At 33.8% G+C, this 288358-nt stretch overlaps 4 protein-coding genes across 6 annotated transcripts; all 4 read right to left on the bottom strand.

Moving 5' to 3' along the window:
* Nucleotides 1–105870: 105870 nt before the first annotated feature.
* Nucleotides 105871–108279, bottom strand: LOC124535188 (protein ALP1-like). Its single transcript, XM_047111289.1, has 2 exons — nt 107773–108279; nt 105871–106850 (listed from the first exon to the last, which is right to left on the bottom strand). The coding sequence occupies exons 1-2, from the start codon at nt 108066–108068 to the stop codon at nt 105965–105967; spliced, it is 1182 nt and encodes a 393-aa protein (XP_046967245.1). The 5' UTR covers nt 108069–108279; the 3' UTR covers nt 105871–105964.
* Nucleotides 108280–157118: 48839 nt separating this feature from the next.
* On the bottom strand, nt 157119–287153 carry LOC124535045 (angiotensin-converting enzyme-like). 3 transcript variants are annotated; one of them, XM_047111071.1, is made up of 14 exons: nt 286888–287153; nt 219078–219131; nt 180505–180538; nt 164436–164634; nt 163745–163912; nt 161198–161285; nt 160831–160971; nt 159937–160113; nt 159534–159631; nt 159173–159461; nt 158940–159096; nt 158685–158861; nt 158496–158609; nt 157119–158425 (listed from the first exon to the last, which is right to left on the bottom strand). In XM_047111071.1, exons 4-14 carry the CDS (start codon nt 164628–164630, stop codon nt 157882–157884), a joined length of 2148 nt encoding a protein of 715 aa, XP_046967027.1. In that variant the 5' UTR covers nt 164631–164634; nt 180505–180538; nt 219078–219131; nt 286888–287153; the 3' UTR covers nt 157119–157881. The 3 variants fall into 3 exon arrangements, with proteins under 3 accessions (XP_046967027.1, XP_046967029.1, XP_046967028.1); XM_047111073.1 differs by lacking the exon at nt 219078–219131; XM_047111072.1 differs by lacking the exons at nt 219078–219131; nt 286888–287153 and adding an exon at nt 189891–189910.
* LOC124535047 lies at nt 198629–200144 on the bottom strand. The gene is made up of 2 exons (XM_047111074.1): nt 199615–200144; nt 198629–198791 (listed from the first exon to the last, which is right to left on the bottom strand). The coding sequence occupies exons 1-2, from the start codon at nt 200141–200143 to the stop codon at nt 198640–198642; spliced, it is 681 nt and encodes a 226-aa protein (XP_046967030.1). The 5' UTR covers nt 200144; the 3' UTR covers nt 198629–198639.
* Nucleotides 227513–228259, bottom strand: LOC124535389. The gene has a single exon (XM_047111598.1). The coding sequence runs from the start codon at nt 228257–228259 to the stop codon at nt 227513–227515; it is 747 nt and encodes a 248-aa protein (XP_046967554.1).
* Nucleotides 287154–288358: the final 1205 nt, after the last annotated feature.

Below are 288358 nucleotides of genomic sequence, written 5' to 3'. Positions count from 1 at the left end.
GTTCTAGTAAATATAACGGCTGTATTGGTTAAATGTTACGTTAGTTTTAGTAAGTATAAAATTAGTGATAGTGTTAATTTCCACAAGGGACATAACATCTTAGTTCCCAAGGTTGGTGGTACATTCACGATGTAAGGAACAGTTAATATTTCTTACAGCGTCATTGTTTTTGGGTGATGGTGCCCACTTACCATACCACTTACCATCAGGTGGCCCATATGCTCGTCCGCCAACCTATACTATAAAGAAATCTAATTGCGATATTATTTTAGTCGTTAATGATTAAATTGTGTGAATATAACAATGTTTTTATTATAAGGAATACAGTTCTTGAGTCTTTTGGGTTACCTATAAGCATGGCTAATATTGACTAAACTTTACGGAATATATCGGAACAATATACTAGAAAGCAAAGTTATGTCTATCCATCCGTCTTTTAAGGTACACTCAAAACAAAATTTTTCTTATCAATAAAAAGTAAATTAGAAAAATAAATAAAACTATATCCAAGTTAATAATAATGCAAAGCTATTTTCGAATACATTTTCTTCAAAAAATATTTTTTCAGATTAATGTAATTAGTAATCTTGGGTCTTTAATATATATTAAAATTGTCATCTACACCTTATCATTCCAATGAATACTTTAATAAAATATTACACTCTGAAGCGATTATAAACCTCGGTATTTACAATTATATAAGTTTAAATATTATAGAATATCACTATAGCTGATCTTATTATTTATATTTGTTCTTTATTTCCTACCAATATAGAAATAATCTTTATTAAATAAACACACCGATATCTTTATTTTTAAAAAAACTTTTCAATAAATGTTGAAATCAGCTGTCTTCTGCTGTAATATGCATGTATTATTTCCATAAACGTTGAACATTCTGTTTATTGATGAAATCCAAATACGTTGTGTAGCATTAAAAGATCTAGCGTACAGATGAACCCGTGCGAAATCTGGCCGGATCGCAAGAAGACAATAGATATACATAAGTATATAACATAAATTTCAAGAACGCCTGCCTTAAATGTCCAAAGTAGTTGAAGAATATTTAGTTTATTTATGAAAGGTTGCCCGAAATGCTCTTCTAAATACGGGAATACCAAAATAGTTTCTCTTATTAACGTAAAAGATTGTATAGATATTTAAATGGAACCTTCGTTACGGTTTATTAAGGTTGGGACACATTTGCGTACTTCATAAATATTTAAGTGCTTCGTCTTGTGGTTATTTACTTTTAAGTACTTACGTACCAGACTTGCACCTGTCTACAGTTTTAGTGACAAGCGTTTCTTTAAAAGTTGTCACAATGAAAATTAAGGTAAATGAGGATATATGAAGTTGTTATCGGATTATTTAAAATATGTTTTGCATACTTTTAGAGAAGAATAGGAAGACGTTTATTGCATATTTGCCAATGTTTTTTTGTGCTTTTATCAAAATCATCAAAGTAATATCAACGTACATAATAGCTACCGTAGTAATAATATAAATATATACCCAGTTACAATTTTAAATTTTATGTAAATCCCACATTAGGTACAATTATTTTTTATTAATTATTACAAACACACTTATATTAAACATATTTACACAAAACATATTTTACTTATAATATTAAAAAAGTTTAGGTATTTTTTAATAAAACTTTAAGTAAAAGATATGAATGGTTTATAGTTTTGAAATAATACTAGTGAACTAACACAGTGTTTGGAGTTACTTCATATATATTTACATACCAGCCAAAAAAATCACGCACACATCGAAAACGCCTAAGAAAATTATAATTAAATAAAAACTTGAGACAACTTATTTATAACTTTATAATCTAAGTAAATATTCAATACGTACAAGTCACGAACAGGCTTCATAAATAATAAGTAACAACTTTCAATACGCATGTTATCTTGTTGACTCTGACATTTTTCATTTAATACGCGCCGTGACTGTGAATCACCCCTTGAGTCAGTCACATGAAAACACACGAACTTTTATAACATCGGAAATAGATGAACAAATCGGATACCTTATTATGATACCGTATAATATAAATACGTACAACAACATTAACAACAGCCTGTAAATTTTCCACTGCTAGGTTAAGGCCTCCTCTTCCTTTGAGCAGAAGGTTTTTTTGAATATATTCCATCACACTGTTGGTGTACACATGTGGCAGAATTTCTATGAAATCAGACACATGCAGGTATCCTCACGACGATTTCCTTCACCGCCGAGCACGAAATTAATTATTTACACAAATTAAGCACATGAATATTCAGTGCTTGCCTGAGTTGCAACCCGCAATCATCTAATCGATGATTGCGCGATGCACTCGTTTCTATATGTCAATATCGTAAGCCCATTTGTACTAGTGACTTTTGGACGATAGGTGGAAGTAAAGATCCTTTATGGTCTTATTTTAAATTGTTCCAGCCAGATGTGTATAAAATTGAATATTTAATTGCAATTTAATAAATTGTTACGATTTAACAAAGAATTGATTTTATATCGGAAACTGGCCAGGTGGAGAGCGGCGCTAGGGCTGTATATATTTAAAAAAAAAAGTGCGAACAGACCCCTTGTCAGTTTACAGTGAAATTAAATCAAAACAACAACGATAGCCTGTAAATTCCCACTGCTGGGCTAAAGGCCTCCCCTCCCTTTGAGAAGAAGGTTTGGAACATATTCCACCACGCTGTTCCAATGCGGATTGGTGGAATACACATGTGGCAGAATTTCTGTGAAATTCTTCACATGCAGGTTTCCTCACGATGTTTTTCTTCACCGCTGAACACGAGATGAATTATAAAAACAAATTAAGCACATAAATCAGCGTTGCTTGCCTGGGTTCGAACCCACAATCATCGGTTAAGATGCACCGGTTCTAACCACTGGACTTTTGAGAGTCGATATTGCACTCTCAAAACAAAACCTGTAAAACAGAATGAAATTTGAATAACTAAACCTATAAATTTAATATAAACTAAACCCTATCTAATCAAAAAAGTACATTGTATATTGATGTATATGTTTCTTATCATGCTATGTTTATCCTACCTAACCTGTACACACAAACTTTTGTTTTATTATTTTAAATGTTACTAATATGCTGATATTAACTGGCTTTTCGTTAATGTAAATTGACCACAATCGGCTTTATAGAATGAAAATCCCGAAACCATGTACACAATCCCGGACAAGCCCATTTTAAAGATAAATATGAAATTTAAGATAGTTCTATATGAAAATAATTTATTGCTATTTTAATACTATCTATACTAGTACTATAAAGAGGTAAAATTCCTTTATTTGCATGTACGGGCAAAAATCTAATACTACATGAATATAGAGGTATTTATAGGCTATTAATAATATTTTTATAAAATCATTTTCTTTATTATTAAATTACAACTTGATACTTTTTTTTTATGGCATAGGTGGCAAACGAGCAGGAGGCTCACCTGATGGAAAGTGACTACCACCGCCCATGGACATCTGCAATACCAGGGGTCTTGCAGGTGCGTTGCCGACCTTTCAAAAAGGAGTACGCTCTTTTCTTGAAGGTTCCCATGTCGTATCGGTTCGGAAAAACCGCCGGCGAAAGCTGGTTCCACAAAGTGGTTGTGCGAGGCAGAAAATGTCTGAGAAATCGCGCTGTTGTGGATTTTCGGACATCAAGGTGGTGCGGGTGAAACTTAGAATTTTGGCGAGATGTCCGAAGGTGAAATTCAGCAGCCGGGATTAATCCGAACAATTCCTCGGAGCATTCCCCGTGAAAAATTCGGTAGAAGATGCAGAGTGATCCGACATCTCTACGCAAAGCCAAAGGATCAAGGAGATCGGAAAGGGCTTGATCGTCGATAACTCGAGCCACTCTACGTTGGATGCGGTCAAATGGAAGGAGCTGGTACTGGGGAGCACCCGCCCAGAGGTGAGAGCAGTACTCCATGTGAGGCCGAATTTGCGGTTTGTAAAGTTTTAGGCGATGGACCGACGTGAAATACTGTCTCGCCTTGCTGAGCACGCCCAGCCTTTTTGAAGCCAATTTGGCTTTGCCTTCCAATTGACCGCGGAACTGAACGAGGCTCGAAATATCAACGCCAAGTATTCCGATACTACCTGTAGCGGCTATCGGAATGTTCTCAAATCGTGGAAATACGACAAATGGTGCTTTTTTGGCGGTTAACGCGCAAACTTGCGTCTTTTTGGGGTTGAAATGGACTAGATTTAGCCGGCCCCAATTCGAGACTTCGTTTAATGAAGACTCGATTTCAGACACAAGTTTGTTCCGGTTCTCTTCGACGTTTTCCCGAGAAATATTAGCTCGGCCGGTGTATAAGGTGTCAACGGTACTGTCATCTGCATAGCAATGAATGTTCCCGATTTGCAACAAATCATTGATATGCAGAAGAAACAGAGTAGGTGATAGAACGCAGCCTTGTGGAACACCAGCATTGACGAATTTTAAGTCAGAGCATGCACCGTCGACAACGACCTTGATGCTCCGGTCTGCCAAAAAGCTGGTAATCCAATTGCATAATTTCCCGGGAAGCCCATAGGAAGGAAGCTTCGAGAGAAGCGCTTTGTGCCATACACAATCGAAGGCCTTCGCTATGTCCAAGCTGGCTGCTAATGCCTCCCCCTTGCTCTCAACTGCTTCAGCCCACCTGTGAGTAAGGTAAACTAGAAGATCACCGGCTGAGCGACCCCGACGGAAACCGTACTGGCGGTCACTAATCAGTTGATTCTCCTCTAGGTACCGCAGGAGCTGGCAGTTAATAAGGGACTCCATTATCTTGAAGAACAAGGAGGTGATGGCTATAGGCCTATAATTGGACGGGTCTGAGCGGTTGCCTTTTTTAGGGATCGGATGCACCAAAGCTGTCTTCCAGGAATTCGGGACGACGCCTAATGTGTAGGATTGCCGGAAAAGACGCGTTAAGACCGGTGCCAACTCGGGAGCACATGTCCGTAGCACGATTGGAGGGATACCATCGGGTCCGCTCGACTTATGAATGTCCAAGGAAAGAAGTGCTTTACGAACTGCACTTTGCCGGAATTTAACCTCCGGCATCGTGGTATCGCATCGCGGAATTGTTGGTGGAGATTTTCCTTGGTCATCCAGAGTCGAGTTCGACGCGAAGAGAGAGCCTAAAAGATCAGCTTTCTCTTTCGCGGTATGGGCCAATGACTCACCGTCCTTGTGCAGAGATGGAAAAGAGGGCTGACAGAAATTCCCTAAGACAGCCTTAGCGAGAGACCAGAACGCTCGTGTTCCTGAAGGGTGAAGCACCAGTCTCTCGCCAATTCTGCCAATGTACTCCGTCTTCGCCCTAGCAATCACGTTTTTGAGGGACCTAGAGGCAGAGTTGTATTCCTTTTTAAATGCGCTGGTATTTACATCACGAGACGCAGATGCATTAGCCCAGGTTTGATAGCGTTCCCACTTTCGGCGTGATGCCGTTTTGCAGAAGCGTCCAAACCAAGGCTGGGACTTGCCACCGTTGGGTACTGCAGAGTAAGGAATGAATAGTTCCATACCCTGAAGCACCACATCGGCAACAGAGTCAGCAGCAGCGTTCGGATCATCCGGCGAGAAACAAATCTGCCCCCATGGGTACGATGCAAAAAAAGACCGCATCCCATCCCAATCTGCTGACTTGTAGTGCCATACTCGGCGGCACCCAACAAAGCGAGGCCGTGAGTACCGTACAACCGGTACTGTACTCCGGACGAGACAGTGGTCAGACGAGCCCAGAGGGGGATCGATGATAACCTGATAGCCATCCGGATGCGAAGTCAGCAGAAGGTCCAACAGGGAAGGTGTATGATCCTCCACATCCGGTATTCGCGTTGGCGAGTTGACCAGTTGTGTCAGATCATATGCTAGAGCGAAGTCCAGAACAGATCTACCCGCATGATCGGTGGTGCGTGAGCCGAGCCATTCTGCGTGGTGAGCATTAAAGTCACCCAGAATAATGATCTCTGCGGATGGAATCTGATGCAGCACGGAATCTGTAGCCATTTGGACGTGCTCAACCAGTCGGTCGGTTTCGGTAAAAAATAAAATAAAGATTCTGAATTAATGATTAATTACAAAAACGGTTTCGGTATTAAGACACGCGGTAGCGTGTCAGCCAAGTTCAGGTAGCAGAACTGGCGAGTAGCACCGTGTGTAATTTTACACGAACCATTTGGAGCCACTTTTGACCCCTACATAACTCAAAAACTGACATAAACGTGTCAAATTTGGCAAATATATTAAGACCTGCGAGATATATATGTGCACAAAATTCATTTAGTGTTAAATGAATTTCAGGAAGAATAATGGAACTTGGCACCCATTTAGATCTCACTTCTTTTGTCGTTGAAGTCAACAACCAAGGTCTATTTATAATACTGAACTTGGCTCTCATTTAACATTTATATTTTTTATGGGATACTCGTTTACTCATCCTGTGAGTAGACCAGTTAGTAATACAGCAAGTTTCAAGTACACCTATATAGACTTTGTCTGAACCCAAATCAAAGAAGATGGGTTTGCTCGCCACAATATTTCGCCACAGTATTAATATAGGAAGTCAGTAAGAAATAAGTCGTTACATAGAATATAAAGTAAAGGACAAGTTTTCTTTTCACCTGAATCTTATCTGTATCGTATTTAAACTAACTTAGTTTACAAATTGAATTGAATAGGTTTCGAGATTTAAGGCATAAGGAAAACCCCCTTCAAATTGTATTAGAGGAAATGGCTAAATTCGGTAAAATAGGGAAGACGTACAATATTACAAGTTAACAGTACAAACATACATTTAGTAATGGCTAAATTATTGACATATTGGAGTGGTGATGTTTTAACATATTAATTAGAATTAAAATTAACTGACATTTATGTACATATATATTATCACAAAATAATCTACCTCGACATACAATGAACAATATATTTATTTTGATAAAAAAATAGGTTCTTTCTTTAAAAAAAAATATACTCACTTGGTGGTAGGGCTTTGTGCAAGCCCACCTGGGTAGGTAACACCCACTCACAAGTTATTCTACCGCCAAATAATAGTACTCAGTATTGTTGTGTTCCGGTTTGAAGGGTGAGTGAGCCAGTATAACTACAGGCACAAGGGACATAACATAATAGATCCCAAGGTTGGTGGCATATTGACGATGTAAGGTTTAGTTAATATTTCTTACAGCGTCATTGTCTATGGGTGATGGTGACCACTTACCATCAAAATATATTATTATTACCAAATAATTCAACCATGTTTATTAAAAATTCTTTTTAAATTAAAATGAATAAAGGAATAAAACTATTTTATTTATATAATGTCCTAACAGTTCTAAACGAATCTTAGCAAATATGACGTTCTTAACAGTGATTAACACGAGAGAAGATTATACACGTATAGAATGATTCTCAAGTTTTCTACTTTAATATCAAAACCTGTAAAATAAAGTCTGAATTTGCGTGACAAGCATATTCTAATAACATCGATAACTTTCTAATTCCACACTGATGGAGAAATTTCACAAAAACCTTACAAATTACAATATCCAATATCCAAACAAAAGGATTTCTGATAAGCAGTCGAAAAAATGAACCACTAGTAATACGAATCACTAATACAAATATAAAGAAAACTTTAATATAATAATGATGTTATTGTAATAACTGCTATGGAAACATGAAGTCAGCATTTGTTATTTATAAAATTAAATTCACATCATTATATTAAGAAAACGCAATCACGGCTAAAGTTTCTTGTAAGTTTCTAAAGAGTTCTAGCGTTTTAACTTCGATAATTGCTCTCTTCAACAGACCTACAACTTAACTATGAAAAATAATTCATACCAATAACTCGTAGCGTGATTAAAAATAATTATTCGTAATGATTTGCATCAAATTTGATTAATGAGAACCAGCACATAGACACATTGAAACCGAATGATTCAAGAATCCGCATTTAAATAAATAAACACCAAACTTCCTCAAAGAAGATAAAATACTTTACGAGCAATGGTATTTTTTAAGGCTGTTGATTTGATAACGTGTTAACAACCGTTAAATCTGTGGGTTATATTTAACACTTTATATGCGGTGCGAGCGTTTACTACGCCTCGTATTTGTCTCCGTTGCGGTACGACGAAGAAAAACAAAGTGTAGCGCCTATTTGATATATAATAGGAAATTGACAAATACGATGTCTATTAATAAGAGATTACTATGGTGTATAGTACGACACAACTTAGATGTCGCATCGGCAAAGTTCGTAAAACCGATCACATCCGAATTGAGTACGCAATCCCAAATTATCAATATTTATTTCTCACGCGAATATGATCTTTGCACAAACGTAATAACTTGTAATATCATATGACCTAACATTTTCGTCAATTTGACGCGTCGATTTACATGCACTTGCTTTCTCAGACGCGTGAATATATAGCGACGAATAGCGTCGAATGGCGCGATAGTGAGCTATTTCTATTGGTTGTGTAAATCGGCAGTAATCGGTTTTATTTTCATTCCATTGCATTTTCCGATGCTACATCTAATTTGTGTCGTACTATACCTACTTTAATACGGGGTATCTTTGACAACGTATCGCACTGAAGAAACAAAATTCAATTTCATCACATCATCACATTACATCGAGTTTTAGTTTTTTAAATAATACGGGGTCTAATAAGCCCCGTACCAATCTTATGATAATTTTTATACGAGGTCTTAAACGCTCCTTACCACAAGAATAGAAAATATTAAAATATGATACCGCAGCCAACGTGTTAAGACGCTTTCTTTTTTATTTTATTTATATAAGTTATGTTCAGGCAGATTTAGGTTCTCTTCATGATTTATGATGACGATTGACAATGCCACGTGGCTGACAACAAACCTCTCACCGTGGTTGATGGAGTACACCAACGCGTATTCTCTGAAAAATTACCCCCTTCTGCATTAAGAACCAATTTCTAAGCCACTGTCAGTTTATCATTGTTACAGTAGTGTCCATCTTTGATCTCTAACTTCAATTACCTGTCACACTTTCCGAGGATTCCAATCAAGAACATCTCCCTGGGGGTACCGAAAGTCGTATCAGATTAACGAATTTATAAAACACGTGAATAGATATCGTGGCAATAATGTCTAATCTAAGCGTTTACGTTTTATTATCAAATGAATACGCACGCAAATTAGTGCGTAGGTACATAATCATCTTTATTAACGAAAATTTGTGATATCAAAATAAGATAAACAAATGCCTCTGGCAGTTCCAGAAATACATTACAATTTTATTTATATTTTACATTCTATTTACTTTTCATGATCAAATATTGGTTGAAAGTATTTCTCTATATTGTACAAAATACATTTTGAAAGTATGAATATAAAAATCAAAGTGTTGTCACGGTGTTTGCATGCACATTGAACGATGACATCGTAAACAAATACGTAAATAAATTTCGATATTCATATTAACCTATTTTTAAACTCAACTAGTTCCACCGAAACGATTGAAATTGTACACACGCTTTGTGACTTGTGACGCTAAAATAATAAATGAAAGTTTGTTATTTTAAGATTTTTCCTTTATTGTAATATGTATATATGTTTTAAATATAAATCTAAGGCAACGGACCTGCAAGCCCCCTGGTGTTGCAGATGACGATGGGCGGTGGTAGACACTTTCTTGTAGGTCAGCCTCCAGCTCGTTTTCAACCTATTATAAAAAAAATACAGGCCGAGATTTCCCAGTTACATATAGTTAATCGTAAACAAAAGTTACGAAATAGCGCCGAATGTTTACGTAATCAGTGTTTCTAATTCATCTTGTATTCAGAGGTGAATGAAAATTGTAATGAAACCAACACTAACGCTGCGTCGTAGAATAAGCCCCACAGATTCCTCATACAATCCATCATTCGTTTAACATAAACGGATGACGCTGTTGATAAGTGCTCGGTGCTTAAATTCAATGCTGTCAAAATTATATATGACTACTGGCTCACTCTGACAGAGTAACCTCAATATGTGGATTACGCGTCATGAGCACGTGTGAAATTATGCATCCGTGAATAGGAATAGTTTACGCGCCTGTTCAAGTAATCAATGCGGGTTATACTAGGACACAACTTAGATATAGCATCGGCAAAATTCGTAAAACCGATCACACCCGAATTAAGTATTTACCCAAATTATCACTATAACGTAATAAATTGTAATATGAGATGACCTAATATATTCGTCAATTTGACACGTCGATTTACATGCACTTGCTTTGTCGGGTTGAACTGACGCGAGAATCTATACCGACGAAAAGCATCAAATGGAATAATAGGGAGCTATTGGTTGTATAAATCGGCACTAATCCGTTTTATTGAATTTGCCGATGCTAAATTTAGTTATGTCGAATTATACTATAATAATAATAACGTATCGATTTCACGTTTCATATCATAGTCCCAACTTTGTGGGATCAACGTTGCAAATGTATCCACACTCCCAAAAAGAATGCGCCATCCTTGTACTTTTATTTAGTTGATAGAATACAAATAGACCAAAGTGCACTACTCCAAGGCTACAGCAAAAGTTTGGATTACAGTGTACATTCTTTCGCGTGAACTATACTGTATAGTCAATGATTGTGAGTGCCGGGGGACGTGTTTGCAAAGTAATTTCGTGACCAAATAGCGGCGTAATTCCACCATGATTTACGAAAGGATTTAGATAACCTAGTTTTGTTAGGAAGGAAAGATTTCTTTCATTGATTAAATGACAAGTCGTCAAAAGAATACTTAAAAAGCACTATAATCGAATGTCGTAAAACGTAGCAAGTTAGAGAATATAAATTATAGCTAAACTTATCTAATAACTATAAATGTTTAGAATCGTTTTTTACCTGTGTATCAATTTAATTAAGTATGTATAATTAGATCTAGGAATCTTAAATTGATTATTTGTTAAAAAAAACTGTAATGTAATCTTAACTTCTAAGATTATTAAATACATAAAATTACAAATTGGTCACTCTATAGTTATCTGTTTCACCATTGCCCGTACTAAATCTATTATATTAATGCCCTTTGCATATGTAATTACTAATAATAGCTATTTTTTTTTTCAATATTGTATCTGAAGTAACGCATTGCTACTTAGTTATAATTAATCACGCTCCTGCTTATCTTATAATAAAATATTATATCCTATTACAAATAACAGTAATAATATACAATTTAAAATTAATTAAGTCATTGATGAAAACTAAAAATAGAAGAATACTTAAAATGTATCCCTGTGAAACGCCCAATTATTGCAAAGAACTAGATTAACTTATCCGATTAATTTAAAAGATAGAAAGAACTATCCAGTAAATGCTCTATATAAATAAATAAATTTCTAATACTAACAAAAATTTCTGTTCCAAATTTCAACAATTGGATTTATTATTTATTCCAGCCAATCATTAAGAATTAAAGACACACCTCATAGGTCATTTAAATAAGATTCTTAAATATGTCGTCTTTGAAATAAGATTCTTAAATACTTTTGCTCAAATCACTTTCATTTTAAATGAGAGTTCACTGCACTATTTGGAAACATTATCTGTTAAAAACTTGACCACAGTCCACAATTAATGATGATAAATATAGAGTACTTGAAAATTACCACAAGGAATATTACTCGAATTTCAATTATTTAAATCATTTTACAAATTAAAGTTGAGGTTTTGATATGTATATTTACTTATATTTCCAATGCGTTTATTCTGTTTATTTGTCGAAAGCACCTTTTATAATTTGTTTACGGTTGATGAATTATGATGTTTATGATAATTATCAATAATATTTACAATATTTAAATCCAAAAACACACTGAGACTGTAATATTCATCTTTACAAAACCATACTTATTGTTAGTTTAATGAACGTTCCCACATTTTCTGATTCTATTCCGTTCTCATATATTATATTTTCCACTGCGGTCACAATTTATCAACATATTTACTGTCACTAGTATGTTAATTAAAACCATAATAATATAAATATCTTCCTTGTTCACATTATTCACTTTTAAATTATACTTTTCCTCTGTTTTAGTTCTTTTTCTATATTTTTATTTTACATATTGATAGCACCGAATTGATATAAACAACAAACGTCTTACAATTGTCTGAACCTTTCCTAATCTTTGAAAAAAGATTTGGAGCTCAAAAAACCACGCTTGTATAATATTGTGGTTAAGCTAGTACCATACAAGTTGAGCAATGTCAGAATTTCAACTAATATATGTATCTCAAAAAGTTTTCCCTACAGCTCCGACGAAATTAATTCTAGGTCTGTTAGTCTGGTAGTTGCCTGAGGATGAACATTTGAACAGTCTATGGTTAGTTGAAATTTCATCTAACCACTGTGTCCTCTCGTTACTACAAATGATGTCGTTTTTTATTATTGACATTCTCATAAAACTGTGTTTTCACAGAATCGTGGGATTGTTTCGACGTAATAAAAGCGAACAAGTTATTTTCTAGACTTATGAGTTATGACGTTCTCATTCTGACTTTGCAAGACTAAATGTTATGTTTAGTCTTGCAAATTATTGTTTTATATTAATCATAAGATATAAATAAATATCGTAGCACTGTCAGCATCGAGAAACATTTACAGGGCCGGACTGTAAAATTAACATTTTGTTTTTTTTTTTTATTTACATAATTTCAAGAAAATAAATATAAGTTTTACGTTCTTTTATTCCGGTGGCAGTAATGCTTTGTGAAAGTCTAAGTAAAGTATCTAAAGAGTGGGTGGTACTACCCACTTCCTAGATTTTATTGGCAAAGATCAATACATAATATTGTTATGTTTTGGTTTCAAGGGTGAGAGTGTAAATGAATGTTATAAATATTACCAATTTTTACGAATCGTGGTGACTTTACCTACAGGTCGTCCATTTGCTGATTCATCTTCTTAATTTAAATACATGGACTGGACATTTGCAGGCTGTTGCTTTTTATTTTTTTACTGTTAACTAGCTGATTGGCCCGGCTTCAATTGGTACAGTAATTAAAAAGCTACTAACCCACTACTAAGTTAAGGCCTCCTGCCGTAGCTCAGTAGTGGGAAATGGACAGGCTGTTATCTAAATTGACAGTTTCGACTATTCTCTATCATAGTATTAATTTATACATTACTCTTCAATCACACGTTTTTTTATAAAATCCGCTTTACGTTTACTAACAGCGGAAAGCGATTTTGTTTCATACTATATTAAGATATCCTAGCCATCATTCTATATTGGTTATGGCTATTATTAATTATTATTACATACAATGTAAACACGTGTGTAGTTAATGTCCATGAACGTTCTACATCCTCCTATAACTTCATTACAATCCGTCTTACTAACATCACACTAATGCCTCGTTACTATGTTTAGATATAGAATAATACTATTAAGTTACCTTTAGGTTGTACTTACGAATTAAAAGGAGAATATAAGAAAATACCTTCCAATATTATCATACAGTTTATTGAATTTGTTTTAAACTTTATAATTATTTCAAACGTTATCTTAACACTGATACTTGTTAACACGGAACAAAGGTATGTAATGTTAAACATCAAACAACCTTTATATATTTCTGATCATCATGAATGTCCATTTATGTTCGTATATTTATGATAAAATTGCTTACATTTAAAGTAATTAAAATTTAAGTATCAAACATTGGCAGTTAATTGTATTGTCAGTTTTGCTCATTCAATAGTATAAATTCCAGTAGTATATAATGAACATATAGTAGAACTTGGTAGACGTTACTACCTCCACTTCATAACAGTCGTATTGATCAATTGAGCGATATTGGAGTTGATGTGCGGACATGTTGCGATTACCTTCTACTAAGTGAATTGTATAAACACTTGCCTATAGTTATCAGTCAAACAGATATGAAATATGTTTTGTAATGGCATATACGTATAGAAATTTCGTTTATAATAGTAACAGCCTTTGAATTTCCAACTGCCATGCTGCTTTACATGTAGCATAATTATGCTGATATTAGACACATGCAGGTTTCCTGACGATTTTTCCTTACTGCCGAGCTCGAGGTGAATGATAAACACAAATTAAGTACATAAAAATACAGTGGTGCTTGCCTGGATTTGAACTAGCAATCACCGTTTAAGGCGTACTCGCTCTACTTACTGGGCAATCCCGGCTCCTCTACTGAGCCATCTCCGCTCCTACTGGGTCATCTTAGCTGAAATGATATGACGACGAAATAGACAAATATTACTTAACTACAAAGATAAAGCAAATTTATATGTGTCTTGTTGCTAAGATAAAATAGCATCCCTCGTTACTTAGAAAAGAATTATATTATAAAAGTTTATAAAATTCTAGTGAAAATATAATTCGAAAAATACTTTATTCAAGTAACGTTTTATAAGAACTCGAGAACGGACACTTTACAAATCCGTAGTGACAGTTCGTAGTGCAACTACCGGTTCGAAATGTGGATTATACCTCACTGAAGCTCAGAAGTAGTACTCTTTAAAACTAATTTCAAACTATATAAAACGAATTGACTTAAAAATTGACCAATTTTGCTAACGGGCACTTCTAAAACAACTGCGTCACTTGGTGGTTTTTTCTTTTCGTCTTTCTTATAAGAACAGATTAAGTTTTTGTACTTTATTTTATTTTCAAGCTGATATTTTTAGGGGCCAATGTATAAATAAATGTTACTGTTACTTGACTTAAAATTTAACATTTGTATTTTATTAAGACATTGTTAACATTTATAAAGTGACGATTACGAATACCTTGACGTTACGTATTTTAAACAAAAAGGAACCCTTAGAAATACCCTTGGGGACTATATGGAAGTAAAACGGACTATATATGATTCTTACCCACTTAAGGCTCGGTGCTAGACGTCCTCAACACGAATTTATACAGCTACATAAGCGTTTACATAAGACGCATCCGGCAGTCTTTTGTCTTGATCCGCTTGTAACTCGAGTGAGTATCGGTTAGGGAATACACCCTCTCTTCACTCGTGTTTACGGCAGCACGAGGCTGCCGTCCTCCCCCCCCCCCCAGACTCCTGAGAGACAGGACACGAGACGTCTCCAATGCACGCGCCGGAGATCCGAGAACTTACCCTATATTTTAATCCGGATATAGCAACTATGATGTTGATATTCCTAGTTTAATATTTCTTATCTTTATTTTTTTTTTCCAATACACATTTTCACAAAATTTATATCTAAATATTCTATAATTAAGCAGACTTTTACAACTCACTAATTACTATTTTTCAACATCTAAAATACCAAGTTATGATAGTTAAATACAATAATTATATAATGTGTTCTGACTCGAAGTCATCAAGTTTTCGCTCCACGTATCATCAATATAATCTCGTTTATTAACATAAGAATTAATAACATTAAAATAAAATAACTGTCAAAACGCTTGGCCCTTGGAGTAGTTGTGCAAAAAGCTTCATCAAAAGTATAACACCTCGCCTTATTGCCTCCACTGGTGACAGGAGGGCTGGTTCGTTATTTGCCCAGAGGATCGGAATTGCGATCCAAGATTCAAGTCAAGATTTATATAGTAACCAGTTTTAGTTCATATTTGTATATATTTAAGTATTTAATAAAATCTCGTATAAAATAACATTCTTATTTTAATTGCTCTAATAATATTTATTATCACGGTACTTTCTTTTCCGAACCGGTGAAAGTATTTAATTTGACTATCAATAAATAAGTGTAATGCTTCTCTATTGAATAAAGGGGTTTGAGTTGGATGAATGATAACATCTACGATGCAAATGAAGTCAGTCGATGAGTATTCCAATGCACGCAACGCTTTGGAGCGAAATGCGACAATTCGCTTAAAAACAAGTGAAGCCTACTCAAGGCCAAAATCCCAGATATATTATGATGAACTCTAGCTTAAATATTATCATAATAATTATCATATAAAATTGTTTGATTTATTGTTAATATCTTTGCTAAGTGGCTAGATTATAAAGTTTGCGGAGGTCCTAAATTTAATTAATGCTATAAATAGAATAACGTTTTCTATCAATATATTCCTTGTATCAGAGTACGTGACATAGAAAGCGACCGTTCGTATTGTTAATGCGACCGTTCTTTAACTGAAAACGTCACCATGTTAGATTAAACAAAATCTCTTTAGTAAAATTACCTTAAAATCTTAGACGTATATGTCAAAACAAAACAATGAAAGCACGTTTAAATAAATTACATATTATTTATATAAAATACAACTCATAAATTGTTCGCAGACTTCATTGATTTCCCGGAGGGATAGTGTGCAATGAGTTTTTTTTTTTTGTGAAATCTGAAACATGTAGTCGTATATTGTTTGTGTAATTTAATAGAAACGCGAGCTTTGGTTAAAGCACTTCAGTCGTGATATATGTGAAATTACAAAGTTTGGCTTACTTTTCTTAATTCTTCTTAGTAATCGTCATCGAATAATATAAATATAAAAATGTTACTTAACACACATAGTATGCTTATATCTCTCGATCCTGTGATGCCCGTCGAAAAGTGGAAGAGATTACCGCTAATTTTTTAGTGGATATTCCGTTGTACTAGAGGTTTCGTTCTGGGCACTGGCGATTCCCAAATTGCACCCACTTCATGTGGAGAAACACGTAACGCGCTTTTCAAGTGAATAAAGTCATAACGAGATTCAATCAATCAATTGAATTACTATTTTTCAACATCTAAAATACCAAGTTATGTTAGTTAAATACAATAATTATATAATGTGTTCTGACTCGAAGTCATCAAGTTTTCGCTCCACGTATCATCAATATAATCTCGTTTATTAACATAAGAATTAATCACATTAAAATAAAATAACTGTCAAAACGCTTGGCCCTTGGAGTAGTTGTGCAAAAACTATTATTAGAGGTCATGATCGTCCACTACTGGACATGGTCTCTCCAATTGCACGCTACTGTGCTGATCGTACTTGGGCTACTCTAGGTTCTCGCATCCAGCTCCTGACAACATAATGAGGTTATTTTTTACTATTTTATTTACATCACAAGAATATGTAATACTATTAAAACCGCTTATTTTTACAGAATATATTTTTATATACTGGATACACGAAAATCGCAATGCAACTCTGTCGCCTAATAAATCAGTTCGGGACGTAACGTCTCGTGCTGAACGGACCGGTGACACTTTTCTTCGCAATTACAGAGTTCAGGGCTATGAGATTTTTGCTTGGCATATTTATCAGCAATGCTCAATTGAACAAGGTCAACGACCTATATTTTTACCTTAAATGTTACATTTTATTTAACTTCACAATAACAATATTATAAAAAAAACCGTTACAAGTATTGTTATTATTTATTTTTGCATGATAACAGTCTGTTTCTTTTGCTGCTTCTTCTTTCAAATTTGTGGCAATTTTTACTTTATTTAATTTTGAAATTGAAGTTGTATAAACAATTGCAGATTCCTCAATAAATAGTATTAGTTTTAAATCTGCAGACTTTGTAAATTGTATTTAATATTCGATTTAATTAGATACATTTCGGGAAAACTGCTTTCGATAAAAATTAAAATATAATAATCTTGTAAATAATTTTTGCACTCAAAAGTAAACAAACATTTTTATATTTTATTTAGCTTTGCTTGTTATGGAAGTGCTCACAAAAGGCAATTTCAAAGATTTATCTGCGGGAATACACGGGACGGTTTGTTAGACGACCAAGCCTTGGGTATAATTATATTGACACAAGGATAGCACGTGGGCGGGTTTCATATGAAGGTGACGTAAATATATTGAGTTCATTAAAGTTGAGATTGTATCGTGGAAGGTAAGTGTATATTTATCTTGGACACAGAAATTTTATATTGAATCAATGTTCTCCTACTAATAGTCAACATTCTGTCTTTCTGCTTTCTATATACGTATATCTATATTAATATTATAAATGTGAAAGTAACTCTGCCTGTAACTCTTTCACGACCAAACCACTGAACCGAATTCAATAAAATTTGGTATGAAGAAAACTTGAATTCCAAGAGAATACATAGGCTACTTATTTTCCTGCCACATGACAACCAACACCCTAAAACACTTGCGAAGACGCGGCTGACTACCAGGATTAATAAATATTGGGTTTTTCGTCAATAATTGAGTAGATGCGTATATATACTTATTACTTACTGTTAAATATATGTACGTCTAAATAAATCCGATTCGAAAGCATATATGTTTATTTGTCCCTTTTCACGCAGCAGAACACTCAAGCAGAACAATTTGTGTGATTTATTTTTTAAATTAGTTTACAAATTTAAATGTTGATTATATTTATAAATTGTGCAACAACGAAGCTACGACTAAAACCTAATATAAGATCTATATACCTATGATTAAGTCATATATTTGATTGTATTAAAATTATCTATTACTATAATGTTGTTTTACAACCCGGAATCATCTCTTCTCTGTCCCTTTCCCACCCATTAAATTAGCTAAAGAGCGACAGTGAGGTAATGAGAATATGAATAATATACGACTTTTATATTTTGGCATGACGACTTAACACATGTCACCTACACGGCTTACATGTCACACCCAAGAAGGGAATTACGCCCTACGTTAATATTATATCATGTATATGAAATTCTTGGCTTATGTACACAGGATCATTTATATCTCATAAATAGAATTATTATTATTGAATAGTGGCGAACAGGGCCGAGAACCTATTGCAGGCCCTAGGAATACCTTTTAAGATAATATGGTTCCCTATGTCTTTGACAGAACACTATTTTGTTATTATAGACAAAAACTTTCATTGTCTTTCAATTTGCGAATAAATAATGATTAGCAAAAGTGCCCAAAGAGCTCACTAGGAAAGATCAGATGGCAACGTTTTAGAAATAAAGCCTATATAGTTTTAACAATATATCCCTCTACTATAATAATTCTTAGTTTTAAGTTAAATAAATAAAATAATAAAGTATCCTTATCTAGAGTATATAAACTGTTGACGTAAATATCGCCCACTTAGACAAAGTTCATTTCCACCTTCAAAATGAAGTTTAATCCACTACGTTGCTCCAGTGTAGATGATTTGAAATGTATGTATCTTCTGAACTTGTTTCAACACGATCGTATAAACATATTTTTTTAAGAATAATGTTTTAATCAATGCCATAAATGAATTAAGAAATGACTAATATTACTACTTTTCCCCTCCTTCTAAGCTCATTACTTATGGTACTGTTTTCAACACTACAAGGATTAATGCGCTATTGGAGCTTAATGTTTTTTTATATTATTTTTACAGCCTATAAATTTCCCACTGCTGGGCCAAGGCCTCCTGTTCCTTTGAGGAGAAAGTTTGGAGCATATTGGTTGATGGATAAACATATGGCAGAATTTTTTGTAATTAGACGCATGCAGATTTCCTCACGATGTTTTCCTTCACCACTGAGCACGAGATAGCTTATAACACACAAATGAAGCACATTAATATTGAGTAAAGGTTGCCTGGATTTAAACAATCATTGGTTAAGAAGCTTTCTAAACTTTCTAACAAATTACCATAAGACGTATTATAATAATATAGTTTTAAAATATTTTAAATGTATGCTACTAAGAAACAAATTGCTAGCAGAGAATTAAAAAACCGTACAACAATAGTACAGGATACATCTTGATAATTAGTGACATCTTCAATTAACCTTTTTCTGAATTCATCTCAATAAACAAAAGAACGTAAGTTACAAATAACCTAATACAATTTTGGAATTTAAATGTAAACTCTTATAATTCAAAGTCAAGGAACAAAGTTATTCAGGATATAAACAAATTTATTACACGAGGCTGACTTGCTATGAATTTAGTGGGAAATATTTCCTATTACTCTAAAATTGTTGATTAAATAACAGTCTCCAAAGTACTTTATGACCGAACCCAGAATAATTCTAAGTAATTTTCAAATACAAGGTGACCTCTTTCATATTTATTAAGAGTCATTGCTAATCCCAATTCTACTTTTTAATGGAGTTCTAATATTATAGATTGTATTAATTTTCTTGGTATAATTAACAACAACAGCCCGTAAATTACCACTGCTGGGCTAAAGGCCTCCTCTCCCTTTGAGGAGAAGGTTTGGAATATGTTCCACCACGCTGTTCCAATGCGTGTTGGTGGAATACACATGTGGCAGAATTTCTATGAAATTTGTCACATGCAGGTTTCCTCACGATGTTTTCCTTCACCGCTGAGCACGAAATGAATTATAAAGACAAATTAAGCACATGAATCAGCGGTGATTGCCTGGGTTTGAACCCGCAATTATCGGTTAAGATGCACGCGTTCTAACCACTGGGCCATCTCGACTCATGGTATAATTAAAATACATGTTAAATATGGATCTCCATTGGGTTTCCAAAATAATAGTAACGTAATTTTCAGGAAGCGGCCTCGCCTCTATATAAAATTTACTTAGGCTGTTTTAGTATAAAATGTGTTTTATAGTAGTCAAATTCAAATCTAAATTTCTTAAAGCTAATCTTACTCAATGCATTCAATTTGCGGAAAAACCCAAATGTAAGCGATATTATTACGACGTGTATTCACGTCCTAAAGCAACAAAGGCGATCCTTTTCAACCAGCAATAAAAGATCCTCATATTCAAAGCTAAGAAACTTTCTTTATATATTTTTGTAAATTTTAATTTCACTTGGAGGGTTTTATGTAAGCTTGGGCTTGTAAAGCCCATCATCAGATATCTACCGCCAAACAGAAGCACTTCGTATTATCATATCATCAGATAACATGAAGGATGTGTACATAAAGTTTAAATTTACATTTCTTAGTTCATTATTGTGTATTGGCTTAACGAGTTTATCAGCCAATGTACAAAGACAAAAAACAACATCTTAGCTCCTAAGGTTGATGGTGCATTAGTGTGATGTAAGAAATTGTTAATGTTTCTCACAGCGGGAATGACTATGGGCCGTGGTATATCACATATCATTGGGTGACCTAACCGAACCAATAGTGTGTTGGAGAATTGATATAACTGTAACAACAGTGAGATTAATATACGAGTACTTAAACATCAATAAACGATCCCTACATGATAAAGTACAGAAGGCCAAAAACTTCTGTACTTCTCATCCTGACTATCAGCGCACATAAGAGTCTACGATTGCCGGAGTAATCTCTGGAATGACTGGACCGATTTTGATGGGACTCTCACTGGCAGATAACTGATATAATAAGTACCTAACTTAGGTTACAATATTTTTTGTTAAATTCAAACGCGTACCAGTTCCCGGGCACAGCTGGTTAGTAGTATATATGATTAAGTCACTAGCATCGCAGCTTATGTGACAGGAATGAAATGAATGGTATTGTTTAGTATTAACCTTTCTTAACATAATTAATTATTTCGTCCGAGCCGAGTTGTCCCTTGGGCGAATTCGTGGGCAGTATCTTGTACAATTTATATCAACTTGGATTACAGTTTTATGCTCACGATGTCTAAAAATCTGGTGTATTCTTGTAATTTTCTTAAGAGCTTTCATCCCAAGGGAAAGATGCTAAGCAATGTAAATGATTACGAGTATATTTTGTAATAACATTGTTCCGACGACTTCGTTTGATGCTGGTATATGGAGACAGTTTTTTGACCTTTTTGATTATTGATTTGTAAGAATAATTGTATTTCCATTATACACCTATTATAATATTCATTCAGATAATCCAATATCATGTTAATTTTATTAATACATTGATATATCGTTCATTTAAATATAAATGTTGGTAGCCTATTAGTATTGTAAGAAATAGTTAAATTTACTTACAGCAGTCGATAAATTTCCCACAGCTGGGCTAAAGCCTACTCTCCCTTTGAGGAGAAAGCTTGGAACTTGTTCCACTACGCTGTCCCAATACGGATTGGTGGACACATGTGGCAGAATTTTTGTGAAATTAAATACATGCAGGTGATATCAGGACATGATAATTCATGAGTGCTTCGGGCAAGCTGAGCCCGTAATCGTCAGTTAAGATGCACGCGTTCGAACAACTGGGCCATCCACCATTTAAAGTAACTCCAAGATATTAGATAGAAAAAGAAACTGAATAACTATACACCTGTGTCCAAATAAAACTCACACACAAACAACATGCTATCCAATTGAACATACAATTACGTAACAAAAACGATAACACATAACTTAAGAAATAAAAATAAACAGCCCTTGACTGCGCGGACGAATTATAGCAAAACCAATATTGTTTGAACCATTTAACAGATTACCGGGTGACATAAAAAACTGCGACATCATAAAGGTATTCAAAATATAACCTAAAGTATATGTACATAAAGTTTAAATTTATGTCTTAGTTCATTATAATGCTTAAATTTAAATAAATATACAGTTTTAAAGATATTTATGATCTGTGATTGTTAAAGGCATTTAACAAGCTACAGTTTAATGATGATTATATTGGATTTTACTCGTTTTTTATACCCACTAGCTATTGCGTAATATTATAAAGATATTCTTTCAATTAACGCTTTTTTCTCTTTATATTGTTCAAATAAACCTTGTTCAATATAGATGAGTTACACATATTTATTTATTGTTAATAATGTACCAGCAGTTCGGAAGCAAACATATTGGACCTGTAAGGGAACGTAAGAAAGTAACTCAGTGGGTTTTTTTGGTTATAGTTATTATTATATTAGTATTTGTTTTATGTATTTAAGAGAAATCAATATTTATAACAGGAGTAACAGGTATAATTATGTAACAGGTTACATAATTATACCTGTTACTCCTGTTATAAAATTAAAAAATAAATAAAAATTTTAACAAAAAGAAAAACCGACTTCAAACAAAACACTTTTTTAAAACAAATGAATATGCACGTAAAAGTAATAAAAATAATTGCGTATTCAACATATTTTTAGAGTCCTCCTAAGTAGAATGAAATGAAAAATATTAGACTACTTAAAAGTCGATTTACGATTATATAATGTAGTAATAATTATTGTTATATTTGGAGTCGGTGTCAGCCACGGTGCCCTTGCCCCAACAATCAAAACTCTAAAAACCTCACCATTTTATCAGTTTATATAAATAAAACATTTATTTTATCGAACATAAATTCAACTGAATTGTTGCTCCAGATCTAGTTATTGCTTCTTACAATTCCTATGACTATAGATGATGGTGACTACCTATGATTGTTAATGGTAGGTTGCCTATTCCCTAATTATTCTAAAAAAAACAGTGTAAGAAGTGACCAAAAATGGATAACAAAACGGCCCTTAACATAAAGTCTTTATCCCGCACATTAAACCGCAAAATTAATGAGAGCGTGAGATAGAACCCATGGGATCTTGGACGAGGGTTAAACGGAAACACGGAATTCAATTCTCACTTCAAATTGGTATAAATTCGAATGAAAAGAAAAAATAGTGAAATAACTTCTATTTTTCGGCTTTTGCTGACGAGAATGTATGGCATTAAATTATAAAATTTTCTTTTATTTTACATTTGATTTTGATTTTTTATAACATCTGACGGATAAATTGGGTTCCTGATGGTAAGTGGTCACCACTTTTTTTGTGGAGTGACAAACGAGCAAGAGGACGTACGTTTGCTGACCATTATGAAATGTGTACGCTCTATTCTTGAAGGTTCCCAAGTCCTATCGTTTGGAAAATTTGCCGGTGAAACTATTTCCACAGAGTGGCTGTCTGCGGTAAAAAATACCTTAAGAATCACAAAGAACATCGCTATCGCTACGTGATCTCTTCCAGATAACTGAGCGTAAATTACACAATAATATACTCTAACATAATGTCATATTATTATCAGTATGACATAATTATTTTCAACCGACTTCCAAAAGGAGGAGGTTATCAATTCGTCTGTATTTTTTTTTTTTTTTTTTTTATGTTTGTTACCTCATAACTTTTCACTGGGTGGACCGATTTTGATAATTTTTTTAGTCAATAAAACCCTACAGTATATCTATCAAAAAACAATACGAGAATACTTTAACAAATATGTTTTTTTACAAATTACCTTTTACGCAATAATATACTGGATCGATCAAGGGACTCGTATCGCGTCTTTCTTTTGATTGTTGGGGCAAGGGCACCGTGGCTGACACCGGCTCCAAATATAACAATAATTATAACTACATGATATAATCGTTAATCGACTTTTAAGTAGTCTAATATTTTTCATTTCATTTAACTTAGGAAGACTCTAAAAAATATGTTGAATAAGCAATTATTTTTATTACTTTTTCGTGCATATTCATTTGTTTTAAAATAGTGTTTTGTTTGAAGTCGGTTTTTCTTTTTGTTAAAATTTTTATATTCAATCAAAATCAAAATCAAAATATACTTTATTCAAGTGGGTTTTTACAAGCACTTTTGAATAGTCATTTAACAATTAGGTGAAGCTACCACCGGTTCGGAAAGTGGATTCTACCGAGAAGAACCGACAAGAAACTCAGTAGTTACTCTTTTTCAACGTTTAAAAAAATACAGTCATGTTAATTAATCCAATTATTTAAATTAATATATCCTGCCTGGAAGTCAACAGGTATTAATTCCACGCTTTTTTATCATCTACAAAATTTTTTATCGAATAATACGCCTTTTTTACCAATGTATTTTTTATAAGCAATTTGAATTTACGAGACGGCAAAGTTAAAAATGTCTGCGGAATTTTATTATAGAAATGGATACCTTGCCCCAAGAAAGATTTTTTGACTTTGCGGAGTCGGAAACTTGGCGATATAAGCTTATCCTTACTTCTAGTGCATATACAATGATTATCACTGATTTTATCAAAGTGATCAATGTTACAGTGAATATACATGATATTGTTGTAAATACATTGCGACGCAACAGAGAGTATTCCTACTCTGTCAAAAACATCCCGAAGAGAGTCTCTAGCTCCAAGATTATAAATAAACCGGATTGCTCTCTTTTGTAAAATAAAGACAGATTCAATGAACGACAAATGGGGACTCCATGCACAAACTAATTCATATCGCAACATTTTGGTGGAAAATCAGTTTTTGTCATAAATTACCATTGAAACAAACAAATTGAAGATGACAAGAAATAATCGAAACAAAAGCAAGGTAAAAGTAGAAAACGACAGCTATAAGGAAGCTTTTGACAAAGCCGGATCAAAAAACCAAGTAGATTATGCAAATTCAATAAAATTAAGTCAACGAAAATGTTTAGACATAGATACGAAAAGATGTCTAGTAAACGTGAGGGTTCCACAAGGATATATTCTTAGACCATTATCTTTTATCATATTTACTCGTACCTTGTTTTTTTCCTATAGTGATAATGATAGTAATTTTAAATCAAATTTTATTTGTTATTAATTTCCTTTATATTGGTTCAATATTAACTATTGTTTAATAAGAATATAATTTTTATTTAATTAATATGAAAAATCTTTAAGACAAAATAAAACACGAATTTTTATAGAAATTTCCCTGTTACGTGTATGAAAACAACTAAGTTACAAATATTTTTTCCATGTTAAGTCTGCTCACTCACATACAAAAATAACTTTATAAAATTTCCTCACTCTCATAATATAATAAAAATAAAATTCAAAGTATTCTTTATTCTGGTATCGCTCATAAAAGCATTTTTGAATTATGTTACGGCGTATATATATTCTACCGAAAATAATCTGTAAGAAAATCAGTAGTTGCTCTTTCCTAATATTTTAACTACAGAGCATATTGGTAAATTTAATTAAATATAATCAATCAAAAAATCAAGAAATAGTAAGTTCACGCTATTATGATTAAATAATATAAAACAAATCGCTTACCACAGTCCGTCCTTATGTACGATTACATCTTTAAAATTAGGTAACATGTTTTGATGCGGTTTTTTTTAATAAATAGATTGATTCGAGAGGAAGGTTTTTGTACATTACACGGGGACATTTTGACAATATAGTACAAAAACATTGTCCATTGAAACATTCTCTACTATATCTAGTATCAGCTTTGCACCTGTGCGATGTCGGGTCGGGTCGCTAGTTAATAATATAATCTTCTATTGCGTAGCCTTATTTATTTTTTGACGTAAAAATAGCTGTGGAATCTTATTATACAAAGGAACACCGTGTTCCAAGAAGGATGTATTAACTTTGCGAAGTCGGAAACAAGGTGTTATTAGTTTATCTGTCCTACTCGTTTCTATACAATGGATTAACAATCTGACCCGACTAGAGAAACGTCACACACAGGTCGTCGTCACACTTAACTTCATTACATTCTTTCCATGACAGCCTACCCCTACCAATTTCCTTCCTTCGAGCTACTGTTGCGGTTTTGAAATACTTTTTTTATGTTATAGGTTGGCGGACGAGCATATGGGCAACCTGATGGTAAATGGTCACCATCACTCACGGGCAATGACACTGGAAGAAATATTAATTATTCCTTGGGTAGGTACCACCCACTCATCAGTTATTCTACCGCCAAATAACAGTACTCAGTAATGTTGTGTTCCAGTTTGAAGGGTGAGTGAGCCAGTGTAACTGCAGGCACAAGGGACATAACAACTTAGTTCCCAAGGTTGATGGTACATTGACGATGTAAGGAATAGTTAATATTTCTTACAGCGCCATTGTCTATGGGTGATGGTGACCACTTACCATCAGGTGGCCCATCTGCTCGTCCACGAACCTATACCATAAAAAAAAAGACAGAACATAATTAAGTATTGCTGTTCGCTGCTAGAATATGTGATAAATATATCTACTAATCACATATGGAATTTGACTACGAGAGGTAAGTCTTAGCTGTATCTAAATCTACAAATAGATTTAAATTTGTAAATTTATACTGTATGGTGTTGATATTGATCTTGTACAAGAACCTTATTTTGTTACTTAAAGTGGATTACTGAAACTAAAAACTAGTTTCAAAATCTTCTCTGGATATTAAAATGAGCTACTTAAATAACAATTCGAATTTACACGTTTACAAACAAATAACAGAATATGTGAATATTGTACAACAATGCCACAAAAACATAGAATAGCATCGACCCTCTCTCGAACTTCTTATACTTTTGTTTTACGTGTTTTATTGCGAAAGTTTTTTGGTGTCTTGATCGACTATGGGGAATTCGTCGTAAATCGAAAATACGAAAGATCAACGGAATTCTTTCAGAACAAATAAGTACATTGTTTTAATAAACAATATTAAATGTCATTGAAATGAATGTTTCTTTTTTAAATTGTGAACTTTGAATAATAATCAGTGTTCAAATAATATAAACAGTTATTTTAATTTCATTTTTTCACCTCTTTTAAGCCAAAGATTTCTTTTACTCGACCTCCAATTGATTCAACAAATGTGAGTTTCATTTTATTGATTAAATAAGGAGTCTTTAATGAATAAGATGAATGATAAACACAAGGAAGCACTTAAGATGTCGTTTTTAAATGTAATCCCTAGCGCTACCTTCCAGGTCCAAACAAAAGCATTCAGGGTGATTAAACACACAGATATTAAAAACAAAAAATATATTGGATCAATATTGCATTGGATAATATAAATAAAAAGTATTCAGTAATGTCACAATATAACTGGAAAAAAGGATGTTTTCCTTCTTTAACAGTAGTGTTTTGTATTTTCTTAAAAACAATTGTTCTATATATAGAAAATGAAGGATCTGTCCCTTTATTTGTGCACAAAATAGAAATTATCTTTTGAAATATTGAAGTACAAAATATGCTAATTATGATATATGTATCATGACCATCCCATCCTCATTCCTCATGAGGAAAAAAGAATTGTGAAAACAGGCGATTCATGTCAAGGAACTCGTATGTGAGTATTTGTCACGCGCGCCTCGTTCGTAAACAAGACGATATTTCTCACCGACAGATTGACAACTGCTGAACTACAAACATTTGTAAAACTTTCCTGTTACAAAAAAAAATAACGAGAAATATGATATCAATAAATTCCTTATAATAACATAATAGTGTCACTTTACAAGAATCATATACATTTTATTTTACAGTCCAGGAATCAGTGGCGTAGTTATTAGTAGCCAGGCGGTACAGTGCACAAGGGCCCCGAAGTTCAGAGGGCCCTCTAAACTAAACCTTTAGCTTCTGAAGCTTGAAAATTACGACACTAAGCACAAGATTTCTTATTTGGTATCTATAAGTTTAAAGGGTAATTATTAGTTAAAGAGGGATGGGAAAGAGGGTGTGAGGGCCCGATTCTTTTTCTATGCACTGGGGCCCTTCCTGACCTAGCTACACCACTGCCAGGAATAATATTTAAATTTGAACACAGTGTTTAAAATAGTTTGTTCAAATTTAATAAATAGGCACGATTTAGTTTCTAAAATAATATTTTTTTGTTATTAACTATCACACTGTTCATTAAGAACATTTATCCGCACAACGAATACAATTGAGGTGATAATTGTTAGAAAAGAAGTTTTTAAAAAAATCTCCTTCGAAATCGACGCTAAGCTTTGAAATTCGAAGAACACCTTTCTATTTTATTCTTTTATTCTTTGTCGCTCGTTAACGTTCTTCGTTCTGTACATTTAATACTAGCTCTTATAATATTGTAAAGAGTAATTCTTTTTTTAAACTAATATTTTTTTTAAACAAATGAAAATAAAGTGATTTTTTATGGAACATTTGAAGGTATCAATGAACCTCGGCTTGATTGTACTGGTAAGGCCTTCTAAGCGCAATCCTATAATTCGACAGTACCATTGCCAAGACCCAAGTATAATATTGCTTATGTATACGTATATTAATATTAAATATTCCTTTATTTATATAGCTTACCCTTTGGTCCAATATTTATTTGCGCATATTTAAATTGAAATATCTTTGAGATAATCCATTATGTTGCTCTATTAACATCACTTCATACGGTTAAGTATGTTGAACATGCAACAAAATAAAATGATAAATAAAAACCGAGATAAAAAATCACTGAGGTAAGTTACCGATTTAAACTTTGACGGTATGTAAAAATATATTGCCAAACTATTTTATCAGCAAAAATTTCAAAGAACAAAACACTTGGACGTTGAACAAGAATCCCTAACCTTCCAAATCATCATGTAGTCAGTGGAATGGAAGAAAATCGAATGATCCAATGTACTTTTGGGAAGTTATGTCTAAAATTTTAATTCCACTACTCTTCAATGTTTTACATATCTTCGTGGAGATACACTACCCTTAATTATGGCAACAAACTGATCGGAAAAAATGTTTGGGTGTAGCACATACACGACATTTTGTTTTGCATAGAACAACACGTTACGGGCGACATCAGAATTGTTTGGTTTCAATTTGCAAAATTCCTCAAGTTTCAGCTTGTTTCGCGGAGTTTCTTCGAGGAAATCACTTGACTCGCAAGTGAATCTCGTTGAGGAAAATATTTTTTATTCTATAGCAGTATAATTACGTTTTTTATAAAAGCGATTTTGAATCATTTAAATAAAGAGTTCGAAAGAGTATTTGTACTATAATAGAACAATATACAGAAATTCATCAACAGAAACAGATTTTTTTTTATGGAATAGTTTGGCGGACGAGCGTATGGGCCACCTGATGGTATGTCACCCATAGACAATGACGCTGTAAGAAATATTAACTATTCCTTACATCGTCAATGCGCCACCAACCAATCTAAGATGCTATGTCCCTTGTGCCTGTAGTTACCCTGGCTCACTCACAATTCAAACCGGAACACAACAATACTGCGTACTGTTGTTTAGCGGTAGAATATCTGATGAGTGGGTGGTACCTACCCAGGCGGGCTTGCACAAAGCCCTACCACCAAGTAGATTACAGCTACTAATTGAAAGAAACCATTAAATTTATTTCGTTTATCAAAAATACCTTGAAATTGAAGAGTGATAGAAAGATTACATACAATGTAGAAATACAGTCGATTGTTTGTAAAGAGATTAAGAATAATTGGACCGAAGCTTTCATTCCGAGTGTGACTAAGAAACAAGTGTGGAATGTGAAATTCTATTTCAAAAATACACCAATAACTAACGAACCTTTTATAAACGAACACCTCATATGATTGGTTCCTTTTCGAGACCTAAGAATTCTATTGGATGGTTTCGAATGCTTTCGATGGTTATTGATGATTTTAACAAAAAACCACGATGTATTTCTTAAAATGGTTGGTAATTTGGCCGAGTTATTGAATAACGTGTTTGATAAATCAAATTTACAAGATATGTCAGGCTTTATTAACAAGTTCTTGTTCTCTCTAATACTCCGACTTTACACAAGTATTTTATAAGATACCTTAAAGTATATTCTCTCATTTTAGTTTTATGAAGGCAAGAGATGTATTTTAAGGAGGTAAATGTTTTCAATCAAACAATTTTTTAACTGGTACAGCTCTGGATTTTGAATCTCTGAGATATTTCGTATCAATAAGAAGGATGTTATTTCATGATTGAGAGCTGGCATTGCGAATACTGAAAGTATGTCTTAGAACTGAATGAGAGTAACAAAAAATATGTTATTATTTGTTAACAGCTAAAGATCACGCTGAAATAATTGTGTAGCACGAGTGTCACGATATATTATCACCGGTTACTCGACATATTTCTAATAGAGATATTGAAGTCACAGTAAAAGATAAGAGCTTGGAAATTGTTGGTTTTTCCCGTGACACACAATCTTCGGAAAGATGTATTAAAGTGGTAACAGAGGCTTCATAAACGCAAGTTCTATAGATGACTTTATTAAAACCAAGCTGTAATCTGAAACAAAAGTGTCAAATATTAGACTCAAAAGTAAGTTTAAGTTGTATGTTTTTGCACTTAGCACTATTTCCATTTTTGGTGTTTTATTTTAACACTATAATAAATTCCTTTCGAAAATAATTTTTTGTAATGTTTAAAGTGCGGTAGAGCCTGAAAGATGTTTCTCAAATCTAGTTTTTTTTTTTTGGAAATCTGTGTCACGTAACGCAAATTTTAACACTGCTTGCGATAGTGTAACTCGAATGAATTAAACACGTACGTATATACCACGATACCCTTAAGTAGATTATAATTCACATATTTCATCATCATTGATGTAATTCTGTCACACTTTTATGAACACGAGCTGAATAGGACAAAAGATTTCCGTAACAAAACAATGAACGTAAGCGTTATTACAGTTATTAAATTCACATATTTACCATGCTTTTTATTTTTGTCTGGTAGAGCTCGATATTTCGATATTAAAATTTTATATAGAACGTTATCATTACAGACTCGTCAATACAAAATTGAAAACAGGTACAGATGATAACCAGTTATGCTGTAACCTAAATTTAATGTCCCATACTAGTACCGTTATTATATGAACAGCTCATATGAACTAGGCTTAGATTGTGATGATAAAAGGCATTTCGCAGTACATTTGAAACTTTCCTTATTAAACTTGTTCGAGTGAATATGAGTTGTTAAAACGCTTACGGTTTTGAATATGATTTAAGTAATAAATATGCAATAAGATTATTATTTTATAGTAATTTAATTATTATCATGGCATACATATTTGCGATGTTATTATTTTCACATTGATTTTAAATTAAGATTTGAATAGAATAATTCTAATATGCACTATCCGTCATGGTTTCGGCCCGTAACGTTACCTAATCAATACGTAAAGTTTGTTGAAGCGTTTGTGTAAACTTCATAAGTTACGATTAATTATTTATATGGTATGGGGTAAATACCTACTAATTACATTTGGGATCTGAATACGAAACCTAAGTTTGAGGTAAATCTATACTTTGGTTTATACAAAACCCATTCACCAAATTTACAAGTGGACAGAACCCTCAATCAAAATCAAATTTCGTTATTCATTTATATGTACTACAAAATGTTTTACATTTATTTTTCACAAATGTTAAACATAAATTGTACACACTCATAAAAATGTATTCAATGATTTCCATACAATACGTCCTTATATATAAAAAAAAAAAAAAAAACATTTTTCTGAAATAACGGATTTCGTACCTACTTTGTTTATTACATATGAACGAATATAATAAAAACCCATAATATTTACACACTTGGCCCAGTAATGAAACTTTTATATATAACTTTATTTTATATTTAATATTGATAAGCTCATAACATTTTAACGGCTTAAACAAAAACCGATTCCCTTCGCATTCTATCCTCAGGCGAAGTTATTCCAAAAATTTCCAATTATCTAACGTGTGTTTTCTTTGTTTACATAACAATTTTTACAGCATAATATATAATAAATTACAATCTAAATCGCTTTAATATTTTTTAGCAATTATCTGATATTTTGTTTGTCAACGGTACTAAAAATTTCACACAAGCGTGAACAACAATAACGTACAGAGTTTTAAGTTTATAGGTGAATTCAGAGAAAACGAACAAGCAACTACTTTTATATTCATAAGATTTATGAATATCTTATAATATATTGAAGAATCTTGAAACTATTAGGGGTATTTTTGTTCTATGTAATGATCGATTTCGTATCAAACTGTCCAGTTGTCCATCCCTCACTTTAACCTTCTCCCAATTTTTCCTCCTTAACAACAACCACAACAGCCTGTAAATTTCCCACTGCTGAGCTTAGGCCTCCTCCTATCACGCTGTTCTAATGCGGGTTGGTGGAAAACAAATATAGCAGAATTTCTATGAAATTAGACACATGCAGATTTCCTCACAATGTTTTCCTTCACCGTCAAGCTCGAGACGAATTATAAACACAAACTAAGCATATGCAAATTCAACGGTGCTTGCCTGGGTTTGAACCCAGGTTTGTTAAGATACACGCGTCCTAATACTGGGCCATACCGTCTCTTACATTTCGATTATAATATGGAAATTATTCAAAAGGACTCTTTTAGTTATTTTTTCCTGGATAATTTTTATCTTAAAAACAGTTTAGTCATATAGAAGGATTTGAAGCTAAAGCATATTAGATATGGGATCTTTGGATTTGCAAATTGAATACTGATGTAGATTGCATATTCAAAGATGATTGGAACTTTATCACTTAAAATATATATATATTTTTCTAATCGAAGAGTTTTAACATTAGAGGAGCTAGTACATCTATTAAATATTAAAAAAGAAGACAGTCGGCTATCTCAGCTTTTCTGTAATGAAAAACGTTAATGAAAACTAAAAAATGAGAATGAAAAACAACCACAATGTTTCACAGCACGTGTCGATATAGAATTTTCACGATTATTTTACAATTTTTAAAGTTAAAAGCAAAAGATTAATTAAAGAACAATCTACATCTAGGGCAGGCGATGATGGATTTGTAATAGAAAGAAAGTACTAGATAGAATAATTTTCCTGTTTATTAAGTACGTTTGATTGATTTCGATATGATAACGCAAAGTAACAAGATGGGAAGATGACCTAAAATTGACCCTATGACCCTTTTGGATAAGAGCAGCAGCAGACAGACAGCAGTGGAAAGAACTGAAGGAGGCCTTTGCTGTAAGGCATACCGAAATAAGAGACATTATATCGTAGAAAAAATATTTACTTTTAACGTAATTCCTGTGTAAACTTTTGTAAAGTGTAAGTTTCGGAATTAAAGACTCTATGATTATTATATTATTAAGTACGTTTTATTATCACATTATAATTGAAATCGTCGGTACTTCGTTTGGATAATCAGGTTTCCTGAGCTAGAGGATGCCCACACAAAATATATATTTTTATCAATAAAATTTATTACTTAAGTACGTAATCTAATCAGGTACGGACATCAGAAACTGTTGATTAAATTATATTTAAGCTGAACGAGTTGACAACTAGCAACGACTGGTCGTAAATCGTAAATTAATCTTCTAATTGGAAATTACATCTAATACTAAAATCAGTGAGAGTTAGTTTAGAACTATAATTAAGCCTTGTCTGCAATCAAGGACTTTGGCTATTTATAGCAAAGTGTTTAAATACTTTTATTAATTAAATGTCTTACATAATAATTTATAGTATTAATTGCAATTTATCGTAATTACATATGCAATAGTGTATTTGTCTTGTATGATGTTATGTTGCTTTTATAAAATAATAATAGTAACATCACACGATGTTTTCCTTCACGATCGAGCTCGAAATGAATTATAATAACAAATCAAGCACACACCCATTCAGTAGTTCTTGCCTAGCATTGAACCTGCAGTCATCGATTAAGATGTACGCGCCCTAACCACTGGGCTATATCAGCTCTTTGCTTCGATATAATTTTTGAAAATTGGCATTGATGTTGATGTTATGTGTTGAATATTCTTTTAATAATAAACTAAAATAAATACCCCGGATTCCTCATATACAATAGAAACTAAACAATGTTTTATCAGTCGGGTCAATAGTATAGGATTTAAACTGATGTTATAGTGGCGAAAGTAACTCGGTCTGCATATCTGTATGTGTGTCCGTTGTTTTTTCACTTAACCGAATTCGATGAAATTTGAAGATGAGCAAAGGCCGCAGGCGAATAGTATTGGATAAACCAAGACACATAATTTTATATATGCATAGTATTACCAATAATCGGTAATCATCATTTTACTTGATATTAGTTAATCTATGACCACTTTTATATGCTATAACAGCTTATATATGAGCTAAGCCCTCCTCTATATTTTAGTAGAATGCTCGTAGCTACTTCCATAACGCTGCTCCAATTCGGCTTACAAAAGTAGAAACATTTTTTTGAAATTAGAATATGCAGGTTTTTTGAAAGCCGAGCGCGAGGTGTTATAAACACAAATCAAGCATAAAAATCATTGTTACAAATACATGCGTTATAACCACTAAGCTATGTTAGCTATTTTTCTCTGGCGTTATAAGAAGGATAAATAAAAAATACAAAATAAACTCTCAAACTTTAACGGTTTAGTTCTACACTTCAAAGTTTCGCTGTGTGCTATCTATTTTATCATCCTAATATTACAAAGAGGAAAGTTAGTTTGTTTGTGTATCCGGGTTCAGATATAAACTACTAATTCAATTGATATAGTATCAGGATAAATATATTGTTGATCAGAAAAGAAAACAACTATGTAACTAATATTATGATATCAACTATTCCTTGCGCTTCTAGACTTAGACTATATGTCCGGTTTCAATATCGAAATACTAACTACAGGCCTAAGGGACATAACATCTTAGTTCCCAAGGTTGTTGGCACATTGACGATGTAAGGAATAGTTAATATTTCTTACAGCGTCATTGTCTATGCATGATGGCCTATACGCTCGTGAGCCAACCTTTACTGTAAAAAAAAAATTGTGACCACTGACCAGAACAAGATTAGATGAATCTTAAATAGACATTGTTAATTCACCCATGCACGCAAAAGCACTTAATTGCTTTTTATTTGTCATCTGGTTAATTTATAGTCAAAATCATTATCATCATTACATTCGAGTCTTAAGTAATATTCTAAGAAACTAATATGTTTGTCCTTTGTAGTTACGCTGGCTCGCTTATTTACTTTTTAAACCGGAACACAACAATAAAGAGTATTACTGTTTGACGAGCTTAGATGGCCCAGTGGTTAGACGTGTATAGTACGCGTGCATCTTAACCGATGATTGCGGGTTCAAACCTAGGCAAGCACCACTATAAATATGTGCTTAATTTGCTGTGCTTAATTCATCTCGTGCTCGGTGGTGAAGGAAAACATCGTAAGGAAACCGGCATGTGTCATATTTCATCGAAATTCTGTCACATGTGCATTCGCATCCAACTCGCATTGGAACAGCGTGGTGGAATATGTTCCAAATCCTCTCCTTAATGGAAGAGGAGGCCTTATCTCAGCAGTGGGAAATGAACAGGCTGTTACTTTACTTTACTTTACTGTTTGACGGTGATATGATGTACTATATCTAACCTAGATGGACTATCATGCAGCTCTATAATTAGTGATTGTTGGAAAAGAATCTGTACGTATAACGCACATCGAACTAACCCGCTTTAGGTGGCAAATGAGATCACAACGGTTTTACTTGCTTTTCCGAGACGCGAGAATGTAAACCCTTACAATGTCGAAACTCCATTTTCCGAATCAAAAAATTATTAAGTTTTTAACAGATTTGAACCCAAGTACTTAGGGTTTTCGGAAGCCACTATACATAAACAAAGATACTATATATATATATATAACAAAATATATACTATAACAAAGACTTGAATGTGATGTTCCCACGTGTACCTGAATCAAACAACTAATAAAATAAATAAAAATTTTAACAAAAAGAAAAACCGACTTCAAACAAAACACTATTTTAAAACAAATGAATATGCACGAAAAAGTAATAAAAATAATTGCGTATTCAACATATTTTTTAGAGTCTTCCTAAGTTAAATGAAATGAAAAATATTAGACTACTTAAAAGTCGATTAACGATTATATCATGTAGTTATAGTTATTGGTATATTTGGAGCCGGTGTCAGCCACGGTGCCCTTGCCCCAACAATTAAAAGAAAGAAGCGATACGAAGCCCCTTGATCCAGTATATTATTGTATAAAAGGTAATTTGTAAAAAACATATTTGTTAAAGTATTCTCGTATTGTTTTTTGATAGATATACTATAGGGTTTTCTTGGCTGACACCGACTCCAAATATAGCAATAATTATAACTACATTATATAATCGTAAATCGACTTTTAAGTAGTCTAATATTTTTCATTTCATTTTACTTAGGAGGACTCTAAAAAATATGTTGAATACGCAATTATTTTTAACAAATTTTAGTGCATATTCATTTGTTTTAAAGTTGTGTTTTGTTTGAAGTCGGTTTTTCTTTTTGTTAAAATTTTTATTTATTTTTTGATTTTAAGTGAAGCTTGTGAATTTGACTAACTAATTTTTCTTAATATGGATAGATTAAGCGTTCCGTTTATATAAGTCAGAAACTACTTCGAGGACAATTTCAAAGGAAACTTGCGAATAAAGCAAAAATAGACTTTCGAAAATGCGACTTTAATACATAATGCGGCATAAACTACAAGGATCCCTCGATAGAGCTGTAATCGACCTCAGCAAAAAAACTTTGAAAATGAGCTAATATATGTCGTACATCATATTACATTACATCACATACACAAAATTTGATTAAAGATAGTAAGAAATTCTGCCCCATATCGCACCCTAACTGTGAGCCGTTTAGGAGTTCCATCACTACATAGTATAAAACAAAGTCGCTTTCTCTGTCCCTATATCTTTAAATTTACGCAACGGATTTTGATGCGGTTTTTTTAATAGATAGTGTGATTCCAGAGGAAGGTTAGTATATATAATACATGAACAATATAGTAAAGAAACACTGATAATTATAGAAGTTTGCTATGTGATGTCGTAAATAAACAAATTCTGTAGTATACTTAGTATCAGTATTGCACCCGTGCGAAGCCGGGGTGGGTAGCTAGTTGATTATAATATTCGACTATGATAATTACATAAACATAACCACATAACGGAAGGTGACTCAAATATCCAAATAATTTATAAATATAAAAGATTCGACCGAGTATCGCTAACGTGCTCTTCAGAATTCTTCCGTTTCTTTCCATTCCGTTATTTTGTCATGGATCCTATGCTCAGAACCTTACCAAACTTTTACCAAACTACCCTTGAAGTATATATTTTATAATAAAAAAAGAATCATCAAAATTGGTTAACGTGATTTTCAGTTATTCGCCTATTTGTCGCGCATATACATAATGCAAATTTAAGACTTATGTCGTTTTCATATGGATACCATCATCGGAAAAAAATTAAAAAAAAATGGGACCCCACGGGAAGCACTACCTTTCAAAAAAAAATTATCAAAATCGGTCCACCCAGTAAAAAGTTATGAGGTAACAAACATAAAAAAAAAAAAATTCAGACGAATTGATAACCTCCTCCTTTTGGAAGTCGGTTGATTAGAAGTTTGTGTGAAACCTATCATATTATACTTTTACATTTAACACCCAATGCTTCGAGTGATTATGTATTAAAATTATTTTTATCCCTTTGAATATGATATAAAGAATAAAGCACTACGCTTTTACTTCCATACTACTTAGCCGAAAATGTTTGTTGTAAAAACGCTCCAGACTATAAAAGCCTTTAGAAAAATATCGTGAAAACTCCTTCGTTCTACGTTATGAGTTTGTTATAGTTTTTCATATTTACCTGACCTTTATGATAGTCGGTAGGCGCCATGATGCGTTTTATCGAAGCTATTATCCTTGCGTAACCTCATTTTCGTGATGATGACATCGTCGAAGCCTTCAATTTACTAAAGAGTTTCACAATTTTAGTTCTATCTAACATGTACATAATATAGCATATGAACTCTATTACATATAAATATGTATAGTGTATATAATCCATCTCGTTTATAATAAGTAACAATCGCATGAACATTAAAACGATTCCGTTAATTAAAATTACGAAATAAAAAATCTATAAAGTTTACAATTATTAGGTTCAAAGAGTGATCTTTTTTAATATTTAAGGTAAATGTAGTCCACATGAGCTAAATGCAAGTTTTAAAATGCCAAAAAGTATATAATCCAATGCAATAAACCAAATGAAAAAAATATATGTTAATCTTCAGGATAGATGCTAGTTATTTGATGCTAGATAATTGTGTTGAAAACATGATGTAATTAATTTGGTACGATAGAAAAAAATCGCAAAGTTACCTCTAAAAAAGTCTTTTTTTGTTTTTTAACTACACTTATATACCTTCAATAATTTTGGTCTTTTGTCACATTATTCTACAAACAATATACTAAAAATTTATTATCTTAATTATTTAGTAAAATCAATAGATTTTTTTTTAAATCAGATTTTCTTATTTTCGACCAAAATGCGTAAGCATGTGTGCGTGAGCGCCTCGTACAGACACTGCCGGCCGAGGCCTGTTGCTATCACAGTCACCATGGAGTATTTGGTCAATGCAAACTAAAATTTTATTATTTTTAAAGGACTATATTTAAAAATATATATATATATATTATAATAATTAAATTTTTAATTCCTAACAACTATGCATTTATTTTTTCAGAATTAAGAAAATCGAAAAAAAATAACACGGGAGCTATTTCTATTACGTTAGAGTTTAATTTTATCAATTTTGTTTATAATAGGAAATATAGTTATGTATGGATTAAATTTAATAATAAAAAAAAAATACAAATTAGCACATCACATGAATATTTAGTGGTGCTTGCCTGGGTTTGAGCCCGCAATAAGATGCGCGCGTTCTACCCACTGGGCCATCTTGAAATATGTAATTGTTGTGAACCAAAGAACTAAAATATTTAGAAGTGTCATAGACGTAATTCAATATTTTTTAAAGATTGGAAATAGTATCAATTGAAAAATTTTAGCTCGTAGCTTCAGTGAAAGTGGGTGAAATATTGATTGCAAGTATCAAAGATATTTTAATAACGAACGACGACGAACGAATAATTAAAAAAAATATTTTAATAAAAAAATTGAAACGAAATTTATTTGTTTTTTTGTTAAACCAAAAATAAATAAAAATATTTGAATTTAATTGAATCAGTTTTATTTCAAATATCAGTCAAAAACAATACAAATAATTCTAATATCCAAACTATTTTTATGAGATTTATGACTAAACCCACTGTGATTGACCGAGTTAACCAATAATTCTACTAGACCGACTTGCCGATATTATTTTTATAGTAACTTTTTGATGCTGACTTTTTTAACTTAATTTTTTTTCATTGTGTCCCGATATTAGTAAAACGAACAAACTCTACGCTTTTTGTCAGTGTATAAATTACGAACAGTTCCAATTTTATTTAATAAATCGCTTAACAAACTTTAAAAAACTTTAAAAAACTTTTAAAAAACTTTAAAAATTTAAAAATAGGTACGATTTAATATTTAGTATTACAACTAATTGAATTGATACAGTAAAAATTAAAGAAACAAAATGTTTAAATTAACTATTTTTTGTACATAAAATAATAATAATTTAAGTTTAATTAATTCAGTTTAATTTTATCATATTTTTTTAAATGACACAAAGAAATTAAAATAATTCTGTCGTCCTGTCTATTTTTATGAAATCTATGATTGATAGAATTGATAGAATTGACTTCGCTTCGCTTTCGCTCGGCGCGGCGCGCGGCGGTTCGGCGCCATCTATTGGAATATTTAGGCGTAACCTAGCCGCCTCGCTAAGCGTAGTGCGCGGGGGGCATGCCGTTTTTGTCGTTAGTGTAACTGTGTGCGCGTGATTCTCAAGGGCAATTAGCTCCTGTAGTCCCCTTAAACAAAAATTTTGACAATATGTTTATATTCTTAGGTAAACGGGAAAGGACGTAGGGTACACTCTAAAAGCACGTGAGCGAAATAACAGAATATAACAGTATACGGCTTTATAAAATTTCATATGATCTTAGAAATTTTCCATGTACATTCAGACACAATTTAATTAATATTAACTTCGAAGATGAGGGAGCAGCAAGCATCTATAGAAATATATATAAGACATCTGTCCGTAATGGCTGGTTTACTCACCATTCAAAAACCAGAACACAGAATATGTACATATATATGTATATGATTCGCTGTATGACTGACAGGTATCCGCTTAAACAGTTCCACAAAGCTTTACCGTCAATGTTCACAATATAAAATTTTAAGCCTATAATCGCCCGAAAACGACGTCCATGCACGAAATTTCAATTCTGTGTTAACTAACTCGAACTCACTCAAACCACGAATAACACACTGACAAAGCATACTTATAATAAATCTGTAGGGAGGTCAATTCTGTACATGAAATATTTTTCCAAAATAACTATCAGGGGGTGATCTGGGGTCGATACTGATGCCAAAAATGCAATCAGTAAAATTTTTGTCTGTCTGTCTGTCTGTCCGTATAACCGTTATAGAAACAAAAACTACTCGACGGATTTTAACGAAACTTGGTACAATTATTTGTCATCCTCCTGAGCTGGTTATAGTATACTTTTCATCACGCTACAATCAATAGGAGCAGAGCAATGAAGGGAAATGTTGGGAAAACGGAATAAGTTACTCCATATTTTAAGCTTCCGTCGTGTGTTTAGCCTTAATTTTTAAAGCTACACAGAAATCATGTATTACTGAAATGTTCTCCTTAAAATTATATAAAAAATATCCCATGACAGTCTATGTTTATCTTTTATGGTTGACTCGCAATAACACATGTCACAACCAATAGCTTAGTAGTTCGAAGCTTTCTGATAATATTTGTCTATTCCTACGTTTATAACACTATCAATCATCCCAAATTAAAAAAGTTAATAGTATTAACTATTCCATAAAAAAGAATCATAGAAATCGGTATTGAAACACCAAAGTTATTCGTAAAATATGCTAATAATAAAGCTATCGCACGAGAGTACTAAAGCTATACTATTATATAAATCTCTAGAGTCTGTCTGTACACTATTTTTTGTCGTAATTCGTCATAAGTGTACATTTTACGATTGACTGACATAATTTTTACCATTTTTGAAATTTTTGTCTGTCTGTATATTTATAAAAATTGGTATACAGGAAAAACATGTACTAGCGCAAATCATAGGCTATCTATACATACAAAAGTATAAATAGATTTCCAAAAGGATGTGTTTGTATGCGTGTCATCGATAATCTCCGAAACTATTTGATCGGTCATTGTGAAAATTGGTATGTTTATCCATTGTTTTATGGAGAAAGTAATTTTTTCATCCGTATCATTAAAAATAACCAACAGATGGCCCTTACGTGTATCATGATGCACTTCTATACCGATCCACTGACAATTATAAAAAATGAAATAAAAAAATGAAAATCTATTCAACAAGCATAACAACTAACTTGATTTCTGTCATATGCCAATAAACATAAAATAATCACAACAATATTAATTATCATTTTAAAATAAGATAATTATAAATTACATATACGGGAAGAAGTGATTACCTGTTGTGGTTATAAAAAATAAACAATAATCATAATTGGTAAGTATACTCATTACTCCAATAACCATGAATCTTTAGTATAAAGTGTAAATGTAATACAAATAACCAAAAAACAACTTATTTATATAAATAGAAACAACCGTGCCATTGAAGAAACAAAAGATCGGAATATCAACAATACATATATACCAACAAGAAATAACAAGAAATACGTTTAAAAACAAATAGAATCCGAATTTCTACTTTAAGAGCTACCAAAACAGTTAGTCAACGAAATGATCAAGTTCGAGATCTTCGAACAAGGATCTTCATCAAGAGATACTGAAAAAACCTGACGAGCAAGCCCAATGACTGGATGATCAACGATTAAAATAGACTAAGTCAAGAACTAGAACCAATCTCAATAAATCAGCCTTCAATTACTATAAAGGTTATGATAACAACATGAATCCAGATGTGATCATCCGCCGGTATGTGCTACTCCACTGGCAAAATGTATTTACCACAACTGGTTGAACCACCAGAACCTCTTCTTACCTTCGTTACGGGAACTATTAAGGAGTCTAAATATTTCCTTCAGTATATTAGAAATTACAATTCATACTTTCAAATGACATCATTTGGAGTAACAAATATTGTACAATACCATAATTTCGCGTCTGCGTTTAAAGTGTATCATATGAATTATAAATTTAGGATTATGCTTCATGAAAATAATTGTTCAGTTAAAGATTTTAAAACTGCTCTAGAAAGTGAAACAACAAATCATTTAAAGTCATTATCAATTAAGATAGAACGTAGAGCATAAAAGGCGTATTAAAGCTCCCATAGCTCCTGAAGTCACATCTGTAATTGTCGGTACAGAAATTACAAAACGAGGTATTGTTATCACTAAGCGACACAAAAACAATCAAGGTGTTGCTGAAATATATCAATCGCATGACAATTATTACGATTATCCAATTATGTTCATGCGAGCAAAAGATGGATATCATCTCGGACTGTATCAAAATATTCTCACGACAGGCTCTGTGACTCTTCGAGAGTTAGTTGTAAGGATTTTTATGCGTATCGTATAATGATTCGAGATAATTAATCTAACCATATTCTGAAGAATTGTCAACTGTTTTAATAATTCATTGTTGACATGTACGCATGGTCGAGAACGAACGATTAAACTACATTCGATGCAACCAATCAAAACTTCTAACCAAAGAGTTAATTTATTTACGAGATACAATCATCATCCTCATCATCCTCCTGCCCTTATCTCAATATTATTTGGGGTCGGCGCAGCATGTCTTCTCCTTCCTTATTTCTCTTAGTAACATTCTTTCTAACCATATCCTCTTTCAAACAATCCATCCATCGTTTCCTTTGTCGTCCTCTACCTCTATATCCATCCACATCCATACTCAAGGCTTTTCTCACAATATGTTCCTCATTCCTCCGCATTACATGCCCATACCACGATAGCCGCCTTCCACACAACTTCTCGGCTATCGGTGTCACTTTCAAACTTCCTCTTATGTACTCATTCCTTACTCTTTACGAGATACAAAATTGAATGATAAAGTAGCTGGTGGAAGTAGTGGATGTCCAAAAAGTATGCAAAATATGCTCAGGATGCTTTGACGTACGTTCGAAAGTATTGACAAGGTTGTAAATGTAATAACATCGATATTTGATAAAACCGGATAAAAGAGGACGTTTTGGTGTGATACAAACTTTTACAGACTATAGAAATTTAATTTAATCAAAAAAAAAGAAGATGTGATCTTGACAAATAAATTTATGGGTAATATGACTAATCTGCAGCCTATCGAGAACATCATTGACGAATATTAAATGAAATATTTATTAAGTATTTAATTAGATCTCGCATGTTTCTTGATTATTCGTACATTGTATCAGTGATTAATTACAAAATGAAAAATTAAAAATTTATTTTTCTACGACTAATGCCCAGCGAAGCGGGCGGGTATAGCTAGTATAAATTATAATTTTTACATTAAGATTGACGAGATTGAACGACACGTTCGTAGATCATACATCATTCATACACAACACATTTATATACACACGTACACGTACATAACATTCGCCTTACAGAAACACACATGCATTGTAATATTAATTAAAAGTCTCTATATTCTGTAGTGATTATATAACACACGATATGTGTGGTACCTACCCAGACGAGCTTGCACAGGGCCTACCACCAAAGAGTGTAGATACTTACATAAATAAGACACAACCTGTATAATAACATCACTGTATACGTCATTATTTAAAATTGTGATATGATGGTTGCGCTCGGTTTTATCAACCGACTTCAAAAAGGAGGAGGTTATCAATTCGTCTGTATTTTTTTTATGTTTGTTACCTCATAGCTTTTTACTGGGTGGACCGATTTTGATAATTTTTTTTTTTTATTTGAAAGGTAGTGCTTCCCGTGGGGTCCCATTTTTTTTTTATTTTTTTCCGATGATGGTATCCGTATGAAAACGACATAATTCTTAAATTTGCATTATGTATGTGCGCGATAAATAGGTGAATAACTCAAAATTGGTTGGCACAATTTTGTTGATTCTTTCAAAATTATAAAGGAATTACTTTAAGGGTAGTTTGGTGAAAGTTTGGTTAGGTTCTGAGTATAGGATCCATGACAAATTAAGGGAACGGGAGGGAACGGAACAATTCTGAGGAGCACGTTAGCAATACTCGGTCGAATCTTTTATTTATGGTACTTGGATATTTAAATCACCTTCCGGAACGTGGTTATGTTCATGTAATTGTCATAATCGAATATTATAATTAACTAGCGACCCGCCCCGACTTCTCACGGGTGCAAAACTGATACTAAATATACTAAAGAATTTGTTTATTTACGACATCACATTGCAAACTTCTAAAATTGTCAGTGTTTCTTTACTATATTGTTGGTATATACACAAACCTTTCCCTTGAATCACACTATCTATTAAAAAAACCGCATCAAAATCCGTTGCGTAGTTTTAAAGATATAGGGACAGAGAAAGCGACTTTGTTTTATACTATGTATTGACGGAACTCCTAAACGGCTTACAGTTAGGGTGCGGTTTGGGGCAGAATTTCTTACTGTCTTTAATCAATTTTTGTGTTTATGATGTGATGTCATATGATGTACGTCATAGCATACGAATAGCTCTTTTGCAAAGTTTTTTTACTGAGGTCGATTACAGCTCATTCGAGGGTGGTACCTTGTAGTTTATGCCGCATGACGTATTAAAGCCGCATTTTCGAAAATATATTTTTGCTTTATTCGAAAGTTTCTTTTGAAATTGTCCCCGAAGTAGTTTCTGATTCATATAAACGGCACGCTTAATCTATCCCTTTGAAAAAAAAATGTTAGTCTACATCAGCTTCACTTAAAATCAAAAAATAAATAAAATTTTAACAAAAAGAAAAACCGACTTCAAACAAAACACTATTTTAAAACAAATAAAAATGCACTAAAAAGTAATACGTTATATAATCGTAAATCGACTTTTAAGTAGTCTAATATTTTATTTCATCTTACTTATGAGCACTCTAAATATATGTCGAATTCGCAATTATTTTTATTACTTTTTAGTGCATATTTATTTGTTTTAAAATAGGTTTTTCTTTCTGTAAATTTTTTCTTTTTGTAAATTTTTTTATATAAAATTCATATGATCTTAGAAAGTTTCCATATACATTCAGACACAATTTAATTCCAAAGGCAATTCTCTATGAGATTTGTCTGTAATGGCTGGTTTACTCACCATTCAAAAACCAGAACACAGAATATGTACATATATATATATATATATATATGATTCGCTGTATGACTGACAGGTATCCGCTTAAACAGTCCCACAAAGCTTTACCGTCAATGTTCACAATATAAAATTTTAAGCCTATAATCGCCCGAAAACGACGTCTATGCACGAAATTTCAATTCTGTGTTAACTAACTCGAACTCACACCACGAATAACACGCTGACAAAGCGTGCGACATCAATCTGTGACATCGACTATTATATTTATTTATATAAATTATAATTTTTACATTAATATTGACGAGATCGAACGACACGTTATACCTACACAACACATATCATCATCCACCATTCATACACAACACATTTATATATGTACATAACATTCGCCTTACAGAAACACACGTGCAATATTAATTAAAAGTCTCTATATTCTGTAGTCGAGATGGCCCAGTGGTTAGAACGCGTGCAGCTTAACCGATGATTGCGGGTTCAAACCCAGGCAAGCACCGCTGATTCACGTGCTTAATTTGTCTTTATAACTCATCTCGTGCTGAGCGGTGAAGGAAAACATCGTGAGGAAACCTGCATGTGACAAATTTCATAGAAATTCTGCCACATGTGTATTCCACCAACCCGCATTGGAACAGCGTGGTGGAATATGTTCCAAACATTTTCCTCAAAGGGAGAGGAGGCCTTTAGCCCAGCAGTGGGAATTTACAGGCTGTTGTTGTTTGTATATTCTGTAGTGATTATATAACACACGATAATTATGGTACCTACCCAGACGGACTTGCACAGAGCCCTACCACCAAAGAGTGTAGAGACTTACATAAATAAGTCACAAGCTGTATAATAACATCACTGTATACGTCATTATTCAGAATTGTAATACGATGGTTGCGCTCGGTTTTATAACATCAAATGTTTTGGAAAATGTACACAAAACGCGCCTGTATATCGTTTCACACGCGTTTCTGTACATGAAATACAAACAATCTGCTCTAATGACTTTTTCCCGCTGTTCTATCGCAAATACGCGTTTGAAAAAGTCGTCGTGTGAATTGGCCTTAAACAACGTTCCAGTTTCAACAGTGAGGTATCAACATTTTATGGGGAATATTTTGCATACTTACTATACAGACGGTACTTCAAATCGAGACAATACTTTCACATCCAACTTATTCCTATTATAAATGCCGAATAAATAATTAAAAATTAATATTAATCATTCATTCATCTTTAAAAATATAATTACAAAACATTTATGATCTTTACAGACAAATGAAATATACAACAGTAAATGTAATAATGCTAGCAGCATTTCCCCGATTCAAATAGATCCGATCCTTTCCGAAAAATGCCGATGAAAGCCGAAGCCTTAATTGTACACAACTGATCACAAAATTAATAATTCAGCATTTTATTTTTCAAATACATTACTAAAATTATTAATATATTAATCATATTTAAAAATATACAAATTTTAATACTTATTCATTTTTAATCCTTCACTAATATGGTAATAAGTATTATGGTAATTATTACAATTGCGATCGAATATCATAAAAGCATCGAAACGAATTTCGGTATGTTGTACTTTTAGTTTTTTTTTTCAATCCCCATAGTACGATTAATTTTTGTGTTTTTACGATTTATTAAAAAAAAATATCTACAACGTTATGAGTTATTTTGTTCACTTAACAAGCGTTTTCTTATTTATATTATATAATAAAGAGATACGAACGTATAGTTGAAAGTTTTTAAAAAATGGCCTGTATTTCCTTGGGGTTCAAGTGTGCTCCACGTTTTAGTTAGAAAGCGTAACAGACAGACTTACTATCTCATTTTCTAAAATTAGTATAGATTATATTTATACATTATAAATATAACAAAAAAGAAACACATATAAACCCTAACTTCTGATTTCCATAACACAAGTGCTTTAGCTACTTACATTGGGATCGGAGTATATAATGTATGTGATGTTGTCTCATTATTTATAAACCCTAACTGTGCCCTTGCAGTCATTTTTAGCAATAAAATATTATACAATTTAATAAACGAATTTAAAAAACGAACGAAAGAATTGTTCCATTAATTAGTGCATAAGTAAAATCAATTAGATACTATAAGTAGTTATATTATAATATAACAAATTTTATATCTTTATTTAAAAAAAAATCAGTAAGAGCAAAACCATATTTTTACTCGCAAAGTCGGGACAGACATTTATATAACAAATAAATTTCATGTTTATATTTCGAGCGTTACTTACAATTACATTTATACAACCTCCCGCGCGTATGTGCCGGATGAAATACAGTATGTGAACATCTGACCTATAAACTATCACTACGCAAATGAAAGCAAGTAACGTTGATCTATTGCTTCCAGCAAATAAGAATAATGAACTTTTTCGCATTTATAATATTAGCATGTATAATTAAACATACATAAACACGTATATTGTGTACATAATTTTACAAGTAATAACTTTTTATGGAAGGTAACGCTTCGTTACGTAACGCGTTACGGCATCAGTCTGTCTGTGTTGCCTTTCTAAATGAAATATACTTATTGTACACCACAAATAAAAATAAAGGCAGCTTAGGATTAAACACAGAAAAAATAAAAAAAACAAAATGTTGATTTCGATCGTGCAATGGACGGACTTATGGCTAAATTAAGCATCTCTTTTTTTCTCTTAGGCATATGCCAGTGATTAATTTAAATTATCCCTTCTCGAGTGTCCCGAGTCATACACGTATTTTTTTTTTATTTCGCGGTCACCACAGATATACTACAATAGCACTGTAAGAAATAACCATTTCTTTCCCTATTCATCAAAAACCTATTTATGACCAATACGCCACTATACACCAACTAAGAATTGAACTAACGAATAAATAAAAAAAAAAGATGTTATGTCCCTGGTGCCTTTTCTGACACTCACCCTTCAAACTAGAATAGAACTAAACTAAATATTTATCTTAGGCGTTACAATCTGAACCCTACCATCAATAAACCGTCATAAATTTCACGTTGAAATGTAAGTTTTTTACATTTCATTCCATTTTTAAATAATGAATTACGTAATTTTGATCACATGTCCATTCAGTAGGAGATAATAATGAACCGTGAAATCTTGATTACCTCACTACTTATTTATTCGAAATGAAATGAAATGCGGAATTAACGTAGTTGGCTTTTATTTAACTATTTTAAATAAAAGTCAGTCAAATTATTCAGTTGGATTTTAATATTAACGTAATGTTGAAACATTTCATTCATATAAATAATTCGTGTTCAATAAATGGATTTTAAACTGTACTTTGCAGTAATATTATTCCTTCTTTAATTAGTTATTGTGTGATAAATGAATATAGTAGTAATCCAATAATTAAAAAGCCAAATACGGCTTTCAATAAAACCCAAGAAAATAAAACCTAAACATAATGTACATAAAATTCAATTTACATTGTTTTAATTGTAAGCTACCCATCTCAGTTTCGTATGGAAAGAAGGACATATAAAAATATTTTTATCGTGAAACATATAACTCTGTTGATTTGAGCGACCTACTCCGTCCATTAATATAATCAGTAAGAAAATCCGTTCGGTCAGTTTTGAGTTTATTACATTTAGACAGATTGAGTCGGCAGGAAGCCTTTTTAATATCTAGTGAGTTAATGGTAAAAGCAAAGGTAACCAAAGGTAAGATTCCTTGCTGATAGAAAAATAAACTAATTAGTATTACACATGATGGTACTGCTTGATGGTAGGGAGCGGGGTACCACCCATTCATCATTTATTTTACCGCTATGCAGCTGTTACTTAGTATTGACGTGTGCTGCAGCTGCGAAGAACCAAGCATCTTAGCTCTTTAAGTTAGTAATGCCTTAGTGATATCAGAAATTAGCAATATTTCTTAAAGTGTACGGGTAGTGGTGATCATCTACCATCCAACGGCTTCCTTGCTTATTTGCCCGTCTGCGATCTATCATAAAACAAAAACAAAGCAATTACATATAAAATATGTAGTGTTATAAACACTGTATTCTTAAATCTATATGTGGGAGATAATAATTTTTAATAAACTTCCGATTTTATAATACGGTTGTGCTATTGACTCAAAAGGACAAGTTGCTATAAAAAAGGCTCGACAGATGTCAACAGATCAGAAGTGATTCAGTGTTGAACACGGCACAATCGGTGCTCTGAACTGTTTATTTGGTGATTAACCCAGATGAGCGCATTTTTGTACTTATTCTGTAATAATTAATCCTTAAATATTCTGTACATCGAATTAATTGTAATTAGTGTTTAAGAATAAGTATAATTTATTGTTATTGTTTTAAATATACATTGTTTACTTATAAATTGGTTCTCCTATTTATTTTGTCACCCGTTCTCCGATATATACAATATTTTAATAACCAATACTTTTGATAATATTATTTTTGGGTAACATAACTCGGCGATTACTAAACCTATTAATAACAGGTTTTATCAATTACTGGTTTTGGTTACGTATCACGAATTTCCACGCAAAGCTTATCGTACCGTAAGTCTAGTTACTGAACACTCAATCTAGGTCATAAGTTAAAAGCTATTGGCGTATTAGCGGTACTATCTAGGTGGGGGAATGCAATAACTACACAGCCGGAGATAAATCCTGCAATATTGCAGCCATTTAAACACACAACTTCGAATGCTAAACATCGAACTAGTTTTAGATTCGTGATTTGACTTACGAGAGCTATGTATTTAAGCTGGAATTGCAAAGAAGCCTCTTTTCACAAATGACTCCTAACGTATTACTATAGTTATGTACACGGTGGGTTTGAATAGAGCATGCGATTTTTTAAATTTAGTGATGTTAAATGATGTTAAGGATAATCTTGAAGAAATCATACTATAAGTATTGTATTGTCTCTTTAAAATAGAAAAGCCTCCTTAGTCCAGTAACGTGGTATGTTCAGTTTCAAAATACCTCTAAATTGTATTTAGTACACAATATGTTGTCGATTTTAACTATAGGAGTGTTTTTCTTATAATAATTATAAGTGTCATCATCATCATCATTATCAGCCCGTTTTTGTCCACTGCTGGACATAGGTGTTTCCAGGTGCAGGCCACTGTGGTCTTTCTCCGGCTACTCGCATCCAGCTCCTGCCTGCCGCCTTGCGTATATCGTCACTCTACCGTGCCTGAGGACGTCCTACACTACGTTTGCCATAATAAGTGTATATAAATCAATTTATTCTACTGATATTATACCTTTTATTTTGAGGTCTCATTGTGTTTTTGGTTTAAGATCAGACTCATTTAGAAAGATTCAAGTTCTGTTCTCTATTTAAAATACTTGGCAATTTTGAGCTACAATTGTATATATATGGAATTGAGTCAAATAAAGAAATAAGAAGCTTAACATTAACGCTTTAATGATTTATATAATCAAATTACAACATAATACATTTTATTTTGTGTTTTACCCATTAAAAATAATGCAATTATGTAACAGAAACCCTATTGGATTTATCTGTAGATCGGTTTTCCTTGTCAACACATATTAAATTAACCATACAATAAATTAGTTAGGGGAAGGATATTCACATCATCTTCATTCAATACTTAACCAACTTACATAATTTATTAACATAAGAATTAATAACAATAAATGCTTAAATATATACAAATATGAACTAAAACTTGTTACTGTATAAATCTTGACCGCGTGAAATGGTGGCAAGAATGCTAGCAGCATTTCGCCGTTGAATCGCAATTCCGATCCTCTGGGCAAAAAACGAACCAGCCCTCCTGTAACCAGTGGAAGCAATGAGGCGAGGTGTTATACTTTTGATGAAGCTTTTTGTACCACTACTCCAAGGGCCAAGCGTTTCGACAGAAAATGGAACAAAAAAGTAATTTGATAAACAACTTACATAAATAATTTGTGTAGTATTATTTATTTCATTTCATTATGATAATAATAATTATATATTTCGCTTGCTTTTACCATTCTTATTTGGAGTCAGCGCGGGATAGTTTATAACACTAAAAGAAAAAGAATTTGGCAGACGACCAGCCGCTCAACTGGTGCCAACTCTCCTAAGGAATGTTTGTACTGATGGATCGATTTCCTACCACAGTTTGGGAAGACAATTGAGAGGCGTACTTTCCGATCGAGGGATTAGCTTAATAAAAACTCTTTCGTTAGTCCGATCGTATGACACTCGTGCACCTCTTGAAACCTCTCTATTTTCTCTGACAGAAGCACATCTAATATTAACTGATTATTACTACGCTTGAATTTCACATTACACTTAAATTGAAATGAAATACAGTATTTTTCGCTCCTTTAGTTTAAATGTTAGGTATTTATTATAGCTACCAACAAACTATTAAAAAAATAATTTGAAGGTCATCGCAGGTAACAATCATTTAACATAAGAAGGTAATATGTGCCTGTACGTAACATTGGTTATTATAGTGATAACATTTAAAAGTACACATTTAGTACTACATTTAGTAGTAAAGTAAGTATCATCTCAAATCGGTAATCACCATTTCATAAGTGAGATGAAGAGACGAAATGACATATTTAACACTATGTCATTCTATGTCGTACATTATAACTATAGAACTAACACCGCGACAAAAGGTGTACATAAGGTTAAACAAAAAAATCACCAAAAAATATTGATGCTAACGGTATCCATTTAAAATTTCAATGTCAACAAACATAGATAAGTAATTTGAATTTAACGTCAAGGTTTACAGTTTTAATTTCACGATTTATAAATTAACACAGAAATTACTGAAAGACATTTCGAAAGTAATAAAATATAATAGAAAACTTAAGACAATGCGACAACTCCTTGCTTTATTGTTTCTCGTTGTGATGAATGAGTCAGTTTTATTACAGAGAATAACAACATAGAGGAAATAGAGTGACTCATAATAAATATCCCACAAATAGGACTGCGGTATTATAATATTGCTTAAAACAACAACAACAGCCTGTAAATTTCCCACTGTTGGGCTAAGGCCTTCTCCCTTTAAGGAGGTAGTTTGAAACACATTTCACCACGCTGTTCCAAAGCGGGTTGGTGGAATAAACATGTGGCAGAATTTCTATGGAATCTGACACACACAGGTTTCTTCACGATGTTTTCCTTCACCGCCGAGCACGAGGTGAATTGTAAACACAAATGATATATTGCTTAAAATATTCTAATCTAATAAATACTCCCGTTCGCAATTCTTCCTTCACCTCTAACTATGTATTTCTCTGTTCAACGATTTAGTTCTCTACCTTATTATTTAAGTTAATCTCCAAATCAGGCATGTTTTTAATACCATCAAAATACTTTATTTACACTAAATTTTCTTTAAGTATTTATTTTGTATTTATTCTATTTATTTATTTAGCCTTAATATCTTGAAGATTCTAGCAAATTTATTTATTGTAAAAATTACACAATTGACTTATAACTAAACACTTACAATTAATATTTAATGTAGGTAACACGAAGTGATACAATTTTATGGGTAAACAACATTGTTTATAACATACATAGGCAGAACTTATTTATTTAATAGATATTTTCAAATTATGGACACGTCTGGCGCCATCAACTGCTAGTATCCCGTGTAGCCCACCAGGATAGATACAACCCAATCGTCACATTTTCTATTGCTAATCAGCCAATAGCTATATTTTTGTAGAATAGTTGAAGAATAATTTGTACTTTCTGTTTGTACTAATGCCTTTTTAGACTGATTGAGATGAGGTATGGGTACCCTTTCATGAACTACCAAGAAGCTGATATTTTTTAATAAATATTAAGAATACCATTATAATGACATTGTGAAAACTCCCCAGTTCCCATCAATCATATATTGTATACAAAAAGCATGGTGTTTTATCAAAACTAAGCAACAAAAGAAAAATTGTTCTAACACTTTTCCCATTTCTGAGAAAAATTGATCCAAAAATTTACTAAAGTCATTACCTTCATAACTTTGGAAAAACATTCAAGTGTGAAGGTCTATTTTGACCGGACTAATTGCACTGAGGAAGTTTAAAAATTCCTACGAATTTGATACAAATGATCATTTCAGAAAACTATATAATTTCAACGCCGGGTTTATTCATAAAACTTTAAAATATTTTCATATTAATTATATTATTTTTCTTTCATTATGTCAAGATTTAGTTTTAATTAAAACAAGAAATAACGAGGCTAAATTTAATATTTTAATATGAAGCATGAATGTTATAAAAACGTTTAAAATATTTATGACAATTTATAATTTTCAAGGAGTAACATTTAAAGTACAATGCGTAACAAAAATATGTGTCTTGCAACTTTCATAGAAGCAATATATTTGGTAATATAAATTTATCTTTCAGTCTTTTGTTATTCGTTATAAATTAAAAAAAAAAACAGCGTCATGTCAATACTTCCTACATTATTATTACCTACTTAACATAATATGTAAGTACAGCTGTGCTTCTTCCTTTCGAGTAAGCGGTATTTTTAAAGTTTTATTCTCAAAAAACTACCCGTAGTTTTTTGAGAATAAAACGATTGCAAAATTTACCATTTTCATTCAATAAAAACTATACCGAGGAATGTTGTATACTGTATGTGTCAAACTCTATCGCATCAAAATTAGTTTAACGGCGGCAATTATAAATAAACCCGTGTGTAGTTAAAAATAATATCGTTGAATTTCAGAGATCAAAATTGGAATTAATTAAGAAGAGAATTATTGAGTAACCCTATCAAAATAGTTTAAGTGTAGTGATAACAATGATAATAGTTATTATTGACCATCAAATTAATCAAGAATATCACATAACAAAAGAACGACTTACTCCAAGTACAACTCGTCAACGCCTTAATTAGGCTGTGCTTCGTACAATTGTGTAATTAATACTTATAGTTAATTTATTAAGATTATGAAACCTTTTCTTTTAAGGAAATATATATATATTTTTTTTCAATTAAATTATGTTATCACAATATTATACGTATTTATTACGCTGACTGTACATCCCTTTGTCGAGTTACACATTTTTCATTGAAGTGGCGCGGACATCCGTGACTGTAGCAGTGCAACCGTGTTATCTCAACCGCTCTTTTAAATTTTGGTTCGTAATGGAGTAAAATTCAGGTTTCACATTCAACTAACCTTTATAATAAATTAAAACGTCGCACTGAAATATCTTTTGAATTAAAATGCTTAAATAATAAGCAAAGATTTTGGTACATACGACATTTCTAACTTTAAAGGGTAACGAATATTTCTATAACATTTTATGGTGCTTTTTAGATACCATTCTCTAAACGTAATGTTCTGAAGCAGGATTAGAGGGCATTGTTGTGTATTTTTATTGATTCCCCCTGGCTAACAATCCTGTCATTTTAAATTCAATTGTTTAATAATTTTTGTTTTAGTTGAGAGCGCACACTGAATTGCATCAAATCCACAATGTGTTAGTAACAAATTGAAAATTACTTGATGTATATGATGCTTCACGACAACGCAAAACAACACACTGCTTAACGAACAACCACTTTTTTTTTTTTTTTTTTTTTTTTTTTTATTACGCTGGAAAAACGCTTTACGCGCTTCCCCCACGTGATGGAAAGTGGGGGGGTGTGTGGGACTCCCCGGAGCCCTGAACGCCTAGTGCGCCCAAGCACACCGGGTTTACCCACTAAAAAACCAGCGGTACCCTCTCCGTCTTTCGGCGGACGCCACGGGATCGCTTACGCATGCTACCGTGACGCCCTGACGGTCAACAACTAGGGGGGATTCCCAGGGTACTGGTCCCTACGGCGCCTATTGAGGCGGAGGGAGAAGATGCGCGTAGCGCCTTTTCCTTCTCCCCGGTCGTCTTCTGCGGAGCGAGTCAGCGGCGGCATTTTTTTCCCGCTCCCGCTCCGCTGCTTCCTTCTGCGACATGACACTTTCGCAGAAGGAGCGCATCTCTGACCAGCACACCTCGCTACCGAGCATGGTGTTGATAACGCTCGGTAGCGAGAGGTCTCCGCCCATAGTCGCCGCAAGGATGTGCCTCTGGGGCCCCCACGCAGCACACTCGTACAGGGTGTGGTACGCCGTGTCCACTGGCGCACCACACTCGTGACAGGAGGGTGACTCCTCCCGCCGCGCTATCCCGTGCAGGTACTTACCGAAGCATCCGTGTCCGGTAAGTACCTGCGTCATTCTATACGACAGTGTGCCGTGCTTCCTCTCGACCCAGCGACTCAAGTGGGGACGGATCGCCTCCACTGTCGCTACGCCCGCCGTGGGAGTCCCCAGATCCTCCTGCCATCGGGCGATCAGGGCTTGCTGGGCTAGAGCCCTGATCCGCCCGATCTCCGCCGACCCTGGACGGTCGCCGCGGTCCCTCGCCTCGACCCGGAACCGGTACACTTCCGCGAGCACCTCCGCCTGGAGCTCCCAGGGCGGATCGCCCGCGAGAAGTGTCGCCGCAGTCCACGACACCGTACGGTACCCTCTGATGCCTCTCACCGCTATGACCCTCTGCGGCTTTCGCAGCAGAGCCCGATTTTTAGCGGTGAGGGCGTCTATCCAGATCGGGGCACCGTACAGCGCCATCGACCTCACTACGCCGGAATAAAGACGCCGGCATAGCGACCCCGGCCCTCCCACATTCGGAAGGAGGCGACCAAGAGCGGCAGCGGCGTTGATGAGCCTTGGGCCGAGATGAACAAAATGCTGCCCGAAGCTCCATCGTCCGTCCAGGATCAGGCCCAGATACTTCATCTGGGCCTGCACCTTGATAACCGTCCCCTGGACGGTGATACTCGCCCCTCGTGGGGGTCCTTTTCGTGGACCGTGAAAGAGGAGGGCCTCCGTTTTGGATATGGAGACCCTCAAGCCCAGCATTCCCATGCGGTCCACGGTGAGAGCCGTTCCGACTTCGGCAAGGCGAGCCGCCTCCCGGAAGTCCCGTCCAATCGCCGTGACGAGAGTGTCGTCAGCATAACACAACACCCCCATCCCGGGAAGGACGGGAGCCCGCAGGAGCCAGTCGAAACCGACGTTCCATAGAATTGGGCCGAGGACCGACCCCTGTGGAACGCCGCAGCCCACTCGATGCCGGACGATCCTCCCATCGACCCCCGCCCAGAGGATCTCCCTGTCCTGGAGGTACGCCTCCAGCAGTCTCCTCAGATAGGTCGGCACCCCATGGTATCGGAGTGCCTCCCGTATCGTCTCGAAAGGGAGACTGTTGAAGGCGTTCGCCACGTCAAGCGACACAGCCAGGACGACCTGCCCCCGGGCCACCGCTTCCGTCGTCCGAGTCTTCAGGGCATTCAGGGCGTCGACTGTCGATCGGCCCGCCCTGAATCCGTACTGCGCCTCCGAGAGACCCGGACCGACCTCCTCGAGGTGCTGAACGAGACGGGCTGCGAGGACCTTCTCGAAGAGTTTTCCCGTCTCGTTCAGCAGCACAATTGGCCTGTATGCCGAAGGGGAATCCAACGGCCGACCTTCCTTCGGCAACAGGACCAACTTCCCTTCTTTCCAAGGCTTCGGAAACTGCCCGCTGCACAGACACTCGTCGAATAGCTCCCGAAGCCTTGCACCTAGGTATTCCAGGGCGTCGCACAGAATACGCCCTGGAACCCCGTCCGGACCCGGCGCCGTCTTCCTGGCCCTCAAGCGACCGAGGGCCATCTCCATCTCCCGCTCCGTAATCAGTGGTGAAACCACTGGGTCTTCGGTCACGGAGCGGGGCGCCATCTGCGGAGGGACGTGCTCGCCTGGATGGGGGAAGAGTTCCCCAACCAGGCGAAGGAGGAGTTCCGGTGGCATCGTCTCGATGACGGGGGCGCCTTGGGTGCGGAACTTCCCGCGTACACCGCGGTACGGGCGCCCCCACGGGTCTCGATTGAGACCCGCCAGAAGTTCCTCCCTGGCCTTCTCCTTGGCCTTGCGTATCGCCAGCTGCAGCTCTTTTTTCAGCTGGCGATAGGCGTCCAGCAACTGTCCCTCCAAATCCGTGTCGAGGCCGTTGCGTCTTCGACAGCGGACGTACGCCCTCCGTGCCCGACAGCACGTCGCCCGAAGGTCGGCGATTTCGGGCGACCACCAGTATACGTGTCGGCGTGGAACTCTGCGCCGGGTCCGAGGCATGGCCGCATCGCAGACTTCCTTGAGTGAACTGCGCATCCGGCCTGCCAGCTCCTCTGCGCTGGCGCCCTCCCTCCTCGCTGCGGAACCCCACCGCTGCACGATTGCGGCCTCCTTGACCAGCTCTCGATCGACCTGGCCGAGAGACCACCTCGGCAACGTGGTCGGCACCCTCTGGGGTTCCGCCGGCCTGCGAGAAGTGGAGATCTCAAATCGGATGTACCGGTGATCCGATAGAGTCTCCACCTCCTCCTCCACTCTCCAATCAACCACTCTGCGTGCTACGACAGCAGTGGCGAACGAAACGTCCACCACGGAACCCCCGTGATGGCGAACGCAGGTGTGAACCTGTCCCCTGTTGAGAAGGGACAGGTTGGAGAGCAGGGCCCACACCTGGACGGCCCTCCCTCGCGGATTCGTGACAGGGTTACCCCAGGCACGTGACTTCGCGTTTAAGTCGCCGAGAACCATTATCGGTTTCGGCGACTGCCTGGCCACCGCAGCTCTGACCAAGCCGAGATAGGTCTCGAACTCAGCCAGGCTGCGGTTAGGGGAGAAGTACGTCCCGACGACGACGTACTCCCCCCACCCCACGACTACGTAGCCCGAACCCCTTTCGATGAGTGAGAGGGGGGGCCCCGTTCCGCTCCTCGTGAGGACCGCTACGGTGTCGTCCAAGTCTCCCAGCCAGTGAGGTAGGGGAGGGACGTAGTAGGGTTCACAGGCCACCGCCAGGTCTACCTGCCACTCCGCCATGGACTGCAGTAGAAGATCCTGAGCCCCGGCGCAGTGGTTGATATTCGTCTGAAGGAAGCTGAAGTCTGCGCTCATGTTGACATTGCAGCTTCCTCCTCAGCCTGGCGTCGTCCGACGTTATTGGTAGCCTGAGTAGCGAGGGCCACCTTACCTTTCGTGATGGGGGGGCTACATTCTTTAGACCCCATCACGTGCCCGGAGGGCTTGCCGGCGTCTGCGCATACTACGCAGTGCAGCTTCCCGGTACATGTAGACGATTTGTGTCCATCAACGCCGCACCGGTAGCAAAGGCTTCCTCGTTCCGCACTGAATGGGCAGAGCAACCTTGTATGGCCTAGACCCATGCACTTGTAGCAGCGCAGAGGGCGCTGCTCCATCACGTATACTCTGGCCGAGCTCCACCCAACCAAAAGACGACCGGTGACAGCCAGCTTTTTTGCCGCAGTTATTGGACAAGACACGAAGACCATACCCATGGAACCAGGTCCTCGTGAAATATCCCCGCACCTTACCGTTTCAGCGGGGCAACTCCCCTCGCGAACGATTGCGGCAATAATTTTATCTTTAGTGACGGAGTCGTCTAACCCTGTCACCTTGATGTCCACCTTTCTTATGGGGCGAGCAACGTTGGCCACTCCATCCAGCACCGTACGGAGCTTGTCGGCTAGTTTCTCTGCCTGTTCCGTCTGTGCTTTCGGCAGCTCCAACACTCTGGCCCCCGTCGCTGAGCGTCGAACTTTGAGCCCACCATTGATCCCAAGGTCTTGGAGTTTCACGCTTTGCTCAGCGCGCTCCAAGACCTGAGCATACGTGATGCCTTTCTTCTCCGCTTCCGGCTGCAGAGTTAATACCACTGCAGCTGTACGAGGCGCGGACAGCTTAGGCTTAGTTGCTTGTCCTGCCTTAGGCACCATAGGCGCAACTGTGGTGGTTGCAACAGTCGGAAGGGAAGCCGGCTTTCCCTTCTTTCCCGTTTTAACTACAGTGGACCAGGACACCTCCTGGACCATCTGTGGCGGAATTATTTCCAACGTAGGCTGAACGCCTGAGGGACCAGCAATAGATGCCGTCGGAACAGCAGGTGGCGCCCGTTTTGGCGCGGGTGCAGCTTTCGGCGGTGGAGCAGGCTGGACAGCCTGCGTGTAGGGCGTAGCATTCTGCTGTGCCACCTCCCGCCTCTTATCCGCAGCTAACGGAGGGCGATGTATTTTTGCGGGAGGCAACCGTTCCTCTAGTGCGGCAAACCGTGCGTTGATCATGTCGCCGACCGAAGAAATTATGGAGGCTAACGAACAACCACTGAGTTAGATGAGATAATATTGGTATTACTGCGATTATGATAGCTACCTTACTCCCAATACCTTACTCCAACAGATTATTACCATTTATTACGCAATTTGGACGACTTGTGCAAGGAGAAAAATCCTACGACGCAGCAGTCCAAACCACCTTCAAAGAGTTTATTGAATCTCGCCCCCAAAATTGCATAGATAACAACGATACATACTTTAATCAATTAAATATATTTTACAATAAAAAAAAATATTTTTATACTCTTCCGTAATAAACGCTCATTTCATTTTTAAGAACCTGATACAACAATAATAATTCGTTTGTAATTATTTAGACGACATATTATGTTTCTTATATGTTAAGAATTTAGATCGTATAAAATTTATCACTTAAAATTCTGTCACAAGTATTCATTCAATTCTTATAGATTAAACGTTAAACGATAGAATATCGCAAATTAAAAACCTTATAGTTATTTAAAAGTCAATCTTTTTTAACAGTTTTTCAGTTCGTGTTGGCACTTTTAAACCTTTTACGGACAAGACTCGACGCTGAATCGTAGTACCACTTCTTACTTACGATTCATTTAACGCGGACATTAAACTCCAATTTTTCTCTCAAACATGAAATGAAACTCTGTTTAAAACCGATTTTAGTGCAATGTCCTCAATGGCTATTAAGTAAGCTTATTTTTTGTTGTATTTTAAATAAATTTCTTTATAGTATGTATGGATTTTAATACAAAACAAAAAAAAATGTAGTTAAAGAATATCCTAGCTTTTGTAAAGCAAGATTCATATTAATATTTACTGTGTATAATTAATAATTAAATAACATTACGTAAATATACGAATTTATCAAACCTATTATTGTTTTTGTTTGCATATTATTTTAAAACCCCAAATAAACTAATTTATTAATTTAAAATTTATAATTCAAAATCTTCAAACGCGTTAAACGACGGTAAAATATTAAGAATAATCATCAAAGCAACGCCACCACGAGTTAATTGAGCTAAGCGAAAATAACCTTTATTTCTTTAACAACAGTTGCCAGGACACTATCCAGGTTATTTTATCTTGACAGTGTTAGATTTTTTGTAACTACGTGGTAAAAAAGTTGCTACCCGTGAAAGCTTCACATAAAACATTTATGTAGTAAGAAAATAATACAAACATTTCTTTATGTGCAAACTAGCGACCCGCCCCGGCTTCTGACGGGTTCAATGCTGATACTAAACATACAACATTCACAATTTTTCAGTTATTAGACAATACAAACCGTAGTCTTACGACGTCACTTTAGAAACTAAAATTGTCTGTGATTTTCTACTATATTGTGCCCGTATAATATACATATATAAACCTTTCTCTTGAATCAATATATTAAAAGAGTCTGCATCAAAGTCCGTTGTGTAATTTTAAAGATCTAAGCATGCATAGAAATGGACAGACAGCGGTAAGCGACTTTGTTTTATACTATGTAATAATAATAATATAAAGAAATTTATTTTTATTTATATATAAATTAAAAGATCTCGTTAAGTTGTAAAGAAAGTAAATTGAATTATCACCCGTCGTAATTCAGCCTGAGCTGAAAAATAAGGGAGCAGCTCCATTAAGCTTAGCGGCGTGGCGGCCGGCAGTAATGCGTAGTGCTCGGCAAGTCTCTTTACAACTTCATTTTCTTGTGTAATAACTCCAGAAAGATAATGTTTCATTTTTATTTTCGAAACTTCTACCACAAATCTAGCACAAATCGGAAAAAAGATAGATAACACAAAAATATTCCGAGGGACTATTGTTTTCAATTTTCTTATACGTCATCATAACAATATAGGTTTGTTTATACATAACGCATAAATATATTAATAGATATACTAATTTTATAAACTTAGTTATAGGTTCTATCTTTGCAGATATTTTGGGAGATATTTCATGTTGTCAAAGCGAAATACCAGTCACTGATAAATCAGGAAATCTTAGAAACTGTAACACATACAAACTTGAAATTTTGCAGTTCCTTAATTAGTGTTAGGGTATTTATAAGTTACACTGTAATCCATATTATTATAAGATATGATAAAGCCCTCTGTGTATGAGTTATAAATATTATAATGCACAAAATTGTACACTTCTATAGTTAGATAGATCGGCATTCGCATAAGAGATCTTTAAACTGCCAACAAATAATTCTCAACCGAAACATCAAATTACTTTTATTGGACCAATAAAAGATACAAAAGGCCTCAGGCCAGTGAAACATAAATAATGAATCAAAATCAAATCAAATCAAAATACCCTTTATTGTACACCAGTAAACAAAAAATTTAGACACGATTGAGAAAGATGCACAAGAGGCGGTCTTATTGCTAAAATAGCGATCTCTTCCAGGCAGGCAACCTTAAGGTAGAGGAGAGAAACAGATATATAAAGAGGTTTTATATATAATATAAAAATTAATTATAATAAAAGATATAAGCATAATTTATCAATACAAGCAACAGCAACCGAAACTAAAATAAGAATAAATGTATGAAATTTGTCAAGATGCCGGCTGTTAACAGTTGAATGATGGCTTCCAACGCGTCAGAGAAAAGTCCAGGGGCGTGAGGGTCTCTTATCAAAGCTTAACGAAGATTTATTTGATCACTTGCCTTTCTGAGGTCGAATGATATATTTCCTTTTTTTTTGTTTGATTATTTTTAGTTTAAGAAACTCTTTTTTTTATTGAGTGACCTTGAATTCACTAATGACCAATGATACCTCATGTTATAAATCGGTAGTAAAGTTTTCAACTCACGGGTTACTTGATTTATTTTTGGGTTTTCTGAAACGAAGAAAAATTAGTTTGGATTCTGTAGCAATTTACAACCCGGACACCCTCTATCAATTCTCATAGAAATGTTGTCCATAAGTAAGATAATTTTTAAAGGGCAGTTATTTCTGCGTCATATATATTTACTATATTAAAGGCTATGTACGATAACGTTTTGTAATCGTATAAGCAAATCTATTCTGCCTATGTATAATACAATACAATACATTTAAAGAGGGTGCAAGTTCAAAGAGCTCTACTTCTGTGTTCACACGTCGTATGTTTACATAATATATTATTATTTTTATTTTTTATTTTATTTTATTTTAGGGTAACAAACAATAAGATAAACATATGGGATATGAATATACCAAATTACATATATCAGCTAAGTTTCCACTGTTAATATATAATATTTTATGGGTGCATAGACTTACGCACACAACTGAACTTACTTTTTATTAATTTCAAATGGGTAGACAGGCTAGCAAGTGGGCACCATGATCCATAATGATTTGTACCATAAGAAATATTAACTATTCCTGATATCACATTCCCAAACTCGAGAAACATGATCTATATAACACAATCATATTTTGATATCGAAACTTTTTCAGATTTACATCAACAAATAATAAATAAAAGTTGGCCTCGGGACAGCCAACAGAACTGATAACTAAAACTAATCAATATGAACAATTTAATATTGAAATATAACTTGAGGAAAACTTAGGTAATTACTTTTGATTTTATGTATATTAATATTTATAAGGAAAGATTTTATTAATAAAATCTTTTATTGATTATAAAATACCGGCCACGACTTCGCACGGGTGCAATACTAAAACTAAATAACCTATAGAATTTGTTTATTTACAACATCACATTAGAAAATTCTAAAATTATCAGTGTTTCTTTACTATATTGTCCATGAATTATATACAAAAACCTTTTATTATTAATTTTAAAGATCTAAGCATACATAGCGGCAGACGGCGGTAAGCGACTTAGTTTTATATTATGTAATGATTTATACTTTAATTTTAGTGACAATCCTTAAATATGTACATTAGAATTTTGTGCATGTACATAATGTACCGTACTAACTGTATGCGTAACACAACGAAAAGTCAAACAAACTGACGCCGTAACGCGTTACGTAACGAAGGAACGAACCCTCCCATAAAAAGTTATTACTTCAAAACATATGTATTGAAATATGTTTACTGTTCGGAAATGAAACTATCTAATTAATCAAGATTACTCATGAATAGGTATTCATAGTCCAACTGAGTTTTTCGCAGTCCGCAAGCTCATAGCTCGTTACTCGTTCATTGCAAACAAACGGTGAAGGACCATAACGTACTATAAACTGTTACCATTTCGAGTTCTCTCAAATTACAAGTACTTATGAATCTTCAAGCGTAATGAAGGTAAATTGTATATAAACACGGTTGTTCATTTGACTTCGAATAGGAGCAATACCACAATTATTATTTTTTTAAAATCACTTAAAACACTTTTTTATTCAAATTACAAGTACTTATGAATCTTCAAGCGTAATGAAGGTAAATTGTATATAAACACGGTTGTTCATTTGACTACATTTTATTTAAAATGAAATCAACAAGGCAGATAATCAAAACAACAACTATAATTATTATTTGAATAAAATAGTTACAAGGACTATTGTGAAATTATTTCGTTCATTCTTTTATTCATTGTATTGTGTGTAAGATACCCGTTTTCTAATCGTTTAGACGTCTCAGCTATAGAACAGATAATTTAAACTCTAGTACAATGTATTTTCTATAATAAACATACATTGTTGCAAATTATATATTTTAAATGGATAGTAAAATTGCCGTGGAATAGGTTATCCAACTCTATGTATAGTACCACACAACTTTTATGTAGCATCGGGAAATTCGTAGCACCGATCACATCCGAATTATGTACGCTATCCCAAATTATCAATATTTATTTATTATGTGATTGCGACCTTTACACAAACGTAAAAACGCGATAGGAAGCTATTTCTATTGGTTGTGTAAATCAGCAGTAATCGGTTTCATTGAATTTGCCGATGTTACATCTAAGCTGTGTCGTACTATATGTACGAATTGTTATTTAAGAAAAAAAAAAAAACAAATTTAGTTATGTCCGCTTCGTGGTAGGGCTTTGTGCGATATATCGAATATCGATATTTTAATTATTTTGCAGAACGTTTCGTTTTACACAAAATATTCGGAAACGATCGTGCTCCGCTTCAAAGCTAAATACGCGTAACAAAGATCAATCCTGGCAATAAAAATTGACGTTCTCCTTTCGATATATCAAGGAATATTTCTAGGAGCAATTTAAAAGTTAAAGAAGAACTAGCAACGAATAATTATTCCATTAAATTAGAATTGTAATGACAGCGGACACAATAAAACAATTACAGTACTAACAATGATTGTCAAGTAAAATTCACTGGTATAAAAATTTAATCAATTTAACTAATAATTTTACATTATGGTTAACCGTGCTTATGCGATCGGAACTGGGTATACATATCGCACTAAAAATCATCACGGAGGTCGTCAAAGTTTTTTACCTTAAGCAATTGTCCATACAATATTCGATCATATCCTTTAAAATGTATCTATATTTATATCGATGCAGGTAGGCTAGTACATAATTTAAACAAATATTGAACCAATGATAGTGTAAATTTACTTTGGTTTCCCTGAGGAAGAATCCACACATGACAAGGGTACGGATACAAAGGATTATAGAGATAATAGTATTACAATTGGTTTAATATTCAAAACCCATTCAAATGTTATAAAAAAACCTGTTTGATATATATTTATTATATTATATTTTAAATATAAATAAAATCAAATATATAGAATCTCTCATTTTAAAATTGTAACAAGTATACTCGATTTCAACTCTACTTTGCAACAGTATTTAATGCAGCTATTTTTAAATGCAATAGATCACGACGTGTCAGACGTAGCTCATATGTGCTAACTGATTCAAAATTGTCCCCAGTAATGCTTTATTTATATTGTTGACTTCCAAGCAGGATATATTAATTTAAATAATTGTATTTAACCAACATGACTTTGTATTTTTTAAATGTTAAAAAAGAGTAACTACTGATTTTCATGCCGGTTCTTCCCGGTCGAATCTACTTTCCGAACCGGTGGTAGCTTCACTTAATTGTAAAATAACGATTCAAAAGTGCTTGTAAAAGCCTACTTGAATGAAGTTTATTTTGATTTGATTTGATTTGGTTAAAGGATCGATTATTATATATTACTATTAAAAATGTGAAAGTAATTCTGTCTGTCTGTCTGTCGCTCTTTTACGACCAAGCCGCTAAACCGAATTTGATGAAATTTCGTGTGAAGCAAACTTGAATTCCAAGAAAGGACATAGTTTACTTTTTTCTTTACACGTGACAACAAACACCGTAAAACGCGAGCAACGCCGCGGACGACTACTTGTATAGCATTAAGAAATGAGCGCATGAATTTCTGTGTATTTTATATATAAGCGAATACCACTAACTCCCTCATCATTGGTTCTCCGAATCTTTAAATTTGATTGAACCTCAACCTTCCGAAATACAGTCGGTTCCTGAGCAAAGATGTGTAAACTTCCACTTCAAGAGAAGGTACACTAGAAGTAAAAACTAGACATTAATTAAAACAATTCATAAACTATTATGTATATTAACTCATTTTGCTTTTACAGACGCCTCCGTTGACCTATATACTTTACGCTTTATAATCCTTTGTATGTATTACGTGGATGAAAAAATAACGGCGATTCGAGTATGTTATATCTTCCTTAGTAATTTCGATTAGCCATTTTACTTAATTTCCACTAGCTCTTACTTGTTATCTTTTCAATATCTGTTGGGCTTCATATTGCACACTAATGCAGCGGTCGGCTTACTGTGGCTAGTCTGAACAATAAATTTAAGAAATACCAATAAACTATCATTGTTTGTAATAAATCAAAATATTTTTCCTTAGCAACCATCGGCTAATTTGAATGATCTTGACTGGCTGAAATGGCTGGCTTTTCAAAAAAACAAAATCATATGATTTTGTTTTCTATTTGAGTATTTAATTAATTTCATCGTCAGGGTAATAATACTTATTATTCGGAATTATATCGCGTAGTCTACATACATCAGGCATTTTTTCAACCGACTTCAAAAAGGAGGAGGTTATCAATTCGTCTGTATTTTTTTTTTTTTTTTTTTTTTATGTTTGTTACCTCATAACTTTTTGCTGGGTGGACCGATTTTGATAAATTTTTTTTTGTTTGAAAGGTAGTGCTTCCCGTGGGGTCCCATTTTTTTTTTATTTTTTTCCGATGATGTTATCCGTATGAAAACGACATAAGTCTTAAATTTGCATTATGTATATGCGCGACAAATAGGTGAATAACTCAAAATCACGTTAACCAATTTTGATTATTCTTTTTTTATTATAAAGGATATACTTTAAGGGTAGTTTGGTGAAAGTTTGGTAAGGTTCTGAGCACAGGATCCATGACAAATTAAGGGAACGGGAGGGAACGGAGCAATTCTGAGGAGCACGTTAGCAATACTCGGTCGAATCTTTTATTTATGGGTTACTTGGATATTTGAATCACCTTCCGGAACGTGGTTATGTTCATGTAATTGTCATAATCGAATATTATAATCAACTAGCGACCCGCCCCGACTTCTCACGGGTGCAATACTGATACTAAATATACTACAGAATTTGTTTATTTACGACATCACATTGCAAACTTCTAAACTTGTCAGTGTTTCTTTACTATATTGTTCATTTATTATATACCCAAACCTTCCCCTTGAATTACACTATCTATTAAAAAAAACCGCATCAAAATCCGTTGCGTAGTTTTAAAGATATAGGGACGGAGAAAGCGACTTTGTTTTATACTATGTATTGACGGAACTCCTAAACGGCTTACAGTTAGGGTGCGATTTGGGGCAGAATTTCTTTCTGTCTTTAATCAAATTTTGTTTATATGATGTGATGTCATATGATGTATGACATAGCATACAGCTGACATATAGCTCTTTTGCAAAGTTTTTTTACTGAGGTCGATTACAGCTCATTCGAGGGTGGTACCTTGTAGTTTATGCCGCATGACGTATTAAAGCCGCATTTTCGAAAGTCTATTTTTGCTTTATTCGAAAGTTTCTTTTGAAATTGTCCCTGAAGTAGTTTCTGATTCATATAAACGGCACGCTTAATCTATCCATATTAAGAAAAAAATGTTAGTCTACATCAGCTTCACTTAAAATCAAAAAATAAATAAAATTTTAACAAAAAGAAAAACCGACTTCAAACAAAACAATATTTTGAAACAAATAAAAATGAACTAAAAAGGAATAAAAATAATTGTATATTTAACACATTTTTGAGAGTCCTCCTAGGTAAAATGAAATGAAAAATATTAGACTACTTAAAAGTCGATTTACGATTATATAATGTAGTTATAATTATTGCTATATTTGGAGTCGGTGTCAGCCAACCTTATACTATACCTATCAAAAAACAATACGAGAATACTTTAAGAAATGTTTCTTACAAATTACCTTTTATACGATATTATACTGGGTCAATCAAGAGGCTCGTATCGCTTCTTTCTTTTGATTGTTGAAGTGTGTGCCTGTGGCTGACACGGGCTCCAAATATAACAGTAACTATAACTACATTATATAATCGTAAATCGACTTTTAAGTAGTCTAATATTTTTCATTTCATTTTACCTAGGAGGACTCTCAAAAATGTGTTAAATATACAATTATTTTTATTCCTTTTTAGTTCATTTTTATTTGTTTCAAAATATTGTTTTGTTTGAAGTCGGTTTTTCTTTTTGTTAAAATTTTATTTATTTTTTTAAATGGTAGTAATAAATTTTAGATTGTATAATTTTGTTCAACCGCAGTGCGTTTTAAGGTAACTAACAGTACCTTTTCAGGCTCGGCATAATCCAAGCTGATCTATTTTAAGCCTTTGAAGTTACAGTTTTACATTCAACCCTTGAAAGTAAAGAGGAATCCATGATCAAGAGAAAGTTATGATTGTTAAGTTTATCAGGAAACCCGAAAAGTTAATTAATTAATTATCAAGTATATTATACATCTAGATGTAAAAGAGTCGAGATGGCCCAGTGGTTAGAACGCGTGCATCTTAACCAATGATTGCGGGTTCAAACCCAGGCAAGAACTGCTGATTCATGTGCTTAATTTGTCTTTATAATTCATCTGGTGCTCAGCGGTGAAGGAAAACATCGTGAGGAAACCAGCATGTGACAGCGCGGTGGAATATGTTCCAAACCTTCTCCTCAAAGGGAGAGGAGGCCTTTAGCCCAGCAGCAGTTCCATAGATACGAAAAATATTTTTGGTTACTTACCTTGAAATATACTTTTATATAATTCTATCGACCAGTACCAGCTTCACATGATGCTGATACTAAATATACTACATAATATCTTTATATACAACGTTACAGATGATTTTTGTCATTAGACAATAAACACCGAAAATATTCATTGACTTAAATGCTCTAAGGGGCCATATTATTCCCTATTAAATGCACAATTTATTTAAGTTTAATAATTTAACAAGTATTAATTCTATATTGCTCGCTAAGTAAATAAGCACTTATTTCTCATAAAAAGTAAAGGATAAAAAATGTTTATTTTGAATCATCCCTAAGAGATGGACCTACATACATATATCATCGCGGACTCTTTGTAGACGAATGTGTATGATACTGTAGTATATTATTTTGATCTATGTCGTAGGGTTCCGGCAGCGTTTGCAAGGTCAGCGCAAAAAATGTGTTTATTTAGGACAGTACATTAGAAACCTTTAAAATGATCAGTGTTTATCGACTATAAATCTTCCTACTACATCACTATATTGTAATTTCAGTAGTTCGAGATGGCCAAAATACTATCGTTCTACAATGATGCTCCAATCTCTCTTTCTCTTGTAACAATGTCACGCTATATAATAAATTGTTTTCTAATGACAGCTCAATGATATTTAAAATAAGAAATAGTGTTACATGCCAGTATTAAATGTTATGCCATATAAAATGATGACAGTAATAATTGTATACAATAAAGTATATTCAATAGACTCTGCAAAATTCATAATATGAAATAATAATGTGATATAAATTATGATATAGATCTCTTGGAGGTAGGGCTCTGTGCAAGCCCGTCTGGGTAGGTACCACCCACTCATCAGTTATTCTACCACCAAATAACAGTACTCAGTATTGTTGTGTTCCGATCTGAAGGGTGAGTGAGCCAGTGTAACTACAGGCATAAGGGACATAACATCTTAGTTCCCAAGGTTGGTGGCACATTGACGATGTAAGGAATAGTTAATATTTCTTACAGCGTCATTGTCTATGAGTGATGGTGACCACTTACCATCAGGTGGCCCATATGCTCGTCCGCCATCCTGTACCATAAAAATATGAAGGGGAAATGAATAAATTTACATGATATCTTGAATAATCTTTGCTATATAAATGGTGATCTGACTTTCCTAGAAGTATATCAATTGGTAGTAAAATTTAATTAATTAATTAATTTAATTTTTATTACACCGTATCTGTGGCTAGGGTAACTCTGTAACAGTACCTTTTTAAGAAAACGCGTAGTTTTAAAGATCTTAAACATACAGACAGACAGCGGGAAGCGATTTGTAGTACTAGATAGTGTAGATACTATGTAGTAATGAGGATTGTACATTTTCAAAATCCATTTACAGTCTAATCTACTAACACTAGGCCTAAATTAAAAAGCCCTTTTTTCCTAATTATCATTTTAGTAGTAGTTTAATACCTACAAGACGAAATGTAATACGTACATATATATAAAATAGTCATCTGCGTACATCCCCCTTTTCCCCAAAGTGAAACTTTGCCAAACTTTTAAGTATAAAATTCTACATGAAAATCAAATATAAAAACTGTTATTTTTCAATAATATAACATTTTCAAAATATTAATTTATTTAAGAAAATTAAACTTAAGAGACAATTATATAACTACGCCAGTCTTAGGTTCAAGCTTTATCACTAACCAATAGTGCCTCGAGGTTACAATTTGTTACACTGGTTGACTGTTCCATAGCTTGGGGTCGTAGCCGGAAGATATAAAAATCATTATTCAAATCGCGCTATTATTTCCTAAGAACTCTTTCAAAAATAATAACTCGTCAGCTTTATAATAAAAATGTATCTATTACTACTGATCATAATTATTGTACTTTATTTAGGTAATCAGCATACACACATTTGTGTGTGTGTGTGTGTGTGTGTGTGTGTGTGTGTGTGTGTGTGTGTGTGTGATATTGTTTTTATTCTAGTCGTTCCGTTCATTTTCACTGACGAAAACTCACATTAAATTAATTAATTTTTAGTTCGTTTTTTGTACTGTCATAATCATACTAAATTAAACGTTTAGTCATTGTTTGAGAGTGTTTTAATCAGCTGTCTAGCCAATTATAATATTTTCATTTCATCTCTACTCTATTATATCTTTAATAAATAATAATATGTTGAGGACTTTAATTTAACTTAAACGTAAGATTTATTATACTATTTTATACTATTATATTTTTATACAATTATATTATAATATGCATCCAAGAAATAGTTTTAATGTTGTTAGTATCATTCCCAAGTTTTGATAGGTGAAATATACTCTCACATGATTAACAGCCTTAACATTTCCCACTGCTGGGCTAACTCCATTTGTGGAGAAGGTTCGGAGCATTTCCAGCACACTGCTCCAATGCGGGTTGGTGGATATACATGTGGCAGAATTTCAATGAAATTAGACATATGCAGGGTTCCTTTCCAGGAATTACAAGCACAAATTAACCACATAAACATTCAGTGTTGCTTGTCTGGATTTGAACCCGCAATTATCGGTTAAGATGCACGCGTTGTCAGCTCTGGGCCATCTCAGCTCCTCGGAAGTATAATCTTACTATACGGAATCATATGATTATCTTCTCGTTGATTTGGACCTCGATTACCAAGAACTAAATGCGGAGGGGACTATCCTTAAGAGACTGAAAATCTAAACAATTGCACAGCACATATACACAAGTATGCACAAATACAAGCGTCCATAAAACATGGAAATAAAGAACATAAGTAGGAATCATTATGACAAGATATCATTTGAATTAATTAACACAAAATATATATAGTTTCGTTTCACTTAATCACTGAGCATAATCTTTATAAGCTTGCGTCTGAATCACTGAACGCTCGCATCCGTTTTGAATCTCTTGCACATGATACGTCCAGTATTGTTCAGTGCGGAGGTTTATTTATGCATATTTCAATTTAGCCTGCTTTTACAGCTACAAAATGACGCAATTTGTCGTTAGTGTTTGTGGTATAGTAAATGTACTTACTAGACAGTAATGACATAAGATATTATGTAATTTATGTTTCCTAGATTTATTTCTTTTTTTTTTTTTAAATTACTTTTTTAAGATTATGTTGTTGTCTCCGTAGGGACAGATTTTCCTCCAATGATCCAACATAAATCGATCCCTTTTAAAAAAATATAGTAGAGTAGAGTTAAAAAAATCTTTACTAAATTAACAAATGTTGATATTATATATATCTTATTTGGTTGAAAAATCAATCATCTATCAATCGTATTATTATATTACAAATATTGAATGTACAAAAACAAATTAGGTAACGTAAAATCATTATTTATATATGTATATTCAACTTCGTGCGCGTTTGAATTTAACAAAAAAGTATTTTTTTAGTCTAAGTTAATCCTTATTACATTAGGTATCTGTCAAAAAGACCCGTCAAAATTAGCCGTTCTAAAGATTAGCCGGAACAAACAAATAATCAAACAGACACCCTGTACACATACATATACATTTATTAAGAAGCTATTGTTTTAATATTGCAAACAAACACTTCAATTATATTATAATATCAATAAATTGTTAAGCGAAATAGTCCAGTTGTTACAAACGTAAACGTAAATCTTAATCGAATATCTTTGAAACCAAAAGCTTAACTCGTTTGAGTTAGCAAATGGTTTCAATAATAATCATCGTTCTCTCATCTCATGGCAACTGTAACATTGAATATACTAACCAAATTCTACACCCCCTTCATTCCAATAAACTTGGTGAAATAAACTTTAGACCATACTTTAACATAAATAAAATTTTAACAAAAAGAAAAACCGACTTCAAACAAAACAGTATTTTAAAACAAATTATAAATAAAATTTTAACAAAAAGAAAAACCGACTTCAAACAAAACACTATTTTAAAACAAATGAATATGCACGAAAAAGTAATAAAAATAATTGCGTATTCAACATATTTTTTAGAGTCTTCCTAAGTTAAATGAAATGAAAAATATTAGACTACTTAAAAGTCGATTAACGATTATATCATGTAGTTATAGTTATTGGTATATTTGGAGCCGGTGTCAACCACGGTGCCCTTGCCCCAACAATCAAAAGAAAGAAGCGATACGAGCCCCTTGATTGATCCAGTATATTATTGTGTAAAAGGTAATTTGTAAAAAACATATTTGTCAAAGTATTCTCGTATTGTTTTTTGATAGATATACTGTAGGGTTTTATTGGCTGACACCGACTCCAAATATAACAATAATTATAACTACATACATAAAATTATCAAAATCGGTCCACCCAGTGAAAAGTTATGAGGTAACAAACATAAAAAAAAAAAAAAAAAAAAAAAAATACAGACGAATTGATAACCTCCTCCTTTTGGAAGTCGGTTGAAAATGCACTAAAAAGTAATAAAAATAATTGCATATCTATAATATAAAAATCAGTCGCTGAATGTGTTGCTAAGCGCAAAACTCGAGAAAGGTTTGACCGATTTCGCTAATTCCTTTTTTAAAATATTCCTTAAAGTACGAGGATGGTTCTTACGGAGAGAAAAATCTAAAAAAAAATTTAAAATTTCCTGAAAAAGTCTAAAAACATCACTTTTCTATACTCCCATACAAAAGATTTGTATTGTGTTGTTAATACTTTAAATTTTAATACAATACGATAAAGTTTGTGTTAGTGGAGAGGTTCGTATTGTATAAATATTAATTTCAATATTTGTCAATATTTTTTTTTTTTAACAAAAACAATTTGTCTATGGTAAAATGTCACTTGAAATGTAAATATCTCTTTGCTGTGCATCTTTAATATTACTAAACCTAAAATCCTCAAATTTCTATAAAATTAAAAAAGTGTTGTGTGTTTGTGACTTACTAAATGCCTTCTATAAGGCGGCGGACAAAACATTTCCAAGAATTCTGCAATGGCAAAGGATTTGCAGTTATGTAAACTAATAGTGTGGGATAAATGCACGTTGGCGCATAAAAAATCTTTACAAACTTTAGATAGAACCTTAAAAGATCTACGGAACAACCAAAACCAATTTGGTGGCGCAATGATTTTCGCCAAACATTGCCAGTGGTTCCACGTTCAACGCAAGCTGATGAACTGATTGCATGTTTAAAGTCCTCCAATTTGTGGAAACATGTCAAGGTATTACATTTAAGCAAGAATATGCGTGTCATGTTGCAAAATGATCAATCTGGAGACATATTCTCTAAACAACTCATTGATATCGGTAATAACAATGTAATGACGAAGGGAGAACTCTGGAGGCGTGTAGTAGGAGTGTGGTTGTCCTGTTCTTCAAAAAGGGAGACAAAATCCTGTTGAAGAACTATCGTCCCATATTCCTACTGAATCACGTCTATAAGCTGTTTTCAAGAGTGATCACGAACCGCCTTACGCGAAGATTCGACGAATTACAACCCCCAGAACAGGCTGGGTTTCGGACCGGATACGCCACCATAGACCACATTCACACAGTGCGGCAGATATACAGAACTCCCAAGAGTATAATCGGCCCCTGTGTCTTGCATTCGTGGATGGTAGAAGACCTTTGACTCGGTTGAAATCCAAGTGATGAGATGTCTCTACGAAGCTGCCACCATGTCCGTCCGAGTACAGAATCAGCAAACAAATCTCATATAATTGCATCGAGGAGTGAGACAAGGGGACGTTATTTCCCCCAAATTGTTCACTAATGCAAGGAAGGATATTATGTTCAAGACGCTGAACTGGAAAGGACGTGGCATCAACATCAATGTCGAATACATCTCTCACTTGAGATTCGCAGACGACATCGTCATCGTGGCAGAAACGCTGCAGGATCTATAACAAATGCTGAACGAGCTGGCTGACTCTTCTATACGTATTGGATAAAACCAAGGTCATGTTAAATGAAAATGTTCTACCGGAACCGATTGCGATACACAGTACCGTCCTCGAAGTTGTTCAAAAATATGTCTACCTTAGGCAGACTTTGCAATTAGGTAAAAACAACCTTGAGGACGAGGTGAATAGAAGAATTCAGCTAGGTTGGGCAGCGTTTGGAAAATTACGTCGAATCTTTACATCGTCGATCCCACAGTGCCTTAAGACGAAAGTCTTACACCAGTGCGTGCTACCCGTCATGACATACGGAGCCGAAACGTCTACACTCACGCCAAGGCTGCTCCACCAGTTTAAAGTCCAGTTTAAGAACCAAAGTCATCGACGTAGTCCACCGGATTAGTAAGCTGAAGTGGCAGTGGGCTGGCAATATTTGTCGCAGACCGATAACCGTTGGGGGAAACGTGTTCTAGAGTGGAGATCGCGTCTCGGCAAACGTAGTGTAGGGCGTCCTCGGGCACGATGGAGTGACGACTTACTCAAGACGGCTGGCAGGAGCTGGACCGAGTAGCCCAAGAACGATCTCAGTGGCGTGCAATTGGAGAGGCCTATGTCCAGCAGTAGACGGAAATGGGCTGATGGATTGGATAATAAGAAATTTGAAATTATGATTTTCATTGTGATTTTATAGTGACTATTAATTTTAAATTTTTGTCATAATGTAATTGTTGACTTATTAACTTAAAAAAATAAAGAATCAACTGCTATATATTTTTGAGAGTCTTCCTAGGTAAAATGAAATGAAAAATATTAGACTACTTAAAAGTCGATTTACGATTATATAATGTAGTTATAGTTATTGTTATATTTGGAGCCGGTGTCAGCTACGGGCACACGCTTCAACAATCAAAAGAAAGAAGCAATACGAGCCTCTTGATTGACCCAGTATAATATCGTATAAAAGGTAATTTGTAAGAAATATTTCTTAAAGTATTCTCGTATTGTTTTTTGATAGGTATAGTATAGGGTTGGCTGACACCGACTCCAAATATAGCAATAATTATAACTACATTATATAATCGTAAATCGACTTTTAAGTAGTCTAATATTTTTCATTTCATTTTACCTAGGAGGACTCTCAAAAATATGTTAAATATGCAATTATTTTTATTACTTTTTAGTGCATTTTAATTTGTTTTAAAATACTGTTTTGTTTGAAGTCGGTTTTTCTTTTTGTTAAAATTTTATTTATTTTTTGATTTTAAGTGAAGCTGATGTAAACTAACATTTTTTTCTTAATATGGATAGATTAAGCGTGCCGTTTATATGAATCAGAAACTACTTCAGGGACAATTTCAAAAGAAACTTTCGAATAAAGCAAAAATAGACTTTCGAAAATGCGGCTTTAATACGTCATGCGGCATAAACTACAAGGTACTACCCTCGAAAGAGCTGTAATCGACCTCAGTAAAAAACTTTGCAAAAGAGCTATTCGTATGCTATGTCGTACATCATATGACATCATATCATATACACACAATTTGATTAAAGACAGAAAGAAATTCTGCCCCAAATCGCACCCTAACTGTAAGCCGTTTAGGAGTTCCGTCAATACATAGTATAAAACCAAGTCGCTTTCTCTGTCCCTATATCTTTAAAACTACGCAACGGATTTTGAGGCGGTTTTTTTTAATAGATAGTGTAATTCAAGGGAAAGGTTTGTGTATATAATAAATGAACAATATAGTAAAGAAACACTGACAATTTTAGAAGTTTCCAATGTGATGTCGTAAATAAACAAATTCTTTAGTATATTTAGTATCAGTATTACACCCGTGAGAAGTCGGGACGGGTCGCTAGTTGATTATAATATTCGATTATGACAATTACATGAACATAACCACGTTCCGGAAGATAATTCAAATATCCAAGTAACCCATAAATAAAAGATTCGACCGAGTATTGCTAACGTGCTCCTCAGAATTGTTCCGTTTCCTCCCGTTCCCTTAATTTGTCATGGATCCTGTGCTCAGAACCTTACTAAACTTTCACCAAACTACCTGTCGTCTGTCTGTCTACATATTTTGTCAAAATAAATCTCCTAAATTACTTTCTTTCACCCCTGTCGGATCAACAATCGGAATCAACCTCGTATCCTTGTATGGATTGGTACTGGATCTTAAGATAAAAAATTGCATTTTTCAGCTTCTAAATATATCCGGTCTCTATTTATGCGGTGTTTCAACCTACTAAAACCGTTTTCAACCGACTTCAAAAAGGAGGAGGTTATCAATTCGTCTGTATTTTTCTTTTTTTTTTATGTTTGTTACCTCAGAACTTTTTACTGGGTGGACTGATTTTGATATTTTTTTTTTGTTTGAAAGGTAATGCTTCCCGTGGGTCCCATTTTAATTTAATTTTTTTCCGATGATGGTATCCGTATGAAAACGACATAAGTCTTAAATTTGCATTACCTAAGTATGTGCGCGATAAATAGGTGAATAACTCAAAATTGGTTGGCACAATTTTGATGATTTTTTTTTATTATAAAGGATATACTTTAAGGGTAGTTTGGTGAAAGTTTGGTAAGGTTCTGTGCATAGGATCCATCACAAATTAAGGGAACGGGAGGGAACGGAACAATTCTGAGGAGCACGTTAGCAATACTCGGTCGAATCTTTTATTTATGAGTTACTTGGATATTTGAATCACCTTCCGAAACGTGGTTATGTTCATGTAATTGTCATAATCGAATTTTATAATCACGGACGACCCGCCCCGACTTCTCACGGGTGCAATACTGATACTAAATATACTAAAGAATTTGTTTATTTACGACATCACATTGCAAACTTCTAAAATTGTCAGTGTTTCTTTACTATATTGTTCATTTATTATATACATAAACCTTTGCCTTGAATTACACTATCTATTAAAAAAAACCGCATCAAAATCCGTTGCGTAGTTTTAAAGATATAGGGACAGAGAAAGCGACTTTGTTTTATACTATAATATGTATTAACGGAACTCCTAAACGGCTTACAGTTAGGGTGCGATTTCGAGCAGAATTTCTTACTGTCTTTAATCAAATTGTGTGTATATCATGTGATGTCATATCATGTACGACATAGCATACGAATAGCTCTTTCGCAAAGATTTTTTACTGAGGTCGATTACAGCTCTTTCGAGGGTGGTACCTTGTAGTTTATGCCGCATGACGTATTAAAACCACATTTCGAAAGTGTATTTTTGCTTTATTCAAAAGTTTCTTTTGAAATTGTCCCCAAAGTTATTTCTGATTCATATTAAAGGCACGCTTAATCTTTCCATATTAAGAAAAAATAGTTAGTCTACATAAGCTTCACTTAAAATCAAAAAATAAATAAAAATTTTAACAAAAAGAAAAACCGACTTCAAACAAAACACTATTTTAAAACAAATAAAAATGCACTAAAAAGTCAATTTACGATTATATAATGTAGTTCTAATTATTGCTATATTTGGAGTCGGTGTCAGCCAAGAAAACCCTATAGTATATCCCTATAATATATTTCTTACAAATTACCTTTTATACGATAATATACTGGGTTAATCAAGGGGCTCGTATCGCTTCTTTCTTTTGATTGTTGAGGCTTGTGCCCGTGCCTGACGCCGGCTCCAAATATAACAATAACTATAACTGCATTATATAATCGTAAATTGACTTTTAAGTAGTCTAATATTTTTCATTTCATTTTACCTAGGAGGACTCTAAAAATATATTAAATATGCAATTATTATTATTACTTTTTAGTGCATTTTTATTTTTTTTTAAAATAGTGTTTTGTTTGAAGTCGGTTTTTCTTTTTGTTAAAATTTTTATTTATAATGGCCATACTTTGCCAAAATCTGAATTCGGGAAATAATTCTCATATGCATTCATCTGCTTCCTCACGCCATCCATGGTTCTGTCGAGGCTCAGAGAAGTTCTCCTCAGAAGAGAAAGTGATTTCATCCCCCACACAAATCAGTGTGTACAGTGCGATGCTACTCCAGATTCAGCTTTGTACAGCGTAGCGGATATATGATATGCAAGGCACAAATCCTCTCAATTCCAGAAGATACAGTTTCAGATCAGATCTTGTTTAGATTGCCATTCTATAATTTACATAGTCCAGCATTAATTCTAAGTTTGCCTACGAATTAACAAATAAAAAGTGTTGGTTATTTTTTAGTTCTATCCTTGAAAATATAATACAATAATGAAGATCTTAGAATTTATATATCAACACTTCGATTACAACACTTATTGATTTTTAATAATATCAAAAATAAAAAAATAAATTATTTGGTACTTAAATTCAAAATAGTGTATTGCTGTATCCTTATCCGCTAGTCTTGCAACTCCATCAAACGGCTAGATCTACCAAAATAATTGCAAAAACCAGTTTTCATTTCCTTCGTACAAAGATTGTCAGGATCGACGTTCACAAAATCCATAAATCAAAGTCAGCTTCACAAATCGAGAGTTGCAGAAAACAGTTCGTCGTGACAATCGGTTGATGCATAAAATAAAATTGAAAAAAACAGCCAACGGGAACATGAATAGTATCAAATCTGACGTTGACAAAACATTAACGCATGTTTTAAACAGAATATGTCTTATGTACAATACATAAGACATATTACCATTATTATTATTATATTACCATTCCACGCGGTCAAGATTTATACAGGAACTAGTTTTATTTAATAGTTGTATATATTTAAACATAACATTAAATATGTTATTAATTCTTACGTTAATAAATTACTACTGTACAATACATAAGTATTTACAAAATGGAGACGTCATTTCTCTTAAATTTAGAGGTTTAAGCGCTTTAATTATTTTTCTTACGAAACCAGCGCTTAAGTTATGATTTCGCAAATATTTTAAGAATCGAATATAACAGCGTGAAATCAATGAATCAATCAATCATGATTTCAAATAAATTAAATGATATGAAATGTTTTAAATATTCACACGCTATCTGGAATAAACTTTTTTTAGTGCATTTGAACTATATTATAAAATAAAATATAGATTTTACTATGTAACACTAGCTTCTCACCGCTATTTTGCTTCTTATCCGCGTATTTCAGGGCGAGGTTATTTATCTGTTATATAAGAGTATGAGCTATCTCTTTTACAATTTACATCTAAACTCGTCTAGTTGTTCAGTCGCTGTATTAAGCGAAGGAGTTTCTTTCTAAAAATTTTACATTCAAAATATGAGGAGGTTTTCAACATATCTTTGGCTTCAGGTTTAAATGAAATTCTGCAAATAGATTTACTTGATTAATACGAATACAAAAGATCAATTGATTTCTCCCCTGACCTAGTATTTACTCTATTTGTTCGCTATCTATATCCATTGTACTACACAGTACTGAAATTTCACGTTATATTTAAAATAAAAAAAGTATTACTTGTTTACAATTCTAATTAATACCAGTAAAATTTTCTCTTTTGTAAAAGGTCACATTTTAATTATAAGATTTCAATAGGTAAAATAATTTGGTTTTACAATCGGCAAATATGAAAAAAGTACAAAAAAACAACAAATACTTTTTCTGCTTTAGCACTAACAAGTACATGGCATAAATTCCTTAATTTACTTCAATTCATTTCAGTCTTCCGTTATTATTATTATCTTTGTTACTATATAGCTTATTCTAGTAACAATAAAGGTGTTATAATCATGATTCTCTAATAAAAGTAAAAGTTCATATACGTCCCTATGCTGGACAACGGACCTATCTATATCTATACTACTATATAAATCTCTTGAGTCTGTCTGTACGCAAAATTTTTTGTCGAATTTTTTCATAAATATTCTTTTTATGACTGACTGACATGAGTTTTACCATTTTTGAAATTTTTGTCTGTCTGTCTGTCTGTATGTCCCGCTATAACTCCAGAACGGTTGAACCGATCTTTATAAAATTTGGTATGTGGGAAGAACATGTGCTTGCGCAAATGATAGGCTATTAATATACGTAAAAAAGTATGTGTTTGTGTGTAAGCCATCTATAGACTCGGAACCTATTTGACGGATCAACTTGAAAATTGGTATGCGTATGTATTATTACTCGGGGAAGGATTGTATGCTATCCCCGTTGGTGTAACACACCACCAGGTGGCGCTGCGATCTTAGAATTATACATTGTTTAACCGATTGTCATGAAAATTTGCATATACATGTATTTTTATGGAGGAAGTGATTATTCTATCCACGTTGATGTAACTTGCCACCAGGTGACGCTGCGATATATAGACTTCTGAATCGTCTATCCGATTGTCATGAAAATTAGTATGAACAATTATTTTTTCACGGACGAAGAGATTATTTCACCCGTATCGTTAAAAATAACCAACAGCTGGCGGTTCCAAGTATCGACTTTGATACCGATCATCCGATAATTATAAAAAAGAAAATATATTGCAAAAGCAAATCAACTAACTTAATTTTCGTCATTTGTCAATAAACATTAAATAATTACAACAACTATAATAATTATCGCTTTGAGATAATTATGAATTGTATATACGGAAAGAACTTTTTTATAAACAAAACAGCTCAATCATTAGCTGTCTTGTTTATAAGAAAGTGAACGATGATCATAATTGGTAAGTATAATCATAACTTCAATTACAGTGAACCTTTAGATTAAAATGTAAACGTCAAAGTCAAATAACAGTTACACTTTTGACGTTATTTACAATGTCATCAAAGGAACAAAATATCGGAACATCGACGAGAAGCGCGCAGCGTCATACAACCAAAAGAGCTACGGAAATACCACAGCAACAAGAAATGCGTTTAGAAGTAAATAGAAACCGAATTTCTTCTTTAAGAGCTCCTGAAACAGTTGGTCAACGTGATGATCAGGTTGCAGATCTTTGAACAAGAACATCTTCATTACGAGCTACTGAAAAATCTGACGAGCGAGTCCCACGACTGGATGATCAACGATTGAAAGAGACTAAGTCTAAAATAAAACTAGAACCAACGATTACGTTACGATAAAGGTTATGTTAACAAGATGCATCCCGATGTGATCATTGGAGTATAGTATGGCCATATTGTCACGCAATCAAGTTTAAAATGAACTGCTGTTATGTGCTGCTCCACTGGGAAAATTTATTTACCATAACTGGTTGAACCACCAGAACCTCTTCTTACCTACGTTAGTGAATTACTAAGGAGACTAAATATTTTCTTCGTCATATTAGAAATAACAATTTATGTTTTCAAATGATATCATTTGAAGCAACAAATATTGTACCATACTATAATTTCCCTTCTACATATAAAGTGCAAGGGCAAGTATATCATCAGATTGGTTAACTTTTTCCAGTATCCGAAGATAATCTCAGTTTCTGCAAATTTATTTCATGGGCAACGTAGAAAAAGATATTGATCGACGATGCATGTTCAGTACCACAACTAATCGAGAAATCATTGCTAAATGAGGGATTATACTTCATGAAAGTAATTGTTCAGTTCTCTAACTTAATTTTAAAAATGCTCTGGAAGGTGCAACCGCAGATGATTTCAAACTCATTTTTAATGCATATATAACGCCATTGAATGAGCATGAAGGGCGTTTTAATGCTCCCATGTCTCCCGAAGGCACAGAAATTACAAAGCGAGGTATTGTCATCACTAAGCGACACAAAACCAAGCAAGGTGTCGCTGAAACACATCGATTGTATGACAATTACTACGATTATCCCATTCTGTTTTTGCGTGTAGAAAATGAATATCTCCGACTATATCAAACTAATCTCACGACGGGGTCTGACACATCGAAGAGAGTTAGTTGTATGGATTTTATGCATATCGTATAATGATTAGGGATAATCAAACTAACCATATTCTGAAGTGTCGTCAACTGTTTCAAAAAATCATTCACCAACGAAAACATTCTCATGAATCATATGTTTCCGGATTCAAAAAAAGAAGATAATATGATCTTGACTGATAAGTTTATGGATGTCATGTACAATCTGTAGCCTATCGAGAACATCAATGAAGAAGATGAAATACGAATGACGACGAATATTAAATGAAATCATTTTTAAGAATTTAAAATTTGCACGTTCTTGATTTATTCCTTTATTATTTGTACATTGCTAATGACCAAAAAATCATTGTAAAGTGAAAATATAAAAAAATATTATGCTGCGACTAATGCCCAGCGACCAGATGAGCCAAGATGACTCAATGGTTAGAATGCGTGCATCTAAACCGATGATTGCGGCTGCAAAGTCCGGGCAAGCAACTGAATTAATCTCGAACTCGACGGTGATGTAAAACATCGCGCAGAAACCTATATGTGTCTAATTTCAATGAAGTTCGGCTACATGCCACCAACCCGCATTGGAGCAGCGTGGTGGAATATGTTCCAAAGCCTTTTATCAAAGGTAGAAGAGGCCTTAGCCCAGCTGTGGGAAATTTACAGGCTGATAATGTTACGTTAATTTAATGCCCAGCGAAGCGGGCGGGTAAAGCTAGTATAGACATAAGACGTAAATAATTTCGTCACACTGATCAATTCTGGGTTGGCTTGTTTAAGTTTTCTTATGCTATACAACACCGCCAAAAGTGAAACGAATTATATACAGGATTATAGGCATCAAACCCACTATCTTCGGTTTAGAATTAACATGAGTAATTTATGCGAGTAATAACTTTGCTCTGTATTTTGTTTACCTCATTGTAATGCAACAGAGCACGTTAAAACCAAGTTTTGTTGCGCTGACTTATTTTGTTTTTAATTTATTTTACGGCGCAGACGAGGAATTGGGCCAACTTTTTTAAATATGTTTCGTTTAATATCAGAGATTTTTCTTCAGTGATAAAATGCAAAATAATTACTTGCAAATCAAAATCAAGTCATATATGTCAGCGCGAACACGTGTCCAGAAATGATTATTTTAATAATATAAAACTTTTTCATTGTTAAATTAATAATTTTTAGTGAATTGTGAAATGTCAAATTAGTCTGAAATATTTTGGTGTTATGTTGAGTGAATAAGTCTACCCACCTATTTTTGTTATTAAAGGTCAAGCGCCCGCCGGTATCGACAGGCTTGGTCGAGCCGTCCCGACGCGTCGGAGCGATCGGACCGCCTCATATTGGAATAAATCAGAGAAGAATATTCCTTGTGCTTAATTTCAAACCTCCGAGGATGGATAAAGATCGAAACCCTGACACTCGTGACGTCAGCTATGCTGTCGTCATGTTTTTTAAAAACGGGCTCGGACATGCTAGTCCGTTATATATATTTATTGCTAATACATCAAATTACATACATGTACATCAAAAAAACCCTGTACCTAGGGATTTTAATCGGGAAAAACGGATAAAATAATCCGGCTTAATGATCTACAGGCTTACCGGATACGGTACCGATACACGGGTTCCGGCAGCCGGATCGAGTGCCAGCAATTTTTGCCAAAATACATGGATCCGACCGGATCCGATCAGATCGATGGGAATCCGGTTAGATGCGGCCGGACTGAAAATAACGTCGGATTGCAATCCCTACCAGTACCCCTAAGCTAGGAGACCATATCGGGGGCCAGTGACTTCCCAATCAGTGCTTGCATTTATTAAATTTATTATTAAGTTTAAAATGTGTCTATTTATAAATACGATATACTTTAAAAACACAAAATTCATATATTAAACCTCAACTGTTCTTCGTATACGATCTTTAAATTTAAATCGATTCAATCAAAATTTACAAAAGTCTTGTTTGAGGATATGGACTAAGATTTTATCCAACAAAAAATCGTTCAACCAACTCTATACGTCCAGTTTCCGAATGTGAATGTTAGATTTAGCTTAAAACTGGAGTCAAAGTTAAAAGTTTCAGTTGCAGGAAAATTCTATTCACTGCAATAGGACCGGCAATGTCCAAACACTGACAGCTTCAAACTCATAAATTTTACTAAAGTTTCCGAATGCTCGGAGTTCCTATTTCATTCCGACTATTCCTGTTCAATCTTCGTGTATTCGTAATGGTTAATGGAACTGGACTAATGCTATGATCCAGTAAAGGATCAAGTTACTTTCTATGTACAAGAAAAGTGTTCACGCACATCATACACAATGATGTCTCCTAAATTATGCTAGCCCTTGAAATTGACAATCAATCTAGCCCAAATGTTGCCAAGAAAACACTATACCAGAAGTGGCTATGTGACTCATTACACGAAAATAACTGGCATTGTTAAAAAAAAATGTGGCATAATTAACACTAAAAAAATCGAAATTTAAAAATTAAAAGCAAAATATTCTTCATTCAAGTAGACTCTGAAGTCAGTAGAAGGCTTTTGCTTAAGATTAAAAAAATATCATAATATTAATGATATTATAAATACAATCTCCTTGGATATGGATATTTAATTATAAGATTCAAGCTGAAAAAAGTGACATATACAAAACGAAAGACAGAGATACATGCTACAATTTAGTATCTTCATACTATTTTAATACTTCTATAACATTTCTTCTTCATTATTCCTTTGATGATATTTATATGAAAAACTATAACTATGTTAATAACATTTCCAACTATTTAATATTCATGGATTTAAATTCATGCAGAAATTATAAGAGCCTTTTTATGTAATGGAATAAGAATTAATTTATTTAAATGACTTCATACAATAAAGGATATGAAAAAAAATCCTTATTTCACTTGAGCAAGTACATATTAATACAGTTCACGATTTTTGGGCCAATGTTGGGCCAATGTTTTTTTCTCTGAAGCTTTCTCCATATTCTACCAAGATTATTAACTCAAATATGGAAGAATTATTGGTCTATAATATATATATATATATATATATGATTATAATATATCTAAATTTAGCACTCGATAAAGTAAGGAATATAGTTATTATAACTGATGTAAACGTATGTCAGGTTTTCTTCTTTCATTGAAATTATCGGAAAAAATATACAAAACAATAGACCAAAAATGTAAAAAATACGGCTCTTTATCTTGAAATAAATGTACGGTCCAATTAGGAACAACTCTAGTGATTCAATAATTGACGTTTTATAATAAAACGATTTTTCAATACAATTTGGCGCACGGAAAAAGTATTATTCCTGTGGGATATCAATATCGCACAATTCTGAAATTCACTCTTCGCAAACACTAAAATGAACTGCATATTTTCAGCAGAATTCAAGCTTATCAAAAATGATTACTAAGCTCCGTTTTGTATGTGTTTGAGTATATGTGTGTGTGTTCGTATTTACATAACTCTATAGGCATATACATAATTCCTAAGGGAATTTCTAAAGGTTTTATTTAACATACCATTACAATTATTAACATAAGAATTAATACAATGAAATGTTTAAATATATACAAATATAAATTTAAAATAGTTGTGTGTATAAATCTTGAGCGCATTGAATGGTGGCAAGAATGCTAGCAGCATTTCCCCTTTGAATTGCAATTCCGATCCTCTGGGCAAAAAATTAACCAGCCCTCTTATCGAGTGCGGAGGCAATAAGGCCAGGTGTCATAGTTTTGATTAAGCTTTTTGCACCACTACTCTTAATAATTCAAAATAAAGCCAGAACTTAAACAATGACCACTAAAGACACAAATAACATTTCCATGGAAATACATATATAACAACGTATTGCTATTTACCTAGGTAGGTAAAATAATAACCTAATACATACTAAGTATCAATACTAACACTAGAATGATCAAAGTAAAGTTAACTACTTTGACTTCAATCTGAATGTTTATTGGTCATTGAACACCGATAACGCCATAACCAGCCATAAGAGCGCGAAGCATTAAGTCTAACTTTACTCATCAGATAGGCAACTGGCGTTGAATCTATACATTATAGACGAAAATCAATTGTCTAGGTAATTACGTAATCAAAACACCGTAACGTGTATATTTCAATATTGAATGTTAATAATAGGTATATTAAATATGCTACATAAATCCTTGTTGGTCTCGTGGAGATATATCAAATAAAACCTCGAATGAAATGCTATCGAAACGCTTGGCCCTTGGAGTAGTAGTGCAAAAAGCTCCATCAAAAGTATAACACCTCTCCTCATTGCCTCCACTGGTGACAGGAGGGCTGGTTCGTTTTATGCCCAGAGCTGCTAGGATTCTTGCCAACATTCAACGCGGTCAAGATTTATACAGTAACTAGTTTTAGTTCATATTTGTATATATATTTAAGCAATTAATGTTATGTTTTTCGTAATAAAACCTCAGAGAAGTTTGCACATTGGAAAAGGGAACACTCCCGTGCCTCGAACAATAAGCCGATCTGCACCTTAACTCTTTCAAATGTTCCGTTTAACTGACTTGGCTTTTTTTATTTTTTTTTTTTTTATTACGCTGGAAAAACGCTTTGCGCGCTTCCCCCACGTGATGGAAAGTGGGGGGGTGTGTGGGACTCCCCGGAGACCTGAACGCCTAGTGCGCCCAAGCACACCGGGTTTACCCACTAAAAACCAGCGGTACCCTCTCCGTCTTTCGGCGGACGCCACGGGATCGCTTACGCATGCTACCGTGACGCCCTGACGGTCGGCCCGCTTATACGGGCCTTCAACAGCTAGGGGGGATTCCCAGGGTACTGGGACCCCCCCTGGTCCCTACGGCGCCTATTGAGGCGGAGAGAGAAGATGCGCGTAGCGCCTTTTCCTTCTCCCCGGTCGTCTTCCGCGGAGCGATTCAGCGGTGGCATTTTTTTCCCGCTCCCGCTCCGCTGCTTCCTTCTGCGACATGACACTTTCGCAGAAGGAGCGCATCTCTGACCAGCACACCTCGCTACCGAGCATGGTGATGATAACGCTCGGTAGCGAGAGGTCTCCGCCCATAGTCGCCGCAAGGATGTGCCTCTGGGGCCCCCACGCAGCACTCTCGTACAGGGTGTGGTGCGCCGTGTCCACTGGCGCACCACACTCGTGGCAGGAGGGTGACTCCTCCCGCCGCGCTATCCCGTGCAGGTACTTACCGAAGCATCCGTGTCCGGTAAGTACCTGCGTCATTCTATACGACAGTGTGCCGTGCTTCCTCTCGTAACTGACTTGGCTGATCAAACTTGAGATTAACTACCATAACCGAAATCATAATCATATATAGCCTTTGTAAAATACTCTTGGTGGTTGGGCTTTATGCAAGCCCGTCTGGGTAGGTACCACCCACTCACCAGTTATTCTACCGCCAAATAACAGTACTCAGTATTGCTGTGTTCCGGTTTGAAGGGTGAGTGAGCCAGTGTAACTACAGGCACAAGGGACATAACATCTTAGTTCCCAAGGTTGGTGGCACAATGACGATGTAAGGAATAGTTATTATTTCTTACAGCGTCATTTTCTATGGGTGATGGTGACCACTTACCATCATCAATACTAGGTAATATGTGATTGAGTATGATATTAAACTTATGAGATTTATTTATAAGTCCATTTTTAATACTTAAGTACACGCATTTTGTTTTTGTAAATGTTAAAGATATATCAAGCATAGCTGAACTGAAGGTTGTAAGTTGCGATCGTGGCCAGAGGGAAAAATCTGAACAATTGTTACTGATTTTCCATTGACTTAATTTGTATTTATAATTCATCGCGTGCTTCTCGATGAAAGAACACAGTAAGCTAAACAGAAATTCTTGATATATGTGATAAGGCTGAAAATTAAAGTTTGTATATGGTTTGAAAAAAACTCAAAATATATTTGAAATATATAATATAGCAAAGTTAAGAACTATTTAGGTGACCTTATATGTACAAAAATAAACATATTTTTGTACATGCAATATATGGTTTGGCTTCATATTATTATATACAAAAAATATTCATATTGGTCAAGCCGTTTTTGAGTTGAAACCAGACTTATGAATGGTTATGAATTGATTATATATATCGTTCGTCATTCAATAATTTTGAAATCTTTTATTTAACCCAACTGATGAATGAACAGTGGAATATTTTCATCTTCATCTAAAACAATAGAATATAAAATATTGTAATAGGAAAATTTCTACCGGATTTCGTTATAAATCAGTATTACATATGCTACAAAGTGTTGTAAATCAAATTTATTATCATTGATTCAACGCTGTTTGCCAATAGCATTTGTGATTTAAGCATTCAATACATTTTTATTAGGATCATTAATAATTCGATTACGTGTAACAATATATTATGCTGTAGCTGAATTAAATATTAACGACATACGACATTGTTGATTTAAACAACTGACCAAAACCGACTTTTGACGACCTCCGTGGTCGAGTGGTGTGTACGGTTTTCATGATTATGCCACTCCGAGGTCCCGGGTTCGATACCCGGCCGAGTCAATGTAGATTATTATTAGTTTTCTATGTTTTCTTGTGTCTGGTTGTTTGTGGTACCGTCGATACTTCTAACTTTTCATAACACAAGTGCTTCAGCTACTTACATTGGGATCAGAGTAATGTATGTGATGTTGTCTCATATTTATTAAAAAAAAAAAAACAATGCACGCAAGGTATGCAAAGCATCATTGTACTCAGTTAAACCTTACTAGCAATGGAAAGTTGTATCACACTTATCTTAGTGATTAAATAGTTTCCTGTTTCACTGCTGAACAAAGTTCTTTTATACCCTAGCAACTCAAAGCTAGAGTACGTTAGTCTTCGAGCTTAATCCACATTGCTCCACGTGGCAGTCTTTGAAATTCTGTTTATTTGCGTTGTTTACCTTCACCGCTGTGAACGAGATTATTTATTAGATATAAGTATAGGGAAACTCTGAAGCGCTTCCCCGGATTTGAAGCCGCAATTACGTTCATGTGTACTACTGTACCATCGTGGCAGTCCGATAATATCGTATAGGATATTGAATGGTATTTCGCAAAACCTAGATTTAATTATTACAGTAACAAATCACGGAACAATCTAAAACAATTTGAAAAATAATAAACTAAAAGAAGGCGTGGATATTGAGTGAGGTACAGTCAGAATAGGTAAACCTATGTCAGTTTTCAAATTAATTCCTTTATCAAGAATAAAACTCTTAGTACCTTTTGAATCTAAACATCAAATTATTGCGACGCAATATGTCATTCTCGATCGGTAAAGCAGATTATCGCTCATACTGAGCACACGAAAATAAATCTTAAGGTGACGAACCTCTTCTTACCCCGACTGTACCAATAATTATTCTGACAAGATATATCTTATAAATAGCATTGACATTTAAAATATCAGGTAAGTAAGCAAATGTATTTGTCAATTTATCATTCCGAATATTCGTAAATATTCAACATAACTTATTTGAACGAGCTGTTTTGATACGTTCAATGTTAGATATTTGATCATTAAGTCAATATTCGTCGAGCAAATTTGCACGTGATCAAATAATTTATAAATAATTCGGTCTATTTACATCCTGAAACAACGGCAGCAGTATATTTAATTGAATAGTATAATTCAACACATTTTATACATTTTATATAATTAAGACTACTTGTGAATCAAGAATATTATGACTAAAATATATTATTATTAATAGAGGTAACCGTCAAATAGTAACAAGCGTCAAACTTTAGTAATTCTCACATTTTCATTAAAGTTCAATTGCCCTAGGGGTTCGAACTAAACAAGTAAAATTTACATCATTAGATATCAATCAATATTGGTCACTATTTGTTTTAATTACAGTTTTTTTTTTTTATATTAAATAAGTAAAGGCAAATAGGCCTTCAAAGTTCATCATGCAATGCATGCCTTCCCAAAGGGACTCAATTAAAAAATAAGAAATGAAATAAAAGTATTATCCATACTTATGGATACATTTTACACATCGTTCACCTATTAATAATTACCGATAAGAAAAATCTGAGGTACTAATAGATCGCAAATAGTCATTAAAATAAATTTGAGCACATAAAAAATTAAGGGTGTTTGCCTGGATTTGAACCCGTTACCTTCGCTTGTATACCAAAATGCACGCGTTCTAACCACTGGGCCATCACGTATACCATTAAGTAATTCTTTCATATCATTCTAGGATATTTAAAGCGATTGCAATAACGTTTGCTATTTCTAACTAGAATTCAGGATACTTCATATTGCTTTTGACATATTCAAAGTTCGATGTTTGAACATGTCGGATACAGCAAGATTTGAATGGCAGGCCCTTAAAAGTTTGGAAGAGAACTTAAATTGCTCAAATGTTTATGTATTTCATTAGTTACCGGCTATTTAACAACAACAACTTTTTTTCTATCTTGAGTGTATATGATCAGATAAATAAAGAGATGAAAAATCTAGCTGTCAATGATTACAGATAAGGTTAATACAAATAAATGTTGGTTAATCTTATTTTTGAAAATGGAACGTCATTTCATAAACATGTTTGGGATTTATATGAATACAAAATATCAACACTTTTAATAACAACTTAAATGCAAGCTTTCCATTTCAAAATATTTTTTTAATCTGTTCGAATTGGTACTTTTTTATTCTGTTTTTTTTTTTCGTTTGCATTATATGATCCATACAAACTAATTTACAAGATTTTTTCATCATTGTAAATTATTACATTGAAATCAATGATCAACCACGAAGAATCGACTCAACTTTAAATCATAGACATTATTGAAAATGTGTATAAAGTATGTATTTTTCTGCATTGTTTATTCTTACATTATTCATCTCACGTAAAACGTAAGTAATGTTAACGTAGTAATGTTAATGTTAACGTAGGACTTCCTCAGGCACGGTGGAGTGACGATCTACGCAAGACAGCAAGGAGAAGCTGGATGCGAGAAACCCGAGAAAGATCACAGTGGCGTGCACTTCGGCCTATGTCCAGCAGTGGAAAAACTCAGGCTGATTATGTTTGATGATTCATCTCACGCACACTACGACAATATTTAACACACACATGTTGATAAAGCAAAGTCTTCGTGAGTAAAAGGTCTATAGTAACTTTTGATTCCATCCTCCTCTAAAGTAAGTAAGTTTTAAAGGATACACTGAGCCATATCTAAGCACGACCTCTAAAACTTTAACTATTCATTATTTAAGTTTGAAATTACGGAGAAATCCTGAAAAACTTTGACTGATTTTATTGCTTCTGAATAAGTGCAGAATCTTGTAATATGCATACTTCATCCATTAAGATTCAAGAACGATGCAATATATTCAGCAGCTGAAAGCGCTGTAAGAATATAAGCAGTAAAATATTCAGAATCAGCCTCCGGCACGAAAAGATTTTGTTTTCGTAATCAACTAGTCCCGCTTTGCTTTTTAAACATTATGGTTATGGAAAGAAAGAAAGAATCTAACTTATTCGATAGAACACGTGAATAAATATAAGGAAGAATCAAATTAATATTAAATATCGGGTTGATTTGAAAGAAAACATTTTCATTTAATTTGTTTTAGGCAGGCTGGCTAACTATTTCTATAATATAATAAAGTGAAAATGTGTATATAATTGTACCTCTTGTTATTAAGATTTCAAACTGCACAAAGTACCCGAGCCGACCCCAAGGCCAAGTGGTTAGAACGCATGCATCTTAATCGATGATTGCGGTTTCTAATCCAGGCAAGTACGACTGAATATTCATGAGCTTAATTTGTTTTTACAATTCATCTCGTGCTCGGCGGTGAAGGAAAACATCGTGAGGAAAGCATCATGTGTCTAATTTCATAGAAATTCAGCCACATGTGCATTCTACCAAGCCGCATTGCAACATTTGGAACAGCGTGGTCGAATATGTTCCAAGCCTTCTCCTCGAAGGGAAAGGAGGCCTTAGTCCAGCAGTGAGAAATTTACAGGCTGTTGTTGTTATTGCAGAAGTTGTAAAGTACATATTGATATTTAACAGTACAATTACAAACCTAGGTATACAAAAATAGATATACAGCAAATATATAACGTATTAATACTTTACTGTTTTATGAATTTTTGTACAGTGCGACACAACATAGATGTGACATCGTCAAATTAAATATCAATTACTACCGGTTTACACAATAGCCAATAGAAACAGCTATCTATCGCGCCATTCGACACTATTCGTCGCTATAGATTCTCGCGTCAGTTCAAACTTCAAACCGAGAAAGGTAGTACATGTTTTAGGTTATATAATATTACAAGTTATTACGTTTGTGTAAAGATCATATTCACATAAAACATAAACATTGATAATTTGGGATAGCGTACTTAATTCGGATGTAATCGGTTTTACGAATTTTGCCGATGCTACGTCTATGGTGTCGTACTATAATTCTATATTCGTTTAAATAAAGTTCGAATTTAAATTAATTCTTAGCAAATGTAAATTTTTGTAATACATCTCTTTGCAATACGTCTAGAAGTTCGTTGCTCTGAAGAGTAACTGTGTAATAACGTTGAATGATTGATGAACTTCGTCTCAAGAAACTGCGTTTATTCACGTGACCTTTCATGAACTTTGTAACTTTAGAATTAAAATCATAAGTCGCTTTGTTCTATTTAATACGTATTATTACAGTTTATTATACTTCATAAACTATTCTTACTGTGTCTGTATGATCCATAATATTATAAAAGCGAAAAAACTAATCAGAACTGAAATACTCATCCGATTTGATGAAATTAATTATGAAGTTCGAACCCCAAGACATATATTTTTATGACTAAATCATGACGAACAACCTCTAAAAAGCGAACAAAGTCGCGACAATTTTTTTACCTTTAGCTTAATTACTGTTATAACGATAGATACGTTGACTTTGTTAATTATAGATTCTAAATGATTTTTGTGACGTACTTATTACAATATTATATCACCAAAGATTTTCCTTGGCGTTCGACAGTGGATTCAAAATAAACTTAAAGAAATATTAATAATTCTTCACACTCACTGACTCACTCACTCGCTCACACTCATACCGGTACAGGATATCAGAAGACTGGGTGGTACTTATCCAGATGGGCTTACACAAACCTACCTACCACCAAGTTATACTTATTTGTTTTGAATATAATCATTTATTATTCATTAATACTACTTTACTTGGTGGTAGGGCTTTGTGCAAGCCCGTCTGGGTAGGTACCACCCACTCATCAGTTATTCTTCCGCCAAATAATAGTACTCAGTATTGTTGTGTTCCGGTTTGAAGGGTGAGTGAGCCAGTGTAACTCCAGGCACAAGGGATATAACATCTTAGTTCCCAAGGTTGGTGGCACATTGACGATATAAGGAATAGTTAATGTTTCTTGCAGCGTCATTGTCTATGGGTGATGGTGACCACTTGCCATCAGGTGGCCCATGTTGTCCGCCAACCTATACCATAAAAAAAAATAATCATATTTTATATAAGAATATATGAAACCTTAGACAACTCTTTTTTTATATTACCTATATATAAAATCAATTTATGAACTTCTTGATTTCTGTTTATATTTTATCTCGTGTAGCAAAGGAAACATTACATGTGTTGGATCAGATTCTGCGTCGTGTTTATAAATGAAACCATAATCTTGTGGCGATGTAACCAGCTTCAAACTCTCTCCTTAATACGAGAGAGTATGGATCCAGCTCTGAAATATTAACGGAAACGTATCTTATTCGTAAAAAAATGTTTTAGGTCGAACAAAGTATCATTCCTAGTCTTAGGTCTGGGTAGATACCACCTTGTGTAAATAAATAACGCCAAACAAAAATATTGATGAGTACCTGTTTGTAACAATATAATAATAATATAAAATAATGTAGGTGAATCCGGCAAACTTAGATTTCAGACCATTTTAACCTGGCACTATAGTTCCACTAAGATTAAAGTACATCTACATGGACGTAGACTTATTTGCGAGTCGCAGGATTCTAGGCAGTCCTGTTTTAAGCCCCAATACAAAACACCTACAAGTAAGTTCCATGAAATCTAAGTAGCGATTGTTAAGATTCATGGAAAATAAAATAAGTCTTGCAAAATGTAGTATTGTGCAATATTGTCATGAACTAACTGTGCTTATTAAGCTTATTTGAGCTATCTACTAGTGAAAGTCATGTTAAAATTGGTCCAGCTGTTACAGATATTAATCGAAACAAACAGACAAACTGACAGTCATAAATTGTAAAAAAATAATATATCGGTATATCTTACGTGTGTTCAAAACATACAGGTAAGTAAAAAGCGATAATTTTAATATTAGAAACAGACACTCCAATTTAATTGTATGTGCAGTTAAAAATAACGCAATAGGCAAATATACAATAAATACATTTCATTATATTATTTATCAAAAAATATATACAAACCGAGCATCCCGTACGTGACTCTATGTACATACATAATATACATATATTATCTTCAAATTTTAACAATATATGTTTGTTGCTGGCCGTATTGGTCTGGCTTTGGTGTATAGCCTATTGATCTATCATGAGTACGGCGCAGGAGTGCTAAGACTCCCATTCTTTGTAAACATTCCCAACGTATCGGATTTGCAGTCCCATCAGATCATAAAGGTGAACGAATAGAGAACGCACCTATATTTGCGAACACGTTTCAGCACTTAAAAATGTGTGGAGTTTAAACTAAAATAGTCGCTGTGATCTAAATCGGCTAGAAATACATATAAAATGGACACCAATTTCATTAGTCAGTACCGTATCAAGATTAATATTAACGATAGCCAAAGTCAAAAAGAAAATCTAAGATAAAATTAAATGTTATAGATATATTATTTTAACTCAAGGTTACAGTATACACAAAATTATAATAACTGTTTCGCTTCCGACAACCGCTGTTTTGTTACAGATTAGGGTTGGCAACATTTTAATTTTCCTAGGACTCATTTTGAATAATTTATACGAAATGTTCTAAGTTTTGACAGGAAGAGAAAATATTATATATTTTTAATGCCGATATTAGGACGAAAGTACAGATCGTATCTGCTATATAATCTCGTAGTCGTTCTAGATATTCCTCTTTCATTTGTTTATATACTTGCAAAGATTGTAATTTTCCATCACAGTTTTTTCTGACATACTTTAAAGAAGAGGTTAATTTGTAACTAGATTGTTTCGCGATCGGATTTTTAACTAGCTTCGCCGTGGGTTGTTCAATACCCTGTCCCATTATCCTCATCGATGATAGCTAATTTATCTTTCGTTCCGAGATAAATAGTGATTTAGATGAGGAATTGTATGCTAGACTCAAAGCCACTACTTTTTTGAGATTTTAAATATTGATAATACCTTTTACACAGCAATACTTTGTATAGTTGTATTCCGATTAAAGTACATAATATTTTAGTACTCAATGTCGGTGATGAATTATTGATGATGTAAGAAATTATTAATAATAGGTTGGGGAAAAAGTTGCTTCGTATTTTATATGAAAATTCAAAAAGTTTTTTTTATAGGTTATTTACATTTGACTAAAGTATGTAGGTGCCATTTTGTTCCATAACTTTTTGCCATCTTGTTGGTAGTGACATGATCCCATTGCTGTAAAAATTTTCTGATCGAAAAACTGCGACAAGTGGTTTTGGCAGTCCTCTCGTGATGTTAACCTGACACTGCCTAAGGAATTCTGCAGAGACCGAAACAGATGAAAATCTGAAGGTGCAAGGTCAGGACTATACGGCGGATGCATTAATACCTCCCAGCCAAACTCTCGTAATTTTTGTTGAGTGGCTAAAGATGTGTGAGGTCTAGCGTTGTCATGGTGAAAAACCACACCCCTTCTGTTGATCAATTCTGGCCGCTTTCTCTCAATTTCTTGCTTCAATCTCATCAATTGTTCGCAATACAGTTCTGAATCGATGGTCCTGCCGGGCGGTAACAGCTCATAATGAATGATGCCCTTCCAATCCCACCATACACACAGTTAATGCTGTGTGTATGACCACGATCTTTTTCGCACGTTCTTGTCGTATGTGATCCACTTTTCATCACCAGTTATCAGCTTCTTCAAAAATGGTTCGGTTTCATTACGTCGTAATAAAGAATCACAAATGAGTACACGGTTCATTAGGTTTCTTTCAGTGAGTTCATGAGGCACCCATATATCGAGCTTTTTTGTGTACCCAGCTTTATTCAAATGAGTCAAAACCGTTTTGTGGTCAATTGCCAGTTCTTCAGCTACATCGTAACTACTAATATGCCGATCTTGCTCCACTTTTTCAAAAATGGCATCAATTTTGTCCGTAACAGGGCGACCAGAGCGAGATGCATCTTTGATATCAAAATTTCCGGCTTGAAAACGCTTAAACCAAACTTGCGCTACTCTCACTGATACTGCATTAGGTCCATAAACATCACAAATTTTTTTCGCGGCTTGAGTTGCATTTTTACCTTTTTTGTAGTAAAATTTTAAAATGTATCGAATTTCTTCTTTAGATTCACTCATTTTAACAACAACAAAATTAAATGAAAATCACACAAATTCCTAATTTGAATTTGGAAGTGCCTTCTTTAAAATTAAAACTTTTTAATGATACCAAAACCAGCCAGATACAAATGGTATAGCCAAAGAGATTTTATTACAAGTTCATACATACTATATGCGAAAAGACTTTTTCCCCAACCTAATATTTTAGTACCAATTTCTCTGGGTGCTAACATTCACCATCAGGTAGCTTAATTTTCTAAAAAAGATACTATACATATATTTATAAATTTTCCCTGACAAGCAAGTACCTGATATGGTTATTTTGATAAGATTATATTCATTAGTTAATGTATCAAAAAGGTTAGCTAGATTTCATTTCCACTCCATATCTTTCAATCAATTTAATTTACAGTATACATTTTAGGCGAACGTGCGTTTTTTTCAAAGACATACTTTTAAATTCTGAAAAAAAAAGTAAAGCACACTTATATTTTATAACAAAGCTTATAAGTTTTGTTTGTTGATTGTAATTAACTACTCATATTTTATCCAAAAAAAATTAAAGCATTATTTTTATAACTCCAAAATCGCATGTTACCATAATGTCCTGCTTTTTTTAATTTCTTATTTGGTAACCCGTTCATAGTTGAATTCTCCGACACGTTGCATGAAAATTATATTCAGGGGATGTTGATACAAAATGGCTTTTTGCTGGAGGATTTTCATTTTGTTGAAGTTTTTAGATAAAGTTTAGAATTTATTTCCATTGTGCGCTTTATAGCTGCAAAATTAAGGTTAGTTTTTGGTTATCCGGAAACATGGTTAGTTTTAATATTTTCAAACATATTTGGCAAAAAGAAGGCAATTGGGAACAATTTGTTTGGACAATCATAAAAAACCATTACATTCAACTTTGCTTCTTCAATTTCAGGTTTTAGCTTCACATTATTTCTTCTACTATTTCGCTTGCCCTTGTTCCATTTATTTGTTATGAGCGAATGTATTTTATAACACTGGAAAGTAATGGACTTGGCAGTCAGTCATATTTCTGCTGCCAAGCCTCCTTGGGACTGTTTTCCTTAATGTTTCGTCGGTGGAAACGCTAATAACTAATAGTACTTATACTGCTTACGAATCTACTACTACTAAACTAATAACGATTGATACCAAAAACAGCTTAGTCAACTAAGCGCAAAGCATCTCTGATAGATGAAAATAATGATGATATAACAATAACTCTCTTTACAGTAACAGTAATTTGGAGTTTATTTACGGAAATCCTATTTTTTGAAAATTTCTAACAATTTCCTTTTAAGATCAGAAAATTTATTCCATCTCATATAAAATCATATATACCTATCTATTAACACGTAGATCAATAACGTCTCAGGCTCAGAAACTTTGACCTTATCTGAACTCAGAGATTGAAATGCCATTAGAATAAAGTGGGCAAAGATTTTAATATAGCAATTTTTGTACGAGTATAAAAAGATTCAGATTAGCGTGACCACGTAATTATATATTATTCTACAACGATACGCGATCACAATATTAAACATCCTTATTTAAGATACCTTTTCATCGCACAGATAAAATCGATTGCTGATTACTTTCTCACCGTGGTTACTAAGCTCGGTCGTATTAGTGTGTTAATTTCCTCATTTAGACACGTGTTTACATGCACTTAAGCTTTGTATTACCAGAGATTAAATCGGCTTTGTGAAAATGAACATTGCCTAAATCAAAATGATCTCGATTTGCTTTCAAGGTAATATGATTTCTAGGTATCAACCATCGATTTCCTCTTTGGATGAACCTCGCAAAGTTTTCTATGTTTTTTATTAGATTAACTTAATGGCAAAGTTTATCCTTAGTTTCTAAAAACACAATAATGACAAAGACAGGTTTAATAAATTTGGTGTTACTAATAGGTTGGGGAAAAAGTTTCTTCTTATTTTATATGAAAATTCAAAAAATTTTTTTTATAGTTTATTTGCATTTGACTAAAGTATGTAGGTGCCATTTTGTTCCATAACTTTTTGCCATCTTGTTGGTAGTGACATGATCCCATTGCTGTAAAAATTTTGGGGCTTCTGATCGAAAAACTGCGACATATGGTTTTGGCAGTCCTCTCGTGATGTTAACCTGACACTGCCTAAAGAATTCTGCAGAGACCGAAACAGATGAAAATCTGAAGGTGCAAGGTCAGGACTATACGGCGGATGCATTAATACCTCCCAGCCAAACTCTCGTTATTTTTTTTGAGTGGCTAAAGATGTGTGAGGTCTAGCGTTGTCATGGTGAAAAACCACACCCCTTCTGTTGATCAATTCTGGCCGCTTTCTCTCAATTTCTTGCTTCAATCTCATCAATTGTTCGCAATACAGTTCTGAATCGATGGTCCTGCCGGGCGGTAACAGCTCATAATGAATGATGCCCTTCCAATCCCACCATACACACAGCATTACCTTGTTGCGAGTTAATCCGGGTTTTGCCACAGTCTGTGAAGCTTGACCGGCCTTTGACCACGATCTTTTTCGCACGTTCTTGTCGTATGTGATCCACTTTTCATCACCAGTTATCAGCTTCTTCAAAAATAGTTCGGTTTCATTACGTCGTAATAAAGAATCACAAATGAGTACACGGTTCATTAGGTTTCTTTCAGTGAGTTCATGAGGCACCCATATATCGAGCTTTTTTGTGTACCCAGCTTTATTCAAATGAGTCAAAACCGTTTTTTGGTCAATTGCCAGTTCTTCAGCTACATCATAACTACTAATATGCCGATCTTGCTCCACTTTTTCAAAAATGGCATCAATTTTGTCCGTAACAGGGCGACCAGAGCGAGATCATCTTTGATATCAAAATTTCCGGCTTGAAAACGCTTAAACAAAACTTGCGCTACTCTCACAGATACTGCATTAGGTCCATAAACTACACAAATTTTTCTCGCGGCTTGAGTTGCATTTTTACCTTTTTTATAATAAAATTTTAAAATGTATCGAATTTCTTCTTTAGATTCACTCATTTTAACAACAACAAAAACAAATGAAAATCACACAAATTCCTAATTTGAACTTGGAAGTGCCTTCTTTAAAATCAAAACTTTTTAATGATACCAAAACCAGCCAGATACAAATGGTATAGCCAAAGAGATTTTATTACAAGTGCATACATACTATATGCGAAAAGACTTTTTCCCCAACCTAATATATTCATACACTGAGACGTCTCTGAATATATGCCTCTTGTCGATGAAGACGATCTCATTTTTTCTCATAGTGTCAGGGCTTTGCCACGTCCACTTCCTTTGCGGCTGCTTCTTGAAGAAGGAGTTCATTAAGAAGAGCCCCTTCCGTTCGAGGAAGTTGACAAGCATTTGCCCCCTATGATTCCTGCTTCCAAATCCATGGGGTCCTACTACCGATTCGCTGCAATTCTGTACTCCCACTTTAGTGTTAAAGTCCCCCATGACAACGTTGCAGTGAGTTTTCGTGGTGAATTGGAGGGCCCGCGATATGTCATCGAATAATTCTTCCACTTCATCGTCCGAGTGTGTCGAGGTCGGTGCGTACGCTTGCACCACCTTGAGGCTGTACCTCTCGGTGAGCTTTATAATGAGGTACGCTACCCTGTTCGACACACTGGAGATTTCCACAACGTTGTCAATTAGGGACTTATTTACCAGAAACCCAACGCCACCTTGGGATTGTTGGTCACCCTCACGGAAGTACATTAGGTGGCCCGATTCGAGGGTTACGGTGTCCTCTCCCTCTCTAGGAACTTCACATAGCCCTAATATGTGCCACCTAATTTTCCCAAGTTCTACCTCAAGTTGCGCTAGATGCGAGTCAAGCCGTAGCGTGCGTCCGTTGTACGTCGCAAGGGTCAGTCGGTTGTGGTGGCCTCCCGTAGCCCGGTGATTCTTGGTGATTCCGACCAAAGCTGCTCCAAACCATTGCGGGATCTGAAACATTCCAGTCAATCCTGGAGAACCGATTCGCTGCTGTGGAAACCACAACTGACGTAAACCAGAACCTCGAAAATGTAGTTCGAATTCTCAGGGAAGAAGGCACGAGATATTGTGGCATGCAGCGTAAGGGCAGGAAGTCCAACCTTTCGGAAGAGACTTTGAGTCTCATGAAGAAACGACGTGAAAACCCACCTGTCACTTCGTCAGAGAAACGGTTATTAAACCAAGAGATCAGCAGGCGCGTACGACACGACCTCCGGTGCTCCAATGCTCTTGCAATAGAAAGAGCTATTGAGCAGAATCAGGGGTCTAAGGTGTTCGTAAAATCTCTTGGAAGGAGCCACCTGACGAAGTTGACCACAGCAAGTGGAGAAGTCGTTTCTTCTAATCCGGCAGTACTTTCGGAAGTAGAGGACTTCTACGGCCGGTTATACGCATCGCATGCATCTCGACCTGATCCCGAAAATGAGGATCCTAGAGCTACATTAACACGCCATTTCTCCGAAGACCTGCCTGAAGTCAGTATTGGCGAAATCGAGACTGCTCTTGGACAGCATAAAAATGGAGAAGCCCCTGGAGAGGACGGCGCTACCACAGAGCTATTAAAAGCGGGAGGTAAACCGGTACTTAGGGAACTTCAGACGCTTTTTAACTCTGTCCTCTTCGAAGTGAGAACTCTGGAGGCGTGGAGTAGGAGTGTGATCGTCCTGTTCTTCAAAAAGGGAGACAAAACCCTGCTGAAGAACTATCGTCCCATATCCCTACTGAGCCACGTCTATAAGCTGTTTTCAAGAGTGATCACGAACCGTCTTGCGCGAAGATTCGACGAATTCCAACCCCCGGAGCAGGCCGAGTTTCGGACCGGATACGGCACCATAGACCACATCCATACAGTGCGGCAGATTATACAGAAGTCCCATGAGTATAATCGGCCCCTGTGTCTTGCATTCGTGGACTATGAGAAGGCCTTTGACTCGGTTGAAATCTGGGCTGTTCTGGAGTCTCTGCAGCGTTGCCAAGTTGATTGGCGATACATCCAAGTGATGAGATGTCTCTACGAACCTGCCACCATGTCCGTCCGAGTACAGAATCAGCAAACAAATCCCATACCATTGCATCGGGGAGTGAGACAAGGGGACGTTATTTCCCCCAAATTGTTCACTAATGCAATGGAGGATATGTTCAAGACGCTGAACTGGAAAGGACGTGGAATTAACATCAATGGCGAATACATCTCTCACTTGAGAGTCGCAGACGACATCGTCATCGTGGCAGAAACGCTGCAGGACCTACAACAAATGCTGAACGAGCTGGCTGATTCTTCTATGTGTATCGGCCTACGGATGAACTTGGATAAAACCAAGGTCATGTTCAATGAACATGTTCTACCAGAACCGACAACGATACACGGTACCGTCCTCGAATTTGTTCAAAAATATGTCTACCTCGGGCAGACTCTGCGATTAGGTAGAAACAACCTTGAGGACGAGGTGAATAGAAGAATTCAGCTAGGTTGGGCAGCGTTTGGGAAGTTACGTCGAATCTTAACATCGTCGATCCCACAGTGCCTTAAGACGAAAGTCTTCAATCAGTGCGTCCTACTCGTCATGACATACGGAGCCGAAACGTGGACACTCACGACAAGGCTGGTCCACCAGCTTAAAGTCGCTCAGCGTGCTATGGAAAGGGCTATGCTCGGCGTTTCTTTGAGGGATCGCATCAGAAATGAGGTGATCCGTCAAAGAACCAAAGTCATCGACATAGCCCACCGCATTAGTAAGCTGAAGTGGCAGTGGGCTGGCCATATTTGTCGTAGAACCGACAACCGTTGGGGAAAACGTGTTCTAGAGTGGAGACCGCGTCTCGGCAAACGTAGTGTAGGACGTCCTCAGGCACGGTGTTGTGACGATATACGCAAGGCGGCAGGCAGGAGCTGGATGGGAGTAGCCGGAGAAAGACCACAGTGGCGTGCCCTGGGAGAGGCCTATGTCCAGCAGTGGACAAAAATAGGCTGATGATGATGATGATGATGATGATATTCATACACGCAAAAATCTTTTCTATGGACTGTTGCTTATAACATTAATTTGACTCAAGCCCTGGAATCTAAATTAACCTTTACTGTTTAGATATATATTTATATAAAACTATTGTACGGTATCTTTTTCTTTCTCTAAAGAGATCACGACGTTTCAATTTAGGGGCACACTTAACGCAATATTGTTTGATCTCTCATGAAAAAACTGCTCGCGTAAACATTTCAGCACGCGTGACCAAAAAACGTGCTCCACATGTGCAAATATTGGCAAAAATAGTTGGTTAAATGTAAGCTGCTTCAAATAAAGAAAGTAATTTGAGGCAATAGTTTAGTTGACGACCTCCGTGGTCGAGTAGTGTGTACACCGGTTTTTATGGGTTCAGTCCCGACCGAGTCGATGTAGAAAATTCATTAGTTTTCTATATTGTCTTGGGTCTGGGTGTTTGTGGTATCGTCGTTACTTCTTATTTTCCATAACACAAGTGCTTTAGCTACTTACATTGGGGGAGTAATATATGTGATGCGGTCCTACATTTATTTATTTATTTATTTAGTGCCTACTTCTTATGTCATTATCATATATATAATAGTGAGATTTTTATAATATAAAAGTAATAGTCATCTAAAATCCAAGTGCTGGGTATGGCTTCCGTCTATACAAAGAAGAAGGCTTTGGATCTAAATTTACGAAGCTGATTTCACAGCAGAATTGCGAATATAAATATTTCAGTATTTTTCAAAATATTTAAAATTAAAATCTTACGAGTGATTTTTGTTCTTGTATGTTAAGACCAATGTTTTACGTATTTCATTGATTGGAATATATCATATCTCTTATTACAATATAAATATTTTATACTTAATTCCTCATTAATTTAGATATGAACTCTTAAATTCACAGATGCTTGAACCAGTTTATTTGCGAACTCACTTTTTGGTTGGCGTTTGGTATTTAAAGAAATATACGTTCGAAAGAATAAGCAAAAAAGTTCCGGTTACAGCCAATTTTCATTTAAATTATTTGCTTCAACTTTATATACTACATTATTTTTATATATTTAGAAATATGCCAAAACCGCCGCTGTTTTACATAATAAAGAATTTTTTTATCATTTATAGCACAGAAAATTTTTATTCTTAAGGACCCGGAATAAAAACGCCTTATAAAACCGAATATTTTTATCACAAAATTTACGAGGTTAAATGTTGCGTACAATTTAATGACCTAGACGCGAACATTTTCCTTCGAAACATAAAGTAAATTGGTGTTTCAATCCGGTACAAATTAACGGTCTATCAAGCTGTTAAGAAGTATTTCCTGCTTCGCAGTAATTAAGAATAGAAAACAAACATACTCTCGTAACTTTTACTCGCGTACTTTGTTTCTATGGAATGTTCTGGAGCTTTTAATTTTGTATAAAATTTTGAATTCATTTGATTTAAATTGGAAAAATGAGCGTTCTTTCTATAGACTATAAAATAAGGGGATTTGTGTTACTCCATGTGATGTTTCCCAAAACACAAAAATATCCACTATAAAACATGCGGTACCCAATTAGTCTCTTAGGAGCATCGCTTGGTCATACTATCGTGACACCCCGACGATTGGTTTACATTTACCGCCAACCTAAGGCTAAGAACTCACGGAGCGGTTTTCACCCGCACCCGCCGCGGGTGCGGGCCCGCAGCTTCTGTAGAATGCAGATATATGTGTAAAAAATTAAAGCACATTTCACGACGCGTTTTACGCCCGCGGTGTGCGCGGTTGTTTGCGGGTCCCGCTGCACTGGCGGTTCATCTTCTACCGGCGGGCGCGGGTCGCGGTCCCGCAGCCGCGGCGATTTGCACCCGCGCGCTCTGCGGTCGGTTGGCGGGCGACCGCGTTGGCAGCGGGGGGGAAATCGCGCCATTTTGCTGGTAGGCAGTGATAACTCCTTGTTCCGTAGTGACGCGTTCAAGCACGCACGCGCACGTTTGTCAACAAAATGGATACTGATATTGAAGTCGATCTACTAATTACTTTGGTTCAAGATAGGCCAGTTATATGGGATAAGAGCTTAGAAGAATATAAGTACAAAAACTTGACACTCAAAGCATGGGAAGAAATCTGCGGTATTTTAAATAAAGATTTTGAAAATTTGGATGAGACAAATAAAAAAAAATATGGTTAGTATTATATAAGTTTATTTTTAACCTACAATAATAATTAATAATTGAGCTGTGTAGTAGCGGGTCGTAAAAAGAATAATAATTAACGTTATTAAATTTTTGACAATTGCCAGCTTAAAGCTCCGCTGTCACTCATAAAATATTGTTGAAAAATATCTCTTATGTTGTTGGCTTGTCTTCCACTGCGTATTGATGGAGGTGTTTGTATACTCTCAAGATTATGAGTAAAATCTTCTTCTCTAATGTGATGGCCGTCTCGTTTTCGTACAAAATTGTGAAGTATGCAACATGCCTTCACAATATTAATTGATAAAGGTATTGATACATCCAATGCACGATTTAAAATTCGCCATTTGTTTGATAAAATGCCAAATGCACATTCTACGTATCTTCGTGCTCTCGATAGGCGATAATTAAATACCCTTTTTTGTACACTCAAAAATTGACCACCATAAGGTCTCATAATGTGTTGATGCAAACCAAATGCCTCATCGGCTACGAATACATACGGGACAGGTGGCAAAGTAGATCCGGGTAGTATTTTTTCATTAGGTAGTTTGATAGAATTGCTATTAAGCGCATTGCAAAAAGTAGTATTTTTAAAAATGGTTGAATCAGCATTACTTCCCGGGGCTCCAATGTCTACAAAAACGAAGCAGTAATCCGCATCAACTACGGCCATTAATACAAATGAAAAAAAATCCTTATAATTGTAGTAAATTGAAGCACTGTTATCTGGTTTAGTTATTCTTATATGTTTGCCGTCTATTGCTCCGACACAGTGGGGAAAATTTGCGTACTTGTAAAATTTTTGGCTGATTTCTTCTAAAAGTTCTGTAGTGATTACCGGAAAACATTCAGACATTAACACCTCCCATAATTTTTCACATGTCGTTCTTATAATTGCTGATATAGTTGTGTGCCCAATTCTGAATATGTAGTGCAAATCGTGCATTGAAGTCCCACTTGCTAGGTATCTGAAATAAATAAATTTACTTAATTACGTATATTTTTTTTTAGGTAACATGATTATAAAAAAATGGAAAAATATTAAAGATTGCTGGATGAAAACAAACAAAAAAGTTGAAACGGAAACAAAATCTGGATCGGGAGCTAAAAAAACTAAAAAGTACATTTATGATGATCAGTTACAGTTTTTGAAGAAAAATATACCTATTGAAAATACCTCCTCAACCTTAACGAGCGATGCTACAACTGAACAAACTACTACTACTACTAACACTACTACTACTGTTGCATCAACATCAGAAGCTTTTGCTACGCCTATCACCTCAGTATCTTCTCAAACTGGTGTTAAAAGAAAAAGAAAAGACGACGCCGACAAAGCATTAATAGAGATGTTGTCTCAACGCGAAGATAGACATTTGTCATTTTTTCGAGGAATACTGCCTTCATTGCAAAATTTTGATGAAGCAAAAACAAGACGATTTCAAATAGCAGTTCTACAAATTATTGATAATCTTGATAATAATCTTCCAGCATTTTCTTATCAATATCCACCATATAATTACAGTCAAGAAAATATCGGCAGTCAAGAAAATATCGGCTATCGTACCTATTCTACTTCTGAAAGCAATACCCAAAGTCCACAAAATATTCCATCAGTTTCTTCAGTCAATACTAATTTGTCAGATGATGTGTATTTTCAATAAAAAAAATTTTTAAATATTACCACTAGTTTCATTAACACCTGACGCAAAAAGTATATAAGTATGTTGTATCCGTTGTCTGGTATCTATAGTATAAGCCTCGTGCTTAGTTTGGGACTAGATGGCGCTGTGTAAAGATTTCCAAGAACAACATTTATGTGTGTGTGTGTGCGTGTGTGAGTGCGTATGTGCGTGCGTGCGTGCGAGTTGTTAAAAGAAACTTACATACCTTAATGTGACTGCCAACATTTCCTCTGGTGATATGGGATCTCGCATATTAGTATGTTGTTTTTGAAGAGCAGTTTCTGTTTTTTTTTTAAGTTCTAAATAACTACTTATGGACATTCGGAAATAATTAAAGAACTTCTCCTCATCCTTCTTTAACTCATTAATAAGAGTAACAAATAATCCATAACGATTTCTTTCCGCAATTAGTGGATGTATCCAGAATCTTTTAGGCCTTCTTTTTTTAATTCTTCTGTGAAGTAAATATAACGCAACAGCTCGTTTCTGGTGTGTATCCATGACGGTCTGGAACTGAACTGATCGTTTAACCGCCCGTCTTGCAACCGCCCGTCCTGCGATAATCAACCGCTACGTTTGCGGGTGATAATCGCAACCGCGGCGGCTGCGTTATCGCACAAAACTGCGGTCTCGTGAGTTTTGAAAATAAACTCCATTCCGCCACCGCGGCGGGCGCGGGCTGAAAACCGCTCCGTGAGTTCTTAGCGTAAGGGTTACATTCGTCACGGCGACGCTTATAGCAGAAAGAGAAGCTACGCATAGTGCTGTCCCTTTCTTGCCGGTCTTCTTTTAAGGAGTCGGCTGGTGTAAGGCACTTTTCTTTCACTCCTGTTCTTTCTGCTAAATTACACTTTCGTAGAAAGAGACCGACTCCAACCAGCAGTTCTCTCTGTCAAACATGGGGTTAATCACGTTCGATCTTGTCCAATACTGAATACTTGTATCCGATGCAGGTATCAAGATTTAACTACCTTTTAGTGGCGGATCTAGGACTGTCGTTTAGGAATAGGTTGTATTTTCTTTAGGTAGTGTAATAGTCGGTCAAAATAATAATCACCAAGTTCACTCATAGATTTGTCATGGAAGATATCAGAAGGTATTGGTTGGATTGAAATCCTTTGAGAGTGAATCTGCCAGATTATTTTATTTTATTCCTTGCATTACCCTCAATTCGTTAATTTCAGTTTCGTTATTTTATTGTTTTCGAGATAAATTAAGTGTAAATATTTACATTATATTCAATTCTAAAGCCATAAAAACATAACCAATTTTGAATGAAAACGAAAATTTCTTAAAATTTTCAACTTTTAAACATTTAACTAATATATTAAATTATATATGAAATGCAACATCTTGCACGCTGCAAGCTTTTAAAATTAAACTTAAATAAAATAATAATTAGCTATTGATTAAAATGAAAATTTAAAGCATTTAATTTTAAATTACATATGAAAGTCATAACTGATTTTAATCATAAATCTGAAACCAGATCAAGGTTGAATTCCAGACGCCGAAAGAGCTCTTCTCTTGGGTTCAAGATTCACAAGCTGAGGTTAACTGTAATATTGAATAGGTATAATTTAGTTCAGTACTTGGATAGCATTAAACGATATTGTATTACTTGATGGTAGGACTTTGTGCAAGCAAGCATTCGAAGGTAGAAGACAGTCATTCGATATTCTCTAGCCAAACAATACCGTTTCGTTGTGTTCCAGTTTGTTAGGTGAATTAACCAGTATAAGCAATGTACGGAATTCTTGTCATTTCTTACGTGAATTACGTGACCCATTTGCTCGTTCATTATAAAAGTGTACACATGGTAAGAAATGGTAAACTATGCGTTAAGTAAAGGCGTCTCCAATTAATGAGAAGATTTGGAGATCTTATCACCACGCCTACAAGCATAATTTCTTTTATTTTAATTTTAGAATATTCACGTCTTGTTTTCATTTCACTGTAATACATTTGAGCGTTTTAAACTTTCATTTTATTACTAAACATCAGCAGATGTTTGCTGGAGTTCAAGTTATTCGTTTTCTTGGAAGACGTGGCCTAAACTGATTTTAAATACATTTTCTTTTTTATATATTTTGTGTATGATATAAATAAGAGTAAATAATAATACAGATAAATATCGCTAGTACATTTGGTCCCCCATTTTGCTATTTAATCAAAATTTACTACAATTCAGCGGGCCCTATTCCGCGCTGGATTAGAGAGTGTACAGCCCTGGCGACTCTGATGTCAGGTTTGTATATGTAGATATGCAGATTTCTTGAGACCAATCCTATAAACAATTAATAAAGTCTTTCTACATCACCAAGAACAAGACATTCCATTAGCGAACTTATAGTTAGTGCACACTGTTTGATTTTAGTAGATAATACACAGTAATTACATAATCGTTTACTCAAACTTGCTCGATTTTGAACTGGAACTTCTTTCTTGCAAGCTTCGCTATCTTGAGCCAAAGCATTTAATATCTATGCAGTGAAAGTGTACGAGTTAGTGCCTAAGGGATATTGTTATTAAAAAGTTAGCTCTGCCTACGATGGAACAGCTGTTACTTTCGAAAGTAATATTTTATATCATGCCCTAATCTTAATAGCCCTATTACAGACGAAAAATACATTACAGAAGCTATATCATAAATTTTACTAAAATATTTTAAGAACCCTTTTAGCGTGCTATCATAAAAAATGGTTATAAGTTTCTAGAAAGTTCTCACGGATTATAAGTATAATTCTAGGAAGATGCCAGCAAGTATCATATATATCTAATTGTTATATTTATTTTGTACTGAGAAGTATTATAATGTAAAAACCGCAATAAAATATAGATTCTAATGATGGAATACTAGAATTCAAATAGTTATGACAAGCATGGAAATCAAGTTTAATTTAGATATTTTTTACATAGAATAAAACAAAGGTGCTTACCGCTGTATAATCGCTATAGTTTGATCAGTCATTAGGAGTAAGTTTTTAAATGCAACGTCAGACCAGAGCTGTGCATTATTATTTATTATTATTTAGTTTAAGGTCATTTCTAATATGTTTTATTATTTACTAGCAGTGCACGCGACCTTGTACGCGTTTTTCTTTACGATCTTTAACAAAAAAAAATATTGTAGCCTAAGCTACTCCCTATTATATCAGTTATCTACTAGTGAAAGTCCCGTCAAAATCGGTCCAGTCGTTCCAGAGATCAGATCGGAACAAACAGATAGATCAACAAAAATTGTAAAAAATGTTATTTTGGTATATGTACCGTGTATAGATATACACATATGCATTGAGTAAAAAGGGCTATTTTAATATTAAAAACAAACACTCCAATTTTATTATACACTAGCTATACCCGCCCGCTTCACTGGGCATTAGTCGCAGAAAAATAAATTTAATTTTTCATTTTGTAATTAATTACTGATCATCAACAATGTACAAATAATAAAGCAACAAATCAAGAAACATTCGAAATCTAATCAAATTCTTATAAAAAAAAAAATAATATTTGTCATCTATTTCATCTTCTTCAATGATGTTCTCGATAGGATAGGCTGTAGATTGGTCATAACACTCATAAACTTATACGATGTTGTATATGTACGATGAAATTTTTAATTAAATTTCTATAGTCTGTATAAGTTTGCATCAAACCAACACGTCTTCTTTTATCCGGTTCTATCGAATATCGATGTTATTACATTTACAACCTTGTCAATACTTGCGAACGTACATCAAAGCATCCTGAGCATATTCGTACATATGTCTTGGACTTCCACTGTATGAAGATCTTTGTCCAATATCAGCAGATCCTATATCATTCAATATTGTATCTCGTAAATAAATGTACTCTTTGGCTCAGAGTTTTGATTGGTTGGATCGAATTTAGTTTAATCGTTCGTTCTCGACCATAGCGTACATGTCAACAATGAATTGTTAAAACAGTTGACGACACTTCAGAATATGGTTAGATTGATTATCTCTAATCATTATACGATATGCAAAAAAATCTATACAACTAACTCTTCGATGTCACAGAGCCTGTCGTGAGAATATTTTGATATAGTCCGAGATGATATCCATCTATAATTGGATAATCGTAATAGTTGTCATACGATTGATGTGTTTCAGCGACACTAAAATGCCTTTCATGCTGAATGCAGATTCAATGGCGTTCTATCTTCTTTAATAATGACTTTGAATAATTTGTTGTTTCACCTTCTAGAGCAGTTTTTAAAATATTTAACTAAACATTTATTTTCATAAAGCATACCTATATATGAGTAGAGATGGCCCAGTGGTTAGAACACGTACATCTTAACCGATGATTGCGGGTTCAAACCCAGGCAAGCACCGCTGATTTATGTGCTTAATTCGTCTTTATAATTCATCTCGTGCTCAGTGGTGAAGGAAAACATCGTGAGGAAACCTTTTTTTTTTTGTTGACGCAGGGTAAATCTTCATAGATACCCGAACTCCTGGGGGGGAGGCCGGGTTATGTGAGATTGTACTCACTAAAACCCCCTGCGATGGCCGCCACAGCACGGAAAACGGAGAGGCTACGGGATCCTTTGCAGCACGTCCGCGGCCTCTCCCGTGCGTTGATCCGCTCGTGGCTGGCGGAGCCCTTCTCAGGAGGGCGAAGATGGTCTCGCCCTCCCCGCACCCCTCGCTGGTGCGTACACCGGCAGTCCGGGGCCATACCGGACTGCGGTCCTCCTCTCGGCCGTATGAAAACGGATGCGTGAGACCCCCATCTCACGCACCCACGGCCGGAGGGATTGCCCTATTTATTCCGCCCCGGGCACTGGGGCTTGGAGGCCGTGAAGGCGACCCGCAGGTTGCCTCCGCCGGGCAGGATCGGCCCTCTCCCGAGCCCGCCCCGCAGTCTCCTTCTGGACCATGACGGTCTCACAGAAGTTGACTACTCTAGCGTGTGTTGGGCATCGTCTTGGTCCGCCCCGCAGTGGTGGCAAGCCGCCGTCGCCTCGCGTCCGATCCTACACAGGTACTCTCCAAAGCAACCGTGACCGGTCAGCACCTGTGTAAGTCGGAAGGTGACTCGTCGCTTCCGCCACATCCAGGCCTCGAAGGCTGGCAGGATCGCACTCACGACGCGTTTGTGCGCGTACCGATCTCCGCGGAGACGGGCGTACCACGTCGTGTGTGCCCTTCTCTGCTCCTGCCGCCTGAGCGCTTCGAGGACGCTGGCAGGGTAGGACGCACTTCCGCCGCTTTGACGGAGGGCGCGAGTCTGGTCGTAGACCCTCGCGTCCCTCTCCGCCAGGATGTCCAACGGCGGAAAGCACGCCAGAAGGGTCACCGCCTCGAAGGATATCGTGCAATATCCCCGCACCATGCGGATGGCCACTCTCCGCTGCAGACTCAGGATCTTAGTCTTGCAGCGGCGGGTGCCCGGCAGTCGGTGTGACCAAACGGGTGCCCCATAGAGGGCCATCGATCGCACGACACCAGCATAGAGGCGGCGAATCTCCTCCCTCGGTCCCCCGAGATTAGGCAGCAGTCTGTGCAACGCACCCACTGCCTTCTCGATCCGGGGGACCAGGAGCTTGAAGTGTTCTTCAAAGCTCCAGCGAGCGTCCAGGACAAGGCCCAGGTATTTCATGTACCTGGACACCTGGACGTTTGAGTCACCTACGCGAATGATCTGCGAACGGGGTGGTTCCCGGCCCACCGGCCACTTGTGGAACCATAGCGCCTCCGTCTTATGCGGCGCTATCCGAAGACCCAGTTCGCAGATTTTCGCGACAACGAGTTCGACTCCGAGCTCGGCTCGCCGTCTGGTCATCTCAAAGCTTAACCCGCATGCCAGCACCAGCGTGTCATCTGCGTAGCAGATCACGCTGACGCCTGCGGGGAGCTCGACACGAACCGCGTCCAACCGATTCCACAGGAGTGGTCCTAGGACCGATCCCTGCGGAACCCCGCAGTACACTTCCCTCCGGGTCCTCGTACCGTCCTGGCCCACGTACACAATGTACCTGTCGCGCAAGTAGCTCCCGACGATCGCCTGCAGGTAGAGAGGCACACGGTGGTACACCAGGGCCTCCCTGATGGCAACCCAGGGTAGAGCGTTAAAGGCGTTGACGATATCCAGGCTTATCGCCAACGCCACGCCCCCCTGAGCCACCGCCTGCTCCGTCAGGGACCGGACGCGCATGATCGCGTCAACGGTGGAACGACCCTGACGGAAGCCGAACTGGCTGTCGGCCAGGTCGGGACCGACGCACGACAGATGCTCGCTGAGACGAGAAGCGACAATCCGCTCGAAGAGTTTGCCAGCCTCGTCCAGCAGGCATATGGGACGATACGCAGAGGGAGAGTCCGCGTCTCTGCCGTCTTTCCTCAAGAGGACCAGACTTGCCTCCTTCCAGGCCTTGGGGAACGTGGCGTTACGGAGACAACTGTCGAACAGCCGCCTCAGCCTATCCTCCAAGTGAGCCGAAGCCAACACCCACGCCCGTCCCGGAATCCCATCGGACTGGAGCGGGACCGGGCGGTGTGTTCCGGGCACTCAGGCGACCAAGTGCTCGGTCAAACTCCTGCTCTGTAACCCTCAACTCGTCGGTCCAAGTGACCGGCGGTAGCGAGGGATACAGGGGACTTGACCGGATCACCGGGAAGAGCGAATCTATCACTCTCCTCAGTAGCTCCGGATCTAAGGTCTCCGTCAACGGGGGCATCCACGGGCGTAACTTGCCCAGCACCATGCGGTACGAGCGCCCCCACGGATCCCTGTCGAGTCCCTCGAGGAGCTCGTTCCAGGACCCAGGGCCGGCGTCCGAGATGGCGTCTCGCAACGCCTTCTTGGCCTCCTGGAAAGCCCTGTAGGCTTCGTCTTTCTCCTCTGGAGTTGCTCGCCTTCTTCTTCGGGTTCTGCTGGACTGGCGGTGAGCGCGCAAGCATGCGGTTCGCAGCTGCGCGATCTCCTCCGACCACCAGTGCATCGCCCGGCGCACGAAGCGGCCTGCCCGGGGCATCGATGCATCGCAGATCGACGTCATCGTGACCCTGAACCAGACCGACTCACCCTCGGGGTCGGTCGAAATCTCCTCGGCGTTTTGGGGCCAAGCCGCGACGATGGCGGCGGCTTCGAGATGATCTCGGTTTAGCCGCTTGAGGGCCCATCGTCGCGGCAGGGTGTCACCCTGACGACGGCTGGATCGGTCGGGATGGCGGATAGCCACATCGAAAAAGATGTGGCGGTGGTCGGATAGTGTGACCACCTCCTCAGCGACACGCCATCCCGAGAGCATGCGAATCGCAGGAGGAGTCGCCCATGTAAGGTCCACGACCGACTCCCCCTGCCACCGCACGCATGTACTCTCCGACCCGACGTTAATGAGCCGGAGGTCCAAACCAGCTGCCCAGTCGAGAAGCGATCGTGAGGAAACCTGCATGTGACAAATTTCATAGAAATTCTGTCACATATGTATTCCACTAACCCGCATTGGAACAGCGTGGTGGAATATGTTCCAAACCTTCTCCTCAAAGGGAGAGGAGGCCTTTAGCCCAGCAGTGGGAATTTACAGGCTGTTGTTATACCTATATATCGTAAATTTAGTGATGATTTCTCGATTAGTTGTAGTACTGAACATGCATCGAAGATCGATCTTTTTCTACGTTGTCCATGGAATAAATGATCAGAAACTGGAGATTTTATTTAGGTAGTGGAAGAAGTGAACCAATCATATAATACACTTTAAACGTAGACGTGAAATTATTGTATTGTACAATATTTGTTGCTCCAAATGATATCATTTCAAAGTAAGAATTGTAATTTCTAATATGCTTAAGGAAATATCCAGACTCCTCAATAGTTCCCGTAACGTAGATAAGAAGGGGTTCTGATGGTTCAACCAGTTGTGGTAAATACATTTTGCCAGTAGAGTAGCACTATACCAGCAGTTTATTTTAAGCATCATAGCGTGACAATATGGGCATACTATATTCATTGAACCAATGATCACATCAGGATTTATTGAGATTGGTTCTAGTTCTTGACTTAGTTTATTTTAATCGTTGATCATCCAGTCGTTGGGCTTGCTCGTCAGGTTTTTCAGTATCTCTTGATGAAGATGCTTGTTCGAAGATCTGGAACTTGATCATTACGTTGACTAACGGTTTTGGCAACTCTCAAAGTAGAAATTCGGATTCTATTTGTTTCTTAACGTATTTCTTGTTGGTGTGTTGTTTCCGTAGCTCTTTTGGATGAAGCTGCGCATATATTGTTGATGTTCCGATCTTTTATTGCTTCAGTGGCATGGTGGTTTCTATTTATATAAATTATTTGATTCAATGATGATCAATGATTTTCATTTTTCATTTCATATTTTATAATTATCGGTTGAACGGCATAGAAATGCATCGTGATACTCGTAAGGGTCATCTGTTGGTTATTTTTAATGATACGGATGAAATAATCACTTTCTCCGTGAAAAAAGTACTCATTTTCGTGACAATCGGTTGAACGGTGTTGATATATTTATATCGCAGCGCTACCTGGTGGCGAGTTACATCAATTGGGATAGCATAATCTCTTAATTCATTTAATCTTAATGATCGATCAAATAGTTTCTGAGTTTACCGATGACACACATACATACACATCCACACCTCATTTGCGCAAGCACATGGTTTTCCTTTATACCAATTTTTATAAAGATGTACGGTGCATCTATTCTCGAATTATAGCAGAACATACAGACAGACAAAAATGTCTAAAATGGTAAAAATTATGTCAGTCAATCATAAAAAGAATACTTATGACGAATTACGACAAAAATAAGTGTACAGACAGACTCTAGAGATTTATATAGTAATATACATTAGTATTCACGTGCGATAGCTTTATTATTAGCGTATTTAATGAATAACTTTGGTGTTTCTATACCGATTTCTATGCTTCTTTTTTATTTAATAGTTAATACTGTTAACTTTTTTAATTTGGAATGATTGAGAGTTCTATAAACGCAGGAATAGATAAATATAATCAGAAAGCTTCGAACTACTAAGCTATTGGGAGTGACACGTGTTATTGTGAGTCAACCATAAAAGATAGACAAAGGCTGTCATGGGATATTTTTTACATGATTTTAAGGAGAACATTTCCGTAATACACAATTTCTATGAAGCTTTAACCATTAAGGTTGTACACGCGACGGAAGCTTAAAATATGGAGTAACTTCTCCCATTTTCTGACATTTCCCTTCACTGCTCTGCTCCTATTGACTGTAGCGTGATGAAAAGTATACTATAACCAGCTCAGGATTATGAAAAATAATTGTACCAAGTTTCGTTAAAATCCGTCGAGTAGTTTTTGTTTCTATAACGGTTATACGGACAGACAGACAGAAAGACAAAAATTTTACTGATTGCATTTTTGCCATCAGTATCGACCCCTTTTCAACCTCTGAATGTTATTTTGGAAAAATATTTCATGTACAGAATTGACCTCCCTACAGATTTATTATAAGTATAGATAGATATAATAGATGTCATTGTACCGAAACTAAATCGCGCTAACATTTGGTATTGTTGTAAATACTAATGTGCGAGAAATGTTTGTGTATTCAGTTCAAAATTAATAATGTATACGTAAAGAATAAAGTATCAGTGTAAAAAGTGAAGAGTTTTACTGCGTTATTCCTGAAGTAAGCTTATGTACGACTGTGCTGTCTGTCCCTATACTTAGATCTTTCAAATTTCGCTACAAATTTTGAAGCGTTTTTTTAATAGACAGAATAATTTGAGAGGAAGGTTTTTGTATGACAATGACATGGACAATATAGTAAAGAAATAAGAAAAAATCTGTAGAATATACAGTACCGCTAGTATATCTATTATATATAATGTTTAGTATATAGCTAGTATATATCATGTTTTAGGGATAAGCATTACATAACGGCAAAAGGGTATGATATGATGGGTTTAGTGAATAGGTAGATAGATGATAGATTAAATAAATTCAAACAAATATTCTTAAAGCAATTACATTGTGATAACATTTCAAATGGAGTTTAAATCCAACATCCAGTCCAGAATTTTCATTCAGGTATTAACAAAGCTGAATAAAATTTAAAATATGTTTTTCCTTATTTCAATAAATAAACACCAATTTTAACGCATCAGTAAAAAATGCAATTTAATGGAAAAAATAATTAGATATCCACGATTTGAAAACACAAGCTTCACAATATATATATTTACTGAAAGTAATTGACTTGGTGTTAGGGCTTTGTGCTAGCCCGTCTGGGTAGGTACCACCCACTCACCAGTTATTCTACCGCCAAATAACAGTACTCAGTATTGTTGTGTTCCGGTTTGAAGGGTGAGTGAGCCAGTGTAACTACGGGCACAAGGAACATAAAATCTTAGTTTCCATGGTTGGTGGCACATTGACGATGTAAGGAATAGTTAATATTTCTTACAGCGTCATTGTCTATGGGTGATGGTGACCACTTACCATCAGGTGGCCCATATGCTCATCCGCCAACCTATACCATAAAAAAATTGAATGTCAGTTATATTAAAAACAAAACACTTACTCTTAAAAAAATAGCAATAACAGTATTTCTTAACAATTTCGGTCAAGTATTTTTGGGTGTTATTTTCATCTCATGTATTATACAGAAAATTTGTCGTTATAATAAATGTCTTGGTAGAATCATGTCTTAATTTATAATAATCTACTCTCGTCAGAACTTCTTCGAATGGTAACATACTACACAATCTTGTACATCAATTTATTACACGTTATTAAAAAAATGTACGAGTTATAGATTATCACATCGATGGTTATATTATTTATACCCAAAATGAGTAAAGGCCTTTATTAACCGACTTCTAAATAAGGAGAAGTTTCTCAATTCGTCTGTATTTTTTTATAATGATTTTGGTTTGTCACACCTTTACAACGCTCGTTTTAACTACGACACTCTTTACGCCATCACTATTATATGATAAGAATAACAAAACTATATTCGTATGTAAACTCTGTGTCTTTATTTATTGTTATTCTTCAATTATAAATTATCTTAATAATCAACAACTTCGTATCAACTGTCATGCGTCACGACAGACATATTGTTTATCGTTTACTAGCGACCCGTCCCGGCTTTGCACGGCTGCAATACTGATACTAAATATACTAAAGATTTTTTCTCATTTCTTTACCATACAGTCCATTTATACTAAAGTCTCCCTCTCGAATCACTCTATCTATTAAAAAAACTGCATCAAAATCGATTGTGTAATATTATAGATCTAAGCCTACATAGAGAAACAGCGATAAGCGACTTTGTTTCATACATGTAATGATCAGCTAAGTAATACATTAATATTGATTCATTTTTAATTTAAACTTAAGACAGCTGTAGGGACACAGTAATTGTAGTAGTGTGTGTAGTGTATATATGTATGTAACAAACACTACTTGACAAAATGTGCCTATAAAAGTGCATGCAATACGAAATGTGTATGGAGTATATAACAGCTTCTATGGAACAGCATAACGACTGACGAAACATAAAATTATCAAAGCATTTCCATTAACCAGTGTCTGTGATTGTCTCAAGAAGATATTTCCGTTGCCAGTTAAATTTGGACACCTGCGGCGATCGCTAAGTGAATATAACAAGCGTAAACCCTCAGTGCACCTGATGTATGTCGTGAGCATATCTGGATATAATACGCATTAAACTATTAAATTAAAATCACTTTAGTTTCACCTTTCCTTAAAATTGCCTGATTTGGCTTCTAGTATCTTTGTCTTCTCCAATATTATTCAATAATGACCTGGTATCCTGGACAAAATCACAATCGGTACATTTTCACCTGGAAAAGTCTTATGAGCGTAAGCGAATTGAAACCAAAATATACTTTATTTAAATAAGTTCTATTAAAGCTTAATACATTTAGTTACTTCCAGTTCGGAACCAGCGAGCTTCCTCCACAGATATCTGTGTGTGTAATCCGAATAAGATGCAATGTTTCTTATTCTTTTAATGACAGTCTCAGGGTAAGTCCAAATATGATGTGGTCTTACTAACCAGTTACCATGGTAACCATGGATGCATGGAACATTTTATAGTATACATAAAAAACAAATATACACAAAACCAATATACTATAAGTAAATTATCAATTTGTCAATTTAAAAATGTTTGTCGGTAGAATCTATACTTCAGACTAATAGTACACAGAGCTTACATACAGATATAACTTTTAGAATGATGACTAGAAAAGTTAAAAGACAAGTCAGTGTACTATCTGATAGTAAGTGCTTACTACGGACCGTAAACATTGGCGCTCTAAGAAATATTATACATTCCTTATATCGCCAATGCGCTACCAACGTTGAAAACTATTATGATATATCCCTTGGAACTGTTATATCGGCCCTCTTCAAACAGTTTTTAAAAAAAGAAATGAAATTGAATTAAACATTTATTTAATATTTATTGGATATAGAATTAAAATAAGACACATAATTAAAGTAAGAAATAGATTGATCTTTAGGCAGCAGTCGCGGAGGTAATTTGGAAGAGAACTGATCTGATGCTGAGCCCTACTACTGTTTCTCCTGCCTATACTGCTGACATTGCAGCTGCAATCCAGTGGCTCAGCGTTACCACTTACTTAGTAGGGGTATAATAGAACGCAACAATACTGGCAAAAATAAATTATTTAATCTAGGAATATAAATTAATAAGTTTGATAACCAAAGTGTAAAACTTCAGATATTATAAAAATATAAATGATATTTTTCAATTAGTATTTATATTCTGTGTCGTGAACTTTGTAAAACATGGGCTAAGTTGCAACAGAATCACATCAGTAAATATCAAAGTTGTACCATTACTTTGACTAATCGTCTTCCGGTATGCAATCTATTATTTGCTAGTAGTTCGTGTATTACATTTTATTAAAGCACGTTTTGTTAAGAATTTGATATTTTGTATAAAATTTTTGAAACAACCGAATTTTATTTATAACAGCGCTGAAAATATTTATGACGATTCTTAATCTCTACCTCGTTACAATGACTTCTTAAAGAATTTATAATATCAGATACAATTATACAAAATATGTAATAAATAAGGCCTTATATCTAAGGAGTTCAAGCCAGTTAAAATCTCAATAGGCATAGCTAGCTGGATATACTGCAAGTGTCTACATAAGAGCAGGTATAATCTATATTCCATTTCGCTCAGTATCCTATGAAACAGTCATACGACACAACGGAAGGAGACCAGGCACTGGACAAATTAATTTATGCGGTACCGAGTGAATACTAGCAATTTCATAACCCTACTATTGATGCCCAATAGTGATATATTTCTTCGACAATAAAAACAGTAATCCTTAAGTAACTGATTGATTTATTGGTACTGATTTAATTTGGTTAATTCTGCCTATTAATTCTTAATGGTTTAATCCTACCCAATAAACTTTCAGCGATCGCTTTCTTGTCTACCCATCGATTGTTGATTTGGACCCGTTAGGAATTCTACTCAGAGGAATAACTGGTTTAAATCCAATGTCGGTTTGTTTCTTATCCAGCGAAAGGAAAAACGCAGTGACCATTCGATTTATCCAATCTTAAATCAATCTTATTCACGTATTGAAAACCTTCAGAAGGTCACCCCGGGAAAGAACCGGGTATTGCAAAATTCTTACCCAATAAAAGCATTGCGATGGCGATGTTTGATCAAATAGACTGCGGAGTTGTGTTTACGTAATGCTTTCGGTGACGCTTTGCTCTGCTCTTTGCTTAGCAGAGCTCTCCTCAAGAGGCAAAGATGATCTTGCCGATAAGAACTCATAGGAGGTGGTCTCATCAAATCTCGGAAAACTGTATCTGGACCTCTCAGTCCCCATCACAATATCACCACACATCAATCGCAATACATTATCGCCTTCCGTTCGATCTTACACAAGTACCCATTCTTTAAATCAACTGTTCCCAGTCTTTGTGACATTTGTGCATCGGAACATGACTCATCGCTTTCGTATCATCCAGACTTTGAGTGTCGGCGGAATAGTTCCAATTGTTCCTTGTGGAGACGGTATTGTCACATTGTCCAGCCGTCGCCGCCGCACTCTGCCTATCACCTATCTAAAGCTGGAAGCGAATTGACTGATAGACTCTTGCGTTCATATGCGCCAAAATGTTTACATCTCGTAGGAAATCGTATAATATCCCTGTGTTATGCGGCCACTAGGGCCACGTTCAACCAACAAGACAGCTTAAATATATGTTAAGCAAATATCAACATTTTCATGCAACATAACTTTCCTTAAGCAAGCAAACAATTTTAATACAAGAATGATTCTGCAAAACAAATTATTTAACATAATAAAATAACATTTATATATTCTGAAGGAGTATACGTTTATTTTTGAAATATTTGCAACTCGAATATTAAATTTGCATTTATGATGAGTATTTCACTCTTAAGATTGCTATGTATAAAAGCGCTGTTTAGCTCATAAAAGCAAATGGTATTTTAATTAAAACTACAGTTTTGAAAACATTTAGCAACTTTCAAGAATATATAGCTTTTAAAATATATAAAGAATTATTATTCTTTTTTATATTTATTTGCCATTGCAGTAACGAATGCATACATAAACATGTGTTTAGTTTCATTTTATGTGTTCAAAAATGTATTAAATGAGAATTGGAATGGAAAAAGATTCTGGCACAATTAAGACGGTAAATAATATTGAAATGTTAAAGATAAAAATGCAACTTTAATTTCGTATTTACAGAAATATTTTACACTTGACTTAAATACGAGTAATTAAACAATCAAAAAAGAATTTGAATCACTATTCGGTTAATAACATATTTACAGTAAGTATAAAAAATATTAATTGTAAGTCACAATATTCAGTAGCGTCGCTGACGCTTACGAGACAAAATTAGAGGTTCTGGTATGGTCACATATTGACTATAGCGTGATTGAGAACATATAGTCCTGTACAATAAATTTATGGACGTCTAATCACAATGAAGTGTTCACGAAACGTTATCTTGATTGACAAGTGGAAAATGGACTAGGGATCCCGAAATAATATTGAGCATTCTATTTTATAAATTACAATTATTATTTTTGCTTTCAAGAACCTACAATACATGAAAACTTTCTCAGATAAGTTTGAGTAACTAGCAAAAATAATCAGCGTATAGGCCAATAAAAAATGTAAAATCGAATCTATAAAGCAACGACCACATCTGCAGAGTCATGCGATTTACGCTTCGCGTGATTTTGCGGTCAAGTTGTAATTTATTTATAAAGATACGGCCACACCTGCGTGACCAAAATGCCTTCGACTCGAATAACGCTACGGTAACTCCGAATATATTGGTGCTTTCTAGGTTTATCCACAGACATCGGTTTATTAAACATCGATTTAATAATGAATTTTAGAGAACGGAAAATTTACTGGTCGGTTAGAAAGCGGTGCCTCGGCCGAAAAAAAAAGAAAATCGTCAAAAAAAAAAAAAACAAAATTATTTTTTATCAATTACTTCCAATTCTAACTGAACTGATGTATATACTATTTATATTTATTACATAATCATATATTTTACTTACATCATACATACATACATTGGCGCCAAACGGCGACACTTACCACAAAAACTAGCGCATTTGCAAGTCTCCTAATCTATTATAATAAATTCGTTTTAGTTCCTCAAATAAAATCAACTCACTCAAATATATATTTGTATGTACCTATCCTATACAAAAAATATTAAAACTTAAAAGTACTGTCAGTCCAGTGTTAATATTTAAGGTCGTTATAACATACAAATACATCCGAATGTAGTTGGTAAATCGTGTTTGATATAAAATAGTTTATTTTATTATAAGTTTAGACGGAATAAATAAAATATATCATAATACAAACTATGAAAATATTTAATATTTACTCGCGCCCCTCAACCTCAGCGACGTAAACTCTGTTGTTTATTCAGCATTATTTGATTTTATGATTTAGAAAGTATATCTCACTGTTCCAGCTTTTAAATTCCAGGAGACAGGATTATTTTATAAACATTTACGTCAACTGCTAAACCTGTCTACCAGTAAGTACTCAACAACAACAACAACCTGTTAATTTCCCACTGCTGGGTTAAGGCCACCTCTCCCTTTGAGGAGAAGGTTCCAATGGGGGTTGGTGGAATACACACGTGGCAGATTTGTTTAAAATTAGACACATGCAGGTTTCATGACGATGTTTTCCTTGACCGCCGAGCACGAGATGAATTATAAACACAAATTAAGCACATGAGTATTCAGTGACGCTTGCCTGTGCTTGAACCCGGTTTCATCGGTTAAGATACACGCGTTCTACCCACTGGGCCATCTCGGCTCAAGTACTAAGTACTCACACGATTTTAATTAAAAATATTATTATTTTTTAAAAATATTACGTAATTTAAAAATAAGAACATTTTTATTTTTCCGAGAAAAAGATCCTATCTTACCAAGTTTTATTTCACAGAATGATGTATCTCGAAAATTTAAGACCCGGCACTAAAAGATTTTTATGGATATTTGTATGTCGGATAGATTATTTCATTTCCGTTTGAGATTTTTTCAGATTTAAAATAAGGGAAGGCAAGATAAATGAGGCACCTAATGGACCCATCACTTTGGGATATTTGCTTTTTCCATTCCAAAAATAAAAATCTTAAGAATGTTTTCTAGCGGATAAAACTGTATTTTTATGTCCATTTTTTATTTACAAATTTAAATACGAAAATTTGAAACCATGACAACTGACAACGCTGCTACACCATTGCATACAAAACACATGCCAAACATTTAAATAATTAAGCACAAATCACAAAATATTCCACATAACAAGAACCCCTACATATTACAAATACTTTAAAATGCACACTTGTGTATCGCAGAAACTTATAAAACTTCTTATTTTATATAGATAATTCAATAATTAAAAACACTCTCTACTGTTGCTTAGGCATTTTGTATTGTATACCTTCAAGGTACTCCTGAAAGACCATCAATCTACTTTCAAACCCTTGTGGGTGCTAAATCCTATTCCAATAATTTGCCAGTTATAAAACAGCATAATTTAGTAACTTGGTTATTTTATTAATAAAATTTCCAATCAATGGTCGCACTGCAAATATAAATAAATGGAGGCTAATACAAGTTAATATAATTACAGTATATAAAACAATTGCAACGATTTTCTCATTTTTTATTGGCAATTTTAATGTTGAATTAACTTTTTCTTTTCTATTATATTATCATTATGCATGCTGTGTTTACTTGTGAGTTGCTTTGCATAACAGTTCTTATTTTAATGTTGCTTTGTATGTAATTTTCAAATGGGCATTTGTTGGTGAAGAAGAAAAAAAATTATATTCGTTAATCCACGACCTTCGGTTAAAATGGCAAATATTATGCCTAGTTGAACATCTCGGCCTCTTAAATTAAATATTATTTTAATTATAACTACTCGAAACGCTATCTTGTTGCTGGCGCACGATCTCCACACTTCAAGCTCTTATCGACCAAAAAGCTCTCATGAATACAAGTGCTCGACCTGGCTATAAATATTGGTTTAATAAATGTATTTTCGCTGCTAATTTTTTCAGGTCGCATGATTATTAACTTTAAAAACAGGGTAACTAAATTAATTGATTTGATGTACTCAAATAAAAATAACAAAAGTATTAAAAAAATAAAATACGTATAGATCTTAAGAAAAAGAAGTGTGTTTAAAATTTCAGTTAAAGATAAGTCTACAATTTCGTCTAAATTTCATTTGAAAATTTGACACGTAAGCTGACAATAATATTATGAAGTCGAATAAAACCCAATTGAGAAAAAGGTATAATCTCTTAATATGAAATTAACTTTTAAATATACAAACTTCTTTAGTAAATATGTACTACAAATCTTATAAATACATATTATTTAGAATATTGTAGGATTATTCATACAATTTTCTTTTAATAAAAATTAAGAAAATAGATAAAAGCGTTCGTTTTATTATTCTTGAAAAATTATGTCACTATGTATAAAAAAGCCAAACAGATTATGCTAAGATGTATGTATATATGTACCTAAGGTACAAATAAAAACAATATTATGTTATGTGATGATACAAAGTTGAAATTGGTGCGGTGACTTTCATTATAAGATTGTATATGAAAATAAGTAAATGAAATTTAGACAATCATCTACTTTACTTATAGTTTGTAAAGTATTCATCTATAACAGTCGACAAACACTGATTGCGAAACAATTTAAATTTTAGAATTATTAGATATCATTAATATTGTGGACTAGTAAGTACCACCCATATATTATATTCCAAATGTTTGAGGTACGTAGTGTTTTTGCTGGTTTTGAGCAACAGCGTCATGGATTATCCGTATGAATAAGGAACTTGGCTTTCATTTTCTTATTAATAGCCTGAATTTTCTAGTTGTGCCATAAATACCACGCCGTATCGATCAACAGTAGCCACTAAAAGCTTATCGCGAATGTAAAGAATCGTACTAAATTGTTCGAAGAATGCATTTCCAAGAAATACTCGAACTCGATCATAGATTTTTACAGTTCTTTTTAAGAGCCTGAATGGAGCACGCATTGCTGATGTAAGCAATGTATACTAATATTATAAATGTGAAAGTATCTCCGTCTGTCTGTTCGTATGTCGCTCTTTCACGAACAAACCAATGAACCGAATTTGATGAAATTTAGTGTGAAGTAAATTTAAACTCCAAGGAAGAACTTAGACTACTTTTTTGCCAAATATCTGACACCAAACTCCCTAACTCGAGTTATTTTCATCAAAAGTATAACACCTCGCCTCATTGCCTCCACTGGAGATAGGAGTGCTGGTTCGTTTTTTGTCCAGAGGATCGGAATTGAGATTCAACGGGGAAATGCTGCTAGCATTCTTGCCACCATTCCACGCAATCAAGGTTTATACAGTAATTGTATACATATAAGCATTTAATGTTGTTAATTCTTATGTTAATAAATTAATAAACTCGAGCGCCCTTATTTATTTAATGTCGCTGTGGTGGTAATTACCATCAAAACCTATAGCTATTTTATAATAAACTATTTTATAATTATTGTTATTACAGTTTATTTATTAACATATATCAGTCTATCTATAATAATTTATATAAATAAATTACGATTTATTAAATGTAGCAACATTTATATACAATAAATCTTTGCCTTTGTGATAGTCTTGGTTTGGAATTGGATGGAATTGAAAATCGTAAGAGTCGCCCTAAGCTAACCCTCGAGAAGTTAGCGAAAGGCGAGTGTTACTGCACTGAGTCAATTTTTATGATCAATTCCAAGTTACCGTGTTGTTTCAAATCCCGTCTGGAAATATGGAGAGTGCTGTTTTATTATTCACAAAAGTATATTATATTAGCTTAAGGATTTATTTTAGACGAAGATTTATAGTAAGATGAATAGTAAAAACTTAAACAGTTTTGGATCGTTCTGCGAATAATTACTAGGACCTTGCAAAAGTGTCTACGTTTGAAACCATGGAAAACCTCTTACATAATCTCATCCTTAATTCAAGTGCAATTATGTCATGACCAAAATAATTGCCAACTACTTAGAACTGCTCAAATAAACCGGTACATTATAATAAATTTCTACCCCATGGGATAAAAGATCTTCCACCGTTGAAGAGCAAAATTTTTAGTATATCTTTATTAAGATAAGAATTAACAACATTAAATGCTTAAATATGTATATACAAATATGAACTAAAACTAGTTACTGTATAAATCTTGACCGCGTGGAATGGTGGCAAGAATGCTAGCAGCATTTCCCCGTTGAATCGCAATTCCAATCCTCTGGGCAAATTTTTAGTAAATAGAATGGACCATCGAATCGCATAAGACCATATTATTTCAGATAATTTTTCAAATTTAGAAAATTATGAGCTAACAATGACGTCACTCAAAAGAATAACATCATTTACTTAGGGCTTTGTGCAAGCCGGTGTGGGTACCACCCACTCATCAGATATTCTACCGCCAAACAATAGTACTTAGCATTGTTGTGTTGCGGTTTGAAGGGTCGAATGAGCCAGTGTAACAGTAGCCAGTGTGCAGACACAGGGACATAACATTTCCCAGTTCCCAAGATTGGTGGCGCATTGGCGATGTAAGGTATAGTTAATATTTTAACAGTCTCATTGTCTATGGGCGGTGGTGACCAATTACCATCAGGTGGCCCATATGCTCGTCCGCAAGCCTATAACATAAAAAAGTAGGTTGCACCAAAGAGGTTTTATATATGGCTATTTATAGAACGCCAGTGAAATAACAAGTTATCATAGAATGACTTTGAATAAGTTGAAATACAATAATGAAATCGTTAACGACCATTCCTTGACAATACCGCAGCTAACTTTGTTAAGATGTTCATAATTACATCTTTGTCATCCCGAGTCACCCGCTGGTCCCGTCATTAGCGCTTTCATGGACATGTTTCAGAAGTTAGCCAAGCGTGTCTTGTTGTCAGCATTTCGCCAAATTCACTTCACGTTCTTCCCGTTATTGGAGCTCGTTAATAGTTTCGATTTTGTTAAAAATAAAACGGAAGGGTAAGAGGAAGTTGTTAAAATTATCACTTCAATTTAGAAATATATCTCTATAATTGTATCTCAATTATTTTGTTAAGTTCTTATTACTTGTAATTGTCTCGTTAAATTAATGGCTAGCTTATCTGACCTGACGCTAAGGTATAAAATGTAATTGGCACTAGGGTCACGGGCTCGTGATATTTTGATCTTGTGTGTCCTGTTTCAGACCGCCCTAAGGGAACGACAGCTGGTATGATCTCGTTACTTTACACTCTTTGGTCAAAAGGCCAATGTCTTGTGTTCAAAAAATCAATCAATTTTTAAGACTACCTACTTTTTAAGACTTAATTTCATTGAATTATAAGCTACGAAGCTTATAATTCAATGAAATTAAGTCTCATAAACTATGTAAATATATATGTCACCTGAAAATTGTATATACCCTTAGATTGTAATCTATCATTCGAGATTGTGAACTACTGCTTACAATTTAAAACATTGCTATTCGATAGTTTATAATCTATAGATGTCAATTTCAGTTAAATTATAAAATACCCTAATCCAACCGAAATATTATAAACTATAGACATTATACATGTTTTATTTAAAGTTGAATAAACGTTTCGACCTTTCGATAGTTTACAATTGTGTGAGATAGATTAATCTCACGGTATTAACAATTTTACGGTTTTAATAGTGATAATAGTGTAACTACAGGCACAAGGGACATAGCATCTTAGTTCCCAAGTTTGTTGGCGCATTGACGATGTAAGGAATAGTCAATATTTCTTACAGCGTCATTGTCTATGGGTGATAGTGGCCGCTTACCATCAGGTGACCCATATACTCGTCCGCCAAACTATGCCATAAAAAAATGATGTTATGATATGGCAATACCACTAGTTCTAACTACATCAAATAATATGAAATATAAAGTATAGGTTAATACGCATTTAAATAATTTAAATGCGAAATCAAGAGGAAACTTAATTACTAATAAGTAGAAATAATTTCATACCAAAATGTTTTTCTGCTGAAACCATTACTGACAGCAATTTTTTGAAAATAAATGGTTACATTTGTTTTGAATTCCATTTAGTAATTAAATGAACGAGATACTTTTGAGTTTTGATTTAATTAAATTGAGCACAAGAAACATATTACGCCAACAAGTGAGAGATGAAGTTTACTATTTACGTTAGACCAGGTAAGGAGACTAGTATGCCTCTGAAGAAATTATGACTATTGCTAGTGAGTTTAATCCAGCAGTTATTTTATCTATCATCATAAGCTTACATTCACTTATAAATATAATATATATAAAAAAAAACTTCTCCGCTTAAAATTACTAAGCAAATGTCAATAAAAATAAATAAAATATATAAAAAAAACTTCTCCGTTTAAAATTCCCAAGCAAATGTCAATAAAAAACAATTTGTATTTTTATAATAACAAGCCCATGAAGACCTACGAAGTTATAGAGACTTACATAATAAAAGTTATATCTTTTCTTATGAATGAATGTCATGAAAATAACAAAATATTTTACCTACGACCTTTATAACAGCGGTCCTATTATGTTCAAAATCACTTTGTTTCTCACTCGTGCTGTGATATTCCATTTTAATACATGTATCCTTTATAATTATTATAGTCAATAACGTATATCAGATTCTGACATTTCACCCTAGTATTCTGCGGTGAGTTTCGAATCTTGTTACAGAATAGTTTAACAGCTTAGAAATATATTGCTAAATATATGTCTAGAAAAATATAGTCACGTGTAATATTATTTTCATATTTATCAAACAGCCTTCAATGGCTCGACGATTTAAAGGACGCTTTGCGATGCGAAAATTACGAGTGCTAATAGCCTCCTTAACATTTTATGCTGTATATAGACGAACGGGCTAATGGGCCACCTGATGATAAGTGGACATTGCTTAAATACATAAACACTGTAAATATAAAGCATTCCTTACAGCACACCAATGTGGTCATTGGAACCCTTATATTTTATATACTTTTTTGACAATGTCTCCGCCTCAAATAAAGTCTATGAAAAAATGATAATTTTGGAATACAAAAGTTTTTGAATGAATAAAATATATTAGCCTATCATTGACTTGCTTTGTATTCGTAAAATGATATAATGGAACGCAGAAAGCCCTCGTAAAAAATGTCTCGCACACAGTCGTAACGAAAATTCACCGAAAATCGACATCATTTTGAGAGAAATATAAATATGCCTTCGAAGCCTTTGAATTCGATATTCCGTTGAGAGCGTATCGTATGACCGCGGTTCATTATTACATTTCAAGTGAACGTTATTATTCTAAAACTCTGTTTTATACGATAGCATGTTTTTGTAATACTTTTGTTTTTTATTGTATACTTAACAAATCGTGACCCAAGTACTTCTAAATAATATTCTAAGGGTAGTATTGAGTGGTATAATATAAAGGTATAAAATTTACCCAAATACGTTAAAAAGGTATGCAATAAACATTAAACACATAAGGACTTGTGTCTTAATTTGGAACACATATTACCGGGTGCACTGGACCCGGTATAATATCCTATGTTATTTTTTTTAATGTTTAATAAAAGTGAATGTCAATGAATTCTATGAAAGATAATAGTGAATAAAATAGTAAAGTTAAAAAGTAAAGTAACAGCCCGTAAATGACCTAATGTAGGGCTAAGGCCTCCTCTCCCATTAAGAAGAGGGTTTGGAACATGAATATGGTGGAATCACCACGCTGTTTTTGAATGCACATGTGGCAGAATTTCGTTGAAATTAGATACACGCAGGTTTCCTCGGGATGTTTTCCTTCACCGCCGAGTACGAGATGACTTATAAATACAAATTAAGCACATATATACATATAGTGGTGCTCGCCTGGGCTTGAACCCGAAATCATAGATAAAGATGCACGCGTTCTAAACCATCTCCGCTCTCTAGAGAATAAAATACAAATATTTATGATTTATATAAATAAATCCGAGGGTCCGTTACACCCATAAGCCAATCCTTAAGTGTTAATAATGAATGCACTTAATGTTATTATTAAATCTAGAAAGATTAAATCCATTCCATATTGTAAGTAAGCAACGCATCGTCTCAGTTAATCAGTGATCACCGATGAGACATAGAGTTCTCCCCTGGCTTTGTAACAGTTACTCAACGCTGGTGAGAGTACCTGATTCTTCGTTTTGAGGGAAAACTTTTAAGACGTATTTTCCAGAGATTAAGAAAAACGCATCTAGCACTTTTTAAATAGGAAGACATAAATTTTACAAGTTTAATACCAAAAAATCAATTCAAGTGCCAATGGGAATCGCGTAATATCTGATGAATAAGATGAGAAATATGATGAAGTCTGCAATATTTTTTTACTGCGAATAAAAAATATAGAATAAAATAAAAACGATATAAAACTAAAATAATAAAAGGAAGACAAGATAACGTGCAACCACACACTCGTAAATCTAGTATACATGTAAAAATGCTCAATAACTTTCTTTTTATTTTAAGAGATCTCGAACTAAATACTGCTCCCAGTTAGTTGACGCTGTGAAAAAAGGCAACCAGACGGATAGACAAAAAGAAAGTGAATCTGGATAGCGATAAGGATTTTCATCGGAAGCACGGAAGTCTAAAAAATGGAAAAAAATGCCGCTCACTTTTATCCTTCATTTGTTTGAAGTGTTTTTTTCCTATAACATTTTAAGCCTATAACATAAAAAAGTAGGTTGCACCAAAAAGGTTTTATATATGGTTATTAATAGAACGCCAGTGAAATAACAAGTTATCATAGAATGACTTTGAATAAGTTGAAATACAATAATGAAATCGTTAACGACCATTCCTTGACAATACCGCAGCTAACTTTGTTAAGATGTTCATAATTACATCTTTGTCATCCCGAGTCACCCGCTGGTCCCGTCATTAGCGCTTTCATGGACATGTTTCAGAAGTTAGCCAAGCGTGTCTTGTTGTCAGCATTTCGCCAAATTCACTTCACGTTCTTCCCGTTATCGGAGCTCGTTAATAGTTTCGATTTTGTTAAAAATAATACGGAAGGGTAAGAGGAAGTTGTTAAAATTATCACTTCGATTATATATATCTCTATTATTGTATCTCAATTCTTTTGTTAAGTTCTTGTTACTTGTAATTGTCTCGTAAAATTAATGGCTATCTTATCTGACCTGACGCTAAGGTATAAAATGTAATTGGCACTAGGGTCATGGGCTCGTGATATTTTGATCTCGTGTGTCCTGTTTCAGACCGCCCTAAGGGAACGACAGCTGGTATGATCTCGTTACTTTACACTCTTTGGTCAAAAGGCCAATGTCTTGTGTTCAAAAAATCAATCAATTTTTAAGACTACCTACTTTTTAAGACTTAATTTCATTGAATTATAAGCTACGAAGCTTATAATTCAATGAAATTAAGTCTCATAAACTATGTAAATATATATGTCACCTGAAAATTGTATATACCCTTAGATTGTAATCTATCATTCGAGATTGTGAACTACTGCTTACAATTTAAAACATTGCTATTCGATAGTTTATAATCTATAGATTTCAATTTCAGTTAAATTATAAAATACCCTAATCCAACCGAAATATTATAAACTATAGAAATTGTACATGTTTCATTGAAAGTTGAATTAACGTTTCGACCTTTCGATAGTTTACAATTGTATGAGATAGATTAATCTCACGGTATTAACAATTTTACGGTTTTAATAGTGATAATAGTGTAACTACAGGCACAAGGGACATAGCATCTTAGTTCCCAAGTTTGTTGGCGCATTGACGATGTAAGGAATAGTCAATATTTCTTACAGCGTCATTGTCTATGGGTGATAGTGGCCGCTTACCATCAGGTGACCCATATACTCGTCCGCCAAACTATGCCATAAAAAAAATGATGTTATGATATGGCAATACCACTAGTTCTAACTACATCAAATAATATGAAATATAAAGTATAGGTTAATACGCATTTAAATAATTTAAATGCGAAATCAAGAGGAAACTTAATTACTAATAAGTAGAAATAATTTCATACCAAAATGTTTTTCTGCTGAAACCATTACTGACAGCAATTTTTTGAAAATAAATGGTTACATTTGTTTTGAATTCCATTTAGTAATTAAATGAACGAGATACTTTTGAGTTTTGATTTAATTAAATTGAGCACAAGAAACATATTACGCCAACAAGTGAGAGATGAAGTTTACTATTTACGTTAGACCAGGTAAGGAGACTAGTATGCCTCTGAAGAAATTATGACTATTGCTAGTGATTTTAATCCAGCAGTTATTTTATCTATCATCATAAGCTTACATTCACTTATAAATATAATATATATAAAAAAAAAACTTCTCCGCTTAAAATTACTAAGCAAATGTCAATAAAAATAAATAAAATATATAAAAAAAACTTCTCCGTTTAAAATTCCCAAGCAAATGTCAATAAAAAACAATTTGTATTTTTATAATAACAAGCCCATGAAGACCTACGAAGTTATAGAGACTTACATAATAAAAGTTATATCTTTTCTTATGAATGAATGTCATGAAAATAACAAAATATTTTACCTACGACCTTTATAACAGCGGTCCTATTATGTTCAAAATCACTTTGTTTCTCACACGTGCATTCACAACCAACTGACTGTGATATTCCATTTTATTACATGTATCCTTTATAATTATTATAGTCAATAACGTATATCAGATTCTGACATTTCACGCTAGTATTCTGCGGTGAGTTTCGAATTTGATACAAAATAGTTTAACAGGTAAAAAAAATCTATTGCTAAACATATGTCTAGAAAAATATTGTCACGTGTAATATTATTTTTCATATTTATCAAACAGCCTTCAATGGCTCGACGATTTAAAGGACGCTTTGCGATGCGAAAATTACGAGTGCTAATAGCCTCCTTAACTTCTTATGCTGTATATAGACGAACGGGCTAATGGGCCACCTGATGATAAGTGGCAATGGCCACTGACAAAAGCAATGGCTTTTATACATAAACACTATAAATATAAAGCATCTCTTACAGCACACCAATGCGCTCATTGGCACCATATAATTTGTATACTTTTTTGACAATGTCTTTGCCTCAAATAAAGTCTATGAAAAAATAATAATTTTAGAATACAAAAGTTTTTGAATGAATAAAATATATTAGCCTATCATTGACTTGCTTTGTATTCGTAAAATGATATAATGGAACGCAGAAAGCTCTCGTAAAAAATGTCCCGCACACAGTCGTAACGAACATTCACCGAAAACCGACATCTTTTTGAGAGAAATATAAATATGCCTTCGAAACCTTTGAATTCGATATTCCATTGAGAGCGTATCGTATGACCGCGGTTCATTATTACGTTTCAAGTGAACGTTATTATTCTAAAACTCTGTTTTATACGATGGCATGTTTTTGTAATACTTTTGTTTTTATTATATACTTGTGATCCAAGTACTTCTAAATAATATTCTAAGGGTAGTATTGAGTGGTATAATATAAAGGTATAAAATTTACCCAAATACGTTAAAAAAGGTATGCAATAAACATTAAACACATAAGGACTTGTGTCTTAATTTGGAACACATATTACCGGGTGCATTGGACCCGGTATAATGTCCTATGTTATTTTTTTTAATGTTTAATAAAAGTGAATGTCAATGATTTCTATGAAAGATAATAGTGAATAAAATAGTAAAGTTAAAAAGTAAAGTAACAGCCGGTAAATGACCTAATGTAGGGCTAAGGCCTCCTCTCCCATTAAGAAGAGGGTTTGGAACATGAATATGGTGGAATCACCACGCTGTTTCAATGCGGGTTGGTGCAATGCACATGTGGCAGGATTTCGTTGAAATTAGACACACGCAGGTTTCCTCGGGATGTTTTCCTTCACCGCCGAGTACGAGATGACTTATAAATACAAATTAAGCACATATATACATATAGTGGTGCTCGCCTGGGCTTGAACCCGAAATCATAGATAAAGATGCACGCGTTCTAAACACTGGGCCATCTCCGCTCTCTAGAGAATAAAATACAAATATTTATGATTTATATAAATAAATTAAATAAATACGAACGACCGTTACACCCATAAGCCAATCCTTAAGTGTTAATAATGAATGCACTTAATGTTATTATTAAATCTAGAAAGATTAAATCCATTCCATATTGTAAGTAAGCAACGCATCGTCTCAGTTAATCAGTGATCACCGATGAGACATAGAGTACTCCCCTGGCTTTGTAACAGTTACTCAACGCTGGTGAGAGTACCTGATTCTTCGTTTTGAGGGAAAACTTTTAAGGCGTATTTTCCAGAGATTCAGAAAAACGCATCTAGCACTTTTTAAATAGGAGGACATAAATTTTACAAGTTTAATACCAAAAAATCAATTCAAGTGCCAATGGGAATCGCGTAATATCTGATAAATAAGATGAGAAATATGATGAAGTCTGCAATATTTTTTTACTGCGAATAAAAAATATAGAATAAAATAAAAACGATATAAAACTAAAATAATAAAAGGAAGACAAGATAACGTGCAACCACACACTCGTAAATCTAGTGTACATGTAAAAATGCTCAATAACTTTCTTTTTATTTTAAGAGATCTCGAACTAAATACTGCTCCCAGTTAGTTGACGCTGTGAAAAAAGGCAACCAGACGGATAGACAAAAAGAAAGTGAATCTGGATAGCGATAAGGATTTTCATCGGAAGCACGGAAGTCTAAAAAATGGAAAAAAATGCCGCTCACTTTTATCCTTCATTTGTTTGAAGTGTTTTTTTCAAATTAAGTATGATACGGTATTTAGTCCGTACTATTTACCATATACCTATTATGATTTATGAATCAGCCATTTACGTTACTCGAAACATTCTAAAACAGAGGTTAAATTTTAACTTTAGTAATGATTAACTTAAATTTAATCAGTGAGTTTAAACATATTAGTTATAATATAATTTCAAAATAACTACTAATTTCTTTTTGTTTTAAATACATAAATAGGCAATATTTCAAAATTTATAGATAGTAACGGCTTCAATTTACTGTTTTGAAAGTGTTAACGCTAAGAGATTTATAACTTGAGTAAAAAAGCATTGCAGGATGAATCTGTTTTGTTAATAAAAATAAATTACTTTAAATAAACAACTTCCATTTTTGTTTCAGTGATTAAGGTATGATAACTGTACGTAGAAAATGGATTATGATCTTATTTTGTAGAGCCTATCCGTAGGAATTTACTAAATTGTTACGATTTGACAAAGAATTTATTTTAGAATGCGGAAAAACTTATTGTCCTTGTAAAAGCGGCGCTATATATATAAAAAAAAAAAAAAAAATGTTAAACGTGTGGTCAGACGTTGTCAATTTGCAAATAAACCCAAACAATACCTGTCATAGAATTTTATAAAAATCTGTTGAATAAACGCGAAAATACGCATGCTACCCACTTGTATTTTGTTTCTCCTTAATATTATTGTTTGATAATATGTGTTGTTATTCAGTCTCTTTTACGATAAAAAACACATCACCTTTCCTCGCCTACACATGTGGGTTGAAAAAACATTTGTATTTACGGTGATAGAATAACCTTTTAACATTTTGCTCAAAAAAAGAGAAGACTTATCAATGATATGTGTTTTATAAACCGATACTTTATTATACTGTTATAAATATAACAGAGAACATTTAGAAATAATCACATGGTAAATACTATTGGTGGCTCGCGTGTTATGGTGTCGATTGTTATGTGTTAACCAAAAAAACTAGCCCTTTTCCTTTCTTGGAGTTCAAGGTTGCTTTACACCAAATTTGAGTCGAGATGGCCCAATGGTAAGAACGCGCGCATCTTAACCGATGATTGCGGGTTCAAACCCAGGCAAGCACCGCTGATTCATGTGCTTAATTTGTCTTTATAATTATTCTCGTGCTCAACGCTAAAGGAAAACATGGTGAGGAAACCTGCATGTGACAAATTTCATAGTGGAATATGTTCCAAACCTTCTCCTCGAAGGGAGAGGAGGCTTTTAGCCCAGCAGTGGGAATTTACAGGCTGTTGATGTTGTTTGTTGTTGTTACACCAAATTTCATCGAATTCGGTTCAATGGTTTAGTCGTGAAAGAGCGACAGACAGACAGGGTTACTTTCACATCTATAACATTAATATAGATTACTATATTTCCTTTAAAAAGAAATAGGAAATAACGGCACCGTGAAGAACAATAATATTTAAAAAGAAATAAAAAAACACATCCATAATCCAATTAAAATAAATGATAGATACTTGCCGCTGACAATATTCCCAATTGCTAACGTATCCTTCAAAGTGCTTTCATTACAAGACAGAGCCATCGCTCCGGAAAAAGCAATTCTAGTTACGAGTATCAGCAGTAGAAACGCAACTGGAAAGGTCCGAGATAATTTCTTACGTCTTGAGTCATTGAAAACGAAAAAAGGTACGTTTTCTACTTTTTATGTAGAATGTACTTTTTTATGTTTTTAGTTTGCCTGTTTTAGGTATACGATAAGACAAGTTTAACATAGCAACTTGTGGAGTTATTAAGTTTCTATAAGTTCTCCGTATCAAACCGGATACAGGAAACTGGACGTGTTTACACTTTCGGAAATAATTCAGGAATCAGGAACTCGGGGCCAGCCTTAGAGCTAGATTCTGCATGTTATACTAAATCATAAGGTTACAAACTACATGGAGCTCGACACTGTATGTTATACTAAACCAAAAAGTTAAAAACCCAGTGTTCGGTATTTAGGCAGGTTAAAGAAAACTTTTTTGGTTTTGCTAAATACTTTAATCTGAAGATACAGGTGTTACTAAGACAAGAAATTGTAGCGGAATGATATTCAAATTTGAAATATAAAGGAAATAACGTATGTACATAGATAAAAAAGGATTACAAATTTATGTAGAATATCGTAGTTAACAAAGACAAAATGTCATATAAAATAAATGTAGTGCAGGTCCACACGTAGGCGCCAACACCCAGGTCAGTCCGATCATAACATTTTGGGGTTTTCTAATGAAAATTTTTCAATATGTATATACTTTCTGTGTTTTGGGGAGCATGTAAAATCGTTGGTCCTCGTGGCTCTCGTTCTTTTTGAGTTAGATTTGCGGTTCCATCAGATTATAAAAGGGAATAGACTTGTGCCCTGTAATATCTTGGCTGGTTCCTGAGAGTAGTTGACGTGGCGGAATATAGTCAAGACGATATCATCATTATTCATCACCTCGGAAAAATAATACGAGGAGGAGTTGTCAAAAGGCTCGTAATAACTTTTTTCCAATAAATTTATGCTAAATATCCATTTATTAGAATCATAATGAAACTTTTAAACATAATGAAACATTTATAAAAATATTTATAAACACGTTCATTAATGTTGATATTTCTAATCTATACATATAATAAAATGGGGTGTCTGTTTGTAATATTAAAATAGCAATTTTTTTACTCAAAACATATGTATGGATACACGATACATATACCAAAATAACATTTCTTATGATTTTTGTCGGTCTGTCTGTCTGTTTGTTCCGGCTAATCTCTGGAACGGGTGGACCAATTTAGACGGGACTTTCACTGACAGGTAACTGATATAACAAGGGGTAACTCAGGCTGTGATATATTTTTTTGTTATATCCAAACGCGTACAACGCCGCGGGCACAGCTAGTATTAAATAATATTAACAAGCTTTACATATAATGTATTCTTAGCCTTAATTTTAGATTGTATTAAAAACAACCATTAAAAGTCATATATATAACCAAGGTATATTAGGTAAAAATAGTAATGAAAATCAATCATCTTTGTGGTTCTCACGTGTTTTTCTACGTCATACTGACGTCACCAGTATGTACAGTCTGAGTAAGAAAACCTTCGTCAGTTTTCAAATTAATTCTTTTATCAAGTCTTAAGCTCTTAGTACCTTTTCAATCTAAACATCAAATCATTGCGACGCAATATGTCATTCTCGATCAGTAAAGCAGATTATTTATCGGTCATACTGAGCACACGAAAATAGATCTTAAGGTGAGGAACCTCTTCTTAGCCCGACTGTACAATAAAAATATAAATAAATCCCAATTAAAGTTTTTGATGCTTCGATATATATATAATAGAGCGGAAAGAAAATAATTAGTTTTAAGTGAATGTCGTTGTCATCTTGTCTCACAATTAATTAAGACAGAGGAATTAGAAGCACTTGTGTAAAATTTAAGTAATCTGATAAAATTCGTGCAAGTAAGAAAATCCCAAAACGCCTTTTAAAATTCATGCAATCTTGCTGGTACAGCGTACTAACTCATAATTTCTGACACACAGCGGTACCGCTTGAAATTTAATTTAATCTTCTCTACACCGACTTGGTAAAATGTTTCTAAAAATATAGCTTAAGAAATAAAATAATTGAATTTGCGAAGACATTTAACTTTAGTGTCAGTTTGGTTAATAAAGGTTGACTTTTCGAATATAGTATATTGCGACACAACTTAGATGTAGCATCGGCAAAAACCGATCACATTCGAATTAAGTACGTCATTCCAAATTATAAATACTTATTTCTTACGTGAATATGATCTTTATACAAACGTAATAACTTGTAATGTCATATGACCTGATATATTCGTCAATTTGACACGTCGCTTACATGCACTTGCTGTCACGGTTTGAACTGACACGATAATCTATAGCAACGAATAGCGTCGAATGGCGCGATAGAGAGCTATTTCTATTGGTTCTTGTTGAATTTTTCGTTGCTACATCTAAGTTGTGTCGCTCTATATACATAGAATTTCCGTGTCATAAAACTGACGGGTACGACTACGTATTTGGAGAATAGCGCAAGTATTTTTTTTTCTTATTCCATGAGACGTTCTTTTATCGTTTACGGACGAAACATTATTGGTCTTGGATTAGTGAACAAAAATTACTCAAAGCGAACGAAAGGAATTTGAGTAAAACAAAAAGACGCGTACATCGTAATTGTATTCTTATGACGTTCTTTTACTGTTTATGGACAAAATTTCTACGGGTTTTCATTTCTTTATGAAACGTCATGTCTTTTTATAATTCATAATACTTTATAATTTCCAGGTATTTCTTGGGCGATAACTTAGAATATAAAATTGGGTTTCGTAATTGAATAGAAATCAAATTCTAGCTTCTAGACGCGCAATCATGAACAAACAGAATTTTTAAGGTGTAAATCGTTTACAGATATTTAAATTAGCAACATATAAAACGAAACAAAAGTTGTCCAAATATATTTTAGTACAACAATAGGCTATTTGACAATGCGAAAAATAAATTGTGAATTATTGTATCATCAGTGTATATTATGAGTTTAAAAATGGTTATTTATTAACGAAACTTGAAAATAATACTATTAAGTATTATAATAAATTATAAATAATAATAATAATAATAATAACCCCCCCAGGGGACCACCTTGCCGTGGTGGGGGGGCTTAAGTGGAGGCATGAATGGTCACTAACAACTAGACCAAATATACCCTGATAGTAAACGAAACAGGAGATACGTAAATTTTAATAGCCATTAACATCTTGGCCTTTCCCTTCACAACAAACGGTCCCAAACCCAAATGGAGATGAGTAAAAGAATATACAATTTACGGCCGCTTCCCGGGGTTCGCCGGGGCGCATCTGGAGCCGATGCTGGATGCTACAGCATGCGAACCATCGGTGGTGAGGAGCTGAGCAGGCGGGCACTCATCAGTAAAAGTGATACAGCCGGTCGCTGTGAGTTGAGCAGGCGGACTTACAACGTAGAAGCTACAGCCGACCCCTTGGGCGATGAAACAAATACCCCTTCGACTCGCCCTCAGCATATGACCCAAGCAAAACATGAAAAGGACTCTGATATGCTTAACGAAATCATTTCAGCTTCACCTTCACCCACTTCATATGAATCACCCACTTCATCGCCACTTTCATTCCAGGTTTCATCAAGATCAAACACAATTTCACCTATGTCTATGGATGTTGTGCAGGAGGCACAAGCCATTGAACCTGCACCCGCCATAGACACAAACCGTGCGCGTAAAAGATGGTCAGAAGATATGAATAAATTCATCTGGCGCACGTACCTCATTGCCACAAAATTAAACACAAGTAAAATATACCTTGCTCACCTACACCAAGAATTCTCACTAAAATTTCCTCATATGCAGGCATCTAGACAGAGACTAGGTGACCAATGCCGGGCTATAGTCAGAAATAAATTACTTCCCCAAGAAATATTAGAACAAATAAAAGAAGAAGTAACAGAGTACCTACAACAAACCAATAACCAAAATAGAACTCAAGCACAAACTCATTTAAGCATACAAATACACAACAACCCCCAAGGTATAAGACAGAGAAGAAGATGGACTACCGAGTATAATGAGACTATTTTAAGAAACTACTACATAATTACAGAATTAGAAGAAAATAGATCAGATTACCGTCAACCCCTTCATCAAGCGGTAATCACAGAACACCCAGAATTATCAGAAGTAAGTGAACAGCGAATATCAGATCAGCTCCGAGTTATTTTAAATAACAAAATGATTAGTGATCAAAAACTTAAAGAAATCCGTGAAGAAATATCAAACGATCTTCGTTTGCGTCGTAACAATCTTGAAAATAGTTTACAACATTTGACTATACCAGAAAATATGGCACCCGCAGAAAATAACAACCACCCACATATATCACCACAAACACATGTTCCAATAGCAGACATACCTACAGTAACTGATCAGGAACAAACCACTTATTATCTAGATGCGGAAAAAATCAAAAATCAATACAACACCACATTAGAAAAATTTCAAAACACCAACCCAATTAGCCGTCCCTACATACCAAAACAAAACAGCTCAAGAAAACTAGCCCAAATTGTAAATATCATTAACACCAAAATACTGCCTCAACATATTTCAGATGAACAAGATTTTATGACCACTCATACCCTTATTTACTGTCCTGCCTACACAGCGGCTACCTGCAATGGAACTAATATTAAGGACATCACCATCCAATCCTCCCAAGTCCAGAAAAGAGTACCCGCATGGCAGAAAAGGTTACAGAAAAAGATACAGGATCTCAGAAGAGACATCGGAAGACTCACGGAATATATTAACGGCAATAAGACAAATAGGCTTACCTTCCTAGTAGAAGCGATAAAAAATAAATACAAAATACACTCTCAACATGAAGAACCTAACTCAAGCAACGAACATTTTCTTGACACCCTCAAACAAAAATTAAATGCCGCATCTAGTAGACTGAAAAGATATTTAAATTGCACTCTTAGAAAATCACAAAACACACAGTTCGCAAATAATGAGAAAAAGTTTTATAGAATCTTGTCATCCGCCACACAACGCAACACTAGTACAAATACGCAAGACATAGCACCACCACCAACCAATGCAATACATACATTCTGGTCTGGCATATGGAGTGAACCAGTATGTCACAATACGGACGCTGCATGGCTAGATACAGATAACGAAGTAACTAATTCTATAGAACCTATGAATTTTGAACATATACCTTAAGAAGTGTTTATGCGAGTACTCAATAAGGCGCACAATTGGAAATCACCTGGCAGCGACCATATACACAATTATTGGTATAAAAAGTTCACATCAGTCCATTCACTACTACACAAACAGATCAACAAATTTATTCAAACACCAAATACAATGCCTCACTTTGTTACACAAGGCCTTACCTTTATGATACCAAAAGACACCGACCATCAAAACCCTGCTAAATATCGTCCTATTACTTGTCTGCAAACTATTTACAAAATACTTACAGGATGTATTACTGAACTCCTACACGAACACATTGCCGCTAACTATATTCTTACGGAAGAACAAAAAGGATGCCGAAAGGGTAGACAAGGGTGCAAAGAACAGCTAATAATAGACTCAGTTACGATGAAACATGCTACTTCTAAGAAAAAAAATATTAACACCATGTATATAGACTACAGGAAAGCTTTTGACTCCATACCACATAGCTGGCTTCTTTACGTATTACAACACTATAAAATTCACCCACAACTTATTTATTTCCTTAAAAACTCAATGCAGATCTGGAAAACCACCCTTAAAATCACGGGACATTCTAATACAGAAACACCTGACATCTTAATACGACGAGGAATCTTCCAAGGTGACGCCCTTAGCCCACTATGGTTTTGTCTTGCGTTAAACCCTCTCTCCCATATGCTCCACAAATCCAATCTCGGCTACATTATAAACACTCCACACAAAGACACCACTCTCACACATCTTATGTACATGGATGATATTAAGTTATACAGCGACACAATACAATCACTACATCACCTTGCAGACATTACACAAACTTTCTCAAGCGACATACACATGAAATTTGGGATAGCTAAATGTAAGACATTTTCTGTCAAAAATGGAAAAATCGTCTCAAACAGCTACATTTTAGAGTCAGGAAATATTATTGAACCTTTAGATGAAGAATCTACTTATAAATATTTAGGCTTTCAACAAGCTCAGAAAATTGACCAAAAAGAAACCAAAAATAGTCTTAAAACTAAATTTAAACATCGTCTTAATATCCTTTTCCGATCTCAACTCAACTCCCATAACTTATTTAAAGCAATCAATAGTTACGCAATCCCGGTACTTACATATTCTTTCGGTATAATTAATTGGTCCCAATGTGAGCTCCAAAACCTTCAACGTATCGTTAATACTACTCTAACTGCCCACCGAAAACATCACCCTAGATCTTGTATTCAAAGAATGACTCTTCCTAGAGGTGAAGGCGGACGAGGCTTAATAGATATAGTCAATCTGCATAACAAACAAATTACATCCTTGAGACACTACTTCCATCAACGCTCAGAATATTCTCCACTACATGAAACAGTAACGCTTGCAGACAAACGCCTTACCCCACTAAACCTTAATGACCGACACCCGCAAAAAAACGAACGGATTATTGACATCAACGAAAAAAACGCTCTATGGAGACAGAAATCCCTTCATGGAAGACACCGCCACGATTTACAGCAACCATATGTTGACAAAGCAGCGTCAAACGCTTGGCTGAGGCGTGGTGAACTGTTTCCTGAAACGGAGGCTTTTATGTTAGCGATCCAGGATCAAGTTATTGACACCCGGAACTACCAGAAGCATATAATACGCGCCCCTAATCTTCAATCAGATTCATGCCGACACTGTCATTCTAATCCTGAAACCATTCAACACATAACTTCTGCCTGCCGAGCCCTTGCGCAAACTGATTATAAACACCGACACGACCAAGTAAGCGCCATTATACACCAACACCTTGCACACAAACATAATTTTATAAATAAGAAGATACCATACTATAAATACAAACCCGACACCATACTAGAAAATAGCAGGTACAGGATATACTGGGATAGAACCATAATCACAGATAAAACAATACATTTCAATAGACCTGATATCACACTACACGACAAAACTAACAAAACTGTTTACCTTATTGACATAGCTATCCCTAACACTCACAACATACAATCGACAATTTCGGAAAAGCTCAGTAAATATCAAGATTTAGCAATAGAACTGAAGCGTCAGTGGCGTGCGGACACCATCCATATTGTTCCCATAGTCATCTCATCAACTGGGGTCGTACCCAAAAGCCTACAACGTAGCCTTGATATATTACACATTCCTCATCACACTAATGATTTACTCCAAAAGGCAGTAATCCTTAACACTTGCCGCCTCACTCGCAAGTTCCTTACGACTTTATCCATCTCAGCTGCTTATACTATTACTTAGCTCCTACTAACGCTTGGCTACGGCCCGCGTGTGTAGGATTCAGTTACCTCATAAGAGAGAAAAGTAAAATAACAATGTAATAATAATAATAAATATTAAGTATCTAATAAATTATTATTCAAAAATCCATAAATAATAATGCATTTTTTCAAACGTTTGTCACGTGACACAAAACGCTCCTGATTGGCCGGGCTTATGATGAAGTCACTTTCTTGTAATCTTAGCTTTTCTACTATACGTACCACAGATTAAAATACAGGAAAGTGACGTCACCGACCCCATTGCAGCGCCATATTGTCCAAGTAGCGTTTTTGCGCGCTATTTAAATATGGATTTTTTAATATGATATTTATAATTATTTAGATTTTAAATGCAAATACATATGTACTAGAAATAAAAAACACAACTTTTACTGGGTTTCTTAACTTCTACTAAAATATAAAATGGATTTTAAAAACCAGTCAAATAGCCTATTGATACAATGGAAAGTATGTTTATTAATCATGTAATTTATTCTTACTACATAAGAAATATTCTGAAAATAAACTTCCAAGGCTGTGAAAGTAGAAAATTGATGCACTTCTGGCCAATCTCGCCGAGTTGGCCGTTCGTGATATTTTATAGTATGTGTGCAAACACACTCTTGTACCTTCACATAAACCGTGGAGATGGCGTTCACGACGACCGCAGTTTAGACGCAGGACAAACTACTTTACGAACTTTCCGAGGCACGCAAGTGCTAACAGTACCAACTTCTAAACTTCGGGCTGGTAAGTACTGAAAATTTCTTTACTTGAAACCTCAATATATTCAGGATCTACTTCCTTGTGAGACATAGACGCTACCAACGAGGCAATCAAAATGACATTATACTAACGCTAAAGATAAAGCCTTGTACATGTTTGTCACCTATAATACTTGAAATTTACTTAAATGGTTAACAACTTAATCGAAAATTAAAGCTAAATAAATAAGTCTATTGTTTAATGTTAATTTTTTTTCATCGATCAACATGGTCGAGTACTGTGTACGCCGGTTTTTATGGACACGCCATTCGAGGTCCCGGGTTCGATTGCCGAATCGATGTAGAAAAACTTCAATAGTTTTTTTTGTTTTGTATATGGGTGTTTGTGGTACCGTTGTTACTTCTTCTTCTATATTCCATAACATAAGTATTTCAGCTACTTTAATTGGTATTAGAGTAATTAATGTATGTGATGTTGTCCAATATTAAAATATAAATAATATAAACATCAACAACAATCTGTTAATTTTCAACTGCTGGGCTGAAGCCTCTTCTCCCATCGACGAAAAGGTTTGGAACATATTCCACCACGCTGTTCCAATGCGGGTTGATGGAAGACATATATAGCCGAATTTCTATGAAATTAGACACATGCAGGTTTTCTCACGATGTTTTCCTTCTCTGCAAAACTTGAGTGTTTAAGAAAAATTTAAATCAAAATTATTAATTCGATTCGAAATTTAAAACAAAATTGCATATATACATATATCTTTTGTCCGGACTTGAACATCACAGAGTTCTAACCCAAAAAGATTGCATTATTATTGTATAAAATTGTTATTTTCATTAATCTAACGTTTCATGAACAACAATAGCTATAGAATAATTTATAATATTTCAAATGAAGCTTTTGTTTTGAAACAGCTAGAAAAAGCTCAGACATTAAAGCTCACGAAATAGCAACGTGAATGAATAAAGTGGCAGCTATTGTTTCTTTTAATATTTGTGGTACAATGCTTGTAATAACAGTTTTCTTCGCTGGTAATTAAAATATTTCTTCGTTTTAAATTTAAAAAAAAAAGATTTCGATGATAAATGTTCCGGGATTTGCGCTACAAGTAATGATTTCGTTAAGGGTTTTTGCAATGTTACTGCTATTTCTTTCTTTGGTTTTATAGACAAACTGCTCCTTTAATTCAAATTCCATCAATGAAAAAAGTATTGCAATAAAAAACGAATTATATATAGAACTAGCAACCCACCCTTTTAACGCTGTCGGTAAAGATTTTTGCACGCAAAAAGCAAGTTCAATTGAAGTAACAAATTTATCTCTATAAACAGACTTTGTTCAAATCACCGTTGTCTGTCCCTATGATATGTTTAGATCTTTAAAATTACTCAACGGATTTTGATGCGTTTTGTTTTAATAGTTATGTTGAGTGATTTGAGCGGAAGGTTTTTGCACGGAATACATAAATTATTGAAACAAGAAAAAATCTTTAGTAAATATATTTAGTATAAACATTGCACCCGTGCAAAGCCCGTGCAGGTAGTGACCTGCACGGGCTTTGCACGGGTGCAATCTAGTGAGATTATTTATAAAGCAATATTTTTTAACATTTCGCGACATTACATCGTGTAGCCATGCGCAAAAATGACTAACCAGAAAATTGAATAATCCATAGTATTTAATTTAAGCCAATATAGATAGATCTCTTTAATTACTGTTTTAATATATTAATTATGATGATGACGTCAGTTTTAAATTGTCTAAATATTGTAAAAGCATTAATTAAATTTAAAATACAATCTTTTATAATGATTAAGATATTACATAATCTGAAAGATTAATTTAAGAGGTTGATCTGCGTCGTTGACCTTGCTCGATTGGGCGTTACCGATAAATGCCCGGTCACCTCACACCCCCGCCTGTATTTACGCTGAGTGTCTGAAGTCCGATCATAGCGCTTCGTCCCACACAGATTAATAAGGCGACTAACAGCTTGCATCACGATTTGCGCCTTTTCAACCGACTTCAAAAAGGAGGAGGTTATCAATTCGTCTGTATTTTTTTTTGTTTGTTACCTCATAACTTTTTAGTGGGTGGACCGATTTTGATATTTTTTTTTTTGTTTCAAAGGTAGTGCTTCCAGTGGGGTCCCATTTTAATTTTACCCTTTTCCGATGATGGTATCCATATGAAAACGATATAAGTATATCGTTTATTAAACTTAAATTTGCAATTTGTATGTGCGCGAAAAATCGCTGAATAACTCAAAATTGCGCCAACCAATTTTAAGGATTCTTTATTACTTTAAAGAATACCATTCTGTCGAAAAAGGCTTAACTCAAATTCATTCAAGGACAAGTCAAAAAAGGTTTTTCGGTCACTAAGACGGATAAAAAGAAAAAAAAAAGTATTTATTCGATTCGAAATTCCCTTCACGTTACCTTCGATTCAGTTTACTTATCCAATGACTAACGAATCGAGTAACGTAACCGACTACCCAGAACATTTCCCGAATAATAAGGGTGAATAATTTGGATGCCCAACAGACGCAAGACATTGAAATTGATTGACTTTAAAATAATCGATACATATAATAAAATTTTAGATTGTATGTTTGTTATGTTGAAATGACCGCTTTTTACTTTATACTCGGTACATATACCAAAATAACATTTGTTGAAATTTTTGTCTGTCTGTCTGTTTGCTTTCATCCCTTACCCTGCCATAACTCTACCATCACATCGGGAATCTTGGACCAACAACTTAATACCACAAAAGTTGTTGTTGTTGTCGAGTTGAACCAAAACGTTTTTTTGAAACGCAAATAAAGTCGCGCGCACAACTATTTTATAATTAATAAACGTTAACACATCAATAAAAATATATCGAATCATGGATACTCATATATATTCCTTGTAATAATACTAGCAATCCACCGGGCATCGCACGGGTGCAATGCTGATACTGAATATACTTCTAAAGGAAATTGTTTATTTACGACGTCACATTAGAAACTTCTAAAATTAGCAATGTGTCTGTACTATATTGTATGTGTATTGTAATATATTCAAAAACTATCGCCTCCAACCACTCTATCTATAAAAAAACTGCATCAAAATCCGTTGCGTAATTTTTAAGATCTAAGCATACATAGGGACAGACAGCCGTAAGCGTCTTTATTATATACTATGTAATGATAACAATGATAAATAGTTAAGTATTTAGTATATGAGCCATGCTTACACCGGGTGAGTGATGACTGGGAGAACGTATGACAGCGTTATATAATTTGCCTTCAATTTGATTTTGAAAATCAACAGCTGATGTTCTAATTTTAAATAAATCGACATAGTATTTCTACAGACTCTTGCGTACAATTTATAAGCTAAACTAATTAAACAAGTGTAAACAAAACTGCACTATTGTTATCTCTTTCTTTTGTGGTCGTTAAAAAGGATAGCAAGTCGTTCATTCGACGTACAACTTAGATTGCTACGTATTTATATTGCTTCCTTTGTTGGTAGAGATCTTTAGAATTTGATATACAATTTTTTTTAGTAATAAAACATTATAGCCGACATGGCCCAGTGGTTAGAACGCGTGCGTCTTAACCAATAAATGCGGATTCAGAACCAGACGAACACCATTAAATTTTCACGTGCTTAATTTGTGTTTATAATTCATCTCAACATCGTGAGGAATCCTGCATGTCAAATTTCAACAAAATTCTGCCACATGTTAATCCAACAATCCGCATTGGAGCAGATAGGTAGAATATGCTTCTAATTTTTTCTTCTAAGGGAGGCTTTAGCCCAGCAGTGGGAAATTTACAGGCCGTTACTTTAATTTACTTTACTTTCATCTTATTTTAGTAACATTAAATATTATTAGTTCTAGCTTTTACTAGCCGTGATTCAATGGAAATATTATTGGAATTACTATTGGAAATATTATTGAGAAATCCCACGATTTTTCTGAACTACTAATTTTTTGATAACCTAAAGTCCCATACCTCGTATTTTGCCTCAGTCACGGAACAGCAACTTCGTAAGCCTGATAAAAAAAATGTCTGCAATGTATCAACTATACGGAATTCGTAATTTTGAGTCCAGATTTGGTAGTGGACCCGTTATTGATTTAGGCAGTAAACTTACTGGCAGAAAAACCCATTAAAATATTACTATATTTATATGAAGCTTACTTATAAGGTTTAACACCCAAAGCATAATTTTTAATAAAAATGTATACTCTGTACAATATACGATGTATACTCTGTACAAAAAACTTGGCTGCGTGATAAAGGAACAATTCACAGTGCCAATAAATAAGTCTCATGTTTAAATATTTAGGGTATCATTTAAAACTATTCTTATCTATACTCAATTTGATAAAATGAAAAAAAAAATTGGCAAAATTTTGATATATCTTGGTATAGGCCTATGTCATGACGTGTAAATAATGTAAATTTGATGTTAATGTTTATTTCCATCATATTGGAGCTATTTTCAACACAATGATATATTTTCAACCGACTTCCAAAAGGAGGAGGTTATCAATTCGTCTGTATTTTTTTTTTTTTTTTTTTTTTTTTATGTTTGTTACCTCATAACTTTTCACTGGGTGGACCGATTTTGATAATTTTTTTTTTGTTTGAAAAGTAGTGCTTCCCGTGGGGTCCCATTTTTTTTATTTTTTTTTCCGATGATGGTATCCATATGAAAACGACATAAGTCTTAAATTTGCATTATGTATATGCGCAACAAATAGGTGAATAACTGAAAATCACGTTAACCAATTTTGATAATTCTTTTTTTATTATAAAATATATACCTTAAGGGTAATTTAGTGAAAGTTTGGTAAGGTTCTGAGCACAGGATCCACGACAAAGTAACGGAACGGAAGGGAACGGAACAATTCTGAGGAGCACGTTAGCGATACTCGGTCGAATCTTTTATTTATAGGTTATTTGGATATTTGAGTCACCTTCCGTAATGTGGTTATGTTTATGTAATTATCATAGTCGAATATTATAATCAACTAGCTACCCACCCCGGCTTCGCACGGGTGCAATACTGATACTAAATAAAATATACTACAGAATTTGTTTATTTACGACATCACATCGCAAACTTCTAAAAATATCAGTGTTTCTTTACTATATTGTTCATGTATTATACACACAAACCTTCCCCTTGAATCACACTATCTTTTAAAAAAAACCGCATCAAAATCCGTTGCGTGTGATGTGATGTCATATGATGTACGAAATATAGTTGGTCTTTTTCAAAGTTTTTTTGCTGAGTTCGATTACAGCTCTTTCGAGGGATCCTTGTAGTTTACGCCGCGTGACGTATTAAATCCGCATTTTTGAAAGTCTATTTTTGCTTTATTCGCAAGTTTCCTTTGAAATTGTCCTCGAAGTAATTTCTGACTCATATAAACGGAACGCTTAATCTATCCATATTAAAAAAAATTAGTTAGTCAACATCAGCTTTACTTAAAATCAAAAAATAAATAAAATTTTAACAAAAAGAAAAACCGACTTCAAACAAAACACTATTTTAAAACAAATGAATATCACGAAAAAGTAATAAAAATAATTGCGTATTCAACATATTTTTTAGAGTCTTCCTAAGTTAAATGAAATGAAAACTATTAGACTACTTAAAAGTCGATTAACGATTATATCATGTATTTAAATAAAACTAATTATAACGGATGAATCGCGTATATTAATTATTTTTAATCATCCCGACGTTTCGAGCACTTTGCAGTGTTCGTGGTCACGGGTAGACCCGTGACCACGAACACTGCAAAGTGCTCGAAACGTCGGGATGATTAAAAATAATTAATATACGCGATTCATCCGTTATAATTAGTTTTATTTAAATGTGTAATAATCGCGAAAATTTAAGACAAGATTATATCATGTAGTTATAATTATTGTTATATTTGGAGTCGGTGTCAGCCAATAAAACCCTACAGTATATCTATCAAAAAACAATACGAGAATACTTTAACAAATATGTTTTTTACAAATTACCTTTTACACAATAATATACTGGATCAATCAAGTGGCTCGTATCGCTTCTTTCTTTTGATTGTTGGGGCAAGGGCACCGTGGCTGACACCGGCTCCAAATATACCAATAACTATAACTACATGATATAATCGTTAATCGACTTTTAAGTAGTCTAATATTTTTCATTTCATTTAACTTAGGAAGACTCTAAAAAATATGTTGAATACGCAATTATTTTTATTACTTTTTCGTGATATTCATTTGTTTTAAAATAGTGTTTTGTTTGAAGTCGGTTTTTCTTTTTTTTTAAATTTTATTTATTAAATGTTTATTCAATCGTGCGCAATTAGTACCCAAATTTTCATATTATTCGATACAAGATTTTGTAGATGATAAATAAGCGTGGAATTAATACCTTTTGACTTCCAGACAGGATAAAAAACATACATATATAATTGTATTTAACTAATATGATTGTATTTTTTAAATGTTGAAAAAGATTAACTACTGAGTTTCTTGCCGGTTCTTTTCGGTAGAATCTACTTTCCGAACCGGTGGTAGCTTCACTTAATTGTTAAATGACGATTCAAAAATGCTTGTTAAAGCCCACTTGAATAAAGTTTATTTTGATTTTGGTTTATGATTTTTCAACCGACTTCAAAAAGGAGGAGGTTATCAATTCGTCTGTATTTTTTTTTTTTTTTTTATGTTTGTTACCTCATAACTTTTTACTGGGTGGACCGATTTTGATAATTTTTTTTTTGTTTGAAAGGTAGTGCTTCCCGTGGGGTCCCATTTTTTTTTTATTTTTTTCCGATGATGGTAGCCGTATGAAAACGACATAAGTCTTAAATTTGCATTATGTATATGCGCGACAAATAGGTGAATAACTCAAAATCACGTTAACCAATTTTCATAATTCTTTTTTTATTATAAAATATATACTTCAAGGGTCGTTTGGTGAAAGTTTGGTAAGGTTCTGAGCACAGGATCCATGACAAATTAAGGGAACGGGAGGGAACGGAACAATTCTGAGGAGCACGTTAGCAATACTCGGTCGAATCTTTTATTTATGGGTTACTTGGATATTTGAATCACCTTCCGGAACGTGGTTATGTTCATGTAATTGTCATAATCGAATATCATAATCAACTAGCGACCCGCCCCGACTTCTCACGGGTGCAATACTGATACTAAATATACTAAAGAATTTGTTTATTTACGACATCACATTGCAAACTTCTAAAATTGTCAGTGTTTCTTTACTATATTGTTCATTTATTATATACACAAACCTTCCCCTTGAATTACACTGTCTATTAAAAAAAACCGCATCAAAATCCGTTGCGTAGTTTTAAAGATATAGGGACAGAAAAAGCGACTTTGTTTTATACTATGTATTGACGGAACTCCTAAACGGCTTACAGTTAGGGTGCGATTTGGGGCAGAATTTCTTTCTTTCTTTAATCAAATTTTGTGTATATGATGTAATGTCATATGATGTACGACATAGCATACGAATAGCTCTTTTGTAAAGTTTTTTTACTGAGGTCGATTACAGCTCATTCGAGGGTGGTACCTTGTAGTTTATGCCGCATGACGTATTAAAGCCGCATTTTCGAAAGTCTATTTTTGCTTTCAAAAGTTTCTTTTGAAATTGTCCCTGAAGTAGTTTCTGATTCATATAAACGGCACGCTTAATCTATCCATATTAAGAAAAAAATGTTAGTCTACATCAGCTTCACTTAAAATCAAAAAATAAATAAAATTTTAACAAAAAGAAAAACCGACTTCAATCAAAACAGTATTTTAAAACAAATTAAAATGCACTAAAAGTAATAAAAATAATTTCATATTTAACATATTTTTGAGAGTCCTCCTAGGTAAAATGAAATGGAAAAATATTAGTCTACTTAAAAGTCGATTTACGATTATATAATGTAGTTATAATTATTGCTATATTTGGAGTCGGTGTCTCTGTTACAAATTTTCATCCATTCATTTCTCATATTACGAGTATAATATAGGAAATATATAATTTGAAAATGATGATGATGAGACGTACCTTGCCTAAGGGTATTAAAAATGTTTAAGGTTCTAAAAATCTTGTAAAGATTTTTTAAGCGTATTTACCATTCCTAGAATTCTATAGTACTGTTCAATATTTTGATATAAAATTTTTATAAGTATGTAACAAATACAAAGGCCAAAAGCCTTGAGTGGTAAGGTAAGATGATTTTGGAGCTTATCCCTAAAAGGTGCTTTGCTTTGTGATAATGCTTAGTGTTTTTGTGTTTGAAGGATGAGTAAGTAGTTTATTATAGGCAAAAACATAACATCTCATTTCATAAGGTTGATGGCACAATGGCTATGTAATATATAAAAGAATTACATTTAGCGACAATGTCTATAGGCAGTGATAACCACTTACAAGGAGGCAGAATTGCTTGTAGCGCCTATTAAAGAAAAAACATACTCCAACACTTATTGAACTACCAAGTACCTGTTGACTTCCAAGCAGGATATATTAATTTAAATAACTGTATTAACTGACATGACTTTGTATTTTTTAAATGTTGAAAAAGAGTAACTACTGATTTTCTTGCCGTTTCTTCTCTGTAGAATCTACTTTCCGAACCGATGCTAGCTTCACTTAATTGTAAAATGATGATTAAAAAGTGCTTGTAAAAGCCTACTTGAATATATTTTATTTTGATTGTTGACGTTTACGTGTGAACGAAATGTTACTGTTGATTATGTCTAAGAGCCTTGATGACTTTATCAGGAAACTCGCATACATCCGCCTACTGAATCCAAAACAATAAAAATCTACAAGTTGGTTGGTTGAACACGTGATCGAAAAGTTTCAAATCAATGCATTTTCTTACGGTATTTTCCATCACCGGTTAGCACGAAATGAATAATAAACATAAACTAACTTCATGAAAACTCATTAAAGGCTGCCTGGAGATGAAAAGGCGATCCTTGTTTAGATCCTAGACTATCTCCGCTAAAATTAATGGCTGACATAAATACCTTATATAGGAATAATTCATACTGTTTATTATATAGGAATTATAAGTAAAGTTAAATACATAGATATTATTTTAACATATTAAGATTATTTAGGTCCCACTATTGTTCCTTTTTAAGGAACAATTTTCCTTTTTTTTTATCTTGTGTGTGTACAAATGTTATCTTCGCCGCCAAGCTTGGTGGATTATAAATACACACTTTATGCAATATTAATAATAATTATTAAAAAAAAAGCTACCCAAGTCCCTAGTTAAACTGGTACACTCACCCTTTAAACCGGAACACAGTCGCAAAACATCAATACCGATTAATGCTGTTTAGCTTTAGAATATCTGATGAATGCGTGGTACCTAACCCAGAAGGGCTTGCATACTGTTGTATAATTATATAACACAATTTTAAAACGACTGCCTGAAATATAAAGTACGTCCTAAGCCGATGGATCTAACGGTATAAAGTTTTCCTCGTGAAGACTTTATGTGATGTTTTTATTATGTTATGTTGGAGTTTTGCGCCCACTAGGGAATTAGCTGCCTGGCCGTGCTCAGGCCACGAAAACAAATTAGCATCAGCATCTAATGATTGAAAAACCCTTTACCTAATTTAATTAGACATTTGTATCATTAAACATCCATGACACGACACAAAGAAATATATTATAAAGTCTAAATCTGCTGCCATCTGCTAAAAAAAAGAATATCTTGAAAGTTTTTTAAGCTTAAGTGTAATTCCTACGTCGTATTCAAGAAACAAAACTTATTACGTCTTGTTTAAGACATAAATCAAATGTTGGCAAAGGTATATCATTGTTTTGGGTTAGCATGAAAATAATACATACAATATATAATCACATGTTTTATTGACTTTAAACGGAGAAAATGTAACGATCTGTATAAAAAGCTGCCCTTCCAAGTAATTAATAACTTGGCCAGTATGTGCACAGTATAACAGAGAATTAGAAAACTGAAATGTCAATATAAAACATTAAGTCCTATTGTACAACACTTGAAATCAACGTTTATTTTTTATTTTCTGATTTATATTTTACTAAATATGTTTTATTTATTTTTTTATATAACTCTACTGATATAACCGTCGAATAGCACCGTCTTAAATCTTAAACTAAATCGGTGTTGCCATTTTCTAGTAATCAATAAAAAATATGTTTTGAATAAATTTCGTAAAACATGTAACTTTTTCGTTTTAGGTAAAGCCAGGTGTGTTAAAGCGTGTAAATTGATAAAAACCAGACGAAATGAATAATTTGGCCGCAGCCTGGTAGCGTTGATTGAAAAACGAATGTTCATATCGTCCTCTTGTCAGAATTAATTACAAACCAACATGACATTAATTCAGTTGTAAATTTGCGTTTAATTGAATAATAAACAGCGATGGATTATTAGCGAATAAAACAATTAATATAATTATTATATGAGATAGTATTATATACGTCACATTCGTTCATTGAGATTTAGCGCCTGTCAAATTATTATAGCAATTATGTTTATTTACGTGAAAAGTAATATTATAAAATTACAGTCTGTTTTATTGACTATTTGAATTTTGTGGTTGTCCTACTTTATTTAATTAAAAGGCAAGCACTGTAAAAACAATAACAAAAATCATAAAGTTATATTAATTGCGAGACCTGTTTTCCTGTAAGTAGTATAACTTTTGCCTAGATAATCTTAAATGAATTTGTTTATGTGATATTTATCTACTGTTAACTAAAATAATTTGTTTAAAAAAGAGTCTGTAATTGTTAAATACTTACCGTTTAGCTTACTTGAATACAATTAAAACATTATTTAATAGTAACTCTGTTTAATGATCGTGATTGATTGTTGTATGATTCTGACATATGACGTAGTCGTAAGTACGTGAAGTACCTTAGTAAGCTTGTTTTTGTCCTAAGCACTGCGTATAGACCGAGTTTTACTGACGATTTATGTAATAAGCGACTACAATCTTAACCCAGAAATATTAGTTGGTTTATGTTCTTTGAATGTGTGAAGATCAGAATAGATTTTTCTCAAATACAAGCCCAAATAAGGGCTTTTTATATTACTAAGTACATGTAGATAAAATCAACTGAGTTATTAAATAAAAAGGGAAATAGTCGTTGTATTTATTTTTCCAGAGTTTACTTATTAAGAATTCAGGAAAAAAAACATTATGTTTCAAACATTTATTTTCGTTTCATTTGTTTAAAATTTGACATATTTTTTTACAATACCATGCTTTACTAACAGTAGAGTTAGTAATATAATAAATAAAATGTACTCGAATAAAAATATACCAATCCACAATTAAATAACATTTAAATACTTGATTATTTCATTACTTATAGAACAACATCTCGAGAACATCAAAACATGAAGACATATGAAAACACATACAAGAACTTGGTCTGAGAAAGGAGTCGACACTCGTAGAGATTTATAAAATTATCTTATTTTAATTTATTACAAATTTGATCGTTTCCTTTATTATATTTATTATTTATAAGAAATTGAAACGCTTAAGGCACGGCGAATTACATCTAACTATAATATAAACTATCGTAGACACTTGGTAACCATCATTATACTAATCCGCAAATTGTGATATGTACAAAAATATTTTTTTTTCATCTTTACTATCTAAGACTATATTACAATTGCAAACGATACTGACAAAACTCACACGACACACACAAAAAATATATAAATGAAAACTTAAATGCAACGTTTGAAAATGGAATCTATAAGATACAGCACCATAGAGAAGAATAAATAAGTTCACTTAGACACCCACGTTTCAATCAAAACCGAATCGAGACACAACAACGAAAAATTAACACACAACGAAGTTTTGTACTCGGTGTCTTATTGGCACAATTACACTAACGTTATCAACGCGTATCGGTTCCACTTCTAGAACCGATACTCTTCAAATCAAGCGCGAGTGTTCTGCCGTCTCTGTCTCTCCACTTGCTTTTTGTGACTGCGCCGTTTCCTCGCGATTATCGCCACCAGTATAACGACGACCGCGAGTGCGACCGCAACGCCTATCCACCAGTACACGTTGTATGAAGCTTCTTTGGGATTTTCGATTTCGTTTTGGTCACCGACTCCTACTGGGTTCTTTATTTCTAGAACGCCCACTGTTGACGTTTCGTATTTCGAATTCGTGTCGTCATCAGTTTCGATTATATTCTCGTGGATGTCGTCGTGTGTTTTATCTTGTTCCATGTTTGGTTCGATTGGTGTGTCACTCTTTTCTGATATTTCATTCTCCTGCGGTTCAGGTTCGACTGGTGGATCAACGTAATCCTCGATCATGTTATCGCTGGCTGGATCTAGTTGGTTATCTAAATACTCGTCTAAAAGCCTGAAATAATCAGTGATTCCAGTATATTCTAGTCCATTTTCTCTTTTCGCTAATAAGTCACTGACCATTTCTGGCCACGTGGCTACGAAGCCCTGCATCATTACATCACTGAAAATAAAATTATAATGAACATTTTGTTGCCACGAAAAACATTAGTAGCTTTAGTTATATTACTTACAGTAAACGTTGATTATTTTCAGCTACGTGTTTGACTAAATCCGAGTCATCTGATATCAGTTCCTCGGCGAAAGATTGATAAATTTGATACTTCAATATAAGTCCTAAGAATTTTCTGTAATTAAAATTAATTTATTAATACAAAAATTGTAATTGAGCACCAATAAGGTTTTGTATAATAATGTCTTACCCTATATATGGTTTATTTAATAATATATAAGGATCTCCGACGATGTCGACATTTGACGTTTCAATTAAAGAAAAATTCTTCCTAAAATCTCTCCAACTGTCCTCAATTTTTGCATACGGAATCTTGCCCATCAACACATCCAATCTCCAAGTATCAGCTGCTATGTAATAATTTAACCTGAAATTGTATTACATTATTAATAATCTTGTCATTAATATTGTTAAAATTTCGTCTTCTACCAAAATAATTACTTACTTAGGTAAATCTCTTAAAGCTATTATAAGTTGTAAGACAAGTCTGTGATGATTAGTATTATAGTTGAACCTTTCCAATGAATACAATCCTGCTCTATCTAGTGTATGAGGATTCAGTGATAGCAATGACACAAATCCAGGTACCGCTTCATATATAGCTGGAAAAATATTTCGACCATTAAAAACCGCGACTCAAGATTAATTTCCATAACAGTTTCAGCCTTGTATTCATACCTGAGTAACGAGGCGCTTCTCTTAAAATATAAGTATTATTACTATGTAAAGCAGTGATAAGTTTGTATCTGATCTTCATTGCAGCTTCGTGGGCGTCCATGTAATTCTGGATGCTTACGTCTTTACACGTAACAAATCTAACTTTGTTAGGTTGGCACCAGTCAACTACAGTTGTAGGGCAAGTACCATTGAAAGCAGACTCTGAAAATATTTCTTGCGGAAGTTCTCCCAAATTTAGTTGGCTTAAAAGATTATTGGCTTCTTTGAAGGCTTTTAAACCACCGATATCCTAAAATAAAAAAGGATTAAACATTTGATCTAGAAATGTACTATAATTAAATTTGATAAATATAATATGTACCTTCAATTGTAAATTTGCGTGGACTTTTTGATAAATGTCCGGATGCTTTGGCAGCAGTTTTTCGATTAGACTCGACCAGTCGTCACCCGTAAGGGAATCTGCAAAATGTATGTTCATATTTAAATCCGGAACACAGAAAAACGACCAAAATAATAACAATAGTGATGGAATGTAAATGAACTACTTTTAACGTAGTTATAGTTAGAATATTGAAAAGACAATGAAAAGAAATATATCAGAAAACATTTTTTTAATTATTTGGCTCTCTTGGAATATATAAAGCTGATAATCGATTCCCATTAGGCCGAAATTCAAAGTAATGCTGAATATAATTTGTGATGCAATTTATAATGTACTTCAGAACTTTATGAAGCTAGATTGGAATTGAAGGGGAGTTACTCACGAAGTAAATGAACGGGCAGAGGCTCGCCCACAGCTGATGGTCCGCGTAGTTTTAACGCGGTATATTTGTGTAGCTTCAGGTATAGCGGACGTACTCGTTGCCAAAGTTCACGGGCTGCTAACAACGCCCCTTCATACTCGCATAGTGCGTCCCAGTATTCCTCGACCAGTTCGTAATCTATTTTCAAATATACATACAATACGATTTATGTAAGAATAACTCGTATATGCAGAAGGAAAACGGCATAAATACATATTAAATTTTGCTAAAACCTTTTATCTTTAATTACTATATAATTCAACGAAATTTTTTTCCTCATTCAACAATTGGAGGAGGATAAAAAGGGCGAAAATGTTTCAAATTGGTACTGTTAGAGATTTTCATGTAATTAACTTAGATATTTTATTGAGTTTCAAATTTTAAAATGAATTATAAAATTTTCTTCTAGTGAATATTTTTGTACTGTTAAGAATTACATAATGAGATCTTTGCGTAATTATGAATGTCTTTGAAATATCACAAATAATGGTATATATAGTACGACACAACTTACTGCCAATTTTTACAACCAATAGAAATAGCTCCCTATCGCGCCATTCGACGCTATTCGCCGCTATAGATTCTAGAGTCAGTTCAAGTCGAGAAAGCAAGTGCATGTAAATCGACTTGTCAAATTGACGAATATATTTGTCAAATGATATTACAAGTTATAATATATTTAACGTTTGTGTAAAGATCATATTCACATAATAATTAAATATTGATAATTTGGGATAGCGTACTTAATTCGGATGTGATCCGTTTTACGAATTTGGCCGATGCTACCATCTAAAATGTGTCGTATTATACATAAATAGTTTTATACGAAATTGATTACGTTTAAGAATTACGTACGATTCTCTTTTGATGCATTTCTGAGTAGAGGTAAAATATTTTCTAAATAATCATGTAGTTCAGGCAGGTGGTTCTCCCATGATAGTTTCATTTGTCGTAAAACCTGTTCATCTTGCTCTCTCGCCAGACTGTTATGTAATTCTGTGGAAGGAAATTTTACGTGACATAAAATATTATAGTAGTTATTTTAAATTAAAATGTGTTATCACGGCGATTTATGTTAAAGGCTGTAAAAAGACTGCATCGTTAAAAAATCTTTAAAGGGTGATTAGTTATGAATAGTTTTATCTTCTTCTTTCTGATGTCAAATCAATGATGATAGAAAGAGAAAACAATACTAATCGTTAATTTTTAAAAGATATAGTACCTCTTAAACTGCACGTGGTGTTAGCTCCGCAGTCGTAATCGGTCGAGGTACGAATTCGATTGAGCGCATTATCAGCAAACGTCACCAGCTGTAATATGTCATAAAATTGTCAATATACACAAATATCAAGTTTTCCGTGCCCGCTCCATACCATGCCTAACCATGCTACATATCGAGCGTTGAACAGAGCCCATTGGATTTCAGTAAATATAATTAAAAGAATGAGTTATATATTACTAGTTGTCGCCCGCGGATTCGATCTCGTTTTAAATAAATAAATAAATAAATAAATATGAGACAACATCACATACATTACTCTGATCCCAATGTAAGTAGCTAAAGCACTTGTGTTATGGAAAATCAGAAGTAACGAAGGTACCACAGACACCCAGACCCGAGACAACATAGAAAACTAATTATAATCTACATCGTCTCGGCCGGGAATCGAACCCGGGACCTCGGCGTGGCGTACCCATGAAAACCGGTGTACATACCACTCGACCACGGAGGTCGTTTTAAGGGTTTGGTTGTCATAAGTTAGGCAAAAAAGTAACCTATGTCCTTCTTTGGACTTTAAGTTTGCTTCATACCACATTAAATTAGGTTAATTGATTCGAAGGAGCGAGCGACAGATAGACATAGTTACTTTCACATTTATAATACTAATATAGATTGTATATTATTTATGATTGTAGGTATTTTTTTAAAATGATAAAAAGTCAGTGTGGACCACAACAAGACACACAACACAACACAACACTTCAAGCTTAGTTCAGCGAAGATCTGCTTATGTTTAGTAAAAAATATAAAACATCAAAATGTATAAAAGTTGAATGTAAAAAAGGCACAGGCAACTGTGAGCAATGGATGTTGTAAATTAAATTAAAAAAAAAAAACATGCTACATAAAATAATAAAATAGAAGCAGTTCTTCCATGCCAATGCATTATATTAAATCGTTAATCAACTAATAAAAGATACTTATTATATACGAACTATTGAAAAAGAATTGGATTCACATTGAAAGGTATACTTTCCGCTGCCAATTAATTAATAACATTCAATGCCATTCATTTAATATTATATCAATACGTATGTGTAAATACATTTATCTCAATGTTCAAAGAGCAATATTAATTATTACACAGATAGTATAGGATGAGTGAATGAAACCGCAAGAGGTGAAAAGGTAATCTAAGTGGGTCAGACAGGGAGTGTGTTCTGTAATCACGAACGATACTGGATGACTCGGATTGTATGATATTGCGATTAATTTTAAGTCTTAGTGAAATTTATTTTTATAATTCGTTCCATTCGATTTATCTTCTACTCGTGGTGCCCTTTTATTTTTCATAGATTAATTTCTTTGCTACAGATTTTGCTTGCGTCTTGCCCTCGTATGGACCAGACTTCGTAGGTCAGGTTTTATGTAATGTTTCTGTTAAAAATACATTAAGCTAAATTCTACATTGTATCCAAATCCATCGAGGCCTATCATATTTACGATTTGGAGTAACATTATTCAATGCAAACATACAAATTTCTAATTTACAATATTATGATCCCTTAATATTCTTATTATTCATTATTAAAAACAGTTCACGTAACACAAATACCATTTGATAATAATTTTAATACATCCGTGAGATCAACTAATGATGCCTTCACTAATCCTTGGATTCAAAGATCATCGTCGACGTCATTACAGATTTTCAAAAATGATCTGAAAACCTTTATTATTAATTTAATTTTTTTATCGTAAATATCTATCACTGAAGCATTTTTCACAACATTGAATCTATCTGATTTATGGATAAGAGTCACGTGTTACAAATTAAGTTAAAACCCATGTTGTGTCGAAAAAGTTGGAGAAACACTTAATATGGTCCATTAAACACGCCCCTCTCTTCGAAAAAGCACTTACATGTATTGAGTCTTGAGAGTTGTAACAATACAATACGATTCAACTTTAAAAGGTTAAATGGACAGGCTAAGATGGCATTCTTTTCTTTCAGTCATCTGAATACGTATATAAAAATAGGTAACGAAATGTCAGGTCAGAACATTTTTCTCCTGTGTTTTGTCAACCGAATTTTTATTGTATTGACGACCTTTAGTATGATCAATTAAAAAAAAAAAAACTGTACTAAATGTTTAAGATAGTAATGTGACATGAAATAAAGGAGACTAACTCATATATCGGTATTTTTTTCTTAGAAAAGCTTTTATTTATAAATATTCGAGTAGCGACCCGCCCCGGCTTCGCATGGGTGCAATATTGAATATACTACATAATTTGTTTATTAACGACATCACATTACAGTTTTCTAAAATTATATGTGTTTCTTAATTATATTGTCAATTTATTATACAAAAAACCTTCCTCTCGAATCACCCTATCTATTAAAAATAGAAACACATCAAAATCCGTTGCGTAGTTCTAAAGATTTGAGCATACTAATGTAGGGACAGAGAAAGCGACTTTTTTTATACCATATAGTGATCTATCAATGTGGTTGGTGAATTCAAATATATCTGATATTCTTACCCGTATCCATTGCTGTGTGTCAAGCAACGCATCGCCCGGTTGCAATAGCAGCTTCACCCGTCGACGCAGCGTATCATCATCAGCAGATAACGCATGCGCTGTGAACGCACTTTCCACGTCTGTCTTTTGTTTACGAGCAAATATACCGAACGCCTTATCACGCTCCAACTGTGTCCAGAAATAATAACAATATAATATTTATACATTTATAAATATGACCTAATTAAGTTTCCATAAAAGGTACTTATGTACCTACGCGTTCGCAATTCGCTGTTGCAAATACTGTTTTAAATTGTTAGTGTTCGGAAACCTACGGTGACAGATTCAATAAATCTTCTAGTTTAATTATATGGTCGCAATCATAATGTTTCTTATCTTCTGAACTACTTTTGATATGAGCAACTCGAAACATTTCAACTAATATGGAAGCTAAAATTTTGTTGTCTTAAATTTTCGCGATTATTACACATTGAAATAAAACTAGTTATAACGGATTTGAATCGCGTATATTAATTATTTTTGACATCCCGACGTTTCGAGCACTTTATAGCGTTCGTGGATTCGTTCGTGGTTTGTTCGGATTTGAATCGCGTCACGGGTAGACTGACCAGGGAACTAGTTTTATTTCAAGCTAAAATTTTGTATAAAGTATATCACATAAATTAAAGGGAAATATTTGTAATTTTTTTACCTTCATAGATAGACCCTTGGCGCTACCTAGAAGTTCTTCCCAAGCGGCCGTTGCTCTTTGGTCGCATTGGTCCTGATAGTCGAATTCTACAAGATCGACAAGAGAGACGAGCCATCGTCTATCGTCACCGCTAGACGTTCCGCTTGACAGGAGCGCGTAGAAGCAAATGCAGAGCAGAAAGAAGTTCGGCCGCATCGTACTGTGAAAGAAATAATTCTGTTATATAAAAGAAAAGAAAAGTAATGTATGACAAACGTCTTTAAAATTCCTTGAATACAACAACAACAGCCTGTAAATTTCCCAAAGCTGGGCTAAGATGGCCTTCTCTACATTGGAGGAGAACAATATATGTATAATAATTTTGGAACCTATTCCACCACACTGGTCCGATACACATGTTTTTATGAAATTAGACACATGCAGGTTTCCTCACGATATTTTCCTTCATCGCTGAGCACGGGATGAAGTATAAACACAAATCAGGCAATAATATTCAGTTGGTTTGCCTAGATTTGTAACCGCAATCATCGGTTAAAATGCACGCGTTGTAACCCCTGGGCCATTTTGGCCTTGAATAGCAATTCGAATAATATCAAATTCAACGCAATTTAACCAATGAATTTGAATGGAACTCTCAGATTTGTATAAAAATCTCGAGTAGGAAAGTTTTTTGACTTCAAAGTGAGCAATTATCTTAGTCGAAATTGCAAAACTGATAGTAATAAGGGGTCGGAAAAATAATATCTGCCTATTTCTTTCGCCCTTTAGAAGGGTCAGTAATTAAAGAGCGAGGATTCATAACACAAATGTCGTGTTCTTACTGGGAGATTTCTCCCTTTTCATGATAAAATTAACTTTATTATATAAGCATTTTCCTGTTATATTACTTAATAATAAATCAATAACCCAATTAGTGTTGTTCCTCACAACAGTAAAATTGATAGTTATGATTAATTAATTATTTAATGAAAATGTTTTAGTAGTTGAACTTTAATTAAAGATCAAATTATTAAAGTATTTTATTGCCTCCACCGGTGACAGGAGGGCTAGTTCGTTTTTGAGGAAACACGGTTAGCATTCTTGCTACCTCCTTAAATTCATATTTGTATATATTTAAGGATTATATCTTAATAAATGTATTGTTAACCATTAATATTACGCCCATCGTATTGCGCTAGTTACTGTCTACAATTATGTATTATAAAATCTTATGATAATTATATCAATATCTGTAAACGTGATTCATAAAGCTTAAAATATTAAGTAATGTAGTTGTGTATCCGTAATAATAGATGGCGTTGTTTGTAAATCATTAATATCACTCTAGTTTGTTAAGCTTAGAATATAGATGGCGATACTTGTATAACGTCGATAACAAAATTTGTAATAACGATCATTCCGAGTGTATAAAATAAGATGAAATGTGAACTATGCTCTCAATCATTAAATAGAAGTGCTGAAGTATACTGCATTTTATTATCACGCCCTAACAGAATATAAACTACTAATATTTAGTCTCTATTTATTTCAAAGGGAAATAATTCAGCACTACATTCCTAATTCAACTCGTACTTAAATGATTTTTATTGTTATACTATATAAATTATAATTGGCGGATTCGCTAGGTGTTACTATGTTCGAATATTGTCAAGCTGCCTCCGGATAAATGTCACTCCAATCAGATCACCCGTAAGTGAAGTCAATCGATTTCAAGGCAGAAAAACACGTGAGAGACGTTTCTCCAATTGATTCTTTATGTTGGCATAATATATTCTTTCAGGATATTGAGGTAAAATAAATAGTTTTTGGGCCACCAGTATTACGATCCTACTTAGATACTGTGTCACGTGATATTCCGTATAGATTTTATTAAAGAGATAATTTATTAGTTATAGATATAAGGGTCATGTCAAACAAAATAGAATATTTCATATAACATTATATAATACATACGTTTTACTTTTTACAGTGTCAATGTCGAGCAATGAAAAGAAAATGAAAAAAGTTTGACGACAATGAAGGATATGATAAAAGTTATAAAAATGATGGCAAATGACACAGACGTATAACCTACACCGTCTCAGCAAGAAACGTGACGACAATTAGTGGAACGCGACAAAAAAAAAACATTACACGAGAAATCTTAATCACCGCCTTAATTATGACGGAAAGAAATTTAAAGTGAACGCGAAATTTAAACGACCCATCATTGTTAAGAAAAATTGCAAATTTACAGAAGAAAATTGGGTGATTTAGACGAAGATTCTCTGTTTTAGCGATATCTTCATTTACATAGATATAAAAATACCTTCAGTTATTTTACATGGTACACAGTATTCTTATAAAATAAATCACATAATAAAAGCTTTGTATGTCTACAAATATATTCTGGAACATTTAGGTAGAAATATAGGTATTTATAGTTTAAGATATAACCTTCGAGTGATGTTTGCATAGTTACGGACGGAGGATTCTGACGCAAAAAGGGGCTTTTTTTGTCGATCACGATTTCATCAAAAAGTATTTTAGGTACAGACTAGAGACCCGTCACAGTTTATTTCATGTTTGTATTTGAAAAAAATGTATATTTGAATGTCGATTTGTGATCGGTACATTATTTCCTAAACACATTTTTTTTTCTTATATTTTATCGTAGACTAAAAATGTCTGTCAGTCTAACCTAAAAATGTTTTCGTCTCAGACCAAAGACATCAAGAAATGGGAAAGTGGGTGAGTACCTACGGTCAATTCAAGTGGAAAGAGGTCACTGTATACTTTACTATATTGGATTTTAATACTGATAATATTAAAATCTAATATACTAAAATAGTTAGTGAGCTGAGATGGCCCAGTGGTTAGAACGCGTGCATCTTAACCGATGATTGCGGGTTCAAACCCAGGCAAGCAAAATATATATGTGCATAATTTGTGTTTATAATTCATCTCGTGCTCGGTGGCGAATGAAAACATCGTGAGGAAACCTGCATGTGTCCACATATGCATTCCACCAACCCGCATTGAAACAGCGTGGTGGAATATGTTCCAAACCCTCTCCTTAATGGAAAAGGCCTTATCCCAGCAGTGGGAAATTTACAGGCCGTTGTTGTAGTAGAAGGTCGTCGTCACAACAACACGAAGTCTTACATTCAATAAGTGGTAATTTTCATCCTCATATAATACCTACCTATAAAAAGCTTATGATAACGGACGAGGAACGGGTATAGAACACCTCAGTCTGTAATGTAATTTTATTTAATAATTAAATAAAATAATTTATTTGTAGAGTACTGCGCTCTCCTAATATGTAACTTTGTTTTTAGTACATCGACAAATAAATATGGTCAATATACGTGCTTGGGTTTAGAGAAGTGTTTCGCATTAAAAGCACTTTACAATCATTTAACTTTTCCGATAGTTTTACTACACTTTGAAAATTTATTTATTTAAAACATTATTTTATAAAACCAAATAGGTACCTACATATTTTGCTCCATGCATTATCTACCTCAAACTCTGAAAGTGTAGAGAAAAAACATTTCGAGGTTTTAATAACAAAATTAATATTGAAGAAAATAAGTTTACTCCTACATAGCAACATCCATACTATAGGAAAGTATATATTGTACATCTACTTACCAAAAATCAAGTGGTATAAATGTGCTACTAGACAAAATAATTATTTAACTTGTCTTGTATATGCGTTGCTTGGAGGAGTATTCTTTAGCATAGCATTCTTTACAAAAGTAACAACGGTACCACAAAGATGGTCTTTAATGTGGATTCAAGACAACATAGAAAAAAATGAAATTTTTCTACATCGATTTGGCCGAGAACCCCGGACCTCGGAGTGGCGTACCCATGAAAACCGTGGTCGAGTAGTACACCACACTACTCGACCACGAAGGTCGTCATTATATGCTTACTACATGTATAAATATTTTTTTAATATAGCTTTGAAGAATATACTATGTGAGATGATATTTTTCTAGAGCTCTGGGAGTAGTTCCAGCATATTCAAATTGATGGAACGTGCGCTCGGGGTTACCTGTTTTCGTTGTCTTTTTTTTAATCTACACGATGTATGAATGCTAGAGATCAAAATTACTATTTTTGAAGAGAAACTCCACAGGTTTTCTGCTATTTTAAGAATAATAACTAGAATGTTCTGTGTTATAACAGCAAACGGCCCCAATTATGTTACTATAATAATTAATTTGAATTTCGAATGATGAAACGTTACGGGTAACTAATTACTTCCCTTAACAACATTATGAGATAAATTCGTAAAATGGAAAACGAATCATTAATTTAATAAAAATGGAGTGCTAATTAACAAAATAAGGAACAAAGTATAAGTTATTTGAAACAGTTTGCAATTTATCTGAATAAATTGGGCTTATGCTAGTAGCCAATGTTGATAACAAGTTTTTTTAGGAGGAAAATAACAAGATAATCTTAAAATGAGTTATATAATGTATTTTTTTAAAATAATTATCCTTGATCCCGAATAGTTGGCAAATACTTTAATTATTTTTGTTTGGGGTATCCCGTATCTTACCTACTTAATAAAAAAATGTATAATGATGTAATAGAAAATTAAGAAATCAATGAGATTTGACGATAATACGGTGGTAACATTCTTGCCACCATTGCACGCGGTTATGATTTGTACAGTAATACTATTTGGTGAATCTTTATTCTAATTATATATAGTGGTTTATTAGCATTTTATACACGTTGTTATTACAATTTAAGTTTCAAATTAAAATGTTATACACGTATTTATTTGTTTTTGTTAAGTTACTCTTCTAGCCTAGTAAGGCCCATCTGTAATCTACATGGGCCTTATAAAGAATTATGGAACCAGTCGAAGAATCAGAACCTAAATTGAAGCCAAAACGTGCAAAATGGTCCGATCACCAGATAACTTGTGCTGTGAGAGATATTAATGATGAAAACTGCAAGTCTTCATAAGAAGACTTCATCATTTTCCCTGCTGTCGATCCCTTGGTAAATCAAGCCATGTGTTATGAAAGGTGACATAGCAGCTAAGTCACCTCTCATAACACTCATACAAGCGCCAAATATTTTTAAGATTAACACAGTACGGTCAACAAGTAACAAAAGATCTATTTGCAACAAGAAAGGTAAGCACATCTTCTACGAGGCCAAAAGGACTAAAGACCTCCAAAGGCAGAGGGCAGAAATCTGGAGTGACTAGAAAAAATCAGCAGTCATTAGCTGGGACTTCGTTTTGTCATGCTTGCAAAGATTTACGGTTATTAAAAAAGTTCCTATTTTATTTGATTTTTAATTAACGTTTTGCTGTTTTTTTATTTTTATGTTTTGTCTGTAAAATAATGTTTGCTATGGTAGATAATACAACTGATTTACACTACCTAAGTTTATTGTCTTAATAAAGTTTAATGATGTAAATATTTTATTTAGTTTTATTTTTAACATGTAATTTATTTTGTGTTAAGACATGATTGCAAAGATAATACTACATATTAATATTAAGATCAACTAAATACTCTCATATGTCATAATAAGGCCCGGGTATGGCCTTATTAAGGAATAGTGGTCAAAATAAGGCCCAAAACTCTCTTTTTAAAAAAAAGCTTATAGTTAATAGAAAACATTGTTTTTTGAATCAAAATAAGTATGAATACATTGATTATTAAATGATTGATTAAATTAACACTTTTGTTTTATTTAAACATTCGTATTGTTTTTTTTGTACTTAAAAACAAATAAGTTGGGCCTTACATGGGTCAGGTATCTTATTTTTTATTTTATATTTTTATAAAGGTTTTTACTGGTAAATTATAAATAACCTATATTTCGTAATTATTCAAATACAATTTTAATTGTTGTATTGTTTTGTTAGATATTTATAAATACTCTTCGTCCAACCAAATCAAAGCCGTGCTCACAATTGAGGCTTCTGACGTTGATTTATCTTTATATTTAAAATATAACCTAATCCAATGGGCCTGTAATGATGCGTAAATGTGAATAACAGGTACGAACAATTCATTGTTTTCACGCGTCGTTATTCCCATTGAGTTGAATCTTTATATACTTTATGTTGACACGTGTTTGTAAATCGTATATTAACAAAATATTATTTGTTAAAATAACCATTTTCACAATTACCCAATGGATTACATTACTTAAGTAATGCCATGCTTAGTAATATATAGAAACCCAACTTGAAAGCTGAATACTACACCTATTTAGGACACGATATCATTGCTTAGCAAATTTCTTGTTAAATGTCTTCATTTCTATTATGTTACGTTTTTTGTAGATAAACTTTCTCCTTAGTTCATCATCATCATCATCCTTTTGTCCTTATCCCGATTTTATTTGGAGTCATCGCAGCATGTTTTCTCCTCCCATACTTATCTGGTGACGTCATATCATAACATTATTTCTAACCATATCATCTTTCACACAATCCATCGTTTCTTCGGTCATCCTCTACCTCTACATCCACCATCCATCCATGCTTAGGTAACGTACATATTTATTTTTAATTTTATTATAATTGTGCCGTGTCCTAAATAAACATTTTTTGCCATATAATATAGATAAATACTTTCATGTTTTTCCATGTAATATACTCTTCCAAATACACTAAATTGAATAAAGCGACGAATAAAAGTTGTATAAAAAAGACATCTTCTGGTAATGTGGAAACCGAACCAACAAAGATATCAAAGTCGAATCAATCGTTATTAAGAGAACACATTTATTATTATTGGCGAAGTAAGCCCTTCTCTGTCCTACAATAAAGTGGATTAAATCAAGTGTAGACATTTTTTGTCGTGTTTCCTCATACTCGATCTACGTATCCTACTAATATTATAAATGCGAAAGTTTATGAGGATGGATGTATGTATGTTTGTTACTCTTTCGCGAAAAAACTATTGACCGATTTGAAGGAAATAATAATAATAATAAATATTGGACAACATTACATACATTACTCTGATCCCAATGTAAGTAGCTAAAGCACTTGTGTTATGGAAAATCAGAAGTAACGAAGGTACCACAAACACCCAGACCTAAGACGACGTAGAAATCTAATAAACTACTTCTGCATCGACTTGGCCGAGAATCGAACCCGGGACCTCAGAGTGGCGTACCAATGAAAACCGGTATACGCACCACTCGACCACAGAGGTCGTCAAATTTTACTGGTCTAAGAAGTGAGAAATTTGAAAAGAAGAACATATTCCACATAGCTGCTCCAATGCAGATAGATTGGTGGATCAACAGGTAGCAGAATTTCTTTGAAATTAGATACATGCTGATTTCCTCATGATGTTTACCTTCAACACCGCTCTCAAAATAGATAATATTAACACAATTAAGGACATGAAATTGTCAGTGGTGCTTGGGTTTGAACCGGCAATCATCGGTTAAGCTAACTACTGGGCCATCTCGACTTTGAAGTTACAAAATCAATATTCCGTGCAACTAAAATCTATACAACTATAAATATACATATATACTATCAACAGTGCAATCAAAATACGCAACAGCAAATCATTGATCAGATACACATCAAGTAAATTGTGTGATAGTATCGGTTGATTGATTGTAGGTTTATAGTGCTATCGTGAACTACTAATTGCAACTTACTGGTGAAGTTGCTAAGCTTCCTATTAACTATGTTAGACTTCGAACATTGCAAATAATAATTTACCAAAATCTCGCCTGTTAATTAGGGCTTAAGATTAGCAATCTATATTCAAAGAGATATTGATTTTGTCGATAGCTCTTTTCTGGACTGAGAAGATATTATCTCGCAACCAGTGTCACTTGGAAGGTTCAATGACTGCAAGAATTGGGGTTCGGAAATGTGGATTCATTGGAATCGCTTGTATCTTAGATAAATTTATCTCATCTACATTGATAATTCTTATGTAATATCGTGAGGAAACTACATACGTTTGCTGTATCAGTAACTAATTGTAGTGGAACAGCGATAGAGTTAGCTCAAAACTTTAATCTTAGAGTTACAACAACAACAAAAGCCTGTAAATATCCCACTGAGAGGGTTTGGAACATATTCCACCACGATGCTCCAATGCGGGTTGATCGAATAAACATGTGGCACAATTTCTACATAATTGGACACATGCAGGTTTCCTCACAATGTCTTCCTTCACCGCAGAGCACGAGATGAAATTATAAACACAAATTGAGTACATGAATATTCAGTGGTGCTTTCCTGGGTTTGAACCAGCAATTATCGGTATAGATGCACGCGTTCTAACCACTGGGCCATCTCGAATTTAGAAGTACAGTCCTTACTATTCTGACACACAGTGCTTTACCTATTTTTAGAAATATCCCGAACAGTTGCTCCGCGACGTAGCTGGAAGTTAGTATCCGTTTTTATCATTTTTGAAGAGGCTTATCACTAGGTCTTAAGCTCATGTAATCTCATCTAGATGCCTACATACCCTTTACTGAATGAAATGTGGTATTATCATATTCGGAGGAAATTTTATTAAATATATTTTTATTGCTCTACAATATTTAGATCTGTATTTACCGACATAAAAAGTAAGTTATATACTGTTACGAAATATATATGCCAAATTTCATTGTTGGCAGCACGAAGACTATGCACAAAGTTCGAAACGCAATTACGGTAAAAATTAGCAATCTAAATGAGTATTTATTCGACTTCCACTGCATACTATTATTAAAAAAGTATCTAATTACGACATAGGTCGATACGACCCTTTGAACTTGGATATACTAACGTTTCTATTGGTTATTAATCCATTTTAATGTATTACTATTATTTTTATAATATTGAAGACAAACAACAATGTATCAACTAAACTCCACGAAGTCGATAAATCAGTTTGCACAAAGAAAGAGACATAAGACATTTATTTAAAAAAAAAAACTTAATCGACATAAATCCGTAGACGTCTAACAATATTGAGATACGAGAAGCGAGCGGTAATCTTTTCTGCGTATCGCGGACCACTCTCGTGAAACCAATCCTATCTATTGGATTTTTACTCGGAACTATCGAAGTCGGACTACCTCGTAAACTACGGTTAATACCACTACAGCGATCTAGCGCGTTACAATTTTGTTTGTGAGATTTTAAGAAAAAGAAAATCATTTTTCCTGCCAATACTAGAGACTAGACTTTCAGAGGTTATGATGATTCCCGGCCGAGTCGATGTAGATAACCATTAGTTTTCTATGTTGTCTTGGGCCTGGGTGTTTGTGGTACCGTCGTTACTTCTGATTTCCATAACACAAGTGCTTCAGCTACTTACATTTGGACCAGAGTAATGTATGTGATGTTGTCTTATATTTATATTTATTTATTTATACATAAGACGTACACATAGTATAAAACAAAGTCGCTTACCGCTGTCTGTCCCTATGTATGCTTAGATCTTTAATATAACGCAACGGATTTTGATGCGGTATGTTTTAATAGATAGAGTGATTCAAGAGAAAGATTCATGTGTAACACATGCACAATATTGTAAAGAAACATTGATAATTTTAGAAGTTTCTAATGTGATGTCGTAAATAAATACATCTTTTGTAGTATGTTTAGTATCAGTATTTTACCCGTGCGAAGCCGGAGCAGGTCTCTAGTAAGACAATATAACATTAGTTGATTAATTGATCGAAGCAAAACGCATTCTAGACTTAGTTCACGAGAAACGCTTTATCGCTGACACAATGAAATGTAATTAAGAAACCGCAACAATGTTCGAAGCGACTCTCGTAGAAAATGAATAAATATTATACTAGATTAAAATTAATTTGAATAAAGCCGCAAATGATATCCGTATTATCAATCATGCAGCAAAATGCAGATCAAGAGCTTAGCCGTAATGCAAACATGATAATTGAATAATTTCTTGATTTTTTCCAAGTAATTATTCAACTAGATATTAGTTATTCATTGCTTGACGGTATTTTCTTATGATAGATTAGTTAGTCTATATAACAAAGAACAAAAATTAAAGATTTCACTGTAGGGAAAGAAATGCATTTTGAGTACCAATATATGTATATAGTTTTTAAAACCTAACATTCTGGGATCCTTACTAAGGGTTCTGCAGAGTACCAAATAGCTACTGAAAATCAAATTAAAACAAAACTTTTTAGGATTCCCTCGTTAAAATAATATAAAAAAATAAAAACCAACGAAATAACGAAAAAAAAAAAATACTTTCAGATATTTGCTTTTCAACAAATTCACCTTGTTTTCTTTTTGAATATCGAATACAGAATTCGCTAATTCAAATATTTGTCGGTAAACAGAAACCGTATAAGTACAATCAAAATTGTAAACCAACGAGATTTATAATTAAATTCCTTGATGTTGATTACAAAAACCAGCAACGAAATTATTATTAAGCATTTATTTTTAAAATATTTCTAAAATGCATTCATATATTTAAATATGTTAACTATCTTTAATAAACCGTCATTCAAGAAATATATATTCCGTGAATTACACTTTTTTGTTGCATTAAATAATCTTTACGCACCAAGAAACACTTTAAACAACTTCACTATTTGAAATTGCAATCATTAAACTGTCATTTCGTCGTATCTAATTCGTTTATACCTTGTAAATAAGCATATTAAAATAAATGAATGTTATGTCAGAGGAACAATGAATTTTATGCATCTTAGCTGTTGAATTTTATTTACGCTCACAGTAACGAGATATGAAGAGCTCGGTTAACCAAAGCAAGAACTATTAAAGTTTTCATGTGCTTAATTTATGTTAGAATTCATCTCGAGCTCGGTAAAGTAAAACATCGTGAGAATTTCTACATGTGTCGCATAGCAGTAGCGTGGAGATATATTTTCCTAATAGCTCCTAATTCTTTACGTTAACAGCTTAAGTCCAAGAACATACTCTACTGTTAGTTCGTTTAAACATTTTAGAAGCAATAATTCAAAGACTGGCGATTCCACAAAGTCCTGGGTACTACTGTGTCAAAAATATATTGATCAATAAAATTATTAAAAAAAGGTTGGAATTTTTATTTTTCGATTTCCATACAGACTTTGACCAACAAATACAGGTTTGTTACAAAGATTACAATAATATAATACGACAAAACTCTTACGGCATTTACAAAAATAAAAATATTGGGAAAGACAAGGCAAGAAACTCCTAGTTATTCGTTATTTGCTCAATACGTGGTTTCAACCTGGGTCCGCATTCTTAACATTTTTTTGTATGACCTGCTGGAAAATTCATTTATACCAACTTTACCTTTTACCTGACTTCAAAAAAAGGAGGAGCAACTCAATTCGACAGATAATTTTTAATTTTTTTCACCACAGAATTCTATTAAATTACAAAACGGTTTCACACTTTTTTATCTTTATTTTAGAATCAATGCATTCAGAGAGTAAAAAAAAGTAAAAAAAAAGTGTAAATATAAAATAAAATACACAATCAAATTAGTAAAATATCCAAACTTTTAAACGTGTTCAGTTTGAAAATGAATAATATATGCAGAATTATATGGTAACATCCAATACCTTTCCACGAACATGGGACATTTTGGAATCGACTTCGTGTAGTCGCAGTCGTAACACAATGTTATCAAATTTATGTTTATTTCTCGTGATTGTGATCTATCTGTATGATTTTCGAGGGAAAATCTTCGAGTTTCAATATTGTTTGCTGCAAATGCGTTTCATCCGAGATAATATGAGTCGATCACATTTTCACGGCGTCAATATTTACGCAACAGATGCTCTCTATTGGTTCAGCAGCGCATTTTTCATCCATAAGTTATAAGACGATAGCGATAAACCAAATAAATACAGATATGTTCAATTCTAATAAAATCTCTTTATTATTGTTCACGTGGATTTTTAGGGTTCCGTACTCAAAGAGTAAAACAAATAAACGGAACGGAGAACTTAGAATATTAATTAGAGAACTAAGACTAACAGAATGAAATAAATATTAACGAGGACTCATACAATAGAAAGATGTTTTTTGCCGTTTTTATAAATAATACGGAACCCTTCGTGCGCGAGTCCAACTCGCACATGACCGGTTTTTGTTTTTATTTTGTATTATTTCACCATAGTTTAAGCATAGTTGATCTTTAAATGTGTAACTGATATACTCTACTGGGCAGTATAAACTACTCTTAATGTATCATTGCTGAGGAAATGACTTTTGTCCACTTGTATTTCAAAGTGTTTATCCATGACACTCCTGCAACGCGACTCCTTCAACGCGGATGGCACATGGCTTATTCGAACGAATATATTACATATAAAAATAAATAATAGTATAAATAGTAACATATTGTGTAGCTTGCCTTATATTATTCCGTGACCTTTTGTTTTAAGCAATACAGCAGAGTGCGCATTAGACTGTACAGTATCTAAGATCAAAGTAACCAAAATCAGCTGATAACTTGTACCAGAGAACACTATGGACCAGATTAAAAGATTATAAAAGCGAAAAGGATAATTCGATCTGAGATTGAAACCTTAATGCCCCGTGAATGGCGTCGTGAGAATATCTTTTTTTTATTTTCTTTTCACGTCCGACGATTCAGGTGATTACTTTCTATTTATTTGTTCTCCTACCATCAACAGTTCTATCTAATAAATTTTTAAACATAGTGTTTCAATATCTATGAGTTACTTTTCTTATAATATTTGCGATCGTGTAATTATTTTTATAACACTTTCATGTGTATATTTTAAACATTCAGAAAATTAATTATGCTTTATTTTATTATTTTCGATTGTTGAGTTGGTAGTAACGTGTAGTATATAGGTATATAGGTACTACATGGTAGTATATAGGAGGGTAACATATATTCAACCTCCTGTCTAAAAAGACTTGCAAGCAATTGGATTTATAATTTAATAAAAATTAAGAAAAAAATACATTAAGGTCACGTGACCACTGAGCGGCTAGCCGCGTTACGAACAGCCGTCTGATTGGTCACGGGATGCGGTTGCAATTGTGGTTATCCGGGTGACGGGTAGTCGTAACCGCAAAAGGAACGTGTACCGTCAAAAGCGAGCATCCTCGAACCAGCACTACTCGCGTAGTGCGTATAGAAACCGAGTGGATGACCGTCAGTGAGCCGCAATGTTGCCCGGCATCATCCCTATGCGAATAAAACCTTTTTTTGTAGTTTTTTTAGCTAATAAAAATGAATAAATATTGGACAACATCACATAGTAGAGCAAGTAGCCAATGTACTTGTTTTATGGAAAATCAGAAAAAAACGACTTCACGGGACGGTACAACTTAGAAAATTAATGAACTTTTTGTACATCGATCCGACCGGGAATCGAACCCGGGACCATGAAGACCGGTGTACTCATCACGACCACAGAGGTCAACATATCATATCGGTATATTAAGGATCCAATAAGATAGAGTCTCTCGCTCCTTCCAGTAACTTAAATAGTATTTGACTTTAAAGATTGTAATAGTTTTTAAGCGACTTCAGAAAAGGAGTGTTCTCAATTCGACCCGATATTTTTGCCTAATAACTATTATATGAAGAAAGTTTTCATGTCTCCAAAAGGAAGGTTCTAACATAACTTCTTTTACCAGCGAAGACATAAAAATATATAACAAATAAGTCTTAAAACCGAGACCTCCTTAACGCTCTCGTAAAAATATACACGAAAAAAAGACGTCTTCGGGATTTTGAAGAAACCTCAACCTCTAGATTGCCTGTTTCGTACGGCTTCTTAAAACGTCAGCAACATATCGTGTAGCGTCAGGGAAGTAATGAGACAGCCGCATGTCTCCAGTACGGCTTCATCATTATATGGAAATATTTTATCGATTCACGTTGATAAATACTTTGATAGCGGCTCATTATAATACAATTATGACGAAAATCTTTATTATATAATATCAGCTTGTAAGGCAAATCCTATAAGCCTCAAAGTCCTAGGTTCAAATCCGTAATATGTGTATATGATTTTGAAGTATGACGTACTACCCTTATCGTGTGTGTGAGTACGTCAGAGCCCCGTTTAAAGTTAGCCAGTGAAACGAAATATTATCCTTCTCCTATCCTACAAATAACATCACTTATCCCTTGGCTTATGTTCTTCAAATATGTGAAGACCAAGAGAGGGCTCCCAAGAAGAAAGTGTCTTCGAAAATAAGAGAGGTAATAACTCCTCTTTTTACTCATAATAATAAAGTCCACCAGTGCGTACATATTTAATATACAACAACATCCTGTAATTTCCCACTGCTGGGCTGATGCGTCCTCTCCCTTTAAGGAGAAGGTTTGGAACATATTCTACCACGCTGTTCCAATGGCATACACATATGGCATAATTTCTATGAAATTAGACACATGCAGGTTTACTCATGCATGTTTCCCTTCACCGCCAAGAACGAGACGAATAATAAACACAAATTAAGCACATGAATATTCAGTCATGCTTGTTTGGGTTTGAACCCGCAATCATGGGTTAAGATGCACGCGTTCTAACCATTGGGCCATCTCGGCTCATATATATTATATGATTGTAATAAATAAAGTTATTATATACATAATAACAATGAAATCTGTCTTTGTCGGTCATTTATCTCACAAAGTAGTACAATCGTCGTGTACTATTCTCAGAAATGACAAAACCAGTACATCGGGTGATTGAAACAATATATTATTGTACATCTAAAGGATACCTAGAATTGATATTTAATAATTATTACATTTCTGCTACATATATTTAATTAAACTTTCTTTGTATAAGCATATACTTAAATAAAAAAAAAGACATTCATACATTTTATTATAAATTTCGAGTCTTTATTTATATTTCATCATTACAAGACTTATCTAAATTGGCCCTACTACCAGGAGGGCTGGTTCGTTTTTTGCACACAGGATCGGAATTGCGATTCAACGGGGAAATGCTGCTAGCATTCTTGCCACCATACCACGCGGTCAAGATTTATACAGTAACTAGTTTTAGGTCATAGTTGTATATATATACATATTTAAGCATTTAATGTTGTTAATTCTTATGTTTATACTACAAAATAATTAAAAAAAAAAAAACAATTATAATTTGGTTTAATAACAAATAAAAATATCTGAACGCGTCAATCGTCAAAAAGAACGCATCAATCATTTACGATTAATTTAAATATAGAAACGCACATTCCTTTACCGTTATATATATCGTATGCTCACGTAGCACTCAATCACATTGAACACTTCCTATTGACAGTAAATAAACGTTATGACCGTTTTTACGATCCCAGAAATAAAGCTTATTTGTATTAAAAGCGGGAAGGGAACTCATAATCGTCGGATCGTTCGTTGTGATTTATCAAAACACTATTTAACTGCTAGTGAAACGACTTATAGGAGTAATTTATACGACTAAATTGTAAACTATTAGACATATTTAGCTTGAGAGTCATGTTTGTTTAACCCAAGATCTGACAAAGGATGTTACACGGATACGTATTCATCTAGTTTTGATTCGTTTACATCCTTACTAATATTAAAGGCGAAAGTCTGTATGTATGGTTGTTTGTTACTTGTTTAATGAGGCTTTACAGTAGGCTATAACTTATAAAGACATTATGTCAATATCTGATAATCATCTAGTAACAAATAATAATGTTTTGTGTAACATGAAATAACTTGTAATAACTTGTAACCCACTTACCCACTGCTGGGCTAAGGCCTCCTCTTCCATTAAGGAAAGGATTTGGAACATATTCCACTACGCTGTTCCTGTTCCAGAAACTTCTAAAAATATTACTTTACTATATTTTCCATGTATTATACAAAAACCTTCCTCACGAATAACTCTATCTAATAAAAAAAACGCATCAAATACCGATCCGTAATTTTAAAGATCTAAGCATACATAGGGACAGACCGCAGTAAGCGATTTGTTTTATGAAAATATGGTATTTTTATGTGCTGTTGTAAAAGATAATTTCAAATGAATATACATAATTTGTTAAATAGTTCTTATATTTCTTGGTAAAATTAATTAAACACACCCTTACCAGATTGGCGGCGTTGAATAGCAGCTTCTTGTATCTGGAAAATAAAATTATATTAATTAGTATTTTCTTTCATAGACATTATATTAAAAATAAGAAATAAATAAGGATTCGCTATTCATATCATAAAGTTTTTATGATATGAATAGCGAAGTATAAGTCTTTTTAGTATTAAAATATGTATTTATTAAATAAGATGATATTCTTTCTCTATAATATAATCATGAGGTAAAAAGATAAAAAAATTGTCATATTCAACTTTATTGTGTATCTACTAAAAAAATCATAGTTATATATTTATTTATAAAACAACAGTTTTATAACATAACGACAAAGCTTTCGATAAAAAGTTTTCCGCTATTTAAAACGTCATTATTGCCTGACTGACGGTGATTATCACAGATTAATTGTGTCCCGACTAAGGATGTTCGTAATTTGAATGATGAACGAATGATCTGTAATGATTGGAATATATTTATATGTTAGTTTTAAATAAGATACAACGAATATTTTGAAAGGTAAACGTAAATATAGGATGAAATAAATTTTCAAACTTAAAAATTAACTTTAAAATATTTATATAGTCATATAGTATTGATATCTAAATTATATATTTGTATTGTATATGTTGAAGTCATTCGTAGTTAATATTTAGTACACCTACCATTGTTACCTAAGGTTTTGATTCAACGGAATTTATATTACAAATTTAATAGTTAGAAGTAAGTATTATAATTAGTTAGCGAATGAATTATTTATCAAGTAACTCATTCATTATTGTTACCCCCATCAGTTTAACCCTAAAATCATGTCAATCCACGGTCAATTCGTTGATTTATTCATCCTGTCTTTGAAATAGATTTGTACGCTTTATAAGTAGAGTGGAGATGGTCTAGTGGTTAAAACGCGTGCATCTTAACCGATGATTGCGGGTTCAAACCCAGGCAGGCACCGCTGATTCATGTACTTAATTTTATCTTTATAATTCATCTCGTGCTCAGCGGTGTGGGAAAACACCGTGAGGAAACCTGCATGTGACAAATTTCAATGAAATACGTTACTGTTCCGAACCTTTTCATCAAACGGAGAGGAGGCCTTTAGCCGAGCAGTGGGAATTTACAGGCTGTTGTTGTTGTTGTTTTTGCTTTTCAAGTAACTTATTGTCGGCCGCGGCTTCGCTTTCGTTTGAGGCAATTATTTTACATGTGTTAGCCAAAATAGGTACTCTATCGCCTTCCTTGGAGGTCAACTTTGCTCCACGGCAAATTTCATCAAAATCGGTACAGCGGTTTGATTGTGACAGAGCGACAGAAAGACAGAAAGACTGAATATACTAGATATAATATTGTCGTTCAATAAAAGACGGATGTTGAAATTATACATTGAATTGTGTTTACCAAAATTTTGAAAATCTATAACAGTCTTTTGTAGCGATGGGTGGAAACGGATTTTTGCTAGTTAGTAAATGTCGAAGCATTCAGAAGATTATACTCGGATTATAAAACAAAACGTAGATGGAACGTGCGGAAGATCATTTTGAAGCAACAAAAGCGAATACAACATGAAAAAATGTAGTGTTTGTAGTAATTAAGAATTTGTTAACACGTCAATAATTAATAAATAAAGATACTTTTAACATATTAACTTTGTACTAACTTTTAAATTGAAGTGTGCTTGAATACGGGGAATTTTCATACGCTTTTATTTTATGATCTGAGACCAAATATTGAGATATTTTACGAAGTATACTCTTGTAAACCAATACCTATTGACTGCAATATAAAAAAAAAACTATAAAATTTACTTCTCTTTACATTCGTATATCATAATAATAACTGTAAATTTCCTACTGCTGAGCTAAGACATTCATTAGAGGATAACGTTATGAGCATATTCCAATCTGCTGTTCCAATGCGGCTTGGTGAATTCACGTGTGGCAGAAATTCGTTGATTCGTAGACTAATGCAGGTTCACGATGTTTTCCTTCACCGTCGAGATCAAGATTTATTATAAACACAAATTAAGCACAGCAAAATTTAGTGGTACTTGCCTGGGAACTGACAATCATCGGTTAAGATGTACGCGCTTTAACCAATAGGCCATTTGGTTCTCTTATATCATAAAGTTTGTACGTCAAATTAATAATTAGTCTTAATAAACTTAGTAACACACTTGTCTTACATAGCTTTGAGGAAATGTGTAAGTGTATATACTTCATTCAATGACTATAAAGAGCGTAGCTGTTTGCATTTCCATCAACGAATATGGAAAAATCTACCGGTGGTATTTAATTAATGAAATGCACTTCGTTATTTTAATTATCGCATGTGAAACAGGCATGTACATGTACAAATATAACTTATAAAACCACGTGGTACAGGCGAGCTAAAAATTCCGTTATGACTCGCCATCCAACGAGATTATATCCAGAGCAATTATCTTCACCTCGTCCTATTTAATTTACTGGAGTAATATTTAGACCAATTAAAATATTAAATGCGTTGTCTATTTTTTAAGGAACTAAGGAAACGGCTAATGTAGTCTTCTAAGTAATGTGATATTATTATAATACCGTGTTTAGTTGTTGTGTTTCGGTTTCAAGGGTTAGTGAGCCAGTGTATCGGGCTCAAGGGACAGAACATATTTATTTCCTTGATTTATAGTGCATTTGACAATTTAAGGTATGTTTAATACAAATTGCCACATATTTATAGCCAAAGTTGCATATCAAGTTAGGTATCGTGATATCTTATTTAAATTTACGTATATTCTTATATAAAAGTATATACCTAAATTTATATACATTTAGTATATATCTAATATGATTCAATATATAAACTTCGTACACATGACCAGAATGGAAATTGTTAATTTTAATTAATGTAAATGTTCCAACAATTTAACAGCACTATTTACTTTTAATTAATTCTAAAATGTTTCTCTGTTTAGAATATAATGTATAACAAATTACCTTAAATAACAATATAAATGAAATAGGATCGATATACAAATTAATTAGGCGAATTGTATTTATATTATCTGTTGCCTATAACATTAGAATTAATTGTATAGAAAATCGTTTGTTTCGAAACAGGTGGTCTGATAATAATTTCTTATTTCAATAAAATATTGTTCTTGGCAATTATTATTATATTTATATTTGGATGTAATTTTTAACCGACTTCAAAATGGAAGAGGTCATCAATTTGTCTGTATTTTTATTTACAATGTATCGATCAATCTGCACCCTATTAGTCCCCAGTACATACCTCCGTATAAATACTTTGCAGTCATAGTGACGTCATGTCGACAAATCTAGGAATCGAGCATTCGAAAACGCAGCAGCGCCGAAACGTTTCGCATTAGAAAAAATGTTGGACTCATCGCAAAAGAGGCACACACAGAGCTTTATATTTGTATGTGTCAACAAAATGTTAGTTCTTTGTACTGGTACCAACGTCATTTCGAACTCACGTGATATTGGCGAAACAATCTGAGCTTTAGAAATAAAAGTTATTTTACACTATCATTAGTTTTTAAATTTCTTATATAAACTAATAAATAAATAAAAGTTTTAAATGTTGGTATTCATATTTTCTTTCTAGGCAAAGTTTTCTTCTTTATTCATAAATACCACACAGCCAGGGCGGGCTAGTTATTGCAAATGAAACCATTTGTAAATGCGAATTAACATATTAACATATTGCAGAGTTAAGTGTAAAATTATAGTTAATTGAATGTAAACAGCGGTAGCAAACAACGATGTGTAATTTAAAAACTATTGGCTTACCACTTACATAAATCTATGAAGATCACTGATTTGTATTAAAATTTGCTTCTATACCTACATGGGATACAATTCGCTTGACAGTTTGTAATATTTAAAGAACCGCTTTTTACTAAACCATATAATAATCTTATACCAAAATGACATTTTTTATAGCTTCTGTCTGTCTGTCTGTTAGTCTATTAGTTCCGCCTAATCTCTGGATCGGCTGGACGGATTTTGACGGGACTTTTACGAAAAGATAACTAATTTAATGTAAATTTACATTTATTAATAACACGACAGTTTCATTAAAAACATACGAAGTCGCGGGCTCAGTTAGTCTTTAATAAGATAATACAATTCGTAAGTAAAACAAATTGTTTAATAAGGTTTACGAGTATTGTATCTAATCCCATTGACATTAACTGGTATGAGAAATGTAGGTATTCTTTACATTGTCAATGGTGCCCATTCATAGGATCTGGGATGTCCCTTGTGACTATAATTAAACTGGCCCTCTCTTCAAACCGGAACACCGTAATATCAAGAATTTATGTAAAGGGTAGAATAGACGATTAATACCTACATGCCAGACATGCTTACACAAAGTTTATTCATATCATTCAACAGGGTTTAATATAAAATATATAGTTGGTTTTTGTAAGGCACTCAGATGGCACATTGTTATATTTGACCGACGAACGTTACCTACTGAATTTTCATGTGTTTGTTTCAATTTGTATTAATAATTCATTTCGTACAATATTCGTAATCCACATAACATCGTGAGCTTATGTATGTGTCGGAAGAAAATTCTACATGTGTATCCAGAAACCAGTATTGGGTGTTCCCAACGTCAAGTTCTTGATGAGAGGTTCTAGACCTGCAGACATTTAGTGGCTCTAAATTGTACGTTATAGAATTAGTTAAAAGTTATCAACAGCGTGTGAGTGAAACCCCTAACAGATATCGTCGTGGGGGAGATAGATCTTTATCTATTGACAGTTCACGAATTTGCATATTAATTAACAATAAACACGGCTATATAACATGCCATAAGTTTTGAACAGTTGGGAATATTAATGGAATACTGAAATTCAGAGTAATTTTTGTGTCAATTTTAAAAATCACTTTTTGGTTTTTGTGCAAACTCGTACGGTACCACCCACGCGTCACTTATTTTACTACCTTGAATCTAAGGTGGTGCAAAAAGCTTCAGGTTGCAAGCAAGAGGGCTGCTTCCTTTTTGGCCAGAGAATCGGAATTGCAATTCAATGGAAATGCTGCTTTAACAGTCTTACCACCATTCCACGCACTCTTGATTTATGCAGTAACTTTTTAATTCATATTTGCTTATATTTAAGGACCAAACAGTAATAGCGTTGTGTATTCCTATCAGAAGGGTGATTACAGAGGACCCTTTTAGAGGTACAGATTATACAAGAGAAGTAACATTTTAGTGGTCGAGGCCGGTATCTCGTTCAAAAGAACTTTCCGAATTTGCCATAATTGTACAAACGTTTTAAGAAAAAAGTAGTAAATTTATGCCGTTTTAAAAATATCCTCCTATCTGAACACTTCGAGACATCGTTGACATGAATAGCTTAACATATGAACAAAGGTAGATTAAAAAGGATTCCCTTTTCTGGATTTACAAAATCCAACGGAGGTGGTAATATTTTATTCACGAAACGACATCCTTTGTTTCACGTGTAACTCAGTTTTTAACGGCACATCTTTCTCGTCTTGTAAAGAAATACGGTTAAAGGTCAAAACAATTAGAGGGAGATAGATGTATATGGTAGAGCTCCGTCTACGAAATTCTCCCGAGATTAAATTATCAGTTACAAAACAATGGGCTCAACTTACAATTTCGTCTCAGTTATTACGTTTTATTTATTTATAGAATCCCATCTGTTCGCACGCCTGCTATTTAGTCACTCGGTAACTTTCTACTTACAGAAACTGATAACAAAGCTGAACAAAAAGCGGAATTAATCAATATATGTTCTTTCATATGAAATCTCATACTATACACATAAAAACAAAATCTATCAAATTGTAAATAGAACTCGACAAGTTACTAAAACGTTTACCGAAAAAATGGAAAGATTGTCGGTTTCTTTGCTCAGTGCCTCATATGGGTGATTTCCCTTGCGCAAAAAATGAAGGATATGTAACACGAAACACCAAATCAGTCAATTTACCTTACATTACTTTGTTTTACCAAGATTTTTCTTCTATTTAAATCTCGTTGTACTGCCTACCTCAAAGCAAATTTTGAGATACTGATCAGACCTCAAGTCAAGCGAAAAAAATGTAATAATGTAAATCTATTTGTATACACTTAGTCATTAGAACGTATTTTTGTTATAATACAAGTAGTCCACTTATATTAGTACGATCATTGCACATAAAACATTCTTTACTTCAATTAAAACCTTGCGACGTTATATAAACTTTTTACAGACACACTGGTGACTGGAGCATTGGTTCATTTTTGAGCAGAGGATCTGAATGGCGATTCAACGGGGAAATGCTGCTAGCATTTTTGTCTTCATTGCACGCGGTCGAGATTTATCCAGTAAACATTAAATATTCAAAGATTTAATGTTAATAATTCAAAAATACCTAGTTATTATTATTACATATTTATTTATTTATAGTTTTCGAAACACCATCGGCATATTCAAAAATATTAAGAAAAAAAATAAATCATGTACGGTGTGATACACCACAGGCGTCTACATTTTATACATATAAACACATTAAAAGTTGTCTAGAATTGTCATGTACCCAGTATTGACTGAAAGCAACACAACGTCAATTTTCAACGGAAAATAGTATAACAGAAACGTGTATAGTGATCGAGTGTGTGCGTATAACAGGTGCACTCTACCTCCTCAATCTCATAATCCAATGCGACAGCATATCTGACACGATCGGAAAGAATTTAGTTAGAAAACTTCGAAAGAGTTTGTACGTGCTTTCCGTGACAACAATGATAACTTCTTAGTTGCTGGCTGTTTTTAAGAATTTAGTCGGTATCTGCAACATTGGAATGTTTGATATTATAGACCGGGAGATGATAATGACAAAATATTTGGTCATTTGTACCAGTATGGCGGTTCTTCAGGGGTCTAATTACGTAAAGACAAAAAGGAAAATCATGGTCATAGCGCTCGCACAGGCGGCCCAATCGCGTGGCCATTAATCGAATGCATAAGAAAAATAACGAGTGTCGAACGATTTGTTCCACAAAAATGATTGTATTTTCAGATAGTCGAAAAAAAAGAGGTAGGCGGCGTATGGCGTAATGCCATACTTCTCGGGTGTGGCTTACAGTCCGCCATACCGACGCGAATACGTTAATTTTAATAAAACAATTCAACCATTTGTACCACGCTAATTTTTGGATAGCATATCTTCGTCAAGTAGCCATACACGAAAATCACCTTGCCATACTTTTCCGAGAGTTACCAATGGCCGCCATACCACAGCAAAGGAGTAATTTTTTTTACTTTCGCCAAACGATTTGTACCAGTATTGCATTTGAATTTTTGGAAAGTATTTGACAAAATGTGACCGTTATTATTTTTCCCATACTTTTAGTGGGGGGAAAAGTGCTGCCATACTTGAAATACTGATTTATTTAACACCTTTTTAAAATACGACTGTAAAACACGTAAAATCATTTTTTACATCATGGCATCATTATATTCTCGTTATTTGGATGCAATTGTACGTAAAAATACCGCCATACTGGTACAAATGACCAAATATTTTGTCATTATCATCTCCCGGTCTATTAGACTTTATTATATGTTTATTAATGGCGTCAGCCGATTTTTGCCCCAGTGATATAGGATTATAGGACGATGATGATTATATATCTGCATGAAAATATATCTGTATGATATTAGACTTTATTATATGTTTATTAATGGCGTCAGCCGATTTTTGCCCCAGTGATATAGGATTATAGGACGATGATGATTATATATCTGCATGAAAAAATCCTCATTTTCAAGAGCTCCAGCCGTCGATGTGCGGAAAATTATGAAGGATTCTTCATTGTAATTTACTTAAATTATTAAGCATTTTAACAAAGTATTAATTTTAGGAAGCGGAACAAAAGTTACTGGCTGGTTAGAGAGCGATACTACGGCTTTATAAAAAAAAAAAGAAAAACCAAATGAAATTGTTTTCGAAATTCCTGAGAAATCTTTTGAATAAACCCGAAGTTCCGCGGGAGAGCCATTTAGTACTTATGTAAAAAAACAATGGTTTATATTAACTTAGACATGTTAAACGATCTATAAATGAAATAGGCGAATTTTTATTTATTGTAGCTGTTCATAAAATACGTACAGCGAATTCCTAAATTGACGATCAAAATTGAGGGATCAAAAACAAATTAGATAAAATCCATTTAAATTCCAGCCAATTTATTCTAATAAGTAATAACGTTCTCCGATTTAATTCATCGCACGTTTAGTAAACGCACGAATATGAGGTGGAAAATTTAATAGGTGATGTTTCATTAGCTAATGACTGTGTTGTGATGAGTTATTCATAAACCATTCTGTTGAAATGCTCTTTGGTATTTGTTTATTTTTTTTTAATCGGTGGAATTTTGAATGCAACACCACTTCTTTCCAGTTCTGAATAAGTGTTGTTGCATTTAATTTAATCTTCTTATACGATTCTTAAAGTCATGTGTAAGCATGCCTAATTATTTTAGTTTTTGGTATGAGAAAAGAACGGACATTTTTTTGTCAAAAAGCTGACTATTTATAAAAGGAAAAATGTTATTTTTTAAAGTATTAAAACGTTTGACTTCAGAGAAATACGATTGTTGATATTACTTGTAGTTCGACTTATTTCAATGATTAGGTAGGAGAAAATACTTAAGTAAAGGTTGGTGATCTATTAATAATTTTAAATTGTACACAAAAATGACACCTACTTTAGTGAAAAGACTTTAATGCTTCAAAGGCTATATTTTAATACAAGCGAGATAGTCGAGTGCCGTCTTGCACAAAAATCATAATCAAATATCCTCCTCCAATTTTCACCTCTTTGTACTCTGTCTGGTGTTAATTTTTTAATTTATCTCATTAATAACTCTGTGAAATTCACTTCATTTTTAGATATGCTTGTATTATCCTTGCCTTCAACCCTACAAGATACATAATCCAAAATCCGACTTTCTACATTATTCTGTTCCAATATCAAATTTTGTTCAATTATGCACAATTATCCAACCTGTAGGTTACATAGTATAATAAATTAAAGCCGGTAAGACGGACGACCGAATTCGAGCGCGCTCGATTTGTCTCAATATAGATTACATGGGTGCATTGAAGGAGAAAAATTGTCATGATATTTTTTGTTCCATTATTAAATAAATAACATCTACAAAGCGCTTCTTGTTATATTTCAGGAATGTAATTTAATTTTTATAAAGTTTGAGGCGGACTGGTAAATGGGTCAACTGATGGCAAGTAGCCATCTTACGCCAAATAAATTGAAGCCGAATGAAAAATCAATCATTCATTTAATCAATAATGCGCACCAACCTTGGGAATTATGTTATGTTTTATATTGGCCAACTTACCCTTCAAACCGGATCACAAAATTTCTAAACAAAAAAAAAAACAAATCAAAACTGTTGTAGTTTCGTGGTAGAATATGTAATGAGTATTGGTGCTAAGGTAACAGGGCGTACATAAAGCTCTATCAAGTAAGTATATCGTATCCAATATTATTTTCTTAACTTTTTTTATTTCAATTGACGTCATAGATCGAAAAGATAAATCTCTGTTCTGGTTGGAATAAAATAATATAAAGAATATAATATATACATAAATAAATGTCGATATTTTTGCCCCTTTTTTACAAATTTGAATGGTACCAATTGATAATGTTTGCTTAGTTAGATAAGTCAGCAATCTGAGGTAATAACTATTAAACATTTTTAAAGTAACATGAATATCAAAAATAAAACCTGAATTGAGAACCTTCTTTTAAAGTCGGTTAAAAATCAAGCAATAGTTTCCGATGAACTCAATGCGGCTTTAATATTATCGAGAATACCTTGAAAGCTTTCTAGATACGCTCAATAATATTAAGTGAGGTACCCTCACAAAATCCTTCTACTTACAAATTGGAATGAGATTAGTCGAATACGCCGTGAGTTTCCTTCGATATTATATTAGACCAATTTTAATTCGACTCGAATCACTACTTTGATCCAACTTATTTGTTTTTTCTTGCTTGAACTAAGATACTATTTATCTTATAACAACAAAAAATGCTCTGTATTTTAGACAGCATTTAAAATAATATGTTTTAGATTTGAAGTATGATCTTGCTTAATTAGAAAGGTCATAAGTATTAGTAAGATAATATAACTATTATCTCATTAGACCTTAGCGTTTTATTATATTGGTAACTGAGAAAAACCAACTACAGTACACCAAGTTATCACGATTAACCACACATAACATATTAAATTTGTATCGAAATGGGGAATGCACACGGGACTTCAAAATCTATCTTATAAGGCATTTTTTTACGTATGAGCCACGCTTAGGTATCTTCCTTAAAACTTAAACTCGAATTACTTTATCCAATATAGAGAAGCATTACACTTACTTATTGATGGTCAAATGAAACAGTTGAATAAAGAATACTTTAGCCATCATTTAATCGATACCGTTTTCCCACGATTTGTAAAGTACACTACATTTTATTTAGATATTAAGATACATTGAATTTTATTTCATTCTTATACATTACGAAGAGTTCAATTTACGAAACACAAACATCGAAAGCACCGACGTTAAACACTAATAACATTACGAAAGCGCTCTTCTCTTGAGTGTCATTTGCCTAACGAGCTTTTGAACGAATTTTATTATTATATTTTCAAATAAATGTAATAAACACATAATATTATAGAAAACTATTCGTATATTTGTATGGCCTTTAAATGTATTTCTTTGTTGAACTGACTGAACTGACTTCGGTTCAGTGTTTTAGATTTTTTGAATACGTGGCATAAAAATAAAAGTTTTTATTCAGTTTTCAGTTCGTATCTGGATTTCTAACTGTGTCGGGAATTTTATGTTAGTGCAGTTTATCTGTCGTTGTGTTCCTTTATCGCAAGCACGAAATTAATCAAAAAACACGAATTGAAGTCATAGTACAAATGATTGAGTGATTGCTGTTTTCACTCATTGGTATTAGACGAGATCAATTATTTCTACTCACTCTGCGCTTATTTTAAATACTAGTTATTACCACTGTTCAAACTCCAATTGACTATCAATAATTCAATAATATACAAAATAATCATGACTTCCACGCCAATATATATTTTAACAAAATCAAAATCAAATATTAAATGCTATCACTGGTTTGGAAAGTAGATTCTACCGAGAAGAACCGGTGAAACTCAGTAGTTCTTTTTTAACATTTAAAAATACAGTCATGTTAGTTGAATACAATTTTATATATATGTTATATATCCTGCATGGAAGTCTACAAGTATTAATAGGTAAATGCTTCTTTCCCAATGGATTTTTTACAAATGATTTGAATTTATGAAAAGGCATAATTAAAAATGTCCGTGGACAATTCCTATTCCGGGTTTTTGGTGTGATAGCAAATTTGTTGAACCGAAATCATACTTTTTTTTTATTTCATTCGAAGCCTTTGCGACTACACTTTAAATTTACCGAGTTCGTGTCGTTGACTAAAACGAAAAAAAAAAATCTTGAATTTAATTGCCCTATTGTAGTGGCGAACAAAAAAATCACTAAAAACTTTTTCAATAGACAGAAATGCAGAACCTGCAATGGTGCGGAAATACAGTGACTTTTATTTAAAAATACGTTACTTTTTAAATTATATCGTTACGTAGTAAATCTTAAAGCAAATAAAACACTTATATTCTTGCTTTTAAAGGCTACTTTAGTTAAAATGAGAGTAAAATGCGATTAATTTATTACTTTACAGTATACATATAATAAAACTGGTGTCTGTTTAATATTATTATTATTTTTTACAATTTTTGGCTGTATATCTATCTTTTTGTGCCAACTGTTCTAATAAGGGTGGGTAACTTAGGCTACTTTTATTTTAGAATTACATATTTTGTTTAATTCGAACGCGCATTAAGTCGCAGGCATGGTTAGTATTTTATAATTTTTATTATAGATAGTTTAATTTCCTCTGTCTTACCTGGAATATTATTGTTGATTATGTGACATTCGATTAAATATCGCAAAGCAACGATTATTATAAATTATATAATAGTAAGCCCGTATAACTACAGGAACAAAGGTCATAAAATAATAATTCTCAAGGTTAGTGGTGCCTGGGTGACGCAAAGGGTAATTAATATTCCTTGCAGTGTCAATGTACGTTATATAATTACCACTTAATACAAGGTGATCAATTTGTCAGTGCTTCTACCTATTTAAAACAAAAAATCATCTATTATAAGTGTGGAGTTAAATGCAGACAAGAAATTACTTCGAAGTTATATATCGAAACTGCAGACAAGAAAATGGATGAATAGTAATCACGGAACTCATTTCCGATCCCTCTGACCGCTAACTCTTTTAAAGCGAATGTGAATTTTTCATAGCAGTTCGATATCGGATTGCACTCATTTTTATTACAAAATCTTTAACAGACAAATTGATGACTAGAATTGCACTAGTATTAATCAATAAAAGCAAATTGTTAATGAACGCAAAATAATACAGACCAGAATAACATTCGAGTTTAGATGTATTTACTTTTAATGATTCATTCCAAAGAAATCGCCGATTATATCTATAAAGATATTATAAATGCAAAAGTAACTTTTTCTATCTGTCTTTCAGGTCAAACCAATGAAACCTATTTGATGAAAATTAGAATGAATCTCCAAGGAGGCTACTTTTTTACACATGGCGGACAACCAATAAACCATGCTAAGTCTAAAACTACCAGTTAAATATATATATTTTAGCTATAGGTGGCAAGAGAGCATGAAGCTCATCAGTGGATATCTGCAGTCCTTGAGAGTGCGACCTGCGAATAACATATTTTAACAGTTACAAAAAATCTTACTTAAACCAAATTTTGATTCGTCAAATAGGAAATAAAGAAACCTAGTTGAATATGAAACACGTGTAAATATAGTCATATTTCTGGAGACACCGAGATGAAGCTGATTCAACAACAAAAAAGGGAATTCCGGCACGAACCTTTTCTATTTTAATAGCGCAAATATATTATAGGGGACTACGCTTAAAAGACGTAAACAAAAGGGGAACTATATTGTAATTCTTCGCTTTACTACCGAACGAATTCTTTTTGTTGACTTCAGTACTGCCTTTCCAGAACTATTGGAAGGTTGCCAAGTCAAAGACACTGCTATAACTTGTTTGTATTGTTCAAAATGAATATCAGATATCTCAAAGTCATTACTCTCGTTCGCGCATTACGCCTGTATATTTTCAACATCATTACTATAGAACATAATATCGTTAGAATTACTATATACTTCGATACAGATTGCAAAAAAATTAGCCCTATTAAAATTTCACGTGTCATCAGCTTATTAATTTATTTTGGGCTGTGAAATGGATAATTATGTAATTTGGCTATATTTAAACAATTAATTTGACACATTTAGTGATTATACATCATTATAATATACAACTTTGTTATTTCGATAGTACAGTTAATTGCGTTTGTTTTTCAACATATGATATTTATTTTAATTTGAACGTTTACAAAAGGCTTCATATTTATAAATACATTACATTTTTTTGTTTTAACAATTTCCTTAACTTCGGAGCGTTATCAAGTCAAATATACATAAAGTATGAAAGTAAAACATACATATACCAAGAGTTTTGGAACGTTACACAAAAAAATAACGTAGATTCCTAAAATAAGCATTATTTTATTCAATGTCGGAATTCACGTCGGTTTTGTTCAGAATGTTACGTTAAACGTTTAAATTTATCGTTTGTTCTCGCATCTCATTAGCCCAAAACTTACTATTTGCAGTTATGAATGCAGTCGCAACGCTTATTATAGAACAACGTGTAGTACACGGATGTAACAATAGCTTTGTATATATTTGTTTGTTTACGAACTAACACTGTATTGTATTATGATTTTACATCGAATATTAATAAATATTAAAGCTTTGAAATGAGATATTTTCTCTTCATTATTTATCTAAAGAATACTTAGCTATCATGAACAGCTTATTTTATTCATTTTATAGTAGTTGGTAAGTTTATTCTTAGTAGCGATAGTATCTGCTTGTTGTTATAAAAACCATTACGGGAAAATGTCTTTTTTTTTTAAGAAATTATGTGTTTTTTTCGAACAAATCGATCTGAACTTCTTTTTACAAACTTAATACATTCAGATAGTTTTAATATTTAAAAGAAAATAATATGCAATTTGTTTGGTTTGTACGAAAAAGCTCAATCATGATAGTCAATCAATCAAAAGCGTCCATACCGCAATGGTTTAAGGGCCACTAGCGATGTAAGTTGCATTACCCTGAGTCGTAGAGCAATTGTCGTCGTCCCTCATACACAAGCTTTAAGCTTAAGTAGTGGGATAAATAGAAATATCAGAATTCAATAATTGTGGAGTATTGCAAGTATTCTTTTAAAAGTAACAATATACAAATATGTTTATTTATCTAAATATATAGCTGTTGCTGTGCTATTTCATGTGAAAATGAAGAACAATTTTTCTTAGTTGTTCTTGGCGAAAAACAACTTAGAAATTTTAAACAACTATTGCACATTCGAAGCAATCTCGAAATGCTTTCATAGATTCAAACTACGAGTAAAAGTTTTTTTTTTAATCGATATTTAAAGTAATTAAATGTTAAATAAACAATACAGTCTACTAGAGTTCCAGTAACCAGATTATTACTAAATATCTATTTTTCTTTTCCACAAAATTAAGCCACAACTGTAGCACAGCCGTGTTACCTAAGTACAAACTAAAGTTACTTAACATACCTCGGCAAAATTACCAGGTAAAGCGCTGTTCTGTTTAATTAAAACAAATTAAGAACAATGCTAACTTCCCAGTTTAAAGTGGCAATAAAGTTTGAAAGACAAATTAATTATTAAAGATCGCGAATAACTTGTTTTCGCTATGGATATTTTAACTAGAATTACTATGCCCAAAAATGTATATTTATTTAGAACATATGATTGTATCTAAGTGTGTATAAATATATTATTTATTTGGTATGTATAATTAAGCGCCCCATATTTCGAACTTTTTATATGAAATAAGTACTTTTTATAGTCTGAAATACTTTAAAGAATATCTATAACATAATAATAAATGTAATAGCCATGAGTTAAATAGTGTGTGGTATAGTCAGCATAATAAACAGACAAAACCTCTATCTAATGTCTGACCTAAAAATATTATTCCGAGCACACACGTAAAGACTAAATCTGGCAACCCTATATGTAAGCAATATCTTCATTGCCAACCTACCCAATGATCTCGAGGTCAGGTTATTTATTTCACATGATATCATAAGCAAAATGCGAGTCTGTTTCTTAAAATTGATAACTAATAGAGTCTGCTATATCTCAAAGGGCTTTTAATATTCATTGATACTTATACTCGTACATTAGAAACATTAATGGTTTTATATCAGAGTGTCTGAATATTTTTCGCTCTTAATTGATATGCTGACCGGTTTTCTAAAACGTTATCACAATGATTATTTGGTGGTAGGGCTTTGTGCAACCCTCTCTGGATAGGTACCACTCACTCATCTACACTCAGATATTCTACCGCCAAACAACAATACTCAGTATTGTTGTGTTCCGGTTTGAAGGGTGAGAGAGCCAGTGTTACTACAGGCACAAGAGACATAGCGACTTAGTTCCCAAGGAAAGGAATGCTAAATGTTTCTCACAGCGCCAGAGTCAATGGGCGGTGGTGACCACTTACCATCAGGTGGCCCATATTCTCGTCCGCCAACCTATAGCATAAAAAAAATTAAATTTTTAATTCGGTAAGAAAATCTCTCGGGAATATCAGCTGTTACTACGAATAGTTTTCCTTGGAAAGTAATAGAACCAACTAATTAAGTTGATGCTCCGCCAGTTCGTAAAAACGCCTCCATTTACCGGACTCACGTCTTGCACGTACTAAGGATATCATTTTTAATTCTTAATTGGATCTTTTCTTAAAAATACTAAGTAATGCGAGTTGATGGCGTTATGGTTTGAACATATAAGATAAAATGTGTGTCATATTAATATAAAATGTTAATGTTCTTTTTTTTAAAACATTCCTTATAGTATAAAATAAAATCACATAAGTATATAAAGGAGTTGCAAAATTTATTTTTTACTAGTAGTCAGACGCGGCTTCGCTCGCATTTAGTGTCAAAAACATGACGTCAGCTATGCTGACGTCATGTTTTTTAAAAACGGGCTCGGACATGCTGGTCCGTTATATATAACACCAATACACACTCGGAAGTATTGCATCTGCTTAAATTTGAAACGAAGTTTTTAACGTCACTGAATAAGTTTTCTACAAACTGAAACCATTTAAAGAAAATTGAAATCGATATAGCGTATTAGCAAAAGTGTTCAACAACGATGATATTATGAATCGATTATACTGTACTCAGAATATAACTGTTCAAAGTAAGAGACGAAAATTAGTTCGTATTATTAAAATATAGGTTATCGACGTAATTTATAAAAATAATAAATGTGATAACTTGTAAATATCTCACAGATGGGCTAAGAGTCTTCTGAGGAAAGGGCTTGTAGTGTAACCAACCACACTGCTTTAATGCATATGATACATATGTGGCGCGTGGTTTTGTATCCGACCCAAACGGGTTTCCTCTCGATATTTTCCAGTACGGCCCACTTTTGTTCTGAGTGTGCTGGTCTCTTGGACATCTCGACTGATGTGATAATTATTACTTTAATTAAATAGTGCTTTGTTAGTTAGTATGTTTAAAGATCTTTACAATTCACAAAAAAAAAATACAAAAAAGTCACTTACATGAGAAACACACTATTTATTGGAATAAAGATTTGGATTAAACGGAAATATAACTACAATATATTGCTATAACTTATAAACCATTAGAACACAATACACTAATAGAGTGCGAGTTATTAACTTTTATGGTTAAATATATAATATATATATTTAACTATTCCTTAAATCGTCAATATGCCAACAACCTTGGGAACTAAGATGTTATGTGCCCTGTGCCTGTAGTTATTTTATGACAATTATTATTAGTGATATATTTATTCATTTTCAGTGAAGAGAAATATCAGTGCTAGAAATCTCTTTTAACAACATAACCTATTATTAAAAACAATTGAAGCCAGACAGTTATAAGATCCAACATGGATATCAACGAAATTAATACAATTCATTTCACAGAGACAACTTGTACGTTGTTTCAGTGTCTGCTCAAACGCCAGTAATATTGTAGGATTTATATCCCGCAGTGGAGTTCGCAATCCGCCGTTATAATTTACCCGCAGAAAAGTCCATAACTTAGCTTAGTTCACATTATATGTAAGATGTTTTGTTATAATATATTACTACACAATGTATGCGGCACTTAAAAAAAATTTAGAGTGAATGATTTTTTTTTGGCCATCAATATATAGATAAAATGCGAATATAATTATTATTATTATCTGTAATTTATATAATTACTAGTGACCCGTCCCGGCTTCGCACGAGTGCAATGCTGACGGTAAATATTCTACGGAATAACTTACAACGTTCACAGTTTTTCTTTCGTAATCAGTGTTTCCTTCCTATATTAAAAACAATCCATGTATTATATACAAAAGCCTTTCTCTCGAATCACTCTATCTAATAAAAAAACGCATCAAAATCCGCTATGTAGTTTTAAAGACATACATACGTAGGGACAGACAGCGGTAAGCGACTTTGTTTTATATTATCTAATGATTCTATAACATACAACGATAAATTATACAATATATCATATTGTAAGGATCAGAAGTGGTTAAAGATTAAAAAAAATAACAAATATGACAAACACTATATTTCTATTTCTTACAATTTATTTTAAGGAAACAAAATGTCAATCAACACTTTAACAAAAACACACAGCAATTCGATAATAGAAATAAACGTAAACAAGAGAGTAATTGAAGGGCTCACGTGACCAGCGTTCCGACCTCTCGGACTGTCGACAAGGAAATGTTCCTACAAACATCTGTTACCGCTCTTTTATAAGATTCGGGTAGCAGCAAAAAATTGTTTGTCACATTTTATAGAAGCTTAGCTTATACGGCCTCTCCTGACTGTAGGTCGCCCTCGACCGTAGTGCTACAGCCAGCAACCTCGGTATTTGATGTTCCTGCCTTCAGATTTTCATCCACGGGTAGTTCGGATGAAGTATCGACCGAACTCGCCTGGTTGGAGTTTTCATTTTCGCCTAAAAACAGAATTAAAGAATTAGATCTAATTGCTCAGAGAGTGCATCATTTCCATTCAATCTCGAGTATGCCCCTTTCACACAACAGTCACTTAATTCATTCGTCACTCACTAAACCTCTGACATTACCAAGCTTTCATACATCACAACCTATAGAGACGTCTCTCTTTTTGCACTTAAAATTTGGTGTATTCAAATGTTCTAATACATGGCTGGGATCTGGATTTGTTGCAGAAAATTGCCACCTGCAACAGTGTCGCAAACAACGCGACTGCCCGCCTAGCAAACATGCTACGGGCCCCTGGCGACTTGACAATAAAATTGCCAACGCCAATGCGACTTGACAACAATATGTCAACGCATGAGGCGACTCGACACCAAAGCGGTCGACGCCAGTGCGACTCGAGAATGATAATACTCGACGCACAATGCGACTTGACATGTGTAGACGTTTACCAACGACTTTGTAAACACAGTCAACGCCATAGTACCCTGGTTAATAAAAACCAGAACTCGTGGACGCCTTGATTAGCAAAACCAACGCCCGAGGACGCCTTGGTTAACAGAACCAACGCCCGAGGATGCCGTGATGAGGAAGACTGTATTTAGCTTCCTTATCAGACCATCTGCATCTGTGACTCATAAGCAAACTTAATGATGTGTTTCATTGCTCATCTAAATCAAAAATATTTAAACAAAATGTGTTTGAGCGACGGATTTGATTATTTTAATTGTTTAATTTTAACTAATACCAACTTTTGATTGAGACGAGCAAATCCACGAAATTACGAATCATTAAGGACAGGGTATTAAAATTGCTTACTTTCAAAAAACGCAGCACATGTCTCAGGGCACCATTCGCCCCGCCATGGTATCATGTATTGTGCTGCCGCTTGGGTCGTCTTGCCATAACCACCGCTAAGAAGTTTTAGTTCATAGCGTCCACTCGGCAAGATCTTCACGACTTTGTATGGACCGCGCATGCCTGGGTCGAGCTTTCCAGTGACCTGTGAAAACTTGATAACAAAAACAAAATCATCAAGGTTAAACTTTCGTGGCTCGTGTCTGTTTTTATTTACACGGTTGTCCTGTTTGGCCTGGTTGTCCTTAAGCAATGTACGAACTCTGTTTCGTGACATTTCTCGAAAGGCTTCCCGATTAGGCGATGTTGTATCAAGGGCTACATCACGTACCAAGGCACGGATAACCGGAGTGCTTGTTTCAGTTCCGATCAGGATATTTAGTGGAGAAGATCGAATTGTCTTCTGTTTAGTTATATTTAGAACTAGTTGAATCTTCCATAGAGTATCCGACCATGAAGCATTTCTATAGTTGACCTGAATCCGAATCATATTTAATACTGTGCGAATGTACCTCTCGACTTGTCCATTGGCATGATGCATTTCGGGTGTTATATGGTGTAGATCACATCCGAGTTCGTTGATCCATTTTGCAAATTCGGTCGATTCGAACATACGTCCTTTGTCAGTAATTATAAGCTTTGGTACACCAAATAAAGAAATTGATTTTTTGACAACGTTTTTGAGCTCCTCTACATCCTGTCGCGAAATGGGATACAACAAGCAGTACTTCGAAAAAGCATCAACCATCACCATTATGAATTTATATCCTTTAGACACCGGCAGTGGACCTAATGCGTCCATATGAATAGTTTGAAAAGGTACCTCTGGCTTTTCCCACGACGTAATAGGCTGCAATGGATTTCGTGGTACGCGTTTTTTTGATAGGCATACTAAACAGTGGGCAACGTACTTATCAACGAACTGCTTGAGTCCAGGGAACCAAAAATGTTTCAATATCAGATCCATGGTTTTCTCGGCTCCAATATGTTCGTGCTCATCGTGAAATATTCGAAGTAGGCTTAGACGATTCCCCTTTGGGATGAAGCAAAGGAGACGAGGCTCCTCACCCACCGGTACATATTTATAGTAAAGGAGATCGTTGCGAGCTACATACCGATTTGTATCAAGGCTGCCATCTCGAAGCTTTTTTTTTTTTTTTTTTTTATTTATTTATTTTTTTTTTTTTTATTTATTTATTAGGGAAAACATACAGCATATCGTATATAACAACTTAATATAATAATCATATTTTAACACTTATGCCAGTTAAGTTTCCACTACTGTTTTAACAGGGAAGTGGACTAATTTTGATGTTACATAAAATATAACTATTTATGACAAAGAAAAATTTTAACGTGATGAAATATGGTTATGGTTAATTACTAATAAGTATTTTTCACAAGATTATATAATTTACTTAAACTATTTTTAAACAGATCAATGTGGTTGTATTTTCTATTATGACTATTACAAGATCTTAGGATAAAAGAATTTTTGAAATAATTAGTTTTACAAATAGGTATTGAAAAAGTATCCTGAGAGCGAGCGTTAAAACGAGGACATTTAAATAAAATCTTACTGAGCAGATATGGAGAATCAATTAAATTATTTAATATTTTGTAAAGAAACATTTGGTCTCTTTGTTCTCTACGTTCTTCAAGTGGCAAAAAGACAGAGTCAGGAAAAGTAAATTTGTATCGCAACCTCCTGATAAATTTGTTTTGTGTATTTTCAATTAAGTTGACGTATTTTGCATATTGTGGATTCCAAACAGTTGACGCATACTCTAAATGTGATCTAACGAAAGCATTGTACAAAATTACAAAGGTTTGAATATTTTTAAAATCTGCCCCTTGCCGAAAGATAAATCCGAGCATTTTATATGACTTCATCACTATTTTCTCAATATGCTTATCGAATATGAGTTTGTTGTCTAGTTGTACCCCAAGGTCTCTCACCTCGGTTACCCTTTTTAATTTAGTATTAAATATGGAGTAGTCAAAAATTATTTGTTCTTTTTTTCTCGAAAATGTAATTACACAACACTTATCAACATTAAGCTGCAAATTATTAGCAATGCAATATTGTCCTAATTTATTTAAATCCTCTTGTAAATGAAAACAGTCTTGATTATTTTTTATTATCTTAAAAATTTTAGTGTCATCAGCGTATAATAAAACTTGAGAATTTTTGAAACAATTAGTTACGTCATTAATAAAAATGTTAAAAAGTAAAGGGCCAAGGTGAGAACCTTGCGGTACACCCGATGTTACAGGAATAAAACTAGACGTATATCCTTTAATAGCAACGGCTTGAGATCTTTCGCGGAGATAAGATGTAAGCCAACGTAGAAGGTCACCATGTATACCGATGTTGTTAAGTTTTTGTAATAACAAGTTGTGCGATATCTTATCAAATGCTTTCGAGTAATCAGTGTATACGACATCTACCTGGAAACCAGCTTCCATAGCACTCAATACTGTATGCAAGAACTCACACAGATTGGACTCAGTGGATCGCTTATTAATAAAACCATGTTGGTTACAGGTAAGTAGGGGCCTTAATAATGGAAATATCGTATCATAGACAATCTTTTCAAAAAGTTTTGGAATAACTGACAATTTAGAAATACCGCGATAGTTTTTTATATCGTTTTTATTTCCAGACTTATAAATCGGCGTAATTAAAGATTTTTTCCAAATAGTTGGTAATAATCCAGTGTCCAAAGATTTTTTGAAAAGCATGGTTAAAGGCACACATAACACTTTACTGCAGTTTTTTAAGAAAATGGGATGTATTCCATCTGGACCATAACCCTTGGATGTGTCTATGTTCGATAAATATCGTTCTACTTTTTTGTCAACAATCTCGATGGAGCTGATAATAGTCTGATTTGCGCTAGTAGTATAGTGATCCATTGCTTGATTTCCACTATTATCTTCAAAAACTGAATGAAAATAAGAATTAAACATATTTGCTATATCGTGTCCATTGGATCCAACTTGACAGTTAAAATACATTACATTAGGTACAGATGTATGATCTTTTTTAGTCTTTATATAGGACCAAAACTGTTTTGAGCTAAAACGAATATTATTCTCTGCTCGTTCCAAAAACTCATTATAACACGTTCCTTCTAAGTTTTTTGATTGTAGTCTCAATTCAGAGAACTTGTTATAATCGCTTTGTTGGCCATAAATTTTCCATTTTTTGTGGAATTTTAATTTTTTATTAATTAATTTTATCAAGGGTCGCGTAAACCAGCGTGGATATTTATTGCTTTCATTTATACACTTAGACGGGACAAATGTCTCTATAATGTGATTTACGATGAGATAGAACGTATCAACTGCCTGACTAACATCTTTGTTTTTAAATTCGTGTTGCCAGTTAACTTTTGCTAATTCAGAATTAATTTTATCATAATCAGCGCTGTGAAAGCGACGTACAACTCGAATAGCTGGATTTAAATTTCGCTCAATGGTATTCATATCAACTTCAATACAAAGGGAAGGATGATGTTCATCTTCAGGTTCTGATAAAGGGTCCACACGAGATATGTTACAATTCAGATTGGAAAGTACTAAGTCTAAGAGCCTGTTATTTAAGTTAAGAATATAATTTAATTGTTTTAATCCAGTAAAATTCATAAAAACAAATATGTTATGTACAAGGAGACATTCCGAGGGATTTAAAATATAAATTGAATTATTATTATTTAATGACCAAACAGCATCTCGTATATTAAAATCGCCTGTAATAATTATATCATCTTGTGAATTTTCTATAGTCAAATCAGATATAAATTCAAAAAAATTAAGCTGTGAATCCATTTGAGAAATATTCTGTGGAAAGTAACAACAAAAAAGATGCAAAATTTTCCTAATAATACCGTGTTTAGTTATAATTTTTATATAAGTGACTTCAGCACTAGAAAAATTAGGCAACTGAACATTTCTCACATCAACATCAATTTCGCGACGGACCGCTATCAGAGTACCACCTCCCTTTGTCATTTCTAACTGCTCGTAATCTCGGTCGTTACGATAAACATTATATCGAGCATCAAATAATTCACTGTCAAAGATTCCAGGTAAAAGCCAAGTTTCTGTTAGGCATATAATGTCATAATCGCAATTAAGCACATTTTTATAAAATTGATTAGTTTTAGTCCGTAAACCTCGGACGTTTTGATAAAAAATATTTAAGAACATGTTGAATACTTAAAACACAAATAATAATTGTATACATTACATATCTGTAATAAAAATTCCTTCATAGTTTCTATTTCTAATAAGTCATAAATAAATGATTCCCGCAATGAACGCTGCTCAGATAAAACGAATAAAATCATAAAAGAAAATACAACACTAACAATAAAATAATAACTAAAAAGGTCATGAAAATGGACATTAACTAAAAAAGTAAAGTTATGAAAAAATACTAACAAAATAAAATTAGACACTTGAAACTTATGTTTTAAATAAAACAATTTCGCACTTATACGATTTTTTTTAAACAATCTTGAGAAGTGATGTGTAGGACAGGCGAGCTTTCTGTGCGTCTAACCATAATCGTGCAGTTACGTACCCAACAAAACAAATAACCCTTCTCCCTTGACTTTCGCTTTGCCTCATTGAATAAACTTTTATTGCGAGTAGAAAGGTGATCATTAACGTAAATTTGATTTTGCATTCCTGAGAATCCTATATCGCAAGCTCTTATAGTTTTTAATTTTCGAAGTGATGACAAAAAATCGTCTTTTTTGTAACGAGCTTGCATTTTTAAAATAATTGGTTTAGGCCTGATGTCATTGGAATCATTCTTAGTCGCTACTCTTGTGATAAAGTCAATGTCAGTAAGCGGGTCCAAAGGGAAATTGCACTTATCAGCGAGCACCTTTATTAACTGTATAAGGTTTTCGCCTTTCTTTTGGGGAACTCCACTAATTTGGATATTTGAACGTCGAACCCATTGTTCATTCTTGTAATGGCTATCTTTTAAATCTTTCATAGAATTCTTTAGCTCATTTAACTCCAATTCGATGTTATGTATTTTTGTAACTTCCTTGTCAAAATTATTAACTTGATCCATGACCATATCAATTGATGATTCAACGAGCTTAATTTTTTTTGTCCATTCGTTTACAGTTTCGGTAACTTTTTTAAACTCATTGGTTATGAAACTTTTAAATGATTCAATAGATGAATTTAAATGAGTGAAACGTTCATCAAAGTGGTCTATTATAGATTTAGTATTCAAGTTCAAATAGGGCTGTGCAAGATCTAAATTGGTTTCGACATTAGGTGTAATGGGACTTATATTATTATTTTTTTTGGTCTGTTTACAACTTGGACATTTCCATTTAGCTTTATTCATTGGTAGAATCTTTTTAAAGTCCGCAAGCGAAATTCCCACGCAGCCATGATGATATATATTTAAGCAAGCAGTACATTTAATAGATTCTTCAACTTTCAATAAGCATGAGCAATGTTTACACTCCATTCTATTCAATTTTAAATAAATGTAGGTAAGCTTTAATAAGTTAACACAGCGTATTCAATTTACCTTGTTCTTCGATAAAAGCTCGCGCCCAAAAAGTCGTAAGCGCCGCGTATATCGCGTACTTACGCGTTCTCTTCAAATAGTATGCACTTCAATGTAATTACTGTGATTGTTTTAGTATTTTAAATATTTTTTATTATACTGTGTCTTTGTATATTATTAAAAACAAGCACAATTATACTCTAATACTTATTAAACAACATGAAATAAAAAAGTCACTTCCAATAACACTTTTATAAGGAATTAGGGATTATTTTATATAGCACAAACGATATAGCACCGTACGTGGATTGTGATTGTGAAGAAGGTCTTGTGTTTCATTGTCAGCTGCTTGAGCTATTTGTGCCCAGTTGCGAGGCCTAGAAATATAATTGACAGTACCGGCTGGATTACGACTCAAGTAGTCCACGTGAGGCAACATTTCTCCCTTGCGATACTCGATGGAGAAATCGAAGTCCTGAAGATATATCCACCAGCGCGCTACACGAGGCACAAGATCTTTCTTCTTTTCTGTGGACTTTAAAGCGTTACAGTCGGTAACAACTACAAATTTGATGCCAACTAAATAGTGTCGGAAGTGTTGAAGCCCTTTAACAACAGCAAGCGTCTCAAGCTCATATGAATGGTACTTACACTCAGCACCTTGGGTCACCTTGCTGAAATATGACACTACATGTTTCTTACCATCCGGATGGGTTTGTAATAGCACTGCTCCATAGCCAACACTGCTCGCATCTGTATGTACTTCAGTTGGAAGCTGAGGATTGAAAATTGTGAGCACTGGTTCTGAAGTCAAATGAGTAATTAATTCTTGACGAATTGCTTCGCACTCGACACTCCATTGAAAGTCAATACCCTTTCTTGTCAGGCGTGCTATAGGAGCAGTTTTAATGGCGTATCCCTTTATGTACCTGCGGAAGTAACCGGCAAGCCCAAGAAGTTGTCGAACCTGCTTCACATTGTTAGGTGGTGATGTATTCAAGAGAGCATCTATTTTTCTAGGGCTCGGTCTCACCTGACCTTGGCTAATAAGCCTGCCTAAATACTCTACCTCGGTTACTAAAAAGGAACATTTTTTAAGGTTAATGGAAAAACCGGCCTGTGTAAGTGTGTACAGTACTTTACGAAGTAACTGTATGCCTTCTGATACCGAATTACTCAAAAGGAGCACATCGTCCACGTAAACCAATACGTTTCCTTCGTTAATACAGTCACGTAAGGTATCGTTGATGATACGCTGATAGACTATAGGTGAATTGGCTAAACCAAATGGCATTTTGACATATTCAAAATGGTCTTCCGGTGTCACAAACCCCGTTAAATGGATGCATTCTTTTTTTATGGGTATCTGGTGAAAACCAGTGGCCATGTCAAGACTAGAGAAGTATTTGTGATTCCCTAACCTATCAATGTGATCGTCAATTAGGGGTAATGGGTATCGATCTTTAACCGTGATTCGGTTGAGAGCTCTAAAATCCACGCATAATCGATCCGAACCGTCTCGCTTTTTAACTAAAATAATTGGACTTGCGTATTCGGATTTAGATCTTCGAATTATACCCTTGTTCAAAAGATCATTTGTAACCTCTCTAACCTTCAATTTTTCCGCGTAAGAGAGTTTGTATGGACGATATACTACAGGGGTAGTGCTTGTAAGTTTGATTTCCATTTCCCCTGTTTTTACAGTAGTCGCGGCAGTACCGGAAATTAAATATTCAGAAAACTCGGCAATTACGGAATGCAAGGCAATACGGTCAGAACCCTGAAGGGGTGTATTTATTTGATCGAGGTTTTCAACTGTGATTGTATTTATGCAAGATGATGGTTTATCTGAACGCGTGAGATACTGTTCGTCTTTTGTGCGTATGTATGTCACCCCGTCACGGTTAAGAACATCAGTCCCGATAATGATGGGCGTATTCATATAAATGGAAGGCACTACAACCAGATCCACTTCAATGCTAATGTCTCTAAATTCAACTGTGACCGTAACAAACGAAGTGGCAACTATTTCGGTGTCGCTTATACCTTTTAGTATACAACGAGTTGTTTTTTGTTGACATGGAATGTGCTTAAGAACATCGTAAGAAATTAATGAGACATTTAGAGCACCACTATCTATGAGAACATCCATGGGAATACCTTCTACCACAGCGGTGGTTATGTCGTGGTTTGGTACGTCCGAGGTAGATCGATCGGAGCAGAGATTAACATTACGGTAATTACGCGGTTCTGAACGCGTTTTCGCGAAACAAACATCTTCGTTGTGTCCCGGTTTCTTACAAAAATTACAAATGTTAGTATTGCGTTGAACCGGCGAACTAGTTACAGATTTTAATTTTTTTGAACAATTTCGACTTAAGTGACCTCGTTGGCCACACACAAAACAATTAATGTTAGAAGTATATCCACGCTTTTGTAATTGGGGTTTCTTTAAAGGGAACTTAGGCTTGTCTTTATTTGGCTTAGTGTAAATAGAGAGAAAGGAAACGAGGTTGTCTGGGGTTAAATTCGCGTTTGCAGCAGCCGCACGAACCTGAGGGCTATCGATACCCCGAATAACAATAAGTGTCCTTAGTTCGTCACTAAGTCCCTGAACGATTCGTAAACGTAAAAGAGTACGACGTGCATATTCAGCGTACGTTTGATATTTATCGGATGTCATATTCATTGCATCGTAAAGGATATTAGCGTAATCTAATTTTGAAGGGCAAAGTGGTTTAAATTCACGCTTGAAATTAGACCAACTTCGGTCGTTGGTCACCCATTCGCTAAGCCACAACCTAGCGTCCCCTTTCAAACATGAAGCTACTCGCGATAAACATTCGCTGTCGGTCCATCCATTAGCGTCTCTAGCACGTTCAACTTCTTCGCACCACACTTCGATGTTATTTATAGAGGGGTCAAAATTAGACACAAAATAATTTTGTGATCTTATAGGTTGAGTGGATTTGAGAGTTTCTATTAAAGCTTGTGCAAGCAAAGATGCGTCGGAGCACCGACCAGCTGATTCTGGACACGTATCTTGATGAAGAGAATTGACCGTATTAGAGCTATTCCGATTAGACGCGAGGTTATATATGGATGTGTGAGGTATATCATTAGAACAGGTGGAAACCGTTTTCGTATTATTTGGTTGCAAATGTTTGTTTGGGGGCGGACTAGGAGTTCGAGTATGGTTTGTGCGTTCCCTAGATTCGCGATGTCTACTACCCTGAGAGTTACTTAACGAACGCCGCGATAGTCTTTTGGAATAACGTTGGTGACGTAAATGTGATTCTGAATGTTGACCGCGACGGCGATGTCGTGAACTATGGCGAACTTTACTTTGAGAGGATCTAGTACTATCGCTCGAACTAAAAGAAGAACGACGGGATCTACCACGAGAACGGGAGTGTTTGCGCGAGTATCGATTCGTACGAGTACGCGAATTATAACGTGGACGGTGTCGACTTCGGTCGCGCGAGCCACTTCGCGAACGAAACCGAGTACTACTACGCGATATACTACGTACCATTTTTGACAAAAACAACAAAAAAAAAACACAAAACACAAAAAAAAGAAATGCGACTTTAAAGAAAAACAAACAAAAATACGATTGTGGAGGGTGATATTTTGTTTCCTTTAAAAAGTGGGCAGCGTTGGTGTTCTTTATCCCACTTCTGATGTAAGGATCAGAAGTGGTTAAAGATTAAAAAAAATAACAAATATGACAAACACTATATTTCTATTTCTTACAATTTATTTTAAGGAAACAAAATGTCAATCAACACTTTAACAAAAACACACAGCAATTCGATAATAGAAATAAACGTAAACAAGAGAGTAATTGAAGGGCTCACGTGACCAGCGTTCCGACCTCTCGGACTGTCGACAAGGAAATGTTCCTACAAACATCTGTTACCGCTCTTTTATAAGATTCGGGTAGCAGCAAAAAATTGTTTGTCACATTTTATAGAAGCTTAGCTTATAATATTATAATTAGGTGAACTTGGTAGCGATGGTTTTTGAAAACCCGGGTAGATAAGTACTAGAACCACCCACTCATCAGATATTCTACCGCTATACAGCAATAGCATTGTTGTATTCCGTCTTGAAGTATGAGTTAGCCAGTCTTACTGTCGACCATCAGGACCGACTTATCTGTCCGCCTACCTAATTCATTAAAAAAAGAAGACGAATTAATCGCAGCAGAGGAAAAAGGCGACAATGGATTTGCAAATTTAAATTAGGGAAGTAATACTGTCTCCTAAAGTTAGATAACTCATTTACACGCCCTTAAGTGTCCAATTCGCAGCGTATTACTTAATAAATGGACTCTGAAATCCAATTTTAACGCTTTTTTAGAGAATTCGCTTTCATTTTATTTAGGAAGCAACGTCGTGTCACTTAATAACCACTGCGTAAAGACATTGCTCTATCTACTATGGAATCTTAGGCCCTTTGTGCTTGTAATTACAACGGTTCAATCAACCTTCAAATAGGAACAAGGAAGACACGATATTGATGTTTACCAGTAGAATAACTGATGAAAGGACCTGCCCAGACTATCACAAGGCCTCAAACTATCGGAATAATCAAGTGCGATAGATAGCGTCATCATTTTGGCCGGCAGCCTCATAGCTTTCTTTAGTTATCAAATGTGTCATGCAATTAAATAAAAATATATGCCGACAATAATTCATGAAGTATCCCCATACCAAAATACTGATAAAATTGTGCTTTGTTCAAAAATGTTCATAGTTAACCGACTTGTTCTCAGCGTATCATCACATATCTGGCGTCTCGCCAGGGGGGTTCCGCCCGCTACGACACGCAGTTAAGACGATTCGACCAAGGATTTGGAATGTTTGTATTTCCAGCTTATATTTACTGTTAATGTTGTTGGCTTATAAGCTGCTTTGGTAGTTTTATAAAAAATTATATGTTGAAACATATAAAATGTATAAACTGTAACGGCTATTGAACAAAATACCACGACACGTGGATTGGTTGTAAAAATTCTAGCAGTATTTTGACTCTGAGCGAATAATGAACAGCCCTCCTGTCACCAGTGGAGGCAATAAGACGGGGTGTTAAATGTTTTGTAAAATATATTTCCCCTATTAAACCAAAGTCCAAGTGGAAACCGCTTAAATTTATGGTTTGGAAAATATTTTTATTCATCAACTACGACAATGTACCTAACATACTATGGCGTGATGAATTCGAAGAAGTAATTTGGAGTGAGGTTCGTATCGATATTTACGTAAAAGATATCATTTATAGGAAATAGGTACGCCAAATGATTTCCTCTAAAGAGATAACATTTACACACATCGTCTGTCGCTGGTGCTCTCTATAGCGTTAGCACTGAAGATAGCAGTTATTCCACAAAACATGAAACTTCGAATACTGGTAATTATCAGGCATCGTTTTGAAATACATATTCCTCGCAATTGAAAACACTCACCAGACGTAATTTGCAATCAAAAACATTGTTCCTTGCTGTAATACTCTTGATTCCATTCACTTTATATTTTTATTACTGTTTTCTTATGTCGGGCAATTTTACTAATTCCACGGGCTCAAGGATATAACGTCTTAGACACTATTGGTATTGCGGTATTATTATTGGTACATATTGTACAGTGCCACTGTTCAATCTATTACCTAGAGTATCATCCTATTTGTACAATATGTATACAAAGAGACAGGTTAAACGGATACAAGCTATTAAATAATGAAACAAAAATTCCAACACACTGACAAACATGTGAACAGTTCCAAATCGTTTCAATTGCCGTCGTTTTCATTTTGATAACTTATTAGCGAACAAGGTCACAAGAAAGTAAAAGTTGAACGAAATTTCTTACATACAAACGTAATAATGGTTGCGAGTTTTAGAATTTCAACATATTGTTTCCAGTACTTAGCGTGCTCTCGTAATTAATTGCAGCGCTTGCCGAGCTGCGGGGCTTACTTCCTAACTGAAGTTAGTATTTAAACATCTGACGCTTGTATAAGCAGGTAGACCACAATTCTCAGGTTAACAATTTCAAGTTAATTTCCCAGATCATTGTATTATTAAGAAATTTGAAAGCGAACAATAAGATTGTTTTATTTTTTAATTTTATTGAAAAAATCTGAGGCCATACAAATAATCTGTAAACATGATATAACACAATATGACAATTATTTAAAGATCTGTCGTATTTAATTATTCACAAACCTTGAAAAGTAAAAACTTTAGAGAAAGTAAAAACAAGCGGGGCATCTCTTTTCAATTTTTTTTAGGCATACTTATTTGTATTGATGTTCTTACAACAATGACTCTTTAAACGACTTGATTAGATTAAATTGAAAATCGATAGAATGCAAAGAAAGTCACCAGCCTTATACTTTATAGCGGTATCTTAAATAATTAGGATTTTAGACATATCGGTCCTTAATATTATATTTAATAGAAATTTTGTGTTATGTTTGTTATTCTTTAACGAAAAACCTCTGGAACGGATTTGGATGAATTTACATCAATATACTTTATACATCAGAACAAAACATAGGCTGCAATTTATAATGATTTTTATGTATTTTGTTCATATCAAGTTACCTTGGGAAGCCTGGGCGGGTCGCTCGGGTCGTCGAGGGTCGGGTATTTATACGAGTATAATATAAATATATAATTATATTAGGAGCGGAGATCAAACTCATTATAGGCAGAAACTCCAATGATTTGATTGACGAAGTTGACTTCGCCATCATCGGTACATTTTTGTTCTTATAGTAATATGAATTGGACTTATGAATATAATTTTCATATCTTGATTCATAGCAAGAATTATTAATATTATACATATATGTATATATATTACGAATCTCTTGGAAATCCATTTATGAATTGGATATTCAATCGCAGCTTTCCGTCCATGAATCCATTTTCAACGAAATAAATACAGACACGTGCTGATTCTCAGCAAAAGCTGTAGTTTTGTTAACAGCAAACCAGTTTAGCGGGCATAAACTAATGAATAAGTATTATCGAATCTAGTTAATATTAAAGTATATTTCAAACAAACTGTGCCAGCGACATTGAACGCGTTTGAATTTAACAAAAAAAAATTGTAGCCTAGCTTACTCCTTATTATATCAGTTATCTGCAGTGAAAGTCCCGTCAATATTTATATTTCATAGAAATTCTGACACATGCGTATTCCACCAACCCGCATTGGAACAGCGAGGTGAATACGTTCCAAAACCTTCTCCTCAAAGGGAAAGGCAGCCCAGCACTGAAAAATTTATACGCTGTTGTTATTGTTGTGTCCGTATCATATTGCTAAACCAGTCATAATCAATGATATTCTTCAATATCATTTGTAGAATAATGTATAAAGAATTTAAATTTAAGGTTGATTAATAGAAAGTATTTACAAAGAACTAAATAAGCCATAAAAAAAGCGAAATATTATCGTGTTTATTTTACTGACCTTTAATAATATACCTAATAAATATGTATATTGTATCCACCCACATATTTACGCCTACGGAACATAATACTTACGAAAATTCAATATAAAATGTTTATTTAAGTTGTTTACCTATAATTCCCAACCTAAAATATTTTCAAGTATCAAAATTCTTTACGATAATTCATTTTTGCGTAATATTATGTTACATCGAGGATGATGTTTCTTTTGAACTCATAAAACAGCAAAGCCGAGTATAATATTGTCCGTAGTAGTTCATTTCAGCGTTTAAGTAGGGGATAGCGAAGAATTAAATTCCTTCTAAGGGTTTTAAAAACAAGCTACTGTACCGCAAATTTTGTGCAATAAATAACTGGCCGGGAATTTAAGTAATACTATAATGGTATCAGAAAAGTCGTCTGAAATATATGTATACAGAAATGTATGTATACTAACTTAAATTAGCAGTGTTATACACCTATTCGAAATTTACAGCGTTAGTTAGTATGTCTGAGACTATAAAACGGTACATCTTAGCACTATTTTAACGGTCACAGTTAGACAAAAAGTCGGGTTAAATTTCGTACCGTTACGCGGTAAATCGAATGCATGGATTTCATATATCAGGCGAGATGGCCCAGTGGTTAGAAGGCGTGCATCTTAACCGATGATTGCGGGTACAAACCTAGGCAAGCACCACTGAATATTCATGTGCTTAATTTGTGTTTATAATTCATCTCGTTCTCGGCAATGAAGGAATCGTGAGGAAACCTGCATGTGTCAAATCCCATCAACCCGCATTGGAACAGCGTGGTGGAATATGTTCCAAATCTTCTCCTCAAAAGTAGGAGCCCAGCAGTGGGCTGTTGTTTTCATATATCAAAGTCACTATTGCATATTCATTGAGATTTATATTTGATATGTCTGTTATCGAATGGATAGAGTAAAGAAAGAGTACATAAAAGGAAGTTTGAAAATGGCACCGATAGCCGAGAAGTTATGTGGAAGGCGGCTATCATGGTATGGTCATGTTATGCGGAGGAATGAGGAACATATTGTGAGGAAGGTCTTGAGCATGAATGAATTTGGATATAGAGGAAGGCGACGACCAATGAAACGAATCCATCGTTTGGGTGAAAGATGATATGGCTGGAAATAATGTTACTTGTGAGATGACGTCAGATTGGGAAGTATGGAAGAAGAAGACATGCTGCACCGACCCCAAGAAAATTGGATTCGGGCCGGATGATGATATTATTGTTACCGTCTTATTTTTTTAATCACTCCAACTACACAACACTTTATTTTTCACTTATAAACTTTACTTTTCGATGTTAGGATTATAAATATTATGAAAAACACTTACTACTTTTATAATATAGGTATTTATTTGTCAACAAACCTTTCTTGTTCGTATGTAACCAAACAGATGGCTGGACTTAAATACGCTAAATTTCGAGTCAAAACAAAAACCATATTATTCAAAATAAATATTTTAATCTAAATGAAATAAATCAACCGAGACACTAAAATATTTATAGAAACCTAAAGACATTATATATAATAATAGGTATGTTGTACGTAGTAGTTTTATTGCATTGGGTAGTTGTTGTACTAGACACCAACTTATATGGTTACAAATCCCGAGGTTCCCAGTTTCGAATGCCGAATTGTACCAAGTTATTTGAGTTTCTCACTCTCGTGACTCGGAAAGTACGTAAGTAAGGCTGTTAGTAGTTAGTCAGTCCTGAGGCTATTTCCCTCCGGTTGATTAACTCGATCGTGATTTTATTATAAACATCTCACATTGGTGATAATTCTTCATTACGAATATATTTACTATCACTAACAGTCGTCTTGCAAATACCTGAATTCGAAATTAGAAAACATTCGAAAACGTTTTAGTTATCAACTGACAACGAAACCTTATTTGAGAGTGAATAATGTTCGAATTACCTCAATCATGATTTTATTAGAAACATTTCACACCGACAATAGATTCTTCTTTACAAATATATCTACTATCACTAACAGTCGTCTTGCAAATACCTGAATTCGAAAATTGAAAACATTCGAAAACGTTTTTAGTTATGAATGACAACGAAAACTTATTTTAGAGTGAATAATGTTCGAATTAACTCAATCGTCATTTTATTATGAACATTTCACACTGACAATAGATTCTTCTTTATAAATATATCTACTATCACTAACCGCCATCTTGCAAATGCCTGAATTCGAAATTTGAAAATATTCGAAAACGTTTTTAGTTATGAACTGACAACGAAGCTTTATTTTAGAGTGAATAGTGTTCAAATTAACTCAATCGTGATTTTATTATAAACATCTCACACTGGCAACAGACACTTTTTTACGAATCAAAAATCAAAATAAATTTTATTCAAGTAGGCTTTTACAAGCACTTTTGAATCGTCATTTTACAAGTGAAGCTACCACCGGTTCGGAAAGTAGATTCTATCGAGAAGAACCGGCAAGAAACTCAGTAGTTACTCTATTTCAACATTTAAAAAATACAAAGTCATGTTAGTTAATACAATTATTTAAATTAATATATCCTGCTTGGAAGACAACAGTTAGTAACTCCACGCTTTTTTATCATCTATTAAATCTTGTATCGAATGATATGCTTTTTGACCAATGTATTTTTTACAAACGATTTGAATTTACGAAACGGCAAAGTTAAAAATGTCTGTAGAATTTTAGTATAGAAAAGGATACCTTGCCCCAAGAAGGATTTATTGACTATATTGAAAATATCTTTTATCACTAACTGTCATCTTTCGAATGACCGAATTCGAAATTAAAAAATATTTTCAATTACGGACTGACAACGAAACACGATTTTAGAGTGAATAATGAATAATGTTCGAATCTTAGATGGAATCAGGCAATTTTATGTACATTAAACACGTTAGCTTAATATTCGTTGCGCAATAGGTACCCAATATACCGAAATACTCACTCGTCAATAGATTCCTTCGCGTTTAGCCGAGAGAATTCTGCTCCAGTAATTACGCACACCCTGCGGAATATTTCCCCAGTTATATAGCTTCCTTTCATGGAAGTTATTAGCTAAAGTAAACTTGATTAAGTATATAGATTATTATTAAATTAATCATCTAAAATTCTCTAAAGATTCATAACTTTGATTTTATATTTGAAATTATTATTAGGTTTTTTTCATACTCGTTCTATAAGGTTTTAGTGTACGTGTCTGTTAAAATAAAGATTCATAGAGCGTAAGTATGTAATACATTTTTCTAATCTATATTTCAATATACAGTGATCTGTGGTATATAATTGGGCGTCATAAAAAATACGTAAAAACATATAGACATTTTGCATACGATACAGATATCTAATTTCAACTCAAGATTATTACTAGGCAATATTCACCTAACGAATCTTAACGTAAGATGTGTAATAATGTATGAATTATAGATCTTGACTTTGAAGCCCTCCATGGTCGAGTAGTGTGTACATCGGTTTTCATTAGTACGCCTCTCCGAGCACCCGGGTTCGATTCCTGGCCGAATCGACATATGTAGAAAAAGTTCACTAGTTTGCCGTCATTACTTCTGATTTCCATAACACAAGTGCTTTATACTTCAGCCACATTCGATCTGGAATTTTAGTAAACAAACCATGTGTCATCATAATTAGGGTTGATACACTCTTAATAAGAAATAATAATTATTATAATTACAACTATATTCATTATAACACAATTTCCTGTTTAAACACAAAAAATTTAATTTAATACAGAATCCAAAAATTTTATTTAGCTGGTCAATACATAATTTATATGAAAATTAGTTTAAAATAAAAGTTTAAAAAATTTTAATTACCACTTTAATATTACTACAAAACTAACAACCCTATATTTTAATAATGACGTAAAGAAATCGCAGGCTTGTAACATTTGGAGTGTTTTTTAAGCAATTGGCAGATTTAGGAAGGTACATATATAATAGCGATACTGGCTCTTCGTAATTGGTGGTGTATATTTTTAGTCGTATTATAATGGTAGTATAACCACAACAGGTTAAGAATTTCGCTGTCATGTAAGATACAATTTGTAAAACACCTAACATTGTAGACAACTGAATGTATATTATTTTGGGAAGGAACTGACTCCTGAAACACAGTTTCAGTTTCGGGAGCCAGAGCCACATTGTTTCTTTTGTAAATTTTGGTTGTTTAATAAAGTTATTATTATTATTGATAAATAATGAGAAAGAATGAGAAAGAATAGAATGTTAACATTGCACACAACGTTTCATTACAGATAGATTAAAAACAAGACATTTTGTTTTGGCAAGCATAAATATAGCACTAAAAACACTGTTTCAAATTAATCTTAACGAGTCCTGTCGTTTGGGATGCTATAGATAAAGTTAATAAAGCGAATTATATAACTACGAGGTAATTTCTGAGATCATTTTAAAATTGGAGGTATTATTTTTGAGATCTACATTATTCCAGATGATCATAAGTATTATACTTATAACCAAGAATGCGCTTAGTCCTTTGTCTTAAGTATTTTATTATTAATCATCAAATTTAATTTTTATTAACATCAATAATAATTGTTTGAACATATTTCTAAAAATGTTTTGAGCATCTGCCTGACGTTGGTTGCTAAGCAACGCTTTGTTATTAAACATTCCACATCGAATTTGGCTGGAGTATAGCTACTTTCATTGGGATCAGAGTAATGCATGTGATGTTGTCTCATATTTATCTAGAACCTAAAATAAGTTTTATTATAGCATCTTGATTCCTAAAAGTTATATAGACATTTTATTATCAACAGTCTCATGTTTCAGGTTTCTGTTACAATAACATCACATGTTTATAACAAAGCTTTGTTGAGATAAGACGGCAATAATATCGTCTTGATAAATATAATTTATTATAGGGTTCAAATACCTTATAGCTCCGAATATAGTCTATAATGTGGAGACGAGACGCCGTCTCCGAACACTTGGGATTATAAGTAAGAGCAACCGTCTTCTTTATTACGTCCTTTTAGATTGACTCCTAGAAAAGCCATAAAATGTATTGATGGATAGCGTTTTGTTCGATTTAAATCGTCTTCGAATGAATCTCTACAAAGGTTCATCCGACAATGATAGACCATTGATAGAAATATTTGAAATATCATTCTTTGTTTAATATTATTTTAATACAATGGGTAGAATAAATATCAAATGTCAAACTCCGTTAAATTTGAATTGAAATATCATGAATTGTACTATGAGATGAGATTGTCTTCGAATTGAAAAAAAGAACAATTTACTAGCCTTATCAACGAGTAAATATTTGTACAAATTCATCACTTTTTCTGACGCTAAACAGTAATACTCAGTATTGTTACATTTCGATTTGATGGGTGAGTAAGTCGATGTTATTAAAAGCAAGGGTCGTAACTTCTTATTAGAGGCACATTGGTTAGGTAAAGAATATAACTATCACTCTATTATTATAAAAATATACAAATGTCACACGCAAAAATACCTTTTTGTTTTATTTGTTTATTTTACCAAATAAACAAATAAAACTATGTCCTAATTATGTCAGTAAAGTACAAGCTAATGAGATAAATACATTGGATATAGAACAACAAATTTATAAGGCAATTATAGTCACAAATTACACATGTGAAATTATTTTTTTGTGTATAATATAACTTTGAAAGGAACATCTTATCAATTCAACGTCAATTATAAAAAAGCAAAAGTTATTTTAAAAATGATTTAGTGTATAGATACTAACTTATATATAAAATAACTTTTTATGATATATTTTTATATCTCTTATGTTTTACTAGTACATATAGATAGGTTCGTATATACATATAATCATCAACAGCCCATGTTCGTCCACTGCTGGACATAAGCCTCTCCAATTGAGCACGCCACTGTGATCGTTCTTCGTACACATAATTTGATATGAATGATAATTGAAATCCGTATTTGATGATCCGAATTAATTCGCAAAAGAAAATTTCAGTGACAGTCGATTAGCTCGTAAAGTTTACGGATTTATTTATCTTAAAATGATGCTATCAAGATCGCTATCAACAAAACAAAGGCCGTCAAAAATAAAAGGAAAAGAGCAAAGTTAAATGATTTTCCATTTTTGTTTACTAAACCCAACGAGGCCTCTGGGAAACCTCGGGATAAAATTAAAAAAACAATCTATTAAACTTTAATTTTCTTAACAGAATCACGAGCTTTTTGACGTTTATTTACATTTTATTTCTGAGACTGAGTAGTAACTTTAATTTGTGGCACTTTCGTCCGTTATTTTGCTTGCGTGATAATTATAATTATATTACTTTAAGGATATAGCAGTCTGCTCTATAGATATTATACTAGCTCACTCACCCTTCAAACCGGAACAGGACAATACTATTGTTTTGCGGTAGAATCTAATGATACCTAAAATAGAAAAAAATAATTAGAAACGTTTTTTATTTATCTGTTGATATTTGACACCCAAACGAATTTGATAAAATTTAGTATGAAGCGAGTAAGAGTTCCAAGATAGGACAAAGGGAAAGCTTTATGTTTAACTACCGACGGAAGCAAAGTCACGGGTAACAACTAGTAATTAAAATATGTGACAAGCTTTACACAATAACAATACACCCTCGTCTATCCCATCGCCCTGAGTGCCAATTCCGCTGATTGATTAGAGCATTATTTTATGGGCTATTGGTGGACTTGCATTGTATCAGAATAAAATATTATTTTCTTATTTTTTTTATGTTTATTACATTCTATCTTCATTTAACATAACATTTATTATCTGTATATAAGTCTAGATTGTTCTTATTTCAAACAAGCGGAAGCCTAATGGCGTTGCCTTTTAGTTTATTTAAAAAGGTGAAGTAAAGCATTTCAGCTTGCCTGCTCTTGATGCATCTATATTGATTAAAAATACTTCGTTAAACTTGAGCAATTTTAATTCACAAAGCGTACAAACTAATTACATAAAAATACAATGAGACCATATAAGGGAAATTTATGGCTTTTTTTATATCCTTGAACGGTTTGACGTTGACACGGAAGGCAAAATTCAACGGAAAAATGCAATTTTCTTTGCGATATTTTTCTTCAGCCCGAGCATAAGATGAATTATAAACACATAAATCACATGAAAACTCCTTGGTGTTTGCCCGGGATTACGCCCGTAATCTTCGTTTCATCTTATAGACGTTCTTATATTCATTTTATAAGAAGGATTAATCTATTTGGTTTATAAAAAAAAAATACAAAACTTATATATTATCAAATCTATATTAATATTATAAATGTGAAAGTTAAGCCCTGGGCACTAGTTAAAATGTAAAAGAAATATTTCATATGTGTGCGTGGATAACACACACGTGTATTATACTCACAAAATGTTTCGATCATTACCAAGGTTAGTGGATATATATTGCCTGTTTAAATCCGAACGGCGACCAAAATTTTAATAAGCCAGTCACAAGCAGATATTGAAAGTTAACAACACACAATCAGTGGGGTCGGTTAATTGAGCATGGATACGAATAACAATACCATTACCCTGAACAAGCTCACTGAACAAAATACTCGACGGAATCCTAAGCACGACTTTTACTAAATTCAGTAAACAAATTGCTTTGACTCAATTTCAATCGTGCAAAAAATCGCTTCTTGAAAATGAGATCCGCCTTGTTCAGTCCACGATATCAAAGTTGAGAAGATATCCAATTTGGTAGTACTTTAAACATGTACATTTTGACTGTACCGTAACAATATCATATTACGGTTCGAAATTTACTATAATGTACCGGCAAATTGGAACGTTGAACTTCGTGATAATTTTGCCTTGATAGGTTAATCCAAATTTTATTTAGATCGAATTTAAAATGGAATCTTAACCGAGGTCAGAACTTAATCGAGTTTTATGTACAACAAACAGATTCAGCCGAAATGTCATTACACTTTTATCAATACAAATTAATAAAGGGAAATTTTTAAAAGTAAATTTAAAGATATATTAATGTTGAAAGAAAAAATTGAGGACTTAAGAAAAAGGAAATTAAATAATCTTATCTTCTTTATATACAAATCTTCTGTACGTGTTTATGTAACCGAACTCCTCGTTATCGTTGGAACATTTCGACGATTTTTTATTTGTTATTATGTGTGTGTGTGAGTTCGTCTTTGTATATACATATATATAGGACCCGGTAGATAACACAAATCTTTATTCCACTCGGACGAACTCTGAACGAGCAGATACATTAATATGTTAAATTATTAACATTCTTGTAATATACAAACTGACAATTACTTGGAAACAGCAAAAATATTTTTTTCTAAAGGATACAAAGACAAGTATTAATAAATATCCGCTGATACAGTATATGATACTGCAACTGTACTTTCTTTACTTAAAATATTATACTCAAACGATAAATAAATCTTTCTTTTTTTACATTAAAAAACAATAACTAAACACTATTTAATTTTATCTTGCTACCATTGCTTCTATTTCCTTATTATTACTGTAAAAATTAAATAAAATTGTTCACTACCATAAAGCTTTGAAAGGAAAAAAAAACATACTTAAAATTATACACGCGAACATTTCATAAAAAAAATTGAATCATTAATTAATTATGTCAAGAAGCGGAAACCGGCGTTTTAAAAGAAACCATATATTTATTATTTATTTTAAAAACAATATTTTAACGAGTAGTTTTTATTATAATGATGATGTTTAATATTAATTAAGTCAAAACGCAAAACGTACGCATTATAAAGCAACGATAAAATCTCGTTACTTGAAATATATAAAATTAACAAAATGTTTTCGTATTCACAAATGTATGAGATAAGGGTACTCGTACCGTAAGCACAGCTGGGCCGTAATAGAAAACGAATACGATGATCACATGGGACCTATGTCAATAGATAAAATGCCACATTGCAAAATTGTATCAGACATACACACCAGAAATAAAAGGATCAATGAGAATCATGAGATTTTACTTAGCTTTGTCCAGCCTTATCTTGGTAGGTACACAGCAGATATGCTACCGCCAACTGCAATACTTATAATTGAATGTTGAAAAAGAGTAACTACTGAGTTTCTAGTCGGTTCTTCTAGGTAAAATCTACTTTCCGAACCGGTGGTAGCTTCACTTAATTGTAAAATGACGATTCACAAGTGCTTGTAAAAGCCTACTTGAATAAATTTTATTTTGATTTATTTTATTTTACTATGTTTATTTTGAAGAATTTGTTACACAGTCAAACAAATAATGCAAGGTTCATCTTAGTTACTGAGATTACTGGCGCATTGACGATGTAAGGATTTTTTTATATTTATGAGAGCGCCAATGTGTCGTGGTGGTCAATAGCATTCCTGTAGTCCAGTAACCTATATCCTATCGATGTCATAAAAAAAAGACAATGAAAAAAAAAACATGTAATAATTTTTTTGTGTTTCCTGTCTTGTGTTGTTTTTGAATTCGACGTGCCTTTGCCTAGATTTATTATCGTTTATTGAAAAGATATGATTGTTTTGTTTTAAGAATGTCTGGTAAGTTGTTACTCGAAACCTTCTCTCCCAGGCAAAGCGTTAGCCCCAGAATCATCAAAAGCAAATTAATTCCTAATTAGGAAAGGAATAAAACCTTGCATTTCGGTTAAAAACAGAAAATTTACATTTATATAAACTGAGATGTAAAACTGGAGAACACTTACCAAAGATTACTTGTTAAAATCAGGTTAAGAACCCATTACTTTTCATGAATTTTCATGACGCAAAATGTATGTGAAAAATTTAAAATATCGTAATTCGTCGTGAGAAATATTTCAATAAGCCAAACCGTTATGGAACAACGTATTGAAATCTCTGCTTATCCCTTTCTTCCACCACTTTAGGAAAAGGTTTACATACAACTGCTACCCGCCCCGGCTTCGCACGGGTGTCATTTATGTTGTATGACATAACAGAAACTTCTAAAATTATCAGAGTTACTTTACTATATTGTCCATGTATTATATAGAAAAAACCTTCCTCCTGAATCACTCTATAAAAAACCGCATCAGAATTCGTTGCTTAATTTTAAAGATCTAAGCATAGGTACATAGAGACGGAAACCGGCAAGCGACTTTATTTTATACTACTGTTGTACCATTCTTGGAGCTTCTTTTCACTAAGTTACGTTTAATATTATTATTACACTGGTACTTAAAGCCTCGTAATAACATTAAATTAGATAACCGGTTCCAGTCAGCTTCTCGAAAATTACGATATCTTTGTTCTGTCGGCACATTTAGATGTTATGATTATAAAAATGTATCGATAAAAAGCGTGGCGGTATAGATTAAATTTAAATTGACGACCTCCGTGGTCGAGTAATCTGTACACCGGTTTTCATGGGTACGCCGCTTATAAGTCCCGGGTTCGATTCCCGGCCGAGTCGATGTAGTAAAATTTCATTAATTTTATATGTTGTCTTGGGTCTGGCTGTTTGTGGTACCGTCGCTACTTCTGATTTTCCATTTCACAAGTGCTTTAGCTACGAACATTGGGATCAGAGTAATGTATATGACGTTGTCCAATATTTATTCATTATTATTTAATTTCATTCAACTGACCCAAGTTTATATTTCAAATGTTGGAACAGAGTAACAATTTAAGTTTTCCGTCGTTTCTGATGAGTTGATACATTCCAAACCGGTGTTGTCTATATCACAGTGCTTGCTATTGCAAATTTTAATTTTGGACATGACATGTGCAAACAATTAGTTACTTTTTTTTTTTTTTTTTTTTAAACACTTTATTGTACACCACAAATTAAACAGATAAGTAAGAACACATAAAAAAAAAAATAGATGGTACAACCGGCGGTCTTATCGCTTTAAAGCGATTTCTTCCAGACAACCGAGGTGATATGGAGTAGTAGCCAACAGAGAAATGGTAGGTGGTGTAAAATAGACTACATGCATAGATACAAATAATATAATACATAAATAAACTACTACATACATATAGCTAGGTACATAAATACATTTATACATACATATATACATAGAGTCATACATAAAAATATATAAATATACAGATATATACAAATAACAAATGGTATCTAGTCGCCATTCAGTGTGAGAGTGTGAGGTAATAATTAATAACTTTAGTTTTAAATAATGTTAAAGAGGTTGCAGATTTGATATTAAGCGGGAGGGCATTCCACAATCGAGTAGCCTCAGCCGTAAAAGATTTTTTGGAAAAAATTGTTTTCTGCACAGGTGGATTTAAAAGTAAATTTTCAGATGAACGTAAGTTCATGTTGTGTCCGTCAATAACATTGCGAGACTTCAAAAATTTAAATTTTTCTTTCAAATAAATAGGTGAGTGAGGATTGAATAACACACAGTACAGAAGACAAACAATATGTAGATTCCGGCGAAAACGAATAGGTAACCACTTGAGCTGAGTACGAAATTCAGAGACATGGTCATATTTGCGTAAGCCAAATATGAACCGTATAGCTAGATTTTGAAGACGCTCAAGTTTATTTAATTGGTCCTCATTTAAATCTAGATAGCTTGCGTCTGCATAATCGAGAATAGATAGAAGTAGAGAATGTGCTAACATAGTCTTGGTGGAAATAGGAAGAAAGGAACGGAGACGTCGTAGAGAGCCCATCGCCGAAAACATTTTCCTGCTGACTACATTTAACTGATGTGACCATGAAAGTGTAGAATCTAGATGTATACCGAGATTTTTTAACGTAGAACTATATGGTATAGTACAATTATCTAATATAATCGTAGGAATGTTTCTCCAGTCAACTCTTGAAATCATAGCAGCACTGCCAATAATAATGGCCTGTGATTTTGATGGATTGATCTTTAAACCATAACACTTGCTCCAATCACTGATTGTAACCAGGTCATCATTAATGGCAGCGATAGCGCTGGGCAAGTTATCCAAGGTTGACTGGGTATAAAGCTGGAGATCATCTGCATACATGTGGTAGAGAGAAGAAATCTTTTGAGTAATAGAATTAATGAAAATAGTAAAGAGAATAGGAGACAACACGCCACCCTGAGGCACTCCAGCACGTACTTCACACCAAGACGAAAATGTCTCGTCTACCTGAACACGTTGCCTTCTGCCTCTAAGATAACTCTGAAACCAGCCAAACACCGATGGAGATATGTTAAGAGAACGCAGCAAACTCAATAAGATGTCAAAGTTGACAGTACCGAAAGCATTGCTAAAATCTAACAATGTCAGCACTGTAAGTTGTTTATTATCCATGCCCAATCTAATGTCGTCGGTAATTTTCACGAGCGCTGTGACCGTACTATGACCGGAGCGAAAGCCAGATTGGAGTGGATTAAGAAGGCTGTGCCTATTTAGGAATGTTATTAATTGCTGGAGCACTAGTTTTTCTAAAACTTTGGAAAGAAATGGAAGGATGGAGATAGGACGAAAATCAGTGTAGTTCATAGAATTAGCCTTTTTGGGGAGTGGAATAATACGGGCTACTTTCCAGGCATCGGGGAACTTTGAGGAAGTGATGGATTCATTAAGGATATGAGTAATAACAGGAGCAATAGTTTCAAGGATAGGTACAATCATATTACGGCCAACGCCGTCGTCGCCCACGGCATTAGAAGAGATGGACACTATGCTCTTCTTAACATCACATTCGGTGAAAGGAATGAAATTAAACGGTGGATAGTCAAAGGTTGGCAAACAAGAAAGAATATTTAACGTCCGCTCTTTTTCTGCGTTGTCAATAACGTCAGATGAAGAAAAATGCTTATTAAGAGACTCTATGTCAATGTTACGGTGAAGAGAATTATGAGATGATTTGCCAATTCCAAACGATTCGAGGAATTTCCAAACTTTAGCTGGGTCGCCGTTTTCGACTGATTTATGAATGTGGCGTCGTTGCGCATCTCTACACGATGTATTGCAGCGATTCCGGATTTTATTATATTTAATACGGTTTTTGTCACATGCATCAGATTTTAATTTACTTTTAGCCATAGCTTTTTTCGCAATTAGACTTTTTAATTCCTCAGATAGCCAAGGCGCTGGTAAGTGTTTAATTTTAATAGGTCTAACCGGAGCATGATTATCATAGAGACCAGTCAGACAAGAATTAAACATGTCAACTTTTAAGTCGACTGAGCTGGCATCGACTACAGCTGACCAATTAATTTTGCGAGCATCCTCAGTAAGACGTTCTTTATCCATTCCACCAAAACTACGCCGCAGAAGTATTCTCGATTTTGCTTTAGGAGGACGAACTTTGTATGAAACAAAAATCAGATCATGATTCGAAAAAGCATCAGCCTCAAATTGGCCGTGCGTGAGGACAAAATCTGGAGATGACACTATAATAAGATCAAGAAGTGAAGGGACACAGTTAGGGGGGTTATGAGTGGCCGAGAGAAGCAAAATGTGTAGGTTGCACGCTTCAATTACAGAGTTTAGCTTTCTGCATCGGTTGTCACCTTTAAGGAGACATGTATTAAAGTCACCCATAATTATGGTATGACTGTATAAGGGAGACAAATTAATTAATAAACTTTCGAATGCAGAAAAATAATCAATATGTAGAGAGGGAATATAAAATACGCCGAGAAGAATTTTGGTGAGAGAAAGAGTTATTTCGATGAGTAAGTGTTCAGCAGCATTAGTTGGAGGAGGCTGAGTCGACGAGCTAACAATAGTAAAGGGAATATAAGAACGAAGGTAGATCGCGACTCCACCCCCACCTTTACCAATGCGGTCGTTACGTATCAGTGTAAACCCTGGTAAGCAGTAAGATGTAGATGGTAAACATGGCTTTAACCAGGATTCGGAGATGAGAATCGCGTGGATATTACGAGATTCAAATGACGCAAGCATATCGGGATAATGGGCCGGAATACTCTGTGCATTAATGTGAATAACGTTGAAATTCTTCATTGAATCTGAGAAACAAGAATTAAGGACGACGTTTAAAGGGAGGGAAGATGTACTGTGGAAACTATCCTCATCCTCAACTGACAGATCTTCATTTGATGAGCAAGACAAAAAATGGCTACTAGATATACTATTATTTAATGACATTATGATAGTTTTATAATAGATATATATAAAATACAATAATAAAATAAGAAAATTTATATATAAATAACTTATAATAAATAGTAAATAAGTTATAATAATAATAAACCAATAAAGGCAGAAACCAACCCACCAGCGGTCTGAGAGAAAGAAAATCACTTAAAAGGTAAAAAACAAATTCAAAACCGTTGTAAACTAATAGATAGTATCAAGTAAAAATAAAACACGTTACAACAAAAGAAACAAAATTGTAAAAAATAAAATAAAAAAGAAAAATATAAAAAAGGAAAAGAACAAAAAGTAACATATTTATAGTAACAAAAATAATATATAATGAATGCAATAAGTAAACTATACTAGTATTGAGATAAAGAAAAAATAATGCAGATAAATTATGATAAACATTCGTTATGACATTTATATCTCAAAGCAATAACGGAACGCAGTATGAATGCACTTGTCAAGATGTCAACGTGACAGTGTTTAGTTGTTTACATTTTACAACACAAAATTGCTTACTACCTGATTTGTTAAATTATATTAGTTTTACTACGTGATAAAACTAAACTGAACATTGAAATAAACAAAAACAAGACAATAAAAAGAAAGAAACGAAGTTGATACAAGTACTCGCGAAAGGAAGACGTTAAATGTTAAATAATCAATAGAAAAATCAAAAACAGTACAAGATAATAAGGATAAATTATTTCTTAACGATCCTTTTAGATCGCAAATAAGTTGTTTTGCTATCCTTAACTGCATTTGAGACAATAGTCGCAGCAGAAGGGCCTTGAACCACACTGTCACTGTCACTGGGGATGGCATCCAGTTCCTGTTTTGTGTGAACACGATGCTTCGACTGGTCGGACCCCATCACCACCACTACACCATTATCAGTCCAGCATCTAGATATCCCAAATCGCTGCCGGGCTGCTAAAAACACTTCATGGCGACGTTTGGTTAGAAATTCAGATATGGTGATACCGGTGCCTTTAAGGTTCTTTTTGGCGCCCCAGACCTTGTCTTTAACCGAAGTATCCTTGAATTTCACCAGAATCGCACGTGGCTTACCTTTGCCAAGCTGACCAAGGCGATGGGAACGGGATATGGAGTCAGCTGTTAATCCAGGGAGTTTAAGGTGATCGCCCAAAACTTTTGAGATATGAGCCGGTATATTCTCATGTTTGTCCTCCGGAACACCATGAACCAGGAGTATTTTCCTACGTGACCGCATCTCCATCACATCACATTGTTGGGACAGCAACTCCACCTGCAGTTGCAAACTTTCAAGAGCCGCTATTACAAAACTGCGGAACGAATTGAATTGGCTGTTGATATTGGACACGGGGCTTGAGGCAGGAACAGCATTTCTCAAGTCTCTCTGGAACTCTGCCATCCTTAAGTTAAAGTGCTCCGTGAGATCCGCTATAGAGCTTTTAATTGATTCCATGTTGTTGTGTTGGATTTGTTCTAATTGTGGTAGTGATTATTATTCTCAGACCAAGCTGTAGGAAATGTCACAGGTACATTAAATTATTTTTATATTATTAAAACTATTTAAATTAATTAAATTTAAAGATGTAAAAAATTTGCGACTATTATTTACACTCCTACCCTCAAAAAAAAAAAAAAAAAAAAAAAAAAAAAAAAAAAAAAAAAAAAAAAAAAAAAAAAAAAAAAGTATTTTCTTTCTTATAAACAACAATAGCAATTGTGCCTAGGCCAGCAAAGCATAGTAACTTGAAGAGGCGAGTTATAATAATGTAAACATGACCTAAATGTGTTCATTTTTATGTGAATCACGAATAGATACTGTTCTACATTTTTCTATTATATTCATCGCTTTCATGATTTAATGAAGCTAGTTTGATAATATAATCACCCAAGGGGAATTGTATATGGAAAATAAATATCATATGTACGGTAGATTATTATTTTATCTCCATTGAACAAGCATCGACTCGCATGCATTTACTTATCTACACATACATATAATAAAATTGGAGTGTCTGTTTGTAACATTAAAATAGCCCATTTTTACTCAATACATAATGTGTATGTATACACGGTACATATACCAAAATAACATTTCTATCTATCTGTCCGTTTGTTCCGGCTAATCTCTGGAACGGCTGGACCGATTTTGATGGGACTTTCACTTGCAGATAACTGATATAATGAGGAGTAACTTAGGCTAAAATAAATAAATGTTGTATTTATTTTTGTTAAATTCAAACGCGTACAAGGTTGCGGGCACAGCTAGTTAGTAAATAAATGCATTTATTCATTTTCATTTTACTCAAAAGTAGTAAGAAACAAAAGCATTCGCCTAAGGTAGAAATATAAAGTAAGGTACAAATATAGAGTATTTACTTCGTATCTGTATTTGTTATTTTAGTTAATATTCTAACCTAGTAACGTTCGGAGTTCTAACAAACCCGCAGACCACTGCTCGGAAACAAACTAAAATGAAATAGTCAAGGGAATTAAACTAATCAGAGAGTTACGGCTTAGTTATATTAACAAATAAAATTTAATTCTTATTGGGTAAGCGTTCATGAAACGTAATTATTTTTGAACTTTTTTATTAGCATGATATTCAAATATGGAACGATAGTTATAATTATATTCAAAAGAAGGTTATATATGTAATTTTTTTTAATTAAAAGAGAAAATGAATATAACACGCACAAATTAGTTTTTAAAACTTTTGTATATGTCTTTCTGTCTAACTTTTAGAAAAACCAGAGCTTATCGACCAGCTTCACAATTTTATGATTATTACTATTCACGAAATCATGATTTTTAATTTGTTATATCTCATATTTGTTCGTATATATACATACCTTTTTTTTAAAATTGAAATGTGTATGTGTATATTTTTTATGCACAACATATTATGTCAACATAGTCATAAACTAGCCGTCCGAGCGCTTTTCAGCGAACGTTGCCAAGACTGTAAGAGATACACGAAAACTTTCTCTGTAAGACTTGTAGATCTCTGAACTGTCTACAGAAAAGTAGTGTTGCACCATGCATGTAGATTTTTTTTAAAAATATATACATAAATCAATTGGTATCATATATGACGTCTAAACATTAATTAACTGTCACACAGAAATAAAATATGAAGATAAATTACGGAGATTACTCTGTTTTTTATAAAAATCTATCAGTGATTATGAAAAGACCAAAAATCTGTATATAAGGGATAGTGCGGTAATTTTTTTCTAATATTATATATATGTCGTGGAAAGCCAATCATTTTGATTAAAAGAAGCTTATTTGATTATTATAGTAGTGGGTAAACGCGGTGACGTCATGGAATGTTAAAGTCACGTGGACAGAGTCGTGTTGGAGAGTATGGGGACTGGATAACGACACTTGCGTTTGAGTAACTGATCAGCCCACACCTCCAAGGCGAAACTGTCGGTTTACCTACTCAACCAAGTTGTAAATCTGTAACGTAATAAAACTTCTATCGCTATACCACGTGTTATTTTAATTCATCGTGATGGACCCCGTACCAACGAACACCGAAAAGGACCATACTACCGCTCAGCCATCGCTGCCGCCGATATCAGAAGTGGGATCTGATTCCCACTGGCGCACGATGTTCGAGATTCAGCAGAAAAATATGATGCAACTGATTGAGGCTATTCGAACACCAGTATCGACACCCAATATATCTCTGCCGGAGTTCAACCCAGAACAACCAGATGCTGATCCACGTGCCTGGTGTGCTACGATTGACATCTGCGTTAATGAACGTCCTCTGGAAGGTGCATCGCTTATCATAGCTCTCAGTAAGGCACTGAAGGGCACCGCCTCGTCATGGCTGTCACAAATCTCTCATGCGGGTATGACTTGGCAACACTTCCGTGACCTGTTTCTCGCACGTTACGATTCCACGGAACGGAACACTTGCTGCGACGCTTATCGGTGTGAATAACGGCAAGCCGAAGGATGGGGAGTGTCTCGCAGCATATGCAAGCCGTGTGATGACCTCGCTGTTGACTAGGTGGAAGGATTTAAGTCACGAGGAAATCGCTACGTCATATGTGCTGGCTCATATCGCCCAGTTCGATTCGCGTCTATATCGCTTAGCGTTTACAAGTGAAATTACCACACGTAACAAATTACTGCAAGAAGTGAAGGCAAGTGCAAGTTTGAAAAGAAAATATGATCGGGTTAATGGTTCTGCTTTACGAACGGACGGGTCGGACGTGAAACGTTTCAAGTCGCATAGTGCTAGTGCTACATTTAAGTGTCATAATTGTGGTAAACCAGGACATAAAGCCGTGGACTGTCGTTCTAAAATCATTAAACCAACTGTGCCTTTCGGCAATAAGGGACAAGTGACATCGACGGTGACACCTGGTACCAGTAAACAAGTGATTTGTTTTCGTTGCGGTGTAAGCGGTCACGTAGCGTCCAACTGTCATCGTGGCAACGCGGGCTCGGGCAGCTCGACCTTGGAGGGCCGAGCAGACCATAGCAGCGGAGGCGGCGCTGTAGCGGAGCGACGCGTGGATGTCTGTACGATGGCAGGCGTTTGTGGAACATTACAACAATCCGGTGAGTCGTATTATTTTTATTTCGATTCTGGTGCCGAATGCTCTCTCGTTAAACAAACTGTAAGTCGTAACTTCATAGGGGAACGTACATTCGCGACTATTCGTATACAGGGTATAGGTTATGCTAATGTAGATTGTACTGAACAAATTCTTTGTGATGTGTTGATTAGTGGTAGCCTCATATCGATTTTATTTCATGTGTTGCCAGATGATTGTTTGAAGTATGACGTAATGATTGGTCGAGAATTTCTAAAACAAGGGTTTACAATTAGTATGTCTGAGTCATCTCTTATTATTTCAAAGCCGAAATCTGTTGCTACCTGTACCTACGAACCGGAATCCATGTACAATCTTGATAATGTCGATATAGATGTTCTGAATAAAGAACCTCTGTTGTCCCTGCTTAAAGAATTTTCCCACGCTTTTATTGATAGTTTACCCCGCACACGTGTCACATCTGGTGAACTTATAATTAGACTACAAGACCCGAATCGTACTGTTTATCGTAAGCCTTACAGGCTCAGTCCCGACGAAAGGTATATAGCGCGTTCTAAGGTCAGAGAGCTTATGGAAGCTAACATAATTCGCCCCAGTCGGTCTCCGTTCGCGAGTCCTATACTACTTGTGAAGAAGCGTGATGGTTCTGATCGTATGGTCGTGGACTATCGCGAACTAAACTCTAACACGGTGCCAGATAGGTTCCCTTTGCCTCTCATAGCAGACCAAGTGGCTCGATTATCTGGAGCAAGCTTTTATACGTGCTTAGACTGCGCAAGTGGCTTTAATCAAATACCCATTAATGACCCTGATAGCATTGAGCGTACCGCTTTCATTACACCTGATGGGCAGTTTGAATACCTTGCAATGCCTTTTGGGTTACGAAACGCGCCTAGTGTTTTTCAAAGAGCTGTGTCTAGTGCCTTGGGGGACCTCGTCTTCTCGTATGTAGTACTGTATCTTGATGATATCTTGATACCATCAGTGTCAGAGGATCAAGGCCTCTGTAGGCTACGTGAGGTGTTAGAGGCTTTAACTAAAGCCGGATTTTCTTTGAACATTTCGAAGTGTTCTTTTTTGAAGCGTCATGTTGAATTCCTGGGCTATGATATCACTGCAGGTGAGCTTAGACCAAACCCTAGAAAGATAGAAGCTCTGACTAAATTACCTCCCCCTCAGAATATTCATGAGCTCCGTCAATTTATTGGCCTTGCCTCATATTTTCGCAAGTTTATAAAAAGTTTTTCTCAAATTATGACACCATTGTTTTTGCTAGTCAGCAATAAGCAATTCACTTGGAAGCCCGAACACGAGCATATTAGACAACAAGTAATCACTGTCTTGACCACTAAACCAGTGTTGACTATTTTTAACCCAGACCTGCCAACTGAACTACATACCGACGCAAGTGCTAACGGGTATGGCGCCATCTTATTCCAGAAGATGGATGGTCAGTTACGTGTAGTCGAGTACTATAGTAAGCGAACTACGAAAGCAGAGTCAAAGTACCACTCTTATGAGTTGGAGACTCTAGCTGTAGTAAACGCTGTGAAGCACTTTAGGCATTATTTACAGGGTAGGCATTTTGAAGTAGTTACTGATTGCAATTCGTTAAAGGCTTCACGAAATAAAGTCGATATAACACCACGGGTGCATCGTTGGTGGGCTTTTCTCCAAGCATTTGATTTTCAAATTAGTTATCGCGAAGGACGTCATATGGCTCATGTCGATTTCCTTTCGCGAAATGCTTTACCATCTTCTGATTCCCCCAGTTTTTCAAAAGTCGAGCAAAAACGTGTAGATCTCGCAACCTTGTCAGATAACTGGTTGTTGGCAGAACAGCTGCGTGATCCAGAGATTCAGTCGTTGGTAACAAAACTTAAGGAGGGTCAACTCCCACTTGACATTGCTAAGACTTACGAGATGCGTTCAAGTATTTTGCACCGCAAAGTGCAAAGAAACAACCGCACCCGGTGTCTCCCAATAGTTCCTAGGGCCTTCCGTTGGTCGGTAATAAACCATGTCCACGAATCTCTTATGCACCTTGGTTGGAGGAAGACTCTTGAAAAGGTATACGAATATTATTGGTTCGAGCACATGGCTAAGTATGTGCGTAAGTTTGTTGATGGGTGTATTACCTGTAAAGTTTCAAAATCCCATTCGGGTCGTGTGCAGGCTGAACTTCATCCAATCCCCAAGATAATTGTCCCGTAGCACACAGTGCATGTAGATATAACAGGCAAGCTAAGTGGTAAAAATGATTCTAAAGAATACGTCATAGTTTTAATCGATGCCTTTACTAAATTTGTTCTAATGTACCATACTCTCCGTATTGATGCAGCTAGCGTGATTAAGGCTCTGAAATCTAGTGTGTCGTTATTTGGTTCTCCAGCACGAATCATTGCTGATCAAGGTCGATGTTTTGCCAGCAAAGATTTCAAAGATTTTTGTGAGAAACATGGTATTTCTTTACACTTAATAGCTACGGGTTCTAGTCGTGCCAATGGCCAAGTTGAAAGGGTTATGAGCACATTAAAAGGTATGCTGACTTCTGTAGAGGCTTCTGATAGGTCATGGCAAGAAGCATTAGATGATGTACAATTAGCTTTAAATTGTTCTGTTCATCGTGTAACTGGTGCTAGTCCCCTCGAACTTATGATAGGGCGTGTAGCAAGACCGTTAAATCTTTTAACTTATGATGATACTGAACCGGAAGTAGACATTAACAAAACGAGAGAGCAAGCGGCTAGGAACATAGACAAGAGTGCGACTTACGATAAAATCAGATTTAATAAAAACAAGGCTAAAATTGTAAAGTTTGATATTGGTGACTTGGTCTTAATTCAAAACGAGGAGAGAAATCAAACTAAGTTAGATCCTAAATACAAGGGACCGTTTAAAGTTGTAGAATTGCTTGAAGGTGATCGCTATCTGTTAAAACAGTTATCTGGTAATAGAACGTATAAGTATGCTCACGATCGCTTACGAAAGATTCCTCTTACTGATGTACCTACTGAGTTAGATTTGTTGGATGATAGTGATGAGGGAAGCATCACTAGTAAATAGAGCACATACCATGGCTATTGGTCGCACCACACGCACTAGTCTGTAGTCGTAACTGCAACTCGCTCGGGTTGTTCAGGGCGCGATGGGCAGCTAGTGGTGTGGCGGGGACCTGGGTCTCATAAGAGACTATTGTTGTGTTGGTCATGTATTGACCTGGGACTCGTGGAGTCTAGATGAAGTGTTGGTCGTATCACACGAGGTGATGACGATATGGGTGACAACAGTTTTGTCACTAGCTGCTGAGTCAGCCGGGCAATGAGCGTTGTATGTGATCTCAATGTGTTAATGAAGTGTGTAATAATAAAACCTTTGTTTAATGACTGTTAGAGGAACCTCTCGTCTGCGAATGATCATGATAAATTATTAGTTTTTTTGTGATTAATTTTAACTGATGAATAGAGATGATACATCAATGCAGTAATGTAATTTCACGTTACGGTCAGGTTGGCCGAGGTTTGAAATTTGCTTCAAAATAGATCATTTTGTTACAGATACACACGAGGACGTGTAACTCGTCAGGCTGGCCGTGTCGTGGAAAGCCAATCATTTTGATTAAAAGAAGCTTATTTGATTATTATAGTAGTGGGTAAACGCGGTGACGTCATGGAATGTTAAAGTCACGTGGACAGAGTCGTGTTGGAGAGTATGGGGACTGGATAACGACACTTGCGTTTGAGTAACTGATCAGCCCACACCTCCAAGGCGAAACTGTCGGTTTACCTACTCAACCAAGTTGTAAATCCGTAACGTAATAAAACTTTTATCGCTATACCACGTGTTATTTTAATTCATCGTGATGGACCCCGTACCAACGAACACCGAAAAGGACCATACTACCGCTCAGCCATCGCTGCCGCCGATATATACAATAACACATTTTTGGATAATTAATGTTTCAATTCTATAAAAGCTTCCAACTTCCAGTAAAAAGATATTATCATATATATATATAATATCATGGCTTGTATTATGATTAGACTTACGTCTTGTTAGTGTTCATAAATATACCTAATCATAATACGTCATCAAGGAGTATCGTCACTAATCCTTTCTAAGTCAAATGTCACGTAGGTATACACATGTTTCTTGTGAATCATTATCAATAGTCTAATAACCACAAGCTTCTTGTACTGAAGCTAAGCCGACATACATATATAACTGTACGTTGTATAAAACAAAGTCGTTCCCCGCCGTCTGTACGCTTAGATCTTAACACTACGCAACGGATTTTAATGTGGTTTTCATCAATCAACAAACAGAGTAATTCAAAGGGAAGATTTATGTTTGTAATACGTGCACATTATAGAACATAAAGTTCGGAGTTTTAAATCCCTCGCCCAAAAAGACTGAAAGAAAAAGTTGTTTTAAATTATTCTAGGCAACCAAGACAGTAAATAAAATGAGCAACATTTACTTATGACATAATTATTTTGATTCACAATTAAATCATTCACTTATTCATAAGAGGAAAATAAGTTCCAATAATAATTGTGAGGCATTCTCCTTGTTGTTTTCTTCATTGATTAATTCTATCCTCTATTCATACAAATATCCATACAACCGCTTTACTTTTTAACTTCACTTATGCAATATTATTAATTTATGCGCAAAGTCTTTATAACGTGAGTAATAAATTTCAAAAATGTATGATTATACGTACATAACAGGGCAAAAAAACTGCATTAAGCTTTGCATAATTTATTATTGTAATCTCGTTTTTATTTGTTATAAAAATGTTGTTAATAATGATTCTTTTTTGAAGTAATGATTAATTTAAAGATGTAACAAAATCGAAGTCGCTTAATTAACAGTAATTCGAATTACATGCGTTTAATCGCATATCAACTTGTGTTGTTATTAAAATAATAATAGAGCTTCAACTTTCCTTGCAAAGCTACAAGATATATTTAAACAGTTATAAATGTATCGAAAAGTTTTACTAAATATGAGTTTCATTTTAAGAAACGAAACTCAAATCAAACTTTGTAATATATTAATTATAACGAAACATCTTAGGATGTTTTGTAATAAACTTTATCATAATACCGTCGTAACTTAGCAGAATATCTATGCATACAATGAAATTTAATTTGTTTAGAAACTTATACATTAATAGTACTTACATTAAGAAGTAAGTTTGTTCGTATATTTATTCAGGATTTACTCAACTTCTACTTTCGTAAATGACATTGAAGTTTTACATTGATTATAATTCTACAACTTTAACTCGTATTTTGCGACATCAGTAAGCTGAGGCTCGTGAGAAGAGAAAATAAATTTCCACAATATTATATATTTAATAAGATATGATTTATAAAAAAAAATGGTTCAACGTGAGAATCTACGAATATTTTAGTATCTAATGAATGTAATGATTTGTAAAATATAGGCTAAAGGCCATGCAAATCGGACAAGGCTCAGTAGGCAGTCCCTGGAAATAACCGGGATTAATAAATTCCAGTCGGAAAAAAATTTAACGACAACCATTACGACTTAGTTTAATAATTATAATTGAAAATGGCCTCTCAAAAGTTTTAAAGGAAATATAACAATAATAGTGCACTAATACGCTTAGCGTTAGCGTATTATACAGTAAAATGAATAAGCACTGATCCGGTACAAATGTGCTAAGTCTGACAGGATCCCTTGACATATTACCGATTGTATATATATACTAAAAAACAATTATATTTCTCGAAAATATAAAAATAAAACATACCAAACCAAAATAACCAAACGCGTTTGAAGTCGTCACGGACAGCTTGTTAGAAGGCGCCGCCAATTCAGTGAAATAAAAATGATCCTTCCACGAAGAGCGTGACCTAACTTATATGTATGTATACATAACATGCTATCGGCCATGTAAATTATTCTTCATATAGAACCAACACCTACTCTATAGTAGTATATTTTTAACTATTCGATGAAAAGAACACGAGACTATAATTGGAGCTATGAATTTGAAAATACCCAAACAATTTAGAGTTTTTTTTTCTACTATTTATCAGATTACCTACAAAAATATATATAAAACCTTTTTTTGGTTCATATCTTCAAGTATTAAGATAAGAGAAAATTACAATTACTATAATTAATGTAATTACTCAATGTATGATTCAAGTTTGACTCAAAAATACAAATAATTCAATGACAAATTCATTGCAGACTATGTACATACTCATTGCATATATTAGATCATTTCTTTACAATATATGAATTATATGTTAAATATAGAATTAAATTTATAATTTGTAATTCGTAATTTTTATATAATATCATCAAGAAACATCTGTTATATTAATTCCAAAGATTGATAGATAAACTTGTCTTTCATTTAAAAATAAATCGAAACATTTTTTGAATGTAAATATTTACATCGAAAATAAAATACTCATCGTAATTAATCAATCTTCAAGTTTAAACTCTTTATCAAATAGGTCAAACTCAAGAACCATTTATTGAGAGCATCGATACCACACACTGCGATCGTTAACCCAAATTTTAAAAAAATGTGTGATAACTTTATGCAATCAGAGATCAGAGTTTTAAGATGTACTTACACATTCAGGATTGCTATAAAACAATATTCCGATTGCCGTCATCAATAAAGGGAACAATAAAAATTTATAGAACGATCAAGAAAAAATAAATATTTTGCAGCTGTTTCGGAGAAATTGCGACATAAAATACGTTCTGAAACAACCATTAAACGCCATTATATTGACCAATAATCAAACCGTAGTAGAACATAAGAGGAAAATTTGTTATTTGTTTTGTTATAGTAAATAGTTAATATTGGATTATAAGTTGAATATATTTTTCCGACAAATAGTCGGTAACTTGTTTTGTTGTATTTTAGTTTCAAGGGTGACTGACCTAGTTATACGGTGACATAATATATTGGTTTCGAGGTTAACTGTTTTATGATTTTCCTTAGGTACTTTATTTTGGTAAGAAAAGTCTTTACCGATAAATAAAGTAAGTAGGAGCGGCCTTAAAGTTCCGCCTAGGTGTACGCAGATAAACAGAATTATTCGCTCTTTAGGCCTTTCGCCTACCAACTATACAATATAATTATCATGAGAGCCATTGACATGTCTCATACTATAAGATTTAAAATTAATATTAAGATGTTTCACTAAAGAAGAAATTATACAAAATTATTTAAACAGTACTATGTGTACATATTACATGTACTTTATAAAAGAATAACAACAATCTGAAATGAAAAGGTTTAGAAAAAGCTAAAAGTTAAACAAAGAAATTAACAAAAGATAAAAGTTTCCTTAGAGTTTGCAAATCTTCAAACTTGATTAATTTATACAAATAATTAAAATTGAATTTTCTGTCTGTGGTTCTACCAAAACTGAAACAAATACTCTTATTATATCCGTCCGACTTTTCGTGGTGGTCTTCAAGACTACTACAACAACAACAACAGCCTGTAAATTCCCACTGCTGGGTTAAAGGCCTCCTCTCTCTCCTCTCTTTGAGGATAAGGTTTGGAACATATTCCACCACGCCGTTCCAATGCGGGTTGGTGGGATACACATGTGGCAGAATTTCTATGAAATTTGTCACATGCAGGTGTCCTCACTATGTTTTCCTTCACCGCTGAGCACAAGATGAATTATGAAGATAAATTAAGCACGTGAATCAGCGGTGCCTGCCTGGGTTTGAACCCGCAATCACCGGTTAAGATGCACGCGTTCTAACCACTGGGCCATCTCGACTTCAAGACTACATAAGGATAAAATTAAAATAATCTTATTTCTAACTTACTGTTTAGTTTATCGTTAAAGTCCACTTAAAGTTATGACAACTTACAGTTGACGTTCACATTCGTTTAATGCTGTATAAGACAATAATAAAGGGTTATGGGAAATGAAAAAGCTATCATATTGTTACATATTCAATAAAAATGTAAAAAAAAACACCCCTGTGTATAAACCTTCAGAGCAGACGTAATCTATGATAAATAAGCACTCAGTAACAAAACGAAACAGTTCATTAATAAGAGAAGAATCTGAATTCCTTTCACAATTTCACCATCCAACTCTGAAAACATCGACCTGGTTTTAAAGTAATTACTTAAAATAATTCCCAGGATACAACATCGTCCCATGATATTTTCGTACGCTTATTACGAAATGTGATCTGTAATGGCGCTCTTAAAATTTACATAAGTAATTAATGCGGATTGTAATAGACATTACTTTGTGATGTGTCTCATTACGTCCTAATTAATTGGGTAGTAAGTTTCAAAATTGTATGTTTATTTAAAAAAAAATTGTGTAATGAAATTAATATTTTGGTCAACTTGGAACTACATATAAATTCGTACAACATGTGAAAATAACTGTCACGGCCAGTTCGTCTATATGGGACTCTACAGTGTTACCGGGTGTCTCAATCAATAGGTTGGGAGTATGCCTCTTTGATGATAAGTGATATTTAAATACTAGTCGTCACCCGTGGGTTTGTTCCCGTTTTAACGGATTATGTTTCAGGTGATAGTCAGAAAGATAAGCTATTTCCTTTCTTGAAATTTTCATCGAATTTAAATGGTTTGATCATGAAAGAAAAAATAGACAGACGGCATGTAACTTTCGCACTTATAATATTAAGTATATGCCCAAACTTATAGAGACCGAAAACAAAATGTGAACTCAAGTTTTCTCAGCTAACTGAAGTTTATTAAGAAGTTCTATACAAACGTAGAGGCGAGCTATCATGTTTTACAAGACTCGGCATAAAGGCATTCATTTTATTACTAAAATTTATTTTAATTCTTCATTTAAATAGAATTAAAAAAAATGACAATATAAAGACGAATTGGGTGCTTAAATCTAAAGTTTCATTGCTGGGCAAAGACCTCCTTTCTTGGGACCACGCTATTTAACCACGCTAACGATTAGTGTTACCCAGATGCAAGAACAAGACGAGACTTAGCCAGTCTTGGTCTTGGTCTTGCGCCATTACACCTGCTCTTGGTCTTGGTCTTGGTCTTGCGCTCCCAGTCTTGGTCTTGCAGCAAGAGTCTTGCAAGTCTTGCAATTACCTATTAGTATATTACTATTTATTAAAGTTTATTTTAAATCTTAAAAAATGTTTTAGAATTGGAACATTGTGAGCTTGAATTAACATAGCCACAGTAAAGATCAAGCAGATTAATAAATTAATGAAGATTTGATAAGAAATTTGAAAAATCAACTGACCTACATGTCGTTTTTCATGGAAGTAACTGTTTCTTAATAATAATATCTTATAATTAAGAAACAGTTACTTCCACATTCCAATTTGTTTTTTTACATGTCTTAGCAAATAAGCTTACATTTGCTAAAACACGTAATAAACAAATTAATTACAATAACTTTATAATATATACTTACTAGAATAAATTATTATGACATCTACTACCTATCCTTACCATTTTATCGTAATCATAATACTACTTGCGTGATCATTATAATGTTAATTTTCATTCTAAATACCCTGAAACTTATTTATTCTTTGGAACATCTGTAAGTACTCTTAAAATTCGAAATTATATTGCATGAGTATACCTACGCCCTGTGGCGGCCATAAAATAGTGTCAAATGTTGTGATTTCGGCGCGGCGGCAACGATTGATGTATAATATGATTTCATAAGAAGCCGCCGGCGCGTGTATAGCCATGTACTTCCGAAAAACGGCAAATTTCCTTGAGAAGTAAGTACAAAACCTTGGATGCCGCATTATCAAAGTGCCGATGATTAAAACATAACTATGCATGAACTCAGTTTGATTTTAATGGATATTTTTTATTCGCTATGTAGGTATGTTTATGGTATTAGTCGTAATGAGCATAGGTCCAGTTTTTCATATTCTTTGATACAGTTTTTTGCGTCTTATAGAATTCCTAAGCGTATCTATACACCGAACTGTTACATCTAACTACTGCGTGAAATAGCGCTAAGTCCTAGCTGCAAGACGCAAGAGTCTTGCAGGCTATGTCTTGTTCTTGCTCAAGTCTTGTACGGTCAGTCTTGGTCTTGCTAAAAATATGCGGTCTTGTTCTTGGTCTTGGTCTTGCAAAAACGCAAGAACAAGATCAAGACTGCAAGACCAAGACTGAATTTGGACAACACTACTAACGATATGCGTATTGGTGAACACAAATCATAGCGGTTTTCAGTCTCGTATGTGACAATCTATTCACCATGCTTACCCTCTCAGCAAATGATATAAATAAGATGCATTATTAACACATATTAAAAAAATTAATCAAGCGATTTTCATTTAAGATTTTCTGTTTTTAACCAATAAGTCAACACGTCTTACACGTACTTTTGGGGTTAATACACTTTATAGTACTTGAATATAAATGTTTATATTAATTTAAAGAAATTTATTTTTCCCCTGAGGCTACGGTGAAGCGTTTTTATCGTTTAACTAAATATTTTATTTGAATGTAACATTGTGTATTGTTCATTTAGTTATGTTAAAGTAAAATAAATTTATAAAAACCTCGATGTTTTCTCTGTGACATTTTAACTAAATATTAAAGTGAATTTTTTACTTATTATTATTAGATAAAATGAAACTTATTTAAAGGATATAATTAGTGATCGCGACATCCTAAGTATGGTCTTTGGAAATACAATTTATCGAATGGTATGATATAATTTACTATAAATGATTCTAAAGATAATTAATTTGTTTGAAATATTTCTGTGATTGTTATAACTATTAAGCCTAATATAATCTATTAAAAAAACTTTAAGAATCTGTCTAGCATATATGATCAACATTAATCTATTAAATTACCTTTACATTGGCCAATATCATAGAAATAGCCAAGTCCATCTTATTAAATACATGCGCTAGTACAATTTTCCAGATCGGTTGACGTTAATGGTTACAGATTCCATCATTATGTTCACGGATTGAATTTATACCGCCCATAAACCTCCTCAATATCTATAACAAACAGCCCTTTTTCAAATCGTAGTATCAGTATTTTTTATCGTGTCCAAATCCTTTATGCTAAATCTCAAGGACTATAGAACATACATATACCATTTTACTGTGCAAGTGTGTGTACTTGGTGCAGCCCTCGTCTTCACAGTCCAATGGCTTCGCAGTCACATACGACAGAAACGACACCGGACTTATAATCGTTTTTTTTTATATCCGCGAGTAGGGGAGAAGTGGCATGAAAGAGCCAGTTTTCTAAGCGGATCAAAAAGTATACTATTAATGAAAAGAATTATGATATTTTTGCTTCAATTATTATTCATTTATCAAAGAACTTAATTTGATATATGTAACACAGCAACACAAGCTTGACTTGACTCGGAACACGAATCCCAGGCAGCTGGCAGCAGGAATTTGCAGCCCTTTAAGCCAACCAGGAACCAAAGAAGTTAGTGGTGTTTATTTACGAGATAATATCGATACATATGTATGTAGAAACATTACCTAATAGTATACGAAAGATTCTTACAGTAGAGGTGTACTGTAGACAGCGAATGACGTAGATATTAGATATAAAATAAATCATATGTAATTCTTTGGAATTCGTATTGCTTCTTAAAAATTTTCATCAAATTCTGTTGTGTAATTTATAATATTTTGTATATAGAATAAAGTATGGATACCATTAAATATTTACTTTTAATAGTTATAAGTATAGCCTTGTTCTGTTTGACAAACTTTGTTGACGATATTATTATCTTGGTGGAACGATCCGCGGCCTATGAGAGGAAATTAAACTTGTTCCAAACATTTTTCGTTGACATCTTGTTTGGAGGGTTTTAACTAATTTCCGAGTTATTGTCCAACATGTTCAATTATTTTTACAATATTTGTGGTCCATTGTAATGTTATATTTGTAGTTTTAAGTAATAATATGGTTTATGATTGTTTATTAAGTTATAGGTGGTAAATGAGCAGGAGGCTCGCCTAATTGAAAGTGACTACCACCTCACATGGATATCCGCGGACCGCAACACCATGGCTTACAAGAGCAATGCCGACCGGATCGAAAAAGCACGTTCAAAGTGAGGAGAGGATTTTTGGACATCTAGGAGGTGCGGATAAAATTTCGAATTTACTTGGACTAGTAACGCCCTTCTAAAACTAATGAGCCTAGAAAGCTGGAATTTGGAACATAGATTATTTTTTATACAGTAAGTAACCACTAGAGAGATTATTCGGAAATTTCAACATAAGAGGAGAAAAATTAGCCATTTAAGATATACTTATACTAAGTCTTTATGAAAATATTAAAAACTGTTTTATGGTATTTAAACCTCCTGTGGATACACTCATTCAAATGACAATTCAATATAGTCTAATTCAAGTAATTCGTAAGCATTTTTGATCCATAAGTAGGAAGCCAATGGTAGCTTTTGAATTGTTCTTGATATTCTACTATCATAAGGCACAACGAATCTTTACTTGAATATTACCAAGCGTTAATGTAGATTAAATAAATCATTCAATTACTTTTGTTATACCTATAAGGTTTCTTCGTAGTTTCGCTGAAACTAGCTAATTTAACTGTCTCAATTTTGTATGCGTGCATATAACTGAGCAATTAGCGGTTGAACCGATGTTACTGATTTTTGTTTGAGATGACTTATGGCGTGGGTACCAAAAATAGAATTTCACCCGTACGATGTCGGGACGGACCGTAAATTATATACGAGTGTAAAACATAAGTAACAAAAGACCCGCAGCGGTTTTATACAGATAAAATGTATTAATAAAGAATTTGGAGTCCTACACTCAGGAATTATGAGGATTTCTTACATTTAATTTTAGCTTAACTCCTACATTTATAAACATTTTTTACCGCTATAATATTAGTCCATATGTATGATAAATTAAATAAATAAATATCGGACAACATCACATATATTAAGCTGATCCCAATGTAAGTTAAGGCACTTGTGTTATGGAAAATCAGAAGTAACGTCGGTAACTACACCCAAGACAACATAGAAAACTAGTGAACTGTTTATACATCGACGCGGCCGGATATCGAACCTGGAATCTCAGTGTGGCGTAACCATAAAAACCGGTGGACACACTACTCGACCAAGGAGGTCGTCTGTAAATTAAATTTAAAGTCGGAAAATAATCAACGGTACGGAAGGTACATACATATATTCTAATATGCAGGACCCTAAGAAACTAAGTAGATTTTAATTTTCGATAATAATTTATATGTATACCTAAATCATAAATTGAATTAATTTACATAACCTACAAATGGAAATAAGATGATAATCAACGAAACCTAACTCCACACATTATTATCCTCTATTCAATACAGTAGTATCGTGGGAAATGTTCCGGTAGCATTGGAATCCGAGTACCTGTCGAAACTAAATCAAAACCTGTCACTCATCAACATCAACGAAAACATTCGGTTGCAATGAAACTATAACTTTCTAAAGTTTTCACGATAACAATGAATTGTATTGATTTCATTCTGTACACGATATCAAATTTTCGTTTTACTGAATATATTTTAAGCGGCACCAATGACATTGAGAAGTATTTTCTTATGTGATAGATGGCAAACGAGCAGGAATCTCATCTGAAGGAAAGATACAACCACCACACATGGACATCTACATAACCCTTGCAAGTGCGTTGCTAGTCTTTAAGGAATATTTCCACCGATTTACCTTTCATATTTATACGTGTTATGTATATATGTTTATGGTATACCTTGGTAATCTTGTAAATGATCACCGTCAATAGACATCAGCGTTGTATGAAATATTAACCATTTCATAAACAATATGCTTCGTGCCTTTAGTTCCTATTCACTCAGTCTTTCAACCGGAACATATCGATTTTGAAAGGATTTCTATTTGGCGGTAGAATTTCTTATGAGAACACAAACAAAGCCCTACTCAGAGATTTCAATCTAATTTTAGAAGACTCTTATCACTATTAGTCGCCCAGTGCATGTGTACTAACTTCTAACACAAATTTGAAAACGATCAACAAAATTAATGATAAAGATGACAACGATTACTTATTTCGTATAATGTCCTCAAATGACAGTTCAAAAGACGTCTTAGAATATTTTGTATTGATACATTATCATATATTTCTTGTATTATATAAAATTTCAATCACTTAACCAGAGGTGTCGATCGCCTATTTTGTTGAATGATTCAGCGTTTCACGCACATTACTTACATTGCAGATTAATGGATGTTTACAAAATTTCGAAACATTATTCACTTTGTTACATTTTTTATAATACAGGTATTCACCCGCGTCTTCGCCCGCTTGGGAAGCAGGTGTTATTGTAGGTACTTTACAGTATACTTAACAAAATGTCTGGAAAAGTTCTTGCTCATCGATTGAGTTGAGACGTTAAAGTGTAACTAACAAACTTACTTTTGCATGCACTTATGTATTTATAAAGATATATATAAAGATAGATATATCTAAATACTCGAGTCTCCAGTCTTTAAACTTCATTTTTTACTGAAAATATGCTCGACTAAGGATATGTTTTCTTTGAATACTGTTATAATGTAATTTCAGTTTTCATCGAAGTCTGATAATAATTTATGTGAACAATTTATCGCAAGGTATATTTTTGTATACTTCATTATTTCTTCCCGGAATAAAGAACTAATCGAGATGCTATGTATCTAAATTAAAAGGCCTTCGCAAGAAGAAAGACAACTCAATTGTGAGGTCAATTTTTAAATTGCTTGGTTTCTATAAATGAAAATACGATGCCTGGTATAATTATTTATCGTTTATAAAGATAGATTAAATTTTACTAAAAAAAAATATTTTCAATGAATGTTATACTAACGCTATATTTGATTACATACTTATTTATAATCACTAAATTACTATATAACGCATTCTGTACGTATTCATTTCAATGTCATTAACCTATAGAGTTACGTAGAATAAGTAGTGACGCTCGATTCCCAATCGATACATTGAAATACACAAACTTGACTAACTAATATGCCATACTTGAGTTTTTAATGAAGTTTAATATGATTTCATTAAAAATGGATATTTTTTTGCATTTATCGAAAACTAAATGCGATTTTCTTATCTTATCAAGAAACATAAATTGTACATGCCGTCATTCAGATATTGAAAAAAATCTTATCGATATAACGTGCCGCGCTCTTGAATCTTCTCTATTTATACTAAGGACCCTCCACTTCGCACAGATAAGACATTTTTTTTAATAATGTCAATGTTAATAAATATATTTAATACAGATCAATCAAAACAGCCAAACTATTTATACCTATATAATATAGTAATAGACTATCTATTACTATATTATATGAGTAAATTTCTTTGACGTGTCTAGATTATTCATTCATTTATTTATTTAAAATTGACCTCAAAAAGAATTTATGAAACGTTAACAATTTAGCTAGGGATATCGTTATAAAATTAACTACTAGTGAAGTGCTTGTAAAACGAAATTCGATAAAAGTTGATCAGATCAGATAATATCCGATCGTGATTGGCATCGATACAATTATATCGATAATGAAAACGGCAACATTAATACGTTAAACGCTTGAATATGGCAATACCATCTGATATCGAATGAGTGAACACCCTCATAAACATTAACTATATAAAATGCTTCAGCCAAAACCGTGAGCTAATGACACCGTGAAATAAAGTTGTATGTCATTCAAAATTACAATTCATAACAGTCTTCATAAACTCTGAAATCTTAGTAATCATGTCAAACAAAAGCACAGACCCATTAACATTCCTTATCGAAATGGGGTAAAGCTACATTGTGTAAAATTACTTCATCTCACTCGTTACAACACATCTCGAATCACGGACAAAAATGTAGGACAAACGAGCCACGAAATTACGAACAAAACACGTGTTTATATGTTATAATGAGAGTAATAAACGCAAATTTCAATTTACAATTGCGTTCATATGTGATGACGTTGTTCGTACGCAATCGACGTAAAATGTTATTGAATTTCCTAGTTATCATTTGCATTGTATTATACGAATAAATATTATAATTATTAAGATTACTATGGCTAATTTCAAATGAGTGATAAAATCTATACATATAATAAAATTGGAGTGTCTGTTTGTAATATTAAAATAGCACTTTTTTAATGAATGCATATGTATGTACTATGTACACACGGTACATACACCAAAATTACATTTCTTACAATTGTTGTCTGTCTGTATATTCCGGATAATCTTTGGGACGGCTCGACCGATTTTGACGGAACTTTCACTGACAGATAACTTATATAATAAGGAGTAACTTAGTCTACAATAATATATTTTTTGTTAAATTCAAAAGCGTACCAGGTTGAGGGCACAGCTAATATTTTAAAAAATCATTTTGTAGGTTTTTTCTTGCAGTTATTTGTTTAATATACGCCAAATAGGCCACTTAGTGATGAAGGATGATCGAACATAGGGACGCCAAATAACAGAACAAAGAAAACTTGACTATTTGACTTATTTTCATCCCAAAGTCTGTTGGGATTTAAGAGACAAAAGTAAATTACAAGGATGAAATGACTCTAAAATATAATTCATTTACAAAATAAGTAAACGGAAGGGCTATCTGATCGTTGTTTTTAGATTTTCTTGATTTGATCGTTGTATTCGAAGGTCAGGTCAGATCAGCTATTGTAAGCTTAATTAGTATGACCTTTTCATTAATTGATTAAGGAGTGGATATTTTACATGTTGATTCAGTTTCGATGATAGTTTTTATGTTTAACACACAGCACAGATACAAAACTATTAAACTATTAACAATTCAACATTATAGTCTAAAAGAGATCCACAATCTAGACACGATTAATAACAATTTCCAAATAATTTATCTTTAAATCAATATGATGCTAGTTCCAATTATGTAACTATTAAACGTCTAGCGTATACTGAGGAAATTAATAATCTTGAATCTTTATAAATAGTGCAAAACATAGCAAGACAATTATAACTGGCAACTGTCGTAACTCATGAATCATAAGTTACACATATGTACAAATGTACACAGATTAATTTTAAATCACACGTGTATTTATTAACAGTAAAACTGAGGAGTTTGAACTCATGTTTCTATGGTGACATATAAATATATACATTCTTTTGTATTCATAATACCCACCAAAAACTACTGACCCTAACCTAGGTATTTGTTAAGAAAGTGATTTGGAAATTATACGTAACTTCGTTAAAATTTTATCCGTACAAAATCGGACCAATCAACTAATAACTATAAAAAGTATAGGTATTATATTCGATCACAAACAGTCCATTTTTTATCCGCTTCTTACTTATATTTTATTTAAATTTTAAATACAAATTACTATAGTACCTACCTACTTCCGAGAAGTAACAAAAACGAAATAAATTAAAAGTAATTTTTGTTAGACTATATAATTATCATAACTAAATATAACCTTTGCGCACATTTAGGATTACATTGCTAAATGATTAGATACCATACGTGCATGATTGATGTTAATCAATGAATATAGCGGTACTAATGCGTTGAGCAATAAAAGTCCAGACAATGTTGTTTTAATGTCAGGAAATTACACGCGATTACCTCTACCTGTGGACTCAGATGTTTTTATTACTTGAATGATTATCAGACTTATATTATTTTATTGGTGGTTGGACGTTTCGATTAGGCACGAGTGAGGTTGCAGCTTAACTCTAAAAGCCAACTGATTATGTGTTGTATTACATACAGTTTAAAGTTCATTTTTGATAAACAAATGTGTTGAACTACAGTTGATCATTTTTGGTAGTTTTTCGAAAAATAGTAAACATTAATCGCGAAAAGATATAAAATAACAATCATTCCTCAACATAAACTCTGTTGAAGAGATTTAATATAGACACCAAATGTGTTTTCTCAGAGAGATTTTAAGCGTCGAACAAATAAAAAATTTGACGAGTTAATTTTACGATGTTGTGAGCGGATGAACGACGTTTGTAACAGTAAAAAATATATAATATTATTTGTCATTGACCTTAAAACGTGACAAGTGAGAATTATTTTAATTATAAAAGTTGTTTGCTGGAATCCCTCATTACGTTACGTCTCACGACTATAGGTGCTCTTAAAATCTAACGAGATCTCATTTCTTCGAGAAGTTTATACCATTACCTTTTAATACAATTTTATAATTTCAAGGAGATACAATTTCGTATAAACAAATATACTTATAGAGTTCTGAATGGTGTACAATACATCAAATATTTTATTACATTTTGTGTGCTTAAAGTATACTGTGATATGTTATTATTTTGACTTATATTACAATTTTATTCACGCTAGAATTAAGTAAATAGGCATTGTGAGTGTATATGGGACTATCTAGGGCGCGAATTGTGCCAGAATACTCACTAAAAAATAAGCGATACCCGCTCCATCTCTTTGTGGGCATCACGATTTGCACACGCTTGTGACACCCCGAATATTACTCACACCCTAGTGACTGAAGGAAATATCACAAAGAAACATACTTCCCTTTGTAAAACATATAGAGTAGGTACGTTTAGTCTCTGTTCGTGCTGTTAAAACAGGTTAAATTGCATTACCCATTTTGTATTCGCCGTATTTTGATGAAATCTAGTTCAACTATAGGGAAACTTGTTAAGTATCTGTGCATAGTCTATATTTGAAAACCAGAAAGTGACAAGCCTAATTAAAATCACTCAAAACATTAGGTGACGACTCTAAAATAAAATCTATGCAAACTCTAGTAGAAGCTCTTAGGCTTATAACGCGAATAAGTCTTCAACTAGTTTAAAGTAAACATCGGCATAAATAAATCATCGTATCAATGAACACCTTAGCTGCTATTCAAAAACTTTACTTATTACAATCCATATAAGAGTCAAATTATTAAAATATAACAATAGCTTTTGTAACGATAAGTAATGACACGGCGCGACTCGAATATGAGCACTTAAGATATGAAATAGATGCTAGGCTATTAATTAATCACAGCCAATGAATTAAGTCTAACACTAAGGACGTCAATCAAAGACCAACTCGTATTACCAAAATTAAAAAAGGGACTTAGTTCGAATAGTTCAGAAGACAAATGTAATATCTGCAGTTAGAAAATGTAAATAAAACGCTCTTGAGTGGTTAAACAAAATTAAAATATTTTTCCTTAAGTGACCTTTTTCATTTTGTAAATCACTGAATTTTAACATTATCTTAAACACATTTAAATAGCTTTTATTTTATAGTTATAAATTCTCTTGCTTTATTTGTATTTCCTTTTATTACGATATTTCAATACCACATATATTTGTTGCCTGTTGGATATGTAAGAAGAACAATGTAGGTAATATAAGAACTTAAGGTCTAATTCGTAGAGACATTTATATATTTTATTTTATTTATATTTTAATGTTTATTGAACATTCAAGAATATTCTACAAGCCTTGGTTCTTTATAATTGTTATAAATCTATATCTATAATAAAATTCGAGTGTCTGTTTGTAATATTAAAATAACATTTATTTACTAAATGCATATTTATTTATACACGGTACATGTACCAAAATAACATTTTTTTTTAATTTTTGTCGGTCTGTCTGTCTGTATGTTTGTTCCAGCTAATTTTTCGTTATATATAAAAGCGTACAATGTCGGAACAACTAGTTATGAATAAATTACAATTTTATATAATACATAATTGTAATACTGAAGTTTGATATGCATCAGGAGCCATTATTTAGTATCGCCTGAAGTCACTATATCAAAGACTATTAATTCTTAATTTGTCAAATGTTCAGGAACGCAAATAGAAGGAAATTGAATTAATTATCTCATTACAAGAACTTGACAATCTAATGTAATTAACACAGCATTCTCTAACATAATTCGATCAAAAGTTAAGTAAGCTACGTCGTGACAAATTTCTAGAAATAAAATACATCAAATTACAATCACCTTGTGTAATACATATATATAAATACCTATAATACGTATGACTAAATCATACTATTTTTTTTATTTATGAAACACCTATAAGTGGGTATTTAACAAGTACAAAACTGTTCAATACGGCTTTGTAAATTTCAAAATAGAAAATTATATATTATACATAAAATAAGAGAATGTTAAATTATTTAAGTAGGAAATAATATAATTTTAGGTATAAATAAACCTTAACGATATCAAATTCATAGTGTCGTAAAAGCATAGTGAACTAACAATCATGTACCACTCGTGCTATGATAATAATGATAAAGGTAATAATTATCGTGAATTCACATAGAAAATAACTTATAACCAATATATATAAATAATTAATGGCCTACTTGGAACTACTTACTAAAGTCACACCCTTAGGTCCTGATATTAAAGCGTTCCAAAACAATCAATCTCTTAAACAAACTTAAACTTTTTGAGACATAGAATTTTACTTAACACAACACACTAAATACTTATTGCGTACAAAGAACACGTAAATGTATACATGTGATGTATATTACAAACGTTATTTATGTAAATACTCAATACAAAGGATACTTCCCGTTGAAAAGAGATACTACAGAATTATTCAAAAACACTATTTCCCGAGATGATATAAAACATAATACAAATGTCGACGGAGGAGGACAGGTGTACTGGATGCCATTGTCACATCGATTTCAGTTTGATGCATGGACAAACCTTCTTTTAACTTGTATAGATCGGTCTATAATATAGAAATACATCGGATCACAAGTCGTGAAATATCCATTGTCAAAAGCAACTATTTCCTCTTGAAAATCACAAAGGCCGACAACACAACCATAATGACGTTTATTCACGGAAAAATCACAGCACATCTTCACAAAATCCGCTCATTAGTGAAGATCTTAGTCATTCTACAGATTTAACGAATAATTTGACAACAGCGGCAAAGCAATTTCATTCGTGTGAAGCAACCTTTATTTCCTTTTCCTTATACATAAAAACGGTATAATCGTCTATGCTGTTTCTGTGACCAGTGATTTCTCTCTGATGAAGAAAACTCTCGTGCTTTCGTACTACAAATGTTTCTTTTAAGAATTTAAATAGGGCGCAATCATGAACCTTTTCACTATTCTGAATGGAGTTTCGTGACTTTATGATTCAGGACAGCACAATGTATAATATTACAATGAAAATTCTTTGTACTCTTTTCGCTGTAGCTAAATTGAAACTGATACTGAACCACGAAAGTCTAGCACGTGCCCAACAAAGTAAGTTCATATCTTTTAGCTTAACGTGACCTGGCTCGGAATATGCGGAAGATGACTTCTCATGAATGAATAAAGCAAGACTTAGACATTCCAAAATTTCATAAAAGATTCCTTAAACATTGGGAAAGAAAATAATATTAACAAAGGAAATAGTTTGTCTGAACCATTCAAACATTTTAGGTTAACCATTTATATTTAAAGTATATTTAAGTTGACCTATCGTAGTCACGAGCCAACAATCCGCTGATCATGACTCGTATCCACGACTCGAGAAACTCTATCGAAGCGCAAACGGAATCGGGCCAATTTTTAAAAAAAAATTATGACGCCGGTTAAGAACTGAAATAATTTATCAAATGGATTAGTTTTTTCGTCTTGATGTAACATAAAAAAAATAAAAATTCGCAGACTAATTTCACAAACAAGAATCGAAAATTTAACTCAAACTGTACTGAGAAATCTCAAGGCATGGCTTGGATATATTTTTTTACAAAAACTGAATCAACTTTGATCGTCGTATCAAAGCTACGTAAAATATGACGTCATTCAGTGTTGACGAGCTCACTATTGACTTGCGTAATCCGAGCCAATCACAAAGTTCAAGGATAGGAACAATGAAACAGCACTGCATAGCTTTAAAAAATTGACAACATTAAATATGTACAGTACCTAATCCGTGACGTTTTTTGGAGTAAACTTGATTGTTTGAAAAGGATTTTCAATAGATTGGAGATAAAGCTAGGTACACATATGAGGATTTTCAAGTCAACATCAATCATCCTGCACGCATATAAAGCAGGTTTGGGCAGCTTAATAAAAAGGTATCTAGACAACATTACGGCGTTGATAACAGAAAAACCCAAGACAGATGTCTCACCGAACAATATGAAGCATCGTTTAGAAAAGAATAAATCTTCGAAAATCCGATAAGTTTCGTAAACGATCTATAGGATTTTATGTTTCATCATGAGATAAGGTGATCTCCGAAGAGAATTTAGAGGATTTTCCTCAAGGCTTTACTTTAATATGTCAACAGCTGCGAAACTAGGCTCAAAATTTAATTAAGCTATCTTAACTTGAATTTGATTTAATAAATTTTGTAGATCAGTGGAAAGGTTCCAATAAATTCCTTAAAAAATAAGTTTTAAGTGTCGCAAACAAGGGGAATTAATTGGAATGAAAAAGGATTCCTGTATTTTTTAAATGTATTTTTTTCCAACGCAAAAAAAGAAAAAAATGAAATCGTTTCATTATTTTAAACGTTAGCCTGACTAATATTGTAAATATGAATATTTAAAACAACATCATTCTCCAGCGGCCAAAGTATATGGCAAAATGATTACGCCTTGTCAATCTACATGATTTGTTTTTTATTATTATTACATTATATTTATCCAAATTTTACATTATGAATGGGGTAAGTTGATAGATTTATCATTTTTATGTTATGTAGATGATTTTTCTTAGTTTTTTCTCGAGTATTATTAATTCAATTTACGAACAAAAGTGAATATCAACCAACAAGGGAGATGGTACGTAATATTGTGCTTATATTCAATACAAATATAACTAATGACATGTAAACACCTAAAGAAATAGTTCTTTCATGCGCGACGATTATTTCCTTTGTGACAATTTCTTTTCAAGTCTTGAGATTGAATCGTATACTAGATCCTGAATATAAATTACTTTACGAGTATTATCCGCGAAGTTTTTCAGCAACAAATCGTCATTTTTCTTTATTCTTAATCCATGCAATCTAAGTTAAGACGGAAGAGTCTGAATTAAAACCAAAGGAAATGAGTAAAGTTTTAGAAAATCGTTCCGCAAACGTTTTAAAATAATAAAAAGTAGGTTATATTGAATGGTGACCGCGCTTACATATCCCGATCTATAAATCGTGAAATCTTGTTGAAACTTTGCCAGAACTTGAAATCGCCGTGAAACGTCTATTTTTGGCAAACCCTAGCCTATTCCTTTTCAAACATTAATAACATTCTACAAAGGAACTTGGAGAATATCAGATTTTCAACAAACACTCCGCAGCAAATTCTATATACGATACTTTTTTAATAACAATACTTTTGTGAGGATGTCTATTAATTCTCGTCCGCTTTGTGAGAAAGGATGTCGAATGCATTTGAAATGAAAATGATCGAGTTTCCAACATAAGTGCATGGTCCTTTGAAAGCTTATGTAAATGCAATCTAGCACGAATGCGATAAGTGTGGGTCGATTGTAGGCTCAATCACTTTGGCTCCAAGGCAAGCGTTCTCTTTGCGATTATGTTTGCCATTTGTAAAAATGTATTTTAAAGGATACGTTATATATTTTTGAAAGGAAACGAATTTTAAATGCGATCGCGTTCTTGGTTACGTGTATCAGATACAAATTCAATCATCCGGTACGATTGAATCGTGTCCGTTTTGATTTTTTATCAAGTAGAGAATTATTAAAACATATCGAATTGCGTTTTGCACGACTCTCGACTCTTTAGCTTTTTGCGAAAAAAAAAAATTAAGCCTTATTTCAGCAACTATTTTAATTGTTATACTCGTGTTAGATCATAGGACTAAATAACATTGGAAAGATAATAATTACAGAGCAATTCTGGACTTAAAAAAAAAACGATTTAATTTAAAGTAAAAAAGTGACATCATTCTCCAAAAACTTTTTGCGTCAATCAAGTTTGAATGAACACCGTAGTCTTGGAAAAATGACACTAATTGAGACAATTTTTTTTTAAATAAAATCTCGATTCAATAAGCTTAAGCCAATTTATTCAATTTCTTTGCACAATTTACATAATAAACACTAAATTTAAATGTCTAAAATTTATGTATTTTATTTTTTTTTTGGCTCACAATTCTTCAAGCCAGAAAAATGTAATTAGCATTTATTGTAAGTACCATTATTATATTAGTTGCAATGGGTATTCAGGCTGAAAAAACCCGTTACCACTACCAGTGGATGGAAGGAACAAGGGGCATAACATATCAGATCCTAAGGTTACCTACCCAAGCATTGGCTATCTAAGAAAATACCTATTACCAGCGGTGACCACATACCATCAAATAGCATTTGCCCGCACATCCTTGTTATGATACAATCGCTTGCAGGCACTTTCTAATAAGAACTATTTTTAAACAAATTTGTATTAAAAGCATATAAATCCGTATAGTTTCTAAATCTACTTAATATTTTTCTGAACTTGAGGTACATAACGGTGTAATGGGATCAAACAAAATTTAAAACTTAACCAATAAAAAAAATACATATAAATAAATCTGAAAATAAACCCATGATTTATAATCTTATATGATTATAACCACTATTTATGATCAACCAGTAATTTTCTCTTCTGTCTTAATAGAAACATGTAACTACCAATTAGATGTTAATTAGAAAGAATCTCAACAAATAAAGATAGGGTTATAAATAACAAACTGCATTGTTAAGAATGATGCATTACACTTAATAATAAATTCATCGTACAGACCAAAGTAATTTAGATCTACGACAAAGATATACAAACGGAAAAACATAGTCGCTGAGTAATTGTATAAATAACTTTTGAGCCAAGGTCAATAATAAAACGCCGACGTATTTGTTTAAATTACTGCCCGCTGTCAATTACAAAGCGGCATTCAGGCGAATGACTAAATGAAATCATCACGCGAATCGAAATTTTTAAATCATCACTACATAGTATAAAACAAAGTCGCTTTCTCTGTCCCTATATCCCTGTATGCTTAAATCTTTAAAACTACGCAAAGGTTTTTGATGCGGTTTTTTTTAAATAGTGATTCGAGAGAGAGGTTTTTGTACAAATTATACATGGACAGTATAGTACAGAAACACTAATATGATGTCATAAATAAACAAATTCGGTATTGCACCCGTGCGAAGCCGAGGCTGGTCTCTAGTTATTATAATAAACTGCGATTGACCTCGTTCGTCTTTTGCTTTGTCGAGCCCAACGCCAACGAATGGGTTTCGGTGCCCTTCGTTGATCTTGTCTGGACGATTTCGTAAAAGCTAACGATCTTTCGTTTGCACTTGCCGGCAATCCGGTGGCGGTGACTTCAAAAGAAATAGCAGAATTTGACTGAACACGCTGTGGAGTCAGTAGCTAACGAATAGTGTTGATTTTTACTTGTAACTTTGCCTTTATTTCAGTCAACTATATATATCTACTAGTTAGCGAACGCGGGTTCGCTCGCGTTTTAGCTCGATTTTTTCACGTGTTAGGCAAAAAAGTACGACCTATAATGTCCTACCTTGGAATTTGCTTCATACCAAATTTCATCAGATTTGATTCAGTGGTTTGGTAGTGAAAGAGCGACAGACAGACAGGGTTACTTTCACATTTTTAATAAAGTGTAGAAGTAGGTATAGATTTAAAAAAAATGTTCATCCTCTTTTTTCCAATAGCAATAACCGGTTAGATAAATACGGTTATCATGTTCCATGTTGTACCGAAATTTTGGATTCGAAAACGATCGTTTGTCCAACGAACGCCGAAGGGTGTTCATGGAGTTTGTCAGTCCGTTCTAAATGCACTATTTGACACAGGTTTTGGCAAACAAATAACACCATACACAGAAATAACGATGCAGTCATCGTGTATGCTATAGAGGCCTATGAAAAGAGGTCTTCTAAGGTATTGAAAGATAAAAAAATAAAGACTAAGAAATTTAATTATTAACATTCTATCCAGAATACATTTTAATATATAATTAATGAGAAGAAAATCTTGACGTGAATACACCCACGCACACAAAATACTAAAATGATCGGCTAGCTTTTCGTCCAACAATGTAGAATATTTGCACTGTATTGAGTAGGTTGATTGGGTTCAAGCGAAAAGATTACTTGAAGCGATACCTACTCATTGTAGGTGCTGTAACATTGAATAAATTATTGAATATTTGATTACATCTTTATTGCTCAATAAATTACTGATATACCGTAACTAATAATAATTTATATATTCTTATAACCTTCGTAGAAATATTTCATATATTATACAAATGTGTGAATGAAATATGTAAACAAAAAAGTTGATTGAATTCCATTAACCAATCTTTATTTATTCATAAAAGGGCAAGAACAAATCTCTAAGTCAGTGATGAAGAGATTTTCGAGTAAAAGGCGATTATTTAATACTCTTAGAAGTAAACGCAATTAAGAAGGCTCAAACTTTTGGGCTTCACGACTTTGACAATCGTCTCTTGTGAACCGATTGTAGTTTATGACATTCTCACTCATATAGTGTAGTAATCAAATAGACCTATTTTACTCAATGAATGTGTATGTATACGCGGTACATATACCAATATTTTTTGTGTTTTTTGTCTGTCTGTCTGTCTGTCTGTTTGTTTGTTCCGCTAATCTCTGGACCGAATGGACCGATTTTGACGGGACTTTCTATTTTTACAATAATATTTGTTTTTGTTAAATTCAAACGCGTACAAGGTCACGGGCCCAGCTAGTGAAAAATAAAAGTTTAAATAAAACGAAAGGATATTGTGAAACTATCAGACGAAAGTAATTTCAACTTCCGCTAGCCAGTGATGACCTCGTTCTTGAAGTCCAATTATGTGGAGCTTTAGAATGAATTGCTATATCAAGTTAACGCCTAAAAATTCCCCTCCCATATCCCAGATGCCATTTTGCCGATACGTGAGTGAAACCAATAACGATCGACTCCTATTTTCCTTAATTGACATGAAGACCACGGCCAGCTGTGTGAAACATAAAATTCTGACCCGACGCTAGTGAATTAATCGCTGTCGTTGAATTTTAGCACCCGAAAAAAATGGTTATCGACCACTGGCACGAATTGAGTAGAGTAACTTACTTCGGAAGTCGTTTATAAACCAACGTACGTGCTCCGTGCCCTGTTTTAATTTTTTATTCGCTTTTTAAAAGTTGGACAGCGACAATTCACTAACTTAATCGAGTACTCATTTAATGCCTGTGCAGCTATTTAAATGAGCATTAATTCATACTTCGCTGTGATTTAAGCGTTAATAAGGTTATTTAAAAGGAATAAAAAACTGAAGATTGAATATTCTGAGAACTTAAAACATGGGAAATGATATCGATGCAGATAATGACGAATATTTACGATGCCTTTGAAGCAAAGGAAATAAAATTTATGTAAAAATATACATATGTTAGAATATTAAAAAGAGTCACAAAGATAACGACGAGAAACACAGTTGTCGTTGATTTAGAAACGAAAGAATATATGTCGCAATTTCTTCGCAGTTCTATGAAAGAAAAGGTACTTTTTTCTCTTAGTTCTCTTCGTTTGACGACATGAGTACAACAAACAATGCACCTGTTCACCAATTCAAACAACAAACGTTAGTATCGGAACAAATAGATTATGATATCCAGCAGTGAATCGTAATGATAATACAAAAATGATCTTAAACCATATCTTGTGATTTCTTCCAACTCTTATCTTACATTACAAAACGGTCAACAACACCACTCGACGGTAATGGAGAACTTCCCAATTGATGTAAATTGACAATCATTCACATCAATTGATCAGCTGATGCAACAACAATTAGGTTAATACAAAGAGATCGTCACATCTTTCGCGGATATCACAAATTTCTTGTAAACACTTGAAATTAAAGATTGTCTTAAACACACGCTTAGTTAATTTACGAGTGTAACCAATTATTGATGATAGTTTTGAATTTATATGAATCGCATATATTTGATATTGAATGGAAAACAGTAAAATCTTAGTCTTAAATTTTTTTTAATCCAATTCATGACTTTAATTTCAGTAATTAAGTCATATGGAAAATGTATTAGAAAAATAAAATCAAAGTGACTTTAAAGTTTGAATACGCGATTTATAAAATAAAGTATCGAGAAATATTAGAAATATAACATTATTATTAAATTACTTTGATTAAGTCGTGTTGATGAGTAAAAAGCGAATACAGAGAAGATTGATATAAAAGAAACTCGTATTTATGGGAAGCGCTTTGATTAAAATCAATGAGAAAAATTGTCATTTCTCGAAATCTTAACATATTTTCTACAAAGTACGTGATTACATTTTTATATTCAAAATATTGAATACATTATTTAGGTACTAATATTTTTAACAACTCCATTGCTGAATATAGATCGTGATCAACATAAAAATTTATCATATCTAGCAATTTCCTCAATTTTACAATACCTGCCTTTCTCAAGGCGTTATAGCATTAACCTATATTCGCATCTAAAATCTGATAGAAAATGAATATATCACGTTAAAGCACATTGTTATATCGAGTACGAAAATCAATACTGCAATATTGTACTACGAATATATACCCTGTTTATTTGTCTAGTCAAATAATTCTCAGTATTAGTCCATTATTTGATAATTGCTTGTGTTTTCACCCCAGTGACTAAAGCACGGAAATTTGATCTAAATTCTCTGGTCGTTTCGGATTTCCATCCCATCGGATTATAAGAGGGAAAAGACATATATCTTTGCACACACACTTGTGTACTGGAATTACTTCTATAAAGCTAGCTAGTCTTAATAATATTGGAAGCCCTGACTAGAATCTGTCAGGATATCATCGTCATCGTTTATCATATATGTATTTACTTGCTTATAAAACATATAATGCAGTATAAAATTCTCTATACTAAAACAAAATATTCTTGTACAATCCATCATTCAATGTTGAGGCTACATGTGCCAATGAAAATTTATTTGTAATATTTGTAAATAAATGATAAAGTATTGTAATAAAAAATAGTCAATTGTTACTCGGATTTAGTAAGCTAATCATTGATTTTTATTTTGTACGTTTATGACAGGCTACGCACACATCATACGTACCTGTGATTCAGTGATGTCAAAAATAAAAAAAGAGATCAGTAAATAATCGAAAACAATATTCCGATCTCAGCCCTATTACTCTATTATGATGACGTCATTTCCTCATTGAAAAAAAAACAACACGTTTTAACACGTATTATAAGTCGTCGTCATAAAAAAATGTAACAAATGTCACTCAAGACTACTTCATTTTGTAAATTACAAAATAAAAAAATAATAATAATAATTTCAATTGTGATATTTAACGAACGGCAATTTTATGAATACAAAACGCGATGTCGTTTCCTTTTGTCAAATACTGAATGCAACCCATTTTTACTAGAGCGCGAATTATAAGCTATGACACTGCAATGCACGTACAAATTTAAGAGCACTATATTTCATTGTTTTAATATCAGGTTAATTATTCTTCTTATAGCATTGGAACGGAATGAGAACAGGGGAAAATTTAATTGTGACTTCACTGCGATATTTTATTTCACAAAAAATATACAGTTTAATCAAAAGCTTCGTCGTTCCAGATTTTTACAGCCCTTCAACGGTTATATATTTCTCATTGCGCTCCTTTGATACATGGATTTTCTGCATAAAATCAAGTGACATGTTATTTTAAAAGTTTAATACCAAGCGCCTTTATTATTGCCTTCGTTGTTCCAGATGTGTATATAGGTTATCAACCTAAATACTTCAGTATATTGATATTGCTCTTGATACAGTCAGAAATTCCATTTTATTTTTAGTGTAATAAAATAATAATAATACTTGATATAATAATCTATAGTAATTATATTTGATAATTTGAGCAGAGATGGCACAGTGGTTAGAACGCGTGCATCTTAACCGACGATTGCGGATTCAAACCCAGGCAAGCACCACTGTATATATATGTGCTTAATTTGTGTTCATAATTCATCTCGAGCTCGGCGGTGAAGGAAAACATCGTGAGGAAACCTGCATATGTCTAATTTCATCGAAATTCTGCCACATGTGCATTCCACCAACCCGCATTGGAAGAGCGTGGTGGAATATGGTGTAAACCCTCACCTTAATGGAAGAGGCGGCCTTATCCCAGCAGTGGGAAATTTACAGGCTGTTACTTTACTTTAATCCTTGTAATTTCGAATATAGCTCTATTCGACTATGTCCCGTTAGATGATGAGTTAATGGTTTCTTGGCGTTATAACAACCAGTATACCGGCGAAAAAGCATCCATCAGAAAAATCCATAAGTATTAGGCCCGGCAGTTGTCGTGAGCCAAGCGATTCTTGCAGTGTTTAAACAAATTGCGCCGACCCCACTTACAGGCAAGCGAATAACGATCGCCATTAGAGAACAATGCTGCCTTTCAATTCCTACCACAATTCCCACAATGTATGTGAATTTAATCTATATTATGTAATGAATAGGATTTAAATGACTAACATAATGTCGTGTTAGAAAACCTAGCTTGCGTTCCACAACCTATACAACAATAGTTTCAAAACATAAGACAACAAAGACAGATCATAAATCTTTTTTCTTGATGGTCCTGAAACTCAATTTTTATTTTTATGATTCTTTTTTCAAATTTTTAAATCTTCACTTAATATAGAACTTCTTTATTGATTGTTAAATAATATAGCTCGGACCTGAAAAAAAATGACGAAAGAACCTCAACCTCGGCCTATTTAAATAATAATAATAGCGATTAAAATAAAGATTTGTAGGACGATATAAAACACATGACTATATATACTTATCGCGAAAATCACGTATTCATCGGCGATTTAAGGATATTTTATGACATTCGGAAACGGATGTGCTATGTTTGCGACAGGCTTAACGACCTACTAACGATTTTTCAACAAAACCATATATAATAATAGGTATTCTTACAATGGCAAGAACGGAAGGACTCGATTAGTTACAGGTTGGAGGATTTGCATGCTAAAATGAACTTCACAAAAACTAAGCGCCATTACCTTATTCGATATAAAGATACAATAGAATACTTAACGATACAGAAATTTTTATTTGACTTTGATTTTTTATTTTTAAATGACTTGAGTCAATTTAAATTTAATAGGTAAGTATATGTATATATATTGTATGAATTCGAAAACATATTCATCATTAGATTTCTCTTGCATAGATGTTGCTGGTGTATATTCTGTTTCAGAAAAATAAACTTTAATCTTTGACTGATTTCTATTGATCTATATACAGATATATGATTTCTATTGATATATATATGATCTATATATTATTCTATATTGTTGGTACATTATAGTGTGTCTCAATAGAGGTCTTTGTAAATTTTTTTGCAAATCGGCTAATGTAGGCAAAAAAATCAACGTCTAACCCGTTGAACCGATCGCCATCTGGTACATATAAACACAGACAAGAAAACATCTGTCGAGTTTTGCTAGCTGCAGCATAAAAATGTACGGGAGATTTGAATATCTCAAAATGTTTGCAAAAAAATCGCTACAGCTTGCCGTTTCATATCGATATTTATAGATGTCACAGAAATATGATAAAAAATGTATTATTCAAAAGTGTTCCAAGGTTGTTTGCATATTGATATAGAAATTGATTGTATTCATATTATTACATACTAGCCACCCTCGCCGGCTTCGCACGGATGTAATGCTGATATGAACTATTTTATAGAATGCCTTACAACGTTCACGTTCATAAGACAATAACATAACAGACATAGTTTGCAATGTACGAGTAAGTGCAACAAATGTGTTTATTTACGACATCAGATTAGAACCTTCCTCTCGAATCACTCTATCTATTAAAAAAAAACGCATCAGAATCCATTGCGTAATTTTAAAGATCTAGAGCATATATAGGCACAAAAAGCGGTAAGCGACTTAGTTTTATATTATTTAATGATAATGATAAAAGTATGTATATCTTTATATCGAATGAAAGTAATCAAATTAGCGTGGGATGAACGATGAGTCTCCGATTTGTTCTAGTTTCATATACCATTAACTAGGCAGTTGTCGCCTACATGGCGTCTGGCACAGCTGAACCCCACAATTAATTTTTATCTTATTCGTCGTTTTTATTTATATGTATAAAATGTAGTTATATGCGAATCTGGGACATTTAAAAGTGCAAAAACTAATGATATTTTGAATGAATATATGAGATGACAAAGATAATAAATCGTTCTTATTTTTATTAAAAGTGGGTAAACATTTATTAATCTCATAATCATCATTTTCTTTCTTTGAAAAGTTCGTTTTCGTAATTAATCTTTCTCATGTGTTTAAAAGAAAAATATATTAAATTATTGAAATAAAAATATATCCACAATAATATAAATATCATGGCATATCATCGAATTCCCAAGAAGCGTTTCATTAATTTAATTAACAAATACGAAAAATACTTGACGTTTTTTAACAGCGAAAACGGGTTATCCGCCTTCGTCAGGAGTCAGCGTTGCGTGTGACAGGTTTAATTTATGCCGAATTTTCAGTTCACTTTCTAGATATTGAGCCGAGTTGGCCCAGTGGTTAGAACGCGTGCATCTTAACCGATGATTTCGGGTTCGAAGTCAGGCAGCACCACTCATTATTCATCATTCAACATCGTGAGGAAACTTGCACGTGTCTAATTTCATCCAAATTCTGCCTTATGTGTATTCCACCAACACACATTGGAACAGAGTGGTGGAATATATTCAGAACCTTCTCCTCTACGGGAAAGGAGACCTTGGCCCAGCAGTGGGAAATTTACACTGTCGTTGTTCTTGTTGTTTCTAGATATAAATTTTTATTTCGAACGATTTTTCTTCATCATTATCAAAGCTTTGCATAATTCAATTACACTAATTGATAATTAGCTGATAAAGATATCGATTATTATTATCGTCTTATTAAACTTTGATAATATTGTAACTTTGACCCGGTAACAGTAAATAAGTATTTAATGACGATTATTTCAAAAGAATTCTTTGAATTTATCAACATTTATAGTTACAAATTCTAGTAATTTACGAAATGAACGTATATATAATTTATAATATAAATCACTACTGTATACTTATTTATATGTTTGTATTATAAATGTGAAACTAAACTGTAAAACTCAGGCAACAATTAGTAACATATAAATAACCTTTCATATAGATAGACATATATTATAAAAAATAAAGTTCTTAAAATGAATCACATTTGAGAAAGATTCTTACGCAATTTAATTGCACTAAAAAGTTTTAGCTAATATTATAAAAAAAATCTAACTCAAAAAGGCACATGTTATACAAAATCAACAGACATATAATATGTTGCATATATTCTGATTAATATAAATTAAGGGTTAATGGTAATGTACCTTTTAGCACAGGTTCTCGGAATTATGGATCAAGAAGTTGCAAGCCTCAGTAATATGGATTGAAGGAGTATCTACATGTTTTAAGTTTAAATCCAGCACGAGTAAATACGAGATTATGATATCTATGATAGTTACAAGATGAAACAATGCTAACAGAAATATGTATTGTCTTGTGAATTCAATCCAAGAAATTTAACCTCAACTTAAATATTCGGACGGCTTTCTAAATATACCGCCTTAACAATGCGTTTTATAGCGGAGGAATGGAATAATGCTGATTTCTCTTTCTGTCATCGGTAAGCTGACATTGGAAAGAAAAAGACAAAGCATCTTGTGACCACATAAATACGACCGCTTATTAATAAGGTAACCCATTGTACAATATATTTCGGATAAATTGCAGATGGTGATGCAACTATGTAATATTAATGAAGCAAATGATCATAATAATTAATACTAAATATTAGAGCTTACGTGAAACTAGATTAATTAAGAATAATAAGTATATTAATAGAAACATTAGCTCATTATATTTCAGTCTATTGTTTACAATACCTAAATTAATTTTGTAGAAATCGAAAATGTTGTCATAAGTTTATAATATGTGAAAAGAATAACAAGTCCTTTAAAAAGAACCTATGAAAATATAGAGCCTAGTCTTGGAATATTTTTCCTCAGTATGACTTGGGTATTGTTAAGGGAAATAAATGTTTAAATAGCATAGACAAGAAGTTGTTATCTAGATATTTTATTTGTGTAACACTTAGTATACAAAAGTCTAGTAAAAGTGGTATCTATTCTATGTATTAAGAGATATTAAACCAAACAGATATTTAAAATGTGTAGCTTAATAAACCTCTTAGGCTTCAGAAAGACCTACTCAGTACTACTAACTTCATTAGTATAGTAATTATCGCTTCCAATTTAAACCTCGTAAGAATCTCAATCAAATTGTTTATTTTTATTGTTTTCAAGTAAAAAAATCACCATAATTTATATTGATGTTCTTCTAATTGGGTTCCGTCACAGTGGCCATTTCATTTAATTAAAATATAATTAGTCTAAATGGAAACATAAAAAAATAATGAAGCAACGCCTTATTATAATTACTTTAAATGTTTTAATAAAATTTTAATCAGTGGGTAGGGCTGTGTAGGGCCACCTAGGTGGGTACCACCCACTAACCAGTTATACCAACGAGTAATCTGCATTGCTGTATGTCTGATTTAAATAGTGACTAGGCCCATATAAACACAGACACAAAATAAATAACACTGAACTAAGTCACTAAAAAGTATTCTTAAATTTAGTAGTAATAGTTTTACTTGGTGGTAGGGCTTTGTGCAAGCCCGTCTGGGTAGGTACTCAGTATTGTTGTGTTCCGGTTTGAAGGGTGAGTGAGCCAGTGTAACTACAGGCACAAGAGACATAATACCATAGTTCCCAAGGTTAGTGGCACTTTGACTATGTAAGGTAAAATATCTTACAGCGTCATTGTCTATGGGTGATGGTGACCACTTTCCATCAGGTGGCCCATATGTTCGTCCGTCAACCTATACCATAAAAAAAATAGTAAAAAAAAAAACAGTTTATTATATTTGCTTTAATCAAAACTATGAGAGTATAAAGGTAATATAATTCCGTACCATTTCTTTTTCTGTATAACTTCTATGCTGTCCGTTTGTAAGCTGTATTACTCTTGGGAATGTTCTGGAATCGCAATGGAGGTCAAATGGCGAGGCATCTAAATCGCTTTCGCTATGGCCTAGCTCGCTAGACGCTTCCATTATACTTTTATTCCCAGTAGTTTTTATTGAATCAATTACCGAAAACGTTCGTTTGAGTACAATTGTAGATAGCATAAAAATAAAAACAAGATACAATGTACGTACAAAAAAACCTTAAATATTATATTGCATATATATCATATGTATGCCATAATATATCTCTGTTTTTTATATGTTATAAAGTGCACTATAATATGTCTAACGCCAGTGTTGCTTGAAGCTGGGTGACGTGGTAGAAATAGGTTAGGAGGACATAGTCTATTTTGACTAACCTTGATCGCAAAAATTACTATTTATAAAAAACTAGTTCCTACCAACAAAACTAAAATTATCCACCCACCTTGTGCCACTAGTCACATCGTAATCGTATAAGTCATCTGTTCATAATAGTATCTAAATAAATAATAAATAAAAAATTTAACAAAAAGAAAAACCGGCTTCCAACAAAACATTATTTTAAATCATATTAATACGCACTAAAAAGTAATGAAAATAATTGCGTATACAAAATATTTTTAGAGTCCTCCTAAGTAAAACGAAATGTAAAATATAAGACTACTTAAAAGCCGATTTACGATTATATAATGTAGTTATAGTTATTGTTATATTTTGAGTCGGTGTCAGCCAAGAAAATCCTACAGTTTATCTATCAACAAACAATACGAGAATACTTTACGAAATATATTTTTAAACGAATTGATAACCTCCTCCTTTTTGAAGTCGGTTGAAAAGAGGTAAGAAATGTCAGTATCATAATACAATAGAAAGAGACAGGAACAACATTGTCCTTACATGAAGATGCAAAAAAGTTATAATTTGATATTATTATTCGTTCCAAAAAGTTTTAATATGATATTATTCAAATTGATTTCTACTGCCAGCACCCAGAATTTCCTTCCTCAAACAAAGGTATTTTAATATTCACCAAGCAACACTCGATATTGCGTATCCCATAATGCAAGTGAAATTAATTCCATTCGTATAAGCAATTTCCGTAGTTAGGTTAGCTTATCAATTAGCCCTTTATTATGTGCATGTTTTGCGGTATCGTCTGCGTTGAATTAGCTATAGCAAGCGTGAATATGGCTTTCAGACGCGGTAACTATTACATTATATTAACTACTAAGTGAATTCGACTCAAGTTCTTGTTATCGTAATAGCTAAATCCGTATAATATATGTATATAAACACTTTATAACTCAGATTATTTATAAATGTTTTTCACGAGACGGCGAACCATATAGATGACAACAATTCACTACTTAGAACATTTTTATCCAAGGGTCTGTTGAATTTGGGAGACCAAATGTAAAATTCAAAGATGAAATGATAACGTTTACACCGAGTAGGTAAATATGATTTGTCATTGTAGGTATTTTTTTACTATTCAGAAATAGTAAATGATCAACATCTCCCATAGACTTCGGCACTGCAAGAAAATTAAAGCATTCCTTTCGTCGTCAAAACGGACGACCAGACACCAGTTTTAGGGACTAATATGTTAAGTCCCTGGTAATATTATTTATAGTTATATTTACAGGCTCACTCGCCTTACAAATTGAAACTCAATAATACTAAGCATTGATACTTGAATGTACCATACATGATGCAGATGGTACCTATCTAGCCCGGTCAATAAGTAAATCTCTTGACTGGTTTTAGTATTTATATTTAATTGGAATTAGTACTAAATTCAAAATTGGCGCAGAAAATAAACAACTATTTTTGTTGGCAAGTGACTTGGCAGTTTGTCTTTCTAAGATGAAATCTGTATCTTTAATAAGTATTTGTAATTAGGTTGAGAGCTGATTCGAAATTCGTTGTTAATTTTGTACTCGATATTCTGAAAAGACGCTTTAAATAGCATTGAGACGTCTATATATTAATTACTAATTATTATTATTTTTTCTAAAAAGTAAAGTCTTTCCATGACCTATTTTCAAAAATACAGATAAAAATGTCATTACGATTAGCATAACTAAGATAAGAAAATATTTATGAGTAATTTATAGTTTCTATTTTAAATATGAAATTATTTTTTTTTAATTTTCTTTCATCTTAGGATATTTTCTTAAATAAATTATGGTGTATAATAAAATCAAACAAAAAATCACTTTTGTTATGTGATATTTTTAAGAATAAATCTGTGAATTCTTCCTACACAAAATACATAATTATTGAACATATTTTATCCTGTCCAAATCTATATTATACTGTGACCATTTAATAAATTAGAGTGAGAGAGAGGGAGCATGTTTTCCGATGCCGTATGCGTAACAGAAAGAGAAGCAAGACATGTTGGCGCCGTAACGCGTTACGTAACGAAGCGGTAGTACGAAACAACTTAGATGTAGCATCGACAAAATTCGTAAAACCGATCACATCCGAATAAAGTACGCTATCCCAAATTACCAATATTTATTTATTATATATTCTTCAATTTGACACGTCGATTTACATGCACTTGCTTTCTCGGGTTGAACTGATGCGAGAATCTATAGCGACGAATAGCGTTGAATGGCGCGACAGGGAGCTATTTCTATTGGTTGTTTAAATCGGCAGTAATCGGTTTTATTGAATTTGCCGATTTGATCTAAATTGTGTCGTATCATAATACCCTTTAAGAAGTTATCACTTCAAAAGATATAATGACATATCTCGAATTAATGAATATAATACAATATTTCTTTCATATAAACTATTTTAAACTTAACGAACACTCTTAACAGATTTCAGTGTTCGTTACTTTTTAATAAATTATATTGCAGTCTTTAAAATGAAACTCCATAAAATTAGAATAACAAAAGATTTCTTTCCCGAGATTTTAATGCAATGCAATTAAAAATGTATTACATTCGAAAACTTTGTGGGAGAACGTTGTAATTTTAAAAGGGAACTTTCGTACTTCATCAGGTTTCTATGATATTTTTTTCTATTAAAAATATATATTTACATATTAATCGTGTAAAGTAAGAGCATTTAAAGTATCACTGATAAAGGCCTAATCTTATTCTGAGAAAGTTTTTCAGACAGGCATACTATTATTCCATCTATGGGAGATGTGCTTGTGGCAGATGAGCAAATCAAAATCAAAATATATTTTATTCAAGTAGGCTTTTTACTTGCACTTTCGAATCGTCATTTAGCAACTTTTTTTTAAAGTAAGTGTACCTACCACCGAGAACCGGCAAGTAAGCAAGCAAGCAACTCAGTATAACTCTTTTTAACCGACTTCAAAAAGGAGGAGGTTATCAATTCGTCTGTATTTTTTTAACATAAAATAAAACAGTCAATTATAGGCATGTAATTTATCTTGCCTGTAAGTCAACAAGTATCAATTCCACGCTTTTTATCGTTTGTGAAAATGCGAAAATGTTACGTATATTCTTAAACGTCTTACATAAAAATGCCTCACTTGTTCCATAACTTCGGGAGGACTCCGACGCGGTCAAATTATGTTTAAAATTAAGCATCATTGTATCATCTATACGAGTTAATTCAAGGTATCATTCATCAATACCCTTCTAATCAATATACGCAATTTCTAGGAGATCCATTAAATGCCTACATTAACACTTAAACTAAAATAACATATCTATTAATACCTAATGAGATTAAAACGTAACGAAATTTAAATTTCAAATACACCAATACATACCGATTAACGAACTTTTTTTAACATTTGTAATTTTCATTTCGTCAATTTCTCTTTTGATGAAACAAAAACTAATAAATTTATAAATACGTAATAAAAATATTAAATATAATTTCGATAAACCTTATTTAAATTTCGAATATAATTGGAATAACAAATATTCGAAAAGCCTTAAATCAAAGATTTTTAAAACATATTTCAAGTAGAAAGTTGAACAACTTATTATTCGGATATTACCATAAATTTTAATAGCCTCGTCACGTATTGTTGAGTCACAGAGATTTATTCAATTACCTACGAGTACGTACGAGTCGTTTGTATTTATTGACAAAAACATTATCGTCTTGTTACGAAACGTTCATTTCCACATAATTAATTACACAATACTGATAAGTTTAACTTGACCCAACATTTTAATTTAATTATTTTGACACAATTCCACGTTGAATATCAAAGTACATAAAGCGATATAATTAAAACTTTTGCAGTATAAGATTGTTCTTAATACTTTCAAGTATTTTGAAACTACGACCGTAAACTTGAGCGATTACATTACTGAATAATATTATTATATGACATTAAATTATTTGCTAATAAATGTGTAGGTATCATACAAGCAAATATAATGCGCTGAATTTCTTGAGTATATTTTGACGCGTTTCGTTAGTTACTTTCCCGCTAGGTGGTTAAATAATATGTGACATTAAAAAATACAAAGCCGGTTTCATTGTTTTCAGAGCGATTAAAATCTTACAGTGCCTTAAGACGAAAGTCTTCAACCAGTGCGTCCTACCCGTCATGACATACGGAGCCGAAACGTGGACACTCACGGCAAGGCTGGTCCACCAGTTTAAAGTCGCTCAGCGTGCTATGGAAAGGACTATGCTCGGCGTTTCTCTGCGGGATCGCATCAGAAATGAGGCGATCCGCCAGAGAACCAAAGTCATCGACATAGCCCACCGGATTAGTAAGCTGAAGTGGCAGTGGGCTGGCCATATTTGCCGCAGAACCGATAACCGTTGGGGGAAACGTGTTCTAGAGTGGAGACCGCGTCTCGGCAAACGTAGTGTAGGACGTCCTCGGGCACGGTGGAGTGACGACTTACGCAAGACGGCTGGCAGGAGCTGGATGCGAGTAGCCCAAGAACGATCTCAGTGGCGTGCAATTGGAGAGACCTATGTCCAGCAGTGGTCGGAAATGGGCTGATGGATTGGATTGGATTGGAAAATCTTACATTACATCAGAGTAGTCATAAAATATATTTTTTTTAAAAACACGCTCAAAAAAAAAAAACAGGAAAATCCGTTTTTGAACCTACAATCTTTAATAACAATTCACATGCTCTCCATAACACTATGCCATATGGACTCATAATAATAGCGATTAACATTCATAGTTAACACACCATGTTTCATTACAAGAATTCAATACAATTTCAATGGAACAGATAGCGAATCGCTTTACACGAATGACTAAAGCATTTTAATTACGCATTAAATAGGTTACGGTTATTTAAAATAACTATGTTTTAAAACCAACATTTATAATCATTATTTTCGTTTCTTGGGAAATCGACGCATTTGGGTCAATGTCGATGTGCCTCATACGACGTTATGTTTATTAATCATAACGCATCACAAGACATATTTAAAACGATATACCGTCAAATTATTTACAAATATTTCATATTGGCTACGTAAACATTTAGTTGTATTATTGATGTTTCATTTGGTAGGGCTTTGTACAAGCCCGTCTGAATAGATACCACCCACTCATCAGATGTTGTATCGCCAAACAGTAAAGTAAAGTAAAGTAACAGCCTGTAAATTTCCCACTGCTGAGATAAGGCCTCCTCTTCCATTAAGGAGAGGGTTTGGAACGTATTCCACCACGCTGTTCCAATGCGGGTTGGTGGAATGCACATGTGGCAGAATTTCGATGAAATTAGACACATGCAGGTTTCCTCACGATGTTTTCCTTCACCGCCGAGCATGAGATGAATTATAAACACAATTAAGCACATATATATAGTGGTGCTTGCCTGGGTTTGAACCCGCAATCATCGGTTAAGATGAACGCGTTCTAACAACTGGGCCATCTCAGCTCTTAGCATCGCCAAACAGTATTAATCATTATTGTTGTGTTTTGATATGAAGACTCACTCTTCAAATCAAAACTAGCCAGTGTATAAAGGTACAAAGAACATAACACCTTAGTTGGCGCATAGTCTCTTTCCGTCAGGTGAGTCTCCAGCCTGTTTGCCAAATATATTATAAAAAACAGCAGCATTTTCTATGGTGCTGACCACTTAACATCAGCTAAGCCCATTAGTGCATCCATATTTTGCATATATTAAAAAAATTCAATAGGTACTCAAAAATATCAATATCACTTCAAACTATAAAATCTTAATTTCATAAAATAGCTTTTCTTGGTGCGTTTGTTATTTATAAACAGTTTAAAATAAGAACAAATACCAGAATTTTCCAGAAATTCAGAATTAAATAAAAACTATCAGTTTCATAGTATCTTTTATTTTTATCAAGTAATGTTACACTGCTGGGCTATACTCCCACACTCCAACTCAGTCTATTGTGGATTTGGCAAACACGTGGCGAATTGTTCCACGTGTATTACTTAAGATATTTTCCTTCCTTGATGGAAATCATCCATTTCGTATAGTTACATATTATTTAACGAGAAACGAGATTCAATAGCAAGGTTGAGATATGTAAGCATTATTAATTGCGTAAATTCGCTGATGTAATAATGACGATGATTATTATTGTAGACTAGCTGTGCCCGCGACCTTGTACGCCTTTGAAAATAACAAAAAAAAAATATTATTGTTACTTCCCTATTATATCAGTTATCTGCCAGTGAAAGTCCCGTCAAAATCGGTCCAGCCGTTCCAGAGATTAGCCGGAACAAACAGACAGACAGATCGAACGACTTGTAAAAAAAATTATTTTGGTATATGTACCGTGCATAAATACATTTGCATTGAGTAAAAAAGGGATATTTTAATATTACAAACAGACACTCCAATTTTATTACATGTATAGATGGCGGAAAAAAGCCATGGTGAGTAAACTAAAATAGTTAGAAAATTTAACAGTTCATCCAGATGATTGCTATTACTACATGTCCAGATATGAATCCACGATCGATAAAGCCCTACGTTTTTATAAAATTTATAATCAAAGAAAAATTTTATTAAATATAGAATCGCTATTGTTTGCCGAAATCTAACATTTCGGAAATAAATACCTCGGACCTGAGAAAAACCGGCGTATCAATTATCCGTAAAATTCAATTAATATTCATTGATTAATCTCGAATAATTTTATTCCTGTTAGCAACATGCAATTTTTCAATTGGTATTTTTTTTTTTTAATTTTCTTATCTTTACGATTTTAAGATAAAACTTGGAATTTCACGTCATTAAATCTTTGTCCGTTTCTGATAAAAACGCTGTAAAATGATTGATGCTATTGTTGATCCGTTTTTAATAGCTGGTAACATTTTGACGACCTCCGTGGTCGAGAGGTGTGTACACTGGTTTTCATGGGTACGCCACTCCGAGGTCCCGGGTTCGATTCCCGGCCGAGTCAATGTAAATTATCATTAGTTTTCTATGTTGTCTTGGGTATGGGTGTTTGTGGTACCGTCGTTACTTCTGATTTTCCATAACACAAGTGCTTTAGCTACTTACATTGGGATCAGAGTAATGTATGTGATGTTGTCTCATATTTACGTATATATATTTATATATTTATTGTGAGTGCGGGTCGACGATAGACATATAGACCAAGGATGACTCGATTGTACCTTGGTGGATATTTATTATTATTATTAATGTTTCGTGTCAGTTTAGAGTATAAATTGTCTACATACAAAGTTGTACAGAAATCAATAAAAATTATCGCATGATAACGAAATTTATGAGCTTTGTAATATTTGAAACTAGTTGCCGCCTGCGACTTCTCTCGCGTTTTAGGGATTGGTTGTAAAGTGTTAAGACACAAAAACGAAGCCTGTGTCCTTCCTTACAGCCTGGCCACGATAAATTCACGGACGCGAATATTCGCGCGGTGCGAACGTCTAAGCGTCTTGCGAACAAACGTATAGCAATGTACATGCTTCGCCGTTCGCACCGCGCGAAATTTCGCGTCGGCGAATTTCCCGTGGCCAGGCGGTTAGAGTTCAAGTCTGCCTAATTTCATCAAAGTCAGTTTGGTAGTGAAACGACAGACAGACAGACAAAGTGACTATCTTATTTATAATATTAACGAATGTTTATATACAAAAGATTAGCTTGTATGAATTCCTTTTGTAAGCAATTTAACACTATAAATCTTATGTATAAAAATATAAAATGATCTATAAAAAATACACGTAACAAAACGAATACACACGGACATCTGATAATAGAACACGACAATACACACAAAACTTACAAAACAAGAGCAAACATTGCATCGCAAACAAGACCAGTCTCGCTCGGCAAACATAATAAAGATTCCACGTCAAACAAACGACGCGTTTATAAAGCACGTGTGATGACACACCGAACTAATGACACAGTTAGTGTTTTAAAATGTCATATCACGAATCATGATAACATCATAATCCACGTGACAAGCGCATTTTTCTATAAAAATTTTTTGGTAGCGATTTTTTTGCGTCAATATTACAAATATGATATAAAATTAAAACATGTACAGAGTAATGCAATATAATTTAAAAGCAAGTACACTTGCTGGAAATAAATTTGTGTAAACATCTAGAATTAGTTAGACTCATCTGTTAACATCTAAAACAAACTTAGGACCTTTTAAATTGAATGATAAAAGATGATAAATTAACAAACTATACAATTAATAAATTTACGTAAAAAAAAGGTTTCAATGTCTTAAACGATGTGGGACCGCAAAATAAAATAATAACAACCACAAACACCACTAAATTATGTAATGTAATATAGAACGTTTTATCTCGGCTGTCTATTAAAAAAACTTCATACTAAATTTATTTGACACTAAATAAACTTTACGATAAAAAAAAACATGTGCAAGGAGACACGCCGATCTAATCTATCACATGATTCATTGTTAATTTCAACATAATAATATTATAAATGTGAAAGTAACCTGATGAAATTTGGTATGAAGCAAATTTCAACTCCAAGTAAGCACATAGTCTACTTTTTGCCTGACACATGTCAACTAAATCCCTAAAAGGAGCGGTGCCGCGGACGATAACTAGTATAAAATAATTACAAAGATTATTCAAAGCATTATAAAAAGTATTCCAAGTTAATACACGGGCTGTACGGCTATATTGATTTAACAAATCTCTGTTGAATGACACGCTAATCTAATGACATTATTAGTGTTCGACGGTATCATGTCAACGTTTGATAATACCTGATAACGGGTATCACGGATTGTGATTAACGTACTTTAATTAAAATTCTTTACAACGGATATAAAATACAATCTAATGAAAGACAGTCGGTAGGGTAAGTACCTATGTATATATTTCTTTTTTTTTCATGTGTTTAAATAGGACACAAAAATTTGAAACAAAATCCTTACATGTGTGTGTGAGGTTGTGTGGGTGTATAAGTGTGCGCATGCATGTAGTATCTATGTAATTAATTATTATTATTTTCAAAACGTCTTGATGCCATGTTGATATTGCGTTTTTAAGTATTCATATATAAATGGAAGTTTCTTACTTATATTGATTTTCATTATTAACGATTATCTACTCTGTAAAAAGTTAATATTTTAAAAACTGCTTACGACTGTACAGATGTAATTCATGTATCCCATAAATATAACAATTAATTATTTTATATGCTTTCATTATAAGTCAAATAGTAAAAAATATTCCAACTGTTATTATTTCCACGAAATTGTCACCAGCATTTTTGTATTACCAAAGAATTCCTTACAAATTCGCATTGTAGAAAAACTGACCATGAACGAATATAAAGAATATTTAAGCAGACCTTTTCGAATTAACGAAATGTGTGCGAGAGGTTAAAATAATTATGTAACCGAAAACGTTTCACATTTCAAGTATGTTCCTGTAATTTATTTCGTGACGATAATTTCAACCTATTATGGTTTGGTTGCCTTGTAAATAACATTTCAACGGACCACATACAAATGAAATGTAACGCCTTAAAAGCCTGTAGTATTTAACGCTCATTAGTTCACAGATAAAAAATCAATACTTGGTATTAGTGTGAGGGATGGATAAATCAGTGTAAAAACAGATATATACATATTGAAATATATTAGCTCCAGTATACAGTATGGATTATTAAGATTATAAGGAGTTATTTACTATTCTTGCAGTAGATTTGTGTATGCGTTCTCTGACCGATAGGCCATTTACTTCCCAAAAAAACGCATTATACATATTGTATGTGTATAGCCAGGGCCAAATTTGGAGGTCTGGTGGGCATTTCATTTCTATGAATATAATTTTAAAATAATTTATTTATATTTGCATAGTCGAGCATCTTAAATAATTTAAATAATCCTCGTCATAACAAACTATCATCCCAATTAAAGCAATTAAGAAATTATAGCAATATTTATATGCCTATCAATAACTATAGTATCAATATCGACATTGAATCCTTACCTAAAACTAAGCAGATGAAAAATGTATTACCCAAATTGCTGAGGCAATATATACGGAATGAAACGATTCGTATTTTCATTTAACCAATTGTTAGTGATATTTCAGCGAAAAAAACGCTTTGAATTTGTCGAAAGGTTTTAACTGAAACAAGCACAGGCAGAAAATACAATCCGAGTTTCGTACTTCATTTTATTTGAATAAATTTTACGTGAATCATTTCTAAATGTTGGATTTGTTTTTTTTTTTTTTTTATCTAACTAGATATAGTGAATAGTGGCACAGACAAGAAATCTTTACCCAACAATGGGTGAAGTCTGACTGATGACGATAGTTATTATTAAATTATACACCATCACATGTATTTATATGTGTGTGTGTATGTAGCTATATCTCTTTGATGAAATTGAGAAAAGAATAAAGCAATTAATCCTTGTAAAAAGCAACAGTGCCGTTTCAAAGTGTTTAAACCTTCCGTAGTTGACTCGTTATGAACTAGCGCAATTAAGAAACTGGGTGTTTTCTTATAAAAGTCTGATTCAAAGATCTTGCATTTTCAAACAAATGCGCTTTGTTTGTTGACAAAGCAAAGTATTTATGTTTTTATATCGGATGTTAGCGAATCCAGGTTTTCTTTTCCTTAATTTTTTATTTACGTTTTTTATTGACTCAGTGCATTATAAATTGTATGTCATTATAGACTAATGTTATACTAAGCGATCTATGGTCCAGCAAGCAATCAATCAATATCTTGGTCGCAGTAGCTCAAAGGTATTTAGAAATAGCCCATTCAACTTGGTCCCTTTGACACGTTCATTTAAAGGTAAATAGGTGAATTGAGTTGAGATGGCCCAGTGGTTAGAACACGTGCATCTTAACCGATGATTGCGGGTTCAAACCCAGGCAAGCACCGCTGATTCATGTGTTTAATTTGTCTTTATAATTCATCTCGTGCTCAGCAATGAATGAAAACATCGTGAGGAAACCTGCATGTGACAAATTTCATAGAAATTCTGCCACATGTGTATTCCACCAACCCGCATTGGAACAGCGTGGTGGGATATGTTCCAAAAAACCTTCTCCTCAAAGGGAGAGGAGGCCTTTAGCCCAGCAGTGGGAATTTACAGGCTGTTGTTGTTGAGGTGAATTTCAATACAGTTATTAAACTGTATTGAAAACGCTTTTTAATAGTCTCCTTATCATCTTCATTACATAGTATAAAACAAAGTCGCTCTCTGTCTGAATCTATGTATGGTTAGATCTTTAAAATTACACAACGGATTTTGATACAGTTTTGTTTTTAATAGATAGAATGATTCGAGAATGATGAGAGAAAGGTTTTTGTATGTAATGGCCAATATAGTAAAGAAATATAGTAAAAAAACGCAACAATTTTAGAAGTTTCTAACAAGATGTCGTAATTAGTATATTAATATATTTCTTAGCATTGCACTCGGGTCGCTAGTGAACTTATTTACAGAAATGGATTAATTCGAAGCAATATTACTCGTAATACTCGTAGTGATTTCAAGTGCTATTAGTTATATTGAAATTATCGAATGATATCACAAATTCTCTGACCCTTTCTAATAAGACAAGTTTTACTACTAAATCTACATAGCTTGACGTTGTCAATGAAGATATCTAACTTAGCAGTTGGAATTGTTTTAGTTCTAGACTTGGACTGCTAAATTAAATTTATGTCTCCTTTGTGGGCCAGACTGCAAACCTCATTGAAGGTATTGTGGATTGTAGCCAAAGCACACTGATCTATGCAAATCCTTCTAATATAATAATTATTAGTTTTCGTCAGCTATTTTAAGCAAATCGAAAATAATTATAGCCTGTTATATATCTATCTCGTTCTTGTGTCGTCATTCAAATATTTTATTTAATAATTTATACTGCGATACACATTTCTATCATATAAACTGTCCGGAAACCAGGACGCCTAGTGTACGAAAAAGCTGACGTGTCCCTTTCGCATATATATTACGCTGCTCACCTAGGAGCTTAAAAGAGATGATTATAATGTTGGAAAAATATAAAGAATTAAAAAATATTTCATTTTTTTAATATCAAGATATACCTGAATCACTGTAGTCTTCAAGCTTCTTTAAAACATCATATAAACTTATCTTATTAAATAGAGTACACGACTTTATTATTCATTATATACGAACGATAAGATATCATTATCTGGTCGAGTTATCAAGAAATCTTATTAGATTAAAGTACAAATAGATTAACGCGAAAGTGACTTATGGTATCTTGTTGGGTACAAATCGCAATGCAAATGTTCACTAAGCTTACTTAGGCCTCTCCATTTGAGAAGGTACGATATCATTTCAAAACGCTGCTCCAATGCACTGATACTATGTTTTTCACAAAACAACAAAACTAGTCTTCGATTAAGATTTAGATGGATCACCCACCACTTCATCTCTGCTCAACTCGCTGAGCAAGATTTATTTAATTTATCAGAGACCACATAAAAACTAATGAAATTAAAATAAGAAAGTTTTTCTCAACATATCCGATGGCATTCCAGCAACGAGCGCTATGAAAGGATCGCGTTTCATACGCCCCACAATTGTTCATTTCTCTTACATTTCATTCGGAACCTGCGGCGCATATTATTAATTTTCCCTGTGACTTGAATTTACGATGTTCATTTAGCATCGAGTTAATGTGGCGGTATAAAAGCGGTTGTATTAAGTATGGACCCTGAATTGGACTACCATTATATAGCGTTTAAAATGACGCTTACACTCTCGTATTCGTTTAGAGTTTATTAAAATCTGTCATAAATTTAATACGAGTGAAGCTGCTAACGAGAATGTGAAAGGGGCTACGTAAAATTAAAATTAAATTAATATATTGTATTAAAAACAACTTAAGAGCTTTTAGAGACTGCGTGGTACCTACCACACAGTAATTACATATGCTACTGACAACGACTAATATATAGTTTGTGATCCAATTTGAAGGGACATTATCATAAGGAATTTTACCCACTATATAGCAGTGGCATTGCAATCAATCTTGCAAAGTAAAATGAGCCCTACCCTTGTGTCTGTATTTACACTGGCTGACTTACCCTTTAAATCGTAAAAGATTAATAATTAGAATTATTAAATAAGTAGAATATGTGATAAGTTATTGGTACCAACCCAGATTCGACAATAGCCTCGCCACCAAGTAAATACATATGCATATAATACATGTCCCGAGTCAGCTTACCTGAAGGCAAGGTTCACGTTATTACTATTTTTTTACTGGAACTGTAATGAAATTTCAACTTCATTTAAATCATCTTCAAGACGTCTAATGAACTTCAAAATTAGCATACATATTGACTGATCACAAAAAATATTTAAATAACTTTGACAGCCAAATAAAAAGATTGGTTGCAATCACACCTTCCCCACTTTACTGTCGGTAAACGGTTTTCTTTGGTCTTTTTTTAAATAATATATTTTATTTATAAGCCCTTAGAAGGTCCACAAAGTTCACAACGTTTGAATTAATTTAGAAATAACAAAATGTATCGTATAATATTAACGTAATATTTGAATAATCCAATATTAAATCTAAATTAACTTCGCCTGTACCTAAATCATTTTTCACTGTAATAATTTCCTTCGGCTTCAGGCGTCGATTATTGAGTATCGAATAACACATTAAATATATACAGTTATTATCTTCACCGCAAGTTAGGTTAACACGGCTCAATAGTTTGTTACTTATTGTTTGATATAGAATATTAAATATTTATGTACAGTCGGGGTAAGAAAAGGTTCGTCACCTTAAGATCTAATTTCGTATGCTCAAAATGAGCGATAATCTGTTTTACCGATTGAGAGTGATATATTGATACTTAGATTCAAAAGGTACTAAGCGTTTAAGACTTGATAAAAAATATTTTTTAAAACTGACGAAGTTTTTCTAACTCTAACTTCACAAAGTCATACGCTAATTAAGTCGAGTTTCCTAAATTTATTCAAACAAGCGTTTTTTTTTTGTATAACAAAACCGAGAGACAAGACGTTTTTTTTTTCGTGTACAATATTAAAAATACACGTTTATAATATTAAACTCGACGCTATTATAAACGCAAGCCGTATTATGAATTTATATTCTCATACTAGCGCAGAATGCACTCATAACGTACTCAGACTTTTTAATTTCTTCACTTTATATGAAAATCGTATACACACAAATGAACACTGTTTCAAACATCAGTAATACCGCATTATATATTTACATATTCAAATGTATACGTGTGTAAATACATATACATGTTATAACGTCAAAAGTCAGAGAGGTCGTAACTCACACAATCATTTTATTTGTTCTCAAACCACATCTTAAAGAGAAGATTTTGATTATGGCCTGTGTTCAGAATTAATTATTAACGAAGATGGTCGTAACAGTCTTAATGAAATAAGTTATTCGAATTACAAATAGAGCGTTTGGATTTATATCCCAACGAATCTTAAATAAAAAAAAGAACTGTATTTATCAAGCTTATATAAATAATAGCATTTCACAAAAAATATAAAATTAATTTATTAACCGGGATGGCCGGTTGTTATGCTAAGAAAAAATACAACATTAAAATTTCTAAGATATAATAAATATTTTTTATCTGTATCTCTTTATCTATTTCGTTTTTGTACCAGGTAGGCGGACAATCAAAGGAGCTACCTACTGGTAAGTGATCAACACAAACCATATGTATTGATACAGTACATCGCAAATGCGCTATTAATTTTGGGAGCTAAGATTTTATGTGTCTAGTGACTGTAGTTAGACTGGGTCACTCACCCTTCAAACCGGAACACAAGGATACTAAGTATTACTATTTCGCAGCAAAATACTGGGTGAATGGATGTTACCACTGTACTTGCATAAAGCCCTACCACAGTTTGGCGATAAGAGATTCGAATATATTAATTAACGACTCACACTAAAGTTAATGATATATTTTTAAAAAAAGAACATCAGAACATCATTTTTTTTTGCAGATAATAATAGTTATTGCCAATACCGAAACGCTTTTCACGTTAGTTAGATACGAATATATTAAACATTTTAAACCACGAACACACACATACGTACGACGTATGTTGTCGTATGAAAAATTAGTTCGTTTATTGTTCCCTTGATAATGAACACTACCGCGAATTAAACACGAACGGATATGAAAATTTACCGCACCGATTTGCCCTCTGACCTTTAGCAGATAAACTCGTACAACTAGAGATAGACGACGTTCTGGGTACAATCAACAATATAAACGTACTTTGACAGTAAGGCCTCCTTTATATTATGTTATAAAACCTTCTCATATTCTACAGACATAGGCACATGTTGCTTATCTCGAAATAAAAGCTGAAATTATTATATTTACTAAACAACTTTATGTTATTGTCGTTCGGACGAGATACGTGGAAATAGTTATTATATAAAATAAATTATTTAAATTTAGAACACAAAATTGTATAGCAGTTATCTATATAGATTTATTATTAGTGTTTACACATAGTTTGAAAAATATATAATTTGAACATTTTGAACTTTCTAATTTATATCGATATGTAATTGTATTGACACTATATATCCGTAAAATATTTTTTGTTGTAATCAATTGGCTTTTGGAGAGCAATTTATATTCAAGGGATTAAAGTATTCTATGAAAATAGAAATTACATTATTTTTATAAGCCATACGTCAATATTTCCGAACGTATGTTATTCTTTTTAAAATATGTATAATGCATAAACTATTTCTTTGTAATAAACATATTAATGTTTTTATGTGTTCTTACTTATCTGTTTAATTTGTGGTGTACAATAAAGTGTTTAAATAAATAAATAAATAAATAAATTAATGTATAGTGTGAATATTTCGTCAATATTTTCACGAATGATTGCTAATAATATTTGTTAAAGAATTGTACACTAAATATTGGAAATTCGCTCATTATATAAACCTCAAATTACTCGGAACCCTACATATTATATACTCCTATTATCTCTTAAAAACGTGTCACAATATAACCGAATAACACATATTCTCTTATGAGCCACACAGAGAGAATTACCTTACATTTTTACCATACTTCTGGCTTCATAAGTACCAAATACTAACACTTTAATAAACCTATGTGAGGTTTACGATAGAATAATATTGTATATTTATTTTAATTTCATTCAAAACATTAGGCTAAATATATATTACTCGCGTTTAATTTGGAATAAACATACCTGTTTCGTAACAGATATAATCCAGGTAAAGCACGTGAGTCTTTAGCGATTTTGAACGAACAATGGACTCATTTTGGGCAAACAACTGAACTTTCACGAGATTATAGCAAACTGTTGAAGGAAATCAACATATAAAAAAATCCTATATATGTAGGTTAATTCTTTCACAGTTGTATGGACCAGTGGACTACTGGTACGGCGTGAGGGAATAAACACCGAACCTTCTCGAGACAGGAAACTAACCCAGTGCTAAAACATTTACAGTCCGTTATATTTTTACCCGTTTCGTAATTTATCATATTGTTTGACATACATATCTTCTTTCTATGATGATCCTTTATGTCGCATTATTCTGATGAAGGTACAGGTTATATAAGTGTACACGTCTATAATAATATTAAAAATTCTATAAAAACTTTCGTCTATTTTTGCTCTCGGCCAAACAACTCCATTGAATTTGTTAAACTAGATATACATATATAGCAAGCTTGAATGTTAAGACACATACTTATATAAACTACTTTTTATGCTTAAAATCTTACGATTAACTCTTAAAACTCGAATGAAATCAGAAACAAGTTATTTAAATTTCATCTATATTAGCGCGTGATTACAAACTTATACAATGTGTTCAAGCTAAGATGGCCCAGTGGTTAGAACGCGTGCATCTTAACCGATGATTGTGGGTCCAAACCCAAGAAAGCACCACTATATATATGTGCTTAATTTGTGTTTATAAATCATCTCGTGCTCGGCGGTGAAGGAAAACATCGTGACGGAACCTGCATGTGTCTAATTTCATCGAAATTCTGCCACATGTGCATTCCAACCCGCATTGGAATATCGTGGTGGAATATGTTCCAAACCCTCTCTTTAATTAAAGAGGAGGCCTTATCCCAGCAGTTGGAAATTTACAGGCTGTATCTTTACTTTACAATGTGTATAATCAATAAATAGGCATACTATATCCGTCCCTATTTCGACGATAAATATTTACCCCAATTCCATACGAAAGTTACATTGTTATAATATTTTATTGTCTGTAACCAAGATCCAAGCCAAGAAATAGAACTTATCATAATTCATGGAATATATAAAAAGATAAATGCTTTTCATCGCTTAGATTGCTTTTTAATTAAAGTTAATTCAAACAAAGATCGGTATGAGTTTCACTCAAAGTTAATTGATTTTTTTATGAGTCCTGTAATTAAAAAATGGTCTAAGTAACAATTTTGTCTTGCTTATTCATCATCTTTCGCATAATATAACCTCTTTTTTTCAAAACTTCTTAAGTTTATATGTTTCAAAGGTGTCTAAAACATTATTCATTTGACATATATGCATATATCTATAGCGACGAATAGTGTCGAATGACGCGATAGGGAGCTATTTCTATTGGTCGTGTAAATCGGCAATAATCGGTTTTATTTTCAATTCATTGCATTTTAGGATGCTACATCTAAGTTGTGTCGTCCTATACATCTCCAAGCCGATGTTTTTTTTTCGAGTCCTACGCTTAATGGTTGAGGAAAAAGAAAAAACTTTTTAGGTTCATTGATAAGATCGCCTTTGTACACCTTTACTACCTTTAATTATCACTGTATTTTATAATGGGGTGTATAATAAACAGTATTTATATTGTATTGCATAGACACATTTACTATACGATATGTTTAAACGACTAATATGTAACAAAAAAATTATAGAACCTTTTAGGTCATATAACTTCTCACAACGAAGCTAAGGAGTGGAGCAGTAATCATAAATGTCAATCAATCTGGAATACTAAAGCGGGTCTACACAGGCGAGACAATATGACACACGCGGTAGTGTGGAATTTAATATGTGCACTTGAAATAAATACAAGTATTTTTAGAGATATTTACCACGTGTAGGTAGAATTCACATAATCATAAATTACTATAAATAAAAATTAGACGCAAACAATGAAGCATGAATGAATTTCATATAATAAATTCTTGGTCTTATATGATTAATAGGTTGTGTATGTATTATTATTTATTCTTTGACACAAATACTGGTTTTTTTCGCCAGTAAATGTTTTCCATAACTGACAGGTAAATTTTGATGATTTTTTATGTTTCCGTCACATTCAATCAATTAATGAAAATACATTAAAATTTTCTTCACAACGGTATGCAAATTCTCTAGATTCCATAAAAAAATAGATGTAGAAATGAGGAGGAAAAAAAATCACCATCGAAAAACACCCTCTGATATTTCGCGTCAAGACTCTCCAATAATGGCTTCTTTACAAAATAATGAATCAAATACGTTTTTAACAAATGTTATACTATACAAAAATTAAAGCATTCTTATTCATATTCGTAATAATTATTAAAAACCTACTTTTTTATATAGATATATATTAAAAATTAAAAGGCCATAGAATAAAATATTATTACAGTAAATTCAGTATTACACACCAATTTAGGATGTATGGATAATATAATTCGTGTCCGTTGCCAGTTTAATCCAAATAAATTAAAAAAAAAACCGTTTGTGTTATGACCTTTGGTACGGCACGCACGATTTTAATATTCATTAATTTTTAAACAACAATGGCCAAATTATTTTCGAAGCAACTTACAAGTCCAATAAGAATGTTGAACTATGATGAACACAAGAATAAATTGTTGTATTTAATATATATATATTTTAATTTTACGTTTAATCTTTACAAAGATTTTTTTTATTTTAAATATTTGTTTCCGAACGAATGGACACTTAAAAGTATTCAATATGTACGATTTTACGCTCGCACTTAACTCATTTTATTAAAATTATTTTCATATAAAATAACAATAGGTTAATGACTTGCCAATTACGAGCCTATAACTTCTTAATCGGTGGAACATATATTTAAATAATTACGTAAATATGGTCAAGGAAATCTAGTATGTTAATCGATTAAACAAACAAGTTTTTTAAACTTCAATGAAATACATTTAGTGAAAAATCATATAACCCGAAAATCAGATTATTATGCCAAGGACACTATGATACCCTTTCACCTTACTCATTATCACTTCCATAATACTCAATAATCGTTACGTACTAAATTATAATTATGTTTTATTTTTAATCATGCTTACCTATTTTTATTTAGATGTATATACGATGCAATAATTTAAGAGTAATTTTGCTGATATTTAAATTTCTGTTACAATTGTATACAAAATACGTGTTTTAAATCAATTACAGAAAGTATGTTTGTGTGACACACCTACCTATAAGTTATCTAGGTAAGAGATAACTCTTCTAGGTATGCAATTATTTTAATAGGTCAAAAATAACATTTGTAAAATCAAATCCAAAAATGAACCATTTCAAGTTTAAGAAATAATGGTAAAAAATCAGATTAACCAACACTCAATTTTATTTTTTTAATACCTTGGGTATAGATGTGACACGTGTTTTAGTAGCTAGTACACGTTTAATTTAAAACGTACCGTATTAATTAAAAAAACAATAAACTGTGTAAGAAGGTTATACGTAATTAAAATAAGAAATAAATTCTTAAACTTAAGTTAAACGTAATATAATAATGAACCTATAAACCAGTACTTACAACGTAAAACAAAATGCCGGTACGTTGAAAATCCACTCTCGGCCTGTTTACACAATACAAAAACTTTGAAAACACAGAAGAAACAGCACAGTCGGTTTATTTATCACGAAATATTAGCACAATACTTTGTCATTATCTCACAATATAACACACAAACTCGTTTAAAAAGTTTTAGAATCTATCGCGAAGAAAACGCGGCAACGCTGTATTATGTTACGCACTACCACATCACACCGCGATCGCTCGCCAACTGAACAAGTGAATGAGTTAGTTGTCTCATCTGCGAATCAAATGAGTGTTGAACGTTGATAGAATGATTTTATAATCATAACGCGATAAATAGAAACGAAAAATGCAAGAAATAGTTTTCACATTTAAATGTTAGTCAAATTATTAGGTGCTTACCTACGAACATACTTACCTGATTCTATTTTTGTTTAATCTATATTTGGTTAGAATAATTTATGTCTTTAACCTCATTATAATACATAACAATAGGTACAAATTACCCACACAATTTTAGAAGTTGAATAATTAAAAATAATTCTTTTATCGTATCAAATCGATCGACATTTATATAGTTTTGGTACGAGTATATGGGTCACGTGATGGTGTGTGGTCACCACCTCCCATAGACATTAGCGCTGTGATAAATACCAACCATTTCTTACAACCTCGTGAGTTATGATGTTTTCTCCCTCTATTTGTACTGGCTCGCTTACTCTTCAAACCGGAACACAACAATAGCAAGTATCTATTTCTGTTTAGCGATATAATATCTGTTGGTTCCTACCCAGACTGGTTTGCACAAAGCCCACTACAAGATTATCAAGCTGGGTTGAACCCTGTTGTTGTTGGATGGTAAAAGTTCGAATTTTCTGGCACTTATCAGTCTATATGAATTTATGTAAAGAGTTTACATCTGTGTTTTCGTACACACAAATATTATTGTGCACTATTTTATTGGTATATTATTGAGCACCTAATTTTAAGAGGAAGTATTTAATATTTTAAGATTATAATAAGATACATTTATGGAAGCAAAGTGCTACTTATTTAAAAAATTAAACTCCTTTTTAAAAACTAGTCTTTATAGGTACATGTGTATTCACCTATCATCTTCTATCATATATTTATTATATGTCATATTTATTGTATGCCTCTGAGCATTAGAGTGTTTAGGTAATCTTGAGTGATGAATAAGTTGTAAGGTTTATGTTTCGTTGGATAAGGTAAAGTTTATCTTATTGAGATCACAGGATTCGTTCACAAATAAACATTGCAAGTTAAATGAGAATGTTATACTAAAAGAGATTCATTTTATATTTAAAGTATCAAATACACAAGCTGTATTATTCTGAAATATTTGAAATTAAAGGGAATTTGCTAAGTTAAATTCATTAGGAAAACGATTGCGTCAATTATTAGAGATGATGAGCCTAACCCAATACTTACGCTAATGAATTAGATT

Source organism: Vanessa cardui, chromosome 14, assembly GCF_905220365.1.
Source record: "Vanessa cardui chromosome 14, ilVanCard2.1, whole genome shotgun sequence".
NCBI classification, from domain to species: domain Eukaryota; kingdom Metazoa; phylum Arthropoda; class Insecta; order Lepidoptera; family Nymphalidae; genus Vanessa; species Vanessa cardui.
The sequence above is the reverse complement of the archived record's forward strand: the minus strand, read 5'-3'. Positions and strand labels throughout refer to the sequence as shown.

Coding starts and splice junctions, on each gene's coding strand:
- LOC124535047 (XM_047111074.1), bottom strand. CDS start 200,143: ATGATTCGGATTCAGGTCAACTATAGAAATGCTTCATGGTCGGATACT. Junction 198,792..199,614: donor ATGTGCTGCGTTTTTTGAAA/GTAAGCAATTTT, acceptor TTCTGTTTTTAG/GCGAAAATGAAAACTCCAAC.
- LOC124535389 (XM_047111598.1), bottom strand. CDS start 228,259: ATGGAATCAATTAAAAGCTCTATAGCGGATCTCACGGAGCACTTTAAC.
- LOC124535045 (XM_047111071.1), bottom strand. CDS start 164,630: ATGCGGCCGAACTTCTTTCTGCTCTGCATTTGCTTCTACGCGCTCCTG. Junction 159,097..159,172: donor AGAAGCGCCTCGTTACTCAG/GTATGAATACAA, acceptor ATATTTTTCCAG/CTATATATGAAGCGGTACCT. Junction 158,426..158,495: donor GAAAATAATCAACGTTTACT/GTAAGTAATATA, acceptor TTTTATTTTCAG/TGATGTAATGATGCAGGGCT.
- LOC124535188 (XM_047111289.1), bottom strand. CDS start 108,068: ATGGATACACACCAGAAACGAGCTGTTGCGTTATATTTACTTCACAGA. Junction 106,851..107,772: donor ATGTTGGCAGTCACATTAAG/GTATGTAAGTTT, acceptor TATTTATTTCAG/ATACCTAGCAAGTGGGACTT.